At 33.6% G+C, this 243,793-nt stretch overlaps 4 protein-coding genes across 8 annotated transcripts; 2 read left to right on the top strand and 2 right to left on the bottom strand.

Annotated features, from left to right (window-relative positions):
* The first annotated feature begins 1,053 nt into the window (after nt 1-1,053).
* Nucleotides 1,054-4,405, top strand: mre11 (double strand break repair nuclease mre11). Its single transcript, XM_085958900.1, has one exon. The coding sequence runs from the start codon at nt 1,193-1,195 to the stop codon at nt 3,089-3,091; it is 1,899 nt and encodes a 632-aa protein (XP_085815026.1). The 5' UTR covers nt 1,054-1,192; the 3' UTR covers nt 3,092-4,405.
* Nucleotides 4,406-13,089: 8,684 nt separating this feature from the next.
* On the top strand, nt 13,090-121,775 carry Nadsyn (NAD synthetase). Of its 3 annotated transcripts, none has more exons than XM_085959244.1 (15): nt 13,096-13,221; nt 19,080-19,143; nt 101,903-101,979; nt 102,632-102,816; nt 102,906-103,161; nt 104,893-105,038; nt 105,967-106,216; nt 106,831-107,035; nt 111,653-111,799; nt 111,896-112,044; nt 112,456-112,611; nt 113,149-113,363; nt 113,719-113,941; nt 117,185-117,361; nt 121,322-121,757. In XM_085959244.1, exons 4-15 carry the CDS (start codon nt 102,671-102,673, stop codon nt 121,508-121,510), a joined length of 2,259 nt encoding a protein of 752 aa, XP_085815370.1. In that variant the 5' UTR covers nt 13,096-13,221; nt 19,080-19,143; nt 101,903-101,979; nt 102,632-102,670; the 3' UTR covers nt 121,511-121,757. The 3 variants fall into 3 exon arrangements, with proteins under 3 accessions (XP_085815368.1, XP_085815370.1, XP_085815369.1); XM_085959243.1 differs by having other exon boundaries at nt 102,627-102,816; XM_085959242.1 differs by lacking the exon at nt 101,903-101,979 and having other exon boundaries at nt 13,090-13,221; nt 102,627-102,816; nt 121,322-121,775.
* Nna1 (Nna1 carboxypeptidase) lies at nt 15,188-45,687 on the bottom strand. The gene is made up of 17 exons (XM_085958670.1): nt 45,558-45,687; nt 41,130-41,305; nt 34,816-34,968; nt 31,856-32,109; nt 29,899-30,045; nt 28,975-29,227; nt 27,230-27,394; nt 27,030-27,145; nt 26,777-26,936; nt 24,763-25,082; nt 22,759-22,894; nt 22,454-22,525; nt 21,877-22,065; nt 20,528-20,670; nt 18,943-19,125; nt 16,430-16,618; nt 15,188-16,343 (listed from the first exon to the last, which is right to left on the bottom strand). The coding sequence occupies exons 1-17, from the start codon at nt 45,685-45,687 to the stop codon at nt 16,019-16,021; spliced, it is 3,111 nt and encodes a 1,036-aa protein (XP_085814796.1). The 3' UTR covers nt 15,188-16,018.
* Nucleotides 121,776-123,802: 2,027 nt separating the features above from the next.
* ovo (transcriptional regulator ovo) lies at nt 123,803-190,831 on the bottom strand. Of its 3 annotated transcripts, none has more exons than XM_085959240.1 (5): nt 190,228-190,492; nt 169,370-169,426; nt 133,289-135,000; nt 131,905-132,345; nt 123,803-131,397 (listed from the first exon to the last, which is right to left on the bottom strand). In XM_085959240.1, exons 1-5 carry the CDS (start codon nt 190,394-190,396, stop codon nt 131,212-131,214), a joined length of 2,565 nt encoding a protein of 854 aa, XP_085815366.1. In that variant the 5' UTR covers nt 190,397-190,492; the 3' UTR covers nt 123,803-131,211. The 3 variants fall into 3 exon arrangements, with proteins under 3 accessions (XP_085815366.1, XP_085815367.1, XP_085815365.1); XM_085959241.1 differs by lacking the exon at nt 169,370-169,426 and adding an exon at nt 135,263-135,271 and having other exon boundaries at nt 133,349-135,087; XM_085959239.1 differs by lacking the exon at nt 169,370-169,426 and having other exon boundaries at nt 133,349-135,087; nt 190,228-190,831.
* Nucleotides 190,832-243,793: the final 52,962 nt, after the last annotated feature.

Raw genomic sequence — 243,793 nt, 5'->3', positions numbered from 1 at the left:
TGGATCATGCGCGAGCAAACCAACGATTGTCCGAATGCTACCGGCCGGTTATGTAATCGTCCATGCGCGGTAGGCCTTAAGGTTCAAATATCCTATATGACGGTCGGGCAAATATATGCTAAGAGCGATTTAGTGTCTATGATCATATCTATGCCATTCCGACATATTCACATAGGTACTTACTGTATGACAGCTATGACATCGTATATTATACACTCTGGGTCCAGTGTCACCCTGTGACACAGGACGCCAACATAAGAGACGGGGTTTTCGGCATTTATATTACCGATCGTCATAGAGTCTATTTGAGCCATTACCGACGAATTATAAAAAATGATTTTAAGCCAAAGTCAAGGGAATTTTTTACGTTTTTCGAGTAGGTAACTTTTTTTCCAGGTGCTCCAAGTTTTCTTATATTGCGAAATTATAGTACTTTGTACCAATTTATAGTACGGAAATATCGAAATTTTAGTACTTTTTACGTATTCTTTCCGATATTCAAAATCATAGTATTTTGGGCGTACTATACCTGTTTTATATACACAGAAACAATATAATAGTTATATAGTACAATACTATAATTTTATTATAGTACGGTGCTAAATGCTACCAGACATCTAAATTGAAATCGTCCATTTTATAAATTTTATTCTTCATGGCAATACTAGTATTATTGCCATATAATTTCCCTAACTTTATTTGTACAATTCCGTGGCGATTATTAAAATACAATGCAATGGTAAGTGAAATATGTAAGTACCTACCTAATTTATTTCTAATCGTATTTATTAAATTGAAATTCCCACCAAGCCACCATTCCCATTCTGTCATGAGATCCTGACGACGAAGAAGAAACATTTCAAAGGTTTTATTTGATAATGAAATTTATTTAGAAATTGAATACCTACTTCTACTACATATTATATACGTCTTTAAAGATGCTTATTAATCTTTTTGTTATTGTTCTACATTTAATCAATTTATTATTTTACGCTTAATAGCTCGGAATACTTGAGCAGCCATAGAGTGGTGAGTTTGACCACCACCACATTCAATTGTCTATTTTTGAACTGTCATTTTGTTGACGGTGGATTGCCAATTACCGCCATAATTTTAATGCCATTATTGTCATTTCGTTCGTGCTCGTTGCACTATATAAATTTATTCTGTTCGTGCGAATATATAAATAGCAATGGATCCTGATCCAAATACACTATGCATACTGGTGGCGACCGATTTACATTTGGGCTATAATGAGACGGATGCTATACGAGGAGAGGATAGTTTTAATACGTTTGAAGAAATTCTACAGTTGGCGGTTGAACACGATGTCGACTTTGTCCTTCTCGGCGGTGACCTGTTTCACGACGCAAAACCTTCGCCCCCGTGTTTGCTAAAGTGTTCGACGATATTACGGAAATACTGCTTCGGAAACAAACCGGTGCAATTTGAAATACTGTCTGACCAGAAAGAAAACTTCAAAGAATCCATTACACAAAGCGTGAACTATGAAGATCCTAATATTAATATTTCGTATCCTGTTTTTTCAATTCATGGAAATCATGACGACCCAATTGGAAAAGGCGCTGTCAGTTCTTTGGATATCTTATCGAGGATGGGGCTTGTGAATTATTTTGGAAAATGGACAGATTATAGTGAAATTACAGTTTCTCCTATTTTGCTGAAAAAGGGCGAGACAAAACTTGCATTGTATGGTTTAAGTTTTTTGAAAGATCAACGCTTGGCCAGACTCTTTCAAGAAGGAAAAGTTAAGATAGAGAAGCTTAACTCTGATCAAGAATGGTTTCACATATTAACTCTTCACCAAAACAGAGTGGATAGAGGCCATTTGAATTATATACCTGAAGAAGTTCTGCCTAGTTTTATGGACCTAATTATTTGGGGGCACGAGCACGATTGTCGAATTGATCCTGAATGGAATGGAGCTAAAGATTTCTTTGTCATCCAACCTGGCAGCTCGGTTGCTACGTCTTTAGCAATGGGGGAATCATTACCGAAGCATTGTGGTTTATTAAAAATAAACAAAACTAATTTTAAATTACACCCTCTTAAGCTAGAAACGGTCAGACCTTTTGTATTCGAAGAGATAATTTTATCAGAAGAAAATTTAGATCCTACTACTGTTAATGAGCACGAACAAGTTCAAAATTTCTTAAAAACTCGGGTCCTCGAAGCACTTGTGAAGGCTGACTTGCAGAAGACTGGTCATCCTAAACAACCTCAATTGCCGCTGATTCGATTGAATGTCCGCTTCGAGAAAGATAGTCAACAGTTTATAGAAAAACGTTTTGGTCAACAATTCTCCGATAGTGTCGCGAATCCATTAGAATTATTAAATATGAAAAGAGAAAAAGTACGTGATAGGAAATATCACAAATCTAATTTGGACAGAGATGCTTTGGACGAATTCGTCACGGATGCCGATACTGAGGATGTTACAGTTGAATCATTATTGGAAAACTTTTACAAAGATCAACCGGAATCCAAGCAGCTCTCCATGCTATCGGTCAAATGCTTGGGAGAAGCTGTTAAGAGTTTTACACAAAAGGGTTATAATGAAGCAATAGCAGACGTTATCGACTGTCAAAAGAAGCAGTACATGGAGTTTTTGATGAAATCTAACGCGGAAACTGAAGAAGAAGTATCCGTACAAATTTCTATATGTAAAGACGAGCTGTTTTCAGAAAGTAGTGAAGGATTGAAAAAAGTAAAAACGGTGCTAGAATCTGCTAAACCAACTAAAAAAGATGAAACAATTGAGCTTATAGATTCAGACGTCAGTGATGATGAAGATATGCCACTGATAAGAACTGTAAAAGAATCTCCTGAAAAGACACCGAGGGGACGTGGAAGAGGACGCGGGGGAAGAGGGAGCAGAGGTGGCAGGGGCGCATCATCGAAAACTGGCAACACTTCCACAACACCTGCGCTTGATATAACAATTGAATCCACCAATACTCGCAGTTCCAGTCGAAATAATTGGCTAACTGATTTATCTAAAAACACGCCGGCCAAACAGCCCACCAGACGAAATGCATCAAGAGCTAAGCCACTCTACTCCGATGATTAAATATTCATTTATAATTTTTTTTTTACTTCAGTCCACATGTTTGAATTGAATTTTGAATAACATTATAAAGCCATTATCACATAACCTACCTTTTTTAATGAAGTGATCAATTTTAGTTTGACTACTTCACGTATAAGATGGGTGATCTGATGTGCATATCACTGAAGTATTGTAAGAATTTTAGTTCTCCAAACTGTTGCCCCCCTTTTTAACCTGCTGCAGTATTGTAAAAGTATTTTTCTATGTGTAAATTTTGTCACATCCAGAAACGTGAGTTTCTTCATCTCAAAGAAAATGTATTTTACTTTTATATATTATGTTACGCCGAATGTACGAAATTGACTATTACATGAAATGGGTAAAATTTTGGCTAATTCATGTAATAGTCAAGCCCGTTGCCTTATTCATGAATTAGGTAAACTATCTGCCGAGTACATGAATTCGCCAGGGTATGGAATTCTTAAACTGTCAAGCTCAAACTCTCAAACGTGACAGTAGAAAAAGTAAATTTAATACGGATGGTTTTATTAGTTATAATTGGACATAATATAATATAAAATAATTATTATTAGGTTAGGTTAGGTTAGGTTTTGTAATTCTGAATTCAACTGAATGTCCATTTTGAGGTTAGCTAACAAGTGTCAACAAACTATCACAAACATACAATCGACCATTGCACGATTGATACCCAAGCACGAATCAAATCGCGAAAATACCTTTTAATAAAATTCTTCCGTTATCATATTATAGTTCTAGATTTTTTTGCGCATAGTAAATGGATATGAATGTCATTGTAGTTATTGATTGGTATATTTTTGTATAATAATCAATGATATTTGACACATTTGGTTAGTTTGATTAGTTGCAAAAAATACCACCGGAGCGCGACCATCTATTTTGGCCATAGATAATATACGTAAATTTTGACCAATGCATGAGCATTTGACACATTTAGTTTAGTTGCAAAAAACACCACCGTAGCGCTACTATCTAATTTGTCCAATGCATGAACTAGGCAGAAAAATTACTGCCGAATTCACGCACTTGGCAGATATTTTGTCTAATTCATGAATAAGGCAACGGGCTTGCATTTTTCATGATTTAGGCAAAATTTTGCCCATTTCATGTAATAAACAATTTCGCACATTCGGCGTAACATATACATACAATTTTTGATGACACTTTTTTTGTCTGCAACCATAAAGTATAATAGATACATACATACATTCCTTTTATATTTAACTTTTTACAATAGTAATGATGTATACTATTAACCCTTGGCGAAAGGTTATTTTAATAAAAATATTGAAACATTACTAGTATTATTGTAGTATGTATAACCTAGTTATATATTTTATTATGTAATTCAGTAAGCCAATCTGCAGTTTACTTTATATCATTAATTTGATACCATGGACCAGTGGCGTAGGGCAGAGGTAAGCTGTGGATATAAATCGTGCACTCTTAACTTTATATATATATTTATTTCAGATATACTCACAGGACAGGCAAAAATCTACTTTATAAGCAGAAAAATGAAGATAGACTTTCTATTTATTTTCGCAGTCTATGAATAACTTAATTTACCAAAGTTAATAGTGGAAGGCTTATTTTGTCATGTAACGCGGTGGAACGGCGTTCTGGCACCTTTTTTCACGGTATTTTTAATGTTTCAAAAGCAATTAGACGAAACAATGTTCGCGCTTACATAGTACACGTTAATTTTCCTGAATCATCTCGTATGAAAAGACATATCCTGAAAAACTATCGATATACCTACGCATTAAATTCTATTACTATTTCTTCATGTGAATGAACGCGAATTTTCGCAAATGAATCTAATAATTAGATTAATATGTAATTATTATTATCCCAATAAGAGCTTCGCTGAAGACCAAAACAGTTTCGGCACTTTTGTTCATCAAACTTGTCGGACCATCTTTGACACATATATACATGACACATAATATGTTGATTAGTGGTTACTCAGTGGAAGACATAGGCCATAGCTCTAATACTAAGAAAAGAAATCGTTTGCCAGACGAGAATTATTGGACTGAACTTTGGAAATCACCATGGCCCCCACAAAGGGGGGGCTGACAGGGTTCTAGCCTGTGGGATCGACCAGATAAGTGAGATAAACGCACATCACAAATTTGCTCTAATCATAAAAAAAATCGCCTGCGGCGCTAATTTCCTTCAAGTATGTTAATACTTTAAAATATGTGGTTGTATAATTGCATTTTTTGGTTAATGTTTGTTAATACACTGAATACCTTTAATTTTACCTCGAACACCATTTGAAAAATGCTACTATAGAATGTCACATTGCCTTTAACCTTAGTGATAGATTGGGGGCCCGCCAAAGATCTTGGACTGGTGGCCCGCTTCAGGATGTGGGGGGCATGGAAATCACTATATGCTTTTATTCAAATATGTTTTTACAATTTTATTTTTTACAACTTTAGTTGTTTATTTGTATTTGTTTGTTTGTTTAACTTTTTATGCGCTTCCTGGCATTAGAAAAGTTGCTTTAAATGATATTTGAATATAATTTTCTGTAGTAGGTAAGAAGTTTGACAAGATGTGAGTTCCGGCACCTTTGTTTTAAAAAAAAAGCCTTGGTTAAGGTATATAACAGCGGTCGGCAACCCAAATGCATTGGCGTGCCACCAATCAGGTAATTCAAAGTACTGGACACAGCGTGCCACTGAAATAAAACTTGTAAATTGTAAGACAATTTTATTTGACTATAATAATACACGCTACATAAAAAATACAATATTCAAACCAATTAATTTAAATATGAATAAAACGTGGTATTACTGTTTAAAAAATGGGTCTGTATTATTTTTTAAATAAAGGGTGTGGGGCGGTGCCAAAATTAGTATTTTTTTAAAAGGGGGGTGTAGTAACAAAGTTTGGAAATCACTGATTTAAAGTGTCCACAAACTTTTTGAAAATATTAGTGTCCGCAATCATCGGCTCGTGAAACGGTGACCGGTGTATCATCACATAATATTACGGTAGTTTTTAAAGTACCTACCGAGAAATTTAATAAATCGTCATTTTCGAGGCATGCCACCTAGTGCCGGGCGCTGGTATATAAGACAATATGTTATAACAGAGGTTTCCATAATTAGTTATTTTTTTTTATTTTAGTTGTACAGTAGAACCTCGAATATCCAGACTAATTGGGGATGAAGGTAGTCTGGATGAGAAATCCGGATAATCAAAAAAAAAATCATAATTGTCGGGGGCAAAAAGTACATTACTAAATGTATTTTTGGCCATGAACAATTTTTATTGATACATAATATGGGTTTAATTTTAAATTATTATTTAGTTATGGATTTTTAAATCAAATGGGATTCTTCGATGTCCTAATGAGAAACAGCGAGAGTCTGTGTATGAGCGCTGCATTGGTACACACCATTATGGTGACATTCTTTCCTGTTTTTGTGCCCCGCTGCAGTATTTTCATGTCTTGATGCTAAAGATTTGTTGGGAAGTTCCAATTTAAACCTGTCTCATCAGCATTATAAAGTCTTCGTCATATTCTTCTTTCTCCAAACACACCTTTAACGTGCCTGTACAAGTGTTTGCTGAAGGTATATCAGCTGAAAGCTTTTCCCTGTGAATTTCTAGTTCTTTAATATCATGACTCCCTTTAAATTTTTCGACCCAACCCAAACATGCTTAGGAATTTGAATCTCCATTCAATCTTGTATTAAAAAATCTCACTTTTTACATAATAATGAACCAGATGTTGGCTGTCCAGATAATCGCTTTTGAATGAACCACATAAAAATGCACTCTTTGACTTCTTCATTTCGTGATTGTTTCATAACATTAAGCTCTACCGATCCTCAAGACATTATTTCAACGGGACGCCATATTTATTAGATAAAAAACCTCCTGACTCCTGAGTGACCTCTTTTCAAAGCTTCGATTATATCCACTTTGTCTTTTAATGAGATAGTATACTCCCTTGTGCTGCATTATTGCATGACACAATTCATCACATACTACGCAACAAGTTCGTTTAGTTTGAAAAATCCGGATAATAGAGGTTCTACTGTATATAAAACAGGGTTTTACTAAACTGTGCGGTGTTATATAAACAAACGGGAATTACAAGGTTACATGTAAATCAGGGGTAGTCAACCTGGTCCCTACCGCCCACTAGTGGGCGTTCCAGATTTCATGGTTGGTAATAGGGGTTTTAAAAACATTTTCATTATTTTTTCATAAAATTCTCCGTGACAATTTAAAAAGTTAGAAATTAGATATGATGAAGAAAGTAAACATAAATTCGATAATGGTGGATATGAAAACCTATGGCAAAATAAAAAAAAATGCCTGTGTTATATCTAAATATTTGGAAAATGATATTCAGTTTATTGATACCTTTACCTACCTCATATCTTGTGGAATCAGGCTTTAGTGCTGTTAATCATACTATGACCAAAGGAAGAAACCACCTGAATATTTCCGAAAGAGGAGACCTTCGTGTGTTCATAAAAAAATTAAGCCAGATATCCAGTATTTAGTTTCGCAACATCAGCCTCAGGATCTCATTAATAATTTAATTGATTAAATGTATTTTCATCAGCCTTCATGTTTCTATGTATGCAAAGTATAAATAAAAAGATAGATTTAACTACAGTAAGTTGTTTTATAAAGATTTATTCTGCCAAACTTAGCGAAAGTCTGACATAAGTATTTGGTAAGTAATTATTATTATATGTATTAACTTTTCTTGCTGTAACTCTGCTTTATAAATTTTATAAAGTAAAGTTACTTCCCTACTAAATTTATAAATCACCATTACTGTGGAACTGGTGGGCGGTTAGAAAATTTGACTACTAACAGAGATACAAAAGTGGGCGGTAGGTATGAAAAGGTTGAATACCCCTGATGTAAATTGTACGTAAAACATTTCACTGTGGCACAGTTCGCCGTGAGCTTTCTTATCGGAAAGAAATGACTACTATATGGTCTCCAATTTTATTAGATTCAATATGAACATTAATTCAATTTTCATTGCTGATTTTGGTAAAATTCAAGAATGAAAACCTAACCTAACCTAACAAATAATCCAGTATATTGGCTATTTTCAAAATTTATTTGCTGCTGGCTTCCTGTAAAGCGACAAGAACCGTGTTTTATTTAGACATGAATTTTATTTCACGGTGAAGTGTGATACGGCGAACTGCATACGTAGAAGTTTCCGGATACCGGTTTTTACAGTTCAACGACGATCTATATAATAAATACATCTTTATAACTTTCTTGTTCAACCTATACAGTGCACTACAGATACAGTTCTACTTCGATATTCCAAGCGGAAGTGGTGGGTATGGAATAGAGATGTACATGTAACCGAGGGAGAATTTGTAGTAAGTGGGGGGCATAGGAATACACAGAAGATCAGGAGATTTTTAGTTCCCCAGATGCCCGTTATTATGTGTCTGCCACATTATAGAACTTGTACTATATTAAGCAGTAATTGATTGTTAAATTTGATATTTCATTGATTTTTTATTCTTGTAATAAAATTCCACACGGAAGACTTTGTTTCATTATTATTTTTTGAAAGGTTACCGAGTATATTATCTATGGTTACCATAACTCATATATGATATAAATATTTCGACATTCTCTGCATTCTGGCAAAATTCATGTGTTGTATTTTTTAATGTGTCTGATCAGCGCCATCTTTAAATTAATAAACCCTGAGCATATCTTTTTGCATAAGCAACGAGTGGTCCACTGTTCAGCTGTCAAAATCAGATCCCAGATTGCTTGACATATTGATTCGTCCTTTCTCATTTCAAATTGAAAAAAAATCTCAAATCAAATACCTATATTAACTATCAGTGTAATATATATAAATAATATAATATCTATCCAAATCAAACCATTTCCTGTGTGAACACGACAGACGCGTCAGTATGAGCACTAGATAGAACAATGACAGGTCATCCATAGACAACAATGGGAGGGGCGGAATACATAGGACCAGTCGCTGTGAATGTATCGGCTTTCTACTTGAGTCGGCAATGGTCTGATACAAATAAAAAATGCAACTGCCACACTGCCGCATGCGTCGAGTTGCGTTGGCCAGAGCCTGCATGTCGACATCGGCCAATATCGACTTCGCGCATGCGCACAGCCGCACAATCGGCTATTTCTCTCCAGACTGTCGCCGTGTTCGGAGCAGCCGCGATGTCGATATCGCTAGGCAGATGTGCGAGGTTGTATCATGGAACACCGGCTGCCCGTTCTCGGAAGTTTTGATTAAGCCGGCTCGCACATCACAACTCGCCTCGTATGCCTGACCGCCATAAATGAAAACTTCCGAGAACGGGCAGCCGGTGTTCCATGTTACAAACTCGCACATCTGCCTAGCGACATCTACATTCGCCGCATCGCGGCTGCTCCGAACGCGGCGACAGTCTGGAGAGAAATGGCCGATTGTGCGGCTGTGCGCACGCGCGGAGTCGATATTGGCCAGAGGGAAAACAAAGCAAAAATAGATGCAGGATGGTTTGATGATGATTGCAGGCAAGCACTGTTTGAAAAAAATGAAGCAAGGAAGAAATGCCTAGAAAGGGAAACGCGTCAAAATTACGAAACTTATAAAGAAAAGAGAAAAACTGCAACAAACATCTGTCGAGAGAAAAAGTGAATGATACTCAAGAGAATACTCCAAGACATGGAATATCAAAGAAGAAACAATGATCCCAGAAAATTTTATAAGACTCTTCGAAATCTAACGAAATCCTATCAACCCAGATTAAACTCCTGTAAGGATAGTGAAGGACAAATGCTGATCGAAAAGGAGGACATTATGGAAAGATGGAAAGACTACTTCACAACACTTTTAAATCAGACTTATAGTAATGATCATGAGGAAACGGAAGAAGTATTGTACCACACTGTTGAGGAATTTATTGATGAGCCTACTCTGCCTGAAGTAAGAAGAGCATTAAGAACGCTGAAAAACAATAAAGCACCTGGAACCGACAGGATAACAGCCGAGCTGATAAAGAGTGGTGGCCCAACACTGGAAGCAAATATCCACAAGATAATTCTCAATATTTGGGAAAAAGAAATTTTACCTGAGGAATGGAAGATGGGTATAATCGTGCCTATTCTGAAAAAGGGAGACAAAACAATGTGCGATAACTACAGAGGGATCACAATTCTAAACGCAGCTTATAAAGTTTTCTCATCTGTACTGTATAGCAGGTTAATGATCTATGGTGAGGAAATCCTGGGAGAATACCAATGCGGCTTCCAACCAAATAGATCCACCATAGATCACATCCATCTCATGAGGCAAACTATGGAGAAAGCGCACGAATACAACTTGACACTCCACCACCTGTTTATTGATTTTAAACAAGCTTTCGACAGCGTGAATAGGGATAAGATGCTGCAAAGCTTAAAAATACTGGGAATTCCCTTAAAACTAGTACGGCTAATAAAGACCACACTGACGGATACTCAAGCAGTTGTCACTGTGCAAAATGAGCAAACTGAAAGCTTCAAAATCGAATCAAGTATGAGACAAGGGGATGCGCTATCCACTATGGTATTTAACCTTGTGTTGGAATCCATAGCTCGTGAAACAAACATAAGAGGATGGATAGATAACAGTACAACGCAGATGTGCGCTTATGCTGACGACATAGTAATTACAAGCAGATCCAAACACAGGATGATCGACCATGGTGGCACTATGAAAATAAAAGCAGAAAACGCTGGGCTGCAAATAAACCAGTCAAAAACTAAGTATATGGTCAGCACACGCGATCAGGTACCGCTGCAGAATATAGACATAGGACAGCATGCATATGAAGGGGTGGACAAGTTCACGTATCTCGGATCCAGCCTAAATACCCAAAATAAGACAGCAGAGGAGATAAAAATCCGCCTTATCTCCGGGAATAAATGCTGGCATGCCTGCAAGCGACTGGTGGGGTCGAAAATTATAGGCCGAAGAAGTAAACTTCTAATATATAAAACAATTGAAAGGCCAGTGGTCACTTATGGTTATGAGACTTGGTGCTTAACTCAAAACGAGGAAAACAAATTAGCTGTCTTCGAGCGCAAAATCTTTGGACCAACGTTGGAAAATGGGAACTACAGAATAAAAATGAACCACGAGTTGGAAGAGCTGAAGCCCATATTCCATTGGCAGATTGCGTCTGGCCCGATCGTCTGCCACGACTGTCAAACTCTATTCTCTACGGTTTTCAAGGATCGTGAGCGATCGGGTCGAAAGTGGAAAATTTTCTATTATCCGTCGTGCGATCCTTTCATTATCAAGCGAAGATTGCCGAAAGCGTACGAAAATAGCCGAATATGCGCCTGAGTCATGCAAACGGTCGTTCATTTCATTCTACTGGTCGATTTCAACTGAACAACTACAAGATGGCGAAAACTTAAAAAATATATATGGAGTATCACCGAGGACACAGTCCTCGTGGAATAAATACACGCCAAAGATATAGTGTGGAACGTAAAAAAATCCGCCATATTCAATGGCGATCACGCTGTTCTTCAGTTAGCCAACTTTTGACCCAGTGTTTTCGTTTACGGCGAGTCCTGACCGCCTGAGCCAGTTGAAATATAGCCATACTTGCTACAATAAATTAGTCTTTGGATTATTCGAATTACTCAATTGGTTTGGAGATTCAAGCTCGCCCAGTTATTCATGATGTAAATTAACAATAAGTATACAAACTTTCTATAAATGTCAAACGGCCGCATAAATTTTAACAGATCTGATGGTCGCTAGCTTTGACAGCTGACAGCTCAGTTTTGTTGACGTAAAATTGCGCGGGAATGCGTACAGTGTAGCCACCAATCTAAGAAATATCTAGTTTTCACTCAACCTATATTTTTAATAATAGCAACACTAGTATTATTTTCCAATCAAATCAAGGACCAACGAGATTGAATCGTTGCGTGTAACTGCAAATAGCTAGCGACAACGGTTGGCGTCGATCGTTGGATCGGGTTGGGTCTGTGCGTCTGCCAATGAAATATGGCCTTGATTGAACAGCAAACAATCATAAGATACTGTAAGTCCTAAAGACTACGATGGGCGGGACACGTGGAGAGAATGCCTAAAGTTAGAGCGCCAAGGATCATGACGAAGTGGCTACCCCAACGGAAGAGACCCAGATGCCGTCCAAAAAGGAGATGGGCTGACGCCGTAGAAGTGGACTGGCTAAACTGGCTTCATATAGGAAGACCCGGTAACTGGAGAAGTGTAGCGAGAGACCGGAGTGAGTGGAGAGCGGTTGTGGAGGAGGCCAAATCCCACCCCGGGATCTAGCGCCGTGGAAGAAGAAGAAGAAGAAGATATAAAAAAATGCATTATTTTCAAAATAACGGTATTACGTATAAACGGTACCTATATATTAAGTATACCTTGATGATTTCACTTAAAAAATGATTTTTTTTTAAATATTTAATATTAATTATATATAAGTAGGTAAATGTATTTCGTTTAAAATTTAATTAATAAATAGATTCCACAAAAAATAATGTTTCTTTTTTCTTCTGGCTGTTCTGTTTTGTCATGTTCTGTTTTGTCGTGTTCTGTATTGTCGTGTTCTGTTTTGTCTTGTTCTATTTTGTCCGGTCCACATGCGGCCCTTTAAGCTTTTATGTGCGGCCCGAAACACATTTATTATCAGGAACATGATTTTCAATTTTGAAATAAACGCTTGATACATATTACTTTTGTTTATAATTTTTAAAATCTTAAAAATGTTTTGTAAAAAAGGGGGTTTCATGATTTTTTTTGTCACACCAGTAGTGATGCGGCTCGCGTTACTTTACAAATATATGTATTTGGCCCGAAGAAAAAAAAAGGTTTAGTATCATTGCTCTATACTACAATTTCACTTTGAAAATATGGGAATACTGATATTAGTCTATGATTGTATATTTGTCTATGATATTATTATTAGTCTATGGTATGGTGCTGTCAGTTTAATGATGGTTTAATGTTTTAGTAGTGACATAATATTTCATTGATTTAAACTTGGTTGCACTAAAGTAAATCAACTGTAATTTGGAATTGTCAGCTTCATAGTTGTTATAAGGTCTGTAAATACTTTATTTGCTTGTAGACATACCTATTTTAAAATGGCTACAACATGCAATCTTTAAGGTTAAGCCGACCAAGGATAGAAAAATACAACTGAGGGTAGTTATCCAACAATTAACATAGCCAGTGACATTGATGCAGTGGTCTAATATTGTGTAACTTTCGGTTTGAAGGGTGATGATTTTTTTTTATTAACTGCTAACCTATGTTGTGTCAGTTTAATCTTCTGTCAAAAAAATGACAAGTTAGGCCTAGCACATACGATAGTGGAGATAGTCTTTAGTGAGACTTGTCGTTTCTTAAAAAAATCGAGGCAAAACAATTTTGACTAGCACATAGCTCGCACTAAGTCATATCAATCTTTATACTATGACACATTTCTTCATTTCTTATTAAGAAAAGTATTACATAAATACGTAAATGAAGACGACATGATTATCGATATAGCGAAAGTCTAATAAATGGAGAATTTTATACACTTTATAGTAACTTACGAGATTATCCACGAACATTTTTCGGGTAGTTTGAAATGTGTGTATCCAACTTTGATAATTTGTTAAAATTGATTGGGCCTTACATTACTTATGAAGATACGATTCTATATATTCTTTTACCCGTTTATTGTAAAGAACCGGCCGCTTTTCCACCTCTTCGATTATTTTTTCTGTTTGTTCTTCTTCCGTAAACATGGTTCAGCAAATAGAGCAAAACACAAGATAAGTCTTTTCCCTGAGGATGTAAAGATGATTCTGGCAGTAAGAAGGCGGGACGCTAGACTCTTTTGTCATATTCTGAGAGCCGGCATACATTTCAAAATGAAGCAGACAGCAGTCAGTCAGACTTGTCTACGAGCAGTTTGCATGGCCGCTAGACCATTTTGTCTAAGAGATGTCTCATTATCAGTGTGCTCATCTACATTTTCTTCTCATGGTCCGAACTGGACACGTAAACTGTAACTACAGTCTTGACTATAGTTTGCGCTAGACTTTACTGTCAGTATTGACATAGATAGACTGTAATTTAAAAAATGTATTTCACAGTGGTAATCAAATAACCAGATCTTTTGAATTATCGTTTATTATTTCTATTAACAATGAACTGTTCTTTATAATATTAATAACAATTTAACATGCAGTCTTCTAATTCAAAATAATAATTCTCTCATGATTCTTAATAAATAGTCTTGTTATTAACAGTCTAACAAATATAATATTTCTGTCTTAAAGGTACCTAATGTTTACCTTGTTGCCGCGGAGCATTTAATGACTATTTAATTACCGCATTTAAATAACATGCTAATTATGTCGAATGGCCAAATAATGAGGGCACAACAGGTGTGCCGTCCGCGTGGAAAGGATTAAAAATTTATAATAAGACATTATAATGAAATAAAACAAATAAAATTATTATGTTGATGCAACCTAACGCTGAGATGCACAGAATGTCATGTTTGTTGGCCGATTAACACTAGTGCACTAAAAACCATTGAAACTATTGACGGAAGGTAATTTTGAGATGCTGCCTTTCTTTTAATTAAATAGTTTTTAATGTCGTTTACTTATTTCCGACGGAGAAAAAATATTTTAAATATTGATTATATTATGCAAATACATTTATATTTGTTGACATGTACTTTTATAATTTATTGCCTTGTTAATAAAGATATAATACTATACATATATACATATAATGACACTGTATGTATACTTTATTACCTTGCATACTTTTGCAATTAAAACACTGATAAAGTAACCATTAAATTGTTTAAAGTTTTATATCAGGAAATCAAAATTTAAAAAATGGCAATTATTCTCTCATCTCAATTAATCTCATTTTTTTTCGTAGTGGTCATTGTATTTTGATCGATGCGTGTAATAACGACAGTTATTTCGATTCAATGTACCTATGACATTCTATGCATTTTGCATTGACATATTATTTTTTTTTCATTTATCATTTTTATGGACACTGACAGTCAGTTCGATCCAAGAAAATATAATACATAATAATGTAATATATTTGCTAATTTATCTAGATAAACACAGTATTTAGGGCTCGTTATAGTATACGTATTTACATAAGGCATTTTTTTATACATGGGCTAAGTAATTTGTACAATAAAAACCAAACATGATTTTCACCATAACCATTTCCAATAAATGAATTGTTAGGAATTTAGGGTAGAACATCACATATTATGAGAATTTTGATAATATTACAGTTTCCTATTTTTTTTACATACTGTATTCTTCTGGTTATAATACTTCTTCTCTATCAGTTCGAGGGCATTTGTCTGTCCACTTTTCGAAGGCCTAAATTACTGTCAGTGATATTTCTTGCTACGGCGTCCATATCTTCATGCCAGAGAAAAGAATCGAAAAGTAACAATAGCGGACCATTCATTTCGTGTTTGAATTCTTCACATATTTGATTTGAAGATCTACTAGTAGTCATTCATCCCTCATTTTTTATGTCACTCGATCTCATTGATTTACCAATGGTAACCAGCATGTGAAAAATTAAAGGACCAAACAACTCTGTTTATAAACATCTGGGTATGCTTTTACAACATTAGTTCTTTCATAAACAGACGAATGTGGTTGATAAATGAACTATACCTGCATTGCTATTATGGTTTCAAATTCGCCTTCATGTTTTTATTGTGTTTTTGTCCTATTCTGCTAACGTGTCTGCATATTGTATTGTGTAATGAATATTGTAGTAGAAAAATGAATTTTAATTACATTGCAATCAGTGTGATTATTATAGACAAGTTTTTATGAAAGAAACTATTACGTTTTTGATGTTTCAGAATTAGAAGCCTTTGTGGTCTTTGTGTTTTTTCGTTTCTTCTTCTTCTTGTTACTCTTTTCAATGGGTTCATTAGAATCGTTTGAATCTGAGTTATCTGAAAAAGCGTTGTGCCGAGTAAGTTGTTTTGATTTAGATTTTCTGGTCTGTACGGCTGTTGCGACTAATCCCCCTTTTCGAAACTTATTTCTGGTCGTTTTGTTGTTCTGGTCTTTCTCGGTGTTGGCGCCAGCAAATTGTTGTTCGTTTCCTATTGTATCCAAAATGTTGTATCCGACGTTGATGGGCTCTGACGTCGGTTTTAATCTGAAATTTATATTTATGTTATACCTGGCGAGTGGAAAACTTTGTAGTATCATAAAAACACTGCATTCAATAAAATTGCTCTTTACCTGGTTTTCTTTTTCCAAGTTCTTGATACTGTCGATTGGTAGTCCCGATGAAGGTATTCGTTGACGACATCTGACAACTTGATTTTCATTTTTGTTTTTGGTTTTGTCTTTTTCGGTTTTACTTCATCCTTGCGAATCTCTTTGTTTGGATAACAATTTTGTATTGCTTCCAATTTTTTAGTACAGGATCTGTTGGAAATATAGATCAAATTTATTGTAGAAAATTATTACCATCGACTAACACTACTCGATTTAATTTGGATTTAAATTCAAATTTATCATAAGGTTTATAATATCCCATTTGAATTGAATTTGAATGCCTCGCTGATTTTTTACTTGTTAACGGATGTCTTTTCACGATCTTTTAATTTGTCAATTTGGTATATAAACAGTAAGTAACTAATGTATGTTTCATCCAGTAAAAATGGCAGTGTCGAAGGGTGGAGGTACACTGTTAGGATCCGACATAAATAGTGCATACTAAACTTTGTCAGTCAAACTTTTTTGTTTTTATTGAACTGTCTATAGATATAGATAATATTTATTAGTTAGTTCCAAGCCGTAGTAGATAATAGTAAAAAATAATCGTTTATCTATAAAATATCTAATATTATGCCATTAAACCATACATAATTTTAGATATTTTCAGGGTTCAAAATGACCGGAGCACACCGGAGCGCCGTTCCGTTTCATACAATCCCCAAAATTATCGCTCAGTCTCGTGAAATATTTAATTTGACTGTTTTTTTGAAGATACGCCATAATATAACAAAACTTAACACACTTATTTTTATAAAATACACATACAATTAAATAGATAACTATGTTAATATGTAAAATTATCGAGTGGTCCGGTTCGTAAGATTTTATATTTCGAGCGCTGGATATTTTGTAGTTAAAAGAATATTTTTTACGGTTTAAGGTTTGGTTTAGGTAGGGTTTAATGAATGTTTAGAAACTAACCAAAAGCACCTGTAATATGTATTCTTAATTCAACGAAAACAAATGAGTATGACTAAAAAAGTGTGCACTATTTTTATCGGTTTGCCCATAACATACCTAAACCATTGTAGTTTCGTTTAAGCAGGGTTTAATTGAATTTTAAAAACTAACCAGCACCATCTGCAAATTGTATTCTAAGTTCAATGAAAACAAATAAATATGACTGACGTTTAGTGTGCGCTATTTATGTCGAATCTTAACAGCCTACGTCCATCCCTCGCCCTTTCCCAATGGATTGGGTTAATGGCTAACAACTATTGCTTCAAAAAAAATTTGATATAACCTCCACTGTGCTTACGATACCTAATTAACTTTTCTTTTACGGCTATACTTCAGCTGAGGCATGGTCTAAAATACACTAAAAAGATTGTGACTATGCGACGCGCAGATTGTGCAAACCACGCGTGCAGAACAAAACATATTTAGTCATAAAAATTCAACATGTATCCATTTAATGTTATGTTTATTGTTATATTAGTAATAATAATAATATATTCATTGACATGTTTTCTTTTTCGAGTAAATGCCTAACGTTTTTTTAGTCATTCTTACACGATGTAAGAATATATTCCTCCGACGCCATCACAAAACAAATTGACGTGCTCACAGCTCGACTATCGCTCTCAGATTGGCAACAAGTCCGAAATTTCGTCCCACCTATTGTTGAAAATTATTTGCCGTTTCACTGAAGTTATGCTCTTAAAGTTAGTTTAGTTTGAGTCAATTCTATATTTGCCATAGGTGAATGTCATAGAAGATGTGGTAAGGGGACACCCGCATTGCTAAACACAATTGAAAAAGAATAGTACAAGACGGGTCAATTAGAGATTATTGTAGGTATTTTTAGCATTTATAGTTGGTACATTTAGTTATTTTTATGAAAATAATAATATATGGTTATACAGTCGATACCTTTCTTTATTCCTGCCACATTGATTTGTTTAAGTCAGTACCTACTCATATAAAATTCTTAAGTGTCAATTACATTGAGCTTCTTTACAAGCTGTTTGTTGGCGAATTTATAATCTGCCTGTAAAGTCGCCCAGTGTAATCATCGAACAAGCTAACAAGCAGGTTGTAAACACTCTTTCGAGAAAAGTTGAAAGCCGGTCAACTTTACACGCTACACGCCGGCGTGTTGGCCTACTACGCCTGCGCAGTAGAGCGCAGTAGCAACCTCCCGGTAACAAAACGAACTACGTTCTGTCAACATAGTCACTGGCTTGTGGCTTCTCAGCGAATGGAAAGTTTTGTGTGTAATCATCAAATCGCAGTAGCTGAATCGCCCGCTTTTAAATTCGCCAACAAACAGCTCGTAAAGAAGCTCAATGTAATTGAAGCTTTATTAAACAGTAAACAAAAATCAAACAAAAAAAAATAATTCTACAAAAACAATTGAATTTAAAAGTGAAACAAATGATTAACATAAATAAATAGTGCTGCCAACCAAAATAATTGTTGTTTTCAAACTAAATTTAAAAATGGAATAAATTTTAATGTTTCATGCATACTTGATCAATGATTCACTATCTGTATAGCTTCCCATTGCTAGATTTGAAATTCCCCATGACAATGGAAGATATGAATTTGGTTGATCTTGTACCCCAGTCCAAATATTCTTTCTAAGTGATGCCAATTTTACTTGCAGTTCTGATGGTTGCGACCGCCGCAGTGTTTTTTGATCCGATATACTCCTGGAAGTCGAGATAAAGGTAAATGTTTGAAATAAGGTGCCAATGACTTTTTTGTGTTTATTGATTTATTCTTTTCTTTCTTTCGATTATGTCCGATCCTAATAGGATCATATGGACCTCCACAGAGTGGAGGTTTGTATTGACAGATTTTGTTTTTAAGAGAAATTGATGTCAGCCACTTGCTCAACCTATTAGGTCCATACTCTGACTCATGCATACAGGATTCGAACCTGGGACCCACGATACAATAGGCCAACGCTTAAGCCACGCGGCCATCGTGGGTGTAGATTTATTAACATGCTTTATATAGTTAAAAGAAGATAAATTGTAACAGCGAGTGAGTCAGTGTGGATTATTGAAGCGAAACTTTGTTTACACAAAAAGTAAATCTTGAAATAATAATTTAAGGCGGTTAGTTTGCAGGATCGATCTATAGACCTTTCGATTAGCAGGTGTGCATGTGGGTGATTGCTCTATGTCGGTCATTGACGATCGTGACTGATGATTATTCTCATTTGATTTTCCTCCAAACTTAATTTTAATAACATGTCATGTAATAATTTTGATCTATCGTAACATTAATTTTCATAAAATAACAGCATAATAAATTATACATTTTATTGCATCAGTGTTTTATTGATGCCCTCCGAAACCTTCAGTTGCATCGATGTTCTATGCACTTTTTTCAATATAGAATAAAATTATTATTGTAGATGCAAACCATAAATTATGATTTTATCTTCACATATTAGTTTGTTTTTATATTAACAGATGGCAATATAAAATTGTTATTATATTTGTTTGAAAATTTTATAGATGGCAGTATACATTATAATTTAAAAAAAATACTTTTTGAATAAAAATACCAATTAAATTAAAATATATTTAATTTACTATGGCTGGTACTATTACGCGATTGCAGAACCACAAGGTTCTAAGTGTTTATTTTTAGCGAAACAAAAGTAAAAATGAGGCAGTTTAGAATACTTACCATCATACATTGTCCGGTGTTTGAATTTAGAACTAAGCTCATCACGGTATAAAAAATATTGAATGATATGTCAAATGTTAGCATGTGGCACCCTAACTCAGCGGACTACTTATACTGGTGGATCTATACTACATTGTTACATTTGTTTTGTCAAAAAATAATACTTAGAACCTTGTAATATTGGGTTCGTGATTAATCTATATGTTTGACAATGAGTAAAACAAAAAAATTCACTTCTGTCGCATGTATTCGACATACACATTTCAATTTGTTATATTTTTAAAATCAGAAATAACAGAATTCCAATAAAAAAACACCGATACTACGATATATACAGTGTGTGGTTCCAGGCGTAATAAATAATAACCGAGACAGACTTTTGTGTAATAGAATCTAGTTAGGTCAACTTACTTTGGTGGGGGGAAACATCTGAACTGGTGCCAGGCGGGAGATTTCATTTTCGCATTGTGTGTCATATCATTATATGCACTTCGGGCCCTTATGGGACTTGGGATATATTTCTCCTTATCTGACTGTTCCGGTGAATCAGAGGGCTGGAATCGGAAACAATAATGATTAAATGATACTTGTCGGCTTTTGATTGGATGATTGCCAATCTTTGGCATTGGTGTTGATATATTCCACCTACGTGAGAATGAGTTTAGGTGGACGTTGTTTTATAAATTCTTAAAATAGGGTCTGCTTAACTCATCCGGTGTACTTCCTTGTACCTATCTAATTTATCTACTGATCTATCTCTTTTTTATGTAATACTGTTTTATATATCTTTGTTTCTAAATGTCATGTTGTGAACGTTTTAAACTTATAATTTGTAATGTCCACACTATGTTAAAAAATAAATAAATTGAATTGAATTGAATTGAAATCTTTGTAGAGGAGAAGAAGAATGATATAATAAGATTTTTGTGCATTGTACAAATTACATATGGTGGACATTCAAGGACGTATCCATGAACTACTAGGGCTTTAATTACATTTTACATAGATTTCTACATAGACTGTCGCGGATCAATCGTTAACCTTAAATAGCAATTCTTTTCTTTTTCTTTCGACCATGTCCGATCCTAATAGGATCATATGGGCCTCCACAGAGTGCAGGTTTGTATTAACAGATTTTGTTTTTACGAGAAATGGATGTCAGCCACTTGCTCAACCTATTAGGTCCACACTCTGACTCATACACAAATTGAAAAACAACATGTGTACTTGCCAGACCCAGGATTCGAACCTGGGACCCTCGACTCTATAGGCCGGCGTTTAAGCCACGCGGCCATCGTGGGTGTAAAGCGTGTAAAGGTGTAGCAATTACACACAACAATTCAGATATCAATTGAATCGTGTCGACGCTTGTTGTGATTGAACTACGCGACGATATATCGTTGTTTTTGATATTGGTCAGGAATGCTAACAACGGTCGTTTTGCTTAAGCTATTTTGGGAACATACTACTGCACCAATGGTATGAAACATTTTTTCATCTATTTAGTTTTATTGTTGTGTAATATAACCCGATTGATATAATGTGTTTTGTGACTGGGTAGGTTTAGAAATGATAACAGGACTTATAGATTTAAAATGACATTAATCAGTGGAAATAATTTAGCAATAACATGTCTATTTCTTTATTCATTAGAGCCACAATTCTGTAGCAACACAATTTTTATTGTGTGAGATGTGGTATAGTGACATTGATATAATAAATTAGTTCAACCAATGCCATTGACAGCTTTAGATCTTTACTTGTGCTGGAGTAACTTTTAACTCAGGAGGCATCCTTTTTCTGTGGTTTGATTTAGTTTTTGCCGACGAGCGGAACGGTTTACGGACTCTTCTCACTGGGCTTGATTCATCAGCCGATTCTATATCCGTGGATATTTCACCCATGTCGCTTCCAGGATCAGTTGTCAAGTCGATAGTAGTTCTGTAAATCTGAAAGATATTAATAACATTTAGGTTGTAGGTCTATATAGATTAGAATAGAAATTGAATAATGCGTCACACATGCAAAACAACGTATATTGTTGTAAGGGATCATAATATATAGGTGGTTTCAAATCATGAAGCATATCGCGAGTGGAGAACTACATGGTTCTAAGTGTTTGTCCTTGGAGAAACAAAAGTAACAATGAGGCAGCTTAGAATACTACTTCATCATTGGGTTTGTTTTTTCAAGGACGAACACTTAGAACCTTGTAGTATTAGGGTCGCGATATGTCGCATTAGTGATACCAATTGAAGTAGGTATATGACTTAGCTATTTTGTGATTTTTTCTGATGTTGCATAGGGGGTGGGGTATACGTGTCGATGACTACTCACCGGAAGTGTTTCCCTGGGCACCGGCAATGTCGTTTTGAGTTTCTCTAATTTTGGACGAGTTTTCTTGGGTATCTAGTAATAGAAGATAATATTTATTAAGTATTAGTTATTTCCAAATTAATTTAGTATAATAATAGTCTTATTCTGGATCCAACTCAAGGATTCACCTGTATTTCTATGTAAGTCTAAAGTTTCTAAAGTGTCATCGACTTAACGTCATGGAGCATGATGAGATTAATAAATACGAAAATACTTTGTTTTTAAAACCATTATAATGGATAATTAATAATAAGAATATAGCTTACGCGTTTGCCTTTGAGATGAGAATTCATTTGTACAGGTGATGGTGGTGGCGCGGGAAAATGGCCAGTTCCATTTTGATTGTCCCCTTTTCTCCTTGATTCCGCTTCAGAGCTACTGCTAGAGGTGTCTCCTTCATCGCTAAAAAGAAAACATTATAATATGTATTCTTGTTGATTTCATTGATTGCAGTCCTTTATAGGGCATGTACATGTGCATGGATTTACTGGAACCAAGAGTATGTAAATTAAACTATTACGATAATAACTGTCTATATGCAAAAGTGCTAACTGTCTCGCCAATCTCATTTTTCAAGTGCAAATCGTATGGTGCTATTTGATAGGTTGTAAAAATTTGTAAATGTCAAAATGCTCTGTGTGGTGTAGTTCGTATTTTTTCCGGCAGATTCACCACTATCGTTCTACTGCGCAGGCGCATAATATATCGCACAAGTTCCAACCTTTTTGATCCATACATGCAATCATGGTAATACGTGTTTACACGTGCATTTCCTTGTTACGGCTGCGATAATACGTAGGTACTGTCTGCAGTAAATCCATGCACGTGTAAACGGGTATTACACTCGTCAAGGCAAATAATAAAAGAATATTGTCAAAATTTAACTGAGGAAGTTTCACTGAAAATAAAAAATAAACAGACGAGTTTTGAGACTTCAAACGTCTAATGACTCTAATGAACAAAAGAAATAATAAAGATTTTCATGTTAAATGAAATTTCTAAAGTTTGCGTTAAAATATTGAAGAAATAAAAGCAGTTATCATATGTTTTATTAATATTAAACTATTTCGTTATTGAAGATGCACTTAGAAATAAGATTGCTAATAAATAAATTATTGCAATTTGCCTGGACTTATCATCACGTTCTATGCTGTCACAGTAAGCTGCCGCTACGGGAAAAAAATGTGTAATGCTGTTTTTCTAGCTATTTAAAATGTTATCAGACTGATGCTCCCATCGCTTAGCACATTTTGGATCTTTAAACGAACATTATCAGTTAGTAAAATTTGCTGAAATCGCCAGAACAACAGTGAGGTCACGCGTATTGCACTACATCATGAACCGCACTAGTCAGTGAACATTTTTTTCTATTATCTGCAGGCCTACACATTTTCGACTCGCGTCATTCTTTGTTTTTAGTGTTTTCTCTGTAGACTTTCTATTAAATTATTGTCTATGTCTAGTGTTTATGTCTATTATCTACGGTCGCCTGCTTGGCTTCTGTTCAAAATATTATCTATGGATGCAATATCGCAAGTTATTTTAATGTACGCACATGTAGACACTGTTTAAATTAATTGAAATTAGCATGAATAATGAATGATAATTTAGAATTGGCATTCTCTATCATTGAATTTATTGAGAAAATGATCATTCAAAAAATTCTGCGGAATGACGAAACCATGGACTAAATTTGTCGCCGTGACAGCACATAACGTGATGATAATGTATTTCAAGCATTTAGAAGCAAGAATTTTGTCAGGTCCATCAGACACGTGACGTCTAGCTCAGAGGCAGTACCTTAACTCTGTGCTGTATTCATATGTTTAATCGTAGTTATAATATCGTCTCTGTTCTGGCAGAACACACTAACTGGAGAATACTAGTTTTGAGTAATTTGACTTTGAAGTTGTTAAAATGTTTGAAATGGTCTATCATGTGAGTTTATTAAGTAACCGTAAAAAGGATGAACTTAAAATAAAGACTGTTTATTTATTAAGAAGGTTTCCAGACGGTAAAGTTTGAAATAATTTGGTATAACGTCATTTTTTCGAATTAGTGTCTTCTGCCAGAATAGTGACGATATTAAAATTATACAAACATAACTGAAATACTGTACCTATTCTAGCACTCTAAGAAAAAAACATTCCATTGAATGTTTGTTGTAATCATCGCATCATCGGGAGATTTCGGATCATTTCCCAACTAATGAATAGTCGTAACTAAACTGTATACAATATATGAAAAATATTAATTTAATGAATGCTTACCTAGAATAGTCTGATAGGTTAATATTTGTCGGTTCATCTGCACTGGACCCTTCTTTCAATAGCCTGTTGATAATTTTATTTCTCAACCTTTCCTTGTTTGGGTTTTCATCGCAGAAGTCTAAAAGTGTTTCACAGAATGCTCTCCCTAGGACCTCGAAATCTTGAGCTGAGAAGTGTGTCGCCACTCTACCGCCGAGTTCAGAGCCACCGAATGAAGCTTCCATAGTGTAGCTGTTTGCGACACCCATCATCCAGATTACCACACGACCTGTACCCTCTTTACTGCGCTGTATTCGGAACTTGCAGCTCTCGAATGAAAACTATCGAAAGAAACAGATTAGGTAATTTATGTGCTTTAGAAGCATTTCGATATAATTTTCGATTCTTTCAAATCAGTCAGGTAAACTCTAAAACTGGCATTTGTTATGAATGAATAGTACCTATTGTTTAATTAATACTACATGGATTGATCATTTCTATACGAAACATGTTTGACTTGTACCAGAACTAAAGTATTCACCTTTTAATATATTTGTAGTTTAAAACTGCCTGTGAAAGGACAGACAGCGTCAATTATTGTACATATATATTGAAATATATTGAACCATCATTATATAGAATACATATTTTAATAAAGATGTAGATATGTCATACTTATATAATAACGAAATGTCAAATGACCGCCAAAGATTGTAAACAAGATCCACATTTATGGCTACCAACTTAACCACACTGAAAACATTAAGGAATCGAAAAAAAATGTATTTGTGAAAATATAACATTGTGGTAATTCTTTGTTCTCTTGACGCATCTGTTTATAATGTGGGTACCGAGTTTGAATCCTGGGTTTAGCAAAGTCACATGTTGTTTTTTAATGTGTCCATCCATTTCTCGTAAAAAACAAACATCTGTTAATACATCCTCCTCTCTGTGGAGGTCCATACTATCTTCTTAGGATCGGACATAATTAATATTGTAGCTGTTATCAGATTCCTGTGTCAATGTCAATTGACACAGGAATTTATTAAATATTCATTTTCACGTAGAATCAGTCAATATCCAATTCTCGCTAACTTAAGAAATAACGGACCTTAATAAATATAATATGATTTCGTAATATTTATTTCAACGATAGTCAGCGAGGTGTCCAATTGATGCACACTCAATGAGATAGCGGATCCGCAATTTATTGCATAATCATTTCAACATATTATTCATTAATGAACCGGTCAATAAATAGTGGATCATAATTGATTAGACATGTCACTCGCAAACGCATCGCACCGAATTGTCATTATATACTATTGTATCGATTGTACACTTGTAATTATTATTGAAACAGTAAATAAACTCTCGCCTCTTCTATCATTACGAACGACTACTGCCGTCTCTCATCTGAAACACCGATCCACCGCCGAAGTGGAATACAGTGGAACCCCGATCTACCGTTCTCGCAAAAATCGTTTTCCCACACGGATCGTTCATTTTTGAAAGTCCTGCCAAACACCCATAAGAACAATTTTAAATAATCCCGCATTAACCGTTTCCCGATTTATCGTTTTCCTTGATCTATCGTCTAAAAATTATGGTCCCGTCACAAATATTATCCCGATTAACCGTTTATGTTGAATATCTTTCATTTCGCTTTCGTAGAATTGTTTATGATACATACAGACCTTTCAGTCGCGTCGCTTTGATTGCACAGGCCGGTCGGCGGTCAGGCTTGCCTCGCATATTGTATCACGAATTATTATAAGTCGCAACTAAAATGCCCTCCATGAAGAAAACTAGAACTCTAGCTGAGAAACCGAAAATAATTCAAGACGTTGAAAAAAATCCTGGAGAAAAACGAGTTTTTTAAAAAAATATTTTTATATATTCGCATTTATCGTTTTTTTAGGGTCCCTTGAAAACCGTAGAATCGGGGTTTCACTGTACTACAATATTAATAACAATTCTTTGTTTACCGAGTATGCTTAACTTCCGAGTAAGAGGTGGAATCTTGAGTACTCACTTTATCAGCACAGTTCTTGTGCAGCATCAGTGGGAATACTTGTTCGTGTAGTCTTTTGTCCACTCCACGTCTATTTTCACAACCGTAGATAAAAACATTGTGTTTTCGGGAATGTGCGTGTAAATCGCAGTACATCACCACCCCACATTCTTCTATTAATCTAAAATATAAGTATTTGTTGACAATCAGTTTTCCTTGCATAGAAAATGTTTTGGTTTTGTAACAAAAGTGATAAACAATATGGTCAACCTACCTTCTTATCATTAATTTAGTATGCCAAACGGATGGATACGTTTCTCTGATTACAGTTCTGTATTGCCGATTCAAATCTCTCCCAGTTAATGAGCATCTATTGTTTCCTACAATAACCTAGAAGATACGAATATGTTACTGCTATTGCGTATCAAAATAGTTTTTTTTTTTAATTGTTTAATATGCAATGACGTGTCTTACCCCATCCGGATTTAGCATCGGAACCAATTTGAATATAAATTTTTCCCTCAGTTCCCTCGCTTGATTGGAGTCACCAGTTAGGAAGTCCATGAAACCTTTCATCATCCACGATGATGGAGTTTCTCCTGGATGAACTCTAGCTGTGATTACTATAGCTTTCTTTTTCTGAAAATCATAAATTTGTGTTACCGTCCATGTTATTTTACAATAATCAGCGTTCGAAATGGAAAATTTTACAAACCGCGCATTTATTTTCTGAAAATATTAACATTGTTATCTAATTTTATGTGCGTTTCATAAAAATAAGTGTGTTAGATTTTTTGTTATAATATGGCCTGTCTAGCTCAATCGTTAAATTAATTTATTTTAAATTAAAAATAATTTTGCACGAGACGGAGCGATAATTTTGTAGATTTTACGAACCGGAACGGCTCTCTGGTCCATTTTGAGCCCTGACAATAGTGTTATCAGATTATCAATTGGCTCCTTGACCATTTTACAACGTTTTTCTTAGCTCATATTCTTATTTGTCCGGTGGTTGTTTGTCCGGTACAAATCTTGCAATTGATTTTTAACTAACTTCCCGGCTAGCTAGACATTTGAAACTTTTAGAATATATCAGAACACAATGCCAATGCACTTTTAGCCATCTTTAAGTAGAATTGATTTCATTTTCAGTTAATTCTGTTTTGTATGAAAAGCTAATTCGGAAGAAATCTGTAAAAAGTAAAACTATTATTGGTTGCTAAGTGGGTCCTAGCAACTAAATTATTAATATTAATATATACGTGCGATACTATGGAAATCAATATGACATTTCAGTATTATTTCTATCAAGTACAAATTTTTTTGATTGTTTAAGGGGGTACATGCTCAGCGTATGTCAAAATGGAGCTTTTATGCTATTTTCAAAGCATGATACTGGACATTCCTTAAACGTTGTAGATAATCTATTTACATAATTTTGAAGCCTTATTATCCTTTATATTTATTTTAAACATTTGATGACTGCATAAAGTATTTTTATTACATAAAATAGTATTCTTTTAAACCTCTCGCTCTAATGTTTTAGAATATAGTCATATTTCAGTACGTCCATGTGAAGTGGTGTTAAGATTTTTTATATTTATTAATTTTTAAAAGCATTTATAAAACCATTAATAAAATTTATGTCGACATTATTATAGTGAAATATTTACAAAAAAAAATTATATTGATAATCTCTGTGATCCCAAATTTGACAAGAATTAAGCATTTTATTATTCAAAAAATGGGCAATTCAGGTAATTAGCGTTGAAAATTATCGATTTTCAATAACGTATATCTCGGAAACCATTGGGAATTCGACAAATATGTATAGAGACAATTTTATAGAAAATTTAATTAGCATTCATTTTCATTTGAAACATTTTTTTTCTACATGCACCGTTTCCGAGATATAAGCAAAAAACCAAAAAATGGGACATTTCGACCCCCCACCCAACTTTAGCTCACCTCCCAGGGGCGGGGACCTTTAGTATGTTTACCTACTAACTCCTAACAAAGTCCTGAGTAAAAAATTGTGACATATTCCATGCACTCTACAATATATTCATTGACTGGACTATAAATGGTATTTGAATCATATAAGTTTGGCAAGTTTTTAAAAAAAAACTCCGGGTTTGAAGTAATGATAACGTAAAGAAGTCGTCAAAAAATTGATTTAGGAATAATAATCATAGGAATGCCGCATTAAATTTCCATACCTTTGAATCACTCTCATTGGGTGGTGCAGTGACAGTCAAATAGTATACATTGTTTCCGGCGAGAGTTCTGCAAAGTAGTCTTAGTTTTGTGAACGTGGATTTAATCGGATGATTTTGAAGTTTGCACAGATAGTCTTGTAGATCGGAATAAGTGTATGGGTAACAATGTGCCAAGTAAACTACATCCCTGTCGTGAGGAAATTCCACATTGAATGACAGGGTGTAGCTTGGGAATTGTTCCTCTTCTTCACATCTGTAAATGAAACAATGCATGGAACGTATTTAATATACACTAAAACTACTACTAAATAATTTTCTTTGGTCAAGGAAATAGATTATACTTGGATCCATCTGTTGAATTTTTTATGAAATTATGGGAAGCATAATATTTTAAAGTGTTTTTAAATTTTACCAAGAGACGTCTCACTATTAATATTGATCACGTCCATTATAATTACCATTTTTCTTGCCAGATCTTTGAATAATATGCACCTAGTTTGTAAAATATGCATCTGGCATACCTATGGCATTAAATCTAGCGCTTTTCTACACCGCAAGCAGCTTGATATTTCTCACAAGAAAGTTAGATATATCAACAATTTGTTTGAAAGCAATATGCTGGTTTGTTGTACCTTATACTGTCTTACCAACAGATTCAATGTGACATAATATTATTATTTGGTTGTATGACTTAAGTGTTTATTAGTTGCGAAATAATTAATTGTCAATCAATAAATTTTGTTCAAATTTTTACTCATTGTTTTAAATTATAATAATATCTAGCGTGTTTTTCGTCCGTATAGTATACGGTCATCTCTTTCCGATAGAAAGCTCACGGCGAACTGTGCGACGGTGAAATGTTTGGATGAATGAACAATTTACATGTAACCATATTGATCAGAGTTTTTAAATAGTCATCCTTACATGGGATCGTTTTTGAAGTATGAGATGTTGTCAGCGCATCTCCTCCAACCTATGGAGTGAAGTTGGGCATCTTTGGTGGAATACATCAAGGGTCTCATCCCTTCATTGTATAGACTTTCTCCTTTGGATAAATTGACAATGGAAAACCTGAAAATATATTTTTTCATATTAAAATAAATAAGTAACAGGGTATTCCTGTCTACGTGCTGTGTGTCCAAAGACCGTAAGACCACAATAAGGTATACTGAGATTGATGAATTAATATTAAGGTTCGGTGGAATTACGTGGCAGAAGAGTGGTAGGCTTGAGCAGACCTTCATCCAGCAGTATATTAAAACAGACTGATGATGATACAAAGAAACAAAAAACTGCTTGCTTCATTTTAGTAATACATGTCGACAAAATGAGAAGACGGTTAAATAATGCTAACATTCATTTTTAAAATTGTGGTAAAACTGTTAAACGTTGGTACAAACATTTTACAACATCTTTGATTCATTTCAAAGTAAATTTTCTGTGAGGATAATGGTTAATGAAATAATATCCAAAAACCGTTTTTGGCTCCCATTTTCCCAAGATGGCAGCCACGGAAGATTCATATTCAGTGGAAAAAATTGAGTCAGAAGCAGTTAAAGCAGCAAAAAACCTTTGTTTCTTAGACATTACCAGACCCCACCTCTAGTGACCAGACTAGAGTCTGTCTTTTATAAGCTGGCGTGCCGGTTTCCCCCCCGCTTCACCATCCATTTCGTTCCCACCCATTGAAAACTTGAAAAGTTGAACGCGATGGCACAATGGTTTCCGTGTGACGTGTACGCCAGTTTATAGAATACAGATTCTATGTTATGTTTTTTCAATAAAAAAATCATACATTTCTTGAATAATATGTAGGTACGAGTATCTACTTCGGCGGTGGATAGGTGATGCAGATGAAAGACGGTCGTGGTTGTTCGTGATGATGAAGGAGCGAGAGTTTATTTACTGTTACTTAAGTACAGGAGTAGGTACACTCGGTACCTACAATATAATAAATACATTGACAATACGGTGCAATGTGTTTTTACCGGGAAGTTATAATCGAATGGCATTTTCAATCAATTGTGATCCAATATCAAAATAATATCGTGAAAAGAATATTTAGGAAATAACTATTATAATTGTGTCAGCTATTTTATATCGAGTTTGCGCTCATTAGATATGGCTGACTATGTGGTAAAATGGATATTGCGGAAATTATAATTGAGGACTTGGATGAAAAGGGGGGCAGATCCAATTTTTAGTCGTTACACTTTTTTTCATCTACGATTTAACCAAACAACATGCTATCGTTTGGTGTATATCAGAGTCAAGTCAAGAATTTTGGATCTGCCACCTACGTCCGTTTGGTGCAACAAGGGAGCAGATCCGGACTTTGCTCGACAATTTAAGACTCGTCATTTATTGCTTTATTATACATTATTAGTTATTTAAGTTTGATTAATAGTTTCTCAAATACAACATTATTAATATTATTGTGTTTTATTTTTGTTATAAATATAAGCATTATAGTAATTTTTTGACATTTTGGTGCAAAATGGGGGCAGATCCAAACTTTCAAAATTTGCCAAAATTCTAAAACATATTTTTTAAACTTAAAAACTGTATTATAACATGTAAAATTACGGTATTTTCATTAGAGTGTATTTTTTTTTAAACATTAGTATAAAGATTAATTTATTAACCAGTTTTTTTTGATTTACTCAACTTTTCAAAAATGTGATCTTCCCCCCTTTTCATGCAAGTTCTTCAATTGCAGTCAGCTATTTACTAAGTTTGCAATAATTGGATACTACGGGAAATGGATATTAAGGAATTCGTAATTGCGGTCAGTTATTTAATATCGCCGATCAATATGCTGACACGGTTTGAGATGTTTATCCCCATAAATATATATAAAAAAAACATTATAAATTCAAACCTGTATATCACGTGTTTTCTGGTGTTGGTAACTCTAAAATAAAACCACTGCATGTGCCGATTGGTGTAAAGGTCCGTTCTGAGACACAGTTCGTAGTAGGTGCTGGTTATCTTGACCGCCTTGGCGAGGTTCCCCGACTCGAAGCGAGACTCGAAGCGGAGCTCGTCGTCCCCCCGAAGGCCCCCGGCAGAGCCCAGGCTGCTGGAGCAGGCCGTCGTGAAGTAGCGACTGCCTCCAACACTCGACCGGCTGAACTGGTTCGAATAGGACAATCTTTGAGTTATTTTCTATCGCCGAAGCATGCTGTACCTACTGTTATAGCATTCTGACAGGGAACTCAGAAATAATGGGTACTGAAATACCTAACGGGTAAGGAGAAATAGGCAACCGATCTCGAGTAAGGAAGAATACGCGATAAATTTAAACACTTGTCAAGAATACGTCATACGTCGAATGCTGACAACTGCTCTCGGTTTATGCATTGACGCTCATTGAATATTGGTGTATTACACATACTATTCTGCACGTCTATAATGCGTGGCTTATTTTCGTAGGACACTCACACATTCAAAACCCTGCGTCAAAACTTACTATATTGGTATCTATAATTATAGCCTATCGGAATTCTATTTATTATCTGTTCTGTGCATTCTGAGTACCTCTTCGATATAATATAGGTATTCATTCTGAAGGTGTGTACCAAAAATGTTGAAGGAAAACCCTCTTCTATGGCAGAGATTTTCAACCGGGGTTACGCGGAACTCTGGATTCTGTCTGCATAATGTCAGGCCAATTGCTGTCTCGGTATATGTGTCTACTACTATACACGCATATTCTGTTACTAATTTAGCTAACTAATGGTTCTTAATATGACGTGCCAGACAGTTAGGAATTCCGCTAGATTATACAAAAAGTATCACGGGTCCCGCAACACGAAAAAAGAATCTATGGAGCCTTTATATTTCAATTATTTTGTTAAAAGGAAATAACGCACAACCGCTTTTTTTGTTCATCATTTAGAAAATATCAGAAACATACGTATTAGAAAAAATCATGGAACAAATATGATGCCGGACAGGTTTGGAACCTGTAGTCCTGCATCCATTTGATTTCGGCCAATGTGTTTTGTTTCCAAATTATGTTTGTTCAATAAATAATTTTACATTCTTAAATCATGTGAACTATCTGTTGAATACAAAATAAGTTTATTAAACTATTAGCAAGTGAAAGTACGTCCAGATTTGGAGATATCTTGACATCGGCTAGGAATCAAGGTATACATATACCTATTATTAGTGCTTTGATTAGTTGTATGGTTTTGCCTTTTTAATAGTGGATGAAAGTGAAACTGATAATAATACTTTTATTTTGTTAACTGTCAATTCATGGTGGAACTGCATTGTATTGTTGTTTTAATTTAATAAAACGCAATATTTTTTGTAGTATTTATTCCACTTTTAATCAATAGATTAGGACCGGTTTCGTCCGCCACAGAGAGACATTTTCAACTTGTTGATAATACCATTGATTAAATTAGCTTCAAGTCATTTCGCAATGCAGGTTCATTTGTAAGATAATTCACACACTTGTGTTCAGTTAAAAATCACAAGCAAATCGTCAGCTGAATGCAGAACTATTCCAACTTACATTTGATTTTCTTTTTGGAGGAAGTTCTTTGAAACAACCTACTTCCATTATTTATTATTTATATAAATAAATGTATACATCATAATTTAGTAGAACTGTTGATGAAACAAATGTATACATTTATAAATATAAGTAATAAATAATTTGACTATGCTGTTTCAAAAAACGTTTTTGTAAAATATTTCAATAGTTCTGCATTCAGCTGATGAAATGTGTTGTTTCTTCTTCCGGGTGGAGTCCTCTGTGATTTCCCTATAAAAATCGATAAACCATGTTCCAATATCACATGGCATTTTTGTATGTGTTACGCCGAATGTGCGAAATTGAATATTACATGAAATGGGCAAAATTTTGCCTAAATCATGAAAAATGCAAGCCCGTTACCTTATTCATGAATTAGACAAAATATCTGGAGAGTGCGTGAATTCGGCAGTAATTTTTCTGTCTAGTTCATGTATTGGACAAATTAGATAGTAGCGCTACGGTGGTATTTTTTGCAACTAAACTAAATGTATCAAAATGCTCATGCATTGGTCAAAATGTACATATATTATCTATGGTCAAAATAGATGATCGCGCTCCGGTGGTATTTTTTGCAACTAATCAAACTAAACAAATGTGTCAAATGTCATTGATTATATTATAAAAATATACCAATCAATAACTGCAATGACGTTCATATCCATTTACTATGCGCAAAAAAATCTAGAACTATAATTTATGATAACGGAAGAATTTTATTGAAAAGTATTTTCGTGATTTGATTCGTGCTTGGTCGATTGAATGTTTGTGATAGTTTGTTGACACTTGATAGCTAACCTCAAAATGGACATTCAGTTGAATACTTTAATTCAGAATTACAAAACCTAACCTAACCTAATAATAATAATATTATATTATGTCCAATTATAACTAATAAAACCATCCGTATTAAATTTACTTTTTCTTCTGTCATGTTGACAGTTCAAGAATTCCATACCCTGGCGAATTCATGTACTCAGCAGAAAATTTACCTAATTCATGAATAAGGCAACAGGCTTGACTATTACATGGATTAGCCAAAATTTTGCCCATTTCATGTAATAGTCAATTTCGCACATTCGGTGTGACATATGCAAACAAGTAAGTTAGGTAGTATCTTATCATGGTTTGTTTGAAAATCTGTGATTTTAGTGGTCCTTTTTTTGCAATCACTTGGTCTCTGGATGACTTTTCACGTAACTATGGGTACCATTTTCAAAAAAATATCACAAAATGGGTTTTCTAGTTTATTAAATAACAATGGAATAAAGACACGCTTAAAAGTGGCTCACATAGTTGACGGCACTCATTGGGTAATATTGGAAGACAATTGTTCCTGATTCTTCTCCAACTGGCTTGGGCTGCAATTCCCTCCCTGTCCTCGCATAGTAGCACTCCGGGATAGGAGGGCAGTACTCTATGTGGTAGACGCGATCTTCCAAGACCTGACCATTGAAAAAGACAATTAATTATCATGAGTGCTAACGAGCTATAAAAAACAACAAAGCTCTTGAGTCTTGACTTGCAGTGTGATTGGAAAAATGGGTGTCGTCGATTTAATTTTCGAGATAATAGAACATAAATAATATTGCATTAGTGTCATAGGGGTCGAAGACGACCAAAAAAGCAATACTCTTACATTACATTTGTTTTAATTTATGACGTGTACACTATGCCCAACTCGATATCAATGACAATATTTTTGGTATTTGTAAATATGTATCGTCAAATTCGGAATTTCATGCCATGACGCATGTTATCAACCGGCTCGTACTAGGTTGTGCGAACCGGTAGTATCTATCTACTGAATTAAAAAAAAACAAAATTTATAAAACAATTTAAATTTCTATATACATTTTTTATCGTTCTTTGACCCTGCGTTGTTGCCAAGCCCATATTATGAAATAAATTTATCCAATTTTAAATCAAAATTATTCAGCTAAGCAGGAGTTGTTAACCCCATTATGTTTGGGTTTGATTTTTTGTTGAAAGTGTTTTGCAATCGGGAGGTCCCGCCTGGACAAGTTGTACAAAATCGGACCTAATGCCTTAATGACATTGAGCTACTTTACAAGCTGCTTGTTGGCGAATTTAAAAGCGGGCGAGTCAGCTAGTGCGATTTTGATGATGACACAAAAACTTTCCACTCGCTCAGAAGCCAACAAGCTAGCGAGTTGAAACCGTAATTTTTGGTAATATTTTGACAAGACGTATTGAGTAGTTGGTTTTTTTTTTTTACCGGGAAGTCGCTTCTATCGCTCTACTGCGCAGACGCAGTAGGCCCACACGCCAGCGTGTAGCGTGTAAAGTTGACCGGCTTTCAACTTTTCTCGGTATATTGTTACAATCTGCTTGTTAGCTTGTTCGATGATGACACTGGACGAGTTTACAAGCATATTGTAAATTCGCCAACAAGCAGCTTGTAAAGTAGCTCAATGTCATTGAGGCTTAACACAAAGGTCTTTCACTCGCCGAAGTCTGCTCTAGTTACAGATATTATTTTATTTTCTTTTTTGCGTCTTCTTTTCCTGATTTTCTTTCTATACATGGATGAAAGTGCTCCCACCTCAAAATTTAATTTTCGTGTTTCATTTCTCTCTTTTCATCAGTTCTTATCATAGCTACTGTGTCGGTAGCTCTATCTGTCAGTATGACTGATATTAATTTTATACGATTAGTTTCAAAATCGGACACATCCATTTTTTTCAATCTCGAAAAGTAAATCGATGAGACCTATATATTTTTCATTAGGTACTGTACTATCTGGAAACCGTCCGCGAGGAATTTATTAGTGAAGGTCGCAGATCGATAGCGTGAAAAGATGTGAGGTTCGACTCCCACCTGCGCGGCTATTCTAAATAATTAACACGTTTCCGTTATTTTTATTGATTCAAAATAACACGGATATCACTCGGAGCATTTCTATAAACAAAGCGGTTATCTACAATAATTGTTAACACACGCGGTACGGTTACTTTATTCCAAATGCATCCGATTAGAATCATGTAAGATGTATTAACTGTGTTACTCAACAACATTTTACAGCTCGCGGTTAACGAGGTCATAGGCGGGGCGGGGCGGTATTAAAAAATATCACGCCTGACAGTTAACTTCCCGGAATAATTAACTGCCTGAATACGACATATCATATTTATCACTTTTTATTGATTTTGGATTTAAGTGATATGTTAGAATAGCACTACAGTTTTACCTTTTTAGGATTTTTTCTAATATGTATGTTTTCCGGGGTGTATCATTTCTTTTTAATTCAAAGATACATAAAGAAAACTGTTAACTGCAAAGTCAACTAACTATACATTATTTTATGGTTATTTTTATCATTAAAATGTAGTTTGAAAAGTTCTCTTAAATATTGTAGAATTTTTGAAGTTAAACTTCTTTAGGCGCGTTTGGGAAATCAGATCAGAGAGAATTTTTGGCGTGTGACATGTAACACACAATTTATTTTTCACACGAAAAAACACACTCGATTGGATTCGAACCACCGATTGTTTGGTTATCAGCCAAACGCACTACCTTTACGCCACAGTATGATACTGCAATCGTGGCGATTATACAGTGTAATATTATAGTTTCGAATTGTTCCGTTGCCTATGCAGCGAATTTATTATTGTCGGCCATTTGCAATTCCTTACGTAAACAAACGATTAAACGTCATAGTGGCAGTTGTTACTTTAAAAATAAAAACAACGAAGAATCTAGGTTATCACAAGTTTTTTTTTATTATTAATTGTTCATGGGAACTTCTGAATCGATTATAACCGCTGTATGGCAAAGATGAGTTTTGGTACAATAATTAAATTACAATTAACATGTGCTATGGCTATATGAGACACAGATTAATGACGTACGTTTTCATCAACCTAATCCACTGTAATATTAATTTGTTTTGCTATTTTTGTTTTGTTACGCCAAAGAAATATAACTTCTAACGCGCGTACATAAGTACACACACCGATTTTTTTTTATTAATTCATAGTTTTAATGTTTTTTTTTAATCTAAAAATCATCGATTTTATATAAAATTTGTAACCTGAAATCGTTTTCTTTATACATCGAATCGAGGTTTGTGTGGTGAGAATACCCTGGGTTGCCGCGAGTTTTTCGAAGGTTCTGAGGATAGAAAAATATGTTTTTCCGCAAGAGCTTTTGACCTCGATTCTGCTAAGATTTTTCTTTATGGCGGAAAAGCCAATAGCACCGAGAAATTTTGTTTTCCATTCTGGACGGATTTTTCATTTTACTGATAATTATTTTTTTGGAAGGAAGGGCTTACAAAAGTCGCCGATTCTGACATGAATGAATATTTTGACGCTGTGAAAGATTCTTTACAAACTGGCGCCGTGTAATGTATAAGCATTCAACTGTTTTTTCATCGCTTTCTAAAATTATTAGCATACCAATATATCCTTGAATATTGCAGATAGACGCCGTATTCTCTGGTTTGCGAACTCTGTCTTTCAGAATCTATTTCGGTCCTCGTAATAAATCATTCATATTGTATTTCGTGAATAGTACCGGTTTACCGCCTCGCACCGATTTTCTTTTGTTTATTGTACACAAGTCAGGCGTCACCGGAGAGGAGGTACTTTTGAATATTTTTTTTCTACGACTGTGGAATATGCGGTTTGCGAATTTTCCCGCAAGTTTCCAAAAACGTATTTCCATTGTCGACTATTTCGGTTTTCCAATTCAACAAGAAATGGATGCTACCTGCTCTTGTGTCGTATTTTTCAATTATTGTTTCATAAACGTTGAGTATGAGTTTTTTTATCCTATAGTACATGGATGGCAAACCTATGGCACGCGAATATTTCATTTTGAAGAGGAAATAAATATTACTATTTTATATATAAGTAGGTATTTAAAAATGTTTTTTTTATAAAAAAGTAATACAAATAAATATAATTATACCTAAGTACTTGTACTTATATATACTATTAAAAAATATTGACGACATAGCCGTGCGTATTTTCTTCGGTTTTTCATATTATGCTTAGGTACCAATCGATGCGGAAACGGAAACGACGAAATTCATGCATAAAATAATGACAAACCGCATTGTATAAAAAATTGCAGGCAAATCATTTTAAAGAATATACATTACGTTTAATGTTAATATACGATTACATTGGTCGGTTCTTAGGATCGGGGAATTAAAAATAAAAATATTCAATCAACAAACCCTATGAAATTAACTATCGGCAGTCACTCAAATATAATAACTGCTTGTTATTTTACCTCAAACATAATCTCTAAAAATGGAAAACCGCTCAGTGATGGAGAATATAATATGAAAGAAGAGTGGTTTAAATGCTTCCACCGATCTCTGAGTAATTTGAAAACAAGGAAAAAATATTCAAAGAATAAAAGATATGCCTTCGGCTAGAAATACGGTGAAAGATAAAATATTAATAACTCAATTGTAATTTTGAAACCTTTTTAATAGAACTCTTAAAAACTATTTTTAGAAAACTAAAATAAATTTTCGTCATAAAAAAATTGGTCGGCACGACGGACAGTCGGAAAATATTATTTGTGAAATTTTGGCACGCGTACGTAAAAAGGTTCGCCATCCCTGCTATAGTAAATTTAACGTAAACAACAGTTTGCCTATTTTTAATGTATGCTTTGTGAAGGAATGTATTTTTAGAAAATATTATTAATCAAAGGTCCGTGAGAAAGAAAATTTTGTTGTATTTCTTTGTGATAGGTAGTCTTTTACTATTGCCCTTCTGCAGGGTACAGATTCTCATAATATTTTCAATTCATGTGATTATTCGGTTAACAGCTTTCTTGGTGTTCGTGTTACTCATTATTATGGATCGTGACTCCTTCAAATATCCTAGTTTTTATCTTTCTAGTAATTTCCGCATCGAAATACCCATAGCCTTCTTAGTTGTGTCGAATAATCGAGTTGGTCACGTCCTTAGCTTTCTGAGCTTATGGTGCGCTCTGGTGTAGATAATTAGAACGAGCACTGTTTCTAGTTGCCATATGGAAAGTATTGCCAATACGAATAATACCGGTTTACAACTCGCTATCAATCTCACATCTTTATTTTTCCTTTCTGCGCATTTATTCTATATACAAGGCTACTATCGGCGGCTATTGAGGGTAGATTATCATAATTATGTATTGAGGCGGTTAATTATTACAATAAGTTAACCGTCTGAACTGTCCATAAGTGCTATGTTTTAACAGCACCTCTCTTGGCTGTGTTAACTTTTGGAGCGAGATAGACAGTTTTGACAGTTAACTTATTGTAAAAATTAATCGCCTAAATACATAAATATGATAAGCTACCCTTGATAGCCGTTGATAGCATCCTTGTGTATAGAATAAATGCGCTGGTGTAAGTTTTAAAAAATATATTTATTTAAACAATACCTACTTTAAGTATGATCGAGGAAATGAGGAAATAATATTTTTGTTATATCTAATACATAATATGTACATAAAATGTGAAATGCCACGAAAATGATGCTTGTGCAAACATTGGTGGAGTCGTGGACTCTTGAGAGCCAGAGAACGAAAATCAATTTATGCCTTCGAAATGTGGTGTTGGTGCCGAATACTCTGCCTTTCTCGAACACAGCACAGTACGAAGCAACAAATCATCCAGAGACTCTAGATAAAGGAACGGCTCTCGACAATATGCCTGACGTGCATTCTGCGGTTTTTTTGGACATTATTCGATGAGGACCGGATAACCTGATGAGACTAGTGGTTTTGGGTACCCTTCAGGGTAGTCGAAGCAAAGGGATGGCGCTGCCATGGGAGGCAGAGAACCGAGAGGGTGGAGAGTCTTAAGCGCGACCCAAATTGAGGTGCATGTCGCCTACTGTCACGGGCTGCCGCTACGGGAAAAAAGTGTGTAATGTCGTTGTTCTTGGTGTTTAAAATGTTATCAGACTGATGCCCCCCATCCCGTAGAATATTTTGAAGCTTTAAATGAACAATGGCAGTTGTCAAAATCACTAAAACAACAATGAGGTCACCTCACGCTGAACTGCACTGCATCGGTACCTGCATGACGTTTTGAACGTTTTTATAATATTCCACATGCCTACACTTTTCGAATGTCATGCCAAAATCACGTTTTTTTTGTTTTTAGCCGTTGGCACTATGTATTTTCGATATTAATGTCTATTATCTGTGGTCTGCAGGTTGGGTTCTTTTCAAAATATTATCTATGGATGTCGTGCCGCAAGTATTTTAACGTACGCACACGTAGAAACTGTTAAAATTAATTGAAATTAGCATGAATAATTAATAATAATTCAAATTACTAATACGTTATAGGAGGCACCCTTCATAACTGTCATTCTTTAGCGAATTTACAGTGATGGTGATGGTTCAAAATATTCTGCAAAATGACGAAACCATAGACTAAATTTGTCGCCGCGACAGCGTGACACTAGGCGACATGCACTATGACATGCACCTCAATTTGCTTCGCGGTTTAGTCGCTCAGAAGATGACTGATTTTCAGGATGGCACAAGAATGCTTCTTTAAAAAACACCTGTAAGAGTTCATCCAACATATTCTGACATCTATTGACTCTGATAAGGGAATAGGTACCTGGCACTCCGTCGGCCATCGCGCCGCTTGCTGTGGACAGTCCAGTTCTCTCGGCAGCGCAAACAAATCCCTCGGCTCCTTTAGCCTGGCGATGGTCTTGAAGGTCCTGGAGTCAGTGTTGATCTCTATCTGGTTGCTTTTTAATCCGTTCTCCAGGTAGTTGCTGATGTATGTGCCTGGAAAAAGAAAACATTTAACTCAATAATTGTATTTTAAGTTTGTTGCACGACAAATACTGGTTGATAATACGGATTGGGGGTTTCTTTTAGAATAGTGAATAATTCGAGCTTAGAGTTATTTAAATGAGTTCCATCAGTGGATTTTTATCTAAATATAAATTAGCTAAATAACTGTGTACTGGAAAGCTAGTATGGTTTTTACATCGCCATCTTGGAAAAATGGTCCCGGAGAATTCTTGTGGTACCTACTTGTCTTTACGAAAGAATGTATAATTTTCCTTAAGGGTTATCCTAGGGCCTTAATCTACGAGCTTAAATATTGGGACCACACCTAAATAAGATTTCAAATAATAAAAAGGATTTTTTCAAGTTATACACATTTATATTTTTATAATAATCGATGTTTTTTAAAATAAATATTAAAACTATGAATTAGTCAAAAATCTTTACGAAGAAAAATTGAAAACTCAATAAACTTAATTTTAATAATAAATATGACCATTAAATATACTGTAATAATAATGCGGTCCTGTGACAAATTCACATTTTATAACATTTTTTTACAATTTTGTAAGTTTATCTTTGACTTGAAATAAAAAATATTTTTCTTTTTAATGTTTTCAGATACATATTTAATAATTAATACAGTTGAAATTGTAAATTATCAAAAAAATGTCTCAAATTGCAAGCGTCGTATTTTTACGCTAGTTGCCTCTGGTAGGTAGAAGCATCACCTTTTCTATTATTTACGCGTAAAAACAACATGACGCGTTCACAAAAATGCAGCTACACACAACTTTGTATTTATTTGATTTCGCGTACCTACATGTCAATGATTTTATGATTTAGGTACACGCAAACCAAAAAAAAATATTTACATATTTTTATTTGGTAGGTATACGCGTGCCTTATGGAATATGGGCTATCGTGCTGTGAATTTTGATCATTCTTAGCTATTAACTCTATAGTAGGCATGTCCAACTTCAAGTAGGTTGTGATCTACTATCCAGTATCAAAACAGGCAATGATCTACCACACTCTCCTGCTGTCATTCTCCAATTTAAAACAAACTTATTATATTTGACGGAGGACACCGAAAAGTTAAAAATTAACACTGATTGTGTATTCATCGCGAAAATTGTATTTATTTGTGCACCATTGCACTAACCGTTCAATTATTTTTGTACTATGCCAAGAGCCTACTGCGCGACGGTGGGGGATTACGTATTAAAGCGCGGATTTCATATATTCTCTTTCTCTTACTCCTTCGTCAAAAAACGCAAGCTAAATGCCTATTTGAAAATCTGGCAAGAAAAACGCCAAGTTGACAACACTGGTTCTAGAGTTTAAGTCTCTTGACTCTTGACAGTCTAATTAGTCAATATGCTATTAACGCACTGCAAGCATCTGTCAAACTATTATGAAAGTACATAATTTGAAAAAATCTCATGCATATAACCCACTACACCCAACCGACGGGACTTGAACCTGTAACCGCTGGATTCGCGTCAGTGTGCTTTTCCAATTAAGCTACAGGCATCCTACTTAGTTAAGTTTATTTCAACTAGTAATTCTTGCATGAAATCCTTATCAAATTGCGTTATTATATTGGCTATCGGTTTATATATTAATTAAATCAAGATAAATATCAATTAAATGCCTTAATTATTAACCGACGTCACGGATCACTCCATTATTTAGTTTTTATGACATACTTAGACTTGCTCACAATTTAATAAACTACTTCTTTTATTATGAGAGTATCATTAATTATTGTTTTTCACGACTTGATTAAAATAAACGGTACCTCCTATTTTTTAAATTTATAATTTACGTTTATACGTGTATGTTAATACGTCTTCTCCCTGTGTCACTCTTCCTTACAAGTTTCTTTTGTTTTCTCTCATGCATTACATATATACAGGTATGTATATATAAAGTAATTTTATTTATCAATAATTATGAATATATAGTATTGTTCTTATTCTAATAGCAGACGAGTAATATATGTACTATACCTATATTTGAAAGTTTTACGATGTTTAAGTTCTAAGAATTTTATAACTATGGGACATTAAAAAGTTTAACAGTAAGTTCTTTACTGTTTTATGATTGCTGAGATTTCCTGGGACTTTCGCGAGTGTCATAGACAGTTTAATTATTGAGGTAGGTAGGTATGTGCCCATAAACATAAACGAACACCGACTGCAGATAAATATTCGCTATATTTTTTTAGTCACTGTACATAATCAAAAAAGTTCTGCTTGGCAAAGTTTTAACCCTCTTTTTGTAAGTACCTAATCATCATTATTAAAAACAAAATATCATTTTAAACGACTTATTGAGATAGTCATTTTTAAATAACTGATGCACGGGGAATTATGTATAGTGCGTGGTAACATTGACTTTTTTTAAAAAGTTTTTACAAAACATTATATATTGGAAGAAAATTAATCAGAAGTTTCTGTATTGAGAGAAATAAATTCGTCATAAACAATACTATAGGTACTATGCGAGTGGGGCTCCGCTCCCTGGGCCCTTATGTTATAACTTATGACATAAAGTCACCCGACGACATGACGTAATTGTGGCGTAACCTCACTACACGCATCGAGGCGGGCCGCCCAAGCACACGGCTCACCATAGATATTATTACGCTGAAACACCAATTTGTGTATGGGGACAATGAATAACGCCAGTATTTGAGTAGCGTTAATTTCTCGAATGCTATTATCACTCCGGTAGTACGTCACAATGATGTCATATGACGTCATGTCGACCGGGCGACTTCAACTCGCAAGTTACAACATAAGGCCCCTGGCTGACTTTGGTTTCCCCGCCTTCATCACAGTCAGAGATACAACTCTCCCTTCGTTACACGCGCAAAACTCGACGCGCAATATTGCAATGCTTAAGATCGATTATCTCAAAAAGTAGATGGACGACATCCATGTTTTTTAATAGTTCTCTCATCCATCAAACCGTACATAAAGAAATTATTAGTGAAGGATTCGAAGATCGATAGTGTCATTAACAAAAAAGTTAGTTTTTTTTGAAGAACAGTGTATGACCCATGATTGGAGTACCGGACCGCCCCCAGCTTTTAATAGAATATATTGTAATAGCATTAGCGCCCGTGTACTGAATTTCAAGTCTCTGAGTGTACAGAAAGTAGGCGAAAATTGAACGTGATAGAACAACTTAAAAACATTGCATTGAGTAGATTTATGTTTTACGAAGTAACTTATAAGTGGGTACCTAGAGTTATTTTTAGATATACATAATAAATAAATAAAAGGTTCTCTACGCCTATGGTAGGGCTATCTATAGTCAGACTGGCACTAAATGGCGAGTACCGATGTTGGTGCTGGTTAGTACTTAACTTCGAATGCAATATTTGTAACCTGGTCGCAATAAACGAAGATCTTCGATTGCATATTAGTTAACGTAGATACTACCACTCTTTTAAAAGAATTAAAAGCCTCAAATGGAGATGGGCTGGACACCTGGCTCGAAGAAGGGACAATCGTTGGACAAATTTAGTCTTCCAGTGGTATCCAAGAGGTACAAAACGTCCGCAAGGTAAATAGATAGAGAAAAAATAAAGTTCTGCGGAAGTACGTGGCAATACAACGCACAGGACCGAGAGAAGTGGAAGCAGCTTGAAGAGGCCTTCATCCAGATTCAGGCTGATGGATGATGATGATTACCACTCTTTTCAATATGAAACAATCATTATTTTTCACAAGCAGTTTGCCATATTGCATAAGAAGTATGAGCATTAATTAGCACTATGACCGAAATTCACAGTTTCATGCCGCGGCATGACTATAGTGAGTTTTGGTCTTTCTCAGAAACTTTGAAAAATAGAAAACATTCAAATATCCACTGAAACTTTGTGGAAATATATACACTGTTTTATTATTTTTGTTGCGTTAGGGATTAACTTTAAACAATGTTTTAAACGATCTGGAAATAAATACGTTTTCAAATGTATATTATTATGTACATAATTTGCAACTGACACGTTTATATTTGAGTTATTAATCTTCTGACACTGTTGCTAACAAACACTATACGAAACTTTTAATAACAACTAGCAATTAGTACGGTTTTGTTTTTCGTTCAATACTGTGTAACAAATCACTTAGAAAAGCACAAAGTAATATACATCTAATCGCAAGAATACTTTGAGTAAGTTGGTAGTTAAAACTGTCGGTAAATATCATGGGAAAACTGTTACTTTTACCTTTGTTGCATATGGGAAACAATGCAGCCTGCAACTCCTGTACGTAAGGCGTCTCCATGGCGGATGGATTCGTCACTATGACTCCTTTATCGGTCGCTAATAGATAGTAGATAGGCTTTTCGTCTGCCATACTACTTGTAGTTATATATTATAGGATTTTTAAGGAATGTGATATTACAATATTTTTTATGCAACAATATTATAGCGTACTATGTTATATTTCTCCATGATTAAATTGTATTTCTTTGTGTACATCAATCGATTTTATTTTTAATATAACTTAGGTAATATACTATGAAAATAATGTATAAATACCTGGAAGTCTTCTACTATTAGAGTAAAGAAATTTTAATTAATATGTGTCCATGTCTTAATTTATATCAAATATTATTCATATATCGTCTCTGTTCTGGCAGATCACACTAACTGGAGAATACTAGTTTTGAGTAATTTGACTTTGAAGTTGTTAAAATGTTTGAAGTGGTCTATCATGTGAGTTTATTAAGTAATCGTAAAAAGGATGACTTTAAAATATAGCCTGTTTATTTATTAAGAAGGTTTCCAGACGGTAAAGTTAGAAATAAGGAACATTTTGGTAAAACTAACTCAGTAATATGTAATTTTTTCGAATTAGTGTCTTCTGCCAGAACAGTGACGATATACCTATATATTATTATACTCTCATGATTTTAATGACAGATAAAGCGTTTTTGTTTGTCTAGTTTAATGTCATCTTTTTAAAATTAATTATTTTCACTCCTTTAAAGTCGTACAATCATTTGCCTGATTCAAAAAGAATTTAACAAAAGAATATTATTTTTTAATAAATTGTAGATATTCTATAGTTTACTTTGTTGTCATTCTATATTTTTATTTTATAATAAAGGTTACATAATTGACTCGGTTTATAAATAGTTTCAAAGTTTCGGTTCCAATAACTTTTTAACAATTCAAGAATAAGAATCTAACATTGTTCAATATTATTATATTCAACACAGATTAAATATATATTTTTTTAATAAAACTCGCAAGTACGTAAATACTTGTATTATGGTTATTAAGTAGCTACTGTATATTTATATTGAACGCCATAATAGGTCGGTACCTAATTTTTTTTAGTACAACAATTATTACTCTGAATAATCAGAATATTGGTTACGGTAAAATCGATAGCTGTTTCTCTTACTCCAGTCTTGACAATGGGAAACAATACATTATCTATTGACTGATATTAGAATTATTAATTTAATTATTATAAGTGAAGTAAACGATTTATACATAATACACTGAAAATTCATAATAATTATTTTAATAAATATATTATTTAATATATTAGTATCAGGACCACTTGTTAATAATATCACTAGCTATATATTTATAATTATATTCACAATTCGATTGCAATTTATATTGAAATATCGGTAGTTATTTTTAGTTATAAAGACACTAAGCAGTAAGGAACTATTGTTTCACGGCTAGGCGAATATGGTGAGTATGTTATTAAAAGCTCGCGGAGTTTCTACATCGCATTGTGTTATTAAAAATAATGCGGCTTATTATTTCGCGACAGTGTTGATAGCCTGCGAGGCTTTCACATAACAAGTGCCACATTTGGGACGTCTTTTACTTTAGTGGGGGCGTCGCGGCGCCGTCTGCGACGTCTCGCGGGCAATCACGGCCCCAACACAATATGCAATGGTTTAGTTTTGTTAGTCGCATAAAATCCGAGCCTCGTGAGCTTTGTGGTTTGAATCCCCACCTGACAACTTGTCCTTACCGAATTCAAGGGGAAGTGTTCACCAAAACGGCAGGACCGAATCCGGTCGTTCCTTATGTCACCGAAATGGATATACTAAAGACGCAAGGAGAATTTAGGTTTGTGCCACATTGGAAAAGCACAATATAAAGAAGTATGTTATGTTCTTTAGACATGTAATATAAGCAGTATTCATTTTTTAAAATATAAATCAAGAATTAGGCAAGATGCTACAATTTCATATTAACACAATAGTCAACGGTTGTTACTCACTTTCTCCATCAATTAGGTCTATGTTAACGCCTGAAAAAAAGCCAACCATAGGTACGTCCGAGTGATAAAACATTCGACACGCGTATAATCTCGTTAGATTACGATAGAAGACACATGAATAAAAGACTTAGTGAAACTAGACACGAAGCCGGTAAATATAGGTTTGACTGATGTGCTTAAGGCAAAACCGAGAGTTCGTGTTGCTGAAATATATATCGCTCATGAGAAAACAATATCTACATCGTATGCCACATAACACTATTTGTACATGAGATTAGGAAAAAAAACTATATTATAGTCTCTATGATTCTATCAAATTTATCACGTATTTCGTATTCTACTATTAATCTTAATAGTGAAACACAAAAAATGAAGAATTTTTATGTATTAATAGTGACTAGAGAGAATTTTCTTCGTCTCGTGTTTTGTGGCATACGAGGTATTGTTTTCTCATGAGCGATATCTAGTTTTTTTGCGAAAGATAAAGTTAGTTGTCAATATTTATAGATAATTTAGTAGAAAAGATAGTTAACTGTGTTATGTTAAAATGTGGAGTTGAGAAACTGAGAAGCAACGTTCTACCGTGGTTCATACGCAAGGAAAACAGCCTCATATATCCAATACCTTATATCTTAAGTTTTATTGCTCTGAGGGTCATGTCGTCTATGTATGGGTGCGTTTTTTCACAATATATTGTAGAGGTTTTACCTAACTCTACGACACGTTATTGTATATGCTCATGTTTAGAGCATAGTCAATAGCGAGTCGGAAATGACAGTTGTCTAGAAACCTTCAATACAAATGTAGAGGTTACAAGGACACTCAGCCCTTTTCCAAATTATCAAGTTAAAATAGTCAGGATAAATCTTTCCACTCATAAACACAGTTCAATATAATATCATGCTATCTGCCGTGTGATACTACTAATGTATGTGTGACATATAAACGATATAAAATACCAACGCGTGTTTTCCTTCAACACTGCCCATACAACATCACATGTCACATACAAAAGCAACCGTCTGAATATAAAATAATAACGCGGGTAGTTGACTAAACGAATAACAACTACTCCCCTTATAATATCGATACTAGTATATTATTATATTGTACATGGACATCATATCTAGAATTTATATATTAATTGTTAATATTGCGATTTAATCTGTGTAAAATGGCAGCATATTAAATGTAATTCATGAACGTGGTGAATTTTTATATTGGTGCTAATGGAGACGCCCTTACGAGGAATAAAACTAGTCGATAGTGCAGGTGAATCCACTTTCAGTTTTGATTCACTTGGGTCTTAGCGATATAAAACAGCATTGGATGAAAACTCCTCCATACTAATCGGTCGACATTTCATTTGTTGCATTCCGACTAATAATAATATGCCGACCAATGAACGGCTTACGAAATCTCTAAAACCAATGAACACAACACGCCTATTCGTATTTAGCTAAAATCCTATCTTACTTATATGGTAAATCAATTATTATGCTAACATAGTAATGTATGTAATCTGCTTACCTTCTTATCATAGTATATTACAGTAATACCCCGACTTACGCGGTTCTTGATCCACCACTTTCACCAGAAAAGGACATGAAATTTGCAAGTTTGACAGAAGGTTTGACAGCTCAATTGAAAAGGGTTTTAAAAAATTACAAAACAGACTCTAACGTAGAACGCGTTATGACTAAAAAGCAAGGAATAAAAAAATGATCAGCTTGCTACGAAGAAATTCTGCGTGAAAAAAAGGCATTGTGTCGTCAGACGAATCGTTAAATTTTACGAAGCCATCGACATCGAAATAACTTTTTACGTAACTCATTTTTTTTTTTAATATTTTGTACAAATTAATAACGAACTGCAATTATTGTATTAAACATATTTCTTCTAAATTACTGTTTTTGTTAGTCCATGGTTCCAATTAAACAAAATTCATGTGTATTTATATGCAATGCCCCGACTTACGCGAATTCGACTTACGCGATTTTCCTCGGACCCACCTATCGCGTAATTTCGGGGTATTACTGTATATTATATATCATATTAATATGTATTTACATTTTTATATAATTATAACTGGGTACGTATATTTAACTAGGTGTGCGGTCGTTAAGTTGACTTTAAAATTAATTTATCTCACTATTATTTGGTTTTTACATTACGAATTCTTTAATCTGGCCCTGTATAAATCCGTTTTCGCCCAATACAATAAATTCAAGTTCACCACACGTTATCGAAGGAAAGGTGGTCCGGATATATTTTTTATTATACTTATTAGGTAGGTACCGTACCCACATTTCTATCGGCAAAATACTAATCGATATTTGTATATTCCAGCGTTGTAAATAATATAATATAAGAAACGTATCTTGAATTTGAATAATGTATTATTTATGCATTCAAAAAGTTAGACACGCTTTATTTTTTTTCGATTTTACATTCTATTGATAACGTTTTAGAAATTATGTTTATTTATTCGTTATTTTTCAATGACTTACTAATATACACATCATGTGGAGAATGAAAGGCTGTAGTGAACGAGCTTAAGTCTGAGACATCTGAGTTAATTTAAAAAAAATGTCTTTCTTTCTTTTAAATGTACCCTACAGATGAATGTGGTTGATAGATTAACTCTACCTATATTTTCAACAGATTCGGCGTTTTCTTGGTGATAATTCATGATATTTTTTTAACTGAGTAGGTATATCTATATATTACTTTACGAAGTGTTTCGTTCACATGGTGAGCTTTATCGAGTATTTAATTCATATGTGGTGACTACATACTGTCATACTTAACCGGCTCTCACGTCAAAAGTCGTCTTGCCTGCAACGTGTCGAATACGTCGATGTGACGTCATCGTTATTCACAAAACACACGTTGTCAAATGGAGCTCCGCAGATTTGTCGAGTGTGACTGTTTAGTTTGAAAAAAAACAGCTGCTGTTGCAATCGACAAGTTGCACGCCTCTCGGGCTGAGAGTCGAAGACGCCAGGACGCATACGAATTGGTCATTCCATCCATATATCAATACGTTTCGAAGGTTACGTGCGACTGTCGCTAGGTAGATCTGCGCGGTTTACATCACCGGATTGACGTTCTTGGAAGGTTTGATTTATGGCTGTGCGGCATGGCATACAGGCGAGTTTTGATGTAAGAGCCGGCTTAATGGTGGCTTACATTGTATTTTTCGTTGTATTGAATAAATGACGTTTACGACGTCGCCTCACCGCTTCCTATGGGCTTTACGCCTAAGAATATTTAAGATAATTTCTCAAATTTTACATATTGTAGTGTATTTCTATTTACTTCTCGTTCGCTTTTATTGTGGTCTTATTGAAGAATATGTTTCCCACCCCTTTGGTATATGTCATGGTGTTCCTACACTTTTCCCAAAATACGATTTCTTGGTGTCTACCTACACACGAACCCGATTGGCCTATGGATTGAAGTACGCGTGACAGTCATTCCATGTCGAAAATGCTATTTCGTCGTCGAATACCAATAAAAACGTATCGAACTTTCGACGAAACATTCATTCTATTGAGCGCCTTCATTATTCAAGTAAGCAGGTATACCTGCTTATACCTACCTACACATTCGTCAGTATGAAAAGTTACGAATCACACCTTATAGATAGGTACCTATATTTCAGTGGCGAAGGATGCCCGTTGAAGGAAGGTAGGCTGTGGTAGGTAACCGAAAAAAGTCATGACATGAATTTTATTTTTGTTTGTTCTTCAGTATTTTTTTTTTTACTAAATTATGTCTTACAGTAAACTCAGTCAAAGCTCACCAAGACTTGAGTATCTGCTCCTGAGACATTCCCAGGCGTAAACAACTGCTGATGCTTCACATTTAAACGTAGAGCCTCGTGATATGCTCGATTAAGACCGAGTGCAGTGCGGGGCGGGTTGGTTTGGGGTGTCCATGTTTGTGTTGTTCTCCACTATTTTAATTTTTTATAAAATATATTTTATATAAAAAAATATGAGTAATGCCTAACCGATAATCGTTCTTTTGCTAAAATTTACGGCTCCGTTAGTTGGACTTCTTGTTCAGTAGGCTATCCAGAGTTTGCCTATTATACGTAAAATAACAGCCATTAATAATTAAGTTTACAGTTATCAGATCTCAAGGACAAACACCAAACTTCATACAAAAAAAACTTTGGATCACACCAAGCCATTGTTTGCACGTGTTAGTAGAAGATTCGATAGACTTGGATACTGAATATATCTATGTGTATGAGAATTCTAAATTCAATACTTAGAGACGGATGGCTCTGTATATTTTTACATTTGAAATATCTTTAATTGATTAATTTTTTTAATTTTTAAGGAGGTAGGCTTCAAGTAGTCACCTAATATGGAGTTTTCATCACTGCCATATTTAGATTATCGTCGTAAATACTAAAAGTATTTGTATCAAATATTAATAATAACGTAGCTATAAAGAACCCTATTTGAAATTGCATATTTAGGTAGGAGTGAGAGGGAAGATTTCAACATTTTTAGTTTAACAGTTATAGGTATTTGAAAACGTTTATTATTTTCTTTATTGGTATTAACTGTCAATTTTTGGTGGTAAACATTGTATTTATTGCGTAATTGAAAGAAAACAAAATATGTGTTACTTATACCTCGTAATTAATGATCAGGAACGATTTAATCCGCTTCAATGTGACCTATCCATCAGTTCACAATGTCCTATCGAAGCAGGAAAACCGGTCCTGATAATTATTAAACTATATGGAATAAGTAGTAAGTTAATAATTGATACAAAGTCCATTATATTTCCTCCAATAGTATACAAGGTGTGTAATTTTATATTATGTAAAATTGCAGTAACATAAAAAGTATTTATTTTGATTTATAATAATCTATTCAAAATAAATTTGACAGTATTACAATCTACGTTCGGGGGCACATTTCAACAAAGTATTTAATAAGAAGGTAATTAAAACCAGATAGAAAAATGATAACTCACTTTTAAATTTTATCATAAAACTTATCAGTAATATAATATAATTGAATGCTGTCATAACGATAATTTAGATTTTATAGAAAACAAAGTAAACACGGATTTTATCATGAGACATCTCCACGATTTATCTTTGTTTTATATTTAAAATAAATATTAACGCAATATGAGGTTGTAAAGATAACGATTAAAAATGACCAAATATATTTCTACGTTTACAGATCATTGTGTTTTAAGACGATACATCAGTGAAACGGCAAATAATTTTCAACTATAGGCGCGACGAAATTTTGGACTCGCTGGCATTCGGAGAGAGAACGTCGAGCTGGGAACACGTCAATTTGTTTCGTGATGGCGACGGGGGTATTAATTCTTAAACCTTCTGTAAAGATGACTAAAAACGGTACCCATTTACTTGAAAAAGAAAACATGTCAATGAATATATTATTATTGTTACTAATAGAACAATAAACAGAACATTAAATAGACGCACGTTGGATTTTTATATTTCGTTCGGCATGCGTCATTTGCACACGCGACCCGCAATTCGCGCATCTTTTTAGACCGTGCCTCAACTGAGGTATAGCCTTAATAATTCTGCCAGAGTCACCTACAGTCGAACCCAGTTCTCCCCTATAAAAGTTCATGTATAAATAAAGTTTTCTAATACATGTTTTCTTATAAAAAAACAAATACGAATCAATGTCTCTAAAATTACCTAAATTCTCCTGAACGTAAAAATATATTTGTAGCCTTTACGTCATGGATTGCGAAATCAATTACCTAGAATCATTATAATTCCGGCAATCGTATTATTATTGGCCTACTATGAACGTTAAACCGTCAAAATTTTATGATATAAGTATTCAAAATGCAAAATATTTTACCTCTGCAGTTATAAGGGGGTAGCTACTTACGATTCGATAACACGCGATTGTCTTTTAATAAAAATCGATAAGAAATCGGGTTACGATTTACAAATTATTGTTTTATGCTCAGACGTTTCAAAAATGTTACATTGTCAGGAACAAATGTGATGATTATTCTTCTCCGTCTCGTCATCTATCGAAGGCTGACTGCAAAATTGTAGCACCTATCCTAAGCCAGTCGTATCAGATCAGCGCATTGGAAAATATTCTTCCGCCTACGTCTCTACAACCCTTTAAATTTTCCTGCACTATAAGCTGGAATAAATCAAACTTTTCAATGCAGAAAATATGGCCGAAGTATGCAGCCTTTTTGCGCTTGACAACAGCTATAAAACTATTGGCTCATTTCAGAATTGGTAATGTGGATCAGCCCAAAAAATCCTTATCGTACGCCGGTACAACCACACTTCAAAAGCCTTCAGTCTTCTGATGGCCCGTTTCTTTCGTCCAGCGGGTGTATTCTATATACAAGGCTTCTTTCGGCCGCTACGACGGCTAACCTAGGGTAGGTTTGTATAAAAGTATTAGCACTTATTGCAACAATTACAACCAACTTATTGTAGTAAGTGCTATATTTTAACAGCACCTCTCTTGGCTGTGATAAAATTTAGAGCGAGATAGACAGTTTTGACTGTTTATACGGCTAACTTATTGTAACAATTATAATACCTCAATACAAATATGTAATAAATACTATCACTTTATCACTTTAGCGGTCGATAGTCGCCTTGTGTATAGAATAGACCCGCAGTTGTTGATTCTGTATACCAGTACCGACATAAAGTACCCACACTAAGCCCTGGTGAAACACATTAAGACGTTTCGAAATTACTTGTATTCGCTCATTCTTCGACCCCTCCTCATTAGGGGTCCGGACGATTCGGCGCCGAACCAACTGGACGCTACGCAATCGAATGATATTCGAAAATAAACAAAAATTCGTGAATTTTTTGCACTTTAAAAAATATATATTTAATATATATATATTTATATTTAAAATTCATATTATATAATTATTTAATACTAGGTGAGAATTTAAATATGCACATGTAAATAATGATTTAATTGTGCATATATTTAAGTTCTAATGATGATTCTCAATTCGCAATAAAACCATTTTGGTAAGAGCAAAATGAATTTAAACAACTAAGTAGTCTGTATAAAATCGTAACGAACGTCTATTTATTTCATTCGACAGTGCGGCGTCCAATTGTCTGGCGCCCAGTTGTCTCAGTCCTTTCCTCTCGGTTATTAAGAAGGGCAAGGAGTTTGATGTGAAATACGTATTCTGTATTTTCAGTTATTTATTTGTAAAGCTTCATAACGAACGCGACCCTTTGTTTGAAAAGCTTTTTTATAACTGCATAGGTTCCACTTTAAGGTAGTATACCAACTTTGTTAATTCTCCTATATTTAGTTTAACCAAGTTTGTCATTCAATATTAAAATCAGCTGACGAGAATTTGTTACGGAAATATAGGTTGATTGATCAATATTGCATGTTTAGCTATTTTATTTGTCTTTGTACAGTTATGCAGGTTATGTAAATTGCCAAATATATTTTTCTTTTTTTTTTTGTTAATGTAATTTCTTATGTTTCACTTCTGTGCTCGATAAAGAACTCATTAGATCCGTATCATTTTATAATAATTATTACAAGACAGAGATATCCCAATCAATAAAAATTTAAGTCAAGTAGGTGTATAGGTACATTTTTTTTTTTTTATAAAAATCGATATTTTTTAAATTAAAAAAAATCTTTAATGTTTTTCGATGCACGTTGATTATTGTACAATTGCAATTCAATGCCTTCTTCTTCTTCGATGGCTCTACAGCTCAAGTCGAGCCCTGGCCTCCTCCACCGCCGTCCTCCAGTCGGAACGGTCCTCCGCACGTCTTTTCCAGTTCATGATTTTTAGCAGCTGGTTGGCATCTTTTGTAATGTTGTCACCCCATCGTGTGCGTGACTTTCCCACTGGCCGTTTCCCCCCTGGGTTTCCTTCGAGGATCTTCTTCGGTATCCGTGACTCAGGCATGCGCTGGACATGGCCTGCCCAGTTTAGCCTCTGGAGTTTTATGAAGGTGGAGAGTTTTGAATCTTGGTATGAGCGGTATAGTTCCGTCTTGTACCTAATTCTCCACTCCCCACCATCATTCATGGGTCCGTATATCCATCTCAGGATCTTTCACTCAAAGCAGTCCACCATTTCAGCTGCTTTCATATTTATATATTTATTCAATGCATTCATTTTATCATTTTAAATAAGTAATAGACATTTAAAAACATTAAAAAGTTTAATAAAATTTTATTTTATTCAACGAATAATTCACAAGATCTGAGAATGTAGCATGCTTTATATTAAACATAAGAAATTAGAATTAAATTATTACAAGTGCAAGTACGTTACAACTAAAATTTGGAGTGATTCGGGCGTCCGATAGTAATTAGGGCACTTAATTAATGTTGTATCTGAAATATATGGCCGTACATTAAAGACCGTCCAACTCCTTTGGGTCGTATAGTACATACTGAGAGAAAATGTCTAAATAAAACATGGTTCTTGTCCGCTTACAGGAAGCCAGCGGCAAACAAATTTTGAAAATAGCCGATATACTGGATTATTTGTTAGGTTAGGTTAGGTTTGCATTCTTGACTTCATGAATTTTGCTAAAATCGGCCATGACAATTGAACGAACGAATAATTTAATAATACATAATTAATATTGAATCTAATAAAATTGGAGACCGTATAGTATACGGTCAACTCTTTCCGATAGAAAGCTCACGGCGAAACTGTGAAATGTTTTACGAGCATTTTACATGTATATAGGTATCTGATATTTTCATTTTTGAAAAATGTTTTTTAGTTAAAAAAGCTTACAATTTAAAAGAAACGATAATTAATGAGCGTTTTTGGTAATCAGATTTTTATTATTACATATTTTTTATGAAAAATACTTTTGTCATTCAAATGTAGTTTAACAGAATATTTAGAAGGTGGTACTTATAGAGATTTTTGATAAATTCGTAGTTTTTACTTAAGTATTAAATTTAAAAAAATATCGATTATATGTATTCATAACGCTCTCCCGCTTTTCACTACATTACTCAACCTATATTGGGAATATTTTTTTTCTTTTCCGTGTTAAATAAACAATAATATGTTACCACACTAAAGTTTTTTGCAAGAGAACAAAAAAAGTAGGCCAAACATCCCCTTCCCATTAAAGAAACTCACTCACAAAGTTAAACTATTCAAAGTTGAAGCATTTGAATTCTCATTTTCGTGACACGTGTTTCCCATTATTTAAGAAAAAAATACTTAATTCTTCCACCTTCATTAATACAACTCTCGCTGTCATTAAAAAGTTTTTCGATATGTTAAATAATATTGCCTTGATATAGAATTCTAAAAAAGTTTTACTTTGTTTTTACTACTTATTTTTTATGCCGTATATTTGTTATAAACTTCACTGCACGTCATGCGTTTTGAAGGAATAAAATATCGTAATTAAACTATGTAGGTAGATACATTAAGGGCGCTGGGTTCATATTTTCCTCCCTCAACAAAAACGTGTATTTTCCATACAAGCAGTTACTAGGTAGTAAAAAAATATTTCTTTAAAACTTTATTTAAAACGTAACTCTTCTGTATGTACTTATTTCTATTTTATTCAATCAGTCAATCAGTCAAATTAAAATTTGGCCAAAACGGTTACATGTAAATTGTACGTAAAACATTTCACCGTGGCACAGTTCACCGTGAGCTTTCTTATCGGAAAGAGATGATCGTTTACTATACGTTCTCGAATTTTATTAGATTCAATATGAACATTAATCCAATTTTCATAGCTGATTTTAGCAAAATTCATGAATTCAAGAATGAAAACCTAACCTAATTATTTTTTTATATTCTTCATATTTTTTTTTTCCGACCATGTCCGATCCTGATAGGATCATATGGGCCTCCACAGAGTGGAGGTTTGTATTGACAGATTTTTGTTTTTTACGAGAAACGGATGTCAGCCACTTGCTCAACCTATTAGGTCCATACCCTGACACACGCAAATTGAAAAACAATATGTGTACTTGCCAGACTCAGGATTCGAACCTGGGACCCACGGCTTTGTAGTCCAACGCTTATGCCGCGCGGCCACCGTGGGCGGTTCTTCATATTACTTCCTGTAAAGTGTAAACCGACAAGAACCGTGTTTTATTTAGACATGAATTGTATGCCAGTACCATACGACCCAAAGAGTTTGGACGGTATTTAATATACGCCCATATATTTCCGATACAACATTTCACGGTGAAGTGTGATACGGCGAACTGCATACGTACAAGTTTCCGGACACGGCTTAAGGTAGTTACTAGGTAGTAAAAAATATTTATTTAAAATTTTATTGAAAACGTAAGTACTACTCTTCTTTACTTATTTCTATTTTTTTTTAATTACGTAACTTTATAAAATACACGACAGACGGATCTGTTTTAAAATTTGGTCAAAACAGCTCTTGCACCATGTCGTGCACGAGGCTTAGTATTTATTTTAGAGATATAATATTGTAAGAAAGAATTATGAAGGATAATAATATAATTGTAATTTCTAGACCCATTTCAAACTAAACATGTATCAGCCAGGTTAGAGTTTGCTTGGATTATACAAAATATTTCAAGTGTTGCCCAAATTAGGAATCCATGCCTTAGTTAGAGTGAGATGGCCAAAATGTGATACCTACGTTGAATTTTGATACTAACGTGATTTAACAATATTTTCATAACATAAGATTTTACGCAATTTGAAGAGTTGTGCGAATTGAAAAATTAAATGTAATAGTGCGATGGTTGCATTTGGAATTTCGAACGTCGTTTTGAATAAAATATAGTGTCTTCTAAATCGTAAAGTCGGTGATGCACAACCTTTTTATTAGTAGATCTGGCGTATCCATTTTATATCTGTTCGATGGCCGCACAGCGTAACAGTGTTGTTGATAATTATATTCCCTCCCGATTATCGCTTTATTATTATTTGTAATTAAATAGGTACATGTCTGACACTCGTATGTATTCTTTCTAATGGCATTGACATTCGTGAGAGCGCATCGTTTGTCAATTTGTCTATCCACCGGCAAAAAAAAAAGTGATTTATTGACCGCCATCTTGGTATTTCATTGGCTTCCAATTCAAGTTTCACTTTCAATACTAATTCACTATATTGGTTATACATACTCGAATACAATATGTCCATGTCTTAAAATAGGGTCTGCTTAACTCATCCGGTGTATTTCCATGTACCTATATAATTAATATTTTTGTATGTACATATTTATACTGTTTAATAACATACTATCTATCTCTTTTTTTATGTCATGTTGTGAACGTCTTAAAATTATAATTTGTAATGTCCACAATATGTAAAAATAAATAAATTGAATTGAATTGACAAACTGAAAAATTAATGAAATCAAACGGTTATTATAGAAAATTTATCTTCTCTCCGCCATTTTGGAATGTAGGGGTTCCTTAGTGAATTTTGACCCTTTGATTTGTCCAATTTGACCCTTAGAATATGCCTATTCATTATGCCACCACCGTTCATGATTTTTTGAATTGTTGGATTTTCCAAGCTATGCAGTCGCCTGTCATATTCGTAAGTGAAAGGAAACAAAATATACTATAGATTTTTTCTGCACAAAATTTGACGCATATTGATCGTTATGTGCGCCGCGTATGAAACTATAATGAGGCAAAAATATCTGTTGAAATGAAAGTAGTGTTGAGTAGTGAGACATTACTGAAACAAAGGCGTTACGAAAGCCACATAAATATATTGTGACCACTGATGTACGTCAGTATTTTGACAGGAATTAGACCCGGAACCCAGCATCAAAAGCCAATGCCTTATGCACTGAACCCCCACTCTGTGGAGGCCCATATGATCCTCTAAGCATCGAACATGGTGAAGTAGAATATCTGTTGAAAAGTTGCAGTACAATAAACCTTTAAATTTATAATTAACAGATGATAGCATTTTACTATGCGCATGATTATTGTTAAGATATTATACACGTAAGATTTTTTTGCATATTCTATTTAGTCGTTGGGTAATAACAAATGGAATAGACGGCTGCATGCGGCCCGCGGGCTGTGCACCACTGCCTTACATCTATCAAAATGTCACCCGAACGAAAACAGGCAAGTCAACAATAAAATATTTCGTACAAAACATTTGGCCTTTCTATGAAATGTTAGACCTTTTCTTGGATTATAATGACTATACAATAATTGACCTCAATTGACCTTTTCGGCTTCTACAAATTTCAGGGGTTGTTCTATTCTTATAGCGTGCAATAAACTTGACAGGGTGCAATGATCTCATTTGCACCCTTTCGTTAATAAACTTTGAAGAAAATTAGTTTTCATTCACATCCGTGATAAATTGCTATGGATATTTTTGGTTTATCTGTAGGTATGTTTTTTGATGATGATTCATGATACTTTAGAAAATGTATTAGTCAGTTGTTATTAGTGCATGAATTACCGGTAAATTTATTTATAATTACCGGTATTTCGGTAAATTAAGAAAATCATGTTTTTTTTTTAACTTTTTAATGTGTCTGATTAAATGGCAATATTATGTCGAAGCTATTCATTACTGTCGACCTGAAGGCCGGTTCGGATTAGTCAAGTAATTTAGTCGATTGGCGAGTAATTTAGTAATTAAACATGTAGATATGAACAGATAAATTTAGTCGAGTAATTTAGTAAAATCATTTAGTCGAGTCAATCCATTTTGTTCTATATTTTCGGTCGATTAGCGACCCCCACCACCTCTCACTAAATACTAAATAAGCCACGAGACAAGTCTTAACACGTTATCTTTAGTCAAGTTCATTGGTTGTCGTAGAATTTCTTCCTCCAAATCTTCTAATATAGTCATTATAAATGAAGTTATTAACTTATTTATTTTTTGGACATACATAATTTGAAAACATTTCGAATCAGGTTCATTACGCAGGTTCAAATCCTGCTGGGTGTCGTATTTTATATATAAAAAAAAGTTTTTTTCCATTGGTTATATATTTCTCAGAAGTGTTTTTAAATGATGTATGTTTAATAAAAACAACGTTATATTCCTAAATCTTGTGAATTATTCGTTGAATAAAAAAAATACTTCATTATTTATTTTTGCTTTGTTACGTTGTGCTCTGTTCATTTTGATACGTCACTCAGTGTTCTGACACTTTTCAGTTACTAAATCATTTAGTGGTAACTAAATCACTCACCACCCGACTAAACTACTCGACTAATCCGAACCGGCCTTTAATCTTATGTCAGGGATGGCGAACCTTTTTACTAACGCGTGCAAAATTTCAGAAATACTATTTGTCGACTTTCTGACGTGCCAAGAAGTTTTTCAGTGCGAAAAAAAGTTTTTAAAAGTTTTCTAAAAAAATATTTTTTAAGAATTCCAATAAAAAGTTTAAAAATTACAATAGAGTTCTTGTCATTCTATCTTTCACCGTATTTCTACCCGAAGGCATATCTTTTATTCTTTGAATATTTTTGTCTTGTTTTCAAAATTCTCAAAGAGATCGTGGAAGCATTTGAACCACTCTTCTTTCATATCATATTCTCTGTCACTGAACGGTTTTCCATTTTTAGATATTATGTTTGAGTCAAAATAACAAGCACTTATTAAATTTGAATGACTGCCGATAATCAATTTCATAAGGTTTGTTGATTGAATATTTTTAATGCCCGATCCTAAGGACCGACCTATGCAATTTTTATACAATGCGATTTGTCATTTATGCATGAAAAAAACATTTTTTAAGCAGGTAGGTATAATAATAATATAAAATAGTAATTTCTTTTATTTTCAAAATGAAACATTCGCGTGCCATAGGTTCGCTATCCCTGACCTATGTGTATTTCTTCTCACATTTTCGCGGCTCCCGTATATTTAATGCGCCAGTCCGCAACGTTGAATCGTCCCATTCCCAGTGGAGTTTAGGTAGTATCTTTTATACCTCATACAAGGGTTGATTTTTATTTTTTTTGTTGAATAATATTATATATTGGTCGTAGACCACACTAATTATAAATTCAATATTGTGATCATCTGGTTACCTAATGAGGGATTCTTCAAGATATATTTGTATAAAACATCTGCGGTGGAATGTCGCTGAGTTGATATTATGATTTGACATGCATACGATATTAGCGACTGAGGGCATTTTGTGAAAGTTTGTTTTCAAAATGTAAATTTCTCCTGCAACTTTCAAGGGAAACGTCATCATTATGTAAACACAAAACTTTCAATAACAAAATTTTATGATTTATTATCTTTGTAATTTTTACCCTATTTAAAAAAAAGACAAAACTTTCATCACTAACAACTCGTCAACGTGATTCTATTCTAAATGTTATATTTTATTTCAATTAATTGTAGGCATTACTCGCAAAAGCTCCTTTTTGACAGTTAAATTAAAATTAAAATTTATTTATTTTACATAATATAATGAACATAACAAATTATAAATTTAAATCGTTCACGACATGACCTAGGATAAGTGTTAACAATTTTTGAAATATAAATACAGAGCAATGTGAGTTAATTAAACAATAAGTAATAATATAAGAAATAAAATAACAAACATAAATAAAAGTACATGGAAGCACACAGAGTGAACTATTGATAGACCCTATCTTAAAAACATATAAAACAACGTCCACCTAAATTCACTCTCACGTATGTGGAATATATCAATTTCCGAAGCGATTTCATTAAACATGGTTATTGCCCTCCCAATTGGCATCACTAATGGCAGGTTAGTTCTGCATCTTGGGAGAACAAACAACGGATGCCCTCGATTCCTAAAATAATTATCAGAAACACACAAGCCAACACCACCAAGAGTTTCCATTTACGCCGCGTATAAGTCGGAAAAAATATATAAGTAGCTAAATAAAGATCCCTTGTAAATTTTAAGCTACATTATGTAAGCGTACGTAAGTGAAAGTCAGTCGGATGGAGCCACGATAATATCCATACAGCCGAAAGTAAAGGAGTCTCAAACATTTCTTCTGGACCGTCTCCACTATAAGGCCGTACTTCAACTGATGCGAGGCCCAAACGATAGACCCACTCTCAAGTCTTCTTCTAACTAAGGATTTATTTACCCGCCTGAACTCTCGCAGTTTACTATTTATAATCTGATATAGATATTTATAGTACATATTCAACAATCATATTAATTGGTATAAGTCTTGGGATATGGTCCTGTTCTGCAGCGTGCCTTATCAGGGGGCTGCGTAGGGCGAGATCAAAGGATCAAGAGTTGTAGCACGGAATGACATATATTTGAAGATCAGGTATTGTAACAGTGTACAGTGTACGTATTAGTTACTTGGGTCGTGAAACAGTTTATAGTTAAATTGATCGGATATTGTGACAGGTCGAGGGTTAAAGTCCGAGTGATCCAATCCAATTATTAACTGACCGAGTCTACGTTAGCCGTAATTCTGATGACTCACGTTTTTGTCATCCTGGTGGGATGCTTCCATCAAAGGCAGGCACACATAGTATGTTTTAATTTACTCCTGACCACTACACCAGTCAGTTTTTGACCGGCCATGGTAGATTCGCTGCTAAGCTCTTTGAGGTTAGATTTGTTACTCCACCAACATGTCCATGTGGCGGAAAACTACAGGATGCAAGCCACATCCTCTGGAAATGTCCGAGCACTCCGAACGGGAAGAGATACTCAAGTAGGTCCAATCAGCTGTTATTGGCCACGCGGACCTGATTGCAACAGAGGCCAATTTTGCGGCATTTGAAAAATTTGCAGCGTCGTATGGGGAGCTGGATAATCCCAACTCGTCCGTAGAATCAGACTAAAATCTTGAGCATCAGTACGCGGGTACACAAGGCGCATCACGCCGGCGGCCAGCAGAGCTGGACCTCACTTTCTTGCTTTCTTTTTAGAGTCAGTCTTAAGCACCGAGGTGCGTGGTTGCAAATAATCGGTCCCGTGGGGCTCCGTTCGGGACGAAATGTGAGCAATTAAATAGATATATAAAAATAAAATTAATTAAATATTCATTCAGTCGCAATACAGCGCTGTGGAAGGCGGCCGTGCATAATCCACAGCTGTACAGACACGGCGGGTGATGGAGGGTGTATTTGTTGGACCCATCGAGCCGTCCGACTTGGTTGCCACAAAGTCCAACTTAATAGCTTTAAAAAAAATGTGCCGTCTTATTGTTGACCTGAAGATCTCTTCACATAGTTTTGCATGCCCACAATATTTAGCTTTGTTTTTGTATTATCTCTTCTTGGTCGTGCACTCATGGCTGAGGATCGTGACGAAATTTAAATTAAATTTATTTTGTATTATATTTATAATTAAATTAATTTTCTTTTATACTAGTTCTCCGTGCCTTTCTCTCCCACGGCATTTTTTTTATTAACTTAAGTGAACTCAGTAAAATCAGTCAAAGCTCACTCGAGAACGTGGCGACCTCAGTTTTGGGCATCTACTACTGATACATTACCAGACGTAAAAAACTGCTACATCCTAACGTAGAACATTGTAATACGCTCGCTCGAAGACCGAGTGGAGTGCGGGGCGGTTGGTTTGGAGGTGTAAATATTGGAGGGATAAACTTAATATTAGAGTTGTTGCAGCTACTCTATTATTTATTTGATCGCCAAATCCTGGTTCTGGTTTGTTTTTTGAGATGGCAATAGTTATTCTAAAAATCGTTTAAATTTGTCCCAAGTGGTGGAGGGTGGTAGGAAATAAATACATCACCGTGGATAATTTATCGCAATAAATTCGTCTTTATCGATTTGTCTGAAAACTGATCATGTAATTAGTGTCACCAATAATTAATACTGAAATGTCTTGTGAGCTTTTAAGGTAATAATTATTATTTGCGTGTATTCTGATTGTTTTCAGCCGAAGCAAATTATCGACGATATATTCCACACGAACTTTCAACTTTTAGACAAAGTTTTAACTTTATATAGACGACTGCGCGAAGCATGAGCGATGTTTCATTCATTAAATCTTAGGTGCAAATTGTAAATTTAATTAATGATACATATATTATTATAACTTTCTTCCTTAAGCAGACTCCCCCTTGTGTTCCGTCTTCCGATTTTCTTCTCCGGTTGATGACTTCCATCATTCGCAAGTCACCTGTATACTATCAAGTCACCGAAGTCGCGGTTATGGTTCAGTTTATTAAACGTGAGATTCTTAATCTTTACCGTTCGGTCAGCCATATGTGGTATGTGGCCGGCCCATCGCAAATTGTGTTTTGATAAATCGTTGCCGTCATTCTTATCGAAGAGTTTGTATAGTTTATATTTGTAACGATGTCGCCAGATGCCATCCTCACGGGGCCATCGAATACCTCTAATTTCTGGGATCTCTAACCGGGGAATTGTAAAGGTCGTCTCATACAGATGTTTACCGTCTGTCATCATCTATTCAAGTAAGTGTATGTTTATCGGTTCACCTGACAGTTAGGAGCCAGCCTCTACGTGTTGCTCTCTTGCATTGGCACTCTTATATTGAACATATAACTTCAGTTTAAGCACACTTGAGAGCATGGCGACCCAAGTCTCCTAAGATATCTTCGTCATTAAAAAAATACTGATACTTCACATCTCAACGTGTGGTGCGGGGCAATGTGGGTTGGTATGGCCATTAACTTCAATGCCTGACTTGCTTCTGTCTTCAGACTGTTCACGAAAAACGCTGGTTGAATGGATGCCGTAGCTTTTCAGCAGGCGTTATCACTCAGTTATCACAATCTATTTCTTGGTAAGATGGCTACTAGTCGTCTAAGGGAAGACTCTGACTCACATGTTTCATGTGAGTCACAAATAGGTTATCCATCACTAATTATATTCTCTATATGTCATAGGTACCTACCAACCCAACGTGGAGTGATTTGATGCTTATAAATTAATATAAATTCATGTTAGCTCTGTCTTAATTTTACAACGTTTTTCTTAGCTCGTAGTCTTATTTGTCCGGTAGTTCTTTGTCCGGTACAAATCTTGCAATCAATTTTTAACTAACTTTCCGACTAGCTAGACATTTGAAACTTTTAGAATATATCAGAACACGATGCCAATGCATTTTTTTTTTAAACTTTTAGCCATCTTTAAGTTGAATTGAATTCATTTTTTGTTAATTATGTTTTGTATGAAAAGTTATTTCGATACCATTATTGGTTGCTAGGGGTCTGGGGTCCTATAAAGCAACTAAATTATTAATATATACGTGCGTTACTATGGAAATCAATATGAATGTCAAAATGACATTTCAGTATTATTTCTATAAAGTACAATTTATTTCATCGATTAAGCTAGTCAAGTCAAGTTTATATGATTCAACAGAAAATTTAAAAACGTTGTATATAAAAAGATCTTTTTATCTTATAATTATTTTTCTTCAATTTATTCGCGCGTGCATGAATTAATTTTTAATTAATTCAATTTAATTGTCTTTTGTCATCGCTCATTCTTTGGGATGAGAACTATAATTTGTCTCCATTGACACGCATATAGACGTAAGTTAGAATTAAAACAGAAACGCAACTAAGTATATAATTTAATTTTGACTTAGTTTAATTTGAAAAGTTTAAACAATTTTGTTGTTTGATTGAAAGCCGTTTAAATTAAAAAAAAAATATGCTATACGTATTTTGACAGTATGATTGGTTTTAGGTCTAGTGAATTTGTTAACTAGACATACAAACCTGTGACGTTTCGGACTTGAAAATAATACTTTCAAGGTAATGCTAAATTAATTATAACGGATTGGCCTATAAATACATTGTCACCTAGGATAACCGTGACAATGACATTACCGTGACACTGCCACGAAAATTGTCAAGAGGTTTCAAAGGGTCTCGTAAACGAGCAACTTTTTACGGCAATATGATACGGCAATTGTGTTGCTGTTAATAGTTACCCAAAATAAGAAAATAGTAGTCTACGTTGCCGAAACTTTCCATTGCTTTCTGGCAGCATGCAGTTATGCTCTGAAAATACCATAAAATCTCTTTTTGACCTACGTGGCGCACGTGGGCCGTTAAGTAGGACCCGATCCAAATCCTTCTTTCATTTTGGATTTGTTTATGTGATTATTTATATGGTGAAGAAATTTCATTGTCGGCAGTTGTTGCTTTATCTCATGTCACGTGTACGCACAAAATACATCGGCTTCACTTGCCCGGCACTGATGGCAGGCCATACATTGCCCAGCAACTGGGCAATAGTTGCACCATTTTTTTGACAATTGTATCGGCAATCTGCAATTTTTTCCAATGTTTGGGCAATTCCCATTCATTTTAATGTATACAATTTCCGATATTCCAGTGCCTATGTAAATACTTTATTTACGAATAATTTCGTATATAAACAGTACGTAACTATACTCTACAATACTGTTTCATTTATACGTTTGTGTTAGGTGAGTGTGGATCATTAAAGATGCCGAAACGCAAAATCCGGGTCGCAAAAAATAATTTAAATGGAAAAGTACCGATGAAACATATTACATAATATCTAAATCAATTAGAAGAAAATACATAATATTGTATCGGTAGATACGATTACGATCTTGGAATAAATTAAATTAAAATCATTTTTTTAATTTAACATCGAATATACATAAAATTTGAGATTGTCAGATACTTAACGATGAAACAGCCTAGAAAAAATCGACTTAAGGAACTGACTAATTTATTTCATTTATGAAGCGGAAAGACGATAAAGCGTGATTTATTTAACTATTCATTTACCCTCTACTATCAGAAACAGAATCTCATATAATACATGCAAACACTAAATACAATATTAATTCTTCGAAATATTATAAATGAAAATGTAAGTATTTTAACATGAATTTAAAAAAATTCCACATACTATGTACGATGCAGATAACATCCGTTAAGTGTTATTCGAATCTAAAACTTTTTTGAGAAATAGAATAAATAAAACAATACATGTTTAATTCACCTTTTGAAGAAGTCAGACGTTTCAGCCATTTTACACTTAAGTTATCTTCTCTTTATAGAAGTTAAACCATAGCGCACTACCAGAAAATGCTATTCTGAAGACCACCGGCCGCCACTGGTCCTGACTGCATATAAATCTCACAATTATTCAAGTATATTCGACGGCTTCAAAATATAAACAAATACGCAGGTTATATCATAAATAATATTTCTTTTATTTTGTTAACTGTCAATTCATGGTGGAACTCCATTGTATTGTTGTTTTAATTTAATAAAACGCATTTTTTTTGTAAAACTTATTCCACTTTTAATCAATAAATTAGGACCGGTTTCGTCCGCCTCAGAGGGACATTTTCAACTCAGAAAGACAGTTGAAAATGTCCCTCTGAGGCGGACGAAAAAAATTGCGTTTTATTAAATTAAAACAACAATGAATAATATTAAAAACATAATATGTGAACGAACGAGGCGATTAGTGATGACCTTATTGTATACCAGAAAAAGAAAACTGGATGTTTATAAAATGGTAATTTTATGGGGATAACGGTATAATACGGAGTCGACGGTCTTATTTCTCTGGTGAAAATTTTGGTTTAAGACTTGGTGTTTGATCATGAAATAAATGAAAATTAAATTTTAATAAACATATAATATTTACATACAATTATTTGAATTTGGATTAGTATGTAATATACCTAATATTAAGTATACTGAATATATTATTAATACATAGAAAAATACTACAATCATCAATCATCATAAGCACAATTCATTTAATATGACTGTCTGTACTTTTTTCGATTACCAGACGCTTACCTCCCTCCAACACGTACTCTACGCCACTGTTATATTATTATATTATAATAGTATAATAAATATAAAACTCACCATCCTCCGCTACATCTTCGGGTGCACCATTGTCCTGCGGTTCCATCATTTTCTTATTAGTATTTAATATAAGTATCTCCAGCACCACAGATCTACTACATTATTTCTTCTTTATGATCCATAGTAAACACTGCATTTACGTATCATAAAGACGTATCAAATAATAGTATATTATCCAATACGTATCCGATATTAGGCACTTTGACGTGTTGAAACATATCGGAATTAGGCGGACGATCTCATTTCGGTCGACTTCTAAAATTCGTTACAATAAAAATCGTAAAAGGCAAAGCACGATAACGTCAAAAATTGGCATTATGAACGACAAAAATAAATGTTATCTGAATCAGAGAGGCGAACTTGGTTATTCGAAAAACGCATTTTTTTAGTCGAGGTAAAAAATTAAAATATTATATTATTGGTTTTTTTTTTAAATGTATTTAGCAATGCGCATTGACTATATTATAAGCATGCCAATATTAAATTAGACACGTTGGCAGAATAGGTAAATTTGTTTAAATGTAGGTATAATTAATTTAAACCCTATACAAAAAATACTTTGTGCGAAATAAAAAGGGAGATTAATATGCCAAATTAACCATAATGCATAAAGGGTAACAGCGGGTCTATTCTATACAAAAGGCTGCTTTCGTCCGCTAAAACCGCTAACTAGGGTATGTTTGTATCAAATTATTAACACGTATTGTAATAATTATAATTAGCCGGTATTAATTGTTGCAATAAATGATATATGTTAACGGCATGCCCCCTGCCTGTTCTAAAATTTAGAGCATGAGCGATAGAGAGAGAGCGAGAGAGAGACAGTTTCGACTGATTAACTGATTACAATACAACTACAATTATAATATTTCAATATAAAATGTATGTAACAAATACTAACACATTATCACGTTAGCACGTTAGCGGTCGATAGTCGCCTTTTGTATAGAATAGACCTGCAGGAATGAGTAGCATCCAATTAACACATTGCAATTTAGGTACATCGACAAATTTATTCATAAATCAATTTATTTTTGGCTTTCCTAAAAATCAGTGATTTTAGACTTATTTCCCTTTGTCTGTCGCTCACAAAATTATTAATTAAATTGTAGGTGGCATTATTCAAAATGATAACTTGCTGATACGTTAGCTAACAAAACAATGCTGTAAAGATGTGGACGTACATTTACTTCCGTATTGTAAATTGCAAAGTAGTAGTTAATTTTTGTATTATAAAATGTTTTTTGTATACAACGAATAATTCACAAGATTTAAGAATGAACATTCTTTTATTGAACATACATAATTTGAAAATACTTAAAAAAAATATATTACCACTAGAAAATATCTTTTTGAACCGGTTCGAGTCCTGCTGGGTTTTTAAAAAAGATTTTTTCTAGTGATATATTTCTCAAGGGTATTTTCAAATTTTGTATGACATTTATATGTTTGTGAATGAATAACATTTATGTATTCGAGGAGGGACGTTTATAAGAGCCCTTTTATTCTACAGAAACTGCATCTATTAGTAAGTCAATGTGAGTTGTTGCCCAATTATCGGATTTAGGCCGCGGCGTAAAATTGTGAATTCCGTAGTGCTATAGTTAGGTATATTGCTTTTATAATTGATGCAATGCGAGAAACCGTTTGCACTAAATTTACGTTTTCGATCTTGTTAAATTAATAATAATTTACTGTAAACCGTTTACACATTGCAATATTATGAAGTTTCTGTAATAACTAGCACAATGATAGTATTATATAATATGACATTTACGTTACAATTATTTTGCAACCGCTTATTGAAGCAAGACTGAAAAATTGCGTTTTTTTTCGAATAACACAGTTTACCTCTCAGGCCCAGAAATATATATATGTGTAGTTATGTTTTTTTAATGGCATTTGATTCGAATTCCAGCCATCGCCGACTCGCGAATTCTCAGTAATAAGTACTGAAATAAAATTGAGAATCGTGTGTTTGGAATCAATAATAAGAAAAGTACACACGCCGAGCACATAATTATAATATAATAACACGGAGCCGAATCCGGGCTCTTAAGGAAAACGAATGTTTGACTCTGCGCAATTAATCTGATACAATGTCCCATTTTGTCTGATCGATTGAATCTATCAAATATGTTTTATTTATCTATCTCTAACGTATCGATGGCTGATTTTAAAACAGTTACAACTCAAAATGTCTGTATTAGAGACAAATAGGTTTTTAGCATTGTACAAACAGCTGATTCTCATGAAATAAGCAAACATCAGTCGTTTTCTAAACATGAAGTGTTACAACTGTGAAAATGGAATATTAAATTCTATTTGACGAGATATTAATACTTAGAATAGGTAATACAAAATATGTAGTACTTATTCTATTTAACAGACCATGACACCCGTTGATAGTAGTGTAGTGAAACTGTAATGTAGTAATATAAACGAAACATTCACAAACACCTAGGTTTTAATAAAATCAAATAAACGGGAATCGAACCCCGCAGATTAAAGGACAGTGTCTTATGTAATGGACTACGAGGGCCGTAAGCCGTAATCTACGTAATTTAATAATTAGAGGGAAGTTGTCAAATGATGAATAGTTATGATCAATATAATATATTTCTGCGTGAAGAAATGAACATTGCACAACTGTTAAGAATATTTAAAAATATTTTGATACAATAATGTACTTAAATGTTTTAGAATTTCGCCACGGATAGAAAACATATGCAAATAAATATTGACAAATATATATGTGATATGACACTGTGGTAGCTTTACTTATATTATCTATGGTAGACATGTGTTGATTTCAATTAATTGTTTGGTTAACACCTTAAATAATCTACAAAATATTAAGTGCATTTTTTAACGAATATTTATGTTGTCGGGGATATTGACATACATTTATATATATATATATATATATTTTACGCACATATATTATATATATCGGTATGGACTAAGCACAATATCTACATTAAAATACATTTTGTAGTTATTTGCAAACATTATTAATGATGGTGGAAGAAAGGTGCTATATCTTCTCAATTCTTTCCAAAGGCATGGAATTATGGAAACAGAACTAAGAAATATCATGAAGAAGTAAGAACTCCGAGATGTAATTAAGCAAGTAAGTATGTAAGAATACTAAAAATTTGTTGGAGTGTCAACTAGTGTTGACATTCTCAAACAAATCGAAAGTACCAATTAATTCTGGATAGAATTTAAACTAATCAACTGCAGTATCTTGGCTATTATGGGAGTTCGAAAGTTCTAGCCCATTATCCAAAGAATGATCGGCGGTATATAATAATATGCTAGTTAAAGTCAGAATCTTAGCGATTGGCACAAGTACTGCTCCACCGCAATAAAGTAAAGATCTGCCTAACGAAAGGTAGTCAACTTAGGCCAATAAAAGGTGTCACTATATTAATGTTACATTAATTTAACAATACCTACTTGACATTTCATTAAATATTATTATATAATGATCAAATAAGGTCCTCTAAAGCGGACGAAACCGGTCAGTTGAGTGACAGTTATTATATATTGTAGGTGAACTATGTTTTGTTTTATTTTGATAATTAATTTGTGATTTGAAAAAATTATCCCAAGGAAGAGACAAAATGCATAGTGAATACAATTCAATTAGGTTTCTTAATTAAGCTATTTTTATATTAGATTAATAATATACATGGTTTAAAAATGAGGCTTTCTTTATTGATCGTACGTAATTACGTATCGTTCCCGGGTTCGAATCCTCGGTATGGTAAGTACACATGTTAACCTAAACTAGCCCAACAAGTTGAGCAATTGGCAAACATCAATTTCTCGTAAAAGCAAAAATCTGTTAAGACTATCTCCACTTTGTAGTAGGCCCATATGATCTTCTTAGGATCGGACATGGCTTAAAAAGAAAAATCGAAACACCTCAGAAATATGCATATTATTTAAAAATATTTTTTCTAATTTGTATGTTTTCGAGCTCAACACATAGTATCTCAATCTACACATCTTAACACAAATGAAACAATTAAATCAACATTGTTAAAATTATGTTATAATCAAAACTATATACTTCAAAAATAGCCAATGAAAATATAATCTCTAAATATATAGCCCTCGTGGCCCAGTGTGTAAAGCACTGGGCTTTCACCCGGGGACTCCGGTTTTGATTCCGGTGATATCACAATAATATATTTATATTGTTATATTGTTTAGCTTATGTGATCGTTTCACTTTTACTACTACAATACTTTTTCACTACGATCATACTACGGTCATTGGGCTTTATAGCCTGCCGTAGTGTTAAGAAGAATATATATTTTTCATTCTTATTATTTGCATTGTAGAAATGAATCGATTATAGTTATCTAATTATATATATATTATTGTATTGGAAATATATTCAATCAATATTAACGCAATCAAATTGAAAGAATTTTTGACAGTTGTTAGAAAACGCACGTGTTTCACATTTTACCCGTGTTATCTAATGTTACGACATCTAATGTATATTAAAATATCAATTCGTGCTTTGACTGTTTCGTTAGCTCTCATATAAGAATCAACGCGCCAAGAGTGAACCTTACGCTAATGTTCTATATGTCAATTAACGCACTGTTTTTCGAAAGTCAAAAGTTAGCGCCACGACGCCCCCTTACAGCGACGTCCCCGGACCGACGTCCAAGCCGCGCGAAGTTGGTCGGAGCTTTGCGAAGGCTCTGACTTTTTCCACTCTTTTATTGCCTTTGAAAAACATCGTGGAAAAGTCAGCGCCGCGTGTACGTATCGATTCCATGAAAAAATACACACACAGACACACCACCGCAAGGGTGTTTATAAAAAAATATTTTAATTAAAATTATTATTAACAACGGAACTACAACCCAACACGAATCTTGACTGATTCCATGAAACGTTTTGACTTCTCCATCTCTCATGAAAGCTTACTTTAATGACTAACGTGGTTGCACTGTGTATAAAGAGACACATCATACCCAAAGCAAGATATTTTTATTTAAATACCTACATAATTTTGAAATACTTCAGAGAATATTATGCAGAGATTAGGCCAATTGGAACTCGAACCCAGCGTCTTCTGAGCTATCGCCATGCATATTATGATTCATGGTAGTTAAATCTAATATAATAATATCCGTATTTTCTGAGGTACCTATTTCAAAATTATATACAATATTCTTAGCAGTTAAACAATTAAAGATAAGGACTCTATATAGATAGATATCCAGTGATATCTGCATTCCGACGTCCGCAGAGCTGTTAGCATCGAGAGACCCGTAACATCCTTCACTTGGCCGTACCATCAAGTAGACTATTTTCTCTACCATTGTGTCACCAAATTATTGTTTTCCTCGTTGGTTATGTGACCAAAAAACTGGATAGATTATATATATAATTACTATAAAGAAAAGTAATTGTTTGTTTTTCCTTGTGGGTGGATGTCCTGCTTAATCCCCATGAAACCGCGTAATCAGACACGCAACCGATGTCTGAATATTTAGACCATTTTGTCTATGAAACGTCTCGTCGTCAATATGCGTATCTCCACTTATTCTCACGGTCCGGACTGGACACGTAGACTATCTAACTACAGTCTGCGCTAGGCCTAAATGTATATTTATATTGTAAGATAAGATAAGGCATCATCATAATACAATAATATATTTTCAACAAATTTACTAATAGCAACCGAGGCCAACTTTGCGGCATTCGAGAAATTTGCAGCGTCGTATGGGGAGCGGGATAGTCCCGACTCATCCATTTCAATTCATGACACTCAGTATGTACACAGGGCGCTTAACGTCAGCGGACAGCAGAGCCAGTCCAAAAATAAAAATCTTTTTTACGAGGGTGGGTCAATAAGTCCTTAGAAAAGCCGACAGGTGGCGCGACTAGTACTGTAAGCGGTTTGTTTTCATGCAGCGGCACTATCGATTCAGTATGCTGCGAAGTTTCAATCAGATTGGTCGGGTTGTTGTGTGTTTCTCGTACATTTAAAAAAAAAATTTGCTTGTGGAAAATGGAAAAATGGAAAATGGAGAAAATTGAGTTTAGAGCTGTTATTAAACATTTTAATATAAAAGGGTTAACAGCAAAGGAAATAAAAAATGAGTTGGATTTAGTTCACGGCATATCTGCTCCTTCACTTGCAACTATTTATAACTGGTTAAATGAATTTAAACGTGGTCGTACATCAACAAAGGATGAACCACGCTCAGGACGTCCTGTAGAGGTGACTACACCAGAAATGATCAATAAAATCCACGATATGGTGTTAAGTGACCGAAGATTAAAGTTGAGTGAGATAATTGAGGTTACAGGGATCTCAAAAGGTAGCGTCATTTCTATTTTACATGACAAATTGGGCATGAAAAAAGTTTCTGCAAGATGGGTGCCGCGTTTGCTCACAGTCGACAATAAACGCAATAGGGTGGTGGCCTCTAAAGCCCTGTTGTCGCTCATGCAACGCAATCCGGATGAATTTTTTCGTCGCTTTGTGACTGTAGATGAAACATGGATACACCACTATACTCCCGAGACGAAAGAACAGTCAAAGCAGTGGATTGCGAAGGCAAACCATGTCCAAAGAAGGCGAAAACCGTAAAATCAGCTGGTAAGGTTATGGCTACTGTATTTTGGGATGCACGTGGAATTATTTTCGTTGACTATTTGGAAAAAGGAAAAACAATAACAGGGGATTATTATGCATCTTTACTGGACCAGCTAAAAAACAAAATTGAAGAAAAACGGCCTCATTTAAACAGGAAAAAAATCCTCTTTCATCAGGACAATGCCCGTGTTCAGACATGTTTACGATCAATGGCTAAAATTGAAGAATTGAAGTTCGAATTGGTCGACCACCCACCGTATTCGCCAGATTTAGCCCCCAGTGACTTTTCCTTTTCCCAAACTTAAAAAAATGGCTAAGTGGACAACGTTTTTTTTCAAATGAAGAAGTCATCGATCGGACAAATGCTTATTTTGAGGACCTTCCTAAAATTGATTTTTCTGACGGTTTAAAAAAAATTGAGAAACGTCTAACCAAGTGTATTGAGCTCCAAGGAGATTATGTTGAGAAATAAAAAAAAAATACAAAAATAAAAACTGTTTAAATGCTTTTTTCTAAGGAATTATTGACCCACCCTCGTATCTTTCTTCTTTAAGCACCACGGTGAATGGTTGCAGCATCAGTCCCGTGCGGCTCCATCTCGGGACGAAATGAGCACTTAAAATCACTTCTTTCAGACACGTTTAAAGCGTCATGGAAAGCGGCCGTGCATATCCACGGCTGTGCATATATGACGGGTGGTGGTGGGAACTTTAACGTAGTCTGTTCCGGGCATCTATCCAGAATTCTTCGCCTTCTAATTTCTCGCGCATATTTAAAACATCTAATCTCTCGTAAAAGGGTATTATGTCAAATATAACACTTTTGCTAACACTCTACTGACATACGACTGTTTATTAATTACCACGGTAGAATAGAAACATCCCTGTAAGGTCGCGAAAGTAATTTACCGAGACTTTTATAATATACTTACGTCTCTTTATTGCGGGCTCATCAATGCCCCGACGACGTCCACGCAGCTGAATTCCGGCCTTAATTTATTCAACCGATTGTTTTTCTTCCGGTTCAGTCATGATCGTAATATATATTTTATAAAATGCCATTTTTAAACAAAGCTTAGAATCGATTCTACGTCACGGTTTCTGCATATTTTTTCCGTTAAAATTTTGCGTCATAGTTATTATTTTAAACTATTTCAGTAGAATTTTGTAGTTTGAATTTTACTGGCTGGATTTATTTATTGGAAATTATTTAAAGATTAAGTTTAGTTTGTGGAAACAATGAATCAGAATCATCAGCAATAAAAACAGTGAATCAAAAAAGGATCGATGCTTTTGAGATATGGTATTGATCCGTCGTCAAAGAGTTACATATTATATAATATAGATTCTTAACCATCTGTCTCCGATTTCAGTTCTTTGACGTTGTGATTTAGAATGGGTGTGTGGTATATTTGAGGGACTGGCAAAGTAAGCAGAATACTTAGATCAGCATTGGTATTCATCATGGCCCCCACAAGGGGGGCTGACAGGGCTCTAGCCTAGGGGCTTGGGCTCAAGGGGGGCCCGGCGTGACGGGTCGACCAGATAAATGAGATAAATACGCATCTTAAATTTGCTCTAATAGCAAAAAAGGCGCTATTTTGCTTCGGAGTTATTACCATTTTAAAATATATGATTCTTGTGACGTGTGTTGAGTGACACCTACTCGATGTGTTACAAAATCGCTAAATTACACTGAATTTTATTTGACCTCGAACACCATTTGAAAAACAAAACTGGAGACCGTCAGACTGCCTTTAACCATAGCGATAGGTAGGGGGGGCCGCTCAAGATGTGGGGGCCATGGTATTCATACAGCAAACTGTGGTAAAGTAGGTACATTTCAATGTGTCCGAAATGTAGAAGAATTAACGGTGACAGCTCAAAAATCAAATACAATTGAAACTAACCGTAAAAGTATCAAGCAATGTATGGCTGGAAACGTGTACAGCATATAAACTTCTCGTGAAGACCAGTAAGAAAGTATAATCTATTGAAGAATTGGAAAATAGCAACATTTGACGGAAGTGGGATGAAGAAAGTTTCTGGAGGCCAAGATGTGAAAAGGGTTATAGAACCAATAAGAATGATGGTTATAGAGTATAATTTATAATACATCTGCATAAAACTAGCATGTTATAATAATCAGAGAAGGTATCGTTTTCTAGCGACAGTATCTACGGACAATTCATTCCCCCCTCCTTTTCAACACTACAACAGACCACTAGACCCAATAAGAGTAGTGAGACATTATTGAAACACAAAGGCTTTGAGAAAGTCACATAAATGTATTGTGTCCTCACCAGGAATTAGACCCTGAACCCCAGCATCAGTAGCCAATGTCTTACGCATTGGAATTTAATTGAATTTACTACATCTTTTACAAATATAATAAGACGCGCGATTAAATTAAAAGATTACCTATAAATCGTATTTTACGGACCCGGTTTCGCGTTTCAGCAGCTGCAAACTTATAATATGATATGTATACAATTCACGCAAAATGAGATGTATTATATTAACGTAGCATTGTTTTATTGTAATATAATATTTTGAATATAAATTCAATTACCGTCAAGTTGACAGTATTTTTTTTAAATTAAAAATTTCATTTTTAGATAACATACGAGGGTGGGTCAATAATTCCTTAGAAAAAAGCATTAAAACAGTTTTTATTTTTGTATTTTTTTTTTATTTCTCAACATAATCTCCTTGGAGCTCAATACACTTGGTTAGACGTTTCTCAATTTTTTTTAAACCGTCAGAAAAATAAGTTTTCGGAAGGTCCTCAAAATAAGCATTTGTCCGATCGATGACTTCTTCATTTGAAAAAAAACGTTGTCCACTTAGCCATTTTTTTAAGTTTGGGAAAAGGAAAAAGTCACTGGGGGCTAAATCTGGCGAATACGGTGGGTGGTCGACCAATTCGAACTTCAATTCTTCAATTTTAGCCATTGATCGTAAACATGTGTGAACACGGGCATTGTCCTGATGAAAGAGGATTTTTTTCCTGTTTAAATGAGGCCGTTTTTCTTCAATTTCGTTTTTTAGCTGGTCCAATAAAAATGCATAATAATCCCCTGTTATTGTTTTTCCTTTTTCCAAATAGTCAACGAAAATAATTCCACGTGCATCCCAAAATACAGTAGCCATAACCTTACCAGCTGATTTTACGGTTTTCGCCTTCTTTGGACATGGTTCGCCTTTCGCAATCCACTGCTTTGACTGTTCTTTCGTCTCGGGAGTATAGTGGTGTATCCATGTTTCATCTACAGTCACAAAGCGATGAAAAAATTCATCCGGATTGCGTTGCATGAGCGACAACAGGGCTTTAGAGGCCACCACCCTATTGCGTTTATTGTCGACTGTGAGCAAACGCGGCACCCATCTTGCAGAAACTTTTTTCATGCCCAATTTGTCATGTAAAATAGAAATGACGCTACCTTTTGAGATCCCTGTAACCTCAATTATCTCACTCAACTTTAATCTTCGGTCACTTAACACCATATCGTGGATTTTATTGATCATTTCTGGTGTAGTCACCTCTACAGGACGTCCTGAGCGTGGTTCATCCTTTGTTGATGTACGACCACGTTTAAATTCATTTAACCAGTTATAAATAGTTGCAAGTGAAGGAGCAGATATGCCGTGAACTAAATCCAACTCATTTTTTATTTCCTTTGCTGTTAACCCTTTTATATTAAAATGTTTAATAACAGCTCTAAACTCAATTTTCTCAATTTTTGTAAACAAGCAATTTTTTTTTAAATGTACGAAAATAAAAAACAACAACCCGACCAATCTGATTGAAACTTCGCAGCATACTGAATCGGTAGTGCCGCTGCATGAAAACAAACCGCTTACAGTACTAGTCGCGCCACCTGTCGGCTTTTCTAAGGACTTATTGACCCACCCTCGTACCATACTATCCTATTTTATATTAGGTGTAACAATATAATCATTCTGTATTTGTATAGGTATTTGACATTACCCATCATAATGCTTTTAAATTAAACAAAACAGTGCACACTACATTAGTCTATAATTAAGCTTTCACGGCGCTTTAACACGACGCGCCGCGACGCTCGTCAACTAAGCTTTTCGCGTCGGCATTATTTTGACGTCTAATTTCATTGACGTCTCCTTTTACAGCCATAATTTAGACTTTAGCCATCACGACACTGTCAAACAATTGTGTGGCCTTATTTTAGGTATATTTCATCAATCGCTATTTTATGCATGCTTACCCTTGTGTTATGTACCAGTTTTGTTTAATTTATTCAACATTTAGTAGTTTTTTCGTATATAGTCCGCACAGTCATCCATAACATATCTGACTGCAGGAAATATAAGTATCTATTGATGTTGTTCAATCAGGCCATGCGTTTTTATTGAATCGTATAACTTTTTTTTTTCGTAGCTTGCCATAGAAACAAATGCATGTCCTGAAAGCTTACTTTTAATATTATCTATCTGTAAGATATTTTATCTATAGTAAGTATTCAAAGTTCAATAATTATACTGCTTTACGTTGTAAAAGCCAAAGTACAATACAATGAAAAATTAATAAATATAATATCATCGGGTCTATTCTATACACAAGGCCGCTAAAGTGATAAAGTGATAGTATTTATTACATACATTATGTATTGAGATATTATAATTGTTACAATAATTAATAAGCCGTCTCATCAGTCAAAACTGTCTCTCGTTCTCTCTCTAAATTTTATCACAGCCAAGAGACGCACTGTTAAGATATAGCACTTATTGCAACAATACCAACCAACTTATTGTAATTGTTACAATAAGTGCTAACAACCCCATACAAACCAATCCTATTTAGCCATAAATACTATCACTTTATAACTTTAGCGGCCTTGCGTATTGAATAGACCCGCAGAAGTAGGTATTTATTACTTTGCTTTACTTTTTGCTTATTTCTTGGTGGAAACATATATGTATAAGTCCGGTCGCACATTGAAAATTGTCTCGATTGGGATATGATCATAAATCAAATTGTGGGCAATGTTGCAACTGTCTTCCGTGCAGATAAGCGAGGACATGACGGGACAGTGACGACACGCGGCTATGATATTATATACCTACCATATTTTCAACGATGAACTCAACTTATGCATATAATATTTATAACGAAATAAGAATGCTATATGTCAGCGATGGCGAACCTTTTTATGCTTACTTGCCAAAATATTCGCAATAATGAGTGGCGTGCCCATGGCTAATATTGGGGATGAATTATAAATTAGGGATCGCATTATGTGCTGTTAGTGGTATTAATTGAGTATTATAAATTTACGGCAGACTTAGTAAAAATAAAATGATAAAAAACAATTTAAATGCGATATTTGTTCTTATGCAAGCAGAAAATTTGACCGGTTAAACACACATATTCATTAGAAAAACCACAACAAATACGATATATCTGAATTTACGTTCAAAATGAATGACATAGGCAATTACGCAAACACGCATATTCATAGAGTTAATTTTGTTATATTATAATTACCACGTGGCAGTGCCACCTGTCAACATTACTGCACTCAGTTTGACTAATAATTATATCATAAGCAAAGCAATATTGAATAACAATATTCATAGCTAAAGAAGGTGTCGAATTGAATACCAATATAGATTGGTAGGTAGCTATATCGATAAAGCCTGTGTGTTTTTACATAAATAAGCGTCTGAGCGAAGTGCATATAGATACGTGATTAAGCGATTATGTATTACGCGCACGAGAGGGATGTAACGTGGGTGCTCGATTTATGCGATCGCGCAACAAAGACGCAAACTCATGCAAATTTACGTACTTCAGAGAGATGCGTTACAGACAGACATATAGATAAAACACGACAAATGTATTATAGTGTAATTAATATTGGTTCTTTAGTGGAAGCCAGCGGCAAACAGATGTTGAAAATAGCCGATATACTGGATTATTTCGTTAGGTTAGCTTAGGTTATCATTTTTGAATTATTCATAAATGTTGCCAACATTGGCTATGAAAATTGCCGCTGTTCCCGCCTGGCTTCCAGTAAACAGACTTGTACCTTCCTTAAGATTCTTATAAGGCGTTATGAAATGAATTCGGAACAGCTTTTTATTTAAATTTTATAAAAGTCGTGAATTTTTCTTTTCGATGGATGTTTCGTTCTTTAAAAAAATGACACTCACTTTTATGTCGGGTCTGCCGGATGGCATAATCTGTTCTAATGCCATTACAATAACTGTGCTATTGCTATAAATTCCCGATGCTTTTTGTCGGGTCTGCCGAATGGCATAATTCATATTTTAATATCGCTCAAATGAACATTGACATTAGAAACACTGTTCTAACGCCATTACAATAAAGGTTATATTGCTATAAATTCCCGATGCGTGATATCGCATAATGGAAATTGCTAAATTTTGTTACGTGACGTCTACCTATACAAGTGTGAATGTCGCTATGCGCGAATTTACGTGCTAGCTACTGTACTGAGTGCGTTGTCCATTAATAATATCATTGGTTTGGACCTAGAGGCGGCAGGTTATATGAAAGTATGGTGAAGCCGGCTAGTATGGCGAAAAAGTATGGTGGGGCGGGCTGGTAATCAATTTGTGGCAAAATTTGAATGTTAACATTATATTATATGGGTACATTATAATGACCAAAGTAAATCCTCTGTGATGCCCTGATTTTTTTTTATCGCGTCGCTATTTTTCGTAAGTTATCGGCTATTGTTGGCCTGCTTCATTCAGCTGTCTGAGAAAACCGATTCCTTGCCCCTCTTTTAATTTAATACCTCTATGGTTTGGACTAACTCATGATTGTTTTCGTCGGGGAAAGTAAACTTTTAATACATAATATTATACTCTTACATATTATAGGAAATAAAAACAGTTTCCATTATTTCTTTCGCGCTGTTTGAATAGTTCCGATGCAGCTTTGATTGGCAATTTGGACTAATGTATCTTTTCGGAGGCCTTATCGAAATAGGGTAGGGAAACCTTTGGCACCCCGACAAGTCTGAAAACTAATGGCCTGCATCGCTAGTTTACGTTTAGTTTGTGAGAATTGCAATCCGACACGCGACACTGAACTTTTTTTAATCATTTATAAAATAACAACTCAACTTGCAACACTCAAGATAAACTTTGCCTTTTTTAGATTTAAGTACCGCGATAAGCTCTGTGATATATGTATTTCATTCGGTGGAACTTAGAGGCAGGGGTGAATTGAGCACGTCGGTTATTTCATGTTCATTAGTTTCGTACTCAGAAGCTTCCACGGTACTGTTACTCTCCTGACTAGCCATAGCCAGAAAATAACACAGCACATCTAAACTCGCCTCGTCTGCCACACAGCCATAAATCAAAACTTCTAGGAACGCCGCACCGATGTGGCATATGAAGACCGCGCACATGTGCGCCTAGCGACAGTCGCGCGTAACCTCTAGAAACGTGGATATGTATGGGATGCGGTGACCGGCGAGCGGAGCGAAATGACCAATTCGTAGCGTGGGCTTATCAAGTATGCGTACATACCTACAAACTTATCTGGAGAATGGCCAAAAATGGAACTACGAACTACCATAGGACGCCATATTGAAAAACGTCACCCGAATGTCAGATTTTGCCAGCTACGAGTCGCGATTGGGTAGTTTTCGACAGTGGCTCCTCCATCTCATTCTCCAGATAAGTTTGTAGGTCTGTACTTGGAGCTTCGACTCGCAGCCCGAGACGCATGCGATTTGTTGCTAGGTGTTTTTTTGAAACTGAATGTCAAGTTGGGGGATGCTGTACTTTTGTCCTCTCATAGTGTGTCCGAGGTACTGTAGTTTTATGGTTTTGATACTATGCAGAATTTCTCGGTCCTTTCCCATTCGATTGAGAACTTTTAGGACAACATTTCGTCGCTGTAGGATTGGTTTCCCGAATAGACCAAATGTTCAGGAGACGAAAAACAAATTTCATGATCCTATATTTAAATACATGGAGATATTTAAATTGTTATTTTTACAGCATGTGAATGATGTATTCATTACCATTACAAAGTAATTTAAAGAAAAAGATGGTTCTAGTTCAATTAGATACAAAAAAACATTTTGCATTAAGAGGTCGATTATGACAAAAACGGATATTCGGGAAACCAATCCTATAGCGACGATTTGTCACCCGGTCAGTCCATGAAATTTAAAGGATGCGTCTGCAGTCTCAGACCTATGTTAAGGTGTCGATTACTAAGGAGGCGTCTCATTTTGAGAAATGCACTCCTTGCTATCTTAATTGTAGTTTTTCTTTCCTGAGACTTGTCCCATTTCTCATTGACTCATGTTCCTAAAATATATTTATAATGGGTCACACGTTCGATTGGTTAACTTTGTACTATCTAATAACGTAATAAACTACATTCTTTCTTGAACATACATTTTATGTTACATTCTTAAATCTTGTGCATTATTCGTTGAATAAAAAACTAGTCTAATACTTTACAGGGCCATTAAATCTACTTTGTCAAACATTTTCTAATACGTGGTACAAACATTCATAAAAGCGGCCCTGACTTGTTTGGTGGTAGTATTTGCTCGCCGCGAAAGTTTGTTAGTTTTAGGAACAATTTGATTCTCTTTGAAAGATAAGGTTTTTAACAACACATTGCTTGCGTGACACTTATTATTTAACCGCGAAAAAATCGATAATTGTACCTATTTATTACCATTCCAATGGCGAATTGGCTTAATCTTACTATTCCAGTATGTTGACGCAATATAGCTAGGCGGTTTGATGACGTATTTGAGGTAATAATGTCAACACAAGGACAAAATCACCATTTTTTCCACGTGCAAAAACCACCTACTTCAGCGACTTGATTTTTATAGCGGTCATTTTGTTACCTACAATTTTTAAATACATCAGACGATATGTTTATTCATAAAATGACATTTCTTTGATATAACTGTGTATGTTTTGTTTTTAAAATTATCGGTACATGTAGTAATACATCCTAAAAGCAACATTTTGAACTGAAATGCTGAATCGGGAAAATACTATGTAGCCGCAACCTAAACTTGTGATTCAGAACAAGAATAGTTAGTTGCTATGTCTTCTCAGTACTTTAAATTGAGTGGAGGAATGGACACTCACAGAAACAACGCTCAGAAAACCAGAAGCTTTCAAAACGTGGGTGTACAGACGCATGCCCCGTATCAGCTGACAAAGTTACGAGTGTTGAGGATGAAGAAGACTAAAGAAATAATCAGAGAAATAAATATAAGTTGGCATACTTTGGCGACATCATGCGGCATCCCGAGAGATATCAGTATTTTATCATTCAAGGGAAGATCTCCGGTAAGCGAGACCCTGGTAGAAATGAAATTCCAGGCTCAAGAACCTCACAGACTGGTTTGAGTTCAACACTCTATCCATATTGAGAGCAGTAACGGACAGGGAGAAAGTGGCTGAACTCATCGCTGACGTTCAATAACGGATATTGCACAAAAAAAGAAGAAAAGCATCATACATTTTTTTATATGATGATTATATTATGAATGATGCCATTGATTATGCCGTATTGAAACACTGGCATCAGAAGTAGGACCTATGTGCGATTTCAAACTCTCTTGCAAGGACACCAACCACCACATCCATTTTGGCTCTTACGTTAGATTTCGACAAATTATTCATTTGGGGAACAGTCTTTGGGGAAATATGTAAAATATTCGAAACAGGAACCCTTGATATACCATTTCTATTCAGAGTCTAGTGTCAACCCCATGGCCCCCACAAAGGGGGGGCTGACAGGGCTCTAGCCTGGGGGTCCGTGCTCAGAAAGGGCCCGGCTTGGAGAATCGACCAGATAAGTGATTTAAACACACATCACAAATTCTCTCGAATAGTAAAAAAAATATTTATCTTCAATATTTTTATTATTATTATTATTATTTATAATTATGTAGTTGTACGATAAAATTTTTAATTATGCATCGATACTCGACAACTCCACAATTCAAATAGATGAATTATGAACAAAAAACATTAATTTTACCGCGTACACCATTTGGAAAACGCTACTGTAGAGCGTCACACTGCCTTTATCTTTAGCGATAGGTAGGGGGCCCGTCAAAGATCGTAGCCTGAGGGCCCGCTTCAGGATGTGGGGGCCATGGTCAACCCTCTGGATTAGAATCGCGCTGTGCATTGTGCATTACACCAGTAAATTCTTTTACAATTGAATCGTCGAGTCGCAAAATCTACTCTGGATATTTCATAAAACCGCTCTATACATTTTTATAAATTATATGTTATGTCCCTTCGAATTTTGGTATTTGGTTATCACCGTTTTATGTCAGTAAATATGTTGAAAATATACAATTATATAGGTATTTACGTATCTTTGAGTGACGTGTCAAACCGTTTTATGTAACTTTTTCTTAGGTAGAAAAAGTCGCCAGAGCGGATTTTGTGACTCGATGACTCAATTACTCGAGATGCGATATAGTCAAAATACTTCGATACTTTCACTTTATACTACTAAGTAGGTAGTGAAATTGTTCTGAATCCTGTGTTTATGTATTTATCTGTATTGGACTAAATATGTAATATGAATGCTTATTGTAAAAAATAAATTAGGAATGCATACAAAAAAATACATAACTAGAAAATCGGTTTATGTTTGATGAGTAGAGAAAATGTGTTTTCAGTTTCATTTATTTTTCATAAATCAAATTTATTTTTCCGTATGCGCTTTCGGGGTATTTTAAAATTGTGAATATCAATTTATTGGCCTTGCAAATTGCTACCCTCGCAGATTGGCTTTGATACGTTTTGCATTTGTGAAATATGACTATATTAACGGTTTGAAGGTTTTTCTTTGTTTGATTATATCCAAGCGTATTCGGCCAAATTTTTAAATTATTTTTGGAAACGAGAAAATTTATCGACAACCCTGAACTATTTATTATTGTCTTATAAGACAACCATTAATCAACCGTTTTTACTAATACATTTTACTGTATTTTTATTTTTAGTTCGGTACTGTTACAGAATTGAATTTGGTATATATGTACCTAGAAGGTTTCATATGATATTATCAAAACACTTGACGAAAGATAAACAAGATGGCGACTGCTTAGTGTTTTAAATATTTTTATCTGTACCTATACCTACGGTAAACTGTTATTAAACGGTTGTATTGTCCGAATATTTTGCTAATAACCGGGCCTCATAGTCTAGGTATGCATCATAGGCACTGGTATTACACCTGGGAGCTCCGGACTCGATCCGGTGAAGTCGCAATACGTTTATGTGAATTTATCAAAGCCTGTGTGTTTTGTTGTGATTGCGTCACTTCTACTATTACTCTACACTACGATCATTGGGCCTCACGACATATTGTGTTAAATAGAATAAACCCATAATAGTCTGTCTTATAGACTACATTGTTGGTGGCAATTTAGTTAAGTTTCATCTCTATATCAGAACAGATTCCGACGTTATCAGAAAAGTTAACGAAAAAATAAACCCACTTTTGTCAATTCATCGTGAATCGTGATACGAGTGATCAGATAGCAGCGGTGGAGTGGTGAGGTGAGGTGCGGGTAGATTGGTCGCACATATATCCAACTATTGTAGATCTCGAGGGATTATCGAGCTGAAAAAATAGAATTGATTAAGAAAGTGCTAACTTTTATGTTTTCATTTAATGTTATCATCAAAATTAAATCTCATTGGTTTGAAAAATATTAAAATAAGTATTGTGTTTATAACCAACGATCACCATTGACATCGTCTTCGTCAAATACAGACATAAAATAGACAAATGTACACAATAAATAAATATAACTTATCCAGCTATTAATTAAACATGCTAGTTTCTAAATATATTTTCTGATAGTACCTACGAAAGTACACGTCATAAAACTGACATTCGTTTTGCAACGAAACCGTGCTTGAAAATATTGTATTATTATTATCTTCCATATCTCATATAGAATGTCAATCTATTCACCACATTGTCGTTTATGTCGTCATGGAAATTTTATGGTAGTATTTATATCAAACTGTAAACATACGTAACTTTGTATTATAATTTGTTAGATCATATTATTGTATGTTGCCAATAGAAACTGAAAGATAGGCGTCGTATCATATTATCAGACGCCGGCGTCGGCTTATCGCATGACTTCCTGCAGTACCGGTTTGCGAAAATTCACAGAATTCCCTGCGGCGCTGCTTGATACAGTTGCTTGAGTTGTTTTTCAGTAGCGCTTCCCAGAATATGTCCAATCATAAACGGATGAATCTAACGGATTTTGATGAGTCACAATGTGTGCATTTCTTACAAAGTTTACTTTTTACCGGATACATTGTTCAGTAGAATACGTCATTACAAAATGCATCGTAAACGACTTACCGGTTTAATCTGCTTCGCGTAACTTTGTTCGAGCAGAGCTTTCGTCAAAGTTATCATAGAAAAAAACAGGCGTGTTCATATTTAAGTAAGCTGTGATTTGCTATCCAGTATTAAACTGACAGTAATCTACATTGTAATTCTTCAACTTAAATTAAGGCGTGCATTTTTGAAGCAAGTATTAATAGAAAAATTCGAAAAGTTTTTAATATCAATGGTCAGAATTTTAAATAAATGGTAAGTATTTATTTTAAAGTATCAGTATAAATAACCCGCCAGTTTTAATGTTGAATGTAAAATATTGTTACAGCAAGAAATAATATTCAAAAATTAGTTGTAAATATAAATAATCATTATTTAAATGACATGGGCCAATAGATACAACCCATATTCAATATTTTATTGATATTATGAAAAGTAAAAAGCTACACCAAATGGGCGTAAGGGATGACTTAATAGAGAAAAACAATAAATACTATTCTAATAGTAACACCAAGACACAATCTGTTCTAGAGAGCCAGTCAGAAGAATACTATCCTACTAAATTTAGCATAATACGGAAGCTGCTAAATAAGTTATTTCTGTAAAAGAAAAAAATCTGTCCAATTTAGATTTTATTCTGACAAATTGATATTTTATACTTACCATTAATCATTTAAATAATTCCCTATGCTTGTTTAAATAATTCCATAGTGATTATTTTAATGCTTACCAATAATCATTTTTTACTTGCTGTTAATATTAAATAATTGCCACTATTTTAATAAAATACTTGCTAATTTTTATTAAAACACTTGCTGTTTTTGCATATAATAATATGTTCTACACATATACTTCCCAAATAATTTGAAGCCTTAAATTAACGTATTGTATTTTGATGAGAATATTGACGCGCTAAAGTTGACACAACAACACAAGGCAATACTCAATTTTCCATTCGTCGTGAAAATGATCAATTTTGACCTTTTTTGTATACTCATTGCACGAATCGTCAAACTACTATCTTACTATGCAAATAGTCTACTTCGGGAGGGTAAGAGAAAACTACGCCTCCGTTTAAAGCGCGGAGATTCACACCTTATCTTTCTTTCACTCCCACTGCAGGATGTGAGTGTTGTAGCACGAATTAAGTGATATTATGAGGTCACGCGGTCTTTTTCGTGGCTAAATTGAAAACCAATTTCACCAGAATTTGAATTTACATGCGCCTGTCAACTACATACGTGGTCGCAGCCATGATCTGTTCTGGGTCAGAACCGTTTCCTCGTGTCAAGCCTATTAGACACCATTAGCGAGGGGTGCAAGACTTGTCAATGCGCTCCCCAAAGACGTAGTCACTTCATTTTCAGTAACGTGCTGTGTATTTTATTTTCTAAATTTTATTTTTCTGTATAGAATTGTACTTAGGTTTTTTTATATTTTCTTTTTCTCTTGTGAGGGTAATATTTGTTATAATGTAAATATCATAATGTGAACGTCTTGAATTTAGATTTGTTATGTCCACAATGTTTTGTTTTCTTAAGTAAATAAATATAACCTGATTAAAGAATTAAAAATAAAATGGTTTATGCAATTTAATGCTTCATCTCAAAAATCTCAATGTATCCATGTTATATTTAAACTGAATGTACACACTTTTTACATATTCATGACTAAATTCCTATGAACCTAGGTGCGATCGACCAAAATCCATCCAGCGAACTATGTGTTGGACATGACCGTCATATACCTACGATACATATACATTTAGGTCAATATTTTAATCATATAATTTTGAACAACTTTGATTCGACCACACATCTTTCACGTCTTGCTCGATGCCACACCCAGTATATTATCTTGTTTACTGCCCAAACTATCGGAACTTTGCGGTAATGCGGTTCATTTGCGAAGTTCTTTCGAATGACACACGAAAAAGTTCGTTTGAAAATAATTTAATAACATGCATAAACGGGGATAATCCGTCGCTGCGCTTCTGTTTGTAAATTCACTTGTCTTTCAAATAAGAATTTCTCACGGCTAAAATGTAATATAGATAGTTTTTTTTTGCGATACGGTGAATCAATTGCGCGATGTTTCCTATTATCACGAAGAAAAACATCACAGTAGCCACTCGACATCATGCAATCGCTTGAAGAAAATAAAGAGATTTCTTCGTAGCCTTTCATAAAATTCTAACAAGACTATAAAAGCCAGCGATGCCAAATTAATGGTTTATTGTCGGATCTAACATTTTTAATAGGTTTGAAAAATACGCATCTAGCGTATGACGTTAAATTTATTGTTTTTCGTCACCGTAAACTGTTTAAAATTTCTCTATAAAAAGTTTGAATTTTCCACTAGATTTTTTTCAAATTCGACATGCGTTGTACCTTATATCTTATCAATAAAATATGTAACATACGATATTTAATTATGGCAAAATGTCGTACCTGCATTAATTTTTAATTCTGTAACTAAATTATAATCTTCAATTTTTATTCCCACGTAAACAATGTTCATAACTATAACATATTTTTTTCTGAAATGAAAGTTTCTAGTCATTATTAAACTAACTGTGAAAATCTACCATTTTCTCTGTCAAGTAGCTTTTTTATTAGCCTATCTGATCTGGCATATTTTTGTCAATGACAATAAATGCCAAAACTGATAAAAAAGCTCATAATTTTATCAAACAAAACTAAAATAGTAAACTGTACATTATCTGGTCCTCTGGAATTATTAGATTTATATAATAATATATTACTTAATAAATTTAATATGCCAGACGTGGAGAATCCACCTGAGTGTATGCAGGACAGAAAAAAATGAACGAAGGATTCTTTTCATCTGTAATCAAGAAACAAATAGTTATAATTTATAGTATATCCATTTTTGAATTTGCTACAATTTGAACATATGAATCTTTGACTCACACGTACAGATGTGTGTGTTTAAAGGATGTTGCACATCGTTAATATATGTATTATAAAAAGGTCAGTTTATGGAGCTAGATAACAAATCAACTAAGTACTAACATTTTCCATATTCAGTCAATACCTACATTTTCATATTCATGCAATTTTTAACCCTTGCGAAGTTATAGTTAAAGTGCTTTCCCCCCCTTTAAGGTAGAGTAGACAGACTTTGTTTATATAGGGACCATTCCACATAACACTTCCGGTCACTCCACATAGGCTTTCACGTGTGATTATATAAGTAATTACGTTTTTACGTAGCGGGATTCTGCGTTATTATTTGAAACAACCGATCACTCACATTTTCAGAGTTCTTAGTCTTTCTGGCCGTCAAAAACGTAATGTCGAAACAATTACCGTACGATACGTTGTAGCCAGATATAAAACAGCATGTTAAAATGATAATAATGTACATGGCCGATTTCCAACCGCTCGCGCCACTAGAACCATTGCTTGAAATTGACTCTACATATATAGTGGTGTCTGAACACCTGTCTGGTTCTGCAAAGTTTTTTCTTGGCGTGTGAGTTCATTGTACCTTTGCCATTATTTTCTTGCTGTTGTCTACTTCTAATAGGCTCCGCACGAAAGCTCACTCGAGACTTTAAAACGAGCTTTTAACCCTTTACCACTTTTCGCATTCACTATCAAAGCTCATGGTTATTACCTTGATTTATAATACCAATAATGTAAATTATTTCTACTCATCGTTAATCACGTAAGTCAAATTTCGTTAACGGAAGTTATTAATAGTTTGTTGATGTCATTGTCATTCATCCATTACTCATTAGTGAAGTTATATCTATTGAATATTTAATTTATACCACCATGTAGCTAAAATTAGCAAAAAACGGGATATGTTGCAGATATTGCGGAAAGTGGTGGACTACTGGCGATTCACTCGTTTTTTCATTGTCCTTAACGGCCCACATTCCCAGCGTAGGTCAAAATGGAGATGTTATGGTATTTTCAAAGCATTAGCCTGAACATTGCTTAAACGTTGTAGATAATATATTTATATAATTTTGAAGGCTTATTATCCTTTATATTTATTTTAAACATTTGATGACTACATAAAGTATTTTTATTACATAAAATAGTATTCTTTTAAACCTCTCGATCTAATGTTTTAGAATATAGTTATATTTCAGTACATCCATGTGCAGTGGTGTTAAGATTTTTTAGATTTATTAATTTTTAAACGCATTTATAAAACCATAAGTAAAATTTATGTTAACAATATTATATAGTGAAATATTTACGATAAAAAAATATATTTTATAATCTCTGTGATCCAAAATTTGACAAGAATTAGGCATTTTATTATTCAAAAAATGGGCACGATTAACACATTTGAAGATAATTCGAAAGATATTGATTATAAGCTTCTTTGACCATTCAAATATGATAAAACATCCTACGAATCATGATTGTTTTATAATAATTATTGACCTAAAACTAAGGTAGTATTTTCTTTTTGAAATACGCCATTTCTATCGGCATTTCCCAGTGGTTAAGCTACAGCATACGGCCGTAGCCATAAATTGACTTACTATAACTGAAGTAGGGAGTAAAATCATGTTAACGAGCGTGTTTGAACATGTACCTAACCGAAAAAAAATCCACTGCACATGGATGTACTGAAATATGACTATATTCTAAAACATTAGATCGAGAGGTTTAAAAGAATACTATGTTATGTAATAAAAATACTTTATGCAGTCATCAAATGTTTAAAATAAATAGAAAGGATAATAAGGCTTCAAAATTATATAAATAGATTATCTACAACGTTTAAGGAATGTCCAGGCTAATGCTTTGAAAATACCATAAAATCTCCATTTTGACCGACGTGGGCATGTGGGCCTTTAAGAAAACTTACTGAATAGTAACTGTATGACAGCGGTAGCGAAGCGATAGCACGCGTACTGAGTTTGGCACATGCAGCAATTATTATGAAACCTCAACCAGGACGTTTTGCGACAACATTATAAAGGATACCAACAAGCGTCGAAAAAAAAATTGCCTACAAAATTATAGAATACGTCTCAGACATTGTCGAAATCCGTTCCTTTAACTGGAGTCTATGGATGATGGACTAGTTCGTTACGTGCCTGACCAGGAAACACGAAGCATTTGGTGTCGACATCTATTGCCTTCTTCTCACTTACAAGTTGCCCTCAGTGTCCATGACGTCATTGCCATGACCGAACAAAAATATGTAAAAAAATTTAGAGCATCATTTTCGGGGCAATTCAGATTCTTGATCCTCCCATATATTGGTAAGACGTGTACGCCTTCTTAGGTCTCCTTCAAAACAGCCCTTTCCACTGATAGTCGATCCCAGATATATAAGCTCGTCGAGGGAAATTATACGAACATGAAAAATCACGAAAAGGTGATGAGGTCATAGTACATAGGTACTGGGTAATTTTGAAGACACTGTATTTTCATTTTATAGCGGAAAAGCTTAGTTTTTTTAGGAAACCTTTATTATTATTACTAAAAAAATGTCTCAATTTGGATTTTGGAAGGGTAATTTTCTTTAGAGGAAAAACACTAAGATATTCATTCATTATTACAAATATATTGTTTTAGTTTTTTTTCACACAACCATAAAAAAGGTTAGCTACCCTTGTTGTAGTTAGTGATAGGAAAAATAAGGATAAGTATGACAGCACAGAGTTTACAACCGTTTTATAAAAAAATACTTAGGTACATCACTATATTCCATCCCTGTTTTATCATTACCTATTTGTTTTGACAATAGATTAATGGTGCCTGCAGGTTCACTTCCTAAGTAGTCCTCAATGATAAAAGATTTAGATTGCACCCTTTTACGCCTTGCTTATAATCCTTAATCTATGGTTTCACCCAACCAACTAGTTTCGTAATACCAACTCCTTTCCAAGTTGTTCGAAGTTCTAAGCTACAGAGTGCAGCTATAAACCCTATCGAAATAGCTTAGAAATTAGATGTTTTACGACCATCCTTGCGTGTTGCCTTTTCCTGGATAACTAATTATTATTGCGCTTTTTATAACAGTAGCGTTTCGATTTTTTTTATGAAAAGGTATACAACTAGCAAGTCGACTTATTTATTTCTTTTTAAGTAATCAGTAATACAATAACAATGATATTGACATGCTATTATACTGTTCGTGTTTGCAGTTTACTTTCTTCTTGCAATTTAAGTACGATTATTCTCACATGATTTATGCTGGAATCAAATATTTTTTTTCTCTACGTTTACAGCAATTTGACAGTCGTGATAGTAAACGGTTCGAATGCACTTTTTCTTGCAGAATAGTCATGCAGACGTTTGGTAGTAATTTATTGCGCGATTAGTCAATGGAGTATGGCTTTTAAAATATTTTTTTTTATAAATCAAAGCATGTAGTTTTTAGCAATTATTCGTTAGAAGGACCGGTATCGTATGTCGTGTCCGGAAAATTGTATGTATGTAGTAAAGTTGTCCGTATCGTAAACAGATGGCCGGAACTCGTTAAAAATACGTAACGAAACCCACCGGAATACAAGGGTGAGACAGAAGAAAATAGTTAGCTGAGTAAATTAGAAAAGCAATCATATCGTATATTATTTACATAATATTCAGAATAATTTTGAAGTAAGTTAGCAATTAGTAGGTGCTCGTAATTATCAATTCGTACCTGTTTATATCAAATATCGTACATAATGACTAGGCGGCTGTTCAAATTTAAAACATGACGAGGGACATTTTGTACCTATTTTTAAATACACATGACTATGTTTTACAATTCTTTCATTTTTAAGACATTTACCATTAAAAAAACATACCAACTAGGTTTTGCCGCTGGTTTATAAATTCATTACACAGTATCAAAACCAAGTAGGGGCGCGGGGCGCTTTTTTGGATTGTGGCACTTTTTTCTCGAGTCTTATTGGTTTACATTTTTACTAGGTATGTTGGTAGTTAGAATTTAGGTTTTGTTTTATCATAAAAGGGCTCAAAATCAATCAGTGAATTGGGCCTAAATCCACTACTGCTAATAAATGTATTATTTATTTGAAATTTATTAATACTAAGGTTTCGAATCAAATTTGTGTACTTACACATAGAGTTGGGTATTTCCCGAGAAAATCTCAATCTCAAAATTTGAGATTTCCCGAAATGATGAAATTTGGAATTCTCGAGATTCAGGATTTCCAGAAAAGAATTCTCGAGATATCGGGAAATTTCAAAAAAAACCTGTAAAAAATCCCAAAATCAGTGTAAAAACAGACAAATTCCAAAAAAATAAACACAGACTGTCAATCGCTGCGTCTGACAATCGCGTACGTTTTTGAGACACAAAATTCCCTGACGTTGAAAAATTGCGCTCATTTTGAGTCGAAGTTGGCTTAATTGTGTTAAATGCCCCGATCAGTCTGTGAACATTTTATGTTTTCTGTCTACTTTTTTCATATAGAAAAATCGTTTTTCAATTAATGTTTCATAATAAAGGATTCCCGACAAAAGATTCTTGAGATCCGGGATTTCCCGAAATGCTAAAAATTTCAATTCTCGAGTTTCGGGATTGAAAATCTCTAAAATTTCTCGAGAATTCCCATCGGGAAATTCTCGAAACCCAACTGTACTTACACACTCTGTTTTCAATTTGGGAATCCATTAATTCTTGTATAAAGGTCATACAACAGTGATAACGTTGAGAAACCATTTTGTTTAAATTTGGTACCTATATCGATAGGAAATTATACATAAAACTTATTAAATATGTTATTTTTTAATAATTATAACGACAAGATTCATTAAGACATGGTTTTTGGCTTTCTTGAACATTTTTTTTCTGAAGTGCCTTATTGGGTTTTGAATTTTGACAAGCGTAGGTAAGTACCTATATCGTGTAGTCATGCGTATTTTATTGCACGTCGCTTTTCTACAATAAAGATACTATGAAATACGTTTGCATGTGCTATTACATACTTATAAATATATAAAGTGATTTTTCAAACATTACCTGGCCATTATTTGCAGTCATTGTAGATTTTTACAGGGCATTTAGATGAATATCGAATCAATTTATTACTTTGTAATTATAATTTAGTAGTTAGATTATAATTAGGTTCATACTATTTAAATTATCGTCGTTGTTTTGTAAAAAGGGCGAATTAACCAAAATGCTATTTTACAGGAGGAGGATTTTTAACTTTTGACATTTATTTGTTTATTACCTGTGGATGATTATAAATATCTAACAAGTTTATAATAAAGCTTAGAAAGAATATTGTCATTACAATATGCATTATTATATAAGATTTTAAAAGGCCTAATATGTCACATTCGCTTTTTATTCGTAATTTCAATTAATTTAATTTTAGTCGATTATCGTTTTTTAAGTACTTTCCTGCGGAGATACAAATTCGCCGTTTTCACACAACAAAACTAGTGGGGTACATATTGTATTTTCATTAAAATCTCGATTTCGCCAAAATGGTTGATTCGCCCTTTTTACAAAACAGCGACGTTCTCATCATTCGAATATATGCATACATGAATATTTTATAATTATTCGTTTCCACGCCACTGAAACTTGCTCATAAAAGTTTCCTTCTTAAGGATTTTAGAATTTTCGCCATTACATCAATGCCACAAATATGTTTAAACTTTGTTAGTTAGAACTTGTCACCATAACTGATTGTTATAATAGGTCTATATTTTAAGTTAGAGATTACACTGCTCCAGCTTACACGAAAGATTGACTATACTACGCGAGAAATATTATCGTTACTTTTGTATACATATTATTTTTTCATGTGTTTTCCTTTTCGTGCTTTTCTTTCTTTCATAATGATGTTGTAGAGCGGTAGACTTTTTAAATTAAAAATGTGGTATTTTGAGTTACAAAAATCTTAGATAGTGTTAGTGAGGTATGTCAATGACGTACCAAGGTATTTTTGAACCCAGGGCAGTAACAAAAATTGTATCCCTAACGTAATACAAAACATGTAAATATACTACACATATCTGTAGCGAAGGGTGGACTGTGGAGATCTGCCATAAATAGTGCAAACTAAACTTTGTCAGTCATACTTATTTGTTTCAATGAACTAAGAATACAAATTGCAGATGGTTAGCTTTTAAAATTTATTTAAATCCTGCCAAAAACAAACCACGATAGTACCTATCTGGAGGTGGATGTAGGCTATGAAAATCCGACAAAAAAAATAATAACATTTCAGTTCACCAGTGTTCGGTTACCATCAACAGATTTCAATACCACCAATTAAATAAGTAATAATATAAAAGTTTTAAAAATGTGCGTCCTCCTAAAATGGAACAACAAAATTAGGGATCACCATTTTCTTCATTTACGAGTAGATACCTAGGTACTTGGTGATAAATAAAAAAATGAATTTTAAACATAAACTATAATAACCAGAGAAAAGTCGAAACAATCAATAGGCAATAATTGAAAACTATTTTTTTAAATAATAAAAAAGAAGGACGCAGGCCGATTTTTTAACAATATGGAAAATATTCTATTTTTATCGTAATCATAAGAAGAATCGTTATCTCTATAATGTGGTAATTTCAGTATAAATTTTCCGTTTCGGTATTTCTGCTTTCTTTTCTTACAATTTTCCACGATCTGGTAACACTGCACTGATGTTTGGTAAACAATTTAGAATATATTATTATTATACCAGAGTTGAGTGTACGTAAAAAAAAGGGTAAATTACAATGTTATAGGTATCTTAAGCAAAGCATATATAGGCCTCCAAAGTGTGGAGTTTCTATTATTTTTTTGTAGATAATAAAAGGAATAGTTGTTTGGCTTTAGTTAAATAGTAATTCTCCCTACCCATTGGGTCTTTGCACTGTAGCAATATTAATATACATTAAACACAACCACATGGATTTATTTGTATGTAGGTACTAATTACCACTTCGGAAAAGTGCTTAATGACTTTCTTCCTTTTGAGAATTGGTCAAATGGCTTCGGCCATTTTTCCTTTGTATAAATATGTACTTGCCTACCTACTTACTACCCAAAGACGGATGTAAAGCATGAAAAAGTTGTGCCCAGGTTACGTGTCGCATCTATTAATAGTCCTTTACAATAAAGGTAACATAATTCCCATATGAATCGTGATCAGCTTTGTTTCCTGAAATCCAGGGCGGGCCGACTGAATCCCGCTTGGGCGGCTCGGTGGGCGGATGCCACCGCCTGGTACGGCGGCCCATCAACCATATCGATTCTTTTTTCGCTCCTCCTTGCATATAATTCCCTTCCGAGAGATATTATTTCATATTGATTTCTTTACGGGCCGGCCCCCTCGCACGTGCTCTCTGCATCGACACCTCGCAAATCCACGTGGACTTGCACCACTTGCCAACGGTTTTTCAAATTTGGAATTGGGGCGAGAACTGTGCGAAAGATTTTTTCGGTATTCATTGGGGAAGGCCATTAGTGATTGCATTATTTTGTAGCCATGATTATAAGCCTGATTTTGAATACAACTTAATAAGCTATGAGACCGTAAAATCACCAATAGGAGATAAGTGTGAGACGAAAATTCGTAACGAAATATCGTATAAAAATGTGTCAGGGTAGGTAGCATGATATTTTTTTTTCTATTTATTACATTTATGACTACTGTTGTATTATGTATTAAATAATTTAATCCTGGAAAAGTTAACAAACAAGGAAGGCAAAATTACAAATTTTAAGTGGGTAGGTACCTACCTACTGATACTAATTACGCAGTGTCGAAAATGTTTCTGCTTAAAATGTTTCAAAAATTGATAATCAATCTTGAAAAATTCTAAAATGTTAAGTTTCACTTAAAATTAGTATTCGGCACGATATAGGGTTGTCAACTTTTTTTTAGAAAATTCCGGGACATTTTCCCGAAACTAAATAAAATTACTAATAGTACACTACACTCTCAGTAATCCGCCGCTCGATTATCCGACAAATACTATAATCCGCCGTTATTTTACTAGTTACATCACAAAATCAAACTCTAAAATTCGCCGGTATTCGTATGTAAAATTCAATAGTCCGCCGCGTGCCTATATCAGCTGTCCGCTGTCGTATTTAATGTAGCTATCGGAAGTGAGATGGTATAAAGAACCGGAGGGTAGGTTTGTTTGACTCCAATAATAAGATGAGTGATGCGTGAATGAAATGAACCCTGGTTTTATTATCTCCTTCCAAATAAATATCAATTTAATTATTACAGGTAAGTTTACAGATTCATAATTTAGCTGAGTGGAATCACGTGTATAAGTTCTGGTGAATTGCGAAGTCGACCGGGCGAAGTTGAACGATAACCTTACGGTTAAGTCTTTGATAACTGACTGACAATTGATTTCATGTAATTAGTATTTTTATAGTGATTCGATACAATAGAAAATGCTGCTATCACTATTTGGATATTTTGATAATCATGCTTTGTTGTGTAATGCATAGCTTGTTTGTAAATTATAAATAATTGATTTTAATTTTAGACAATTAAGCACTTTTTAATTATTAGGCACGGTTGATTTTCATATAAACAATTTTGTGCATATCATGATGTTTTGTAAATTATAAATAATTGATTGATATAATTATTGAATTATTTTGCTAAATAAGCTTTCTTTTAAAAATTGATTGATTCACATAAATCGCTTGTTCTACTATTTCAACATTGTTATGTTGCAAGGTACATTGTAATTATAAATTAATGGTTTCCTGTCGAGTCATGTGGATGGTAGGGTATTGACCCCTACATAGCCGAGGCATGGAACAACCTACCGGGACGAGCAATAATTTAATCGGAAAAAAAGCTGTGGTCCTCCATGAATCAAGATGATGAAAACTGGGAACCGGAAGACTTAGTTCCATTAGAAGAATTAATTCAGAGGGCGATTGAAGACTCTGAAAAAATTTCTGTCTCTGAAAAAATGGAGTATTTCAAAAAAAATACTACCTTATTAGGTCAATAATTATTATATAGCAAACATTATTCGTAGAATGTTTATCACATTTGAAAGGTTAAAGACATAGCTTATAATCAGTATCTTTAGAATTATCTTAAAATGTGTAAATTTTGACCATATTTTGAATAATAAAATGCCTAATTCTTGTCAAATTTGGGATCACAGAGATTATCAATATATTTTTTTATCGTAAATATTTCACTATAATATTGTCGACATAAATGATACTGATGGTTTTATAAATGCTTTTAAAAAATAATAAATATAAAAAATCTTAACACCATTGCACATGGATATACTGAAATATGACTATATTCTAAAACATTAGATCGAGAGGTTTAAAAGAATACTATTTTCAAATATTTAAAATAAATATAAAAGTTAATAAGGCTTCAAAATTATATAAATAGATTATCTACAACGTTTAAGGAACGTCCAGGGTTATGCTCTGAAAATAGCATAACATCTTCATTTTGACGTACGCTGAGCATGTGGGCCGTTATTACAAAGTGATAATGTGTTATCTTGTAATCCGGGATTTTTGCGGTCTCGAAACATTTTTTTTTACGAAATTTGGAACTATATAGCCCGACAACATCGGATCGTCTGGAATCCATATACATGTCAAGAAATAAATTCTATACTTACCTACTTTTCTTACATCATTTTCTAGTCGCAGTTTTATTCTGTCGCTAGGTTCGGTTCAGGTGTAAACGCAGCCTAATGTATATTTTTAATACAAATATTGTACTACGTTAATTACCATCCACGTAAGGTACTCACTGAAAGAACCATGAGGTATTGATTTTAAATACCTAATAAATTAACAATTCAAAAGACCAAAGTTTGTTGCCTTTTTCTTGACGTTGTTTTTAATTTAACTAAAATGTTTTATTTGTAACACAATACGTTTGATGACTTCAGTAGATAGGTGAACTGAATCGTTTTTTTATTATTATATTGTTCACGTAGATCAATTATTGTTCAATAATATATAAGTAATAGTTGACTTCGCAATGGATGTAGTGAATTCACCTCTAGTATTTGTTGTATTAGGCGTGATTTAAAATTATTATTATGTATTAGATTTTGTTTGTGTAAATTGTAGCAATTGATAAGATTTAATGACAACATTTATTTGATTACGAGTTTATTTATGTTACAAGTGCAAGTTAGGTGCGTACCTAATACCATAGATAATCCTAATACATATTTTTCAATCTTATCATTCAAATTAAATGCTTCGTCAATCATAAAAAAATCATAATACTTTATTTAATAGTGCGCGCGCAGTCGCTCTGTTGGAACAGCTGCTGTAAATAAATTGAATTGTATTTTTAGTTCGTTGAATTCCCCGCTATTTCTAATTCACTAGTGTTATCTACGTAAATAAATGTATAATGTGATTTGACCGACGGGCAATATCGGGAAGAGTTGCCAAGCTGAAATTTTTCCCATAATTTTGAATATTCAGATTGTAATTATCTATGAGATTTATATACTTTATTTATATAAACTGGCATTTTACTCGATATGGTTTCATGTTAACGGTTAAAAATATGTAATAAAATAAATACATCAAGAATTAATGATAAATTATAAGTACTTTGAGATTTTTTTAAAGTTTCAGTTAAAACAAAAGAAGCCGTTATCCATACAACCAATTAAAAACATAATAGGAAGTAGTCTCAATAATGGTATAAAAACCGAAATTGCTATTGACTGGAAACATCTTCAATATACATAATTATTATATTAATGCATTGGACATAGTACAATTTTTATACAAAGAGAACTGGACAATTAATGGATTGATAGTAGCACATAAACTTGATGGATAATTCGTATATTTATTATGTGGTGTAAAAAATGTTATTCTAATTTTAAAAAATCAATTAATTTAAGATAAAAAAAAATATTTCGATCAGTCTAAAGCGTCAATGACATTGAGCTACTTTACGAGCTGCTTGTTGGCGAATTTACAATCTGCCTGTAAAGTCGCCCAGTATCATCATCGAACAAGCTAACAAGCAGATTGTAAACAATCTACCGAGAAAAGTTGAAAGCCGGTCAACTTTACACGTTACACGCCGGCGTGTGGGCCAACTGCGTCTGCGCAGTAGAGCGTAGTAGCGACCTCCCGGTAAAAAACGAACTGCGTTCTGTCTAAATAGTCGCTAGCTTGTTGGCTTCTCAGCGAATGGAAAGTTTTGTGTGTCATCATCATAATCGCAGTAGCTAAATCGCCCGCATTTAAATTCGCCAACAAACAGCTCGTAAAGTAGCTCAATGTAATTGACGCATTATGCGTCGTATGTTCTATGTTCGATGATGACACTGGGCGACTTTACAGGCAGATTGTAAATTCGCCAACAAGCAGCTCGTAAAGTAGCTCAATGTCATTGACGCTGTATGGGGAAATATGCTTTACGCTGTGGTAACACCACCGTTTTGTTCATTAATTGCTAACTTCATTATTTTAGGAACCGGCGTCAATGTGACAGTTATTCTGAATATCGAAAAATACTTGTTTTAATTTCAAGAAAATATCGATTCTTTGGTAAGTTGTCATATTATAATATCATTTGTGTATAAAATATTGTAGAATGCATCTGATTGTATCCAAATTAATCATACTAGCTGATAGCAGTGAGGTAACTAGGCGTAGCAAGGGCCCTGTCAGGCCCTGTTAATAATATTTTCAACACCACCTAAAATAACAAAAATGTTTGTCTCCATGGAAACTGTTGTCATGTTATGTCACTGACATGAAACACCCAGCTATTTATAACTAGGCTTTCATAATATAAAACCAGATAAGACACACTGCTTCCTGGGGATTTCCTGAAGTCTAATTATTATATTTCTCAATTTGAAGTTATAATCTATAATTTTGTGTTACTTAAAGTAAGGACTTCATTAATTTTGTTCAATTTAATTCCTTGTAAGTGAATAATGATCGTGAATATTATTCACATTGAATTTGTTATTATTATCTATGCATTCGTATTTGTATGTATTTAAATTTTATAATCTGAATATTAAAATAATATCTGTTATCTCTACTATATTATTATGATTGTTCATAGTTTGGTTACATAATACATTCCATTTAGCCATACTGTATGCCTTATGGAATATCTAATAAGTAAATGTATGTGACCATTTTACAAGAAAAATATTCATTGATTTTTCTCTTTTTTCCAGTGCAGACTGTCAGTTTAGGAGGTCCGCCGAATAAAAAACTCAAAATGGGCAGAAAGGTGACTGTTGCAGTGTGCACCTTGAACCAGTGGGCGATGGACTTTGAGGGAAACAAAAACAGAATCCTCCAGTCCATATCGCAGGCTGTAGAATTGGGTGCCGCGTACAGAACTGGACCAGAGCTGGAAGTAACGTAAGTTATGAGTGTATATTCTTTTTCTTTGTGATTAAAGATAATGATTATAAAATTTACCTTCATCCTTTATTTCTTTTACATTGCAGAGGTTACAGCTGCGAAGACCACTTCCATGAGCCCGATACATTCTTACACAGTTGGCAGGTGCTGCTGGAAGTGATGACAGCTCCCATCTGCCGAGATCTCTTGGTCGATTTGGGAATGCCTGTCCAGCATAAAAATGTGTCTTACAATTGCCGGGTGGTTTTCTTGAACAAGAAGGTTTTACTCATCCGCCCTAAGATGATCCTGTGTGAAGATGGCATCTACAGAGAGTCAAGATGGTTTTCTATGTGGACAAAGGTGATTTTCTTCATTATTTTGCATAGTGGATACTTTAGAACAGTGATTTCCAAACTGTCAGGCGCGGAGTGTTGCAAAGGAAAGCGCGAAAAGTTTAACACAAATGTAGCCACAGGTTTGCAGTTTGCAAATGCATAGTATATAACGAGCCTGGGGCCCGGGCATAACAGACATCACAAATTTAATCTAATAGTTTAAAAAAAGTCGCCGGCTACTTTATTTCAAAACTATTAAATATGTAGTTGAGCATTGCAATTTGATGTGATACCTATATGATGATTGCTATAGGTACTTAAATGATAACTCCCGTGTATAATTTAGGACACACTACTTTAGAGCACCACACTGCCCTTAACCTCAGCGATAGGTAGATTTTGGCCTGGGGGCCCGCTTCAGGATATGGGGCCCATGATAGAATCCATTTGTCAATGAACGATGATGAATTTGGATTGACTGCTATTCAATACGAAAAAATTGATAGAATTATCATGCGATAATTCATTGAAACAAAAATCCTAGTTCAATTTTGATTGAATCGAAGTGAAGAAATAATATAATACTTTGTCAAGGAAAGCAATGCAAGTTGTAAGTAAAGTAGGTACTGCTATACCATTCGTAACATCATATTTTTATGCGAATCGGGATTTTCTGCATTAGCTGCAATGAAATCCAAATATCGACCTCGTCTAGTAGAAAAAGAGCACTTTGTGCTAAGAAACAAGCACATCCATCGCGTGAAAAACAAATGAATTTAAAAATGAATATACTTAATAAAAGTACTTACTTAATCAAGTTATTTTTTCTTTGTTGTATTAAGTAGTACATTTTAGACTATTTAAAAAGGTGTCTGTATTATTTAATGAAATAAAGGGGGGGAGGCGCCAAGATTAGATTTTTTTTAAAAGGGAGGCTTTAGAAGGTGCAGGGTATCGTATTATTTACTAAATTTATTTTGCAATATATAATATAGATGAGTTATATATAGCTAATGTACACCAGTGACGAAGATTCCATACTAGGCGATTATTTAAAGCCTACCTTCTTAAGAAAAATTATTTTTAATTGCATATTGATGTGAGTAAATATCTGTAATATAATACCTAATTTTATTTTATAACATTTTAATTTGCCAACGACATCTGTCGTATATGTAGGAAAGTAGGAATGTTTTGTAAAGAAATTTTAATAAAAATATGCAACAGCGTGATATCTGTCTTATTTGCTGTGAATAGTGATATTTTTTTGTATGAACTTTATGTCACGTGACCTCAGTTTGTCTGGAGCAGTCTATACAGAACGATAGGCTCTGATGCAAAGGCCTAATATCTTTGCGTATAGGTAATATATTATTAAAATAATTAATAATTAGATAATTTATGGCATTCAATCACAATATAATATATTATAAATGAATTAAAAATACAAAATAATTTTTATCAATCTAATGATTTTTGATGTGTATAAATGGTTAGGAAAATACATAATTTAAACTCATCGCTCAATTTTATGTCGTTAGTGGGTTATTGAAATTTCATAAAATTAATGTGTACCTATTCATCAGTAGTAATATCATCTTATAATCTCTTTATTTCCCGTAAATATACGAGACATGTCTGTTTTTTTCCTCTGATGTCCACAGCTTGCCTCATTTCAAAAGTCACTCGCCACTGACGTACACAAATGTTGTATAGAAGACATGGTATATTGTTTATTATCTTCCTGTTTCATTAGGAGCGGGAGACTGAAGAATACTATCTTCCGAGAATAATTGCGAATGTGACCGGTCAAACGACAGTGCCTTTCGGTGATGCAGTCATTGCAACCAGAGATACTTGCATCGGATTTGAGATTTGCGAAGAACTTTGGAATCCTAAAAGGTGAACATAAAACCTTCTAATTGATTACTTGAGAGTACAGTCGCACTCGGTTATTACGATCACGGATATAGCGAGATCTCGGATGTAACGAGGAACCATTCGTTGACATTTTAGTTTATGATTTTCTCCATGCATTTATTCACTTTTATAACGAGCTCCATATCGGATATACGAAGCTAAAATATCGTCAAAAATCTTCTTAAAACTGTTAATGTGTCGATTGTTTAAAAACATTTCGACCCTAAGCAATAAAATCCGACTGGATAGGATGCCGCCGGGGTCGGATTATGTTTATCACTCGAGTTAAGTGTCTAAGTAACCTACCTAATTGGTTGTTTCGCCGACAATATTGAAAAAGTATCCACGCATATGGTTGAAATTCCATGTAAAAAATCCAAGGTTTGTGAAGTCGGTCGGTACCTACCAGCGTTCAGAACAATAAACAAATTCTTTTGTAGTTTATGAATGCCATGCTAGTTTCGGGGAAAAATTCTAATTGTGTATTTTTGTTTGAATTGCGATTTTTTGTGTTATGTGACCGCTCATTTAAAAATACCTATTCTCTGATATAACAAGTGACGCTTATAATGAGCAAATTCAGCCGGTCCCATCTTCCTCGTAATAACCAAGTTCGACTGTATTTGTAAATCAATTTATTTCTCTAAAACAGAAAACGTGAGTCGATGAAACATATCAGTGTCTTTTGGCCAAATCATTCAGTTTTCAATAAAATATGACAATTTTATGAACAATTTTAAGTTTTTCCCAGTGTCAAAAAACAGTAGATTTTGCACCAGATATTGTGTTTTTTTGCAAGTGAAATGACTTTTCAAAAATACTGATTTGTTAAGAAAATAACTATCTTGGGAATATTACTTTTAATGTGTATGATTGTATTAAAATACTCATATCTCACTGCAATTTTCAGTCGTCACATTCCGATGTGTCTGGATGGTGTAGAAATCATTTCCAATGGTTCCGGAAGTTATATGCAGTTAAGGAAAGCCTACATCACCGTGGACTTGGTGACCAGTGCCACATTCAAAAGTGGAGGAGCGTACTTGTTCAGCAACCTACGAGGCTGCGACGGTCAGAGGGTCTACTTCAACGGCTGCTCCTGCATTGGGGTCAACGGCGATATTGTTGGGAGAACACAGCAATTTTCTTTGATTGATGTGGTAAGTAATCATATTACATAGTATTATGTATGGCAGTCATCAATAGTTTAATTTGGCATCTCAAGCATACGGATACAGCAGTCGACGTCCAATTATAGTGGGCCTTGTTTTGAGAATGGTTAACGGTGAGAGCCTTCCCGGAGTAGTCTCTGTTCATATTCATTGTGAATAATCATGAATTAGTGAATGTACTAAATGTCTAACAATTTAATAAGAGAGAATATATAAACCCATAATTGGTTGGTTAGATGGTGCTACCGATGACATTATATGGTGAGAGTTCTTCATTGAGGGCAGTCACTCTGGGTAGGAACAGGTGGCGTAAGTGTTGTGCCAAGACCTAACATTAGAAGTGTAAGCTTACTATTATAACGAATATGAAACGTCCTCTAGAGACTGCAAACCATTGTGGGGCAAAGCATGCCCGCTAAAATTCAATTTTAATAAAATCCTACAAACTGAGGAAAAGTATATTGCTTTTGCCAATGAAGTTTGATTTTTTCACCGTGCTCATAGAGATGTTCTTACAGATAATTGTAATTGCTTGTTAGACTGATTTATCAATTCGGGCTTATATTTAATGTTATTAACCTTTTTGTCTGAAATTATTCCAGGAAGTGATTGCGTCTACGATTGATTTGGAAGACATCAGATCATACCGAGCAAGTCTTAGATCCAGATGTCATATTGCATCATCTTCTCCGGCTTTTCCGAGGGTCACTGTTGACTTCTCACTGTCCAGTGATAATGATATCAGTGTCCCAAGCTGCCAACCAATCGATTGGGTTTATCACACACCTGAAGAAGAGATATCTCTAGGTAATTTAATCACACAGTTTTTCTATCACAATATCATCACTTTGTATTTCGTTGCCGTAGATGTCAAGGGAGCCAAGCCACAAATTTGGCGAAAATGAGTAAAGTACACAAAAGCATTTTAAAATCATCAAAGATGCAGTGGTCAATGGATTTAAGCCACAAAACTCTTTTGACTACATTTTTTTTACATTTCAATATTCAGTGGTCAAGAGGTATAACACACAACTTCTAAGATACTACTTTTTTTAGTTATTTGTACAAAAATAAAAAGATAGCACCACAAAGTACCTATATTCTATGTTCAAAGTTTCAACATCATATTTTTAAAAACAAAAAAGTTCAATAAAAAAAAATGTTACTTTTTTTGTCACACAAAATCTTTGCGCGCCTTTTTCTCAGCATTATGATTTTGTGGACTGGCTCCCTTGACATCTATAGCGACGATTTGTGTATCAAAGATCTTTCGATTTTTTTTGACATCTGCGGATGGATGCTTTTGATAATTCAATAATTGTCAATTTAATGTATTTCAAACACATATTTATATCTCTCATTTCCCAAACTGTAATACGCATGCCTAGGGATTGCATTACCGGTATTTCAAAACCGGTAATTTAATGTAATTTTTTCATTATTTAGTACTATTATTGTGTATTCAATCTATTGTATAAGTTTTACGCAGCCAAAACGCAAATATATTGACTGAAACCAACAAAAGTTAAATAACATTAAAATAAAATCCCTTAAATATACTTATCGCCATGAATAGACATATTTCAAAAAAGAAAATATTCGTGGTAAATATTTCCAATTACATATTCTATATCTATTGATCCAAAATTGATAGTACATCCAACAAACGTTTAATTTATTTTCCTGTATCCAAACTTATTGGATTTGTAAAAATTAGCATTTCTTATATGTATATCGACTGTGGAAAGGAAAAGGGGCGTAAGCCTCAGTTTTTGCAAAGTGGGTTTTATTTGTTATTAGCAAAGTATTCAACTCAATACATGGTATGCCCAAAGGATTTAAGCTGCAAATGACGAATTATTATGAAAATTTAGCTTTTAGTTTTTAGAAATGAAGGGCGTGTGAATTTTACGTCCAGGAAAAGGGGCTCAAACCACGTCAATGACATTATAAGTCGTTTAAGCAACCTTTTGTGGTAAGGAAAAGGGCGGTAAGCAACTTAATCCGTAAATGTATGAGGATAATGGCAGTTTTACTAAACGCTGACGCCCGGCTGGCTCAGGTATGAACCATAATGAAGATTAAGCCACCTAATAGTTTCGCTCGCTCGTTTGACAGTCCAACACGTTTTTCGACACTCTTTCCATTAAAATTCATTTAAAGTATACTAATCCAGTGAAAATGGCAATAGAAAGAAGTTAAAATATTCTTAAAATGTGTGGTGTTAACATGGATGGAATAAACAACACAAAGAAAAATGGTAAGACCTTAAAATTACGCCTTGAAATTGTTATGCCGCACAAGTGAAGCGTCATCATTAATTCTCTGTAAATTGTTATAAAACATTATGTTACAACTTATATTGTGTCTTAATCATTGGTTAATGATCTCTTGTTCATATTAGATGATAAAATTAATAAAATATTTGCTATATTTACTTCAAACACCGCCGTGCGGTTTATAGGTTATGTGACATGTCAAACACAATTCTAAACTGAACTTGGTCCTATGTACGCTTATATTTACGATTAAAATCATTGTATTGGACAAAAATTATAATTATGCACCGTATTATTTATAGTAATAACATAAATCTCGAGTAAAATGCGTTTTGTTTTAATTTGTTGTCAGAAGCCACTGATCAAAGTGACAAGTGATTGTCAAGAACCAAATACATCCGAAAATATTGGTTATTTGTTATAATTATTGTAAATAACTAAGATTAGCTTGAATCAATATACTATGTCTATCTATATATAATAAAATATTTGCTATATTTACTATTATCATTATTACTATTATGTAATGATTATGTGTCATTTATGGTTTAATAAAATACTTTTTTTCTGAAAATAATAAATTATGATTGTTCTAATTTTAAACTTAATATAATTAAACCATAGGAAATGAAAAAATATTAAATAAACACCTAGTGAAACACTATAAAGAAATACATTCCCAAGAATTTAATTAAAAATAAGTGTGAAAAAAGGCTATTTGCTGCGTAAGTCCACTGTATTTTATGAATACGACATTTGAAATTGGTAAGGAAAAAGGATGTTACCATCATTTTTATCGGTTTTTCTCTAATAACTTACGTAATTAATGTCAGATTGGGAAAATATTACACTAAATTATTAATCATTATGCACTTTAAGTCTGTGTATATTTTTTATTTTGATTTTGACAGAAAATCATTGAAAAAACGTTTTTTGCTCCTCCTGTAAAATTTGCGTTGTGTGGATTACGCCCTTTTTCCTTTTTACAGTCGATATTATGATCTATACAAGGTCAATATGGTAAATTTAGGTAGGTACTTTTGGTTGCTATAATATAGTGTTTTAAATAGATGAAATACCGGTATTAATATTAATACCGGTATTCAATAAGAAATACCAAAACACCGGTATTGATATATTCTTTCGATATTGCAATCCCTACGCATGCCACTAGTGGTAGGTACTCGAAAGATTTGAAGGGGTACAGGTGTACTTCCCTTTTTTTCCTAAAAATATTTGACTTGTCAGCAATTTACGCAGTGTTACACAGTCGTATTATAATTATTGTAATAAAAGAGGACTAATAAAAGTAGGGTATGCGGTACTAGCATGTTGTAGAAATTGGTAGGTAACTTATGTCTCAAATACTCGTACATTATCATCACGTTAGGTACTGTCACAGTAAGCTGCCGCTATGTGAAATAAGTGTCTAATGTCGTTTTTCTTGGTAGGTATTTAAAATGTTATCAGACTGATCCTCCCATCCCGTAGCACACTTTGAACCTTTATGCCGGCGCTCCATTGGCGAGTCAAAATTAAGAGGACAATAAATCGTCCGATTTGTCTGTTGTCAAAAGTCAAAATTGCGATTATCGTAATGTCTTCCGATAATCCTACAATTTTGTGTTATTTATATGTAGACTTGCATAAAATAAAATAACAGTGAAAACAACACAAATTTTACGTTTTCTTTTATGAATTTCATAAATACAAAATAATTGATAAATCTTTCATTTTCTAATGTGTAAATTAACAAATAAATCAATAAAAATGTTTAAAACAATTACAGATTTTTTTCGGTCCGAATGATTGCGTATTAGTGTCAAATCGAATTTACGTAGTGATCGACGGACCTGGCAACTTGGTGGGTAAAATATCAAACATGTTTGAAATCCAACGAGACTGGTCTGCAGATTTAAAAGTCCGCAGATCCAGGGTGCTCCACGTGAAAAAAAGTCTGAAGACTGTGAATTGTCTGACTTGCGTGCCAGTGGAGCATAGGCTTTAAATGAACATTGTCAGTTGGCAAAATCTGCCAAAATCGCCAGTACAACAATAAGGTCACCTCACGCGTTACACGCTACATCATGAACCGCATTAGTCAGTGAATGATTTTTTCTATTTTATGCAGGCCTACATATTTTAGTCTCGTGTCAAAATCGCATGTTCTTTGTTTTTAGTTGTTTTCTCTTTGGATTTTCTATTAAATTATTACCTATGTCTGGGGTATTTATGTCCATTTATTATCTATGGTCTGCTGGTTGGGTTCTGTCCAAAATATTATCTATGGATGCAATATCACAAGTAATTTTAACATACACACAGTATGTAGAAATTGTTAAAATTAATTGATATTAGCATGAATAATAATTCAAAATACTAATACAGTGGAACCCCGATCTACCGTTCTCGCATAAATCGTTTTCCCGCACGGATCGTTCATTTTTTAAAGTCCCGCCAAACACCCATAAGAACAATGTTAAATAATCCCGCAATAATCGTTCCCCGATTTAACCTTTTCCTCGATCTATCGTCTAAATATTATGGTCCCGTCACAAATATTAGCCCAATTGACCGTTTTTGTTGAATGTTTTTCATTTCGCTTTTGTTGAATCGTGTATGATTACAGACTATTACAGACCTTTCAGTCGCAACGCTTTGTTTGCACAGGTCGGTAGACGCTCAGGCTTGCGTTGCATCTCGTATCACGAATTTTTATAAGTCGCATCTAAAATGCCCCCCATGGAGAAAATTAGAACTCTAGCTTAGAAACTGAAAATAATTCAAGACGTCGAAAAAATCCAGGAGAAAAACGAGTTTTTTTTATTATGATTTTTTTATGTGTCCCGCATTTATCGATTTTTTCTTGGGTCCCTTGAAAATCGTAGAATCGGGGTTTCACTGTACAGAGTTAGCATTCTCCATCATTGAATGTATAGAGATAGTGATCATTCAAAATATTCTGCGGAATGACAAAACCATAGACTAAATTTGTCGCCGTGACAGCACATGACGTGATCATAATGTAATCGCCGCTTTAGTGTCAAAATATATTTGAAATTGGAACACAATAAACCTTTTTTCCATAGACCACTAAACAGAAATTTTATTAAATGTATATGGTTGATAAATTTATCTATGGCAGGTCCTGCATGTTGGCTTTGGGATTACTTGAGAAGATCTGGACAAGGCGGATTCTTCTTGCCCTTGAGCGGAGGAGTGGATTCCGCTAGCGTTGCCTGCATTGTGTTTTCAATGTGCACACAAGTCTGCGATTCGGTCCAAAAAGGAGGTATGTAAAACTAATGTCAAATCTACAGCACAATATTTTTTGTAAATAAATATGTATACAGGTAATAATAAATTAATTCCTATTTTCTTTTTTTAGAGAGTCAAGTTTTGAGTGATATTCGTAAGATTATGTGTCAGTCAGATTATACTCCTACAGACCCGATGGAACTCTGCAATCGGCTTCTTGTGACCTGTTACATGGCGACGGAAAATTCTAGTCAAGAGACAAAACAACGTGCTGCTCAGGTATAAATAATAATGACTTTTCGGTATCACCAAGTATTTCAAAGTTTTGAAATGAATGTTATCCACTTGCTCAACTTATTAGATGAATGCTCTGGATCTAAACATACATTGAAAATATAACATGTGATCTTTCCAAAAGATTCAACGTTTACTAATTGGTCTGAACTCCTCACTAGTTTCCTGTTAAAATATCCAATAATCATATTTGATGAAGGTCATCATGAGAGCGAAACACATGTAAATCAATTTTTACGTGTGGCTACTACCAAATGATATACTCATTTTATATACAACATGTGAATTTACCAAATGCAGGATTTTAACCCATGGCCCTCTACATCTGAAGCACTCGGACACTTAACAATTTGTCATTGATTAATTAGTATTTATAGTTTAATTTTATGTTTACAGTTGGCCAGTCAGATTGGATGCTACCATTTTTCTGTTGGCATAGACGCCGCCGTGAGTGCCGTATTGGGTATCTTCACGTCCGTCACAAGCTTGGTGCCAAAGTTCCGAGTCAACGGCGGTTGTGCCAGACAGAATTTGGCACTGCAAAACATACAAGTAAGACTTTCATTCAAATGCAATTAATAAATAAGTAGGTGGTTGGGCCAATTATATCCATTCCACTTTCTTTTCCCTGGTTCTATACTATCGTGGGCACACAACAATAACAACTCGAGTTAAGCGACAAATATACTGTATAAAATCAGTGCTTAAACCATATTTGACGAAGTAACACCTATTAGAGTCATGTATAGCATGTGCATATCTTGGTCACTGTCTACAAGCTCTATAGTCTACACTCTACAGTTTCATGATCTGTCCCTCATACCCCATATAGTCGAAGTCAAACCCCCTGCTTATACAGTCCACTTACTCCTTATCCAATAATTGTACCCAGTAGGTATATTATCTATTGGAGGAATTTAAATAATTTTGGTTCAGATCAGTAATGTTCTTTGTAATGGCGTGTTCTTCAATAAAATTATGTTGGCAATTTATTGTCCATAGAAAATTATTCTATTAACGTTTAAAAAATTATTCAGTTTAATTGAAATTTGAATGACTAAATTTTGACATTTTAAATATGAATTTCAGGCTCGTCTGCGGATGGTAGTTTCTTACCTGTTTGCTCAGTTGATGCTCTGGGCCCGGGGTCGCCCTGGAGGACTGCTGGTTCTTGGCTCCGCAAATGTGGATGAGGCCCTCCGAGGATACATGACAAAATACGACTGCTCCAGTGCAGATGTCAATCCTATCGGAGGGATATCGAAAACGGATTTGAAAGGATTCTTGGAATATGCTAAAAGAAGGTACATATGTTCCAGATGAATTTTACTACTTGAGTTTAAATAATAACTTCTTTATTTTTACGAATAATACATAATATTTGAAAATGCAACATTGTTTATGGAACATACCTACATAATTTGGAAACGCCTTAGAAACATACCTATTAGAAAAGAATAAAAAAAATATGGCAAACGACAGGACTTCAAACCAATTTAGTCACCTTTGCCCGACATAATTATGATGAAATCAAACTCAAAGTCAACTGAATAAATTGTCCTGATATTGATGAATGGCATTTGTGATTGGAATCAAGGATCATGTCATATCTTTCTGGTCTGTCGGATCATTAATTTCAATGGTTGATTATGTTGGTAGATTTTTCCTGCCTGTCATCTCAGAGATCATGCAAGCTCCGCCGACAGCGGAACTGGAACCCCTCTCAGAAGGGCACTTTGTGCAGACCGACGAGCAGGACATGGGAATGACGTACGTTGAGCTCTCGCAGTTTGGCCGTCTCAGGAAGATGTCTCACTGCGGACCCTACAGCATGTTCTGCAAACTTGTCCATACTTGGGGAGACAAGTGCACACCACAGGAGGTCAGTACTTTGGATTGTATTCTCTAAACATTGGTTCAGTAATTCGGTTATACTTTTCTTTACCCATAAATGGAGTTTATTTTGTAAACTTGTTTATATAACGAGAAAGTCTATATTATATCTAGTCATAAGTTATTTAAGATAATTCACTCTGGAAGACAGAACGATTGCTTCTGCAAACCAGTTAGGTAACTGCACTTTTGACCAAAAAGAAGATTTTGATGGCATTTTGTTGTAAAGCATGTTTTCTATGTTCACACAAAATTTAAAACCTGCAAACCCATAAATTAATGTGTATACTGTACGACAACATTATTTAGGCAACAACAGGAAGTCGCTCTTATCGCGTATAGAATATTTCACAGTGTTGTCATTTTTTGAGAAAACATATCCCGCAAAATTAGGTTTTAAGTTTATATCAATTCTATTCTCAGTAAGTTTATAAGTACATTAATTTATAAGTCTAATTATTGTTCAATAAATATCAATAGAATTTTTTTTTCAAATAATTTCACCTCTTAATTATTACTATTATATTAGGTTAATTATTACAGTGTAATTATTGAATTTGGAAGGAAATGTATCATTGAACCCACATTAACTGATAATATTGCTGCAGGTATTTATTAATTAAATAACTAGAACACAAATTATGAGTAAAAAAGTAGAAGTGAAAGATATACCATATTCAATATTATATTGATGACCCAATCACATGTTTTATAATTTACAAATAATGTCTTTATATCGTATTTTTAGTAAAATTGTTGTAGAAACACATACTGTGAAAATAATTTTCTATAAATTAAATTATATCCACCTTACATAAAATTTAAAACAATATGTACCTACTTATCGGTTTAAAAATTAGGAAAAAATAGGACAATTCATTAACTAACTAATGATCATTTATACTTAATTATTATACGTCTAAAAATATTAATAAAATAGATTACGATACACATAACTTTATAATATACAAACATAATTTCCAGTATTTGGGGAAATATTTCTAGTATTACAACACTGAATTTTGACATACCTGACATGACAGGAACCCGTAAAATGGGCTTGTTGAAAGTATTGTATAGGCTCACCTTTTAAATACGACTCTTTTTCTTCTTCGCAATAAATCAAAAGTTTACTGATAATAATTCGAACATCATTTCGTATTGTGTTAGACATCTTTTGAATATAAAAAGCTTCAAATTACGTAAATTGATAGATGCGTCCAATACGAAATGTCAAAAATGTAATGAAAAATTTGGGGGCGTTCCTAATTTGAAACCGGAAGTTCGATTAGCTGTACGTAGTTCACAGATTTGCCACGTAGCCAAGATGAAGTTGCCGGACAATAGTTCTTCACACAAAACAGCCAACTGCAGGTGCCAAATTTCTAATATCGTAAATGGAACAATTCCGCTCTTTATATAAATTTTCTTCATATATAAAAGAGAAGCTAAAATAGTGTATTAATTCATAGTGCTATTGTTAAATTCAGCTCAATATTATGTAGTTAAATTATTATGTTTTTTCTCATTCCTGAACAATTTGCCCAAGTGGGGTTAGCCAATTTTCAGATTAGGCAGTCGAGAACTTAGATATACAAAAGTGAAGCTGAAAATAGACTAATAAGACAAAGTTATTACCCTCATCCGTAATACTTCAATTTAATACGAATGGATGGTATTCTTTTATTAATTATTTCAAAGACTATAAAAAATAAGAACATCGACGACTTATACTGAAGCGAAAACTTTCACATTATAAATAAAATGTAGCTATAATATGGTCTATGACAGTGCTCCGCAACCGGTGTGCCGCGGCGCATTGCTCCCAAAAAAAAAATACAAATAATTTTGTATATTATACAATACTTACTTACTTAATTTAACTTTCAAATTTTTGTACATGGCTGGTAATATATTTGAGCACCTGTATTGACTTAATAAAACAATGCAAAAGGTCAGCATTAAAATATATTGACGTGCTCTGATAAAGTAGAAGGAGTTGAGACAAGGATCTCTACAAATGTACCAAGGGACCCACCCGACCACCATTGGAAACAAACAATTAATTTTGGATCCCTCAAAAACATTTAACTTTGCTGCAAAAGATATTTCATCATTACTTTCATACAATCAATACGACTGGATTCGAAACCGTTTTGCAACCAATGCCGAAAATTCTATAGAAGCACTTTCCCTATACATTCAATTGAATTGGTTGCATTGAGAAACGACGGGACGCTAAAACTGACCTTCGCCGATATTCCATTGGCTATTTTCTGAATTCCGGTTAATGAAGAATATCCTCCGATTTTTGACAAGGCTATCGCAGTTCAGTTCCCATTTCCTATGACATATCTAGGTGAGCAAAGTTTTTCAACTCAAGTTTTAATTAAGAATAATTAGCAATCTTGCTTGAAGGGTCTTGACCAAGAAATTCGGGTTGCTCTTTCAAATATCAAGTCAAAATATATAAAACTTTTACTTTCATTGAAACAAGCTCAGTTATCACATTAATTAGTTATTATATTGGTAATACAAATGCATGAGAATATGTACATTTTTAGTTCTTCGTTATGTGTTATGTTGTTTGTATATTTAATTATTTATCAAATAAAAAGCATAAATTAATGTAATTTTGGTGCATGGCCCCCATGAGAGCTGACAGCGCTCTAGCCTGTGGGCCCAGGCTAAGGGGGGGGGGGGCGCGGGCGGCGTGGCAGGTCAACCAGATAAGTGAGATAAACACAAATTACAAATTTGCATTGATAGTAAAAAAAGTTGCCGCAGCGCTATTTTACTACACCGGTATTAATATTTTAAAACATGTGATTGTAGGATATAATTTATTATTATTATGTCAATACTTGACAAATAATAAAATTATTCTTAACCCGACAATTATCCATAATTCAAGTGGATGCATTAATAAATACAAAAAATCGCTAAACATACAATCAATACCATTATTTTTACCTCGAACACCATTTGAAAAACGCTATTTTATATAATATATGACATCACTTCTTAAGAGAAGCAGGGGGTTTTATATTATAATGTGATAATATGTGACGAAAGGGTAGGTGAATTGTAAGAAATACAGATTACCAGCTACCTTTTGTTACCTCTAGTGATGCTGAGTCGTGGGTGTGAATAATTTTGATGGTGTCCAATATTCCACCTGTCATTGAAGTAGGATTTATCCAATAAAGTTTATAATTCTTACATATTTCAGGTTGCTGTGAAAGTGAAACATTTCTTCCGATGCTATGCGATCAACCGTCACAAGATGACTGTTCTAACTCCATCTTATCACGCAGAAAGTTACAGCCCCGAAGACAATCGTTTTGATCTCCGACCGTTCTTGTATACTGTTCACTGGACTTGGCAATTCAAGGCTATCGATAATGCGGTATGTATTCATTCAGTTATAATGTTATGTTAATATTAATTTTACCAATTATACATACTAAGGCCATAACTGGAAACTATCAATGTGGACTACACAAAAAAAAACTATTATATTTTTCATTATAAACTATTGTATCAAATCGAGCTTCAATATTGGGACCACACCATGAGCATGAGCCGATTTTAGTGAGTAATGTTTTACCAAGTTGATACCAGATGGAAATCTCCCACAGGAGACTACCTCAAAGGGCGGACCGAACCATCATATTTCCCAAAATACCACAGCCTACGTCCACTCTTCGCGGTGATCGCAACCCTCGGCCGAGCGGAACCCGTCTACTTGAAATTCAAATTCGTCAAATTCCCGCCAAAACAGACGCGGTCTATCAAAAACGGCCGCTCGCGCCGCCACTAGTCAATCCGTCGGTAAAACAGGGAGCTTCCCGACCGACGGATAAAACAGGACGCCGCGAATCTGGCAGTTGGATCTGGATGGGCGCGAAAGCTCTCTCTCGCCTGATACGTCGACCAGCCAGCATCTCTCTGACATCAACCGCCGAACCAACAGCATCGACCGCAAAATCTCTTCTCGCCTTCGCTCGCCTCGGACGCGAAGCCAAGCCAGCATTCCGGACAGCCCGCCAAAAAGACCACATCTGACATCGGCAGATCGCCACGCCGCAAGCACTGACTCGCCTCGGATGCCAAGCAATCAATCAGCAGCCCGGCCGCGACACCACGTTGCAGCCCGCCAATTACCAACCGACCGCCAACGACGACAATAACCTGTATCGTATCTGTAACGACTACCCTGCAATACGATGAAATAAACCAGCCTTGACCAAATACCCTGTGCGTTTCTGTCCCCCACCCCCGCTTTGACCTTGACGTTATCACGGCCTGCCATCTCCGCTTCAGAGCGCGCAGAAGGCCGGTGATAAGTTGATCGCCGTCAACGTGGGGCTTGTGGGCAGGATTGTGTCCACCGGAGCCAGCATCGACCCTGAGATACGCCAGCAGAGTGAGTACAACTGTGAACTTCCTCAAGCAGTGACATTTGCGAGTACTCACTCTACCGGGGGAGAAACACACGGCCGGTATTTACAATGTCAAATTGACCTTGTTTCGCGCGTGCAATCGCAACATCGAGACACGCGGCGATACGTTCCTCGCAGCGGAAATGACACACGAGATCGAGCGAAACGTACTCCCGCAAGTTCATTCGATGTGGAAAGCATAGCCAGACACTGCTGGGGGGCCGCGCAAAAAACCGCGTGGTCCCGAAACCTGGAATTCAGCACACCAGTGGCGCCTGACAGAAGCAACAGCCGGATAGCAAATCAGCATGGACATCGGCTCCATCGCAAGACGTGACAGCAGCATCGTTATGTTCCGACCAGCGGTATCATCCGTCGACCCTGGCCCACGGAGGAATACGTAAGATGTCATGGCCAACGGCGTCGCGACGCTACACGGAGATGCCCCGGCTACCGACGCCGACGCTCTTCGTGACCGACGTCACCCAGCACAGCGAGGTGCCAGCCAACGGCGCTCGTACCTCAAACCCAGGCGAAACATCTGCCACCAGCGCGGATGTCTCGCCTAGCATAACCACTAGCCTTATCAAGCCTAGCGAGTCTTAAAGACCCAAGGTCAAGCTTCAGTACCAAATCCCATAACCAGCCGCTTACCATTTGGCACCGGCGTTATCACGGAGTGCCCCGGCGCGACGCCCGGCACCTTCGTGATATACCTTACGGCAGACCGAGGTTGGTCGTCTGGTCTCTGGTTGCCCAACCGGCGGTGACCAGCAGATATATCAGACACCGCCTCAATCGCCGACGGCCCAAGGCTACATCGGATCTGCAACCTGAGGGACCAAGAAGACTGAAGCGGAAGCCAAGATTCCAGGGACACAGCAAGACCCCCAGCATTAATCGACAAACATCCGACGCCAGCGAGGATGTCACGCCCGCCTTAAAACTACGACACCTATGGCCAAACCGCTTCGATGCCTTGGACGTGCGAGAAGACGACGCTCAAGAACTCAAGGTCCCACTTCCAACACCAGACCCCATCACTAGACGTCTATTCTTGGAACCGGCGCTATCACGGAGTGTCCCTGACTGACATGTCTGACACCTCCGCGAAAACCTCACGAGGAAGCTGAGATTGGTGCCCTGGTCTCTAGTCACACAATGGCGGCGACTAGCAGGCGCAACAGGTCCCACCTCACTCTTCGACGGCCCAAGGATGCGATGAGCTGGTCGATTCGAGGGAACCACCATGTGGAAGTGGAAACCTCAGCAGTTTTGACACGAAAGAGCCTCAAGCACGCCAAGACCATCGGACGCATCAAAGCCGCACAGAGGTGAACCGGCCCCCAAGGACAAGCGACGGTAGGCTGATGGAAAAGACGACGGTTCGGTCGTTTCCCGGAGAGGTCGTTTGATACCAGATGGAAATCTCCCACAGGAGACTACCTCAAAGGGCGGACCGAACCATCATATTTCCCAAAATACCACAGCCTACGTCCACTCTTCGCGGTGATCGCAACCCTCGGCCGAGCGGAACCCGTCTACTTGAAATTCAAATTCGTCAAATTCCCGCCAAAACAGACGCGGTCTATCAAAAACGGCCGCTCGCGCCGCCACTAGTCAATCCGTCGGTAAAACAGGGAGCTTCCCGACCGACGGATAAAACAGGACGCCGCGAATCTGGCAGTTGGATCTGGATGGGCGCGAAAGCTCTCTCTCGCCTGATACGTCGACCAGCCAGCATCTCTCTGACATCAACCGCCGAACCAACAGCATCGACCGCAAAATCTCTTCTCGCCTTCGCTCGCCTCGGACGCGAAGCCAAGCCAGCATTCCGGACAGCCCGCCAAAAAGACCACATCTGACATCGGCAGATCGCCACGCCGCAAGCACTGACTCGCCTCGGATGCCAAGCAATCAATCAGCAGCCCGGCCGCGACACCACGTTGCAGCCCGCCAATTACCAACCGACCGCCAACGACGACAATAACCTGTATCGTATCTGTAACGACTACCCTGCAATACGATGAAATAAACCAGCCTTGACCAAATACCCCGTGCGTTTCTGTCCCCCACCCCCGCTTTGACCTTGACGTTATCACGGCCTGCCATCTCCGCTTCAGAGCGCGCAGAAGGCCGGTGATAAAGTGCATAGCCAACACGCCAGTGTTGCCATAATATAATTTATAAAAACATCGCTTGTAAAATTATAACATTGGAATAAATATTCGATATCTGGCAACACTACGACACGCGCACTGTCACACATATTTTCGAATAACCCAGGAAAGGGTCGCGGAGGAAGCGTGAAGGGGGCGAAGCAAGTGCGTGAAAAAGATCGTCATGTTTTGAAGGACAAACACATGCAATAGCTCTATCTATATTTTTCTATAATCTAAGATTTGATATAAATAAAAAGGATTTCAAGTTATACACATTTATATTTTTTATAAAATTTGATCTTATTTAAAATAAATATAAAAAATATCAAAACTGAATTAATCAAAAATCTCTTAATGACACTAGAAAACTTAATAAACTAAATTTTAATAATAAATATGACCATTAAATAATATGTAATAATAAGATGGTATCCTTTAACAAATTCACATTTTATAACATTTTTTTAAAATTGTAAGTTTATCTTTGATTTAAAATAAAAAATATTTTTCTTTCTAATCATTTCAGATACATATTAATTATATAAATATAATGTTAGGTAGGTAACTGGTAGGTAAAGACTTCACTGTAAGACCATTTGTTTCATAATTATAATAACATATTATGTATTTTGATAAAAATATAAGAACTGTGCATACACATACGCAATTTAAAGAATCTTTTGGATTACGCATAGAATTTATTATATCATAATGTTTGTTTGTCCATTTTGTGCTATTTAAGATGTTTTAATATAATTTCAGGTCGCTCTAATGTCGAAAGACAAGAAATCGTCTGTGCGTGATGTCGACCATTCTTCGGAAAGGCAGTCTCCAGTCAATCAAGTCCTCAGTAAGGTGTCCAACACCAGCGTCGCCAATCTAAACAATGCGTCAGGAGTCACGACAGTTTCGTACGCCAAGAATGCCGACAGAAAAGGAGTGCTGATTTAGCATGATTTTATTTGCAATATATAAATTGCAATCAACTCGAAAATTCTGACTTTTTCCCCCAAAATACTGACATTTTATTATTCTGATAAATGAACATATGCGACAGCAATTGTCCACATACAAATAGGTGTATAGAAATAATTGTAGAGACATTCACTGAGAGTAATAAAAAATATTTAAATAATGTTATCAAACATGTGTCACTGATTGAAAACTAATGTAAAATGTCATGAATTTTACTACTTATAAAAAGAATACAAAACGTTTTCTGCCGAATTTGAAATTAAAATTACAATTTTCCAAAAACTACAAAAGAGTAGCCTAACATGTGCGTGATACAAAATTGTATACTGTTTAAACAATATTTATCATTGGCAGAATAATACCATCACAACTATCGTTAATCATACTATGGCTTAATTTGTAAAGGAAAGGTTTCATATTTAATTTTTTAGGCTAAAAATATAGTCGGGTGAAGCCACCAATCAAAACAAAGAATCTTTGATTCCTAGCTAAGCGGTGGTATCGTTTAATAGTGGGTATTCACACTGCATCCAAATGGACACCTTCTGTATACTCTGGATCCGCAATATCCTGCCATCGTCATTCTTGATTCTGCAACCCTTGACGCTTCTTAAATTCCTCCACAATCTTTTTTCATTTTCATTTATTCTGGCTGACCATCTCCAAATACATAACTTTGGAGATGCGTACTTAATCCACCTTGGTATATATATAGTCATCTAGCAGTCTTTTCGTTTTTATATCTATTGTGTGATCGTTTTGCCCCCATAACGTGAATTTACCTTCTCATTATACTTCAACCTCCAAATGTCATTTTAACAGCTGCAAAGATTCCTCACGGAACTCTCCTGTTAAAGATATCGATCTTTCTCTCGTCCACTCTACAAAGTGCAGAGCATTCCGATTCAATGATATGTTAATATTGGGCTTAGTAGAGTTTTACGAAGAGTCATTTTCGTTTTCTTCGAGAGGGCCTTATTTTTCAAAAGTTTTTGAGGACTAAAATAGCACCTGTTGTTGATGTTGATTTGGTGATTTAATATATCGATTATTATAATAGTGGAAAAATAAAATTTATCCTTGAACATGCGCAGATGCAAGTACTTCTAGTGCACAGGAATTATGCAAGGCGAATGTGAGTATCGTTACGGTTGCTATTTTTGACTGTACTTACATTACTCTTATTGCAACATTTTCTCTCGCTTACTCATTGCTAATCAAAAGAGTCATGGAGTGTTGATTAATTTCAATATTTTATGCAAAGCTATGTCTTTTCAGTTTTTTAGAAGTCAGTCAGAAATTAGCCATGTGGTCACTATCAACATAAGATTGGTGTGAATGATCAAAAACTTTAATTTTTCTCAGAATTGCTTTGGAATGGATTAGTGTACCTAATCCAGTTTATTGAGGATGAATATACATAATATTTAAGTTCTCAATTTATTTCCCAAATTTAAAATAACAATGACATAAGTTGCTATATTCACGTAATTCAACATTATTGTGTCCAACATAATATTGATTAGAACTGTCGAACTGAACTAGACTCGGCGCGCTCCGGCTCCACTACACCAATAGTTCAGAGATTTCTGTTGAAATTATCGAATTTCACGCTAATGCCCTGTGTTAGTATTTGTGAAAAGGAACTTTAGATACATAGTCAACATTCTCCACTATTTCAAAAGTGTTACCAATTACGGTATGCCACACCAATATTCAATATGTATTGTCAACAAAAGACATTGAAATAAGTGTCTCGGATTACTTTGTGGCTTCGCTGAACTGTAGTTTTAGCCTTTTCCATTATATATTATAGTTTGTAGGTTGTGAAAATCTTTTCATGGTTTTATTATAATGATCCAATTAATAACATATTGTTCCTAAAATGCACAACTTATTTTTACGCTTTATGAAACATCCATTCATTATAATGATAATTATTAATACTATTATATTATAATCTATAAAGAAAATAAAACTATTTTAATCTGTCTTACACTTGGATGGTGCTTAACATTTTAAATAAATTCATTGTATACAAATCTGGTGCTTAACAAAATACATATTCCCATTATTATTATATTTAACTAAATCTTTATAATTTTGAAATCTGAATTATTAATAATACAGTCTTATATTCTCAAGAATTAATCTTTAAAGTCTAATTAAGGGAAATAAATTTAATGTTAAATATTTTAATATACAGATTTTAGATAAAAATAGATGAAAATCCACTCTAGTAATTATTTTTAATTGATATACATAAGTGAGAATACATTCATTATATTCCAATAATTATAAGTCTAGCCTTGTCAGAATTGCATCAAATAATTTTAAAGTTCCATCACAATTACTTTTCTAAGTAGTTTTATCAAATGCCTTTTTGAGTGATTGTAATGTTAGTTTATTATGAACATGTAGTATATTATATTTTATTAAATTTGTGAAATTATTAGTGTAGGACTTTGCTTATTGATAGATCGATCACATAGTGAGATTTTCTTCAAATTAGCATATTAGTGATGATTAATTGCCTTTGGTAGAAAATAATATTGTCTATGAGACGGCACATTTATTTCTGTAAATAATAAGCTTCTTTTCTTTATAATAACTCTTGTCTTTATATTAAGATCAATTTTTTTATGTAACTGTAATGTTATAATTGTCTTACTTATATTATACAATGTGATAAGACAACGTACATACAGTTGAACCTCGATATTACGGACTAATGCTGGTAAAGGGGTGTTCGTTAAAGCCGAAAGTCCGTTATATAAAAACATAAACAAAAATGTTTATTTGTCTTAGGATGTTCGGTAATCCTGCTTTGAAAAAAAAATCGGTATGTGTACTTATGTACGCGCGTTAGAAGTTATACTTTGGCGTAACAAAACAAAAACCTAGATACCTGATAACCTAGATTCTTCGACTAGCTCTTAATTATCTTGTTAAATTACACACTCAAGAAAAAGGACCGCTAATTGGAACGCCGTTGGTTTATTTCTATACACTTTAACTTATATTCTAAATTATATAATTATTTATCGTTGTTTTTATTTTTAAAGTAACAACTGCCACTATGACGCTTTAATAGTTTGTTTACGTAAGGAATTGCAAATGGCCGACAATAATATATTCGCTGCCTAGGCAATGGAACAATTCTAAACTAAAATATTATACTTATAATTGTCACGATTGCAGTATCATACTGTGGCGTAAAGGCAGTGCGTTCGGCTGATAACCGAACAATCGGTGGTTCGAATCCAATCGAGTGCGCTTATTTTTGTGTGAAAAAATAAATTATGTGTTACATGTCACGCCAAAAATACACTCTGAACTGATTTTCCAAACGCGCCTAAAGAAGTATATCTTCAAAAAGAATCAATTTTTGTTTGCCTTTTGAAGTCAACTGCTGTTTTTTTTATAATCAACTCTCTACAATTATTACGAAAATGCGTGTAATATAGTTGAATTTCGTTATCTGACGAATAGTCAATAAATGTTATTAGATTGTCGAGATGCAATCTTATCCTCGTTATCTTCACTTCTATCCTCATTTTTCAAGATCATAACTTCATCTGCTATTTCACTTTCCATGATGTGATAACTTCATCTACAACCATTGTAAACTTATTGAATGGAGTAATAAATACATGCATTTTCTTTAGACAGATTAAATTGCTGTGCAGCTGTGTGAATGAGCGGCCAGCGTTGTAAACGTTAATACTACGTTCAGTCTACGAGCGTGGCATTATGACTTGAATTCGAGTGCGAGAAGTATGACGTGATTATCATGCGCAGAACATTGTTTACAAGCGGTGTCACTTGGATTTAAACATGTACATATAACATTAACAGGATGGACAGGATTAACAATTTTCACATTTGACTGGATATTTTGTCCGTTATATCGAGATTCCACTGTACTTGCCTTTATTTATTTATCGATAATCACATAACTTGAATGGTAACAATTTTGTCATTGGCCTAATGCCTTCTCAATATGGTCACAATGATGTCCATTTATTTGCACTATTGCGATCAACTTGAATTCTAAACTAAAATTAAAATTTGAACAATATTCTAAACTAAATTTTTAACACTTGCAAGTCACTTCGCAAGCATGATATTTAATACTATTTAATTACACAAGTAGTGATTTCAATTAATATACAATGTAGATATTGTAATACATTTTGATATAGAGTGTGACCCAGCGCTCGAAATGGAAGATTTTACGAACCGGAGCGCTTGATAATTTTTCGAAAATATTTCCATATTATTTATGTAATAATTATATATATCATAATATCTTAGATACCTGCCAAACTCAGCCGGTCAAATGAAGTGACTGTCTTGAAAATTGTGGCAAGCAAGATTAGGGCATAATGTTATCGACGCCACAGCCAAAAATTGAGGTTTACATCATAAATATTTTTTTTTTACTATAAATCCGACAAGTAGCGTATAAACTTTTAAAAAAATATATGAAGTAAATTAATTTTATGACTTTTTAATACTTCACTTTTTCCACGAGACGGAGCGATAATTTTGGGGGTTTACGAACAGGAGCTGCGCTTTGGTGCGTTCCGGTCCATTTCGAGCGCTGGTGTGACCATTGTGAAGAGTCTTACTCTGCCATGCTATTATAAACAGTGTTGTGTGTTCGGGAATAATGGTGTGACATTGATCATTATTTTGGTGTAGGTGCAAACTATGAAATGTCGCAACTGTACATTCTATTCCCGACGTCTTCTAAATAAAGGTTGGTTATCAGTTGCCTTAGGCGCCATGCACAGACATTAAGCGTGACATCAACATAGTCTGAACTCAGAAATACAATTAAGTTCATAGAGTCGAAATATCAAAATATTCAAGCTGTTTAAAATGACATTGTACATCAGACGAAGAAACAATGATTTTGTATTGGCACTGAAGATAAATAAATATTGGGTACTTTCATGAATTATAAATATACCAATGGCGTATGTAGGTATAATTAAGTGTTGGAAAGATATTTCTCAACCTGGGATGTAATTTTTGTGTTCTGTACGATCTGACGCTAAGCCGACTCTCACATCTAAACTCGCCTCGTCTGCCGCACAGCCATAAATCAAACCTTCTAGCTACATCGCTCCGATGTTGCATATGAAGACCGCACACATCTATCTAGCGACAGTCGCGTGTAACCTCTCGAAACGTGTATATATTTGGATGCGGCGACCGGCGAGCCGGTATAGGAATGATCAATTCGTAGGTGTGCTTATGCGTTCTGGTGTCTTCAACTCGCAGCCCAAGACGCATGCGATTTGTTGGTAGCAGCATTAAATGTTTTTTTTCAAACTAAAAAGTCGCATTTGACCAATCTGCAATGCTCCATTTGGCAACGTGTGTTTTGTGAATAACGTTGACGAGACGAGTTTTGATGTGTGAGCCGGCTAAAAGCGACTTGCGTGCTATAAATATTATGAATTATGTGCATTTGTCAGGCTGGGGTACTGAATTGTGAGCTACGATGGTTGTGTTAGTTATTGATTATTTTTGAAAATGCGGTAACCTGTTCGCTTAAATTTTCAATTCTGTATTTCGTTCAATTCAATTAACATATTATAACTAGTTGTTTCAATATGAAACAAATCATCATTTTTTACAAACAGTTGTACCGTATTGCACTCTTGTATGAGAAATAACTAGCATTACGATCAGAATTTACAGTTTCGTTTCATGGGTTGACTATTGTGGGCCATGATGTTGACAGAATGAATAAACAATGCTATTTAAACTGAAATCTTGTCACGTCATGCGTGCCGATTGCCACCCAACTTTGACGGAAAAGTCCAACAAACAATACTGTGTACTACGCCGTGTGGGATACACGGTACATTAAAGGCCCACCCACATTGAGGTGGATGTTGTGGACTATCACATGAACTCACGGCGATAGAAATGTCTATGGTTTCATCATTTTGCAGAATATTTTGAACGTGCACCATCTCGTAAATTCACTGTATAATGACACAGATGAAGAGTGCCTACTATAATGTATTAGTAATTTGAATTATTATTAATTATTCATGCTAATTTCAATTAATTTTAACAGTTTCTACATGTGCGTACGTAAAATATATGCGGTATGACATTCATAGATAATAGAACACAGCCTGCAGACCATAGATAATAGACAACATTCGAAAGGTGCAGGCATGTGGAATATGATAAAAACGTCATGCAGGTGCAGATGCAGTGAAGTTCAACGTGCGCTCATTCTTGTTTTAATGATTACGGATCTTTTTCCAACTGACAATGTTCTTAAAGGTTCAAAACGTGCTACAGGATGGGAGCATCAGTCTGATAAGATTTTAAACATCAGGAACAACGAAATTACACACTTTTTTCCCCGTAGCGGCAGCCCGTGACAGCAGACGACAAGCACCGTGACATGCACCTAATGTGGGTAGGCCTTAAACTACGTATGTGTCGACAAGTTACAGTTGCGCACAGTTTGTATGTGGGAGGCAGCAGAGGCAGGAGGCAATTTTTAAAATAAAATACTTTGTTATATTTATTGTTCATAATTTATTGGTTATTCGACATTAAACATTGTTCACATATATATATATATATCATATCGCAGGACACAATATACCAACAATTGTAAAAAAAGACATCTTATAATATAATATATGTATTAAATGTATGTAAATGCTCATAAATAATGTAATATGAAGGAATACTGAGTGTATAATGAATACGAAATAATGCATGATGATCATTTGACTGGCATTTTAAGTTTAATATAATTTGTAGAATTTTTTTCATATTATTCCGAATTCTAGTTTTAATTACCAAAGTATTTTTATAGTTTCTAATTTTTCCGAAAAGAGGATTTGATTTTTTGAATAAGTATTTAAATTTCTTATTTTTTTTTGTTATTTTTTGACTTTTTTTTTATAAATTCAATTAATATAATATACGTTGTGACTACATCTATAGAAGGTACTTAGCTTTAAAATGTTAAAACTTCAATTGTAAACCTAAAAGCTATTTTAAATAAATATTTACATAATATAAATTGTTTCATTTTTATCATTTTGTTTCCACGGCTAGAAAAATGTTTTTTTTTCCGTAAACAAGAATATTTTTTCTATAAATTTTTTTACAAAAATAAATCGCCGCAGTTTGCCATGGTGTTGTTCTTTTTTTTTTTTTGTTTAAATAAATAGCTAAGATAAACCATGGCTTTTGAGCAATCGATTTCAATTTTTAACACATTCACACTTTACAAAAATATTGATAGGAAATGCAAAACACAAATTTTTGTCATATAGATATTTTTGTTCGCAGTGTGTATAGAAATTTACAAATCACTTGGATGTACATATTGTATTATATAATCATTTACTTCTCCTTTTACGAAAATATAATATTTATAGAAAATCTCAACGTGTAAAATTTCTCACAAATATAAAAAAAAACTTATCTTAATTCTAAAGTCATAATAGAATGGATAAATTTGTTTAATTCATGCATTCCATTGAAAATCAATTCTCTCCCAGCATACATCTTAAACACATCCACTTCTCTTAAAAAACAATTTCAGATAAAGTTTCAGCTAATATATAATAATTTATTTAACAAGCATAATGTGTAAATTACCACACAGCCATTAACCGGTTCTATGCCCATGAGGCCGTGATCGACAGGCCGCACATACAAATTTCACGAGTTATCTCGTCTGACTTTAAACTCAAATTACTAGCCACTGTCGATTGATTTAGCAAAATCTAAAAAATTAAACACAGTGACATTGTTTGAATAATTATGAAATACTTAAGCAAGCCATACATTATCGGTATTACAGCGATTTTAGTAAGAGCTTCGTTCTACATTCAATGTGTGTCGTTAAAAATCTGCGACCTGTCAGATACTGCCATAGTAATATCGTGAGGCATAGAAAAGGTTAAAAAAAAAAAAACAAGTACATTCATATCAATACTCTCACATAAATACACACGCATACATCACGAGATTCATAATTATTATCAATAATTTTAAGCAATAATTAACAATGATCAATAAAAACTGACAGATTATGCCGGAAGAGAATTAATATAAATATTTTTTGCCACGAATTATCAATATTTCTTAACACAACAATAGAGTAACATCCTTAATATTATAAAAAATCTATACTTAGCAACTAGTAAATTACACTATGTTTTAATTAATAACCCCAGAGACCATCACCTGATTGCACAAATAACCCGATACTTTGTTTGTTTTGCAGTCATGCCAGTGATTTGGCTTATGTGTATTTGTATTACATAGTAGCATTACGTGAATATAAAAGAAAAAAAATGCGAAGTCTCATTTGCGACAAGCTAACTAATCATTACATTAGTCATCGATGAATCTTTAGGGTCGATCTAGTTCGGAGACATTGCGATATTAAATTTGCCAACCGTAATGCAAATTACAAATTCGTAATGCAAAAATTTGAACATCGTATTCATTAAAATCTATTGTAAATATCACTCGTTGTGTTTGAATAAAAAAAAAAAAACTAAAAAGCGTAGCAGGCACACAACGGATACGGTTTCGCCTGGCAGCGCTGTTTTATTATAAAATTATATTCCTTATAACGCCGAATAAATGCAAAGGCAGTTTGTATGGACGGCATCATGACATGTCTGCATGACTATCACTAGGCCAGCCAACGGTACATCTTATTGGAGCATCATTAACTCTTATTTTGTACCCAGATACTCTTACTGTCACACTCGAAACATTGATGGAACCACAATAATCAATTTAATTTAAGCGGGTATAAGGATCCGTTGATATTACTTTGAGAGAGTTTTGAACGAAGCTCGAAAGAGAAAACTACAAAGCTAATTATCTCAGTTAAAAACGGTTTCTATTAAATGCAAAAGTCCAGTGAAATTACTGCATTGGGAAGATGAAAGTTTACATTATAATTGAGGAGCTAGATAGAAGAGGGATGTGATTACTAAAATGAGTAATTTTCCAAAAACTGATATGTTCATAATATACGGTCAACATTTGACAAATAATTTCTAAATGTAATTTCACACAATCTATAAAACATGCTGATATTTTCAATTTAATTTATTGGCTAATAAAAATACTGTTTGTGTTTTAAAATAAAATAGTGAGAAAAATTAAACTAATGTTTAAACCAGTCATTTAAGCTTGAAACACAAAAATGTAGTTTACCGCAAATAATGAATTTTATTGTGAACATATCGATGATTGAAAAATGATACATTTGATCATTTTTATGCAGTTTTTTTAATATTACTTGTATCAGTATGTTTGGAATTTAATTATTTGCTGCAGACACCTGTAGTCATTGGATAGAATTGAGAATTCTAAAAACATTGTCACAGCAGAACGTCCTAATTTTACTTAGGCCACTTTTCAATTCAGTTCCTCATATATAATTTACTAGGCTTGACTTTTAGAGGTTAACGGTTAAAATATCTGAGTATCCGAAGAGTCGATTCCGCTATTAACCTAAAAATGTGGTGACGATTATGCTAAGATTGATTAATTTCATAAATAAATAGTCTTTAAGTCGTACTGTCGTTGGACGGTGACAGTTAACCGCTTTTGGATGTACCCTCGACTGGCACCCACATTAATTATTAATCCCGTCAGTTGTGGACGGGCATTGGGAAGGATCCCAGGAGGTTGTTGGCGAACGTTGAGTTGGTGAACTTGAAGTGCCGCTTGTCGTAGAATTTGAGGAGTGCCGGAGAATATGGATGTTTATCTTTGAGGTGGATGTAGTGGACTTCGGGTTCACTAGTCGTGTGACCGCATTCTTCACAAACGTACATCTGTAAGAGAAAAGGATTATGTCAGAAATATTGAAGAATATTTACTATTACAAGTTTATTTGTAGTAAAACACAAAATATATTTGCCAGACCTGCATTGAGATTAAAACGTATTGGTTTAATTAAAGTGAATATACTTTTTTAAATGAACAATTACATAAAATCTCAAGTGATGGTATGTAAGTAACCAAAAGAAGAGAATCAGTGGCAGATTGCCATTTTCCATTTTATTTAAAATGTATTGGGATGCCTACATAGATAATATTAACTTTTCCATAGTGACCAATTCAAATACGAAAAAGGTGTAAATACAAAGAGTTCAGTTATTTTCTCTTTGGAGGTCATGGGGTATTTTTATTTGTTTTGTGCCACATATTTTCTATCCTTTGACCCTTCATAAAATAATTTAATAATTTCATAAAAGCTATATCTGCCCGAAACTTGGAGTATTTGGCATATTAAACCTAATAAAGTAAAATGATAATTTGCTCTTGTATAGATAATTTACCTTTGTGCGGCGTTCTTTGTAGGCATACTGATGCTGTACTCCGTGCACTTTGAGGCAGTGGGATTCTAGAGAACAGCGCTGCGTGAAAGACTTCTCGCAGAGATTGCACTTGTAGGGGCGCACGCCCGTGTGCGTCCGCGTGTGTCTCTTGAGGTCGAATGTGTCGTTGAAGCCCTTCCCGCAGAAGGTGCAGAGGTACCGTTTCACATCTGAGTGGCACTTCATGTGTCTGTTCAGCAGCCGCTGAAGGGTGAAGTTCTTGGAGCACACTCGGCAGACGAATTTATTGGGGTTGTTGGGGTCGTCGTCGGACAGCAGGTCGCATTTCGTCTGGTTCTCGTCATCTCGTGATCTTCCGCTGCTTGCGTCCGTCGCCAGGGGGTTCTTGATTCCGTGTCCCCCATTCACAAACTCCAGCTGGACGTCTGACGCCAGTCCCAACTGTAATATAGAAGAAGAAAATATAATTAGATAAATAATATATGAACCAACTCAACTTAATTTCGTATTCATTAGGATGTTATCAAGACTTTATCAAAAACTAATGAATTTAACGTCAAGTTAACTCAACACCTTACGGACCATTTCTATAACTTAGTTCTATAGAGAAACAACTCAAATTAGCTTGATTAAAGATAATGGCGTTTGAAAATTTTGCAGAAATTCTCATTTCAATGTTAAATAAAACCTTGATTGTTTAGGTAAGTAAATGTAATAGTTCAAATAATCTTAGCAATGCACAATGCAATTTTACAGCTTAAAAAATGATAAACCCAGATATTCCCATTTATAATTGAATTAATGATAAGTCCCAGAAAGGGTTATTCGATTTTATGACCCATTGAAGAAGTTTTAGATTATTTTTTTGTTGAATTATAAATGGCATTATTAACTCAAAACCTTGAAATTTTGAGTTGTTAGAAGTTGGGTGCCGATAATATTAAGTGAACATGATCAATTTTTACCAATGGTTTTTTTAATTGTGGCAATTTGGAAAAATATAATTTACCTAATCTTGCAAACCCCAAAGCCCCTGCAAATGTGTCGGCCCTGAGCTATAGCCACTATAGACCATTAAATCCAGGCATGGATGTTAAATGTTATTATATTATTATAATGGAGATCAATAAAATCAAATGTTTTAGATTTTTTTTAAATTAGTTGAATTCTTTATGCTATTGCTAAATAAAATTATTGGCGAGGAAAGTGGCGAGTATCAAATCAATATATTATACAGTTGAAGCAAACAAATTGATTACGGCACTGAGCATTCTTTTACGACCGGCTACATCACTACGAGTTGCACTCTTGCTGAAGGCATCGGTTCCAACAGGAGCAAATAACAATTGAGAAAGCTTCGCCAGTGAACCAATGTGACGCTTACCCTGCGCTGGAAGACTCGCCCCTTTCCTTTGCCGGCAGAAGAATTTCGTCGGTCACTTACACTAGCCGGACTGAGGCAGGCGGCTTCGTGGTGTGATCCTCCGTCCAGAGAACTCGCGGCTCCCGGAGACGGCAAGGACATAGTCGTGGGCGAGTCCAACTCCAGCCCGCTGCCGGCGAAAGAGAGACCGGGAGACAGGGCCTGCTGCTGTTGCATCTGCACTTGTATCTGGAGCTGTTGCAATTGACCGTCTGACGTGGGCTGTAAGAGCTGCTGGGCGTTCAGTTGCATCACTAAGTCTCGCTCTCTCGAAAGAGGATAACTGGGTGACTGGTCGTGGTTCGAAAACTGGTGCTGCAGGTAATTCTTCTGTGAGTAATATTGCCGGTTCATCATGAGGTGCTCGGAGAAAGAGTCGATTGCGCTCTCGTTCGGGTCGTGGACTGAGTCGGGAGTGAGGGAAGGCGTATCGTGGAGTTCGTCGGTGATGATCTCCGCCTGCGAATCTTCGCCTGGAAGTCTCTGCAGGAAGTTGGAGAGGTCGGCCGCGTCCGAGAGACTGTCCAGCAGCGCGTGTTCCGCCGGGCCGGAGAAGGTGAGCGTCGCGGTGAACTGCAAGGGATCTATGACGTTGCACGCCATGTCGACCATCATCGAATCGTTGACGTCGTAACCGCCGTAAGAACTCAGATTCGATCCGAGCGCTGACTCCAGCTTCCCTTCGTAGTCCAGATCGGTCTCGTCTTTCAGGACGATGCCATACGCCGCATTCTGCAGCATGGAATATTGCTTGTTGACTTGTTGACTTTCTGAAAATGATGGATTTCCCCCGTCTTGTCCGCCATCGCAGTCCATGTTTAGGGAACCGTTCATGAGGTTGAAATTATTTTGAAAATTGCCATTCGCGTTGAACCCGTTGATACCGTTCTGTCCGCCTTTCAGGCTTTCGTAGAATGGCGGAAGGCTACCGGTGGGCGGACTGTTGGGTCCGTAATTCGATCGTCCGTCGCGGCCTCCCATCCCGCCGCCGCCAGCTCCGCCCCCGAGAGCGCCACCGCCACCCGACCCGCTGGAGCTCCCCGTGCTTCCGCTTCCGTATCCACTGGACGCGTTTCCGCCGGACTGATTGCCCGCGCTCTGCCCGCCGCCCGCTGATCTTCCGTGTCCCGCGGCGGCGACCAGCGGCGCCGGGAGTTTTCCAGGGGGGGCGAGAGATCTCCCGGCCAAAGTCGGTCTGGCGATGATGCTGTTCGCAATTTTAGAGCTACTCGATCTCCTCTGCTCGCGTATTTTCTTCTCTTCCTCTTCGTCTTCGCCTTCTCCGCGTCTCTTTGGAATGTGATAGTCGATCGGTTGGTCTTGCTCCGGTTCGGTCATGGGACCCGAAGCGGGAAGTTTGACGTCGGATGTTTCTTTTCTGTCATCTCTCGGCAGGGGGTTTCTCTGAATAACGGATACTTGATGACATCTCGGCGGCGATGGAGGCGCCGGTATAGCACGTCTTGGCGAAGGTCTGGGGAGGGTGACGCGTTCCCCGACCGGAAGAACAGGCTTCTCGCTCACAATGGGTGATTTGTCATCGGCGGATTTCTCCTTTGACTGAATGGGAAGGTATTCTTTTCTTTCGGCGCGCGTGAGGACGTGTCCGCGTGATCCGTAAGGTATGTCTCCGCCCAAGATGGAAGAAATGAAGCGTCTCACGGGGGGCGGTTCTGGTTTGCTTTTGTTTTGGCGGGAAACAGTCGTCCCGCACCCTGATATTCCTCCACTCGATCTTTTCTCTTCAAAGATGTCACCACCTGAAACAAAAGACACAAACGTATTAACATCTCGAAATAATATAAAGAAATTAATCACATCACCCACATATTCCCTGCTTAGCGATAAATACATATCTTAATAGTGTCATTTCGCTGTCTATAATTTCAGTTTAGTTTATGTAGTACAACATCATGACGTATAAATATATTAAACTCGTAATTTCTGATATTTATCTTTATATGTAACCCAATTCTAAATTCGAAACGCATCATCTTGATATCCACTTATTTTATATAAGATTTAAAAAACGAATATTCGCATATATTGTCAATTGCATACAATTTTATTTATTCTCTAATGTCAAAGTGTCATTTTTAAATGTATTTTTATTTATTGATTGCTACGAATTTGTAAGTAAACCTATATGAACAACTTGGGTGGGCTGAGAAATTTAAAAATGTATAAATATCTCTGTATAAATACATACTTAATATGTATGATAATATACACCACATTCGCTCCCATAAGTAAAAGATTAAATTATCGAAGTAAACGACCTCGTTCAAGGATCGTACCTCACTAACTATAACAAGTTATCAATACCTAGATTCTAGAATCTAGACAAATACGAATACATAATAATTGGCGAGCCAATAATAAATGTATCGGCGGAGTCTTGTATTCTTTATGAAACTTCCCAACAGACTCTGGTCTGTCTACCTGCAAGAAATAAAATAAATTTATTCCTGTCGTTGCATTGCAATGTTATGTATGGTGTGAGATATAAATCGCTGTCTAGACGACATGAATGAAATTCATTAACTTCGTATGTATAATAAATAATATTTGTCCATGATCCAACGGAGGTAATGTACTCTATGGTTGACATCATACAGTATATTGTAACACGATAAGCACATACGCATTTTAATTAACTGGACACAAGGTGAAGTACATACGAACAACTTCATTCATCTCGAAATAAACTTAAATAATTACAAGATAAAAACAACTTTTTATATACCACGTTTTTAAATTTTCTGTTGAATCATATAAACTTGACAATCCTATGTATTAATAAATACTTTTTTTGTACTTGATAGATATACTGAATAAATATAGAATACTTAACATTTCATATTTATTTCCATAGTACGCACGTATATATATTAATAATTGCTTGGACCCCCTTAGCAACCAATAATAGTGTTTTACTTTTTACGAATTTTTTCCGAAATAACTTTCCATACAAAAAGGAATTAACTGAAAATGAATTCAATTCTGCTTAAAAATGGCTAAAAGTATTAAAAGAATGCATTGTCGTCGTGTTCTGATATATTCTAAAAGTTTCAAATGTCTAGCTAGTCGGGAAGTTAGTTAAAAATCGATTGCAAGATTTGTACCGGATAAACAATCACCGGACAAATAAGAATACGACCTAATAAAAATGTTGTAAAATGTACCAATCTACTCGAAAGGCTTCTTTGATAGCATTAATCTTCTTTAGCAAATAACTATAAAAAATGTCATCCTATTCTGACAAATTCTTTATAATATTAGGTTGTTTTCATTTGTTTATTCTTCGTTTGCCGGAAGTAGATGTTGGCTGCTTCAAGGCGGTTTTCCTATTTATTTATATACAATAATTGAGGTTATGCCAAGATTATGACATACCTACTACATTTTTTAAAGTTTTGATTAATAAAACCAATCGTTAGGGTTCTAGATCCAATATTAGGTCATATTTATGTTGTATTACATTTCACCGTCACAGCTCGCCGTGAGCTTTGTTATCGGAAATCTTTTGTCAAAATTCATGAATTCAAGAATGAAAACCGAACCTAACTAACAAAATAATCCAGTATATCGTTTATTTTCAACATTTGTTTGCGGCTGGCTTCCTGTAAAGTGTTAAACCGATAAGAACCGTGTTTTATTTAGACATGTACTATACGACCCAAAGATGGTCTTTAATATACGACCATATTATATTTCCGATACAACATTTCACGGCGAATTGTGATACGGCAAACTGCATACGTACAAATTTCCGGACTCACCAATATTATTATGATTAACGGTCAAATAAATTAAGGTTTAGTTCAGCAACTCCTCAGCTGTCCGCAGCACTGGATTTAGACTTTCAGATCAAATTTTAATAATAATCCTTCATGGGTTTAATTTATATACCTTGATAATTATTGTTTAGAATCTTAGTTAATATAATATCTATTGAAAATTCATAAGCAAACTGCGTTATGAAAACCTACGCAGTTATAAGAACATAATTATGATATTGAAACAGTACCATATTTTTATGGTCATTGTAAAATATATACCTAAGATGTAGGATTACAGAATAACCAATGACATTGTTAATGTCATGGAGAATAACAGATTGAGAATGTTAAATAATGCACTGCAATAAAATTAAGAATTCCTGGAAGGGTGTCGGCGTAGTTTATCTTAACAAGAAAGAGGTGTTTAGTTTTAGAAAATTATTTACTATTGCTGTCCAAATCTAATAGAGGTACCTACCTAGTACCTTTTTGTTGTTTGTGTAAATACTGCCTAATTGAATGAAAATCTCATTCACCCAAATGCAGCTAAAATGATGAACCGTCTAACTGAAAACACTGCTCAATGTGTGAGTTGAAGAAATGGCTGATATTGCTTTATATAGATCTACTTACATTACGTGTATATATAATAATTTCAGGTAGGTAATGAGTCATGACACCTTGCGAAGGCTCACGCGTATGTTTACGAGTCAATCGTATATGTACACGTGTGTGCGGTAGGGTGGTATGATTTAAAAAGTAACGGACCATGTAGCCTCTCTAAGGTGAAGAAGAGCTGGTGGACCAGGCTCTGGCACATGCCAGCCTACAGAGTCAAGAGTTTCAAAAGTATGACACGAGCGACAAGGATGGTTATGGTTAAAAGTCTACAATGAGTACCTACGACACGAAAACAATGTCTTGAAATTATTAAATATGTAGGTATAGGTATTCTTTATTTAATTATCTATTCAAAATTACATTCCGTTTTGTTTATGGAACCTTGAAGGAAGGCTTAACGAGAGAATGTAGATATCTTCATGTCTCATTTTATTCTTTTATTTATGGCTGTTTTCATAGTAGTTTTCAGTCGACCGTTAATATTCCACAAATCTAGCTCTGCAATAATAATAATATATTGCCCATTATATCGAAGATGCTCAAACGTTTTTAGTATGGCACCGCTTGTTTATTACTGAAAGTATTATGGTAGTAGGAATATAAAACGCGGAAAGGTATTTTTAGCCAGATGCTAGGGTAATTTTATTTAAAGCGTTTTTCACTATCTGAAAGTCTGTGATTATTGCATAACTCGACGTAAAAAGTATTGTCGAAGGCATTAACATTATCTACAGGCATCACATATTACCTTTCATAGCCAAATTAAGTATTAAGAATTGAAAAAAATATATACAAAAATATAGCAAACAGTTGTTTGTAGTTGGTATCACTATCAAGCATGGATGTATAATTATTATATAAGTATAATAGTAACGCTAAGTAACGTTCGGCAACTTGTTATATACAGCTAATGTTTCTTATTCAATTTCTGCAAAGTTCGGCACTAATCACATATTTTCATGTACACATTAGTTCCGATTACACACCCAATAATTTCAGTCAAAGATAACGCCAGTTTCTCACGTAGTAATTTCATTACTAACGGCAATACAACTACAAGCAATTGTTTTGTGTGTGTTATATTTACAGAATCTTACATTTAAGTTACTTTCGATCATTCACTACTGTTAACAATTACCATATGTTGTCATGGTAACCATAGTTAATATACATAAACCAGCCGATCTGGATAGGCAATGGTAATAAATTAATATTAAATGTATCCTTTAGTTGAAACTGCAACGTGTTATAATCATATAACGGATAAATAAACGAAAACCAACTGTCCTCAAATAATACTAATATTGAATGCACATTGCAATTACATGACACATTTTAATCAATGCACATAGAAAAAGGGAGCGAAAGACAATCGTTGCCTTTGAGCTGTAGTGTTGGCGCCGAATTCTTCGTATTTCTTGGATGGAGCACAGGACGAACCAGTCAATCGTCCAGAGACTGCAGATAAAGGCGCGGCTCTCGACAGTTTTTTGCAGTTTTTTTTGACATATTGTCCGGCGCGGACCAGACAACCTGGAGAGACTGGTGGTTTTGGGAAGGCGAAGCAGAGGAAGAGCGCTTGCGCGGTGGAGCGACCAAGTGAAAGAGCTGACTGGAGGCACCATTCATTCTGCCCTAAGAGAAGCGGAAGATCGAGAAGGATGGAAAGTCTTGGTCGCTCAAAGGATGGCAAAATTAAAAAGTGGTCACGATCCTCAGCCATGAGTGTACGATCAAGAAGAAGATACAGACGTAAATATTATTTAACACTTGTTTAAGTTTATCCTATATTTCTCCATAGTCGAGAATCGTACATTCTTATAAAGTTACAACCATACCCAGAAAATAAGGCACTTTCCATTATTTTTGTGTTCCCTGTTATACCTAACAAACTGATTGAAAACCACTGGCGGAGATGGGTGCAAAAAATTCAAAATGGTCAGGATTTATTGAAAAGCATGGCTATACTATGATGCGGGATCTCGGAATTCGATCTCTGAGTTGTTTTGTGCCAAAAAGGTTCGGGTCGGGGAGTGAAGCGGCAAAAACAGGTCATAAAACGAATCTGGGTTCCAAACTGCAAACGTGCATTTCGTGTTTTTTTTTTCGCCGATCATCACCGTTTGTAGAGTTAGTTTCACAGTGTTCTTCCTGTGGTCGCTCGAATTTTTTATAAAACAATCAATAACCTCCTCTTGATAATAATAAAATTACACTATCAATACTGGTGGTGATCCATACAATAAAATTGTAATAAGTATTACGTAATATACCTACTGTTTTATTTTAATTAATAACTACAATAAATTAGTTGATACGATTCGATGGGGTCGCAATTATTCATTATTGGTGGTAAAAGACGATTTTATACGTCAAACATAATTTGTAGGTACGTTTAAACGTTAAATTTCTTTTGTCTATGGTATTTTATAAGTATGTATAATTTCACACAGAGTCATATTTACGTATTTTGACAACATGTGTGACTTATCGGCTTTTGTTATTGCCTTTTTATTGCCTAGTATATTCCTCTTATTTTGTGGTGTATATATCATAGACATACCTAATAATAAACGGTACCTTGTAAACAAACCTCTTCATAGACATATGGGGATATTCATATACATTTTTTCCCGTACAGATAAATACATAATTTGCGTGTTATTAAAAATAACTTTCCCTACATTGCAATATTGTTTTTAGGTATTTTTCTATTCTACTAAATCGTCTGCAGTTAATTGTATATTGTATTGTACAATAATATACATATGCAGTATTTATGCAGTAGAAAAAAGAACAATCTACAATTCAATAAGAGTGATTATCGCAAATTTGCATTAATGCTTTTAACCCGTTTTGATACTGTGCAACATTGTACAATAAAACGAAACATTTCAATGAGGTTTATGTATAAAAGATGTTACAGAAAGAATTTTATCTCTAATGCCAAGGTAGGTACAACTTCGTTTGGTAAAAATGGTATTTTTTTTCAGTTACGTTCGAGCCTAATTATGGACCTAATGAGTTGAGTAAATATTAGGCAACACTGTTCCTCTCAAAACTGAAATAACAAGTGTTGCAGATGGAGTACTTATGTGAATCGGTCTCTATGTGCATGAATACAATATGCAACTACTGGCAATGCGTTTCTGACTAAAATATTATTATTAATGTCGAGAGAAAAGTGCATTGGTTGCATTCACGGCTTTGTTATGCATTTTTGGAGAATACAATGCAGCCATTTTGTGGCCAAGTATTAACCCTTACTGGAAAAGATTTCGTTTCGTAATATCATGTAAATGTAAAATGACGATTCTTTTGGTATATACATATATGGTACATGAAATAATATCAAACTGCATAAAATTTAATGTTAACAATGTACCTATACTTATGTAATAATAAAAAAATGATTCGAATACATTTACAATCAGCGGTACAAGTCGGTTATGGGGAAGCCAGGCGGGAATCGCGCTAATTGTTATAGCCGATTTTGGGCAAAAATCATGAATTCAAGAATGAAAACCTAACCTAACCTAACTTAACCCAACCTAAACTAAATAATCCAGTATATCGGCTATTTTCAAAATGTGTTTGCCACTGGCTTCCCCATTACCGACTTATACCCAATTAGCTTATAAATTTATCAGAAATGTAATTTATAGTTTGACACTTTTTATAGTTTATCGATTTAACATTAATTTCAATAATTATTACCAAAAAAGTGTATTCCAGGAATTATGTACATTTACATATGATATACATATGATAAAATATTTGTTTATAACGTAGATATATTATATTATTTTACCTGGCGAGAACACGGATTAATCATAAAAAGTAAATCTATTAATAAATAATTTTAATTGACATGATATATCATAAACAAGATTAGCATACGTCCGGACTTTTTTTATCACTTTTTCTGCAAAACAACGTTGGATGATATTAATTGTACGTGAATACATACCTACATTAATTCCAATATACCTAGGCGTTTTTATGATGGAGCGTTACTAAACCACGATGCAAAAAAAATCAAAGAAGTCTCACAATTTTAGAGAATGAAATAAAATACAAAACTATGGAGAGTCGCATCTTAATTATTATGAAAATATTATGGCAACCCTATCATTTATGGTATGTATTGAAAAATTTTGCTGATTTAAAAAAAAAGCTCTAGTTGCTGCAGTAGATACCTTATTACATTATTGATGTTTGAAAGCTCCCCCCTTTCGCGGATCGTTGAATGTTTCACTTTCATTCATTCCCACGTGTCAATCCGACACGTCCCGAATTCACGCCACGTGATTTTCATTCGTTTTCATCCGTTTAGCGTCCATTTTGTACAGCACAGACCATGTTTGCTTCACGCGTCACTTCCTCTCATAGTCCATAGCAACTTCGCTTCTCCGCAAGAGTGGAAGCTAGCGGAAGGCTGGTTCTCACGACTGGAAAGCAATAACTACTCCACCTCACTCCATGGGCCGGATTTTTGTCAAGTAGACATCCCCAGATGGGACTATTGTTGGAAAGCGGTTTTCTCACTGATCGTTTGAGAAGTAATATTGATATTTTAGAACCAACAGTCTACTAAATTTGAATCACTTAATTGTTATATCTACAAGATACACCATTCCATACAATATCTGAACAGAAAATGGGTAGTTTTCAGGGAACTCAGAAATAACGGGAACTGAAAAACGGGTAGGAGTAGCATGCAACCGATCTCGAGTAAGGAAGAACCCCTGATAAACTTAAACACATGTCAAGAATACATTATACGTCGAATACTGACAACTGCTCTCGGTTTATGCATTGACGCTAATTTAATATAATAATGCGTGGTTCATTTTCACATTCACCACCTGCATCAAAATGTAGTGTATTGAATATAGCCTATCGGAATTCTATTTATTAATCTGTTCTGAGGTAGTTTTCCATAAAGGATTATTATATGGACCTGATAGAAATTTGCAAGGATCACCCTTTATTGCAATATATTTGTAGAGTGAAGTTTTAAGTACCTACATATAATAGGTACATACCTAATAAATGTATTAATAAGAACATCTGGCGGTACGATACAGACGCACTGGTGAGAAAAAAACTACAATTACGTATAAATAAGTACAACTTATCGTAGTTTGGAAATTGATCCTTATTATAATGTAGAAAGAGTTAATTTTGCTGTTATTTTCATGTGACTTTATCTATTTATTACGAAAGAAAAATATGGGATGATTCTGGTAGACTACAATTAACAATGTTAATAAATCATTATAGCTATATTACTTTCCTCGCTCTGGCGCGCGTGCAGAAACGGAGAAATACTGAAAACGGACTGTCTGACAGGCAGTACGAATTTTGTACCTAGTAATTTTTTTCACACACTTCATTCATATATCAATGGTTATCAATAATTAAGATTTTAGGGAATCATAACATAAATTATTGTGATTACAAATGCCATATACCCACATATTATACCTTCAATGTGAAGAAACGAACGTTGCTGTAAACGTTGAAATTAATCTTTCGTTAATGATTGTTTCTTATTATGGATTTGTTTACGGAAATCGGTTCTAATACAACCCCCAAAGCATAAAATTAATACACGTTTCACACCACTATAATCGATTTATGTATGTACAATCAGTTGCATTGATGGTCATGTTATTAAAGATAATATTGTGATCATCACTATACCAAAAAGAGCATTTACAGCTCGATTGGAAGTTAACATGAAAAATTGTTTCAGTTACTGTCCAATAAGAGTTGAAACATACTTTAGAACCAGACTATTATCTCGAAAAACTACATTCATACACATTATTGTCTCATGAATTTACTCATGTTTTTTTTTTATTGAGACTAATTTTATCCTGTTGCCAAAGATTACTGCAATAGTAAACAGTTTATTTGTCGACGCGAAGCTCAAAAATCCCACCCTGTCTTGGCGGAGGCAGAGACGTAGCCTTCGCTTCCTCCAAGGACGCGTCACGCTGCAGTGATCTCCGCCACGAAGCAGTCTGCATGCCATCGCAGCACTTTTACGTTCATGTGATACAGAATTTTAATGAAACTATAAAATACCTCTTGAGGTAGACTCGTCACGTTCGACTCCCGATCGTGGCGCTGTTATTAAACATGTTTCAGGATTATGATTTAATTGTCTGCGATTTTGGTTAGGTCAGTAACATATCGCATTCGTATTCAGCGTGTCTTGTATTCAATTCTTAGATAGGATAATAGTGCACAAAATTACAAGCACTCATCAAAACTCGTCTCGTCTGCGACGTGTCGAATTAGTCAATGTGGCATCATCGTTATTCACAAAACAAGTTGCCAAATGGAGCTCCGCACATTCGCGGAATGCGACTTTTTAGTTCGAATAAAACATCTAGTGCTGCTAGTAACAAATCGCATGCGTCTCGGGGTGCGAGTCGAAGCTGCCAAAACTCAAACGCACACCTACGAATTGATCATTCCTATACCGGCTCGTCGTGCCTACGTGCGTCGTGGTCTTCATATGCAACATCGAAGCGACGTTTCTAGAAGTTTTGATTTATGGCTGTGCTGCAGACGAGGCGAGTTTAGATGTGAGAACCGGCTTAGATGAGTTTCATGTTTCATAGACAAGAATATACCTACTAAGCTCGCATATAGAAAATCGTCTCGATAAGCTCATAAATTAAAAGCATTGTTGCAACTCTCATCCGCGCGCATAGGCAAGAATATACCAAGATAGTGGTGTCACGCGGCTAGCCTAAACGAATGAAAAAGCAGCTTCTGCGCATGCGCCGATGCAATATTTTATTATTCTACCTGCTCTTCATATTGAGTGATATTTGTTACATGCGACAAACGTTTTTTCTATCAAAAATATCGCGACGACGCTATATCCACCAGTATGTATCTACCTACCAATATCATTTTGAATGACAGTAATATCAGATCGACAAATTCGACGTATTGCAGTCGAGACGAGTTTTCTATTTGAAGTATTTGAAGCTATATTAGTTTCAGTTGGTAACCTCCATTTTTTATTTTATATTTTTCTTGATTGGGTAAATACTTATATTAATTTGAAGATTTCACGTGTAGTTTAATACGTTCACAAAGAACAAAATGAATTAGATTAAAACGCCTTTTGGTTTGGTTTGCGGTTTCTTGATACTTTATACAAAGCAGTCAGCAAATAAAACAAAAATAACTTGTAAGAATGTTTGTATGGAAATAGTGAATTCAAATAATATGGAATGACACTTCCTGCCAACGAGCACAATATTTTTCTTTGTATTGATAAAATAACCTGTTGATACAACATGCCGGCCATTTTGTTTTGTCGCGCCATGAAAAATTAGATAGAAACTATCTCAGTATAGATTTTATTTAATTTCATCACACGCTTTAAAACCCCCTTTATTAATCTTATATTAATCAAATAATACCTACAATGTGACGTTGATTGACACAATTAATATTATCGCCCATTCTCATATTATTGCAGTTTTAATTGAAATAGACTGATGTTGAAACGTATTTTCATGACGAATCAATAATAAAATAAGTAAAACAATTCTTCAATGTGTCATAAAATCGAATAAATATTTTTGAGATTAATCATTTATTCAATTCTTTACGAAAATGTCTGTAAATTTTCATTGCTAAATTCGAATTTGTGCAAACATTTAAAACACCATTATTGAATGGTTACATGTAAATTGTACGTAAAACATTTCACCGTGGCACACAGTTCGCCGTCAGCTTTCTTATCGGAAAGAGATGACCGTATATTATACGGGCTCCAATTTTATTAGATTCGACATGAACATTAATTATGATTTTGGCAAAATTCATGAATTCAAGAATGAAAACTTAACCTAACCTAGCCTAACAAATAATCCAGTATATCGGCTATTTTCAAAATTTGTTTGCTGCTGGCTTCATGTAAAGTGTAAACCGACAAGAACCGTGTTTTATTTAGACATGAATCTTATGTCAGTGCTATACGACTCAAAGAGGTTGATACGGCGAACTGCATACGTACAAGTTTCCGGACATGGGTATAGATATAGAATAATTAAGATTTTTGTTAAAACCTAAGGGGCGGTTCGGAACCCTAGAGGTGCCTTGTGCTTGTGGTGGGTAGTCTATAATATAATATACATATTATACTCATACATTACTTCTTTATTGGAAGTTTGAAAAATACGGTTTGTTAAACACAGCGTCATAGTAAAGCAGGTTAGACTAATATTGTATGCAGGTTGTATTGTTGATTATCCTTTGTTTCCTTTTGTAATGTAGGTGTTTTACAACAATGTGTTGCAGTAAACTGCGGTTTTCTTGGGATATTCCTTTGTATAGAAATCTATCAACATAACGGTGATAATAAAATAGCAATTGCCTGTCACATAAAGGTCCACAGTTCTACATTTCATGTGGATACTATTTTATATTAAGTACTTATGTGGATTAATATCAATTATTAATCGTAGGTAAAGACAGACCTACAAACTTATCTGTAGAATGGCCAAAAATGGAACTACAAATTAACATAGGACGCCGTTTTGAAAATTTCATTCGAATGTCAGATTTTGTCCAGTTACGAGTCTTGATTGGGCAGTTTTCGACAGCCCATCCCATTCTTCAGATAAGTTTGTAGGTCTGTACGATTTTGATTGATATTAAACTAATAGAGAAGACAGGAAACTTTATGAGACACATTGTAATGATCGAAGAAATTGAAATTTACTTAATTTTTTTTTCTTTTGGCAATATTTTTTAGACAATTTTTAAATCACAACATACTATATAAATAGGCTGCGCAATGCATTTTGTAACTGAAGCGTTTTGGTTTTAAATCTTCGTTTTTTTATATTGTAATAAGATGATAATATCACAATCTCGAAAAGTAAATCGATGTAAATTAACCCTTTTTTCTTCACATATTATACCTATAAATGGAAATCTTTAAAGAATAATGTATGGAAACTCTTGTTTAGAGTACTGGACCGCCCCCAAATTTTAATAGAATGTATTTTCGATACATTAACACATGAATGACAAATGGAAATGACAGAAAAATGAGGCAAATTTTAGATTATTTTATAGAGTGTAGGTATATATTTAGAAGTAGCGGGTAAAACTATTTTTTCCTGTTTAAATTTGTATTAATTAATTGAAAGCTTATGTATATATTGCAAGGAAAATATTTTGTTGTGTACGGCAGTAAATCGTGGACAATATTATAATAGGTGAGCATGGCTATTATAATGTTGGAATTCTTTAAAATAAAGGTTCTGAGGAAGCTACTTAGTTCCAAGCAAAAGCAGAATAAGACAAGGCTCTCAATACATATCACTGGTACTGGGATTGAGGTAGGTAGAACTTGTCCAGTTGGAAGACCATGGCTTTATAGACAGACAAAAGCTGCATAGGACGAAAACGAAGCTTTTATTGCGCAATTTAATTACATATATTATGCGTGATCTGCGTTGCGGATTTTGGAGAAAAAAATAGTATTTGAAGATTATACCAAAGAATAAGTTGTTACTTATTGATTAATCATAAGATGCCGAAAAATATATTAAATTACCTAACCCAAAATTGACTACTTCACCAATATTGCAAACTTTATTTTACCTACGAAATAATATATTATTTTATAACATAACTAATTTATTTCCTATTCTCTACAATTTTATTCGGGTAAAATACAGGTTAAGACCTGTTTGTTTGATAACTAGTAAAATACCGTAGGCATGCAGGGCTGGAATGGAGAAAAATTTAACACAGTCGTGTTTGTTTGTTATCCTGCATTGATTTCACGCCGACTGCCCTTTGTTTTTGGGAAACGGGGTGTGACAACCGAAGAATAAACCTTCGCAGGTATTCCGAGCCTCGTGCTTGCATTATATTGTTCAATCCGGGTTACTTTTACCTGTTCATTTTTTTATGTCGTTTTTGTTTTTAACTTTCGATTTCAGTAAATAATGTGTGCCATAGTTATTATTACCTAACACGCCATCGTTGTGGATAAACATGATTATATTTATATAAAAATACTAATATTGAATTTATGCATGAATGATAATAACTACTGTACATTACCTCAAAATGCTTATACTTAATATAATCGTGTTTTTTGTAACTAATAGATACTATTATCATTCTGATACAAAAACAAATGTATTTAAAAAAATATATAAATATATTTATTCTTATTCGCAGTGTCGGATTTTTAATGGTTTTATAGTGTCGATTCAGAAGATAGCAAACGCAACACTATTTTCCTTAGGTACATTTCTTACAGGATACCTTTGAAATTGAATTTTGCTGCATTTAAGAGTTGGTATGAAAAAAAATTATCTATATGGGTATCTAGTTTTTGATTTTTCTATAAAATTACACACATGTTTTTAAAAGACTGAAAAGAATTAAAAATGCACATCAGCTGATAACAGTGATAACGAAATATGGGAAGAAGCATCAAATATTTAATATACATTTACAAGTGAGGCCCTATCCCACGCCACCCCAATACAATGTTTAAGTTTCATTATCTAGAAAAATAAATCAACGACATTCAAGTTTTTTTACACTTATTCCTGAAAACCGTCCACGAGTATCTATTTGTGTTGTCAGGCCCGGACTGTCTCCAAATTTCATTATAATGCATTTTAACTGCATAATCATATGTATATTAAATCTAAGTCTATGAGCATATGGGAAATAAGCAAAAATGTGTTTTGAGCGAAAAAGAAAAACAGCAGGTTTCAGGTTATCTTTTTTATGTTTTAGGATAACAGGACGATATAAGTTTTCTTTTGTCAATATTGCCTTAACCAATCTGATGAGGACCAAATGTCCACATGGGAAGCAGATTTAACCTCTGAGGTCCTCTAAAAATGGGTATGTCAGCAAAAAGTATTTCCCTTTGACTCCTGAGTAATTAGAGATGGGCAAACGTACCCGAGGTAGACACTCATAAATAAGACTGTAAGTGTGGTAAAAGTCAATACACGGAACACCTGTATTCATACAAGGCATTCTCTCTAAAATGCATCTTCAACGAGATCCTACAAAATATATTTTCTATTTGTCAACTTATGGATACGAAACCCTGTCACACTGAAGAATACATCCTACTCTATTAGTATTTTTTGGTTCAAACTGATACAACATTATAGCCACGTAAAGCCAACATGATAGGACATGTAAAGCTTAAGTTTAAGTTGTGCGGGGGAAGTTCACCCTAGTAGAAGGAAAGGAAGTTCTCCCACACTATGAATAATAAATAGGTAAATAATTTACAATAGCATTATTATTTTAAAACCGTTAAAAGTCTTAGCGGTCGACCGATTGACCTTCAACTTGCGCGGGGCAGGTGTGCGAACAGTTATACAACTATTATCAGTCGTTTATTTATTTATTATTTGCCTGCAATGTTTGTTCCTCACACCTGTTGCTGATAGTGTCAAAAATAAACCAATGAAACTACACAGCATTTACAATAAGTTAATTCTTTGTTTTATTAACCATATGTCTTCATAATATTATAATATAGTGCCTTTAAAGAGTGAAGCGTTCTGAGACAAATTTAGCAGAGAATAAAACAGCATAATGCTATAATGATTCTCTTGAGAGAAATATATATTTCTGGGTTACATGTAAATTGTACGCATACCATTTCAGCGTAGCACAGTTCGCCGTGAGCTTTCTTATAGGAAAGAGATGACAGTATACTCTACGGTCATCTCTGTAACATATAAAAATACGCGTTGTTCTGTATTTATAATTTAATTACATACTTATTTATTTTCTACTGTCTCTCCCTTGTATTTCAGTAGTATTTATTACGAATTTTGTAAGTGTTTTAGGTACAAGTCGTTTTACAGGAAGCCAGGCGGGAACCGCGCCTATTTTCTTAGCCGATTTTCGCAAAATTAATGAATTCAAGAATAAAAACCTAACTTAACAAATAATCCAGTATACCGGCTATCTTCAAAATTTGTTTGCCGTTGGCTTCCTGTAAACCGACAAGGGCCGTGATTTATTTTGACATGAATTTTATGACAGTACTAAACGACTCGAAGAGGTTGGGCGGTCTTTAAGGTACGACCATATATTATTTCCGATACAACATTTCACGGTGAAGTGTGATATACGGAGAACTGCATACGTACAAATTTACGGACACGATGATTATCTTGGGAAAAAGATATATTTCTGAGAATATTTAAAAAAAAAATCGTTTCGATAAAGTTTAAACAAAGACTGTAATAAAAATACCTTTTCGTGAAATAGTTTTAGTGTTTTTGTGTCAGTAAATCCATTCATTTAAAATTAATTTAAAATTGCAATATTATAGTAAATGCGTTTAATGCGACTATTTTATTATACACGTGTCAAATCTGAATAATAATATTATAAAATCAAATGTAAATTAGTTGTTATCTTGCTCTATATATTAAAGGGAAAATATGCAATAATATTATAACAGTACCTACTTAATTAATATTCATCAATGTAAGTATTTGTATTATAGGTATTAGAATAATAATATTATCTTGTAGAAGAATTTCACAATATTATAATATTCATGTGTATAATGATCAACTTATTACGTACCTATCTAGATTCTAAACAAATATAAGTCATGCTAACAATCTAAAGCCCAATATAGTAATAATATATATCATCATGGCCCCCATAAGGGTGGGTAGTTGACAGGGCTCGAGGGTTGGCGGGTCGACCAGATAAATGTCATAAACACGCATCTTAAATTTGCTCTGATAATAAAAAAGTTGCCTGCGGCGCTATTTTACTTCGAGGGTTATTACCATTTTAAAATATGTATATGGTTGTGCGATGCTATTACACAACTCTATAATATTCTTTGTATTAAAAAATCGCTAAAAATACATAATTGTATTTGATCTCGAACGCCATTTGGAAAACGCCACAGTAGAGCATCAGACTGTCTAATATTAGCGATAGGTAGGGGGACCGCTTCAGGATGTGGGGGCCGTGATTATCATATCGAAACTAGGTATGCCAAATTTTATGTACGTCAGCTGGAAAGACGTGCAACATATTATTATATTAAGATTGTATATTTAAAAAAATTAGTACACCGGTTTAAAAAAAAAAGTATTTATAACTACATAATATTATATGCGGCATATTTAAAATATTTAAACACAAATGTTATTACTTATTAGCTATTTGGAAGTTAATAATTTTATTTACTATTTAATATATTTTAGTAGGTACCGATATAAAAAGTAGATACGATGTATAATAATGCTATGTAAAATGTATACTTAACACACCTGTTTATAGGTGTGTATTATTATTGTCTTGACATTTATATTTACTGTACAATCGATATAAATAATGTTGCTTTACAAATCAAATTAATTATAATGATTGTTGAATGTTAATAAATGCTTCGCTAATATAAATAAATTTATAGTACACTGGATAATAATATAAATAGTTACATTTTATAATGATTGATCGTACCTACTGGTTGAATTTTACGGTTACTTTGCAGATAATGGAAGTATGCATAAAATTGATAATATTATTATTAAGGATAAAAATATGTAAATACGTTAGTACAATACCTATACCTAGTTAAAATCAATTTAGATTATTTATATCACACAGTTAATTTAACTGTTCCAAAACAAAAGCTAGATAGTAATATAATATTCGATAAAAATGCATCAACTTTTCGGGTAAATACTTCACTGACACAAATAAATATCAATAAACAGCTTTTAATCTAAAAACGAGTTTATATAAAAAAACGCTTTCAAAACATAAATGAATTTTTATGCAATATTTTTGTCTTTATCAGAAAATTATAAGTATTACCCATGTCTGTACAATATGCATATATATGGATTATCTAGGTGAGTTTCCAAAGCTTGATAATGTTGCTATTACAGTACCTATGATGTTACTAAATAAATATCACCGTTCTAATAGCCATATAGAGGTAATGGTTAATATTTAAAAACTGGGACTTTTTTGTAATACTCTTTAGCAGAAGTCAGCAACCGTATTGCTACGAACGATGTAATACAATTTTTCAATGTATATATTATAATACGACGCAACATGTCACGTTTTTTTTCTTATTTCTGTATATCTGAATTGAGGATAGGTCTTATAATTGATAGCGTCTTATAAACTGTCTGTAAAACAATATTTTATAAGAAAACGCAGAGATGAACGACCCTGAGATAAAATGTGATTCAGAAAATTTTAAAGTAGTCCTCAGACTCTGGTAATTTTTATAGTCATTGTATGACTTTCATCTTCGCCAAGCATGATTAGTGAGGGCTGCGAGACTAATCACTGCGCTCCCAGAGATAGATATTCGGGTCTAGGACGATTTGGCGCCGGACAACTGGACGCAGCGCAATTTGAATATAAATAGACGTTAGGGTACTGATAGGTACTTTTAAAAAATATATTTAATATTAATATTTATATTTAAATTATTATATTATGGTTTAATAGTTGGTGAGGATTTAAATATGCACACTTAAATAATGATTTAATCATGCATATGTTTAAGTTCCAAAGAAAAAGAGTTTGTTTAATTTTATATAGGCATGGTAATTCTCAATCTGCAATAAAAAAAACATTATGCTAAGAGTAAAATGAATTTAAACTACTAAGTAGTAGATAGAAACTGATTAAAATTCCTCGTCTACGTTCTGTATACGTGTCTACGACAGTGCGGCGTCCAATTGTCCCGGCGTCCAGTTGTTCCATTCCCAGATATTGTTAGCAATGTGTTGGGTATTTTAATAGAGGCGATAATAAAACAGTTAAAAATATGTGTGCGTATGATTTCATAGTGAATCAATTATTGCTTATTGGGAAATTTGTAATTATCGAAAGTTCACTAGGTCTGGATATTAGATATGTTTGTAAAAAAAAACTAATAGAGACATCATGTCCTGAGAAAGTTTTTGAATTCAGGGATGATATAAAACGTCCATTTGCTACATATAATAATACTCCATAGTTCATACACAAGTTGGCACACATTTAACATATTTTGCTAGTATGGAATAGAATGATTTGTTGCTTCGTTTTCAAACATATTTATATTGCGTAATTACTCCATATTATATTATTATTGTGATAGTTGTTGCATTTTTTGTGTGTTCGTAAAAGCAATCAAAACAATTGACAATGATTACGATGACTGGCTAATTCGTAAGTTCGCTGCGACAACGCACTTCCCGCTTCATAGTGTCGAGGTATTTTTATTTTACTATCGTTTATGCAAATTAAATTGGACGATTCCGCAATGAAACAAAGAGCTGCGAACAATGGCGGCTGTGGTAAAATCAATGACACCTATTATATACACACTACATTGTCATAGCAACATTTAGAGACGTGAGATGTTACACATTATTTGATGATAGAATATTAGGCCCGTTTCAGACGGGACACCAGTGTCGCGCTCGATATAATATAGGAGGCCATTGTATTCGAATGAAGGGGCCTTCGTATTATGTTTATGAACGCCCCAGAGCTAATGAGTCAATTCATAATTTCGCGTTATAAATTAGAACATAAAACTGGCTGCGGTAATAAAAACAAGTGTATCGGCGGGTTGAGAATGTAGCGGCCGACGGAAAAGTGAACCAGACACGCGTTGACTCATTAGCTCCAGGGCGTTCATAAGCATAATACAAAGGCCTCCTATATTATATCGAGCGCGACACCGGTGTCCCGTCTGAAATGGGCCTTAGTATAAAATTTATTTGTTTTGATTCGCATTTCGGCGTGTTCATGTATTATGCTTATCTTTTGGGTGGCACACTGATTCCGTATCTAAATGCAGCTTTATTGATTTTCAAGAACTCACTTCGATTTATGCACTCCTTAAAAAATATTCCATTTGAATTGGACACATTCGAAAACAATTTGATAATTTCAGATATATACAATAAATATATTTTAAAATCGACAATTCCCCACAGAATTTATGCGTTTCGCTATATTACTATTGATTTTTACTATTGATCTGTCAAAAAATGGTATATTCGGCTGTTCGGACCTTCTAATCCTAATCATTTATTAACTGTCCGAACTACGATTTATAATTTAAATTCTGTATGAACAATTCATTTTATGCCTAACATATAGGTATTATATTAATAAATTATGGGAAAAGTTCACATGCGACCAAAATCCAACAAAAAATGTTGGTAGATATTATTTTGAACACAGTTTCACACAATATAATAATATAAGCGGGTTGCGGGTTCAAACCCTTGGCTAATGAAAAACAATGAATGTTATTTTTCTATGCATATTTCATCTGGTTCGAAGACTCAACGCGTTGGAGGAATGACTAACAGCAATTCCTTCTTAAAGGGTATGTTAATACAACCTCCTTTCTATAATGGAACATGGTCATTTAGTGTTTTATAAGTAGTGATCTGTAACTTCCAAAACCTACCAAAAGTATACGAAATAAACGTTTATAAACAAAATGTCTCAAATATAAAAAAATCGATTAATTAACATGATATAAATAAATACTTATTGCAGAATTTTATTTTGCTGATAATTATTACATAAAAAAATATGCTTGAAACACAAATAAACCGTTTGCTAATATTTTATTGTGGACTTGTATTCGGAAATATACGCTTTATTTATAGAATTGTCAGTTCGACTGGTAACATCGGCTACAAGAAATAATATTGTGATTCCTTGTTACTGAAAGTTTGAATTATCATACATCATAACATAATTGAGGTAGCTATTGAACTAGGTTATATTTCAAACGAAAACGAATAGGTAATCAATAAATTTGCTTTAAATTTAAATACAAACTCTTATATTCTGTAAAACTTCAAGATATAGGTCGTATGTATTTTCAAATTTTAGCATTTTTTGTTTTTGTCAGCGATTTTTTGAGGCCACTCGCTAAGTGTCCGCAAAAATAATTTTAATTTTTTAGGTCAAATTTGGCATTCACAAATCGGCACAGCTGATGTCGCAAACGTTTATATTTGAAAACAATTAAATTACGGCCTCGTTTATAAATGTCCCGTATGAAAAATAGGGACAAATAGAACAGCAATATATACAGAGTTATGTCAATTGTATGAATATAGTTTTGGTACGAACAAAGCAGACATATCAATGAACAATAGATTGTTATACTTACATGGCACGTATTTCGGGAAACAATATTCAATAAAAGTTTATTTTAAGCTTTTAACCCTAATCATTTTTTTTTTTTTTTATAATAACCATACCCTTGCTTTTTCGTACAAGGTGGTTGGGTGGGTTAGTTGCATTGATGTGGGGCTAATTAGGTGCCTCCATTTATATCTTTAATTTTCTTTATGGCCAGGATTAAATATTTTGTGTAGTGTTCTTGTGTTGTTCTATTGCTTAGTGCTTCGTGAGGCTTTTGGAGGTCAATTTCGTGATTATGTTGTCTACATCGAGTCCTGAGAGTCCATCGCTCCCTTTCTAGTATAGGGCAGTCGTTGATGACATGCCACACAGTTTGAGATGTGTTGCCGTCACATGGACAACAGTCGTCATCCCTCAATTTAAATCTTTTTAGATAAGCTCGCACCGATCCGTGGCCTGTTAGTATCTGTGTGAGTTCGTGTGATATTTTTAAGTTCCTGGCAAGAGTGATGGCACAGTTTATGTTTGGAATAAATTTCTGCGTTATTGATCCTGTGGCGGATGTTGTGTATCTGTGGTTCCATAGCTCTATGGTATCTTCGTTTAGTTTTTGTTTTGCGTAACTCAGAGGGAAGTGTGTATAGGTTAAAGGTCTTTTGTCTGTTGTGGCTTGTTTAGCGTATTTATCAGCTTCCTCGTTTTCGGCTATCCCTGTGTGACTTCTTATCCAGAAGAATCTGGGGTTTGTTCCTATCATTCGAAGCTGTGTTGACAGTGTTAAAATGTCTCTTACAAGTGGGTGTGTCGATGATGGGTTTTGGAGAGCTACCAGACTGGATTGGCTATCTGAGAATATGTTTACATAGTCGTGTCTGTGGAACTTTAATCTTTTGAGTGTCCACTCGAGAGATTCTCTGATAGCAAATATTTCTGCTTGGAAAACAGTGCAGTAGCTTTCGAGCTTAAATTTTCGGGGTGTTATTAATGTTCCATTTTCGTAGGCTACAAAAGCTGCCCCTACTTTGTTATCGATTAGACTGCCATCTGTGTAGATCTCCAATCCTGTGATGTGGTATTTTGTTTTAGTGTCTTCGTCAACTGTTCCTATGTGTTCTATATTTTCTAGATGTCTGTTACCAGGATGTGGAAGTTGTGTGTAGTGTATTTTGTTTTCGTATGTTCTGTCTGTAGGTAAGTGTCGGGGAAGTATGTGGCTTGTTTTAACTTGGTATATTCCTGTAAGTTCTTGTATTTTTATATCTATTGGCGCTATTCCTGCCAGGGCTTGTGCTGACGTTAGCGATATTGTGCGATATCCCTTGCAAATTGATATTGCGAAAGGTCTTTGCGCGGAATTCAGTCTTTTTTGGATCGACTTTCTGTGAGTTGCTTTATTCCAGACCGATGCCGCGTAAGTTAAGGTTGGCTCCACAGCTCCATGATATATAATTTTTAAAACTTCAGGAGACGCCCCCCAAGTGGCTCTTGCTGTTTTTAAAAAGAATTTTCCCATTTGAGCTGCTTTCTTACATATGTAGTCGACGTGTTTCGCCCAATTGATGTGCCTGTCTAGTATTATGCCAAGAATTTTAAAGGAATCGACCAACTCTTTCGGTTTTCCTTTCCACTGGATTTCTGGTGTTCGTATTTTCCTTTTGTTGATAAACATTATATTTGTCTTAATATCTGAGAAGGTTAGTTTTACGTCTTCACCCCATGAGTTTACTTTTTGAAGCACGCTATTGGTTTTTAATTCCAGTTCGTCGGTGTCTTTTGCTGCTATCAATATTAACACATCGTCAGCAAAGGCTTGTATGTATGTATTGTGGGGTAAGAGTATTGTTAATAGACTGTCTAAGGCGATATTCCATAGTGTTGGGCCACAAGTTGAGCCTTGGATGCAACCTTGGGTTTGGTCTTGTTTTATTTCTTCGTCTGCATACTTTAGTTTTACTTCCCTATCTTGTAGATAACTGCAAAACAGTTTGTACAAGTTAGGCGGTGTTGACTTGATTGCAAGGGCGTTTTTTATGTGTGGCCACCATGCGTTATCAAATGCACCTTGAATGTCTAGGGAAATTGCTAAACCCTAAAAATTGCTAAAAATTGCTGCCTGCTAAAAATTGCTGAACCCTAATCATTATCGCCAACAACGAATACCTTTTATAGAGTTTTCCCATATACTTTATCCATAATTTCGTTAAACGGGGTGAACAGTCCCCGGTAAAAAGATTCAGAGTGGTGCATTGCCAAAATGCTATCGTTTGCATTCCAATATGTATGTTATTTGACAGATAATTTATTTTTCTGCCTTTTGGAAACTCCGATAGTACAGGAAACTTCACCGTTTGTTATTCATCAAACGTGAAAAGTTTGTTGCGATTCACATGTTTTGCATGCTTTGTCGAACGTGTCTATGTCCATGAATGAATTCAACACAATAAATAGCTACCTAATTTTGTTCCAGCTAATCCACTGATTAAAGAAATAATACAGTTTTTGTTTTCTAAATAAATATTTCTTTATTTAATCATGCGTTTTAATAAAATTTGCGGTTTTTCCCTCCCCGTTCCTATTGTCCCCATTTTGCTGGTGAATAGGAACAGACCATAATTTTGGGTGGCGAGTGAATATTGAGTGTTCCCATTCACCAGCGTTTCTCCGAAAGGGTTACGTATCTGGGAGTAATTCTTGATGACAAGCTGTCTTTCGTTCACCATGCCAAGACGGCCGTCTCTAAGGCCAATTCGGCCTATCAGAGAATGGCCCGAATGGCAGGCAGCAATTGGGGACTTAAGCCTAGAGCCCTTAAGGTTGCATACGGCGCAATTTTCATGGGAATTGCCGGTTACGCCTCCAGCATTTGGCATTCCCGAGTAAACTCCTTAACTCTCGTGAGACGCGCACTACTAAGCGGGCAGCGACTTGCGCTGATCTCGCTTACCAAAGCCTACCGCACAACTTCTACTGACGCGCTTGCCGTACTCGCGGGGGTGCTACCCCTCGATCTGCACGTCCAAGTCAGAGGATCGATCACCCTCCTCTTGAGGGGGATCAGCACAACACTCGCCGGTGTCCATCTGACACCACCGCAGAGATCCGAGGACGTTCCTTACAGGAAGACTGTAAGTGACATTGTGTACAAGACCGCATTTGCGGCATGGCAGGCGAGGTGGACCGCCTCCCCCAAGGGGCGGCACACTTACCGTTTTTTTCCAGACGTATTCTGCAGGCACCAAACTAGAAGACTCCAACCTTCGCACTGGATTAGCCAGTTCCTCACCGGCCATGGCAACTTCGCCGCCAGACTCCACGAGTTTGGCTTGATAGTAGATGGGCCGGGTTGTACCTGCGGGCATGACCACCAAGATGTTGAACACATCCTCTGGGATTGCCCGCTTATGGAATTCGAACGAGCGGAGCTGTTTGCCAGGGTCCGTCCTCACACGGGCCCAATTGGTCATGGAGATCTGGTAGCAACCGAGGCCAACTTTGCGGCATTTGAGAAATTTGCAGTGTCGTATGGGGAGCGGGATAATCCCGACTCTTCTGTAGACTCATCCATTTCAATTCGTGACACTCAGTATGCGGGTACACAAAGCGCTTAACGTCAGCGGACAGCAGAGCCAGTCCAAAAAACAAAAAAATTTCTTTCTTAACTTTCTTCTTTAAGCACTACGGTGCATGGTTGCAGCATCAGTCCCGTGCGGCTCCGTCTCGGGACGGAATGAGCACTTAAAATCACTTCTTTCAGACACGTTTAAAGCGTCATAGAAAGCGGCCGTGCATATCCACGGTTGTGCATATATGACGGGTGGTGGTGGGCACTTTAAACTGTTCCCATTCACCAAAATATCCTGATGAATCGCAGACACAACTTTTGGCAGGCAAATTTAGCTTTTCAGGCATACAGCACAGGGTTTAAATTAAATATGAAATCTGAAAACGATCCTTTTCACCCCGTTTTACGGTAACATTTTATACAACAATATGATGCAACTATGTACAGATTATAACAGCCTTTCAACGCTGAAGTAATGTAATATTGTGACAACTGTCAAATATAATATAAATAATCGCATTACAGTGGTGTTTTGCAAATGGTGTTCGAGGTCAGATAAAATTCAGTGTATTTTTAGTGGTTTTTTAACGAAGTAAAATAGTATAACGAAGTAAAATAGTAATAATTTTCACCATTAGAGAAAATTTAAGATGTGTGTTTATCTCATTTATCTAGTCGACTCACCACGCCGGGCCCCCTGAGCCCGGGCCCCTAGGCTACAGCCCTGTTAGCCCCCTCTTTGTGGGGGCCATGGTTATAGATATAAAAACATAACAAATATTTTCTTATTAAGTGTAAGTCTTCGCCTCTGGCATATCCCCCCGTTGTTAAAATTTGATTTTGTAAGCTTTTTTTAATGTTCTGGATCCCAAAACCGGACGAAAATCTGACAGTGTATAAATAGATGAAGTTATTGACGCGATTATAATGTGGTCGCCACATACCAATTGACATAGTAAACATTTGAATTTCAAATGGTTGTCACTTAGTTGTTCGAAAACACAAGGTGTGTACAAATTATACAACGTTTATGTTATCAATTATAATTACTAACTATGTACATGAATACTGGTTTTGTATATGTATATTGAACTTTGTGTTAGGAATTCAAATTTAAAAACACTGAAAATATTGAAGACGAGTAGTTATTTCCTTCCGCTGTGAAGTCGTGATATCCTTTCCATCTCGATCCTTTACACGAGTCATTAGTATCGTGTTCTAATTCCACGTCTAACAAAATTCACATATTCATGTTTTTAATGTGTGTTTCTCCAGAGCAAGGATTCTATTGAACATGCAACTGACTGTATAGGTATATTATATACGAGAGGCTATCGAATGCCTGCGTACAATATGAATATATCCATTGCGAAGGGTGGAGGTAGGCTGTTAAGTTCCGATACAAATAGTTCACAAAAAACTTTGTCAGTCGTTCTTATTTGGTTTCAAAAATTAATTAAACCCTGCCTAAATCAAACCATAATAGTTTACGTATACTATGGGCGATCCAACAAAATTAGTGCACACTTTTTCAGTCAGACTTATTTGTATTCGTTCAATTAATAATATATATTACAGACAGTGTTGGTTAGTTTTTTAAAGTTCATTGCCCTACCTAACCAAACCATAATCGATAAACAATTAGTGTATGAGTTAATGACGTTATTTTAGATATTTTATAGATAAACGAATATTTGTTGACCATTATCTACTACGGCTTGGATCAGGCAGGGTTTATTAAATTTTAAGAACTAACAACCACTATGGACACATTTTAGTCTTAGTTCAATATAAACAAATACGTTTGACTGATAAAGTTCGGTGTGCACTATTTATATCGCATCTTTATAGCCTACCTCCACCCTTAGCCACTGGAATATATTATATACCTATCTAATAAATATATATTATATTATATGCATACTCATGCATTCAATTCAATGGTCTCTCGTACGACTAAAATATGTAAACAGTATTGACAAAATGTTTCTTTGAAATGATAATTTTTGTGTTCTTTTGAAATGGAAATATTATATTAAATGTTTGAAGTGCAATGATTTTGTGGTCATGGTGCGGGGCGAGTGTGGATAACTCTTTTGTTACCTCGACTGTAATGTGTGACACACGTCGCGGTGCAATGCACCCGACACCGACGCTTCCAGGGGCGTTTAGCCAATGCGCTAAATATCAACATTATCTATTGTTTTAGTTAGGATTTTTGTTATTTATGTAGAAACCTACTATGAATTTATAGAACACAAATTATTATCAATAGAGGTACTAAATAAATCGTGTTGAGAAAGTAAATCAAGCTTAGCAAGATGTAAAATATACAGAAAATTAATTACGTTAGGTTATCATTAAAATTATTCTAAAATTGAGTAGGTACTTATATAGTTACTAGAGTGTGATAATAACAAGTCAAACATTTGCAGTTTTGAGTTAAGTATGTGGAAATGCTTAGAATAACGGTATCTACTAGTTACAAAATGTAAGTAGGTACCTAAGAAGTGAAAATCTGTGATTATTTTAGAATGACAGTGATTATTATTCTTTAGAATTATACGTTAATCCTATGGAAATAGTTAATTTCGGCAAAATTCATGAATTCAAGAACCTAACCTAACCAAATCTTACCCAAACAATTAATCCAGTATATCAGTTATTTTCAAACTTCCACTAAACAGACATGAACCATATATTTTTTAGATAATCATAGAATTTCATTAAAATCTACAAAAATTAGATATACAGTAGAAGATTAAACCTGCCCAAAATCTTGTTTCTTAATTATTTCAGAACTATGCTTTTTGAGTTGTTATACTTTGGAACTGATATTGTACTGTACATTAATAACAAGAAGAAATCTTATTATTATAATTAGTGAGTCTAAAACGCGAGCACTAACTCTAAAATTGTATTTGAGCTTTATCAACTATGAGTACATACCGAAATTAACGTCAATACTGTGTTTTTAATAAATGTGTCCATACATATTTCTGAAAGTTCTGTCATTAAAATCATTTTTGTATATGTCGTAAAGTCGAAAGAATCATTTATAGCAAAACAGTACGAAAATGAATTAATAGTGATGAATGAATGTTTTTTTTTCTAGATAATAGTGAACTATTGTAACAGAACTTCGGTAACATTATGAGAGGACAATAGTACAGCATTCCCCACTTGTCCAAGGAAAGATCAACGGTTGACGCACCAGAGGACGATGCCGCATTTTGTGGCTCCGAGTAGCAGATGATATATCTACCAAAGATTGCACTGATGGTGACTGAACCCGATAAAATATGTATAACAAGAGGAAGTACATATTAGAATAGCAACGTAATACATATTATTCAAACTAATTTTGAGCGATCAAAACACTTTAAATATAAAAAATCATTTTGGATAAAGTTTGTTTTAAATCTTAAAATATCAGTGTTAGATGTTATTGTCATCATTGAGAGTTTCTGTTAGTGAGTCAGAGGTGTCAGGCGGTTGTACCAGGTAGATTTAGTAGAGGCAGGAGGTCACCTACCGGACGCGAGCATAACGCTATCGGTTGTGGCTCGCGTGGACTGTTACTGCCTCTCATTACCGCGAACGCAATAATTATGCCCTTTGTCTGATTTGTACTCTCCCGTTCCGCGTTGTCCTCTCTTTGTTAGACTAATTACGGGGATATAGGATTAGAAATGAGCATCGGAATTGATATTAAAACGCTAACCCGATTACGGTTTTATTGTCGTGAATTCAAATGAACCAACACAATGGACGACTTTTTTTGCCGTTGGTCAACTAAATCGCGCTCTCAATTTTAATAGAATTTATTTTTATACAGGATTTGCCAATATTTAGCATAAAATAGGCAAGGTATGTTTCGAATTTAAATCAAAGTACATAAATTGAAATTTACAAATTATAAATTCAAGACGTTCACAACTTGGCATGGGGGGGGGGGGAAACAAAAATATAATTAACATTATTAACAATATATATATTATGTACGTAATAAAACTGGAAATGTAAGTAGGTAAGTACACCGAATGAGCTAATTAATAAATTAATAATGGACTAAATATTTATCCGAAGCGATCTGGTTGAACACAGTTACAAACAATTGTTTTAAAACAAAACGATTTTTGTTAATTCTATTTTAATTAAGTTATTTACGTTGACATCTTAACAAAGTACCTATGTATCTACCATGTATACGCCAGTTTAATAAATAACACCGTTACTGGCATCCCAATTGGTGTTACCAATCACAGGTGAGTTCTGCATTTTGGGAGAATAAACAACTGATACTTCCGATTTCTAAGATAGTTATCAGGGATACACGTCATGTTAATACTATCAAAAATGGCAGAGTTCTCATTTACACCACGTATAAGATGGAAACAATACGTGGGAAATATAGATATTTTCAGACTACTATCTTATATGAACGCCAGCATATTTTTTGTTAATTATTTTGATATTTATTGAAATGCAGTATTATACGAAAAATGATTACTACTCAGGAGGTACAACACTTACGTAATCAGTGTGCTTTTAACAGTCGTATCAATAATTGGGTAACGTTAGTCTATTTTATATTCTAGCCATAATGTGTCATTTTATACAACACTTAATATATTCTGAATAATACGTAAATACCACAGTTTATACTAAACATAGCGACCTTTAAGCATCATGTGTTATAAAAGGAGATCTTTGTAATTAGCAGATTCACAAAGTCCACGTAAAAGGTATCAGAAAATACAGAAATGGATTTTGCCTCAACGTAAATAACTTTAGCATACCAAATCGTTATCAAAAATTATTTATTATTGCTACAAATCTAGTTAAAGACCAGTTTGGACAAAGGATAAATCGTTGAATGTTTATTAAGGCTCGATAGCAGTTAGTATTTTATCATTACACACGCAAAGAATGCTAATTAACATGCGTATATTGATTTATTTAGCATTTTTTTAAACTAAGCATTGCAGTGACCTTCTATAACGGTTGTGTTGATCTAAATATATCGATATGATTATTCATTAGAATTGTTTCATTGAGTATGGTAATGAACGTAATGATAAAACACCTGTCTAAAGTTATGTCAGTGTAAATTGTGAGTAGTGGTAGTAGGAGGGAGTATCTATCGACTTGGATTGATTTGGTAGTGATATAATCGGGTCAGAAATACTAAAATGGGATATGCAACGCATTAAAACAATGATCCAATACTTACGAATTGTTTTGATGTAGATTTAAATTACTAATTAATTAAGGTAATTAACTAATTATAGAGTACTTACGTAGTTAAAAATCTTCTTTCAAATACCTATAAAATAGCGCATGGCATGGAGACAGCAATATTGACTCTTATTAACCAGAAACGCGTGTAAACTGTCAAATTTTGTGGAATATATGAATTTGTGGATTGGGTTAATTTAAATATAATATTATTTTACTTATTCCAGATAGTATAATAAGAATCAAAACAGTTTTATCCGCTTCAATAAGAGATTATTAACTAATACAAAATAAAGTATAGATATAACAGTTATTTAATACAATTTTTAAACTTGAAATTATCTATTGAAAAAATGGATAATAAATAAATAAAAACGTAGAAATTCTCTGTTTAAAAAACAAATCAATTAAATTTACATATCTTCCTAAAAACATTTAATTTGTTTATTTATATTTAGGTACCTACTGCAATTTTATTTTTAAAATAGGTTAGTATAAATATAAATACTTAGCAGTGATATTATTGTATCAGTTGACAATGGTCTATAAGTAAACGAAACCAATCTTTATCATTATAAAACTTTGTAGAATATGTTGCTATTATAATTACATTGTGTTTTATTTTAATTAATGGTCTAATGATAATAGTATCCCCTACTTGCTTATTCCACAGATTATACGATAGGTACATATCATAATATATTCTAAAGCATCTTGATTAGGGAGTAGGTAGGTACAGTCCTGAGATCAGTATTCTCGACTCCAAGATTCATTTTTCATTTTACCTATTTTTGCTCCAAATATTTATTATCTTCTCAGTTATAACAATTCTGACTTGGTTCTTACAAAGGAAAATAATATCTAATCAATGATAATATATTAATTAATTAATTGCAAGTGCTAATGACTTTATTAATCCAGTTAGACCTGTAAATATGTCACTAAAGCCAGCTTGAATACAGTTCAAATGAAGATACATTACATTTACAACAATAATTTTATAAGAAGTTTGTAATGACATTTAATAAATTACATAAATTATGATAAAATTATGTATAAGAACGAGAATACGCCAAGTTAACGCGAATCGTGTCGAAGTACGTAATTTTGCATGGCATACAATTAGTATTAAATTATTGAAAATATGTTTTATGAGTGTGTACGTCGAAACAGTTGTAGTCTCACGGTATGTTAACGTAATCATCTCAAGCATCAGATTTACTGTTAGTACAAGCACGCATTTACCTTCAAACAGATAAAAATGGATAAATGCCTCATTGTCAGGCATGGAGTGGTATAAAATCAATAAAATGTTATCCGCAAAATATTTGTTTATATCGTTCAGTGATAGAATCAATACAATTTAGCGGTGAATTCCTGTCTTTTATCATACTTTTTATGTATTATGTACCATTAACATGAAATCATGTTATAATGTGTCCATTGTATGAATGTAGTTAACGAAAAATATTTTAAAACGTAACAATCGTCCAATCCACGTCATTCACTAACAGTGAAATGTAAACACTGCTACACACCATAATGCATGATTATTTATTTTATAAAACGCCCATAGATAGATCCAAAACTGAAGTTAAGGTTTGACGTAAGTAGGTATACAATATCATTCAAAACAGCAAAATTTCTCAACTAATATAGACTGGCCACTTCTGAGTTGTTCCAGCCAGCCGTTGGGCCTATCAGGCCGTCCAAACTGGTCGCCATAACGGTTAATTTTATTACATTTAGAAATATTCCGGCTACATACTACGAACGTGAATATCTTTTCAATTAGATTGTTCAGTAATTGTGTATTAGGTTTTGTTTATTACACATACACAAAGCACACTTGACTACGTGGTGACTTCAGAGTTGAGTAACTATACCTGAGATATGCTTATACATTAAAAATTCTAATGTTTCACATCCAAACGTAGTGTCGTGTGATACGTTCGATTAAGACCGTAAGGTTTGGTGGGGCCATTAGCCTATAATGGTCATCTTCAAAGAATATATTTTGATAGACAGTCCGGTCAAAGAAGTGTTGGAAAACCCAAGTTGGTGGTTAAATGGCGTTACCTAGGTCACAGATTTAATCGGAATCTTAGATTAAATCGCAATAGGAGTGACAGCAAGAGGACATCAGTGCCCACCCCGGACTCTTACCTCATGAGCGACGATGAAGTATGGAAGTAAGTTTTTATTTTATCCACGCTGATGAATACCTCACATATTTTAACAGTACTTACTAATTTATTTGTTATAATATGGTATAAAATAATAGTCCAAGTATAATCATATACGTGAGAAACAAATCGTTATGCCTCTGATGACAAGTCACTCTCAATTTGTTATATTATAGCGGCCAGATTCAGAGAAACATATTATTAAATTTATTACGTACTCCTCGATTCATCATTGTAAGCAAAATCACGATAAACCAATTTGAGTATACATTATTTTACACTTATTTTATAAAAGACAATAATTATTGAGACGTGTCTTGTCCATTGTTAATAATACGCGATTTATTGAAATAGTTCTTTTATTGTACCTACAACTTGGGCGAAAGATGCTAATAGCTTCATTTATAAAATAGCAGTGTAATAGAATACATGCAATAAACCAAATGTGGCCCAAATACACTATCATGGGTAGATAGTAAACTCCTTGAGACATGGGTTCTTTCAACCAATCTTGTCATGTGTGCTTCGGAGACCCTTCTTAGTATTTTCCTTTTAAATATATCTAGCTTCCTCTCATATTATTTGATAAGACCTAGCATTCCGATCCATGGGCTTAAAATGGGACTGATGAGGATATTGTAACGCATGATTAACGTTTTGAAAGGAGTCATGATCTGAAATATCTCAGTTAACCGTAATAGAATTTGGTTGGTAGTATAATTAGTATACTAACTTTTTGGCAGACATACTTTATTTATAATAAGTATACTTTTGCAATCGAGATTTGGGCACTCGTTGAAGGACATTCGGGTGCCTGAAATTACTGAAGGCTTTCAAGGTATGGCTGTAAGATGCGGTATAAATATATCTTGGGTTGATTACATTACCAATGAGGAGGTTTAAAGACTATCCAATAAGCCAAGAGAATGTCTTATAGCTACTAACAACCGCAGAAACGCTGAATATTCCGGCCACATTGTTCACAATGAGAAGTTTGATTTACTCCAGCCAGCTCATAATGCAGGACAAGTAGAGTATTTTATGCTTCATTACTATGCACTCCGGCTGCAGGATGAAAATTATGTAATATATTCTAAAAATATATATTTTTTAGATATTATCTGTATATTTATTTATTACTACATATTAATACAAGTAAATATCATTTGATCTAATTTTATGCGAGGTAATCAAGCAAAGAGGCGTATTGTATTAGTATAGTAAAGAGTACAATAAAGTGAAAAGTTATAAAACGTATAGGTACTATAGAAAAGAAAGGGCTATAGAAGCCTAGATAGAAACAGATTCTCTTGGCTATGTAACTTCTGAAGTGGCTAAATGTTCAAGACAATAAGGATCTGATACGATTGGCTCAGGATGGCACAATAAGAAGAATATTAGCCAAATTTATTTATGTTTCTGGTTAACGATATAAACGATTTTCTATCAGTATCTTTATCGAAATAATAAACATATTTAGAATTTATGTTTTAACCACATAGGTACAATGTGAATCTGGCAATGAAAGAATTCACGATGATCTGTTACCATCTTCCACTGCCGTGAGTTTATTTTATTCACGGATATCTTTACGCTGGCAATCAAAGCAATAATGCATGTAGGTAGTTTATGGGTACACAATGGCTTTCGCCTCCTTTGTCGTGTATTTTTTCATATGTAAAAGGTCTGAGTCGTGACTTTGCCGTGGCACAAAAAATATGCGTGGAAGGCACATTATACGAATCCGCGCGTACATAATCCTAAGTATAAGATGCGGACGAACCAAAATAATTATACTGACGCGGTGAAGATTATAATAAGATGTGAAGGTTGTGTTACTTCACCAAGCTTGTTGAGTCTCATTCAAGTATGTATAGAGTTTGCATAAATACGGAAAATATATTTGCGTTTAGGTATTTGTGAGTTTGAAAAAGGACGCATCGGTAGGTACCTATAATTTTCACATAACGTGATGTATTTATGTGTGAATGAAATATTATTTTAAAAATTGCAGTTTTCTGCAGTGATTATAAAATAATTATAAATTTTATTCACAGGCACCACTGATAATTTTATTCATAACAATATAAAACATTAAGTTTGATCTATTCTATTACTATTCAAATCGATCAAATTTAAAGTTTGGGTATATTATTAAATCAAAAGTGGAATTTAACAATCAAACCTCAAACTATTTATAAGTAGGTAAAATTTTTCGACTGCAGATAACTGTACATTTTTAACTTTTATACAACCAATTTGTAAGTAAGAAAGAAATTTGTTAATGCTTTTGAATGTTATACAAGTGAAATCTTACAAACTAAGTATTAAAAATTTCAAAGCAACTAAAAAAATATCATACCTACAAGGTAGGTAATTCAGAAAAAAATATGATAATAATCACAGTTTTGGCCGTCCAACTAGAATTTAAAAAAAACTAGAATTTACTAGATTAGCGAATTTAGCTTTTAATGGTCTTGAAAAATAGGTAGTATCTTAAAAATATGGTTTTATCTCATCCCACTTCTGACACTAATATATGTCAGGTTTTTATCACATAAAAGTTTAGAGCGTTGAAAATGGACAGTCTTTAATATAGTGCAAAGCATGATAGGGCGCGTGCTCACTAACATAATAATATGAGGAAAATGGTGGCGTCTTTGCTGTGTTTTAGACTGCTATACGTACTTGTTGGAAAGTTTGGGATATTATAATTGTATTTATTTCTAGATAGTTTAACGTAGTGAATTTAATACTTATAGATAGTATATTACTTCATGTAGGTATAAATCAAATGATGTTTTTCTAAGCTAGAATAATTATTCGATTCCAAGATATTTTTTTATAAATAATAATCTGAGTGATTTATCTTAATTCAAAGCGATATCAATATTTGAGTATATTGTACACATTTATTTTTATCTTATTTCATTTCCTGATGTATTAAAAAAAATGATTGCCATTCACCCGTCAATGTACACATACTGTGTGGCCCAATTGATAATAACAAAAATGGAATCGTATCATAGTTTAAAAATAACATTTTTCCAATTACCTATATATTATGTAGAAGTATCTATACTTATATGAAAAACATAATTAACCTTCTAATGTTTCCATCCGAATGTGGGATGACCAAATTACATTTTTCATATTTAACGGTATGATCATTACGCAATATACTAGCCAGTAAATGTATAATTAAATGAACATTAGTATACACAGATTGCAGTTTATTTACCCATATGTATGAATAAATATTTTATCTTCACCTACGTAAATTTAACATTCAACATTGAAATGTAGCATGCATGTAACAACATATGATTATTTATTTACTTCGTGGGCACAATCCGTTATTATATTCTGTGTTTCGAAATTTACGCAATGCGCTGACTTCTTTATTATCTTACGAGATGTAGCGCTTTAATCAAGTTTGACGCTTGACCGCGCGTTGAAATATTTTTTACGATTTTATTATTTTGTCCTTCTACGTGCGTGTACACTTCGAGAACATAGGAAAATATTTAGCTATTAACATAAAGTCAAAGGATTTAAACAATACTTACACATAATGAGCCTTTAATGTTATTTCTGTTATGATATTAGAAAATTTTCTAGAAAATCCGTGGAGCATGGTTAAATAATTGGTAAACGTTACAAATAATGACATCGTTCACTTGTCATTCTGATCTTCTAATTCATAGAAAATGGCGTAAATTGTTACGTTCATCACGATAACTTATTCGAGTGCAGTTATAAATGGTTTTACATAAATTTTACACGATTGTTCAACTAAATAATAATGACGAATTGTAAGAATATGTATTACTGGCTGTTTACTGTTCATCTTGATGGTTTGTCTTTTTATACGCTATGAAAATTAGCAATTAAATGTCATATTAGCAGTGTGAAATTATTTGCAAATGAACTTGCAATGCGAAGTCATTAGTAGCCAATTTAATCAGTGCACCAACGGTCCTTTTTTGCTCTACAGAAGGAGGTTTTCAATATATGTGCGTGGAGTTAAATTAATATTGTGATATTTAACTTATATTTTTTACTGATACAAGTAGAAACGTGTAACTGTATTTATGTATTATGTTCAATGAATAACCTAAAATAAAAAAGTCAAGAATTCAAAAATGAAAACCAAACCTAACCTAACAAACAATCCAGTATAATGGCTATTGTTAAAATTTCTTTGCCGCTGGCTTCCCTTAAATCGACAAGAACCAAATAATGTTCATTTTGAAAGCATCAGCGTTAGGGTTATCTACGTCATACACCATACATGCAGTCTTTAAAAATCACGAATAAATAATTACATTGACACTAGCGTGTTTCGTTGCAAGAGATTTCGAACAGGATACGGAAAAATATTCAACACGTATAGTGACTGATTCAAGTCATATTGAAGTCCCGGGTAGATTGTAAAAATTACATAAACAAGGTTTGGTCAAAAAATCTTTAAAAACCACTAATAAGTATTTTTTACTATACCTATCGTAAGTACGTAAACCTCATAAGTAAAACATGACTAATTTTTTGTTAGATTCAATTTTTAAATAAATTAAATAATTCTAATTAGTCTCAATAGTGCCGTTTGTTTGTGCATATGATAATAATAAGTAATACATAAGAGACGTAAGCGTAGATAATTATTATTGCACATGCGACATTATTAATATTTTATGCTATAGTATAAAATAAACATATGTCTGACAAATGACAATCGAATGATAATTGCGAGAAGAAGTCAGACCAGAATCGCGATAAGATAGTAGCTGTAATAACTTACTAATGACAAGACGATTATAAACGTTTGTAATATGTAATTTGTCATTAAAACGGTCACAGAGGTGAGCCGGGAGATACTAACAAAGATGCCTGTTCAGGCATATAAAATGAGTTCGCGGTCGCCTTCTTACGAAATAACAAACGGCTCATGCGTTATGTTTAGCTTCACGCAAAATAGCAAAACGGCCGACATTCTTGCACGTTTTTTACTGAGGTCTTTTTAGTTCGGTATGTATTATTATAAGATATGTACCTCAAAGCCAATATATAGTATGCACGAATTTATACCTAACTAAAGTATCAGAATATCTATCAAACCAAACCGCCGTTTAGTCTACCTGAAATGCCTAAAACTAAAAACCGCAAGTCCATAGACATCAAGCGGTCGAAAATATTAAACTGCATTCCTCCAAATGTATTTTTTTATATTCAATATTCTGGTTCAGTCAAAGTTATTTTGACATATTGTGAACATTAAAAATTATAAATTCAAGACGTTCACAAAGTGATATGGGGGGAAAAACAAAGAAACAGAAAACGAGAAATCTTCCATTGTGCTTAAAGAATAAGTGTTCAGTCAAAGTTTGATACCAGTACTTGCTCACATATGGATGTAAAATATGGACACTTATTGTACGATGAATCCAACAATTAATAGTAGTACAAAGCGGAATGGAACATTGTACGTGTCAGATGTTATGTAAAAATACTACGCGATATGATAAAAGTTGCTAAGTTAATGAAAGAGAAATGAAATAGCAATGACATCTCATTGGCAAGTGGATAACTGCTGGAAGTATACAGTGACACTAAATCACTACAGGAACGAAACCAGCTTATTTAAAGTATTTATCAAATTCAGCTGTAGCGAAGAACGAGATAGGGAAGAGTGGAAGATTCTAGAGGAGACATTCATCTAACAGTGAGTCACCGCTGGCTGATGATACACACATTACTTAGTGATATGAATCAGATTTATACGGTTATGGAAAATTAACCACGTAGTCAATAATTATCCGGGGTTTTTTTATGAACTGTGTGTAATATGTATAAAAATACCTATTATAATTTTCCATGGTCATTGGAAAAATTACCTTATCCCAAATTGACATTGTTACTACACCGATCGCTCTTCAATGCAATGAGTGTATTGGCCTCTAGCAACATCCGCCCCCATGTCCTGTGTAAGAATGGTGACCCCCCCGTTCTTCCATTTTCTTACTAATTATCATTTCACATGGCACACGTGAATTGCAAATAACCTAGTACGGTATATGCACTTGGAAATTTTAAATTGATTTAGGTAGTAAGTAGTTGATTATCCGATTGGAAATATAAACGTAAAGGATGGGGTATAATGCTATGAAATACATGACTGGAGCATAATGTTATATTTTATCTTGATATGTCTATCTGTAACGCATGAGAGGAAAATTATCATATACGAAACAGGGAGAAGCAATATTAAAAGGGGTAAAGTGAGAGAAACTATACGCAAATGTGTATGTGTGTGAGAGAGAGAGAGAGAAATAGTATATTAATAGTGGTAATGTAAGACATAACATACACGTAAACGTATAAAAGAGAGGAGACAGGGAGAAGACATATTAAAAGGGGTAAGATAAAACAATATGTGTAAATGTGTGAGAGAAGAAGAAAGAGTATATTATAGTAATTTTTGTTGCAGAACTTCAAGGTTGTTGACATGTGGCACTGCCATCTCGTAATTTGCTAGTTATTGATAATGGTGATTTTTTATAAAATTCCATTGAGAGACTAATTCTACTTATTTAATAAATACCTACGCATGTTTTTTTAGTTCCAAATTTAGTTATCAAAAATGCTGACTCTGAAATTGTGAAATATTTTGCGAAATCGGGTCAAAAAATAATTATTATTGCCAATTTGATTTAAATGGAAATATTGGCAATAACAAAAATTAGCATGAGTAAAAAATATGGTTCCTGTCTACTAAGCATTTAATAATTTTATAAAACAATCAAAACTGACGTAATTTACGTGACCGATCTATCTTTTAAATGTTTAAAAAATAGATCAATTCGAAAATTTAAAAAAATGTTAGTTGTTTATGTATTTAAATCAAATGCCAACAATGAAATGGCGCGACATTTTAGCGGGAATGTAAATTGACATCTTGTTTTTTTGTTTATAAACAACCGGAAAAAAACGCAAAAAGCGTTAAAAATATTATGCAGAAACGACGCAAACTTGATATTAAATTACTTATAACACTATAATATGGACTATTCTCCAGTAGAGGTGAGCTGAGACGTAAAAATGATAACATAATACCTTATACAAAAATGAAATAGTAAACGCAAGTATCTTATCGGATATTGTTAGGTAAGTACTGATTTTTTTAAACACATTTTCGACATTTGACACATTTGGTTAGCTTGATTAGTTGCAAAAAACCCCACCGGAGCGCCACTATCTAATTTGCCCAATGCATGAACTAGGCAGAAAAATTACTGCCGAATTCACGAACTCGGCAAATATTTTGCCTAATTTCATGTGATACGCAATTTCACACATTCGGCGAACACATATAAATAAATACACTACCTATTTGATTATTATTATATCATATTAAAACATTTTTTTCTTCATACAATAACGATGAAGAAAGATACCTATTATTAAAATTGAAATAATGTTATAATATGAGCTTAAACTGGTGTATATTGATATAGTACCTCCAATAATACACATCGGTAATTTAATAAATCTATCAACTGTAATATCTATACGTTTTAACTAATATTTTCTTTCGATATGACGGGTCTAGATGAGCACACAATAAACCGATCAAATATTGATTTTATTTTTAATTTTCATAAGTATAATATAGATAATGTAGTTATCGCTCATTTTTCGCGGTAAGTATGTTCTAAACATCGCCGTCATCTCGTCATTTTCCGTTACACAAATGACCTCGACCCGCCGATGAAGAAAAATAATTCTTAGTCATTTAAATTAATTATTATCACCTGCCACCACTGGGTAGGTACTGTTACGAAATCGCATTGATACACCGTTTGCCAATCGACAAAATAATTAATCGGGCCATTTTTTTTTCTATTCACACGTCGGTATCTTTTATTGAAAACGTCAAGAGGTATAATTCATAATTGCCAAGCTATCAATAATATCACTCATCACCATCACGATTTTTTATGCAAAAGAATGTTTTAATTCTATTGATTGATCATTTGCAATCAATACGTCTTAAAAAGTGATAAATTCGAATTACTAACATCAGACAATAAAATATTAAATATTCTAAAACATTAATTTTGTTTAATAAATGTTAAAAATAAATAAATTATTATGTATTTTTTAAGTGTTAACTAAGCTGTCAAAATGTAATTGCATTTTAATTGTATATACATTATAATGCATCATGACCAGCCGATAATAAATTAAAGTACCATAAACCCATAGTCATGAGCACACGTGCATAGTAATGTCTAAATGATAATTAATTAATTTAAAATGTCTTCATTTTTTTGTAGGTAATATAGCTTTACTTACAGCAAGTAGTAACAAGCGAGCAATGAGTGTTGAGTTGTGCGGTTTTATTAAAGATGGAGGCGGTGCTGGTAACGACATTAACCATTATATGACCAATCATGTGTACAATATGATGCATTAACTCAGATTACGTTAAATAAATAGATTAAGTATTTGCAAATGCCACAGGGTCGTATGCATGAGATACCCAAATACTTTATAGGCTATATACTGCTAATTTGTATGCATGAGTGCAGGTGTAATTCGTTGTTTAGCGACGTCACGATGTGACGTCACAATGTGTCATAGCATGAAAATAATGGCAAACTTATAAAATTTCATTCCCCGACCATTAATTTAAAATTTTGAAATTGTAAATGTGTCTGAAAGTGTGCGAACGGTACCATATAAATTTAATAATTATAAATGAATAATTATTATAAATTATTTATCAGTTATTTTATCACATTTATTTTATAATTCTACTGTACGAAAGGATAAAGTATTCCTGATAAACATTTCCATTTGATGGCAATACATACAATTATATTATGACTAACTTCACTTCAATCACTTATATTATTATGAGAATGTCAAAACGGAATAAGTAATGACAGAAATGAAAATAGATTTAGTTTAGAATGTAACGTAATGATCTCTGTATAATATTATACAGATACAGCAGTAGGTACCTATCTTTGCGGTCGTTTAGCGGAGATATTTTATCGTAATCTTACGTAAATCCATGTTATCCTACTATCTATCTATCTAGCATCTTACTATCTAGATTAAAGACTATGGATCAACATTATAGGTACGTATTTTGTAAACAGCACGACTAGAAACTGTTTTTAAAGTTCGCAAATGTTTTACAGAGTCTTCAAAATGAACGAGGGCCTCAAGCAAACGTTTTTTGTAATGAATGCATTATTAAAATGACATTTGAAAGTGAGAGATGAAGCAGCCATTTTGAATGTCGTGTGACGTCAGATTGCTTACGTCACAAACAGTGCTATACGCTATATGGTGGAAAATAGGTTAAATAGCTTATAAAGAATTTGGGAATCTCATACACACGGCCCACTGAATTTAAGCTAATTCCAAGAATTGACAATAGTGCACAAGACTATTACTTACTTTTTTACGAAAAAGATAAACCGTTATATAGCCGTAGTAGTGACATACTTCGGACACGTGATGCACTATTATGTTTAATTGATAAAATCCAAGTGATGTCATATATGTATATAAATCGTAGGTATTATCTTTATTTATTTATATCAGTTCCTTTATGAATTGACAACATTGACCACAGTGGTAATGCTTTACAATTAAAATGCGCTGGTCCTCAGGAAGTTAACATGGTTAATATATTTTTGTTGTCTCTGGTTACTATCGCGGAAAAGCATTTTAGTTTACGTAGATTTTCACGCAAGAATGTATATCATGTACACGTCGTATCATAGAAAATCTCAAGTTGCATAACCACATTAAACTGTTTACAATGGTTTCTGATCATGTAATAATTCGTAAAACTTACGTTTATAATGTTAGTATCCTCGCAGAAGGTTATACCTACAGACTGACGGAACGTAATGCGATTAGTCGTGGCGTCCGGGTAAATTCGGAAACATAGCAGCGTTCGGCCACTAACCGTGGTTTATCAGAATCATTATAATAATAACCACGCATTTAATACGAACACAAATCATATTTCGGATTGTATAGGTGAAAAGAAAGCGCTTGTCAAAAAGCCTTTTGGCTTCGTTGAAGTACACACGTATTGTTCGGTAAATAATTATTGTAAGTAAACGGTGAGACAAAATTGAACCTCAATTCCGTTAAGTATGGCTATTCTAACACTTTTTTCGTTAACCTGTTACAGCCTACCTTCCGCCGACAGGCACTCTTCAGACCCAGAAGTTGTTTTTTTTTATCAAAGTTTATGTATATATGAATATTTATGTAGGTACCTATAATATTACTTGGAAGAAACTAACGCATAGTATTTTCCATACCGTCTCCATTAAATTTCCACAGTGTACAATTGAGAAATATCTACGTATATTCTAAGTTTCGATATGTCAAGCCATTTACAATGTAGTTCTGCCCACTAAAACTACTTAGACATAACTTTAGCTGTATCAGAAACAGTTAACTTGTTGTATTTACGATTAACAATATATGTAAGTTGTATTAGGGTTATATCAAGTAGGAGGACCATGCAAGAGATCTTTTGGACAGTGAAGCGATGGTGCGTGGAGTATCTCGCCTTGTACTTGGCATGGTTAGCCAACGCGCCGCTGCTACTCGAAGCAGGTCAGGGTGAGAGGAAGCCATCGACGCTGCCTCACGACACTCACACCAAGCCGAATTCATCACACATACAATGATAGCATATAACTTATATTATTTTGTAAAGTGCTCTGCTGAGATTTGTCTTGGTCGCTTTATAATTGGCAGGTATTGTCAGCAGTTTGATTGTTTATTGCTTTTGTTTACCTGCGGACTATAAAAGCGGACCGTATAAATATAATAATCATGGTGCAAGAGAAACAAATACACAGTTTTCATTTGTAATGACCAAACGTAAAGTATTTTGACATAAGTAAATACTACGTTTTATTTCGTGGTAACTACAATCGATTATTGGCGTAGCGACAAGTTTTAGATACTTAATACATACATTATACAATATATTAAAATACGTAAGTATGTGTTAAAATTTGGTGTGTACACAGCTCATAAAAATTAGATTATGTTAGTACACGTAGAACCACGATTTAAGTTGACATTTAAATTTGAAACCTGGGTCGCTAAAACCGATTATATTAATATGAAATATTGTAAAACTATCATCAATAATAATTAGAAATTAACATACATCACTTGAAAACACTTCAAATATATTACCCACTAGAAAAAATCATATTTGAAAAAAAAAACACGAAACTTAACGGGATTCGAACCCGTATAACCATTGCTGTCGCGCCAATCTGTGCATTAACCAATTATGCTACCAGCCTCTTATCTAATTACGACAATTTAAACTAGTAGGTCATACATGAAATGCTTATCAGATTGCGTTATTATTGACTATCGGTTTTTGTGTATTAAATCAAGGAATATTAACTGAATTACTAACCGATGCCCGGCTCTCGCCAAATATTTTAGTTATAACGTCTACTTGAACTTGCTAACAATTTTTAATAGATCATTTCTTTTATTCAATGAATAATTCACAATATTTTAAGAATGTAACATTCCATTATATTGAACATACATAAATGGAAAACACCTCAGACATACCCACCAGAAAAATCACCTGTCATTCAAAATCACCAATAAGTTGGGAACATTGAAATTCAACATTCGATTGAAACTGCGGTAACTTTTACCATATTACTACTGGCATGGTTCGATCTTTAAAAAAATATAGTAGGTAGCACAATGTGTTCAATATTATCGATTCTTGGATGTTGATTAAATTCTTTGGTCTCAATCTAAGATCATCAACTAAAATCTAATATATTATAATACTTTCATTAGATAAAGTCTCTTCATCGATAAAGATGATATTATACATTTAATCGGTGTTACAAACTATTTAATCCGGCACTGGTAAAGATTCATAATAGCGTACTTCGATATCTCTTGGTGTTAATTATAATAATTATAATGACTCCGTTCTTAAAACGAGTCATATATTATGCAAACAGTCTAGCGGTCATAGAGAACATAACGGTTGGTCCTTTATTTTGTAGAATTACTACATTCCATATTTGGCGACGTCATAATGACATACATCTCAAGAATATACTTCACGTCAGTTTGATGTTTGGACTATGCAAGGCGGATTTTGTTTTTATTTATCATGAACTAAGTACATAACTGCATTATACACACTAAACTTTGTCAGTCACACTTATTTGTTTTCATTGAACCCTGTCTAACCAAACCATAATAGTTTAGGTATGTTATGGGCGATCTGACAAAATAGTGCACACTTTTTCAGTCATACTTATTTGTTTTCGTTGAATTAAGAATACATATTATTACAGAACACACTAACTGGAGAATACTAGTTTTGATTAATTTGACTTTGAAGTTGTTAACATGTTTGAAATAATGGTCTATCATGTGAGTTTATTAAATAATCGTAAAAAGGATTAATAAGATAAGACTGTTTATTTATTAAGAAGGTTTCCGGACGGTAAAGTTTGAAATAAGGAACATTTTGGTACTAACTCAATATGTCATTTTTTCGAATTAGTGTTTTCTGCCAGAACAGTGACGAGATGAAGTTAGTTTTTTTAAATTCATTAAGCCTTGCCTATACCAAACCATAATCGATAAAAAACATTCTTCTATCTATAAAAAAATCTAAAATTATGAATGTCTTAGTGGCATAATTTTAGATATTTTATAAATGAACGAATATTTTTAACTATTATATACTACGGCTTGGATTGGGCAGGGTTTAATTGAATTTTAAAAACAATATATAAAATTTAACAGACTCGGGATTTCAACCTCGGGACCCATGATATTGTAAACCTGATGAGTATCCGTTCGGCCATCGTGGGAGACATGGTGTCAATCGTATAATGATAATGTATTCAACCATGCATAGAAATACCCCTACAATGCATCTACCTAATATTGTAAATTATTGTGTAATATTAAAACTAGCTCGAGAGTAGCTCCATATGTCGGTTGAAAGGGAAAAGTTTATCAAGTTGGTTTACGTTGGGATAATATACATATCAATATAGGGTTGATCAGCTAATGCTGGATGAAAAAAAATGGTAGTTTTGTAGTGGCTATTGAAAATGTTTCGTTTATATTAGGTAGTGTCATGAAGGTTAACTAAATATATATACTTGGACATTTCATGTTTTAATTTATAAGGTGAAAAATGTCAATCAACTCTCGGGCCACGCGTAACAAAATAAAAATATACTCCGTCTGCGTCAGGCGTCAGAACATAGCGGACAACGGCGCGTCGCGGGGAGACCTTGTGAACGAAACCGTTGGTTGACGTCACACGCGTTTCGACGCACCGGTCCTCTTGACCAGTGGCTGGTACATACTTTACTGTACATAATCATTTCAAAAGCAATCATTTAGATATTTAATACATTAATATCTCAATTTTGTTAATTAAAATGTTTTTATCCGAAATACATCAGTCCTCACTTGTCCATTAAAAATTCCTATCTCGACAAAGCCAAGATCGCAGAAATATCTCGTGTGATAATTTCCTTACGTCTAAGAATCGTGTTTCATTAAATGTGTGAAAATCTATCGTGATAGACAAATTATTACATACATTTCATTAGAGACACAGTTAGGTATATAATCCTAGTACCTAATTAAAATATAATATAATATACTTCAAACGGAATGGTAAAAAATCAAATATACTTTAATATAGTGTTGTCTAAATAGTGTCTTGATTTATCACTATCAAACGTCGTCAGTTTTGTAGTACTATAATGTATAGCTTCCACTATAATAATTTATACGATAAAACACAGTGAATGATAGAAAATATTTGCTTTGTTTTGAATTAATGTTTTATAATTTTATTATACCTACAACTTATAACGCAAAACAGTGCTCCACTGAAAGTATTAAGCAATTGAGTCACGTCATATCTTCAAAATTCACCTTGTTCATTTTTTTTGTTTTGAGATATTCACAAAAAACGAGTATGGAATCTTTACATATAAAAAATAACCATTTTTTTCTTGGGCCTTTGGCGAGTGCTTTTAATATTTTAACTAGAGAGCTTTTCCAATAAAAATACTTGAAAGTATTGCGGAACACGATATACTTTCCCGTATTGAGCAAAAGTTGCAAAATACTCCGTAATAATGGAAAATTGTCACCAGATGGACAAGATGCATTTTGAAATTAATTGGATGATATTTTTCAACCGTTATACCGACTGCAAAAGGTTTTTGAAATATTTATAGAACATGTGTGTGTCACTTTGACTAAGGAATAAAATTGCACATGTTCAGTTCATTTTTGGTTAAAACTACAAGATGATTTTTGGAAATGGGCGACTCAATTAGTTTTTTTTTTTTTAAATATTTTTTTCCTATATAATTAGATATAGGTAATACAAGTATTATTTTTTACAGACAATTAATTCTTTCGCTAACTTTAACTGTATGAATACTCATGTTTGAATAATGTATGAGCATATTTATTGATACTGTTTTATATACTTAATACATAAATGACGTATTATGGCAACCTGTAAAAAATGATAAAAATCAATGCCAAATAAGCCAACAGAATTAGCTAAGCGAATCGGTATTATTATGCAAGAATTAAAACTGAACAAAATAATATACGGATAATATAATATTGATAACAAGTATTCATAAGCGGAAGGCAATTCTATAAATGATATTATTTGATTAATACAAACATAATAATACAATTGTATATTATACAAGTGTCTATACACTATACAGCAAATGAAGAATAGATTAGAAATGATTGTTTGCCTTGTATATACATATTACATTTAATTTTGTACGTAGAAATTGATATCCCTCGATAGGTATTGACTTAAGACTTAAGTAAACCGCAATATAATGTAGAATGCGTATTAGCGAATAATTTGTAGTGACATACAATTCCACAGGCAAGCAACTGCATACAATTTAATTGTCAGATTAAATTAATATCGAATTGAATTATAATTGTCAGATAATTTAGATAAATAATACTTAATTATATATTTATGTTCAATAACTAATTAGTTAATGCCATTATAAATACCTTAAAATAAATGAAGAATAAATATAGATAAGATAATATGAATAACTTGCAGATAAAATTTAATATTGATAATAATTGTGTGGTAATGTATGTTTGTAAAATATGTAACCGCAGTACCTATGTAATAATTAAATACCTACCATAAAATCGTTTGTATAACTATAACTGAACAAATTTTATGACTAACAATCAAAATATAGCTACCTACTACCAGTGGCGAAGAGTGGAGGTAGGCTGTTAAGATCCAGCATAAATAGTGCACATTAAACTTGTCAGTCATACGTATTTGTTTTCATTGAAATAAGACTATAATTTACAGATGGTGTTGGTTAGTTTTTAAAATTCAATTGGACCCTGCGAGAACCGCGTAATATGTATGAATCCAACAAAAACAAATAAGTATGAATGAACAAGTTGGCACAATTTTGTCGTATCGTATGTCTTAACCTTAGTTCAATAAAAACAAAGTCGTATCACTATCAAAGTTTAATGTGCACTATATATGACGGGTCTTAACGGCCTACCTCCACCCTTCGCTACTGCCTACTACCAATGGTTTCGCAATAAGGGTGCATATTGCACAATCTCACTCATGCCTTTGATTTATTCCGTGGACCCCCTTTTTGAGATTTTGTATGTTAAGTTTTGGCCAAGTATACAGTTAATGGTCCACAACCCTAGATCACGAAAAATTTAATAATATATATTTTTTTTTTTAAATTAGAGGTAAAATTTGAAAAACATAATAATTTGTTTTTGATCAAATCGTGTATGCTTTCATATTTAGCCCTACGATGTTGTCTAACCTAACCCAAAATGCTACATATTTTCACCATATTATCCATATGCTGTACCTACTCCAACTCAATGCAGAGACAAGTAGACAGCATCAGAGGCGTACGAAAAAGAAAGTTCTCTTGGCTACAAAACTTCCGTAAATGGCCTAATGTCCAAAGCGTTGGTGATCTCTTTGGCGTAAGTTTAGACTATACGATTCATAAATTTGCACTCCGGTTCTAGGATGAATTCTAGTACTTATTAATACAAGTGAATATTATTTGATCTAATTTTATGTGAGGTAATCAGGCAAAGAGGCGTATCAGTGTAGTAAAAAGTGCAAAGTTATAAAACGTATAGGTACTCTACGACTGGAACTACTGTAGGAAGACGTACTGCGATTTGACCGCCGAACTTCGATAGAAGACGGCACCATAAGATGAAGATACTAATATAACATTGTAGGTATTATGATGTTATAATTCGCATGAAATAAACGACATATAAATATTTTTAAAAGCAAACAAAATACATTTAAATTTGACACAAATGCCGTAGGAACATTAATAATGATTGCATCACTCTCGTAATGCAAACCATTTCTATGTTTCTTGTGGCATAGGTAATTAATTAGTATTGATATGAAAACTGCCACAACGCATAACATTCCAACCGTACTATTTTTGTAATAGGTTACTATGCAAGTATTTTGTTTGTTACATGAACTGTGAATCGTGAATACTTTTCACCTGAAACGGAATAAAACTATTTAAACGCGTGGTGCTTTATGGTAGTTAATGAGTTTCATAATGAATAACAATTTGGCCAGGCTAAGTGGTATTGAAACATTAAGATAGAGTGATTATATCACCGGCCGATAGGTTTACTGACAGACGGTAAGAATGTAAAAATGATTTCAAAGACACTCGCCGCCTCCTTGAAACGTAATTGAGGTCCTTGTTCTTTCCGTTGGTACAGCTCTAGCGATGATAATTGACATACTAGTAGAATTTTTTTATTAAAACGTACAATTTATATAGTAGTACCTAACTATTTTGAAGACAAATCAAACCAATTACTTGGCATTGCAAAGTCTAGCATTGTTCGGATAAAATATAAGTATACATATATTATTTATTTGTAAAATGCTAATATTCGATTATAACTTGTTGTAAAGATAAAGTAACTTATAAGTTGTTATAGTTTGGTGTTTCTTCAGAAGGCAATGTCATAATAATATTAATAAGCTATGTTTTTACTAGCCAGAATTCTACATATCGTATTCGTTTAACATTACCTAGATAATTTTGATTCAATTTTAAAGTCGATTAACAATGTGACTTTTATTTAATTTTGCATACATTCATTCTCATTTGATGCTTAAATGCATTCTCTTATTAATGTTTTTAAATCATTACTTAGCGTACAATTATTGTGTATGGTTACATGGAAATTGTACGTAAAACATTTCACCGTGACAAGGTTCGCCGTAAGCTTTCTTATCGGAAACAGATGTCTGTATACTATTCGGTCTCCAATTTTATTAGATTCAATATGAACATTAATTCAATTTTCATAGCTGATTTTAGCAAAATTAATGAATTCAAGAATAACCTCACCTCATCTAACCTAACCTAACAAATACTCCAGTAAATAGGCTATTTTCAAAATTTGTTTGCTGCTGCTGGCTTACAGTGAAGTTTAACCGACAAGTACCGTGTTTTATTTAGACATGAATTTTCTGTCAGTACTATACGACCAGAGGTTGGACGGTCTTTAATATACGGCCATATATTTCCGATACAAAATTTCACTGTAAAGTGTGATACGGCGAACTGCATACGTACAAGTTTCCGGACACGATTATGCATTAGTTATGTGAAAAATGAATTTTCTTTAATGGTATCAATTAAATTATTCAATTAAATAGTATTCAATGGAATTAAGTACTTAAAAATAAACTGCGTACGACAAGAATTTTTTCTACGTTATTTTATAATCATTGTTCGAGATAATTAATATCGTCAAATATACTTATAAATTTGCGGCTGTGCGTGTCTAATATAATCTAAATCGCCTCAGTTTGGCAATTTTGTCTATACGCACAATCGGCCAGTATTTTGCTCCTATCTACCTTTAAGATCATTAACAAAAGAGATAAATCTTGCCACGAACAATGGAAGAAGTAAAAAATCAATCTTGCACAGCGGTTACTCTCATGGCCAATCCAAAAACGAACGCACTTGGATACCTGTGCGATGGTACGCTATTATAACAACATACATTATAATAAAAATGCCTACATACGTTCAGATTACATCGCGACTTTGAAATTAGTTACCTACGTCAAGAATAACGATATTTATTTGGTAAATATACCTATATAGGTAAGTATAAGCTTACTCAGTATGCACATTTTAATAATCTAAAGTTTGTACTGATCAATTAATCAAGTTTGAATTAACTGTTTTTTTTATATAAACACAGATAGCCATTTACTAGCTAACTGTTTGACTAGCAAATATTTAATTTTTATTCTTTTTGTACCTAGGGTTTTGTAAGTAGGTAGACATATTGTTTTTCAATTTGTGTGTGTCAGGGTATGAACCTAATAGATTGAGCAAGTGGCTGACATCCATTTCTCGTAAAAAACAAAATCTGTCAATACAAACCTCCACTTTGTGGATGCCCATATGATCCTATCAGGATCGGACATGGTCGAAAAAAAATGCATATTATGTGATAACTAGACATACATACTGATTGAAAAATTCGCAATTTATTCATTTTATTCAGGCGACTTAAACCGTAAATGAGTAGGACATGTAGTTTGAATTGGAGACGATTGCTAGAAATTTTTTGTCATAAATTGGTGTCCAAAAGGTAGACTTAGAGATAACTGAATCGAAGACATAGTATTATTTTTGCCGAAGTAGGAACGCAATGCACATGACCGAGGGAAATAGAATCAGAAAATACTTACTCATCATTTTTTTTTTAGTTTAACTTTTAACTGTTAAAAGTAAATACTCGTGACAAGCAAAAGGCATGTTTATATCTCACTTTGTCGAAGATTTTTCTGCTATGAGTATATCGAGAAACCTATCATATATTTTTCTCGAAGCGTCATCCAGTGATACACAAGAGGTACAAAACGTCCCCAAGGTAGTTCTACGGAAGTACGTGGGAACGCAACTCACAGGACCGAGAGAAGTGGAATCAGCTTGGAGAGGCCTTATTCCAGCAGTAGATAGCTTCGATGATGCATTTTTTATGAGGATTATTGAAATCTTGTATATCCGGTATACAATAAAAAAACAACTAATTTAAATTACAGATTTTTTTACATTTTTTTAAGTTCAAATCAGGAATAGACATGTGCCAAATGTAGGCTATTGAATATTTATCTACCTACTAAGATTGATGGATTTGCTAACAAAAAAATGATGCTACCTTATCTGAAACCTTTGCATAGAACAATATAAAAAAGATATCAAATTTCACGGGCATGGTAAATTGAATTTGCAAAACTTTAAAAAACCATTGTGTTTTAAATTTAGAAAACAACATATGCATATAAATAAATCAGGCATTTGAGTTTAAATTTGGAGTCTGTGTTGTTCTTGTATTATTCTCAGAAATGGTTGAAATATTTCGCTGCCGGAATAATAATTCATTATATTGCAAACATCTTGCATCCAGAAGTGAGTTTTTGCCCGAATTTGACCCATACATCTGTTTAACATAGGCTGAGTATCCTGTTGATTATTACTTTGTTTGACCACCCTAGATAGATTTACTTTCCACGCAGATGGCCCATTCTTTCTAAAATTACGAAAAATAAAAAAAATATCCCGTGAATCCGCGCATCTGTGATTAATTTGTTTAATTACGTCATGGTACATAAACTCTACAATATTTATAATTTTTTTTTGTATGTGTTTGAGAAATAAATTTTACATACATTGCAATTAGTACCTACTGCTAATGTGCCCACTGCAATATAATAAATTTGTATATTATGGCAATGTATATCCAGGTTTAAATGCAGGTGTAATAGTTTTGATTTCGCCACAGGATAAAAATCTACGACTCACTTATCACGAGAATATACTACTTACCCTTTGCTCCAATAGTTCCAGATAACCATAACCAACTAACTATAACCAACTAACTATAACCAACTAACTATAACCAACTAACTATAACCAACTAACTATAACCAACTAACTATAACCAACTAACTATAACCAACAGCTTCTGACTCTACTAGTGTAGTAAAAAAGATAACTCACGTATTTATATTGCAACAAGTAATAGTTACTACGGAAAATGTTGATGCAAAATAATCAAATCTACTAGATGGGGTGCATAATATTTATTAAATCCAGTTAGTGGGTTTATTAATTACGCTATGTATTAAAACAACATGTATTTTTTTCATATTCTTTCTCGTTGGTATTTCTATTACTATCAATACGGAAACTAAATTTATTATGGATTGTTCACAAGCGAAAAGTCACTAGCCTGACTATTTACTTTATTGCCGTTTACAAGGTGAACCATTGAGTTTGCTATTTTTTTTTGTATTTGGGAAGTGTGAATGACTTTTTTGTGTAGGTGTTTCTAGTAAAAATTATTAACATTGTCAGAACTTAATTATAATAATGTTTGTTTATGATTTTCATAATGATCATAATATTTTATAATCTAATCATTTTTTTAACCGAATTGTCGAACACTATAGCATAATTTGTATTACCTACTATATAATATGTATGTGTTTTAAGTCATCCCTTATGCATTATTTTTCTATTAATGAGCGTTTTAGGTTTTCATTAATATTAAATATTGACCATCTGATATTTATTTGTAAAATCGATTCATGGTCATTATTAGTATTTATTTAATAAAAAACACAAACGTTAAATAAGTTATCAATCAATTTTGAAAAAATGATATTATACAATATTATTAATAGATGCCTGAATGATAATTCCATACATAAATCAAAGCCACACATTAACATAATATAGTAACAGTTATTATAAAGTAAAAATGGTACAAATCGGTTTACAGGAAGCCAGGTGAGAACCGCGCTAATTATCATAGGCGATTTTGGCAAAATTTATGAATTCAAGAATGATAACCTAACCTAATCTAACAAATAATTCAGTATATCGGCTATTTTCAAAATTCGTGTGCCGCTGGCTTCCACTAAATAGACAAGAACCAAATAATTGATTAAGAAATAATATACTTAATATGTATTCTTAATATAGAGATTTACGTGTGTCAGACGTATGTAAGTGTACGCATTTTTTATTATTTCATATTATTGTTTCGCAATCGAATCGATGCTACAATGATAATTCGATGAAAGAATGAAAACCGCACATCGGTCAAACAGGCGTCTGTCAAAATCACATTTGCCAATGAATACGACAATCGCATTGCGTATTTATGACGTTGTGTAACGTTACTTAACATTAAAAATAACGCACTGTGCAAGTATACACATGACAAACAATCTCTCTTCTTTCGCCATATTGTGATTGTCGATAGCTGTCTCGTTTTGTATTGATTTAACGACATGCAAACGTGATAAAATAAACTAACGTTTACAGTTCGCAGTGAACACTTTGCGTTATCTCATAATATAAGCCCAAAGAATACGACAACCGTGAACTACGTGCCAAATCATAGGTAGGTATAACTTGAATAAATAAAGAAACTAAACAAAAGGATTGTCTACATTGCGTAGATAAGACGCGGCGTTAATTTATTATTGATGTTACTATTGATAAAAAATATTATCATTTGTGCTTACATTCTTGTGAACATTAAAAAAGTACCTTCCGTTACTATGTCTTGTCTTACTCAATAAATTAATATAAGTATTATATCCAATCAATGGTAACAAATACATTGAAATAGTTAGCTTTAGGTAGGTACACAGCTAGAATTAGTTAACAATTTAAGAAGTGACATGGGAAAAACGACTTAACCAATTAACTCAATAATTATTATCAGACTGGGAATATAAAAACCAAATTATTAATTATCATGCATTTTAAGGTGATGTCTATTTTGTATTTTAATTTTGACCGAAAACCATAATAAACGCTTTTGTGCCTTTGGTGTGTGGATTACGCCCTTTTTCCTTTCCACGGTCGATCTATTTAATAGATATCAGCGAAAGTTTCGATAATAAATGAAACGTATGTTTTTAAGTACATATACTTAATACGATCAAAGGTATATGGTATCATGTTAATATGACTTGTAATTTAACACTAAATAACTTCTAAAACTCACAAAAATCACACGACAAAAATAAGACTTAAACCGATTAAGTAGAAGTAAATCGCAATACAGGGTACATGGGGTAATAAAATATAAATATCATTTTGATTTATGTTTTTGATTGGATTTGAAGTGTAGATTGAATGAATTATTTCTTACAAGTAAGTTTTAATAAGTAGGTATGTAATGTATTTTTAATTTTAATATAATACTATGGCTTCAGGTGAAATAATAATCAATATGCCTCGTCAATACGTCAATGTAATCGACACACAAAACAGTAATAGATTCCATACAAAAGTTACTGTGATCATTGTACAACAGGATAAAAAAGGAAGGTATACTATTATCCGCGAGTAACATCAACGCATGGTTAAGCGAGCAACTCTAAGGACACATTACACGAAATTACATACTCCTAGACTTCCCGTCTTCAATGGGGAGCCGGAATAAAGTTTTGTAGGCCTAAACATGCAAGTTGGCCACATAGTCAATTAACAGAATAAAAAAGACTTATGTCGTATCACTTGGCTATCTGGATAAAAAAGAATATGTTAGATTTAGAAAACAAATTACAATATTTACCTAGATATAAAATTTTAAACTAATTAAATATTTTTTGACTACAAAGCAACGTAACAAAGATAATTATGCATTTATATCTTGTTTTATTATATTTATACAAGTTAACGACCTACAAATTGCGGCACGTTTCAAAACTTATCGTAATATTATGCCCATGTTTCTTTTTACTAAATCTTACAAATACTGCATTAATATCGATAATATTCAATGACGAATGGTAAGTATTCGGCTACCGGTGCGTCCTCTGGTAAGAGTCGAACAAACGCAGGGTGAAAAAAACCTGATTTGACGTCGGCGGTGTGGGGCTATCGGAATTTTAATGGTCTCCTCTCCTCTTGATAATGCATTAGTGGAGACCGAATGTCAGTATCACCAGAAACCAACATGTAATGTAATAATGATTCACTGGCCGTGTGGGATGCCTGTCTACGTTAAAATGAATAATTACCAAACGCGAAGTTCTAAGTCACCCATGCGATAAAAATACTTTATTACTTACCATTATGGTGGCTTTGCATTGTTTTCTTAGGATTTGAATAAAACGAACGCTGTTCGGAATATTACTTCCGTTTTGATTGTTTGTGGCAAATATTTAAGTGTGATTCCTTTTGTTTATTTTATTATATAAATGCCCTTAAAATATTGTATGTACATTAGCTATCGCTGTATGCTAATACATTTCAACTGCCTATTCAAAATAATTTATTTCTGCTCATGTAAATTTAAAGAAGATATTTTATAACCACGTTTCATATCATAATTATAAAATTGTCGGTTTATTAAAATAATGCAGATAATAAAATATAGGTAGGTACTTCTTATAAAAAAGTGAAATATTTAGAGTAATTATTAAGTTTTTATTTAAAACTTTTTTTGTCGAAAATTAGCCACAACATTGATTTTTTTGCTCTACTTCTGAATGTGTGTTTAAACTTAAATGTTAAGCTGTTGAAACCTATGTGAAATATTGTATTAAAAATATAATTATTTATTTCACGTTGAGTAAATTTATCGGGGTTGTTTTAATCTGTTTAAATTGTTTAAATCCCTATTTACAAAATGATGAAGAACAAGAAGTAATTATGGATGTAGGTATTTATCTTTGAAATATAAATCGCATCCAACAGGAATACTGAAAGTTGTTATTTAAATTGAAATAAATGATCTAATGTTTTACTTATAACAAAAACATCATACCTAGATTTTTCCACGCTTAATTAATTCAATAATTTCTTCAAATAAATTTTAAAGACAAATAAATTTGTAACTAAGCTGATAATGTAATTAAATTACACACTAAAATAATGTTAATTAACGAAATACCTATTTTTGCTAATTTACGTAAAATAATAAATACTTGATTGTGCAAATTATTGCACCTAATGACATTATTTCAATGACGAAATCAAAACATGGACTATTTTTTTATATTGCATACGTAATAGTTATTTCAATTAATTATTAAATCAAACGTTTGAAGTATAAAAATATAAGAATCCTCACCATCCTGTTTGTCTCTCCTGGCGACGAGTGGCAGAGGTTCAGCCTCATCGAGAGGCGATCCTGGGCACAGCGATTGTTCATCCCCTTTATTGGCGAGGAGGCTCTGCGACTCCTGCAGCCTTAGCTGCTGCTGGTGGAGCCTATTCTTGATAAGGAAGATCTTCGGCATCTTGTATCAGCGATAATCACTTTTCCTAAACAAGAAAAAACTCCTAGTCCCTTCCGTATCGCACCGAACACAACAAAATATAAAAATACTGTCGCACAATTATTATATTAAATGTTGGGATTGTTATCCTTCTGAATCCAACAGTACGGCAACAATAAAAAACACACTATTTATATCCATTTCACACCATCGACTTCCAAGTCTAAGTAACATGGTTTTATATTAAATACAATAAAATGATAGTTTTGTTTGTTAGTTCACAAAGTTTTTTTTGTTTTAATAAAACTGCACAGTTTGTTTTTTTATTAGTGGAGAACTGTCACCGGTTTGCGGTGTTAGCAGGTAGCTCTCTGTGTTATAACTGTATGGGCAAGGAAACACACACGAAACTGTTAGTCCTTGATGTGCGGTTCCGCAGCCCGCCGGTCGAAGACTGCCGCCGCCCGCGCAAGAGTCCGCCGAGCGGGAACGGGAAGGGGGCGCCGGGCGGGAGGGGCGCGGGCAGGCACCGTTGTTAGTTGCTCTGTTGCGCCCCCGCCAAACAACTCTACAGGTTCAACGGAAGGCGTCGCTTTGCACGTGCGTACATATCTGTGAATTAAAAGAAAATAATTATTTAATTAAGTATTATTTAAATTTTAGAGAATTATCAGTTTTAAAATTGATAATTTAAGCTTAAAGAATGATTGATGTTAAGTAATTGGAATAATTATCAAATAATTAGGTAATAATAATGTATACATATATTTAAACAAGAATATACTAAAATTCCAATTGTTGGTTCAGTGAAGCTTAGCGGTATAATATTAAAAACTTTGGTTTCAATTTAAAGTACCTATCGTAACATACCTACCTAACCATACTTATTAGCTTCTAAATTGCGTTAAAAATGCTATAAAAGGAAACGTTAACTGAAAAAATAATGGACGAGAAAATGTAAGTACATATTGCTTATATGTTAAATTTGACTGCTGTCAACAGTTAAATATTTTAAAATTAATTTTTAACAAGAAATAATAACATTTGATGTAAGTCGTTGTTATTATTTAAGTACATAGTAAGCTATTCATTGTTGCTATTTTAAAAAAATAATACCATAATTATATATTATTTACAAAAATTAGCAACAATCGAAAGTAATTTCGATTATCGCAATCTACCGTACAACGCACGTCGAATGTTGTTCCGTTGGCAATATTACAGGTTTAATCTACACAAGCGAGTTCTGCAAGTACAGTGCAAGTCTGCCAGTCGGGCAACCGGGCCGCGGCAGGTAGTTACTTCTTTGCTTTGCTTTGCTTTGCTCTGAGCCGTTCTTCCAGTGGCAGTCGCTCACAACACGCTGTTTGCGTACCGAGAATGATGACAATTAAAGAATCAAAAACGTTTTTTTCTTTAGTTTGGTCATATGGACATAAACAATTTATGAATACTCTTATCATCTCAGACACTTTAAAAAGCATTATTGGATTAAGTCTTCTCCTTGCGGAATCCAATCCTCTTGGTTAATGGTATCTATTTTTGAAGATTATGTGGTCATTAAAAGAACAACGGTACTGTTCGGTTAAAGCGGATACAGCGGAAAACGCATTTTGAAAATAGCCGATAAACTGGATTATTTGTTAGTTTGGGTTAGTTTAGGTTAGGATAGGTTGGGTTAGGTTAGGTTTGGTTAGGTTAACCTAACAAATAGTCCAGTTTATCGGCTATTTTCAAAATGCGTTTTCCGCTGTATCCGCTTTAACCGAATAGTACCAGAACAATATTCTTAAAAAGATACGTAGTGTTTTTTTTTATCAAAAATTAGAGAATAACTTTTAATAGGAATATTATATTAACACAGGTATCGCAAGAAAAAATGTACAATAATAACCTACTGAAGCCAAACTATTTCTCAATAAAACCAATGAGAGGAAATAAGTATAATTAAATAGTGTATAATATGAAATAATGTTTAATATACAATTATTATTATAAATATTTGAATTAAATTGCATATTTTTGGCTGCAGTAGATGACAATAGTTATACTGAAAGGCTTAACCATAATATTATGTTATTAATGTTGTAATGTTTATGTTTCGAATGAATGTGTTATATTATAATAAATTTATAGTATTGTCTGTAATTACGAAATATTTGCCCTTTAACCAGCGTTTTGACTATTGACATCTTTTTGTTTGTTCCATCACAACTTTTAATAATTACGACACCAATATTGACAAAACTATCAAAAATTATAGACTACATTGTTGGTTCCAATTTAATAGAATATCATCTCAAAAGGTTCCGAAGTTAATATAAAATATCTCAAAAATAGCGCACATACAGTATTCATCTTGCGTAGTTAAAGTAACTAGACAGTACGGGAAAGGAAGCGCGTGCCTACATCCAACCGTTTTCTATCGTGTGGTCAGGTCTCAGTTAAGTGTTATACTGACATATACGTATAAACGTGGATATTCATATAAATGGAATGGCTGAATAGATAGAAGAGTGCGTGCCAAGATCGAACCCCTGTTATCTCATTGATTTAGATTATTATTAGTCTTCTCATTCATCGTGTTTATTCATGCGGAAGAAGTCACAAAAAATATTTTTGACTTTTCTCTGAATATGCTGAAATGTCTCGCAAAAAACAGACGAGCTAGGCAAGTGTCTAAAAAAGGTTTACGAAAACCTCCATTTCCGACGGTACCTCGAATCACACTCACTCACACTTGGTGCACTCACATTATTACTGTTCACGTCATACAAGAGATGGCCAATACCAACACATACATACAACGTACTGACATAATAACCATAGCAACGGAGAGTGACCACTGATTCTTACGTGTATTTGTGTCAATATCGGACAGTTTTATTTAAGCGATCGCTGACAACCAAAACAATAATTAATTACATTACAGTAAAATCTTAATTTAACAATTTTTATACTATTATTTAATACACAAATATATAAAATAAAATTTTGATAGTTTTATCACAAACAATGAAGTGATTACAGTCATGACAGGCCAAATATAATTTTTTTTTGGTATATTGTAATACTCAATACATATAAATTGTCCTATCTACAATACGTTGGTATGAAATCAATAGAATGTTGAAAACATTTTATGGCTTTCTTGAAGGAGTTATCGATGTGTTTAGGTATTCAGTAAAAAAATGTACGGAATATCGTGCGACCCGTTTACTCAATTTCTTTGGGAATGTTTGGAGAGCTTTTGTTATTGAGCTTTAGGGCGTAAGCTTTTTAGAACACTATTACTAATAATAATATATATCAGACTAAAGTTGTAAAAGTTAGCTAATACCTAGTCATATTATATTATATTTATGAATAGAACAATGAATATTTTAAAATGTAAAAACTAAGTAGGTATTGCATTTAGATACAGTTTTAAGAATTACTGCAATTCCACTTTGTTTTACTACATATTATAATATGGATAGAAGTGTATCCTTTAGAAATTTGAAACAATTATTCAAGTTTACAGTGAATTGAATAAATTACATGAGTAAATTTTTCTCCTTTTTCATACCTGAATAATGATGGAACTGAAATGTAAACAAAGAGTAATGTACAAAATCCTGTAAATAAAGGATAACATAGTTTCTTTGTAAACCCGTGAGCCCGTTTTATGCTGATACCAGTAAGTATTTTAGACTGATAAACCATCATTACGAAATTAGGACTTTAAATAGTTGACTTGATTAAAAGTATGATTAAAAGTCAACACCAACCAATAATAATTGATGGAGAAATATTCATTTCCAATTAATTTATACATTCGTATAACGGCGCCCGAGCAATAACATGTCGGCATATAAAGTCGCAAATCTCGGGTTGGAACCACAATATGTCTGGGAAAATGTTGTTGTTTTAATGTATGCTTGGACCCAGAGCATGAACGTAATATGTTTCAATTTCTTGTAAAACAAAAATCGGTTCTTGTCGATTTAAGGGAAGCCAGCGGCAAACAAATTTTGAAAATAGTCGATATATCTACCTACTGGATTATTTGTTAGGTTAGGTTAGGTTTTCATTCTTGAATTCATGATTGTTGGCAAAATCAGCTATAAAAATTATGGCGGTTTCCATCTGGCTTCCTGTAACTTGTACCCAAAAATCTATTACGAATCCTATTTATCTATTTATATATAATTATTGTAAAATAATATAATTTTATATTGATTATTGAAGTAGTTTTATGACTATGTTTATGTGTCCAGTTTCGTGGCAGATAGTTAGTTATTCATTTCGCGTTACAAAAGCTCCGCACAATTTCTTCCAGTCTCGTGTCTTTCCGGTCTATCTCGGACGCGTTCGGTTTCGCTTCAAACGCCTCTAGCGGCGGTGTTGTGTAATGGCAAAAGCGCCGTCATCTTGCGCAAGCCTCCCGCGGTCGTGATTGTATGCCAACCAGACCGACCAACATTTCGCTTCTTTGCCAAGTTTAACTCTTTCAAGATCAAGTTTTGTTTCCGCTCCAGTGTTGCTGCGATCAATTCAAGTTCAATAAGACTGCATTGTTCTTAGATTTGCTGGTAGACTTCGTAGATTTGATTCGTAGACGTGATTAGACAATGTTATTAATCATAACAATGCACACGGCTGTAAATTTGTCGATCTATAATACATTAAAAAGAATTCATACTTGAAAATATATTATTTATTTGAATCAGTGGCGTGCCTAGGCAAAGTACCGAACTTAAGCAGACTTATAATGCCGCCCCTTTCATTTTTAATCTCTAATTTTGTGCAAATTTGTTAGGTAATTACGTACTGAGATATTTTTAAATTAAATAATTACAAGATAAAAAGAACCTTTTATATACATACCACGTCTTTAAATTTTCTGTTGAATCATATAAACTTGACAATTCTATGTATTAATAATTTAGGACAAATAAGGCAATTGTCAACAAATCATTTTTTTGCTATTTTGAAACAAACAAATATAGAATACTGAAATGTCATTTTGATTTCCATAGTAACGCACGTATATATTAATAATTTAGTTTCTAGGATCACCTCCTTAGCAACCAATAATAGTGGATTGCATTACGGATTTCTTCCGAAATAACTTTTCATACAAAACAGAATTAACTGAAAATGAATTCAATTCTACTTAAAGATGGGTAAAAGTATTAAAAGAATGCATTGGCATCGTGTTCTGATATATTCTAAAAGTTTCAAATGTCTAGCATTCTAGATAGTCGGGAAGTTAGTTAATAATCGATTGCAATATTTGTAATGGATAAACAACCACCGGACAAACAAGAATACGAGCTAAGAAAACCGTGCTAAAAATACATACACATGTAATTAGAGCAATTTAACGAAAAATACTCTCAAACATCGGTGCTTTAAGGTGCTTGGAGGTCTGAAGCACTGGCGAATTTGGAGGCCCCCTGTGAAAGTATCACAATACAAAATTGCCAAAATTTTGTATGCTTCCTCTATTCTTTAATACTTTGGACGCTGAAGACGCACATGTGCGTAATGACCAGGCGGCTGATCGATGTAATTAACGTGCATTTTAAAGGTGCCAATTAAAAAATCATTATATACTCAGCAGCGAATGAGTTAAACTTAAACCTAGATGTCGGCATTTTTTAACGAAGCAACCTCATCGTATGCGTCATGGAAAACAACCACTGACCTCAAAAGTTGTAATATTATTATTCTTTAGGTAGATACTTCATTAGCCGCCCTTTGTGATGAGCTGTTCCTAAGTAACGCATGATCTGCCTACACCCACAAGCTGTCACTGCTGTGTACCGCATCACCCAAGGGAACAAAGAGTATACAGGGAAGAAGATGCAATGAATCCGATATACTATGATGTTCTGTGTATGATATAATACGATTATGTACATCTACTTCTTTATTATTTACTTTACTAAGTTATAGTTTTAAAACAAGAAAATAGCTATTGTTATAGTATTAGATATATTCAAAATAAATATGGGCATATACTGAGTAAATTACTCTATCTACATTTTTTGATAATTATTTAGTTCACAGTTTTTGGAGTTTAAATAACCAAAATTATAGATTTTATCAAGAAAAATGCATAATAATTCGACTATACACTATAATAGGGTTACATGTAAATTGTAGGTAAAACATTTCACCGTGGCACGAGTGGCTATACTATACGGTCGTCAATTTTATTATACTCAATATGAACATTAATTCAATTTTCATAGCTGACCTAACCTAACCTAACCTGAAAAATAATCCAGTATATCGACTATTTTCAAAATTTATTTGCTGCTGGCTTCCTGTAAAGTGTAAACCGACAAGAACCGTGTTTAATTCTTTAATATACGGCCATATATTTCCGATGCAATATTCCACGGTGAAGTGTGATACGGCAAACTGTATACGTACAAGTTTCCGGACACGAAACTATATAGTGACTATATAGTATACGACACGACATCATCTACATTAAATTTTTAGAACGGATGTCGTAAATAACATTATCTATGATCTTTCCTGTAAGGTAACAGATTTGCAAAATAAATAGAGTAGGTATATTATTACGATGGACATATTATATTAGCAGAACTGAAAGTGTTAAATCGTTGTAGCACCAGCGTTCAGGTTCTCTTACCGGTGGGTAAATATTCAATTCGTGCGGGAAGTAATGAAGACACGACTGAGCAGCAAAAAAGTTATTTATATTTTTATATTCATGTTACACGTCATAATGCAAGATATAAAACTTCCTTACAGTATAATCGTAATTGCAAGATAGAGTGAGTAGAAAAGAATGGCAATAATACATTTTAAACCGGTGCTGAGGTGGACGACACCGTAAGCTTTGCCAATTGCAAATTATACTTAATAAATTATTAAACTCAGTGGCATCCCGTGGAGGTAAGCAGACTATACGTTGTTAGAGGACGGCAAATTATGGAATAGATGCTATCCTTACAATTTTTGAAAGCAGTGGGGGTTTTCCATTAATTATGGGGTGGCTTTGTTAGAAAGTACCGATCATGGCCCCCACAAAAGGGAGGGCTGACAGGGCTTTAGCCTGGAGGCCCGGGCTTAGGAGGGATCCAGCGTAGCGGGTCGGCCAGTTAAGTGAGATAAACATACACAAAAAATTTCCGCTTATGGTAAAAAAGTCGCTATTTCATGAATGGGTTTTAATTTTATAATTATTTTTAGCATGTTCCACGACTAATAAAAATGACTATCTAATATGGCAAAGGGATTGCGATAAGTATTTCATAATGATGCCGAGTGCCGATAATTTAATTGAATTTATTTAAAAATACCAAAATATCGCTAAAAAACACGGACTATCATTTGGGGAGCACTACGGTATAACATTATACTGTCCTGAATCTTAGCGATAGCTTGGGGGACCCACCAAACATTGTAGCCTGGGGGCCCGCTTCAAGATATGAAGGCAATGGTACCGATACCTACCTTACTTTAAAGAAATCTCGAGAAGGCCTGCAAACTTGTCAGTTATATAAACCTCCACGTACCTAAAACCATCGCTGCTACTAAGTTTCGTAGAAATGAATAGATAATAGGTATATACTTCGTTTTTTTCAAGATTTTTGTTGCATTTGTCAGTTTAAGGGCCGTATGTATGAGTTTCTAAAATTATTTATAAGCTATTTAACCGATTTTCTACCATATAGCGTATAGCACTGTTTGTGACGTTAGCAATCTGACGTCACACGTCATTCAAAATGGCTGCTTCATATGTAACTTTCAAATGTCATTTGAATAATGCATTCATTACAACAAACGTTTGCTTGAGGCCCTCGTTCATTCTGTAGACTCTGTAAAACATTTGCGAACCTTAAAAACAGTTCCTAGTCGTGCTGTTTATTCAATTCATTCATTCATTTATTCTTATTCCATTTTGACATCTCATAATAGAAGTGATTGAAGTGAAGTTAGTCATAATATAACTGTATATATTCCCACCAAATGGAAATGTTTACTGTGAATACTTTATCCTTTCGTACAGTAGAATTAAAAAATAAATATGATAAAATAACCGATAAATTATTTAAAAATCATAATAATTATTCATTTATAATTATTAAATTTATATGGTACCGTTCGCACACTTTCAGACACATTTACAATTTCAAAATTTAAAATTAATGATCGGGGAATGAAATTTTATAAGTTTGCCATTATATGGACGCCATGACACATTATGACGTCATATCGTGACGTCGCTAACCAACGGATTACATTTGCAGTCATGCATACAAATGAGCAGTATTTAGTCTATAAAGTATATGGGAATCTCATGCATACGACCCTAAGATAGTAAAATATATATGTCGAAATTTTGCATACAAATTGAGACTAAAAATGTAAAGGAATCACATTCTAAATCTGCATAAGGGCGGCACTTTGTCTAGGGGCGTCGCTGATTGAACCCATTTTCTCTTTACTACTAATCGCGTCAAAAAGTATTAAAAACAGTCATCAATACGCTGATATTTTCAATCTTTCCATAAGATGTTGTAATCTGAACATAAAAAAATTAATGCGTGGTAATGTGGTAGGTATTGACGGAGGATGAATCTCGAATGTTAATGTGAATTGACGACTTTGCGTATAATGTATCTATAACTCTATACTGAAAGAGTTTCGCCTCAAAAAATGTACGTCGGCTACTTCCAATAGTTAGAAAAGATCCACGCATCTTAGTGAGGCAATAGTGATTACTAGTGACATCAAGACTGGTAATAGCAAGTGGGGTCTAGGACGATTTGGCACCGGACAACTGGACGCCACGGAATTCGAAAATAAATAGACGTTAGGTACTTATAGGTACTTTAAAAAAATATTCAATATTATTATATAATATATTATTTATATTTTAATGAATATATTAGGATTTAATAGTCGGTAAGAATGTAAATATGCAGACGTAAACAATGATTTAATCGTGCAAATGTATTAAGTTCCAACGAACGAGAGTTTTTTTATTTTATATAAAGCCTTTGGCATGGTAATTGTCAATCCGCGATAAAGAATACATTATGTTAAGAGTAAAATCAATTCAAATTACTAAGTAGTAGGTAGAAACTGAATAAAATACCTCGTCTACAGGTGTCTACGACAGTGCGGCGTCCAACTGTCCGGAGGCCAGTCGTCCCATTCCCAGCAAGTGCGAGTCTCTGCTAATATTTATTCCCCCAAAATGTCGTTTATTAGCAGTTTATTTGAAAAAAAAAGTATTTATTTTACTGTTAGAAATTTACTGGGCATTTGACAATTAAAATTATTTTTTGTCTTATTTTATCGAATTTTAAATTTGGAACTTCATAACAATCATAACATTATAATTTAAAACAGATAAATTGCAAGAAAGATGAATAGGTACCTACTTGACATATTTTATTCACGAAATAATAAGGTTTAATACTTTGTCAATGTGTTTTCTAAAGTGAATTCAGAAAAATAATTCGCCAACCAAATGATATCAAAAAAAGGTCACATACTTAATTATTAGAATAAATTAAGTAGGTATCTACTTTTGAAGAAAGAATATGGTATACAAAAAAATCATTAGGTAAATAAAATAGTTTGCTGACTATAAATCAAAAAAGTTGCAGTAAACAGGGATCGATACCTGCTGCGTTCCTATAGCCATTTTATATAAAGTACTCCGGAAGTAAATTTTTAATATATCTAAATGTTTGTACTCTATAAACCATTTATTCATTCAATATACAAAATAATTCAAAATAATATTTCTTTCACTAATTTTTTTTACGTTTTTGATACCGATAAATTTATTATACTTATCATGTTGCTATTATAAGCAGGCATAATAAGTCACTTAGCAATACAGCAATAAACAGGTATTAAAGCTAATGGTGGCTTTAAAACAAAGTATACGACAACAATATAGGTACATCGGTACATGGTTTTATTGGGCGGATGTCGCTCTTATTTTTTTTTTATCAAGCAATCGATTTGATCGACCGGATATTGTATCCAATATAAACAGTCCCAAGATTGCACGAACCGATTTACTTCTTATAGTTTGGGATAATGGTTTTAATAACCATGGTGACTTGCCAATTTTATAAGTATGACAAAGATCTTTTTCCATATAAAGGCGCACATAGTTGCCTAAAATTGTAATGAAAGTAGGGTGGCCAACCGTATCTACGGGACCTGTTCATATTGATGATAGGTATTATATAATATGACAATATTAATTCAAAATATATCTATATATATATACAGAAAATTGGTATGTGGGGTCCATTTCGAAAAAAATATCTATAACTATTTATTTTTAAGGCAAAATCTAGCAGGCACCACCGACTTCTCGTGGCTTCAACCGCGGAATTCCATATTTTCAAGTGTATTATCCATACCCAGACACTTTGTCTAGCGATCGACAGCCATAACAACGTGTGTTCACCTACGAGATATAGTGATGGGCCTATGACCCAGCGGTCATAATTATTAGGATTGTTAGGACGCGTTTGTGTCGTCATCTCTCTTTTGTATTTTAAACATACCGCATAAGAATATTAAAGGAAACATTGGATTACCTACATGGGTGCATCCATGATTAATGAGTGTCGCAGATTTTTCAGTGGTCTTAAGACTTGCGTGTCGTAGAATGGTGAGAGAAGTTTCATCAGCCTGTTGAGAAGGCTGTTTGATAGCCAAATCAACCGGTCCACGTCTCTCAGACATGAGGGTTTGAAGTGAAAAAAGTAATCTTCCATTCGGTTAAATAATTTCTATTTTTTTTCATTTACCTTATTTGGAAAAAGTCCTGATATGATATAATTAATGTAGACATTCAAAGATATATTAAAGATATACCTACAAAGATAAAGTCTGAAGAAGTCAATAATAATAATATAATAATAAAGAAAGTAAATGAACTACGCCACTGTTGTGTGAAAGGAAGAAGATAGGTTTACTATAAAACTCCGTTTCTTTCTGTCATGAAATGGAAATGTTTAGTTTGCGACATTTAAAATTATTTACATTTCTTATATGATTGTTCTCAGGATGGGTTTGTGGTTCAAAATAGCTGTCAATATATTATTATGTTGACAATTAAAATGTCTTAGAATTAACAACAAACTTGGTACCTATTAAAAACCATTATAATAAAGTTCAACTATGTAAGTAAATGCACATAAAATATTTATTGTTTAATATTTAATATACGTGGATGCATTCCGAATTCTTATTAATTATACAAAAAAGGTTGCATCATTAAAATAAAAATTAACATACTCGTACAATCAATGTTATTACAGCCATTTATATTTCATTTACACTCATTGCACTGACGTCATAATAAAATTATTTTGATAATGTAATAAAATGCCTTTTCCTTCTATACAAATATATCCGTTATCTTTTAAATTATGCAGGCCGCCTTGACCTCAAAGAAGCGGCGTTGACAGACATAGCAGAAAAACATAATAGGTACATATTATATTTTGGTTTTATATAGATAAAATTGAACTCTGTGGACTTTGAATTTTTTGATAAATATTTAATTAAACGTTCGATATGATTTGTATTTGAATCGGTGATAATTTATTTTGTTTGTTCGATTGAAATTTCATTATTGCAAGTAATTGATTCGAAAAATTTGACTTCGATTAAAATAAAATACCAAACACATGTACGTGGATTAATCACGTCATCATGAACCAATAATCATCCAATCCTACGTCAATAATCCAAAGGCACCAGAGTTCAGATAAAAATGGCACTCGACAATATATTTGAGATACGAGTACATTCTGCAGTTTTTTGGACATATTCGGCGCAGACCAGATAACCTGGAGAAACGGGTAGTTTTGAGTAACTTCCAAGGAAATCAAAGCAAAGAAAGAACGTCAGTGAGCTAGTGAGCTGGAGCGATCAAGTGAATGATTTTACTGGGGGCAACCTTCACTCTGCCCTGAGAGAAGCAGATAACTATTGAAGACAGGCTTTAGTCGCTTAAAAGATGACTGCATTTCAGGATGGTCTCGATCCTCGGCGATAAGTGAAAGACACACAAGAAAAGAAATATTTAGGTATTTAAGAATTATTATTCCACATTTTTTAAAACTTTTTGAATCTCAATATTTAAAACTAATATTATAATGTAGGTATGGAATCTAAATAAAAAATAAATATACCGCCTTGAAATGAGAATAAACACTGTTCTACGCTTGATGTTATATAGATCCTGAACCTATCCTACAGTGCTTCCTGAATTTCTGATAATAAACAGACACCGTATTAAAGCCTTATCACAGGCCGTATCAGTACCTACACTATGATTTATTCATATACCTACTGAAACCTCCCTGCCTTGTCCTAATTTTCTCCACGCAGGACAGTTCTCTAGATATCTTACATTATATTACTTAATATTGTGGATTAATGAGCAATATTTTCATACACTATCTTATTGGCGGTAGGTATATATCCATTTTACCTAATTACGAGGGTGGGTCAATAAGTCCTTAAAAAAGCCGACAGGTGGCGCGACTAGTACTGTAAGCGGTTTGTTTTCATGCAGCGGCACTACCGATTCAGTATGCTGCGAAGTTTCAATCAGATTGGTCGGGTTGTTGTTTTTTATTTTCGAACATTTAAAAAAAAATTTGCTTGTTTACAAAAATGGAGAAAATTGAGTTTAGAGCTGTTATTAAACATTTTAATATAAAAGGGTTAACAGCAAAGGAAATAAAAAATGAGTTGGATTTAGTTCACGGCATATCTGCTCCTTCACTTGCAACTATTTATAACTGGTTAAATGAATTTAAACGTGGTCGTACATCAACAAAGGATGAACCACGCTCAGGACGTCCTGTAGAGGTGACTACACCAGAAATGATCAATAAAATCCACGATATGGTGTTAAGTGACCGAAGATTAAAGTTGAGTGAGATAATTGAGGTTACAGGGATCTCAAAAGGTAGCGTCATTTCTATTTTACATGACAAATTGGGCATGAAAAAAGTTTTTGCAAGATGGGTGCCGCGTTTGCTCACAGTCGACAATAAACGCAATAGGGTGGTGGCCTCTAAAGCCCTGTGGTCGCTCATGCAACGCAATCCGGATGAATTTTTTCGTCGCTTTGTGACTGTAGATGAAACATGGATACACCACTATACTCCCGAGACGAAAGAACAGTCAAAGCAGTGGATTGCGAAAGGCGAACCATGTCCAAAGAAGGCGAAAACCGTAAAATCAGCTGGTAAGGTTATGGCTACTGTATTTTGGGATGCACGTGGAATTATTTTCGTTGACTATTTGGAAAAAGGAAAAACAATAACAGGGGATTATTATGCATTTTTATTGGACCAGCTAAAAAACGAAATTGAAGAAAAACGGCCTCATTTAAACAGGAAAAAAATCCTCTTTCATCAGGACAATGCCCGTGTTCACACATGTTTACGATCAATGGCTAAAATTGAAGAATTGAAGTTCGAATTGGTCGACCACCCACCGTATTCGCCAGATTTAGCCCCCAGTGACTTTTTCCTTTTCCCAAACTTAAAAAAATGGCTAAGTGGACAACGTTTTTTTTCAAATGAAGAAGTCATCGATCTGACAAATGCTTATTTTGAGGACCTTCCGAAAACTTATTTTTCTGACGGTTTAAAAAAAATTGAGAAACGTCTAACCAAGTGTATTGAGCTCCAAGGAGATTATGTTGAGAAATAAAAAAAAAATACAAAAATAAAAACTGTTTTAATGCTTTTTTCTAAGGAATTATTGACCCACCCTCGTATATTAAAAATCCAAATCAAGTAAACATGTGCTGTGAAATTGATTTGTTATTTTTGTGTATGTTGTGAAATAAAATAATTAGTTTATAATAATACTAATTTTTCCATTTTATAGGTACTATTAAAATATAATGATAGTTGCCATGTTGTAAAATATGTGTAAAATAATTAATTATTGCACCTATTTCATTATGATTTGTTTTCAGGTTTTGCGTATTACCGTGCGTTGTAATCTTTTGACATGTGGTGCTTTTGAAAAGCTTTTCACTGACCATTTGGCAAATTAACGTTAGCTTAATAATAACTACACTTACTTGCACCTGTCAATTTATTAACAATCGCTTGATTTAACAACATGTTTCAAAATTGCTAAAGTTTGAGAATTGTATGAAGGGTTAAATAACTAAGTAAGAAAAGTCGTCCTTCCGTTTATCGGTTATCTATAAATTTATACGATAGTGATTTTAGTTTTACCGTAACAAATCAATTAATACTTTTTACATCTATTAAATTTCTCAGCATTAGAGTTACAGGGGATAAATTGCTATTTTATAATCTATTTTATCTACATTATAAATTATAAAGGAATCCCTGGGTCGCTCCCAGAAGAGACGGGTGGATAACGTCAACAGTGACGTAGAAAAGCTGATTGTGATCGGCTGAAGAGAGGGAGCTCAAGATAGAGATAATCACAATATTTGCAAAGTAGTTTGATGATATACCTAGGTACTGCATTTCAAATTTATTTATTTTACATATAATGAACATAACAAATTATAAATTTAAAGCGTTCACGACATAACATAAATAAGTGTTATTGCCCTCCCAATTGGCATTACTAATGGTACGTTAGTTCTGGACCTTGGGAGAACACACAACGGATGCCCTCGATTCCTAAGGTAATTATCAGGGACACACAAGTCAACACCACTACGAATGACAGAGTTCTCATTTACGCCACGTATATGTCTGAAAAATATGTAGCTAAATAAAAATCCCTTCTAAATTTTAAGCTACAGTATGTAAGCATACCTAAGAGAAAGTCAGTCGGATAGAGCCACGGATAATATCCATACAGCCGAAAGTAAAGGAGTCTCAAAAATTTCTTTTGGACTCTCTCCGCCATAAGGCCGTACTTCAACTGATGTGGGGCCCAAACGATAGACCCACTCTCAAGTCTGCTTCTAACTAAGGAGTTATAGAGAATTTTTAGTACCGTAACATCCGAAAAGACCCGGAAAGTACGCAAGACAAAGCCCAACATCTTTAGCGCCTTTTTACAAAAGGTATCTATAAGACCACTAAACGTCAGTGTACTGTCAAACGTAATGCCAAGATCTCTTATAGATGATATTCGCGAGAGAACTCTGCATTGAATTCGTTTAACTATATTTTGTACATACTTCCCTAGCTATATAATTCACGATTTCCACTTTTTTCTGTATTCCACTCTTCGCCACTGCTAATATGAAATGGTTATTTTGACGATCTAACTTAATCAAGTTTCACTTTGATATCATTGTGGAAGTTGAAAAATACAATATTCTATCTGATATCTTTAGATCTGTCCTTCGATTCGACTCTTAGTTGGGGATATTTTAATATGTTTTATAAAAGTTTTTTAGATATACGTGTACCCGAGAATTCATGAAAATAAAGAAATGGTATTAAATGGTATTCCATTAAAAGAATTTAAAAAGGATTTTCTTTCATTATGAGTAAATTAAAATACATACAGTTCTCCTCCGTTAATAACATGGGGGAAAATATAAAGTAAAAACACAGGAAGAAGAAAAATTTATTAGCTCAAGAATTTGCAATAGTGGCTATAATATTATAAAACTTAAAATATAATCATTTTTCAAAATCAAAATTTTTCAAAATTTTAAAAGATTGCATTGTGGAAAAGAGTTATTTTTAATACAACTGTATTCGTGATATATTATGATTTACTTTCATACTTATTATGAAATATAAAACTTGACTTTCAATATTCCAGTCCAAGACCTTGTTATTGAAGAAGGGTTCGCATAATTGCGTTCCAAAAAAATAAACAGGATCGCGTGCGTTGGTAGTTAATACCTATAATAATAAAACAGAACGCAAACAGGTTTTTAGGTGGGTCTGTAGGTAGATTAAATTGACAATGTTGCTCGACCCGCATGATCGGTTGGCTGCAGAAGTGGAAATGACTTCGCTCGCTGAATTTTGATAACCAGAACAGGTGTTTTTTGACAATTAACTTTGCGAAAGGCGCCATCTTTTTGTGTTGCCAAAATTGACGTTGCACGAAGGTGGTCGGAAGATGTAGCCCCTGCTTTGATGGCAGTCTCATTTGGTTAGAATGTATTTGTTATAATGCACGTCGATTATTTGTATTTTAGATTTAAAAAAGTAAATCTGAATTAATCATTAAATTAATATAAAACGATTCAGATCATAATTAATAATTGAATGTGACAAAACAGTCAAATATATCTATATTAACAATTATGAATATGAATATAATATATTTGTAGGTACCTTATAGGTATCCAATTAAAATTACTTATAAACGTTTCAAAGTTAAAATAACTTTTATTAGTTTTATGAGAATTCGCAAAATTTGAGGTCTGAATAGGTTCTCAAAGCATCCTCAAAAATTATTATAAAATCGTATACTAAACAGATCATAACTATTTTTGAGATATGTTGGATGATAAAACCAACATTTTATCAGTAACACTGATTCATTTCATCGGCGACGTTCTGGTAAAAATATTTAATCGAGTATGTAAGAGAAGTAAAGTTTTTGTAGCTTTTTTGTGTCGTGATATAAATTTTAAAATTTGCTATAATAAATAAAATATATATATTTTTATTATAATATCATATAATATTTAACTTTAAACCGCCATTCTTATTACTTTTGACTGAACGGCGTGAGAAGAAATACTGGCAATATTTATTTTTTTAAATTTATAGATTTTTACTTAACACAATGCTTACGGGCCCTTTTAATTAATTTTGTAATTAACGTGTTAATTTGCATTTGAAAAGTAATTAGCAAAAACACAATTTTGTGCGGCCCGTAAGCTATGGGTTAAGTATGTACTCCAAATTGATTACTTCGTGATAGGTATATTAGTAATTTGATCTTTTAACGGTGTTTTTTTTTCAATTCTTGGTGGAAAAACATTGTATGAAATTAATTGAAACACTATATTAATATTCATTGTATGCAACTGGAGACATAGCAATTTAATTTACGTTTTAAATTGTATTGTATGGTCACTCTCTAAAATATAGAGGATTATAAAATAAATTAACCGTTAGAGTTCCTTTTTTTTGGTTCACAGGTAAGAAGAAAATAGTTTAATCTTCAATCTCGATTACTGATTACAATAAATTTACAAAAGCCCGTGAATAAAATATATTCAATGTATATTTTAATAAGAGTATAAATAAACAAACATACCGTATGAAAAGTCATCAGGCTCGTATGTATTCCAATTACATACCAGATACTTGTTTATTCGATCAATAATTTACATCGCCTGCATTATTTGCATTCACGTCAATGCATATTGCATACAATCAATTGATTCTCGACAGACACCGGTGGAAGTTTATTGGAATAAATTATGATATTTCAAACATAAATAATTACAAGATAAAAAGAACTTTTTATATACAACGTTTTTAAATTTTCTGTTGAATCATATAAAATTGACTTGACTAGCTTAAACGATCAAAAAAATTTGTACTTACTGTCAATATGAAATGTCATTTTGACATTGTTTTTTTTTTTCGACCATGTCCGTTCCTAATAGGATCATATTATGGGCCTCCACAGTGTAGAGGTTTGTATGTATTAACATATTTTGTTTTTTACTAGAAGCGGATGTCAGCCACTTGCTCAACTTATTAGGTACATACCCTGACAGACATACATTGAAAAACAATATGTGTACTTGCCAGACCCAGGATTCGAACCTGGGAGCCACGGCGTGATAGTCCAACGCTTAAGCCGCGCGGCCACCGTGGGTGTTTCTATAGTAACGCACGTATATATTAATATTTGCTAGTTAGTAGTTAGTTGCTAGGACCCATACCCCCTAGCAACCAATACTAGTGGATTGGATTACGGATTTCTTCCGAAATAACTTTTCAAACAGAACTAACTGAAAATAAATTAAATTCTACTTAAAGATGGCTAAAAGTATCAAAAAAATACATTGGCATCGTGTTCTGATATATTCTAAAAGTTTCTTTCTTTAAGTTAGTTAAAAATCGATTGCAAGATTTGTACTAGATAAACAACCACCACCGGATAAATAAGAATACGAGCTAATAAAAACGTTGTAAAATAGGGACTGGTCCATCTTTAAAAAGGGATACATCAAGAAACACAAAAATAATGATAAGTACGTTGCCTTCTGGGTGAGGCTGCAACGAGCTTTAAATCTCAAGTGTGGATAAACATGGATTAAACTTAAATGTGTGTCAAAAAATATGTTTATTATATTTTCAGTAGTTACGTCTGTATCAATGAACACAAAAATGATGGAAAGCGTGTTATCTCTCAGTAAGAAAGTATAATTATCTAGTGTGGAGTAATATGGGATACTATTTGAGGACTTTCACCGGACTTTGAATTTCTTGTATTTTATGCCATGACTGTTATTCTGGTAAGTCTTAGTATAAATATGGCAACTGGCTTTAGTGTTTTTATCTTATTAATCTATTTGCTGGTTGAAACGACTTCGGTCTTTGCTAGCTCAACACCTGGTTAGTTTTACTGGTAGGATCTATGAGTTTGGTCTCATAACCCGTTCAACATGTGATGGAGAACTAAATGATGTAAATCACACCCTCTGGGAATGTCCAAACACATATACGGAAAGAGAAGAGATGCTCAAGTCTGTCCAACCAGCTGTTGGGCCGTCCAACTTGGGCGCCACAAAGTCCACTTTTATTAATTATAGTCATTTATTTTTTATGAGTTCACCGCAATCCTTTCTCCCATGGGAAGTTTTTATTAGAATAAGTCACAGTATAATCAGTCAAAGTATACTTGAGTATGTGGTGACCCCATTCTTAGCTCCAGAAACATTCTCAATCATAAAAAATACTGATGCTTCATACCAAACGCAGGGTTCTGTGATGCGCCCGATAAAAATTGCGTTTGGTTAGGTGGGGTAATTAGATTCCATGTTAGCCGTCTTCCTATCACTGACAATTATGACAAATGACAATTATAGTTTGTCAATTTATGGCTACGGCCATATGTTGTAGCTTAACCACTGGGGAATGCCAAAAGAAATGGCGTATTTAAAAAAAACACTACCTCATTCTTAGGTCAATAATTATTATAAATAAATCATTATTCGTAGGATGTTTATCACACTTGAATGATCAAAGACTTAGCTTATAATGAATATATTTAGAATTATCTTTCAATGTGTTAATCTTGCCCATTTTTTGAATAATAAAATGCCTAATTCTTGTCAAATTTGGGATCACAGAGATTATCAATATAATTGTTTATCGTAAATATTTCACTATAATAATGTCAATATAAATTATACTGATGGTTTTATAAATGCGTTTAAAAATTAATAAATGTAAAAAATCTTATCACCACTGCACATTTATGTACTGAAATATGACTATATTCTAAAACATTAGAGCGAGAGGTTTAAAAGAATACTATTTTATGTAATAAAAATACTTTATGCAGTCATCAAATGTTTAAAATAAATATAACGGATAATAAGGCTTCAAAATTATATAAATAGATTATCTACAACGTTTAAGATATGTCCAGGATCATGCTTTGAAAACAGAAAAAAAGCTCCATTTTGACCCACCCAGCCCTTAAACTTTGTCAGTCATGCTTATTTGTTTTCATTGGACTAAGAATACAAATTGCAGATGTTGTTGGTTAGGTTTTTTAAATTCATATTGCCGCATAAACCAAACTATAATAGATAAAAAATTCTTTGCTCTATAAAGTATCTAACGTTATGTATGATTTAATGTTTTTTTTTAGATATTGTAAAGACTAACATTTCTATTATGAGTTGTACGCTTTATTTGAATTTAAAAAAAATAACCAACACTATCTGAAATTAATCACGGTGGCCGCGTGGCTTAAGCGTTGGACTATCATGCTGTGGGTCCCAGGTTCGAATCCTGGGTCTGGCAAGTACACATATTGTTTTTCAATTTGTGTGTGAGTTAGGGTATGGACCTAATAGGTTGAGCAAGTGGCTGACATTCATTTCTCGTAAAAATAAAATCTGTTAATACAAACGTCTACTCTGTGGAGGCCCATATGATCCTATAGGATCGGACATGGTCGGAAAAAAAATCTGAAATTTTGTAGCTTCAGTTCAATGAAAAAAAATAGATGTGACTGACAAAGTTCACAGTGTGTACTAATAATTTATGTCGGATCTTAACAACATATCTCCAGCCTTCACCACTGCTTCATATTATACAAACATTTGCTGGATTAGTAAAATAATAATTATTATCAACGTTCAAAATATAAATTTGTGTTTTTCTTCTACGTTTTAATTTTCAGCAACTGGATAAAATCCTCAACTGTATGTCTTCCATGATCGACAATGCCCTATGGGGGCCTCTTTGGAATGTCACGCGTTCATCTCAACTCTCATTGCCAAGGTCGATATGCAAATTATATCGTAGTTCTGATCCATATTTTATAGCGCCAATTAATATTTATTCACAATTGATACATACACTGAATAATATTATCCATTCAATGCATTAATAATTCTAAGTAAATTTATGATAATTTGTAAATCTGTTGATTGATTAACAAGTTTAAAATTAAAAGCAATTATCACTGTAATAATAAGCAATTATTTTTTTTCACAAGTAAAACAATGTAAGTGGATTAATTAATTTATGTTATAATATATTATGTTATGTTATATTAATTATCTTGAAATAGGTGTGATCACCGCGATCTTTAGATTGATAAAGCCTGAGCATAACTTTTTGCACAAGCAACGAGTGGTCCACTGCCATACTATTTATTGATAAAAAAAACTTGCAAGCAGAGTTTGGTATTCTATAATGACTGAAGAGTATAAATAGGTTATTAGTTTATGTCGTTTAGAATCGACTGTCACATTAATAAACGTCCTAGTGTATTATGTTTTATTATTATACACAGAATAAGTTTACTTACGTTGAACGTCATTTCCAATTATTAATAACACAGAACTACTAAATCAGATGAACTCCAAGGTCTCCAAGATACGTTAAAATAATCTGAATCAAATCTGAAACTAAGAATACTCCGACAAGTGAATACGAGAGACGCGTCAGTTTGAGCACTCTATAGACAATGACAGGTCATCCATAAAGAACAGGAGGGCAAAAAGGTAGGACCAGTCGTGAAATGTATCGGCTTTCCTCTTCAGTCGGCAGTGGTGTCATACAATTGGCTTGAAAGCACAAACTCAAATTTAGTCAAGATTTTAACCAAATATACCATCAAAACACAAATTTTTGAAGGAAGGAATGAAAATCATTATTATGGTGTATGAATAAATTGAATTTTAATCTTCATCAGATGTATGTCGCATAAATCCTTTTGACAAACTATTACCGAGTCATTATTATTTATGTATATATAGTCTGGTGCTTGACCGAAAACTCATTTGAGTGAAACGTACTGCGTGGTATCGTTACTGACACATACCTAGTTGGGGTGGATGTGAAGATACAATTACGAGCTATACGCTTTATACGGGGCCCGTACATTGTAGTCCATCAAATTGGGTTGTCAAATAGCTAGGAAATGTACACAGGATAGACGAGTCACAATATGAAAAAGAAACTAACATTCGGGAAGCCAGAAGACAAATGAAGACCTGGTCGTAAAAAATGACTTGGGCTTGAAGGAATATGTTCGAATATACCTGGAGAGGCTGATCCTGGAGGAGGACCTAAAAAAGTCTGTAGTGCCAAAAAGAAGAAGAAATATGAAATATAATATGAAAGAAATTGATATATATTCGCATACTAAAATCATATTTTCCTTTGTTTAGCGATAATTCATTAGGAAAGGAAATTATTAAAATAACATATTATATTCATATTGCGTATGCGGCGTGATCACTACGCGGCAGATTCTGATTTCTCAGTTCAAACAACGGATTCTGTACAAAATACTATGTCCAGAGGGATTAAAAAAATATATTTAGATTCATGTAGATTTTAGACAAACTTAATACAACTGCTACGTGTGTTTATTGTACTTTTTTTCATTTGGTTGTTATATTATTGTTAGTTATATGATTTCAGGAAAACGACAAATATTTCTTGTAATACTGATCGATAGATTTCATAATTATTTATAACTTGTAATTAATCCAGGCAAAATTAATAACATCAAATTATGTGTGTAAATAGTAGATACTGAAAAATAAATTTATGTTATGTTAATTTATTGCATATTCAAAACTACCAAGAAAGATATAAAAGCTCATTGTAAGTAAATAATTAATATTATTTATGAAGTATGAATAAATTTTAGAGATTATAAAAAGTTTAATTAATACATATATTTTGTTATTACCAATTTCGATATGGCAAAGCGGATCAGATCTGCTATTATATTTTTTTGTATTAATAACTATTAGGAACGCTTCCGATAACATGACATGATACCATATATGTATATTTCATTATTTCATCAATCATTTTAAAACAGTTTCGTATTCGATACGATTTTATTAATATTCAATACCGTTTCATTTCGAATTAGCTATCGTATAAAAATATAACGGATGAGGTTTTGTGGTCATATTTAAACGTTTTCTTAACGGAGAGGAGTTATTATTCTCTAACATTGCATTTATATATTTATATGCTCATGCAAAACCATTCTTTACATTATTATTATGCATAAATACTTGTATTAAATTTGTATAGTTGATTGATGTGTTTTAAATGGTCAATGTATCTTTATGGGTGATAATCGTAGAATATGTTCTAAGGTGACAAAAGTTTATGGACTCGCTAATAAAGATTTCGCAAATGGGTGGGGAATAATTAAAAGACAAATGTATAGAATACGTATTATCGTGAATAGTGTGCAATGTATATATATGACTAGTTATTTTTTTTCTGATTTAGTATATCATGGCTTATAAGAAAATTTCTGACGATTGAATAAATACACAAATATTAAATAAGATATTATTAACTTATTATTTTTTCAAAATATCTAATATATATTAATCGAAAGAATTATAGTCTGTTTTATTCATAAGACGGAATAGTTGCTGATTATTCTTTCACTTTATTATGTCCATGATATATATAAAATGTAAATTCATTGAAAAACCATGAATAAACAGAACAAGATATAGCAGACCAGCGATAAATAGAACTCTAACATTTCAGAGACAAAATATAACATTTAATATTGAAATTGTCGTATATCTATATGTTGTAGGTATAGATTTTTAATAACACAGGTTTTCAATACGACGCGAAAAAATCAAATTAAATATATAATTTCTGCATTTCTAATCACAGGAAGGCCTCAATTAAACGGGACTCAACTCGGTGTTGAGGTAAACTAGGTATATCTCGTCATAATCAATCTAATATGTTCAAAGTATTTAATTAACACAATGCTTACGGGCCCTTTTAATTAATTTTGTAATTAACGTGTTAATTTGCATTTGAAAAGTAATTAGCAAAAACACAATTTTGTGCGGCCCGTAAGCTATGGGTTAATAAAAGGATACGACAATAATGATTGTTTTATTTTTCCACTGGATGTTCTGTTTTGTCACTGTGCTGTTTATTCATTTTCTGTTATATCATGATCTGTTTTGTCCGGTTGCCTCCGTAACTTTATCCGATTGACTTTATTTTAGATATGCTAACACACTGTAATTTAGGGCTTAAAAGAGATTTATATTTAACCATATTTTTTATTTTTCGACTTATATGTGGTGTAAATGGAAACTCTGCCATTCTTCCTTTGTCACGTCCTTTGCTTGTCCTCCCAAGGTGAAGAACAAACTTGTCATTGGTAAAGCCAATTGGAAGGTCAATAACTGTGTTTAATTAAATTGCTTTGGATATTAGTATAGTTTCGCCAGAGCATGACAGAGTCTATATCGTATCAGATACCTACAGACGTTTTAGTAATACTCTACCGTGTGGAAACTAGGGATTGCAATACCGAATGAAAATTTCAATACCGGTTTTTTGGTATTCCTTATTGAATACCAGTATTTGTTAAAATATTAAAAAAAAACAGAATTGTTTAAAAAGTAAATATATCAATTAAAATCTCTTTAAAACATTGTTTTATAGCAAAAACCTATATGGTACCTACAGTTATTATGTTGACATTTAAAAATATGTATTGGTGATAATATTGTAGAATTGGTGGTTTTTACAAATAATTTGAATAAGTATATTAATAATTTTAAGTCCTCAAAAAAGCTAGTGTTCATCAAGTGCCAATAAGTCCGGCTGCAAGAAAAACTTCTTAAATTCAACGCTTGTACAGCCATCCATAATTATAGAATAATTGAACATTTGTCACGGATGTTTACTATTTCGAAATAATATTATGATAATAATTCATCGCTTATATGATTAATCATATTATTGATGGTTTTGTTTTTTCATTAGTTCACATCTGTTGCATTTACATTTTAGCAGCACATAACTTATAATAATTCATTTTCAAAAACGTATATTAGTGTGCTTTCTTAATACCGAAAATTCCGGTATTTTGGAATTTTAAAACCGGTATTTCGGTATTGATAAATACTAGAACACCGGTTATCAAATACTGGTATTGCAAACCCTAGTGGACACATAATGGTAAATAGAAAAGCTTTCAAATTAAAAAATATGTTTTTTTTATATTGATAAAATACGTAAATTATTACGAGAGTCGTTAAATATTAATAACAGTTTCAAACAATGTAGGTATATAAAGATATTGTTAGTGAATAAACTGAACCGCCTTTTAAATTACGTGTTATCGATTAAAACTGTTAAATACTGTCGACATTTTGGATTAACAAGGGTTTTATTATGGTCGTCTTATTTTTTATGGACTTTCCATGTCAGGTATTTCAATAAAGCTTCGTCGATGGTTTATTCGTCCCGAAAGCGGTTTAAATGATTGATCTGGAAGTAGATAACGGAAATTATATTCCTTAATCCTCTTAGATGCTTTTCATAGCGAAAGTCAGTGGACGTGAACTGAGTATAGTAAATAATCCTATTAACAAAACATTGTTTCAACGTTATAATATAACACATTAATAATTAAGTAATTGATTATTTTATAATTCACCGATAACGTCGTGGATCCCAGGTTCGAATCCTGGGTCTCGTAAGTACACATATTGTTTTTAAATTTGTGTAAGAGTCAGAAAATGGACCTGAAAGGTTGATCAAGTGGCTAACATCCATTTTTCGTAAAAACAAAATCTGTTAATACAAACCCCTCCACTGATCTTATCGGACATGGTAAAAAAAAAATCTGAAACATACACTACCACCCAGCGACGATTTTCTTTGACGCAGATGACGCAATTGATTCGTTGGAATATTTAAAAGGGGCCTCGAAACAGTTATAACTATAGAAACTAGTCATATAATTACTATCAAATTACACCAAAATCATTAAAATATGTGTATTTCTCACAAATTGAGTACCTATTCAATATTAATAAACTATTTTTGTATTCCACGAATTATTCACCAGAATTCAGAATATCACATTCTTTTATTAAATATGCATAATTTGAAAACATCTTAGACATGTTATAGAAAAAAAATAAAAAAAATACGACGCCCAGTGGGACTCGAACCCACATCCACTGAATTCGCGGCAATGTGCTCTACAAATTGAGCAATATGCATCTTATCTAATTACGATGAAATTAACTAGTAGACTTACATCAAGGTATTAATAACATAAATTACCTTCTTACGTCAAAATTCAGGACCTGAAAACCCCCCCTTGTGTGCACGCCTGTAAGCCGGCTCTCACATTAAAACTCGTGTGCCCCACAGCCATAAAACAAACCTTCCGAGAACTGAGATCCAGTGTTGCCTGTGACGACTGCGCACATCTACTTAGCGACAGTCGCGCATAGCCTTCAAAACGTATAGATATTCGAATGCGGTGATTGGCGAGCCGGTATAGGAATGACCAATCTGTAGATGTTTGTATGTGACTTAGACTTTTCGACTCAGAGCCCGAGAAGGATTCAACTTGTCGATTGTAATAGCTGATATTTTTCTCAAACGAAACAGTCGCATTCGACCAATCTGCGGAGCTCCATTTGCCGACGTGTGTTTTGAAAATAACGATGACGTCACATCGACATATTCGACACGTCTTAGGCGAGACGAGTTTTGATGTGAGAGCCGGCTAAGTCGTCATTTTTATGACCGCTACTCACCAACATAAAAAAATCGAAGAAAAATAATATGTTCTATAAAATATTTAGGTATGAGAGGTGTTAATGAATTATAGTGATATTTACTTAGTCTTAAATGTCTATTAATGGATGAAAAAAAGCATTACATAAAACTATAAAAATAATTAAGAGAGTTTACAATCACGGCATACAAAAGTCTTGTATAACATTTTCGAGATGCACGTATCGCTTTTTTCTGTTCTTTATGGATACTATTATCCTATCCGTTTTACGGCCAGTAATTTGAGACTATTACGTCGACTATCCTCCGTCAGCTGGACGGATGATGTGATCCACCATGCCGGGCATACAAAGCCAAGCGGCCGGAGTATGTTTACTCTATCATAAAGGAGTGTTAATTTGTGATAGCCGTCGATCAAGCAACAGAGGGGCGTATGCCATTAAAATCTATCCAGAACCGATGAAAATTAAAACATGGCGATAGTAGTGTTTGAAGAAAATTCTTGTTATATAACGAAGACGTGGGAACAATATATTTAACGTTGACAGGTTAATATTATGATGTTAATCGATAAGTTTATGCAAATGTCTTGTACTTATTTCAGTTGGCGCACTTTACCAATTCGTGAGATTGGTAGACCTGTCGATTATTACCGCTTTTTTTTTTTTTTTTTTTTTTTTAAATATTTTTGGAATCAAATTAAATTCAGTTATCGAGAGACATACTAAGGCAAAGACGTATCACCCTTAGGCCCCGTCCAGGGTAGGCGCGTTCGGCGGAGCATTGAGCGGTGCGCGCAACTCAAACGTATAACCGTATAAACGTATAACCAAAAAAATTGTCAACGAACATTTTCACACACGGTTATACGTTTCAGTTGCGCGCGCCCTCAATGCTCCGCCGAACCAGCCTACTCTGGACGGGGCCTTAAGTATATTAAAATGCCCCTTATAGTCTCTTTTTTATAATCTAGTTTTAGATTATGTTTTTATATTATACAGAAATACCTTTTTATTAAGATTGCACTTTATATTGACCAGTGGGTAAGGGTGGAGGTAGGCTGTTATAGTCTAGCATAAATAATACACACTAAACTTTGACAGTCAAGCGTATTTGTTTTCATTGAACTAAAACTACACTGTGTAGATAGTGTTTGTTAGTTTTTAAAATTCAATTAAACCCCACCTAATCCAAGTTATGGTAGTTAATTATAGTAAAAAAATAATCGTTTATCTATGAAATATATAAAATTATGCCTTTAAACCATACATACTTTTAGATATTTTATAGATAGATGAATATTTTTTATCTATTGCGGGTTGGTTGGGCAGAGCTTTATCAATTTAAAAAAATTAACCAACACTATCTGTAATATTACGTATTCTTAATTATTCAACGAAAACAAATAAGTATTACCTACTGAAAACGTGTGTAGCATTTTTGTCAGATCACCCATAGTATGCCTAAACTAGGTTTAGTTTAGGCAGCGTTCAATTAAATTTTAAAAACTAACCAGTACCATCTGCAAATTGTAGCCTTCGTTCAATAAAAAGAAAAAACGTATGACTGACAAAGTTTAATGTGCACTATTTTGGTCGGATCTTAACAGCGTACTCCCACTCTTTGCCACTGGTATACTATGTTATGTTCTATATATATATATACATTATGGTTTAAATAATGTATTTTCTCATAAAAACTCTGAAGTTTTTTAAGCAAAGTGTGATTTAGGAATTGAAAAATATCCTCACATGAAGTCGTTCAACTGCTCACTGATTGCCTCACGTGGCTTTTTCCACCCTGATCGGTCTTTAGATCTTTGATGCCATGTAGGTCTACAGAAATTATGAGCTTTTAGAGGTGCCCTGTTATTATTTAATGCCTCTTGGGTCTACTAACGCCTACTGTGTGACTGCATTTTTCCAGACGTTGAGAGGAATATCCGGTATATTGCCATTTAATCAGCTTGGCGTTCTGTATCACATCGCGTTCTCTTGTCTGTCTCCCAATCCATTGGTTTATTTTGTGGTCTTTCTACGTTATGCCCAACATGCACCGTTCCATGCCTACTCATTATTTTACCACGTTTTTATTAGCTCGTATTCTTGTTTGTCCAGTACAAATTTTTTCTTGTATGTCCAAGATTTGTATTGGACGATTGAAGATTTTTTACTAACTTTCCGACTAGCTAAACATTTGAAACTTAGAATACATCAAAACACGATGACAATGCATTCTGTTAATACTTTTAGTCATCTTTAAGTATAATTTAATTAATTTTCAGTTAATTCTGTTTTGTTTAGAAAGTTATTTCGGAAAAAAATTCGTAAAAAGTAAAACACTATTATTGGTTGCTAAGGGGGTCCTAGCAACTAAATTATTAATATATACGTGCGTTACTATGGAAATCAATATGAAATGTCAAAATGACATTTCAGTATTCTATATTTATTCAGTATTTCTATCAAGTACAAAAAAAGTATTTATTAATACATAGAATTGTCAAGTTTACAAGATGCAACAGAAAAATTAAAAACGTGGTATATAACAAGTTCTTTTTATCTTGTAATTATTTTGGATTTACCTTACGTTAACTTAAGGGTCCATATTTCATATGCATACGTGCGCATTGACATTTCTTATTTTGTCACTTTATCGTTTGATTATATGAAAAAAATATGTTGTCAAACTAGATGTACGTACTTATAGGCTATTTTCTATCATTTTTCCAGATCGCCGTATCTCAAGTTACAATTATTATTGTGTTCCTCTATTTTGTTATGCCCACTGCCGAAGCCGATGTTAAGAAATGTCATCTTTTATACCCTGACATAGCTCACTCTGTCATGTGACTATGACGTCATAACATTTACATTGATTTTGTAGTCAAATATTGAAATATATATTCTGCTTTAATTTAGAAGGATGCTTTACACGTAGGTATTCGTAGGTATACGAGCTATACTATTGTAATTTTTTTACTTATCTAAATATCTGTAAGGTGAATATAAATAGGTATATCAAACAGTACATATTTTTCTTTGTATTAGTATTAACCTATAATGCTTGAAAGTTTATAAGAAGTATATTTGTTACATTACAGCTATTAATGTTCATTACCAACGTTAATATGTGAGCTGTGACCTATTCAAATAGTTGGTATATTAAAAAAATATTTCTGGACTCTTCACAAAACATTTTCTTAGTGTTTCGTCCTCAATAAACATTCAAAAAGAACACTTACCTACAGTCTTTCCATGAAAGTTAAGTGTGTCCATATTCCATGCGTAAAAACATAATAAGTACATACCGAAGCAATGAGTCAATAGCCTGTACTTACACATATCTAAAATGATGTATCGACTATTATTGGAAATTAGTCCGTAAAGCATTTCCCTCTTCCATTATGTCATTTAATAGAATCTAAGCGCCCCGCCAACGGTAATTACAGACTATTTTCGAATTTATGTGTCTAGATCTTAGATTTAGTAACTGTATCTTCACATATGAGTTTAAAATTCAGGTCCGTTTTAAGATATTGTGTGTAACTTAAATTTGATAACAGATAAAATAACACAGTAACAAAAATTTGTCCCATTTTCCAGTGTAGGTATTAGCTATTTTTAGCTAGTATTTTTTCAAATAGTTTTATTTAATTGAAGATTTTTGTCGAATTAAAAGCATAAAAAAATGTAATTTGGCATACTTTTTCATATATTATGTTTGAATTAAACAAAATAGCGCCGCAAGTGAAGTTTTCACTGAATGGTTTAATTTATTTTGAACCTCGTGACTTCTTATCAGAATTAATAGATTTAAATGAAAATATAATTAAATATTAGGAAGGTCTATTTTTCCAAATTATTAACATGCACTTTTATTGCATTACGTAGATATATTATTTTTAGAATTTCTAGACTAACTGACGGTATATAAATATAATTCAGATAGGCTATTCCCTAATACATTATATTTTGAAGCAGGGTTTTGAATGTGTTTCATTATTTAATTTTATTGTTGTTACATTGTTTAATCGTTAATAAAACGAAAATGAAATACACATTATAGAAGTGCAATAATGTGTGTTGCAACCTTCAAATACACCAATATTGAATGAGCGTCAGTGCATAAACCGAGATCAGTTGTCAGAACGAAGGACACGTTTAGAATAACGTATTTTTGACACGTGTTTAAGTTTATCCCATATTCTTCCACACTCGAGATTGTTTGCCTGTTACTCCACATCCGTTAGGTATTTCAGTTCCCATTAATTCTGTATTCCCTGGTAGTATAATATAATGTGTTAATATTTAACAGTTAAATTGTATAAGTAACATCTGAATAAATGTTTGTGATTTTATTTTAAAAATGGACTTCATAAACACCAGGTGCTACGCGATTTTGCTTAATGTAATTCCATCACTAAACCAATTTTAAATAATTATCAAATATTATTTTATGTTTTGATTTCACATGAATTAAACATTATTAAGAATTTTAAATCAGTCGCTAACTGTTCCAATATAGTACACAAAAAACCAACCTTTTTTTAATTGGGCATCCGCTTTTTCTGCTTCTTTCTATACCATCTAAAGATTCTTGAGCTAAGACATTATTCTTCTATCAGAGCTTCGCTTAGTAGAAATTCATCCTTGAATGATAATATGCAAAAGTTTGTTAGTAAGTAAATGCGATAATTTATATAAAAGCAGCCAATGTAATTAAAAATATTATTTTTAATAACATCGAAGTAGGGGCCAAACAATTGTCTAAATACAATCCTGTCGATATAAGTCCTGATACAAGACGAAGTGTGGGGCAAATTGATAATAAAAGCCATTGAAAGTGATTACTGTCGATCGGTGTAGCTTATTTTGTAAGTTATCGATTTTATTATCTTCACTGACATCAGAAAACACATTCATGCGCCTAATGCATGAAGTTTATCCATTATTTTATTGTCTCGGCGAGTTCGTAGTAGGCGATGTGTTATATATTTTCGCCGCAAAATATATACTAAAACTATCGGTAAATTTTACATCTGAGGTTATAATTTTACACAGTATCACATTGGTGAGTGATGTCGATGCATGGGAAACCAAGAAACTTATGTAATATTAGCTGTTTTACATAAAAAATAATAATATGAAAATTTAAATTCCACTACGATTATATTATATCGATTAAATTAAAAAATTGGTACTGTTCGGTTATACGGAATACAGCGGAAAACACATTTTGAAAATAGCCGATAAACTGGATTATTTGTTAGGTTAACCTAACCAAACCTAACCTAATCTAAACTAACCAAAAACTAATAATTAATCCAGTATATCGGGTATTTTCAAAATGCGTTTTCCGCTGTGTATTATATAACCGAACAGTACCAAAAAATTAAGAAAGTTTTCAGATTCAAACATTTCTAATGCTAGGTTATTGTATCTCAAGATTCACAAGTTTATAGTACTGTCTCTGTTTTACCATGAATGGCTCACATTTATAGCTACTGACTACTATGACTACTAAATTACAATTGTTGTATTCATTCACTAGAGGCATAACACTACCTACGGTCATCTTTAGGAACATGTAGGCATTTAGAAGGGTAAAGTGTTTGGTGCAATGCATCAAAACCTCTAAATAAAAATGAACAAGCCGTATCGCTCGTGAATAGGCGCGCATACAGACAAATGGGTTACGGGAGGGTGTCAATTCCGAAAAAAATATCCATAATAATAATATATAATAATTGATTATTAAGGAGGCGGGGTATATACTCGATGGCACTTACTTCCATATTAACCATAGGTGGATGTAGGGTGTAGGCTATTGAGATGCGACATAAATCATCATCATCGTCAGCCGGGGTTGATCCACTACTGCACGAAGGCCTGCCCTAGCCTCCTCCACTCTTCTCGGTCCCTAGTTATTTGCTGCCACGTAGGTACATCAACCAAACTTTATGAATTCGTCTATCCAGCGGGTTTCAGGGCGTCCCGGTTTGCGTTTAGTGCCCCTTGGGTACCACTTTATGACAGAATTTCTCCAGCGGTGGTCCACTCGTCAAGCGACATGTCTAGCTCATCGCCATTTCATTTGCTTAGCGACCTCTATCACATCGCATTCTCTTGAATACTTACTTATCCATTAGTTTATTTTGTGATCTTTACGCGTTATGCCCAACATGTACCTTTTTACGCCACGTAGCGCTACTCGTAACTTGCTCTTCCATTAAGAGTCCATGTTTCACACGCATACGTGAGCATTGGTTGAACCCTTTACGCTTAAGACACACTAGGGGGTCACTTTTGAAGATACTATTCAGGTGCCCAAATGCACCCCATGCCAGTTTGGTTCTGCGAGCAATCTCGTCATACATAGTGCACACTAAACTTTGTCAGTCATGCATATTGTTTTCATTGATATGAGAATACAAATTGCAGATGGCACTGGTTAGTTATTAAAATTAAATTATACCCTAGGAGTGTCTGGCTATGGGGAATGTACCTGGAAGAAGTGATGAGAAGCTATAAGTAGTATCGCCAATGACACCCAGCAGTGGTGTGAGAGAAGATGATGTGTCATTTAATTTTATTCGGAAATATTTTCATTTATTATTTTTTATGAAATTTTCTTGGTATGTTGTTTAGTAAACAATTTTGTCGCATAAAAAATAGTGTCTCTATTAAAAACATTGACAATAATAACGCGAAAATGATTTTTTTCTCTCATGGATTCCCTACATCTAATAATACCACAACCACAAGATAGATAAATAATACCACAACCACAAGATAGATAAATAATACCACAACCACAAGATAGATGATATTTGTATTTTTTCTATGTTCATAATAATAAAATAATACACGATACGTGATCCGTGAAATTGGCATGCTTGCATGATTCCTTAGTACTAGAGTCACTGGCATGAAATCAGACGGATATACTGCAAAGTATATTTTATAAAAAACATATGAGTAATGTATGAAACTTAGCCGAGTGTTTTTGTGCTAATGGTTATAACGTCTTACTGACTATAATCATCGCGACAAAATGACGTGAGTTGGTAACTAACTGTACACTGTATATTTTTTCAAGTAGAAAAATGATAATAGATGTTGCATCGTAATAAAGAACTTAAGTACATATATATTGTATTATGTATTATAATATATTATATCAAAGTGCATACATACTCTTTGATAGCATGCATATGGACGACAATACTTTTTGACTAATACATTAATTTCAGGGAACGCAATATTAATGGGAACTGGCTTAGAGTTGCTTCTTTATAAATTCGCACTTCCGGCTCTAGGATAAAAATATTGTAAGTAATATATTATAAAAATATTTTTTTACATAATATGTTATTTTTTTAATTTTTTTATTATTAAATTTATTAATACAAGTGAATATCATTTGATCAAATTTTATGCGAGACAAAGAGGCAAATCAGTGCAGAAAAAAAGTGCAAAGTTATAAAACGTATACTCTACCCTACCGGACGTGGTAGCATTTTTAAAGCAGGGTTGGCTTTGTTACTCTAGTTCGGCCATTAAACCAATATACACAAAGCGCGCCTACTGTCATATTATAGTATTGAATGCGCGTGCTGCTAACGTGATATACTTTAATGCATATTAGGAGACCGCCACCACTCTTTCCACTCTCAAGATTCGTACCCTGTCATACCACACTACTACCAAAACTTGTAGCGTACCTAACTATTTTTATGAAAGTATTTACAATAATTACAAGATAAAAAGAACTTATTATATACCTAGTTTTTAAATTTTCTGTGGAATCATATAAGCTTGACAATTCTATGTATTAATAAATACTTTTTTTGTACTTGATAGAAATACTGAATACATATAGAATACTGAAATGTTATATTGATTTCCATGGTAACGCACGTATATATTAATAATTTATTAATAGATAATAGAATAATTAGATTTCTTTTCGAAATAACGTTCCATACAAAACAGAATTAACTGAAAATGAATTCACTTCTGCTTAAAGATAGCTAAAATTATTAAAAGAAGGCATTGTCATCGTGTTCTGATATATTGTAAAAGTTTCAAATGTCTAGCTAGTCAGGAAGTTAGTTAAAAATCGATTGCAAGATTTGTATTAGATGAACAAGAAAAAAACTGTACTGGGCAAACAAGAATACGAGCTAATAAAAACGTGGTAAAAAATTCAGCTAGGAAAGCATATTCAATGTATCGTTCGTGGGATGGATTCTGGTCGATCTGATGGGACAACAAAAATGTTCTCTTTTAAAAAATAGTGATATATTTTTGCAATTTTATATGCGACGGAATAAAGAGATTTCTGCAGAGATATAACTAAAACTAAGACATTTGAAAGGAGTTCCTATTGTCATGAGTGAGGAATACGATAACAATTAATGTTCGATTTATAAATGGCAGCTCATGTATACATGCCGAATATAACTTTCATCGACTAATTTACTTTAGTTATTTTGAATAATTTAAAATTGTACGAATTTTAATGGAGTAAATATATATTTAGTGTTTTTGTTCTGATAGTGAAAAGATTGGTAGGTGTATTTATGTATTTGAGTGGAAATCATCATTAGGGGTACTTTTATGTCCCCCGGTACATCAGTTATATCCTGATCTACTCTCGTCTTGGTGTCATATGCAATGAAGAAGATCTTCTGAAGACAATATCTACAGCAATATTTTGAAGAAAAGTGATATGATTCCGGACACACTAATTAAGTAGTCAGTAATGATATATCTCAAATAAACTTTTAAATTTTGAATTAACTATTTTTTTATTCAATGAATAATTCACAAGATTTAAGAGTATAACATTCGAATTATTGCACATACATAATTTTGGGGATCTGCGTATTTACGGCTAATATATTTAATTTCTTTTATTTTGTTAACTGTCAATTCATGGTGGAACTGCATTGTATTGTTGTTTTAATTTAATAAAACGAATTTTTTTGTAGTACTTATTCCACTTTTAATCATTAAATTAGGATCGGTTTCGTCCACCTCAGAGGGACATTTTCAACTGAATACATTTTTTTTATAAAACAATATTTATCAAACAAAATCCAAAGCGACAGAAATAATATAACAATATGTACATAACTTATCCGTCCAATAATACCTTCCCAATAACAAATTAATTTAAAATTAATTAGGTTGGACATTAATATTTCATACTACATCAGGGGCACTAAACAAATTATTTTTAGATATTAACAAAACACAAAATATGAAACAATCAACACTTACAATAACATTAATATCAACAAATATTTATGATTAGTCAAAATTTACAATAAAAAATATATAAACAATAATAAAATAAACAATATTATCAATTGAAGTAAGATCGAATACAAAAAAAAACAATTACAACCAAAATATGAGTCAAAATTAAATAAAAATTAAAATAATAAATAATGTACAATATATAAAGTTATGTTATAGCCATTGATATATATCAATGGTTATAGCAATCCCACATATTAAATAGGATATAATAACGGAGAAGACACAAAATATAATTGATCATTTAACAAATTAGAATTGGGAAAAAATTTATACCTATTAATTTCTAGGATTTCCTGTTTATCCAATTTTATAGATTTCTCATTCAAATGCAGGATTTAATTTTTTAAACGAGTGATTATTAAAACATAAATGATTTCGAAAATATGAAGATTCATTACCATTTTTAGCACAGGATAAATGTTTTTTGATCCTAGTGTTAAAAGATCGCCCCTCTGATGCGGACGAAACCGGTCGTAATTTATTGATTAAAAGTGGAATAAGTATTACAAAAAAATGCATTTTATTAAATTAAAAAGAACAATAATATATTTAAATTCACAACACGTATACTAGGTACTTATATATTTATTAGAAAATATATTATTACTAATAGGATTTTTTTTTGAAAAAAGTAAGACACCCCGCAGGAATCGAACATGAATCTCTCGGGTATAGCGCCCACGCACATATACCACTATGCTAAAGGAGTCATACGTAATTGCGACTAATTTTTACTATTGGCTTTTAATACTCACTAAATTTGTTCAAACTATTACTCAGGAATAGTGCCAATTGGCTTTTTTGCCATTTGTGAGTCGTTCTGATGGTTTAGGCCAATCTTCGTTAGTACACGTGTTTTTGTACATCCTCACCTATACACTTAAATTTATACAAACAAAAAGAAAAAATACGTTTATATTATTAGTATACACGTAAAGAATGAAAATATAAAATAACGTAGGTACTAAATTCATTGTCCGCCTTAGAGATTGATCGCATGTCGTTAATAGACAGTCGCAGTTTATTTATTGCGCACGTAAAGAAACTTGATGTCCATGAACTTGAATAGATATAAACGGGTATATCTACCTATCCGTAAGTATAGTAGCTGTCGTTATTATATAACGTTGTCATTTATGATATTATGATCTGAGGCATAATTTACTGCAATACTTACCTGTACCATAATTACAATGTAATACCTATAAACTTATGATGTCACTAGAAAACTAATTATTAAGTAGCTCTGTCATTTGTATAAATATATACAATGATAATTATTTGATTTAACTGTTATAATATTACTTATCAACAACTCGTGTAATATCGTAGATATAGGTATAGAATTTATAGAGATGACGAATGCATGAAATTTTATATTTAAATTTAACAACAGATCTGAAAGATGGTAGACATACAATATTTTAATGGACATAGTTTGCAATTCATTATTCTTATATTCATTAATTATTTTTCCTCTTTATTTTATAATATTCGGATGTTCTGTAACTGTGTAAAAAATCAACATCAACCACAGTACTGATAAATAAAATAAAAACGAGAAACCCAGTCGCCATGGACTAAGGCTTTAAAGCTAATTTTAGTTAACTACTAAAGGACTTATGACTGAACTAAAAAGCTCGAATGAATTTTCTCAAATATTACCAATGTTAAATTAGCGTTTAGTAACACATGACAAACTTTAATGCATGTTTAATAACAATTGAAAATAACATATTATTATTCTTTAATTAATGGTTAAATTTATCCCATATTTTTAACAGTCGAGAAATAAACCTTGTTATAGCTTCACCCAAAAGATCATCCACTTTCCAAAATTTTTGTGGTATGTAATAACTAATAGATTAACGAATGAAGTTATCCTAAAAATAGAGAGTCAAAAGAAAATTATCATTAGTCTGGCGATATACTAACTTGGAAAATCCAACGAATTATACATTTTTACATAAAATTATGATCTTTGGCATAATGAAAAAGGGTTATTTTAAAGATGAAAGATTATTTCTTTTTATTTTATGGGCTTCCAATTAAAAAAAAACTCAAGTTAAATTTCAAATTACTATTTAGTAACAGATGCTAATTATGGAAAATTAAAATTTCCTCCACCATTTTAAAATCTTCAATACTGATAAAATATTTAATAGAATATGTCTATCCATAATTTATACAAAAGTCTACATTTTTAAGCTATACCGATTGCTGAAATATAGCCAATTATTTATTTTCTTCGAATGAAAACAGAATTTTGTGGAGATTATACAAATTCGTGAATTCAGCAGTTTTTCCGTGTTACAAAATGGTTATTAATTAATTAATTAATTTATTTATTTAAAAAAGACACATTGAGCACATAACAAATTATTAATTCAAGACGTCCACACCATGAAATTTAGAATAAGAAGTACAGATATATCAAATTGGTAGAGGAAAAAATATTTTTATAGCAAAATAAATAAAAAAAAAACAGCAATATTTCAAGAAAAATACAAACTCAACAGTAAAATGTAATTTTAAATACAAAATACATCGCGTATCACTAAAAATGTCTACATCTATAGGGAATGCATTGATCAGCCGCACAGCCCTCGCTATTCGTGACTGGTGAGCCTGACACGAGGAAACAGTTTTCACTCAAAATAGGTCATGGCTGCGACTACGCATGTAATTGTAATTAAAATTATCCAGAATATCAGGGTTGGAAACTATACCACGTGAGAGTATGAAATAAATTGATCAAAAATGAAACAATACATTTTATGGTGACAATATTTATTTATAATATTGAATCTTTCAGAAACAATCATGGCGACTACTTTGTTAATAACATCTGTCAACACAACCATGGCCAACTTTGAGGCATTTGAAACGATTGCTGAGTTGTATAAGAAACGCAATGATTACGATTCCTCTGTAGGTTCATGACTTTCAACTCTTGACTATTCTACTTTGGCAGAGTTTTGGACTTGAGTACCAAAGACATTGCTATCAGCTGAGAACGTAGATTTTTATTGTTTTAATTAAAAAGGAATAATATACGTTTTAATTATGTAGTCATTTTTACCAGAGTGACGTTTGTTGCTAAAAATATTAACTAAATAATGTTCATGTAAGAAAAAAACCGCAAGTCAATGTCCTCGTTCGGGACCATATGCCAAATGCAATTTTGGTGATATTAATTATTCGATTATCATGACGTGTGGGAAGACAGCTTAACATATTATATACGTACACAATATAATAAAATTAAAACAGCGACGTTTGGGATGAATAATGATTATAAGATTTTCTTAAAAGATTATTTGAATATCGTTCTGCACAACTAGGGATTCTAATCCCAGGATCCCGAGCTATTTACGATACCTATGAATCCATGGATTGATAAACATAATCCCAAAACTTTCGGGATCGATTTTTTTATCAATTTTTATGGAAAATAAAATAAAAAACAAAAACATAACAGAAAAAATACTTTCAATAACAAAATTTCATTAGAAATAAACTGAGTTTGAATGAAGTTTGATTTTTACCCATGTGTAAGTTGCCGATTTATTTTATTTTTTCACATAAATTAATAAATATGAGAAAGATTGGAAAAAAACAATACTTCGCACTTTTAACAAAGAAAAAAAACCTTGATCTCATACGTTTTACGGAAGTTTCATATTTGGCTGACTAATTAGATTTATGAAGCGGAAAAGCCATAAGTACATCATGATTATTTGCTTTACTATTTTAAATCTCGCTAATCCATTTATTAAATCTTTACTATCAGAAACAGCAATCTCATATTAAATTCACATTATTATTTATATTACAATACTATTTACTCCATTAAACTTATGTATTTCCAAGATTGAACGTAGATATACAATATTAACAATAAATGTCTTAAATAGTATAAATTATACTAGATTTGTTTTTGAACGATTTTATCAATGCTATTTGTAAATATAAAATTTTTATATTAACAATGGAAAAAGTGCCAATCCCGAGGCCAATCCCGAGGCCAGTCCCGGGATCCCGGGATTGTCAAATTGTAATCCCGAAATCCCGGGATCAGAATTTTGGCTCGGGATTCGATTCCCAATGCACAACTATACACGAAGTTTTTAGCTTTGAAGTAAACGTTTAGCACATTACAACACTATTTATTTTAATGAAAGAAATAGCGATATAATTCAATATAGAATATTTGAAAAATAATTTTATTATTTTAATCTGTCAACCAGATTAAACTATCAATATACTAATTGGAAACCTTCTCAATGATTACAATCTGACCGATTATTCGACATTCCGGGTTATCCGTATTAGTAATAAATTATAAAACTAGTTTATTTTTCCAATTTTAAGAACATCTTTTAATGTTTAAAACAGAAGTTTAAATAAATTGAAATCAGCAATCACAAAGTTTTATAAAATTAAGGTAGATAGGCACCTATAATATATTATGAAAATAAATTTTTGATTAGCTGTCATTTTTATGAAACAATAATTTGTTCAGTATAGAAGTTTATTTTTGTATGTATTGTTGTGTTCAACAGCACTTAATAACTGGTTTACATCACATCCGGATTATCCATCATTCTCGATCTCAGCTTTCCTGCAATCTTGTTTAGGCCATTTTAATCTACATATAATACATATACTTATACACAAAAATCCACTGTGTAAAATATATAATATAAAATTTGCAGCTATTATATTATACTAACTCTATGAAAACAATTTAGTAGAATATCCAATGAATATAATAGATAAACTATTTATTTTATGTGCATTTTTAATTAGGATTGTCTACATTAAATAATAATTTCATGTAATAAATCAATAAATGTTGCAAAATGGGAATCATAAAAAATTCAAAACCTGGGAAAACTTTTAATTAGAAAAAAATCATGCATAACTTTATAGTATGTAAATCATTACTTTTTACTGATATTTTTATAAATAAAAATATCAGAATACTTTATGCGCCGAAATTAGAATGATAATTGTAAGTATATAGAATAGAGGTATGGATACATAGAAATAAAGTTCAGAAAACTTAAAGCTTTCAAAATAAGGGTGTATGTACAGATACTTGCTTCGTGTCAGGTGGGAAGACAAAGTTACAAATGTCATGGTGATGTTGATGATGAAAATACAAAAAAAAATAATCAGAAAATAGAAAAATCTTCACATTTATTCACGAGAAGATCTTCGGTAAGCAAAACCCTGAAAAAAAAACGTGCTGGGCTCATGAATGTCAGAGGTACATTTGAGCCCAGTAATCCTTTAGAGCAGCGGAAGACATAGTAAAAATAGCCGAATTCATCGCCGATGACACAGAAAGATGAAGATAATCCCTCAAATCAACTGATATATCTCAGAATATCGGAAAAAAAGATATTAGACATAAATAATAAAAAAAATATACATATTATCTCTGTTCTTAGAACGGTTGCATTTTTTTCATAATTAAAAAGCGTCTTTTCATTCATCGCATGTCTCAGCCCAGTACTGTTTTGAACATGTAACCCTTCTCCAGATTCTATAACATGCAGTATAGGTGCGGAATCTCAAAAATATAAAAACATATAAAATATATTAAAATAGTAATTGGTAAGTCAAGTGCGCAATAAAAATAATTATAATAATATTACTTCGATGACGAGTCGTTGATATAAAATACGGATCTTCATTGACGAAAGTTTGCAATTAGGTGTTTTTTGTTTTGCTGAAAAATGTAATTATCAGCTTATTGGTTAATCAACGTCAATGGACAGCTTGAGAATATGAAATGCCATATGTTACTGACCACTAAAAAATACTTGGACTATGAAGTATGTTGAGTATGTAATTAAATTCAATGAACTTTTTGACGGCCTTAGATAATGCTAAAAAAATGCAAGTCATCGTTTATAATATCTTCATAATTTGGCATGAACTTAGACAGATGATTGAAAATATTTCAGTTGTTCAGAAGCAAAAGGTCCATCGTCCATCTCTACCAAATTTTATATTGCAAACTTACGTGATGGAACATATTTTCATATAATGAGTCGTATATTTTCAAAAACTGACGACTCCATAATTTAATGGTTGTGGTAAACGACGTTTTATGTTTCAAACATAATTGTTATTATTTGCCGTTATTTCCTTGGTGATAAAACACGATAGTTGAAATAAGTAACAAAACAATTTATTATGTTAGTCGCATTTGTATTAAAATTAGGACTCTTCTGTAAATAGTTATATCTAATCGTCACCTCAATACTACAACTAGATAACTCTGATTTGGTCATTATTGGGAAAACGAAATTTAAACTTTACTTGATTAACATAATTCTAGGCTATAATTATTATTTAAAATAAAAATGGAAAATTGTGCTTGTCTAATTGGAAACAATTAAATAATGTATAATTGTATGAAAAAATATTGTAGATATATTGTTTTATTTATTTAATGCATTTATGGTTTTAAATTTTTCTAATATTTTCAAACACAAAATTAATACAGTTCCCATTAACTTTTGACTTATTTAGTTTTATCATGTTGTAGAGAAGAAAATTTAGAATCATATTCAATTGCTAACTAAAAAACAGTGAAAATCAAGTTATCTAGTTGTAGTATTGAGGTGACGAAATGTAAAATTTACTGTACAAAATTCAACTATTAAAATTATATATTCTTTATCCAATCATTTAGATAAATATAATTACATAATAAACAAACATTAAACTCGAAATTCTACTAACTGTAAATATATTCGATTTAATTAATTTTACACAGCATCCTAGTATTAAAATAAATTGACTATCCAATCGTTCAGATAACAGAGCAATAAAAAAAAACGTTCAATAATTATTTATCTAACCATTTAACTTACAATCAATGTTGTTATAAAATTATTTTATAATTGAAAGATAACAAAAACTATAAACAATTAAGATTTGATTTATACATGGCTATTTGATTCAGATTTGCTAACACGCTAATGATATTTCAATAAAAGTGTTATGAAATTTATAGAATTTATCTGTTACCAAATGAACCATACTGCAGGAAGGAAATTTGTATTTGATAATAAGTACATAAATATTAAGCCGATTTGATCTTATTTAATATTATCTAAAACCATATTTAATCGTGTTCCGTTACAAAATAATAAAATATCTTAATGCTGGTATAGTTTAAATTACAAAAGCAGGTAAAAACAATTAGTTATATTGCAGTTACAGTTATGTTAAATTCCTAATAGGTATCACGATCAAAGGTAACTATTACACTTAAATTATATTTGCATAGAGTTATGTCACGGTCGTTGTCAAAATACATGCATAGTAATAATTCTTTCTCTGCACAATGAACTTTTTGCGGCGTTGTAATGTATAATATAATAAGCTTTTATGATGGGACTTATACCTACATACAAATTATTTTTTATTGTGTTATCAAGCCCTCCGCATGAGCCGATTTTAGTGAGTATTATTTTACCAAGTGCATAGCCAACACGCCAGTGTTGCCATAATATAATTTGTAAAAACGTCGCTTGTAAAATTATAACATTGGAATAAATATTCGATATCTGGCAACACTACGACACGCACACTGTCACCCATATTTTCGAATACCCCAGGAAAGGGTCGCGGAGGAAGCGTGAAGGGGGCGAGGCAAATGCGTGAAAAAGTTCGTCATGTTTTGAAGGACAAACACATGCAATAGCTCTATCTATATTTTTCTATAATCTAAGTGTGTTATATATTATATATTAAACGATATATGTATATTTCATTACTTATATATAACCATTTCAAATTCAAAACGCTTTATTTTATACAAAATTTAAAAAAAATGATCGCAAATCCTGTCACTTACATGCTATCCACTCATTTTGTAGAAGATTAAAAAAACAAAAAACGAATACCGGATCCTATCTTCTGTAACTTGTATACAAACCACGTTTATATGACAATAAATTCTCTAATGTCAGAAAAAAACTGTTTCAAAGAAATTCAAATACATAATCAATACTACAGCACCATTGCAATTATATTTATTTAAAAAAAGTCAATATGTTCACAACATAACATTTAGAATAAAAAGTACAGGTAAATTAAATTAGTAGAGAAAAAGCAAACCAAAAGCAAAAGAAAAAAAATAAAAAATCAACGATAATTCAAGAAAAATACAAATTAAACAATAAAATAGAATTTAAAAACAAAATACATGTTGCATCGCTAAAAATGTCTACATCTCTAGGCAGTGTATTGACCAGCCGCACAGCCCTCACTATTGGTGCCTGGTGAGCCTGACATGAAGAAACAGTTTTCACCCAAAATAGATAATTATCGAAGTGATTGAAACTACCTGCAAGCATGTGATGGTATTATTGGTTCAATAGAATAACTTGTATGCCCTCAATTTTTTTAAATGTATTTCTTTCGTCGACTTATGATATACTTTTACTCTGTTTTTTGGCCACTGTAGATCTAAGAATTTACATCTAAAAAATATGCATGTGCAGTGAGCAAGCTAAATGTTTTAAAATTATTAACTAATTATTTTTTAGAAAAAAATTATATACTTATTATTATTTCAGTTGTATATAATATTAAAATCAAACATAAATTAAAGCTAGATATTTAATAAAGTTTACATTAATAGCTCCCTTTAAGATAATTGAACTATGTGTTCGCTGAAGTGAATATAAGTCATGATACGAGTTAAAGTATCGTGAAATTATTACATTTAACGTTATCCACATCGATTGATATTAACTGGACAACGAACCTGAATGCTTTAAATACTATTTTTGTTTTCAAAAAAATATATAATATATAAGTGGTGAACGGTGGAGTTAGGCTGTTAAAATTCAACAGCAATAGTGCACAATAAACTTTGTCAATCATACTTATTTGTTTTCATTGAACTAAGAATACAATTTGCAGATGGTGCTGATTAATTTTTAAAATTTAATTAATAAACCCTGCCTAAGCCAACTTATAATAGTTTAGCTATACTATGGGCGATCCGCCAAAATAGTGTACAATTTTTCATTAGTTTTCGTTGAATTAAGAATACATATCACAGATGGAGCCGGTTAGGTTTTTAAAATAAGCCCTGGCTTACCAAACCATAATCGATAAAAAATATTCTATTATCTATAAAATATCTAAAATAATTTATGGTTAAATGGCATAATTTTAGATATTTAATATCTAATCGAATATTTTTTGACTATTATCTACTATGTCTTGGGTTAGGCAAGGTTTAATAAAATAAAAAAAAAATAAAAAAAACTCTGTATACACACTGCAGTCTTAGTTGAATGAAAACAAATACGTTTGACTGACAAAGTTTAGTGTGCATTATTTATGTTGGATCTCAACAGCCTACCTCCACCCTTCGCCACTGTAATATTATATACATCACTTTACAACTGATAAAGAAATATTAATACTATCGGCCATAGAAATATAGGAAGAGTAAACAAATATAACCTTATCTTTGATAATTGAACATATTTGAAACACCATTAATACAATGAAGTAATTAATAATTGATCGATATTTTATTATTAATTGTATTCAATTAGCGTTGTAAAATTCAAAGAAGTCTGCAATTATTAAATTAATTCACTCAATAAAAAATGTGTATAATTACTTAAACCACCAAAAAATCTCTGCTACTAAGATCAAAAGGGCTTATAATTAAGAACACAAGAATCTGTTATGTGGTCTATAAACATAACCACTCAAGCAGATACGTACTTTTATATAAAAAAAAATAAAACCACTAATATTATTATAATTATTTTCTACTAGCAGAAAGTATACTCCAAAACTTAGAAACAGTGGTTGAGTTTGTATATCTGGGATCGATTATTAGTTGAAAAGGCGGATGTGAAACCTATAAAAAGACGCACACAGATTGCGAAAAATGCGATAACACGTCTTACCACTATATGGAAAGATCGAGGAATTTCAATTGCCACATGGATGTAAAAACATTAGTGTTCTAGGCAATTGATTCCTAAGAAATGTGGTGTTGCCGCCGAATGCTTCGTATTTCTTGGACAGAGCACAAGACCAGCAAGTAAATCATCAACAATTAATACGTTTGAGACGCATTCTGCAGTTTTTTTTGTGGTTTTGTGTAATCTCCGGGGAAGTTGAAGCAGAGGAAAAACATTGGCACGCTGGAGCGACTACGTTAGGCAGCTTACTAAGGGGTAGCATTAACTCTGCACTGGGATAAGCAGAGGATCGAGAGGAGTGGAAAGTTTTGGTCGCTCAAAAGATGGTAGTCACTATCCTCAGCCATGAGGGAATGACCGAGAAGAATAATATTATATTGTATCATCTCTGTGGCATCACACGTAGGTAGGTGGCTATATCAGCTGTTGTAATGTACGTATGCCCTTCTATTATCTGAGATTTGTTGTGATTATTTTTTATTCAATTGTATTATAAAAATAATGACAAAATCAATTTAAAATATGATGGATTTTCATTTCTCGTTTGAAATGAGAAAATGCTTTTGAAAAATCCATTGAAGTTGGTGGACTAGTTCCTGTCACATGTTTTTAGTCAAATTTTATAATGTATGTTCTGTATCTGGTTTTAATATTTATTTCCCCAGTCCAATCCTCACCACGCCATCTAACTACTGCAATTCGGATCTCCCCACTCCTTCGCTCAGATGGATTCGCATACAAAACATTCCGGACTGGTGAGTCCATTTTAATTAGGAAATTTAAATCAGACGTTTGGAGTAGACCGTTTTTCGAGTTGCTCCGCTCCGAGACCTAATACTTGCTCTATCTTCGCTCAAGGGTTTGCTCTACTCCGGGTAAAAACTTTTAATATATGTATAAAATTGTTAAAAAATAAGTAGTTTTGAAATAAGGTTTATTATTCGTTACTCATCCGTTCCTCGGATGAAACATTAGCAGAAAGAAGTCTACTGATGTGAAAAACGGTTTTTAAATGGAAGAGGTTAGATTAAATATTATGATTTTTCACTTTTCGCTAATAATAAACTTGACCATGATCCCAAAAAAATGTTCATTAGGGTTATGGGACTACGGTCAATTATGGCGTGTAATTCATAAATGTTAATTGTTTTCAGAGCTGTCGTTTATTATTCAAAACAGGTCGATGTGTCAAATTATCTGACAGACAATGAAAATGTTTGAAGGATTCTATTATTTTTCTAAACATAAATGACTAACGCGTTTCGACAATGGCGGCATTCATAGAATGTCCTCATTTTAGTCTTTTAACTTCGAATTTCCGTCTGTTTATGCGGGCGTGTTTGACCTCAAAAAATATCGTCTTGCCCGTAGGTGGTAAAAATAAAATATAAATAAAGACAGTATAAATATTAAAGTAGTATCCGATTGCGATGAAACCTTCGTCAGTTGTTGTGGTAACACCCGCAAAGGTTTCTATATTAGTACAACCATCTTCTTCTTCTATTCTATATTCTTCTATTCGTATGCGTTTCTATTCCATTCATCCTATTGTAATAAAACTTTCGTCAGTAATTGTGCCAACACCCGCGAAGGTTTCTGAATTAGTACAACCATCTTCTTCTTCTATTCGTATGCGTTCCTATACCATTCATCCGATTGCGATGACACTTTTGACCAGTTGATGTGCGCACGCCCGCGTAGGTTTCTGAATTATTACAACCATCTTATTCTTCTTCTATTCGTATGCGTTCCTATACCATTCAACCGATTGCAATGAAACTTTTGTCAGTTGTTGTGCGCACACCTGCGAAGGATTCTAAATTAGTATTATATAAAATACAAAGTTTGTTGTTTGTTTGTTCCATTCAATTTTGATTTTTTTTACTACATATTAATAACATTAATAACGTATGCATATTTTGGATTCGATTTTAATTTAGTGGTCTTTTGTTTGACCTTTACTCCTATTAGAATTATTTTCATATTGCCATATTGTATTACACAGATATTTTAATATTAAAAAAATAATTACTTACGTCTTATAATTTTTTAAATATCTAAGATAAATATAACCACGAAGCGACCCTGTGCGAAGCCGGGTACTTCAGCTAGTATATTTATAATTATTTTTTTCAATTTTTCAGTCTGTAGTATTTATTATGATACATTAAAGTTTGTCACGTAAACGCAACGCACACTAAATATTGATAAAATTTGACAACATTCAGATGGCTTTATATTTGCTGCATTTGTTGACTAGACGCTCATTAAGTCATAAACCCAAACTGACAAATTAGTGATTTATGGCGACTGACGTTTACATTTATATCTAATTAAACTGTTCTGTGGTTAAAACTAATATCTAATAAATAAATATAAATTTGAAAACATCTCATGCATAATTTCGTAATTTGGTAATTTAGTAAGATGCCCGTAGCTTAGTTCAAAAAGCATACTGGCGCGAAACCAGCAGATACAGGTTTTAGTCTCGTCGTGTGTCGTATTGTTTTCTTCTACAAAATGATTGTTATATGCATGAGATGTTTTCAAATTATTTATATTCCAGTATATAGAATGTAACATTCTCAAATGTTGTGTCTTATTCGTTAAATAAAAAAGAAATAGTTTATTAAAAACAATAAATAAATGTTAAGTTTATCTACTTTTTGTCAAGATTATACAAAGAGCTTGGAAAATTTTATAGATGTATTAAAAATGGGTATTTTATTACAACAATTTTAAGTAGGTAAGTCCTGAGTAAAAAGAACACTTACTTTTTTTCAAAAACTGATAATGCTGTTATCTATGTGAGTATTGTTTTTAATATTCAAACTATAATACTTTAGTTTAGTATAAGATATCGTAAAATAATCATTATACAGCAATATGAATACAACTAATTATTTTTAAATGCAAATGTGGTGAATTCATTTGACATGCTAAGCTTGTAAAACTATAACAAATCTACATTTAAATTAAATCAAATAATCCGACTGCACAAGCTAAAAAAATATTTATTCATATACTTAAGACAGTTTATTGTGCTTGTTTATTACTGTGATTAAAAAAATGCTATTTAAACATACAAAAAGCGTTACATTTTATGCGAGATTTTTTTTTTTATATAAGCAATCAAATTTATTGAAAGAGTCTAAGAATTATTGAAATGATTTTCCTCGCATAACATATGCTGTATTTTGCTTATTTTTATTTCGTTCCTTGAACTCATTTTACCGTTCATTTATTAATAAAGATGGTCAGAAATAAATTATTATATACTTATTAATATTATATTACACCATGAAGACTATCCAGAAACAATCTGTCGACGAAATAAATTATATTCTATTTTATCGATTAGCGATCCAATTATGCTTGAAATAAGATATTATTCACTATACGTGGTGATGTAATATGGATGATTTGTTTCTATACAACCGGTTAACAGTTAACGTAAAGCCAGACTAAGTTGTAAAACTCTTATTTATCAATATCCTTATTTGGCACCTCCGATATTGATTTGACTACTGTCATCTTGGCACCTGTAAAGAATAATAAACCTCGTGTAAACATTCACGTAGGTACGTGAAAGATATTACATACAATGTCTTTAAGAATCTTACTACCAACCTTTTGCCAGCAACCTTTCATTATACTATAATTTGAGTAGTGTATTTCATCATCATCATAATCAGCCGGGGTCAATCCACTGCTGGATGAAGGCCTCCCCAAGCTTCTTCCAACTCTCTCGATCCTGTGTCGTTCGCTGCCACGTATTTCCGCCGAACTTTACCAGTTCGTCAATCCAGCGGCAACCCTGTGGCCGTTTCGTGCCCCTTGGGTACCACTGGATGACGGCATTTGTCCAGCGGCCGTCCTTTCGGCGAGAAATGTGCCCCGCCCATCTCCATTTTAGCTGTTTGGCAACGTCTATTACATCGCGTACTCCTGTCTGCTTCCTAACCCATTCGTTTCTCTTACGGTCCTTTCGCGTGATGCCCAACATACACCTCTCCATGCCTCGCTGTGCGACTCTTAGCCTTTGGACATCTCTCGTGTTGAGGGTCCACGCCCTCTGGTCGCAGCCATACGTGAGCACGGGTAGCACACATTGGTCGAACAAACATTAAGACACAATGGTAGGTCACTTTTGAAGATATTATTCAGACGTCCAAAAGCACTCCATCCCAGTAGTAGTATTTAGATGTGGAAAATATTTCAGGAACCTGTTTGAGGAAAAGGCAGACCAAACAAAGATTTTTTTATACCCCCCTATAGCAATTAATTTAAATAAAACACAAAATTAATAGTACTTGTGTTTTATTTTAATTAATAAAATATATTCTCACCAAGAATTGATAATTAACACTGTAAAAGAAACCTCTGTATCACGTGACCAAGCTGTTTCCAATGCTGTATTATCAATTTAAATGTATCATCATCATAATCAGCCTGAATCTATCTACTGCTGGATGAAGGCCTCTTCAAGCTGCTTCCACTTCTCTCGGTCCTGTGAATTGCGTTGCCACGTACTTCCACAGAACTTTATCATTTCATCGATCCAGCGGCCTCTAAGTCTACCTTGCGGACGTTTTGTACTTCTTGGATACCACTGGATGACTAGATTTGTCCAACGATTGTCTCTTCTTCGAGCTATGTGTCCAGCCTATCTCCATTTGAGGCTTTTTTTCCCCGACCATGTCCGATCCTAATAGGATCATATGGGCCTCCACAGAGTAGAGGTTTGTATTGACAGATTTTGTTTTTTTACGAGAAATGGATGTCAGCCACTTGCTCAACCTATTAGGTCCTTACCCTGACACACACAAATTGAAAAACAATATGTGTACTTGCCAGACCCAGGATTTGAACCTGGAACCCACAGCGTTATAGTCCAACGCTTCCGCGCGGCCACCGTGGGTGTTGAGGCTTTTAATAAACTCTATTATATCGCAAACCCTCGTCTGCTTCCATGTCCACTCATTCCTCTTTTTATCCTTTCGCGTTATGCCCAGCATGCACCTCTCCATACCACGTTGTGCTACTCTAAGTTTCTGAATCTCTCTTTTACTAAGGGTCCATGTTTCACACGCACATGTGATCACGGGAAGCACACACTGGTTGAACACTTTGCGCTTAAGGTACAGTGGAAGGTCACTTTTGAAGACATTATTCAGGCGGCCAAAAGTACTCCAGCCTAGCTTTACTCTGCGAACGATTTCATCAAATATACATCCATCTATAGACACTTGTTGTCCCATATGTAGTAAATGTGTACTTAGTTAAAATTACGAAAATGGGAAAACCACGATCTCGTTGGTGTAATGACCTACAGTGTGACCTCTATAGTCTATATCAAGTCTTATAATACGTCACCACCGTCGTTTCTGGAACTAAAACCCTCCCCCCACATATAATTTCCCTGCATATATATTTCCCGCGTTCATATTTAAGCGTGTGTTTGATTTGGTGTGGGGTTTTAAAATGCCAAAACCTTTGCGGACACTTCCAAGAATTATTATCAATTTTCTTGCGTCTTCATCATGCCAACAGGCCCTAAATCTGTCGTATAGATAGATGTTGTTAATGATATTTACTGACTCTCTAGATCTAGGATACCGGAATCTAGTTGGCTGAAAAGGGAAGTTAGGTTGACTCTCTTGAGGGATATGTAGCATATGGCCGAGCTAAGTTTAACGTTATTTCCTTATAGTGTGTGTTTTAACAGGCTTCATCGTTCGCTTTCAATACAAAACATTAATTTTGCTGAATTATCTAACAATCAGGCAATTATTGTTAAATATGCATGTTGTTTTGTTCAAAAATAAAACTGAACTTTTATGATTTCTCATAAAAACAATTAGAAAATATTATTAATAATGTCGTGCTCAACATTGACCTTTAAGCGTTGATAATTTACTTACTTCAACATACACATAATTTCTTTTTTCCTCTGGAAATGCCATATTTTTTTTTGTTTTGTTTCAGTCTGATGAAAGCATTAATGACAAAACGGAAGCTTCTGTAAAAAAAACCGCGTATATAATCACAATTTTAAACTTGTGACCTGAGCATTGTTCCAATTTTTTTCTCATTATTATTCAGAAGAAAATAGTTATGTAAGATTACGTGGAGCAAAGTAAGGTTAGCGAATAGCGTCTCGTGCGATTACGGTATATAATGAGTGTCTCGTTAGGAAATTCATTGTTAGTTTTTACATAGTTTTGCGCTGTGATTCTCGCGTTTTTCCGAGCCATATCACAAAGGTGAGTAAGTGAGTTTTCTCTGTCGATTCGCAGGGACATAACGGGATATCAACGAAAAAAGCAAATACCACATTTACGACGTTTTCGATTAGAACCTGAGCATTGACAATTATTTTAAGATAAGCATCGTAAATTTGGAAATTACATCTTTTCCTGCTTTTACGTTTCTAATCGCAAATTAAAAAAAAAACTAATAGCAAGAAAATAAATTACTATTGTATTTTACAACTCATGAGAAATTCCGTAATGTGGATTATCTGTATGTTTTGGATAACTAATATGGATGGCTCATAATAATTATGGATCGAGTCCAATTTTCATAAAATTCGATTTTTTTAATTTCAGTGGCTAGATAAAACAGATATATTGTGTATTAATATCACAATCGTAGCTCTACAATTTTCCGCATAACTGACAATACTAGTTAACTGATGGACTGGATCCATAATTATTGTGAACCACCCATATATTACCTACTGTTCGGGCCGGGGGCTTGCGATTTTAACAAATAAGAACTTGGGTGGATAATGGTTTATATTTTACAAATAAAATCAGACAGTGTACAGTTTTTAAAACAATATTTATTCTATACATAAGGGAATTAAAATGAAGCGGTTTGCCCATTTTGGAGTCTGCGATAATTGTCAGTGATGATACTATCTAATCGTCTACCTCATCAGAAATGGCTCACTGGCAGAATATTCAGGGTCGTCCGATCTGGTCGCCACAAATGCTAATTATGTATATTGCATTAAAATGCGGCGTCTTATTTCGGACGTGAAGATTTCTTCACATAGTTTTGTTTGTCCGTATATTGTTTTAAGCTTTGTTTTTTTTGTATCTTATAATATATAGATACTTATCATTAAATTCTTTTATTTGTGTTAATTATGTGTGCCTTTTCTCCCTTTTTATTAAATTATGTTTTTCATTAAACTCACTGGAGTATTTGGGTATCTGCTCCTGAGACATTTCCATGCGTAAACAACTGCTGATGCTTCACATCAAAACGTAAGGCCTAGTGATACGCTCGATTAAGACCGAGTGTGGTACGGGGCGGTTGGTTTGGAGGGTCTATGCTTGTGTAAGCAGAACATTTAGGTAAAATTATATTACACAAAGTTGCAGCGAATTTTGGACATCAAAATATCATTGTTTGCAGCGTTGTTATAAGACTGTCAGAAACCAATTTCGTCCTTATCATATAAGGGGGGTCAATTAAACCGTTTAGTGGATTTTACTACTTACTAATGGTACCTACTACCTGAAGATATTGAATATTTTTCCGGATGAAGCCTTGTTGGTGTTCCTATAAAAATCACTTAATTAAGCAAGTTCCAGTTTAATTTAAGCACCATTTTTTGTGTGTAAGAAAGAAGCACTGAGTTGAGAGTTTTTTTATGAAAATTAAAGGTTTCCGAGGTTGCTTTTTACTTAATTTACATACTTTAATGTTCTATTTTTATATAAGAAGGTTTGATTAAATATCTTTGAAACAAAAATATCAATATTTAAATGGACGTAGTAGCAGAATAAGTATTTTTTTGAATTCACCATTATAATTAGTAATTAGTTATTT

Source organism: Rhyacophila brunnea, unplaced genomic scaffold (genome assembly GCF_057557595.1).
Source record: "Rhyacophila brunnea isolate RB1 unplaced genomic scaffold, BYU_Rbru_1.0 scaffold_8, whole genome shotgun sequence".
Taxonomy (NCBI): Eukaryota; Metazoa; Arthropoda; class Insecta; order Trichoptera; family Rhyacophilidae; genus Rhyacophila; species Rhyacophila brunnea.
This window is presented reverse-complemented; position numbering and strand designations above follow the sequence as displayed.

What these genes read in the sequence shown, in the direction of transcription:
- mre11 (XM_085958900.1), top strand. Translation starts at nt 1,193, where the DNA reads ATGGATCCTGATCCAAATACACTATGCATACTGGTGGCGACCGATTTA.
- Nna1 (XM_085958670.1), bottom strand. Translation starts at nt 45,687, where the DNA reads ATGGCAGACGAAAAGCCTATCTACTATCTATTAGCGACCGATAAAGGA. An exon ending in GTTTCCCATATGCAACAAAG is followed by an intron (nt 41,306 to 45,557) that starts GTAAAAGTAACA and finishes TTCTTTTTCCAG; the next exon opens with GCACATACATCAGCAACTAC. An exon ending in CGATGCTAAATCCGGATGGG is followed by an intron (nt 27,146 to 27,229) that starts GTAAGACACGTC and finishes CGTATCTTCTAG; the next exon opens with GTTATTGTAGGAAACAATAG.
- Nadsyn (XM_085959242.1), top strand. Translation starts at nt 102,671, where the DNA reads ATGGGCAGAAAGGTGACTGTTGCAGTGTGCACCTTGAACCAGTGGGCG. An exon ending in TGGCACTGCAAAACATACAA is followed by an intron (nt 112,612 to 113,148) that starts GTAAGACTTTCA and finishes TATGAATTTCAG; the next exon opens with GCTCGTCTGCGGATGGTAGT. An exon ending in TCAAGGCTATCGATAATGCG is followed by an intron (nt 117,362 to 121,321) that starts GTATGTATTCAT and finishes ATATAATTTCAG; the next exon opens with GTCGCTCTAATGTCGAAAGA.
- ovo (XM_085959240.1), bottom strand. Translation starts at nt 190,396, where the DNA reads ATGCCGAAGATCTTCCTTATCAAGAATAGGCTCCACCAGCAGCAGCTA. An exon ending in CAGGAGAGACAAACAGGATG is followed by an intron (nt 169,427 to 190,227) that starts GTGAGGATTCTT and finishes ATGTTCTCGAAG; the next exon opens with TGTACACGCACGTAGAAGGA. An exon ending in GGCGAGTCTTCCAGCGCAGG is followed by an intron (nt 132,346 to 133,288) that starts GTAAGCGTCACA and finishes TCTATATTACAG; the next exon opens with TTGGGACTGGCGTCAGACGT.